Source organism: Carcharhinus amblyrhynchos, chromosome 4, assembly GCF_965287045.1.
Source record: "Carcharhinus amblyrhynchos chromosome 4, sCarAmb.v2.hapA, whole genome shotgun sequence".
NCBI lineage: Eukaryota > Metazoa > Chordata > Chondrichthyes > Carcharhiniformes > Carcharhinidae > Carcharhinus > Carcharhinus amblyrhynchos.
In genome coordinates, this window is record NC_137327.1 from 129,354,492 (window position 1) to 129,560,069 (window position 205,578).

Genomic DNA, 205,578 nt, shown 5'->3' on the forward strand with positions numbered 1-205,578 from the left:
CAGTGAGGTCATGGTGGGGTTGTATAGAACATTGATGACGTCACAGCTGGAGCACCGTGTGTGGTTCTGGTTGTCACATTATAGGGAGGACGTGGTACAGAGGAGATTTATCAGGATGCTGCCTGGAATGGAACATTTAAGTTGTGAAGAAAGGCTGGATAAGTTTTGATTGTTTTCATTCGAGCAGAGAAGTCTGAGGGATGACATGATTGAGGTGTTCAGGATTATGATGGGTATGGACAGCTGTTCCCCTCAGTTGAAGGACCAGTTATGAGGGGACACAAGTTAAAAGTGAGGAGTGGGAGGTTTAGGGGGAATTTGAGGAAAAACCTTTTTACCCAGAGGGTGCTGATGGTCTGGAATGCACTGCCTGGGAGGGTGGCGGAGGTGCAATGCCTCACATCCTTTAAAACATGCCTGGATGAGCACTTGGCATGCCACAACATTCATGGCTATAGGTCAAGTGCTGATGGGATTAGATGAGTAGGTCAGGGCCTTTCAGGTGCCGGTGCAAACTCGATGGGCCGAAGGGCCTCTTCTGCACCGTAGTTTTCTGTGATTCTGTAACTCCTTCTTGAAAACTTTCTGTGGTAATCTACTCTCTGGGTGAAGAAATTTCTCCTCATCACAGTCCTAAAAGGTATACCCTGTATCCTTGGATTATGTTCTGACATGCCAGATAGTCACCCAGGTACTTTTTAAAGGATGTGAGGCAACCTGCCTCCACCTCCCTCCCAGGCACTGCATTTCAGGCTGTCAATACTCCCTGGGTAAAAATAATTTTCCTCAAATCCCGCGAAACCTCCCATCCCTCACTTTTAACTTGTGTCCCCTCGTAACTGACCCTTCAACTAATGGGAATAACTGCTCCCTATCCACACTGTCCATGCCCCTCATAATCTCAAACACCTCAATCAGGTCGCACTCGGTTCCGAATCTTTGGGAACATCCTTTCTGCATCTACCCTGTTAGCATTTTATAGGATTCTGTGAGATCCCTACTCATTCTTCTGAACTCCAGTGAATATAATCCTAACAGACTGAATCTCTCTTCATACATCAGTTCTGCCATCCCAGGAATCAGTCTAGTAATCCTTGGCTGAACTCCCTCTACAGCAAGAACATCCTTCCTCAGATGAGGAGACCAAAACCGCACACAATATTCCGGGTGTGATTTCACCAAGACATTGTATAGTTGCAGCAAGACATCCCTGCTTTTCTCACTATTAAGGCCAATGGACCATTTGCCTTCTTTACTGTCTGCTGCACCTACTTGCTTACCTTCAGCAACTGGGGTATGAAAGCACCCAGGACTCATTGCACAGTTCCCTCCCCCATTTATATCCATTCAGCTAATAATCTCAGATGAAACTTAGAAATTGTCCCCTGCACACCAAGGTCTAGATCATTAATATTTATCTGGTAAATTAGGGGTCCCCAGGGAAACACCACTACAAACCCTCCCCCAGCCCAAAAACAACCATTAACCATCACTTATTGCTTCCTATTATCAGCCATCAGTGTCTCCCAGTTAAAAGGGCCTCAAACAATAATCTTCCAGATATAAATAATACCAAAGGAAATTTATCCCAGGAAATTTCTCCAATCAAAAGTCATGGTGATCGGTTGAATGCATGAAATTTAATAAAATTAATAAATTCACAACGATTAATGAATTGCCAATTAATGGGATAAGAAAATTGATTACAGTTTGAAGGAATACAATTGGAAGTTTTACAGAATCTTTAAATGTTTTAAAAGGATAGATTTCTAATGGATTTCCCGGTCTGTCTCCTTCCTGAACTGTGGGAGAATCTGGTCAATTTCATTGGTTCCGATTCAAACTCGCTACACGCCAGGCGCATTCTATTGGCGGAGATCTGCGTTGCCCTGGTTACTGTTGTCAATGTACACTTCCCGTAACCAGGATACCGCGTTAATATCAGATCCGCTGCTGGCGAAATGGAGCAAACTTCTGCATAGCAGCGGCACATTGATGCAGAGCTAAACAGCTTGGTGAGACGGTAGTTTAATATCCCCTCAACCCAAACACAGCGTTACCGATAGGAAAAGGACATTTAAATGGGGGCTGAAGGTGTTCACAGCGTTTATGGGTCGGGCAGTCACTGTGGAGGGAGAAACAAGGCTTCTGGCCAAGAAGCATTGAAACATAGAAGCAGGAGGAGGCCAATCGGCCCTACGAGCCTGCTACCCCATTCATCCTGGCTGATTATCCAACTCAACAGCCTGATCTCGCCTTCCGCCCCCCCATCCTTTGACCACCTTTATCTTAAGTGCTATATCTAATTGTTTCTTGAAAACATACAGGATGAGATTCTCCAGTTTTCCAGCCACGAGCTTCCTGCCAATGGAAGGTGGCGTGTTGTTTGCTAGCAGCGGGATTCCCTGGTCCCACCAGTCAGTGGGAATTCTCACTGACGTCACCCCATGCCAGCGGGAAACCCACAGATAGGAGTGTACTGCCAGTGAGACTGGACAATCCTACCGGTGTCAATGGCTGGAGAAGTCCAGCCACAATGTTTTGGCCTCAACTATTTGCTGTGGAAGCGAATGCCACAGGCTGACCACTCTCTGGGTGAAGAGGTTTCTCCTCAACTCAGTCCGTTCATCAGAAACACAGGGCTGAGTTGGCAGCATGGGGTGGCGTTGTGGTTAGCACTGCTACCTCACAGCGCCAGGGACCTAGGTTCGATTCCAGCCTTAGGTCACTGCCTGTGTGGAGTTTGCACGTTCTCCCCATGCCTGCATGGGTTTCCTCCGGGTGCTCCAGTCTCCTCCCATAGTGCAAAAATATGCAGGTTAGATGGATTGGCCATGCGAAGTTGTTCCTCAGTGTTAGGGGGACTAGTTAGGGTAAATGCTTGGGTTATGGAGGTAGGACCTAGATGGGATTGTGGTCAGTACAGTTCGATGGGCTGAATGGCTCCTTCTGCACTTATGATTCTATGACTGTCATTAAAGGTCATCGATTTGAAATGTTAGACTTGTTTCTGTCTCTTTCCTGATGAAACCAGACCTGCTGAGTCTCTTCCCCCACATTTCCTCTTTGAATTTCAGATACCCAGCACACTATTGTTTCATTAGCTTTTTGGTTTAAAATCGGTTCATTGATGAGAGGGAATTGAGCTGCACCGGATAGAAAAAATTCAAAATTCAACCACGGGCGCATGTTATTGGTTAACTGAAATGGTGAGAAAGGATTTATTTCATGCAGGTCATTATGGACCCTTTCACAGAGCTGTTGAATCAACAAGCTGAAATTATAATCAGGATTGTTCTGCAGAATGCCCAGAAGCAACTTCAGGAGTTATTGGGGCAAGAAGGTAAGGAGGAGACACCTAGCTGGTCATGAAGATCCCATTTACTATCATTTTTTTGATGCATCCTAATTACCTGAATTCTGTAACTTGAGCTGCCACTGTATCTGTTGGTGGGTACGTTTTGGCTGCCACTTCTCACCAAGTCCACCTTTCTCTTTCTATGTCTTGCTTTTTCTTTTTAATCTTTACTCTCCTGAGATTGGCTTCATAAGCGTGTCCCCCACCCTTCACTTCTTTCCTCTCATTAGATCACGCCTTGGTCTGACCCCTTAGCCCTCTGGCACTTTCTCCTCCAAGCTTCATTCTTCTCACCTCTCTTTCAGAGTCACCACCCTCTCAAGTACAATGAGAATTTTCTCTCTGAGATGTCAGCTCCGTTGTTTGGACAGCTGGTTTGTGATGCAGAGTGACAGGTTCAATTCCTGTTCCAGCTGAGGTTATCCATGAAGGCCCAGCCTTCTCAACCTTGTCCGTCACCTAAAGTGTAGTGATCCGCAGATTAAATCGCCACCAGCCAGCTCTCTCTCAAAGGGTAGAGCAGCCTATGGCCCTCTGGGACTAAGGCAGAGGACGACACCCACCTGGCAGAGGTGCACTTTTCGGTCTTTTGGCCAAGTCAAGCGTCAGATCAGGCCCAGTGCCGTTTCTTGTCAGCTTGGATCTTGTTTGCTTCTCTTGTGGGGACCATGAATTGCATTCAATTTGAATTTGGTTTTTGAAGTACGCAAGGAGGTGGATTCGGGTCTGCCCGGTCCACTCTGCACATTGACTTTGTAACTTTAAGAATACAGATATTGTCACTGCTTTCCTCCCTCAGTCTCTGCACTGAATGACTTCTCATCCCCCGAGATCTATCTCAACTCATCAGGTCTCTCTCCTGTTTGTCCATCGCCCTCTAACCTTCCCTAAATCTTTCCCTCCAAGGAAACTCCCCAAACTATATTCAGGGGCCACATTCTTGACCTTGTCACCTCACATGGCCTGGCTGGTTTCAATGTTTCAATTACATTTAAGATCCCTGATCATTTCCCACTCACTGGCCACATCCTCTTCCTCAGACCTACCACATGCTGTATCCATCGCTGGAAAAAATGCCTATTAATTCAATCACAATGGCATTTTGACAATCCCAACACTCTTCCCATTGTTACTCCATTTATCACAACATTTCTGCAGCTACTGATTTACTCAACTGCATGTTCACCTGCACCTTTGATGTCCTAGTCTCCAATAAATTTGTCACTTTCTCTTATATTTCACCTTTCCATCAGTACAGTGTTGATCTCAGCTCCCTTAAGTCCATGGGAAATAGGTTTAAAAGGATAATGGTGGATAACTGGTTTAGTTGATTTGGCTAAACCATTTAAAACTCTATTAGGCACTGCTGTCATTTACTAAAACTGCTCACTATTCTAAGATCAGACTGGAATAAGAAGTTACACCCTGGCTTCTTCTCTCTGCCTCTTTTCTTATGCCTCTCTCCTCTATCGGCTCTAACAAATGCATGGATCTGGTGGACTGTTTCTCCTTAACAGTTCAAGACAACCTGTTCAGCTGCCTCTGTCTATTCTTCCTTTCCACTAGCCCGCCTGGCTATAACATTGGTCATTTGTGCCAGCCTTTCTGCTGTTGAAATTTAATCCACCCAGCTTTAGACTTGACTATCCCAAAGCTTTTCTGCTTGGCCTCCCATTCTTCTTCCTCTGTTAACCTCAATACACCATACTGCTCTTATCCTATTTACCTAGTCCTAGCCAAGCAGCCTTAACTCTACTAAAGCCTGCAGTTTGAAATGACCAAACTTTCTTTGTCAACCTAGGGCTCAAAACGTGTCCAGCAACACTCTTCCCATATGAAATTTGGGAAACAAGTCATTAGTTAAGAAAATAAAAGATTGGAAACTTAGAAATAGTTTTCAAAATACTCCTAGCAACGATTAGAGGGAAGAAAAAGGACACCAAAGAGAGAGGAGTAACTGCGAATGGGGGGGACGAAAGTCTGATCAAACAGGAAAGCTTTTAGGAGAGTTATAAGGGAAGTGTTAATGTGATGCAGAGGTTTTGTACACAGGGGTAATGGTGCGGTGACAGGAAGAGTGACCAATGATGAGACAGCAGACAATGTAAGGAGTAAGTCAGAGTCAAGGGGATGACAAATGTGTGTTCAGCTAATGTAAGTAAAAAGGAACAAACCCAAAAAAAGATTTGCAAACAAACCCAAAACACTGGAGAACATGGGTAAAATCAAATTACTGTGGATGTTGGAATGTGAAACCAAAAGAGAAAAGCCAGACCTGCTGAGATTTTCCAGCGTTTTCTCTCTTGGTTTCAGAAAACTGTTCCCTCCAGGGTAAACCTAGTCCATTCCTCCCCCAAACCCAACACCTCTCCTGTCACTCATGGCACCTTCCCACGCAATCACAGATGTCACACCTGTCCCTGAACCTCTTCTACGTGTATCATCCAAGATCTAAAATATTCATTCCAGGTTATGCAGCATTTCACTTGCATCTCTTTCAATTTGGTTGATTGCATTTGCTGTAAACAATGTGGTTTCCTCTATATCGGAGAAACCAAGCGTAGACTGGGTGGTCGCTTTGATGAGCACCTTCAGTCCGTGTGCAGTCAGGACTCTGACCTTCCGGATGCTTACCATTCCATCACAGGTTTTGATTGGAGTGTAATGTCAATCTGGACTTCACAGTTGAATGGAAGGCCATCTTTCCAAAATGTCAATGTGCAGGATGTACAGGAGATCTCTTAAATAGCTAATTTGGCGTATTGACTTTTGTGTATGAAGTAAATATTTTGATGTGCAGTGTATCTTCCGCTAAAATTTCAACATGTAGGTTTGTACTTGCAATATCAATGAAGAGAAATGCTTGCATTTAGGTAGCACTTTTCACAACCATTGGCCATTTCAAAGCACTTTAGAACCGAAGAATAAAATTTGTCATAACTAAGCAATCATTCATCTCATTGCTGTTGCTATTATGTGAAGTATGTGGTATTGTCCTGATATGATAAGCTGTATGTGTAAATTCAATTGCTCTTTTTATATATGAAATTAATATTTTATGTCGCTATGCCTCAAACAATTTTGTAACCACTTAAATCATTTACATATTTTTTCTTTTGAAAGATGAAGACGGTTTTCAAATCGGTAACATTCAATGGGTTGCGTGTAAGGACTTCACAGTTACCATTGGGGCAAGACAAATAGAAGAATATATTTCTGTAAGTTTTGCACATGGATAATGCATGATCTGCGGAGTTGTTTTGTTTAATGAATTTTTTGTTCCTTTATTTGGTCCGTGTCTGTGCGTATTTTCTCCAAGTGCTCCGGTTTCCCTCCGCAGTTTGAAAGACATGCTGGTTAGGTGTATTGACCCAAACAGGTACTGAAGTGTGGCGACTATGGGAATTTCATTGCAGTGTTAATTTAAGTCTTACCTGTGACTAATAAATACATTTTACTTTACTTTAAACGCCCCACCCCTCACCTTGATCTTGTGTCCTCTCGTGACTGACCCTCCAACTAAGGGGAACAGCTGCTTCCTATCCACTCTGTCCAAATCCCGCATCCTCTCTCCTTTGTTCAGTTGATAATGGATAGGACTCCCTTAGCCTTTCTATTTCAGCTTCTCAAATACGTGTAATGAGAAAGAAACAAAGGTTTGGTCATGTTTTTGGGACAACTTTAAAAGCATGGGAAATTTACCACATGGATAATGATGAACTTAGAATCATAAAATCACACAGCGCAGAAGAGATCCTTTGGCCCGTCATGTCTGCAACAACAGGTGAGAAACACCTGAGCTCCCACCTGATCCCATTTACCAGCACTTGGCCCATAGCCTTGAATGTTATGATGTACCAAGTTCTCATCCACTTTTTAAAGGATGTGAGGCAACCCGCCTCCACCACCCTCCCAGGCAGCGCATTTCTAGATTTCACCGTCCTTGGGGTGAAATAGTTTTTCCTCACATCCTCCCTAAAGGGGTGGCACAGTGGTTAGTGCTGCTGCCTCACAGCACTAGGGACCCAAGTTCGATTCCCGGCTTGGGTCACACTCTGTGTGGAGTTTGCACGTTCTCCCTGTGTCTGTGTGCATTTTCTCCAAGTGCTCCGGTTTCCTTCCGCAGTTTGAAAGACATACTGGTTAGATGTATTGACCCAAACAGGTACTGAAGTGTGGCAACTATGGGAATTTCATTGCAGTGTTAATTTAAGCCTTACCTGTGACTAATAAATACATTTTACTTTACTTTAAACGCCCCGCCCCTCACCTTGAACTTGTGTCCTCTCATGACTGACCCTCCAACTAAGGGGAACAGCTGCTTCCTATCCACTCTGTCCATATCCCTCATAATCTTGTACATCTTGATCAGGTCACACCTCTGTCTTCTCTGCTCCAGGTTTAACTCTAAATTAAACTGCTAATCAGTTCTGATGCTATGAGATAGTGATGGACTTGTTAATATAATACAACACAATAGTAATGTTTTATAAAGTTTTTAAGTGTACTTGAGGAATGCAAAGACAGTTATAGACTGTGTATCTTTCTTAAAGGCACGGCGGTAGAGTGGCTAGCACTGCTTCCTCACAGTGCCAGGGTCCCAGGTTCGATTCTGGGCCTGGGTTACTGTCTGTGTGGAGTCTGCACATTCTCCCTGTGTCTGCGTGAGTTTCCTCCAGATGCTCCAGTTTCCTCCCACAGTCTGAAAGATGTGCAGGTTAGGTGCATTGGCCATGCTAAATTCTCCCTCTGTACTCGAGCAGGTGCCGGAGTGTGGCGACTGGGGGATGTTCACAATATTTCATTGCAGTGTTAATGTAAGCCTACTTGTGACACTAATAAATAAACTTCAAACTTTAAAGGTCAAAGAGGGTTTCCAAGCTTTAAGCCCTGTTATCAAGGAGGGCAAATAGCCAATCATATTGAAATATTCTCACAGATAGCAAACTATAAAGTACCATCCTTCACCTTTTAATTACTATTTAGCAGAAAGCAAGATAAATAATTGGCACATACAGAAGGGAATAAGTTGAAACATAAATATAAGAAACAAACTTTAAAATAATATATTTTAAACATGCAGAAATTTTAATCATAGGGCCAGAGAGATTCTGAAGCAATAATTATGGAGTTAGTACACCATCAAAAACTCAGTTAAACCTTATTCAACAAAGTGTAACAGCTTCAAGAGTTTTACAGCAGGACCAACATTGTAAAATCCAGTTCTCATCAGTGCATTCATTTCTAATTGTTTTCAGTCCGGGGGTCCCTTAGCAGTGCGCCCTCTGAAGAAACAAAGAATTACTGACAGCAACTTCTGTATTTCCAATTCAATTGCATCTGTAGATTAAGAAATTACTATCATAGAACATAAACAGTACAGCACAGTACAGGCCCTTCAGCCCGCGATGCTGTGCCGAGCTTTGTCTGAAACCAAGATCAAGCTATCCCACTCCCTATCATCCTGGTGTGCTCAATGTGCCTATCCAGTAATCGCTTGAAAGTTCCTAGTGTCCAACTCTACTATCACAGCAGGCAGTCCATTCCACACCCCAACCACTCTCTGAGTAAAGAAGCTACGTCGGACACCCCTCCTATATCTCCCTCCAAGGATGGTGGAAGCTGGCACTCTTAGCTGCCGTTCCCATTGGAAAATCTGGGCTACTCTGTTCAGAGCAGGAATAAAAGATGTTGAAATAAAACGGACAATGCTGGAAACTCTCAGCAAACCTGACAGCATCTGTGGAGAGAGCATAGAGTCAATGTTTTGAGTCAGTATGAGCATGAAAAATGCTGCTGTGACTATCTGTGGTGAGGGAGTGATGTTATGTATTGTTACAGAATGATAGAATCCTACAGCGCAGGAGGAGGCCATTTGGCCCATCGAGTCTTGACTGACCACAATCCCACCCAGGCCTTATCCCCATAACCCCATACACATACCCTAGCTGGTCCCCCTCACAGTGAGGGACAATTTAGCATGGCCAATCTACCTAATCTGCACATTTTTAGACTAATATTTGGAATAATATTTTGCATTTTTGCTTTCTACATATGATAATGCAGATACTCCCGTGATTTGACATGAGGGTTTATTTAGAAAAAAATGCAGTGATAGCTTTGGAGGAGAGGTTACTGCAGTCACCTTTAGTATCCCAATACTAACTAAGGAACAATCATCACAAGCATGTGTGTGTGGTATATAGATATAGGATGGCTATAACGCATTCTGTCTTTGAAGACGCTGCTGACAGTGGCTATTTAGGATCACACAGGTAGAATAATCACATGCATATTTCATTCACTGGATAATTTTTGATTCATGTGGAATGCACCCCAGCACAAGGGAGCAGCTCCAGGAATATGCAAGATTGAGGCGGGAGGCAATGGCGGTGGGGAAGCATTTTACTGCTTTTCATTCATGAGAATTGTGATGTGCTCCGAACAGACCTGGGAGTTTTCCAATTGCTGGCTTCATTGCCTGGACTACCTGAAAGAAGAGGAATTTGAATACTACATTCATCATCATTATCGTGTACGGTGGAGTATACCAACTCGGAGGAAGCCCATCCCACGAGCTACAGCCTGCACTTACTTCATCATTAAAATCTCGAAGGTTAAACCACCTGTGAGTAACCCACAACTTCTTATCTGATGAATTTCAGAGTGTACGTGGTTAGCGCTACAAGCTGTGCACTGGGAAAACTGTGGGCGGCGTGGGTGGCACAGCACCAAGAACCTGGGTTCAATTCTGGCCTTGGGTCACTGTCTGTCTGGAGTTTGTAAGTTCTCCCCATGTCTGCGTGGGTTTCCTCCCACACTCCACAAAGTTATGCAGATTAGGTTGATTAACCGTGCTAAATTGCCCCTTTGTGTCTTTGATTTGATTTATTATTGTCACATGTATTAGCATACAGTGAAAAGTATTGGTTCTTGCGCACTATACACACAAAACATACCATTCATAGAGAGGGAAACGAGAGAGTAACTAGAATGTAGTGTTACAGTCATAGCTAGGATGTAGAGAAAGATTAACTTAATGCAAGGTAAATCCATTCAAAAGTCTGACAGCAGCAGGGAAGAAGCTGCTCTTGAGTCAGTTGGTACGTGACCCCAGACTTTTGTACCTATCTCCTAACAGAAGAAGGTGGAAGAGAGAATGTCCGGAGTGCGTGACATCCTTAATTATGCTGGCTGCTTTACCAAGGCATCAGGAAATGTAGACAGAGTCAATGGATGGAAGGCTGATTTGTGTGATGGATTGGCTACATTCACAACCTTTTGTAGTTCTTTGCGATCTTGGGCAGAGCAGGAGCCATATCAAGCTGTGATACAACCAGAAAGGATGCTTTCTATGGTGCATCTGTAAAAGTTGATGGGAGTCGTAGCTGACATGCCAAATTTCCTTAGTCTTCTGAGAAAGTAGAGGCATTGGTGGACTTTCTTAACTATCGAGTTGACATGGGGGGACCAGGACAGGTTGTTGGTGATTTGGACGCCTAAAAATGTGAAGCTCTCCACCCTTTCTACTTTGTGCCGAGGGGATTGATCAGCAGAGTAATATGTGGGGTTATGGGGATAGGGCCTGGATGAGATTGTTGTTGGTGCAGGCTCGATGGGCCCAATGGCCTCATTCTGCACTTTAGGGATTCTACAATCAACTGAGGCCAGGAACTAGATGGCGGACACTGGGATCTTACAAGCAAACTTGTGTTTCGTTTTTGCTGTAGGATGGGCTGCAAGAATCTAAACAAGTGCTATCTGCATCAGAAAGTGATTGGAGAGGATTGTATGCACCAAAGAGGCTATTGTGAATTCAATGCAAATTGGGCAACACTGCCTTTATATATGAAACCATTCCATTTTAAATTACTTTTCCAGGCATTAGTAATACTAAATTCAATGTCAACCAGTGTTTTCAACTTTAAATGGGGGGGCAATGCCAAAGGTTGAAGAATCAATGTTTATTGCTCATGGGATGAAGCTTGTATGTTCTCAGAAGTCTTTTCCAATGGAAGAGATGGATCTTTGTGATCAGTGAGTGGAATACTGGTTGCTGTTGGTAGGCCATGAGTGAGGTTGGGATTTACCTCTGGCCCTTCAGAGACATGAGGGAAACATCCCATGTTCTTCTGATCCTTGAGCTCCAACTCAATGTGCATTGACATCAGTGGCAATATTCAGCCTGACCTGAAATTTTACAAGTTTGTGTCTTTGAATATCTGATACACTGAAAGCCTGAAGGAGTAAACCAAACAGGAGACAAACATGCAAAAGTATCAAAACAGCATATAATGCATCTTACATCTTGCAGCTTTTAAATGGACTTTGTATCATTTATGGCATTGAGTATGATCCCCTTAATGTTTTCAGGTGTTTCCAGTTGAAGTTTACTTCTTTTTTGAATCAAACAGACTCCTGCACAGGTAAATAGTTTATTTATAAATTGTAAGTTATTTGCTTATACTCGGTCTTGATGTGGGTGTCATTGGCAAGGTCAGCATTTATTGACCACCCCTTGTTGGATTGAGGTGATTGTGAGCCTTCTTCATAAAGAGCAGTTTGATACAACTTAGTGGCCTGCACTTGCCACTTCAAAGGGAAGAGTCAAACACGTTATTATGGGGCTGGAGTCACATATAGGACAGACTGGGCAAACACAGCAGATTTCCTACCCTGAAGGACATCAGTGAACCAACAATCCAACATCTTATGGGCACTTTTACAATTCCAGCTAATTTTCCTAATGAGTGATTTCATTGTTAGACAACGTAACACTGTCTTGAGCTTTGATATGGGTCATCTGGACACGAAACATCAACTCTTTTCCCTTTCAGATGCTGCCAGACCTGCTGAGATTTTCCAACATTTTTTCTTTTGGTTTTCAGATCCACAGTAATTTGCTTTTATCCAGTGACACTGTCATGTCTGGTTTTTCAAGATAAGGTGCAGAGGGTGAGGTTGCACATCTTTGCTGCTGCAAAGTCCTTTACTAAATTGCCAGTCAACAAATCACTTCACATACCATTCATCTATTAACCATCAAAAATGATTCATTGTCTTTAATGTCCCTCCATGGGACAGATTTCACTGCTTATTTGAGATCTTGGCACTTACCTGCTATATTGTAATGGGATAATAATGCAAAACAAGTCAAGTCCTTGCTTAAAGTCTAAACCATTAAACACAAATCATTTGCTGATTCTTCTGTACAAGTTTAAATCCTAACAAAGGTTCAAATTGCACTGGTGATAGAGAGTAAAGCACTGAGCAACTTTAATATCAAAACTCTGAACTCACTCTCAGGTATCTTTCTTTTAAATATGTTTTTGGGGTTGATGGGAAGATTACTTTTTTTCTTATTATTTATGGAAATGTTGGAGATTGGCAGCCAATGCCCTCTGTTATTGGCAGCATACATTTTTGAAGGATTACCAGTTATGATGAAATCATTAAGTTTGAGTGAGCAAAGTATTTATACTCTGGAACAATGGTGTAACCTGGACTGGGATCAAGAGAAAAAATACAATTTATAGCTTGAAAACCATTTGTTTGTATTAGTCACAAATTGTACTTCACCGTAGCGACTGTTGCGTTTACCAGCACCAGTCGCACTGTGGCACAGTAGTTAGCACTGCTGCCTCACAGAGCTAAGGACCCAGGTTCGTATTCCCAGCTTTGGGTCACTGTCTGTGTGGAGCTTGCATATTTCTCCATGTCTGCGTGGAGTTTCCTCCCACAGTCTGAAAGACGTGCTGGTTAAGGTGCATTGGCTGCGATAAATTCTCCCTCGGTGTACCTGAACAAGTGCTGGAGTATGGCAACTAGGAGATATTCACAGTAACTTCATTGCAGTGTTAATGTAAGCCTATTTGTGATATTAATAAATAAAGTTTAACAATTCCTTAAGTTTACAGCTTAATGTCTTAAATAATTTTTTGAGAAATATTTTATTCATGCACTGTACTGAAAGTTTTCTGCTATTAATATAAAACTAAAAACGATTTTTTTTTTCCAGACCAGGTGAATCAAGATTCAGAGAAAAATGGCTAAAAGACATAATCGAAAGCAAAATTCTGTTAATGCAACAAGTGAGCTTTTAGGATTTTTGAGCATTTATGTATTAGGTATATGAAAGGGGAGAAACGAAATTGAACTCTATCTTTGATCATTTTCTTTACTTTCTCCAATTTTCAATCCTTTTTTAAAAGGTAGGGGCCTACTTGTTGTAATGGTTTCATTGGTCCAGGTTGCTCTCTGCCTCTACTTTGTTTAAGCTCATTATATGCACTTACGAAACCTAATGGGGAGAGGTGCCAGGCTATTCAACGCTAGTAATCAGTATAGCTTCAACGGCTTCCACTTAGCCGCCTCCCACAATTGACGTTCTTACTGTACGAGAGTGACATCTTTCTCATGGAGGTAGCATCACAGTTGCCACTGCCCTTCATCTCCCAGAAGAGATGATCAAGAGAGTAGTGATTAATTCAGTTGACCTTTCCTCACCCTAAACCAGGGACACTCGAGGTCAATATAATGCCAATACTCAGCTAATTCAATGGAAACCAGGGATCAAAATCAGGGCATTTTGGCCTTGATCGTCTTGATAAACATTTTACACTATCATTGAGCAAAGATTTATTTTCCTTATTGCATGTTTTATTAAAAATGAGTACAAAAAAATAAAGGAAAACATTGATTTTTGTTCTATGGCTAAATAAACCTGTTTCGTATAAGCTCCAGTGTTGTTATTTTAATAGATGAATACGTGATTGAAGGCATCAATCACATAGGATCGAAAGCTTCAAGTTTTTTAGGTGTCCAGGTCACCAACAATCTGTCCTGGTCCCCCCATGCCGATACTATAGTTAAGAAAGCACACCAACGGTCTCTACTTTCTCAAAAGACTAAGGAAAATTGGCATGTCATCTATAATTGTCATCAACTTTTACAGGTGTACCATAAGAAGCATTCTTTCTGGTTGTATCATAGCTTAGTATGGCACAAGACCACAAGGAACTGCAAAAGGTCGAGAATGTAGCCCAATCCATCACACAAACCAGCCTCCCATCCATTGTCTCTGTCTACACTTCCCAACACAATTAAGGACCCCACACACCCTGGACATTCTCTCTTCCACCTTCTTCCTTTGGGAAAAAGATATAAAAGTCTGAAGTCATGTACCAACAGACTCAAGAACAGCTTCTTCCCTGCTGCTGTCAGACTTTTGAATGGACTTACCTTGCGTTAAGTTAATTTTTCTTTACACCCTAGCTATGACTGCAACATTACATTTGCACTCTCTCCTTCTCATTGAACGATATGTTTTGTCTGTGTAGTGTGCAAGAAACAATACTTTTCGTTGTATGTTAACACGTGACAAAATAAATCAAATCAAATTTGATAGGAACAAAATGACCATTAATTCAGGAGAGAGAATGGGTTACTGTTTACTCTGATAATAGGTGATCGGAGAGGAAACTGCACATTTTTGATTTTTGCCCCTCAACCAGACATCACCAGTACGTTTTACGTGGAGATTCTGGGATTTTTTGCTGTCATAGGTGAAGCAGTGGTGCTTGCCATTGATCACAAAGAAAGTTGCCCACAACATTCTCGGTGGTGTGGACTTTTCCTTTGCTGACAATTTAAATGTGCTGCCAAGTCAGGGCAACTGGAATCTTCAGCCATATAGCAGCAGCAATATCAACAATCAGGACAAGCAGTCAATCACATTGAAGTATTCACAGACAGCAAACCAGGAAGTCAAAAGCACTTTATTCTTCACTTTTAATTTAAATTGTCAGATAGTAAAATAAATGATTTTATTTTTGTATTAAGATAGAAGCTAAACAAACTTAAGTAAATTTAAAAGTATGGAATTTTGTAATAATGGAGAAGTTTGATATTCACAAATATAAAATTAGCTCTTTAGGGACTGTGAGGTGTTCAGAGCAGATTATGAGGTTAATTCAGTGAAACCTCATTCAATGAGGGATAACATTTTCAGGGTTTTTACAGCGACACTAACATAGTAAACATGGAAGTGTTCACAAATTCACTGATCTTTTAGGGATTGTACTCTAGGGAGGTCTTCAACATCGCACCTTCTGGAGGACAGTAGACTCATCAATAGCAACTTTGGGATTTCTGCACATATGCTGTCAGTTTCAGTGGATTAATGATGGTGAACGCCAACAACTTTGCCATTACTGTCACCACAAAATCTGGACTTTTAGCTCAAAATATTTGGGAAGCCATGTGTAGATATTAGCCATAGTTTAGATCATTAACCAGATAAATGGGACCACTGAGGAATTCTCTTATATTTTCCAAATAACACATCATCTCTGTACATTAAAAGCTTTAACAGTTGGGTCATAGCATAGAGACATGAATCCTCAGATCATGTGCTTGTCTGCTTTTGTGCTAGCTTTCAGTGACTCCAGGGTTAACCTCATCACTTGTATATTTGAAGGTGAAATCTAAGATCAAGATTTGTATCACCATCAATCAGGATGGAATATATTCCTACATCCCTTTAAAGATTGTTTGAGATGTTTGATCCGTTTACCATTAGAATCAGGCTTATGGAACACTTTCTCCTGACCGATTGATTTGAATGCAATACAAATGAAAAGTAATCGGTCAAACAATACATTAACAATTTTATCATAATTTTACAGCAAGTTAGCAGTGAACTGAAGTTATTTTATAAAAATTTAAAAGGACAGTAGGAAATCAGGGTTAAATGTACAATGTTAACATTCAGTTGGAACCAACAACTCGTAACAAAAACAAAATAAATTTTTAACATCCCAGGCTCAGTTATACACTAAGATTTTAAGAAGAAAAATTATAAAATCTGCAAATGGAAATAAACAACAGAACTGGGAAGGAATACAAAGCAGGTAATTTACCTTCCGAAAGGAAATATATTATTATAATTACCCACCAGAAACAATCTCTCCTTTTTCAGATGCTGAGTGGCCTCTTGTTCATTTAACCAATTGCTTTTTTTAAAAAAAACACAATACTACAGAGGCTGTTTTAAAAAAAGTCTCTATTTTTCTTCTTTCCCTTTAGTTTTTCTGTGTACCATCTCCCTAAAGCCAGACAGGATCTTGTTCTCCCTCTTTAGTCGCTCCTCCTTGTTAAATGAAGCCAAAGCCCTCTTTTCATCTGCACTGTAAATCTGGTTCTCTTTCCGGAGACGCACAGCCTCCATGCGTCGGTGTCTGCACACAAAATAAATATTCAAACTCACAAATCAGACGTTAAAAATATCAACAAATCAAGATCATTTGTGTGCTAACAGGAATTTTTAAAATCACCATCCTGAAAAATTCAACCATATCTCGATGCAGCTTAAAACTATAGTGTTTTAGAAAGATTTTGTGATATAGTAATTTTCTTATATTTTCAAATCTTTGCATTCTGAGTGATATTTATCTTTATGCTTCAGACTTTCCTCTGATACTTTAAACATTATATTTGTAACACAGGGTTTTACAAATTGACCAATTATTTCAAAGTCTTACCTGAATGTCTGAATTACATTTAGGAACAAAGTTTTGCAATGAATTTCTGTGCCAAAGCAGAAGTGCTTAGCTTAACTAAAACGCTCTATACCACTGTCCTAGTTAGGGACTGAGGAATCAGTGTGTGATCTTTCTGATTGGTTTGGCTTAATTACTCACAACCTTAACCAGCATAGTTACTGGTTTTCATTTGTTATCTTGACTACTCTGCAGTTCATTTAAAAGCACCCCAAGTTGCAGAAGAATTTGCACAGCAAATCAGATCATAAAACATGCCCTCTTTCACAGATTTCATGACCTGTAAGTTCCTGGCTCTCGGCATCAGATTTGGGACCCCCTCCCCTTGCCACTCACCTTATCCCTGGCCTGTTATTCTCAATGGGACCTTTAAACCCACCCACTTTATTGCAGCTTATGTCATAAAAAAGGGAGCCTGTCCTCCTTTGTTCCACTTCTTTTGGACTTTGATGCTGGAGTTGGATTTGCGCTGCGCTGCCCAGATCTCACTGGGCCTCAAATCAGAAAGGTCAGGCCAGACATACACTTCAGAATTTTAGTGCAGATAAGTGATACAAAGTGGTGATCTGCTGCTGATTGCTCTCTTGAGGAAGTTATGGCCTTGTGTCTCCAGCTCTTTGAGAATTTAGCACCAAAATTTTAATACTCAGCAACTGATTCCCACCAGGCATACCCAATGTAGGGCAATGGTATCTGTGCATCAGATATCATTTTTTCCCCCTCCCTTCACTATATTTATAGATTTAAAACATTATCCTTCGCTGCTCTGAGGGATCTTATTCGTACCTGCTACCACTCATTACATAGCCAGATTGTTCGAAGGCAGCAATCTGGTCACTTGTCAGACCGATTTCACCTCTTCGTGGAATACGCTTTCCAGCTTTCACATACTCAGCCATGGCAGCACCTTCACCAGGAAGCAGAGCATGTCCGTAACTAGAAGACAGAGAGCAATATGGTAAAATTTGACAAAACAGATATTCAACATGCCACACAACCACTTTCAGCTGGAAATTCCTAACTTTTCATAGACATCTTGAAAACATAAGATTTGTAGAAAGATTTCATAAAGAACGGCATATGTATCTACTCATTACAGAGAAACAGGAACAAGAGAAGGTCACTTGGTCCCTTGTGGCTGTTCTGGCACTCAATGGCTGACCTCAATTCCATCCATCCACTTTGGCAAAACAGGCCTCAATATCCATGCCCAATTAAAAAAATCTATCAACTTCAGGTATTGGAGATGTGAAATTGATTCACTAGTTGTCTAATCAAAGGATTTAAGCATTACTCAAAAGTAAATTTCAATTAGTTAACCACCAACTGAATCAACTGGTTATATTTATGTGATGGAAGTTACTTTCTGATAGCTCACTGAATGCTGCTTGGTGCATAGCTGAAACATTCAACATGCTGCTGACTTATTCAGAAATGGAGGGTCTGAAGTTAGAACTTTGCTCTTTGTGGAGCCATGGAACTTGCCTGACAGTTAGGAGTATACTGGAATAGTCCACTTAAAACATTTCGCCAGGAGAAAACATTCCACAGGACTTAACAGACTGAAAAGTTATTTAAATGTCACAAAGCTTTTCAGTATGCTCATAAAAGAAAACTTAACAAAATATGGCAATCAGTGCCTTAAAAGGGGGCCACAGCTCAGACTCTGCCACCCTCCCACCATCCAGACAATCCTGTACTGTGAGGAAGGATTCCAGAAACAGACAATCCACTTTTCTGAAGAGACATAGTTCAGAAATCCAGATCAAAAATACAGAGCTTTAGCATTCGGTAGGAAAATAGGAACCACGTAGTAACCCGACAGTGACTAATACTTCTGAGAAGATTCGGCCCATTATTTAAATTCAAAGAATTAGGAAATTAACCATTAATACTTTGTTTTAAATTGACATACAAGTCCATATAATAGAGCTTTACATGTGTGTTTGACTACGGTATTATACACTAGGCTGACAGATAAAAGTACACCTAAGGTTTAGCCCTAAAAGCCCATCTCGAAAGTGGAAATGAGAGCAAAATTTGATACAAAGGGCACACAGCTAATATTTTAAGCTGAATCTTGATAAATAATCCATTCATTGTAAGAATTTGAAAAGCTGTATCATTTAATTGCTTCACGTTTGCTTCAAGTTTACTCAAAAGAAGAAAAAGGTCGCTTACTTCAAAGGTTTGTCATCATCTTGTGCAGACTGTTGCGTGGGAGGTTCAGGTCCAACCATTACCTCTCCATCTTGTGCACCTTCACAAGGAAAATAAAATTATTAATTTTGTGAGAAGTGTGTGTTCTTTTCAGTTACGTGAAAGCTATTAATTTAGCTGCATTTAAACGCCAAGTGCATCACAGTTAGAAGTTACAGTTAATTTTTCAAAGCTCCATATTTATTTAAATAAATAGAAAAGGTATAATCGAATCTAATTCAAGAGAAAATGAAAATGACAATTAACCAGAGGAACATGAAAGGCTTGTTCAGTACCTGTCTGGTCTAACCAAAAACTTACATGTTTTTTCTACCCAGATATTTGCATTTTCTTCTTCAGACTCTCCACTGCTAGATTCAGATACCTTCTTCTTGTTCTTTTTCACTTTCTTAGGCTTCTTCCTATTAAAAAAAAAGCTCTGGGTTTAACTTACTTTAAATAGCACTTGGTTGTCTCTCCCCAAGTTACAATTCTTAAAGCTCAAAAGATTTTGGATAGTGTAGGGTAGAGGTGGAGCACATAGCATAATCTGTATCTGGTAAAGGATACACATCTGCTGAAATATTAAACCTCTGAATCTGTAGCATTGCTTTCACTTTTGCACACATTGGTTATCCTCTCTGGCCACAGAAGAGGTGTCAGAGGACTGAAGGACAGCTAATGTGATACCATTATCAAGAAGCAAAGTAGGCATCCACCAGGTGATTACAGGCCAGTGAATTTACATCAGTGGCAGGGAAATTACTGGAAAATATTCTGAAGGACAAAATTAATCTCCACTCAGAGAGGCAAGAATTAATCTAGAATAGTCAGAATGAGTTTGTCGGGTGAGATAACAAGCTTGATTGAATTTTTCATAGAGCTGATTTGATGTGTAAATGAGGACAGTGTAATTTGTGTAGTCTACATGGACTTTAGTAAGGCTTTTATCAAGGTCCTATGTGAGGGACTCGTCAGGAAGGTAGGAGCTCATGGAATCCGGGACAATTTGGCAAATTGGATACAAAATTGGTTCAGTGGCAGGAGGCAGACAGTGATGGTCGAAGGTTGTTTTTGTGACTGGAAGTCTGTGTCCACAGGAATTGGTGCTGGATCCCTTGCTGTTTGTGATGTATATTAATGATCTAGACATGAAAATAGGAGATAGGATCACTAAGTTTGAAAATGACATGAAAATTGGTGGCGTAGTAAATAAGTGGAAGGAAAGTCTTAGATTACAGGGTGATATAGATGGGCTGATCAGATGGGCAGAACAGTAGCAAATAGAAAAGTGTGAGGTATGAAGGAACGTCGAACAAGACAAGGGATTACACAATGCATGGTAGGACGCTCGGCAGTACAGAGGATCACAGGAACCTTGAGGTGCATGTCCATAGATCCTAAAGGCAACAGGACAATTAGATAAGATGGTGTGATGATATTGTGCCTTTAAGAAATATATTTAAATTGTGTTTCTTGTAAGTGGTATATTTAGAATTCATCTGTTTTGCAAGGTGCTGATTTGTCTAGGGAAACCTTTAAATTAATGGCTGGGGGAACAAAGTAAGTACTAATTTTAGGCATGGAGTGTTTGTTTTAAGCAGAGTGTATGCATTTGTGTTTACTTAGGTTCCCATGGGAAGAAGTTCTGTTTCAGTTTCATTTTAAAATACAACTAGTTGCTACCTGAGGAGAACAGGGTGCCTCTATCTCTTTCTCCAAAGGCTTTCTGAAACCTCCAAAGCCTGATAACCTTAGTCACATCATATGCCTGTGTTTTTCTAACAAATTTTAAAAAGGGACTTTAAGTAATATTGTTTGAATTAGAATGCAAAGCGAGAGGTTAGCAGTTGAGACTTGTATCAGGTCATATTTAAATATTGTTCAATTGTTACAGGTTAAATTAATTGTTATAGTTAAACTGTGCTGTTAAACAAAGTTTGTTTTGATAAAAGTTCCTAGTTTGTTCGTAGGATTGCAGCAGGAGTGAAACATCTTATCTTCACACCAATGCCAAAATAGACAATTGCTAGGATCTAGTTTGGCTTCATAGTATGCCTTGGGGTTTTTGATCTGGTTCCCTAACAATGGCTAAGAAAGCGTATAGGGTAGGTGCTTATATTAACCGACGTATAGAACATGAGAGCAGGAAGGAACTTTTTGAAATACTTGTTACGTCACAGCTGAAAGTGCATACCGTTCTGGTCACCATAGGAAGGTCTAACTGCACTCGAGGGCACAGGGGAGATTCACCGGGACATTGCCTGGGTTGGAGCATTTCAGCTTATAAGAGAGGCTGGTTAGGCTTGGATTGCTTTCCTTAGAACAGAGAAGATTGAGGGGGAACCTGATTCAGGTTCCCACAAAATCATGTGGGACACAGATAGGAAGAAACTTCTCCCCTTAGTAGAGGGGTCAATAACCAGGGGGATAGATTTAAGGTACAGAGCAGGAGATTTAGAGGGGATTTGAGGAAAACCTTTTTCACCCAGGCATGGAGGGAATCTAGAACTTTCTGTCTGACAGGGTGGTAGAGGTGGGACCCCTTACAACATTTAAGAACCATTTAGACGAGCGCTAGAAATGCTTTGGCATACAAGGCTCTGGACCAAATGCTGAAAAATTGTATTAGAAAAGATAGGTGTTTGATGCTGGCACATAAATGATGGGCTGAAGTGCCACTTTCTGTGCTACAAAACTCTGACTCTATGGAGAGCACACAATAGGCCTAGTAGTGGGATTCCTCTCATGAATGCCATTTCACCATTTTATACAATTTAAGTCATTTCCAGGTACCACAGCTGTTGGATACAGTAACTTCTAACTAATGATCTAAAAATGATCACTAAGAGAATACTTGTGTAATAAGCAAGTAAAATGATAATTCAATTTAATAGCAAGTATGAATTTCTGCCAGGCTCCATGGAGGAAAGAAAACATGCATCACTTTCACTGTCCACAAATAGAAATGAAAAGTGGCCTAGAATAGCAAGGTCCCGGTTGGGAATTAGTGCACGACATAGGGAAAGAATCCAAAGGAGGAAAGAAATTAGAAATGGATAGAGGGAAGGAATTTTTCCCTTAAAATTTCCCCCTCTCATCTCAAACCTGTGTCCCCTTGTAATCGACACTTCCACCCTGAGAAAAAGACTCTGACTATCCACCTTGTCTATGCCTCTCATTATTTTGTAGATCTCTATCAGGTCTCCCTATAGCCTCCGTCTTTTAAGGAAGCAAGACAAATATATCTAATCACTTGCACTGCTGATCAGTCTACTTTGTCTGGTTATTTTACTACCAATTAATGAAAACCATTGTATAACGGAGGTTCTTGTTTAAAGAAATTCTCAATCTGTTGATCACCCAAAAATCTGCTACTGGGGCTTAAAAGAGTTATAAACTTTGTTCCAGTCTACACATTAATAGCAATTTCTTACTCTAATAAATAAACTCATTTTCAAGCTTCCTACTCAAATAATTTTTAAAACTGCAATGTTATTTTACCTCAGACTGTACAAAAGCAGAAGAAAGATGTGAATATTATAAACCTATAGTAAGGAAAGTACCAAACTGGTTAACTTATGTCAGGTTAAGCAAATAATGGGATGAGTATGGCATAGGAAGAATGAAATGGCTTGGGATGGGCATTTGAAGAATTTTTATTTGCCACGCTAAATTCTCTCTCAGTGTGCCCGGATGGACGCCAGAGTGTGGCGACCAGGGAATTTTCACTGTAACTTCACTGTGGTGTTAACGTAAGCCTCCTTGTGACACTGATAAATAAACTTTAAACATTGAGACACGAAAACAAATGTATTACTTTTTGTGGGATTTCTTTCTCTTCTTTTTCTTTTTCTCGTGATCTGAAAAATTACCATAAGAACTAGATTCAGTACAAAATTAATATAATTGCTCATGAAAGTTTATAGATTACAATCTACAGATACCGGGTTTAACATCACGAAATGGTAATTCACCTCTATTACAACAGCATAAAGACAGTTCTCTTTTTATTTGACAAGCAAGTTAAATAAAACATTGCTTAGGCCCATGAATAAGTTGCCAAGCTGCTTGATGCTTAGCTGTCACGTAGAAGAGGATCATATCACTATGGTCACCAATGCTACGTGAAAAGGGAGATGAAAGTCTAAGTTAGTAAAATCAGCTTTCTGATGCCAAATTTCTGGAGTATTTTACCATTTTCTTTATTCATAATTCTTTACTTTCTATTGCTTTTTTGATAATCCTGCACCAGCTAGCACAAAACTACAATTTAAAATAATATCTGTTATGAACTCAATTGAATATTTATTTATTTGTATTCTTCCATGGGATGTGGGTTTGTTGCCCATCCAAGAGAGCATTTAAAAGTCAACCACATTGTTGTGGTTCTGGAGTCACATGTGGGCCACACCAGTCAAGGATGGCAGATTTCCTTCCCTAATTAGTGAACCAAATGGGTTTTTACAACAATTAACAATGGTTTCATGGTCAACAGTAGACTTTTAATTACATGTTTTTTTTTGTTCAATTCAAATTTCACTATCTGCCATGGGATTTGAACCCAGGCCCCCTGAGCATTACTCTGGGTCCTGCACCACCAGCTCCCCTGCACTGCTGTAGTTAAAAGAATCAATTTTTACGAGTTCTGGTCACATCCCCAGGATGTCCTGAAGTGCTTCATGTACAATAACACACTTTAAAATTGTCACTATTGTAAAGTGCTTTGAAAGGCACTGGATTGAATACAGAGGAGATTCACAAAAGTGATTCCAGGGATAAACAATGGCAGTTACGAGGAGAGTTTGCAGTGGTTGGGTCAGTTTTTCTTGGAGAAAAGAAGGCGGGAAAGGGTAAACAGTGAGAAACCATTCTCTCTCAAAAGTACAAGAAGAATATATCAAGAACTGGAGGGCACAGATTCAAAATAATGGGTAAAAGGAAAAATGAAGTGAGGAAAAATTTTTTTTACCAAGAGGGCGGTTGAAGTCTGGAATGAACTTCCTGAGAAGGTGGTAGAGACAGGTTCAGTTGAGATATTCAGAGGGGAACTGGATTGCTAACTGAAAATAAAGTATGTGCAAGGTTACCAGGATAAGTCAAGGGAATAAGACTAGGTAGAATGCTCTTTCAATGAGCCAGTGCAGCCAGACCTGATGAGCCAAATGCTCTCCTTCTGCAGTGCAGAGGTTCTGTGATTCTGTGAAAGGAAATGATGAGAAATCTGAAGACTTAGATGATACAGTAGAGCACTTCTTGTTCCTTTCGGTACTTGCATATCTCTGTAATTTTTTTTGCTGTAATCTCTGTCTCTGTAATCTCCTCCAGCTCCATAATCTTCCAAGATATCCTCTAATTCTGGCATCTTAAGCATCCTTGATTTTAGTTGCTCCACTATTGGTGGGCCGACCTTCAGTTGCCTAGCTCCTAATCTCTGGAATTCCTCCCATAAAGCTCTCTGCTTCTCTACCTCGCTGTCCTTCTTTAAGATACTCCTTATACAAGCCAACTGACCCACTATCCCCTTATGTGACTCTGTGTTACATTTTGTTCTTATAATGGTCCTGTTAAATGCTGTGGGACATTTTACTGTGTTAACGGTGTTACATATTGGTTGTGGCAATATCTTACCACTCAAGTCACTTTCAGAGTCTGATTCACTTTCTTCCGAATGCTTATGCCTTTTCTTCTTTGATTTCTTCTTTTTATTCTTTTTCCTTTTTTTCTTTTTCTTCTTCTTCCCCTCTATATAAAAAACATCATGGGGTGTTACACTATTCATTCTTTATTTATTTGAGCTAAATGATGATTCTGCTTTGTTGGACAAATCTGCAAGTTTCTTACTCCCAATTACTTGATATCAGAGCACTCAAGGACTGCGGGCTGGTCGAATGCTGTCTGTACTCCCTCCGCCTGGGTCACAAACAACTGAAAGACCATGCTGTTTGATTCAATTAGTCCATCATTGGGACATATTTACCAGACACCATATGAGCACTGAAATTCAGGCGCCACCACAGTGCTCAATTGTGTAGTAGGCAGAATGTCGTTTCTGGATTCATGGCAGCATTGTACCGATGGAAATTTATCTAGGCTGCGTGCCCCAGTAATTAAGTAGCTGACATACACCGTTAAGGCTTACACATAATGGTCACATGGGCTGTGTACTGAAGTATGCTTGTGGCCAGAGACCTGTATCCCAGCAGGGGGTCACCTTTTTTTTGTGGGAGGGAGGTGGTGGCTGGACTTGATGGAGAAACCAGATTTGACAAACCATTTGAGAGAAACCAACTTCAACAATAACCTTAAAACAACTTTCATACATTTAAACCTGGGGTACACTTTTTTTTTAAAAAAGCCTAGTTTGGAAAGATCTTATTTAAAAAAATACAACTTTAATATCGTAAAATTGATCAAGTTTATGCATAATTCATTTTAACCAATTTAGCCACAAGATGATATTTTCTGCATCTCAATAGAGTATCCAGAACACTTGTGTACAATATGTGACATCATAAAAATAAGTTCCCAATTTTCTAGCACAATGATTGGCACTGCTGCTTCACAGCACCTGGGTCCTGGGTTTGATTCCTGGCCTGGGTCACTGTCTGTGCGAGTCTGCACGTTCTCCCTGTGCCTGCGTGGGTTTCGTCGGGTCGCTCTGGCTTCCTCCTACAGTCCAAAGACGTGCTGGTTAGGATGCAATGGCCATGCTAAATTCTCCCTCAGTGTACCCGAACAGGTGCTGGAGTGTGGTGACTAGGGGATTTTCACAGTAACCTCATTGCAGTGTGAATGTCAGCCTACTTGTGACTAATAAATAAATTTAAAAATAAACTTAGATTTGGGTTTCTGATAGATGTCCTCATGAAGTGTTGCTACACAACATGAATAAATAAAAATACAAATTCATTTCATTCATGTTTTCAAATCCCTCCATAGCCCTTGGTCCCTATCTTTGTAATTTGCTTTAACCCCACAACTCACCTATAACACTAGCCTCTTCTGCGTTCCCAATTATAATTGTTCCACCATGGGTGGCTGTGCCTTCCGCTGCCTCACTTTCCTCCTTTGACACTCCTTAAAACCTACCATTTGACCAAGCTTTTGGTTATCTGATCTAATATCTTATCTGATTCATCTTAATTTGCTGCTGCATTGTGCCTAGACATGGTTCATTACATTAAAGATGCTATATAAAGTATAAGTTAGTGTCGTAGTGATAGCATGAACCTACAAGCAGATAGTAACATTGGCCCTGCAGTAGCTCATCTGGGGAATGGTGAGTGATGCGAATCAAGACATCAGTAAGAATCAGAAATCTATGATTAACCATTCATAGTAAGGCAGATCACTTGCTCATTTAAAAAAGCTTTTGGTGTTTGCAGAGTTGAAAAGCTGAAATGCTTTCTCGCACCAAAGGTTTACTGTGATCAAATCAGTATGCAAAATACAACAATCGACTTTTAATAAAAAACAGATTGATGCACTTGTCAAACATTAAAAGAAGCAGGGATCTATCATTAAGAATGAAACCTACCTCTTGCAATTTTGACTTGAGTTTTTTGAAAATTACCTTTTGCCTAGATGCATTTTGCCAGCTGACAGTTTATGAAACATTCAATCTGTTTGCAATGCAAAATGTGCAAGTCTCAGTTACCTATCAATTTCCAATATTCATCATGCGAGCGCATTATGGATTTCATTAAAACGTGCTTATTCATTAAAAAAAAAATTACCTTCTGCACTGGAATCAGAACTGCTACTCTGGGCTTGCTCACCCTCAACTGGAGTATGCTCATCGGAACTAACAAACAAGAAACCAAAATTACACTTTGTTAAAAGAGACATCTAATTTTTGTTCTCTGTTGACACTGAAATGCATTTGAATTGAATCATAAGTTTATTGGAATTTTTCAATTAGTTCCACTCTTAAAGATTTAAATGCAGAAATAAGGTGCATGTGGCATGCAACTAGAACCATAGAAAAGTTACAATGCAGAAAGAGGCCACTCAACCCATCGTGACTATGCTGGCCAAATAAGGGGAAAAAAGAGAAAACACTCATTTTAATCCCATTTCCTAGCATTCAGTCCATGGCCTTGCAAACTGCATCACTTCAGCCGCAGATCCATTTTAAAGGAGTTAAACATTTCAGCCTCAACCACCAATTTTGGCAATGATTCCCAGACACTCACCATCCTTTGAATGGTAAAGGTTTTCTTCATGTCCCCTCTAATCCTTCTACCAATCACTTTAAATCTACGCTCCTCGGTAATTGTCCTCTCAGCTCGGTCATCTCTTAGCCTACTCTGTTCTAAGGAGAACAACTCTCGTCTATGCAATCTTTCCTCATAGCTACAATTTTCAAGTCTGGCAACATTCTTGTAAATCTTCTCTTCACTCTCTCCAGGGCATTTATGGCCTGCCCGTAATATGGTGACCAGAACTGTACACAACATTCCAGCTGTGATCTAATCAGTGTTTTATACAGTTCCATCATTACATCCTTATTTTTATATTCAATAATTTGTCCAATAAAGGAAAGCATTCTACATACTTTCTTGAACATCTTGTCCACCTGCCCTGCAGCTTCAAGAACTGTGGACATGTACCCCAAGATTTCTTACTTCCCCAACTCATCTCAATATCTTCCCATTTATTGAGTTTTCCCTTGCTTAGTTTCCGCTTCCCAGATGCATTGTTTCTTACTTGTCTGGATTGAATACCATTTTCCACTTCTCTGCCCACTCAACCTCCTATCTTTGGCAATCCCTCAGGGTTGAAGATGACAAGCTTCCACTCTGGGAAGTAGATTCTGCTGTTGTTGAAAAGTCCAATCCTGGACTCTACTACAGGTAGACCAGGTTGGTACTTGATGAGGTGGGTGGGTGGGACTCTAGGTTCTGCACATGCTTTTCCATGCTCCACTTGGTGACGCTCAAAGTGGTTGGTGCCATTGCGAATGCTTCTTCTCCAGTGTTCTAGGGCAAGCGATTCCCATGGGTTGGTGGGGATATTGCACTTAGAGCATCCTTCTAGTGTTTCCAATGCCCTCCTACTGAGTGCTTGCCATTGCAGAGCTCAGAACAGAGCACTTGTTTAGGCATGTAAATACTTAATCAAATCATTCATATCATTCTGGATTTACAGCTATCCTCATCAGTATCAGCTATACGGCCTTTTTTTTTAACGTCTTCTGCAAATTTCAAAATCATGCCATCCACATTTATGTCTAAATTATTAAGAAAATAACAAACAGCAATTGCCCCAACACTGAGTGAGCCCTGTAGAACACCATTGGAAACTGTTTCTCATTCGCAAGAACATCAATCATTATTGTTTATTCTCTGTCACTGGGCAAATTTTGGATCCAGCTATCTTCTCTTGTATACCATGAGATCTTACTTTTCTGACCAATATGTCATGTGGAACTTTGTCTTACTGAAATTCACACAGATAATATCCACTGCACTACCCTCATCAATCTTCTTTGTTACTTCATCAAAAAAACAATTAAAGAACATCGTGGGAATATTTTTTCAAGCAATTTTCTTGGAATTATTTTATTACTTTTGAGCCAATAAATGATTTGAGACACAAAAACAGAAAATGCTGGAAAATCTCAGCAGGTCTGACAGCATCTGTGGACAGGGAATAAAGCTAATATTTCGAGTCTGGATGGCCTTTCATCAGAGTTTTGACTTCAGGTCAAGTTTCAATAAAACCCAAATAGTTAAATATAATTAATCAACTTCAACATAGATAATACAAACTGAGAATGAGAAAATTAGTTAGTCAACCTGCAAATAAAAACAACTGCAATTGAATCCTGTGATAGCGGAAAGGGCACTTACTCTGGTTCTGGGACCTTTGGAGACAGCCCCCACACTTCAGGTGCTCCAAGTTCTCCAATTCGCTCTCTTTCCTTTAGCCGCCTGCAAGTAATTGCACAAAACAGTCACTATTTGTCAACTGACATATGTTATCATTTCAACATTTACTGGAAACAATTGAAGGCTTAAATTCACTTTTTAAAAATGCTATTTGCTTTCTCCACCCCTACTTGTTTCATCCTATAATGAAGGCACCAAGTATCTCAATACCTCATCTGTGGTCATTACATGTGGTGGAATTTCAATAAGCTATTCTAATTTGGGAGCGTCACAATGAAACCAGGTCATGCTGAAAGAACCGGTAGTTCAGAAGTTTGAAAAGTTTAAAATTGATAACGAGAAGGTAGTGTACTTTGTTCTTAGAAGTTGATAAGGCACCTGGACCAGATGAGATGCATCCAAGGTTACTAAGGGAAGTGAGAGTGGAAATTGAGAACTGGCCATAACTTTCTCCTGCTCTTACTGATAGTTAAAAGGTGAAGTCACCACATTCCCAGATGACCATAAGCTCAAAGGGGAGAGCTGACTGGTGCTGATTTAACCTGAGGATTACACTTCAGGCGAGGGGACAAGGTTGAGAAGGCGGGGCCTTATAGATAACCTCAGCCAGTACAGGAATTGAACCCACGCTGTGTGTGTCACTCTGCATTACAGACCAGCTGTCCAGCCAATTCAGCTAAACAGACTTCTCTTATTGACATATATTAATGATCTAGGCTTTGGTGTACGGGGCACAATATTAAAATTTGCAGATGATACAAAACTTGGAAGTACTGTGTACCATGAGAGGGGGTCTTCAAAGAACTTCAAAAGGGCATACACAGCTTGGTGGAATGGGCAGATAAGTAGCAAATGAAATTTAATGCAAAGAAGTGTGAAGTGATTCATTTTGGTAGTAAGAACAAAAAGAGATGACACAAGTCTTCTGAGGAATGGTAAACACTGTTGGGTGTCGTTCCGTTCCTACTTTACAGCACATAACTCCAGGAGGGTCAACTGGATCATTATCTGAAAAGAATACAGGGAAAATGGCAGGGGGGTGGTAGTAGATGAATTGTTCCTTTAGAGGACAGCATAGACAAATAGACAGAACAGTCTCCTTCTGCTGCAGTAACCATTCTGTGATTCAATTCTGTTCCCACCCAAAGTTCAGACAATGGACGGCGATTAGATTTAGGAATGCTGAATAATTTTCCCAAGTCCGAGCTCAGGCACACTAAAAGTTAAACAAAAGCAAATTGGTCGGTGCCAAGAAAAAGTCACTCACTCCTTTCCTACAGCTGCACAGTTCATCCCAGTGCTGCAAAACACTTTTCTTCACAAGATAAACTTGGAAACTTCTCAACTATTGCAGGGTTCAAAGGACATGGGAAGAGCATTTTCCACACAGTCTATTGGTGCAAGGAATTTGCCTCATATAACTTGCCTTAGTACCAGTGTATTGGGTAATCAAAAAGATGAGCAATGCATCATATTCAACTGTACATGTTCATAAGTATATTGTATTAGATGTTCCCCATCATATCTCTAATAATCTGTTTAGATCATTTTAGCTGCTTCGTTTTAACCAGTCATGTCTAGCACGCTGTGCAAAGCTGTTAATGAGAAAGACTGAGAGGCTCAGAGGACACCTATTCCAATGTTTATCATAGCAAATAAGAGAGATTTTACAAGAAGCAGGATTGCAAGACAGAGCAGAATGCTGACTACACAAAAACCAGAAGCAGCATGCCTGAGAACTAAGAAACAAAAGCAACAAAAATCACTACAACAAATTTAAGATTTGCATTAATCAGCAGACACTAACTGTTCAGCAAATACACACAATGTACCGGTTCTTGTTTTTGTTTTTGGAATTCAGTGATTACATTTTAATTCACTATGTCAGAATGGGATAAGGTGAGCTCCTGAAGCCAACTACTTACTCATTGCTTTGTTGTACAGAAAATGTTTTAAAAAGCTCTCCACGATAGAAGCCTTATGCTGATTAGCACAAAAAAAAGTTTAATTTGCAGTTCTCGAGTCAAAAGCCTACAAGAAAACTACAGTGTTGCTTTGGAGTTTGAAATTTAAATCTCACATACAAGTATAATCAGAATTCCTGGAAACTTAATAGTGCAGGCAATGGGTTACCCTGAAGTTGAAGATAAAGTAACAAAGAAATAGGACAAAGTATCAAGATGCAACTTCAGACGAGGCTACCCAAGAAACAAAATATCCAAAGAATACAATGGAAGTGGGCTTAGACTATTGAGTCTTACAAGCATACAGAAGAAGTGCAAAAGTAGATCATTCAGCCCTTTGGGCCTGTTCTGCCATTTCATAAAATCATGGCTGATTTGTTTGCATTTCAAATTCCACATTTCCATTTACCCCGATAACCTTTGATTCATAACAAAAATCTACCTACCTCTGCCTTAAAAATATTTAACAACCTGCACCTCCAATGCTATCTGAGGCCACAAAGCAACACTAGTTTTCTTGTAGGCTTTTGACTCGAGAACTGCAAATTAAGCCTTTTTTTTTCCTGCTGGGCAATGAATGCTAATCCTTATATCAGCATAAGGCTTCTATCGTGGAGAGCTTTTTAAAACATTTTCTGTCGGACAAAGCAATGAGTAAGTAGTTGACTTCAGGAGCTCACCTCATTCCATTCCGACATAGTGAATTAAAACGTACATCATAAAACCCTCAAGAGGAAAATTTGCTCATCTCTGTCCTAAAAGGGCATCCCTTAATTTTTGAAACAGTGACCCCTAGTTCTGAACTCATCTGCAAGAGGAAACACCCTTACCACATTCACTGTGTTGCGATCATTCAGACTCTCAAATACTTTAATGAGGCCAGCCTTCACTCTTCTAACCACCCCCCTCCCCTACTTCCCTTGGAAACAAGCCCAGTCTGTCAAACCTTTCCTTATAAAGACAAGCTGCTCATTCCAGATATCAACCTCGTAAAGGTAAAGGCGACAAAAGGTACGTTAGCCTTCATGGCACTAGGTTTTGAGTACAGGAGCAGGGATGCGTTGTTGAAATTATACAGAGCCTTCGTAAGGCCACATCCAAGAGTATTGTGTGCAGTTTTGGTCTCCATTTCTGAGGAAGGACATTCTTGGTCTCAAGGGAGTGCAGCGAAGGTTTACAAGGCTGATTCCGGGGATGGCGGGACTGATGTATGACGAGAGATTGACTAGGTTAGAATTGTTTTCGCTAGAGCTTAGACAAATGAGTAAGGAATCTCAGAGACTTGTAACATTTGAACAGGATTAGACAAGGTAGGTGCAGGGAAGATGTTCCCGATGGTTTGTGTGTGTCCAGAACCGGGGTGACAGTCTGAGGATGCGGTGTAGACCATTTAGGACAGAGATGAGGAGACATTTCTTCGCCCAAAGAGTGGTGAGCCTGTGAAATTCATTACCACAGGAAGTAGTTGATGACAAAACATTGAATGTATTCAAGAGGCTACCAGATATAGCACCTGGGGTGAATGGGATCAAAGGTTATGGGGAGAAAGCAGGATTTGGCTATTGACTTGGACAAATCAGCCATGATGTGATGAATGGCAGAGCAGGCTCGACAGGTTTATTTGGTAGCAAACGCCACTAGCTTTCGGAGCATTGCTGCTTCGTCAGGTGAGTGGGGAGTTCTGATCACAGACAAGGCATATAAAGACACACACTCAGTTAATAGAATACAGATTAGAATGCGAGTCTTTACAGCTAATCAAGTCTAAAAGATGCAGACAATGTGAGTGGAGATAGTATTAAGCATAGGTTAAACAGATATATGTTGTCTCCAGACAGTTTATGGCATGCTGTCTAGAGACAATACACATCTCTTTAACCTACGCGTAATGCTATCTCCACTCACATTTAAAGGTGCAGACAATGTGAGTGGAGATAGCATTACGCATAGGTTAAAGAGATGTGTATTGTCTCTAGACAGCGTGCCATACACTGTCTGGAGACAACATACATCTGTTTAACCTACGCTTAATACTATCTCCACTCACATTGTCTGCATCTTTTAGACTTGATTAGCTGTAAAGTCTCGCATTCTAATCTGTATTCTATTAACTGAATGTGCGTCTTTATATGCCTTGTCTGTGATCAGAACTCCCCACTCACCTGACGAAGGAGCAGCGCTCCAAAAGCTAGTGGTGTTTGCTACCAAATAAACCTGTTGGACTTTAACCTGGTGTTGTGAGACTTCTTACTGTGTTTACCCCAGTACAACACCAGCATCTCCACAGCACAAACAGAACCCAGAGGGGATTCAAAAAAACAAGAATCTTCAGACAGAGCAATTCAATCCAAGATTATTGTTTAGTGCAAGGAATAGAAACTGACTGAACTGGAGTAGCTTTGTGATGTACTGTAATAAAAGGTCTTTGCTCTTGATTTAGGACTCTCAGCAGCAGCAATAGGTAACAGCAGAACCTTTAGACTGCTTCACCCATTAACAAGATGTTTCTAATTCAAGAAATTTATTCTATACAAATTTATCTAAACTTTTCAATGATGAACGTGTGTGAGTGTGTGTGTGAGAGTGAGAGAGTGTACCATGACAATGCAAATGATAAAAATGTGGAGATCAATATTCCCTCTACGATAGGTGGATGTGCAGCAACCCAAAAGATCATGCAGGTCAAGAACAAGTTGGCGAGTTTCAGATACCTCGTGCATGCAGCCATGCAATAGAAACATAGAACATTACAGCACAGCACAGGCCCTTCAGCCCTCAATGTTGTGCTGAGCTATGTCCAAACCCAAGATCAAGCTATCCCCTCCCTATAATTCTGGAGTGCTCCACGTGCCTATCCAATAACCGCTTGAAAGTTCCTAGTTCCAACTCCACTATCACAGCAGGCAGTCTATTCCACACCCCAACCACTCTCTGAGTAAAGAATCTACCTCGGACATCCCTCCTATACCTTCTACCATGAACCTCATAGCTACGCCCCCTAGTAACAGCTACATCCACCTGAGGAAATAGTCTCTGCACGTCCACTCTATCAATCCCTCTCATCATCTTATAAACCTCTATTAAGTTGCCTAGAAGTGAAATATATACACACACAAGAGGGAAGATTTAATTGGTCCCTTGGAACATATTACAATTATACAAAATCAGCTTTCTGCATTTTCAAACATAGAATAAGACAACATAGAAGACCATTCAGCCCATCAAATTGCTTCAGCTCTTTCAAAGAGCAGCCTAGCGTGTCCCATTTCCCCAATCTTTTCCCATATCGCTGCAATTTTTTTGTTTCAGATGCTTATCTGATTTTCTTCTGAAGGTTACTATTGAATCTGTGTTCACAACTCTATTGGGCAGTGAAGTTTATGCACCAACCACTCATTAATTACTAACCAAATGTTGCCCTCGTTCTTTTGCCAATCAGCTCATACTTGTGTCCTCTGGTTATTGAACCTTGAGCCCAAGTAATAGTTTCTCTTGACTTACTCTATCTATGCCCTTCACTATAAACATCTGCATAAAATCTATTAGCTTTCACTCCTCCATGGAAAACAAAATCAGCTTCTCGTATTTATTCACAATCTAGATGCCATCAATGGCTGCTCAGTTGGTAGCACTCTACCCGGCAAGCCGCAAGATTCCATTTTCAAATACCACTCCAGGGCCTGGGGAAAAAAATCCAGGCTGACACTCCAGTGCAGTACTGCACAGTTGGAGGTGCCATCTTGCAGATGAGATGTTAAACTGAGGCCCCTTCTGCCTGCTTGGGTGGATGCAAAAGATCCCACGCCACTATTTCAAAGAAGAGCGGGGGAGTTATTTATGGTGCCCTGGCTGATAATTATCCCTCAATCAACAGATTATCTGATCATTGTCACACTGCTGTACCCAAATTGGCAGCAACACTTCCTCCATTATGATAGTGGATACATGCAAAATAAAATGACTTAAAACACTTTCAGACGTCTGGTGGTCATGGAAAGCACTACATAAATGCAACTCCTTTCAAATCATTGGAACCATCTGGCAAATCTCTTCCGTACGCCTCCAATGACTTCATCTCCTTCCTAAAGTGTGGTGCCCAGAATATGGCAGAGTACCCAAGCTGAGGCTGAACTACTGTTTCATATCAGGTGAGAACAACTCCCTGGCTTTTGTACTCTGCCTCTATTTAAAAAAGCTCAGTTCCCATATGTTTTATTAATTGCTTTAATCTGTCCTGCCACCTCCAAAGATTTGTGCACAAGCATCCACCTTTTAAACTTAAGCATCCATTGCCCTTCTTCCCACCAGCATCGTTTCATTGTACTTGCAGCAAAAAAAAAATCGCTGAGAACAGACTTCGAAAGGGTAATCTTTCGAGTTATAGAAAAGTATAACTTGCTTGAGCAAGGTGATTATTTTTATTAGTTTGAAAGTTTCTGAACAATTTTAGATGTCAGATAGTGTAGTGGGTAGTTCTTTTGTCTCTGAGCCAGAAGTTCCGAGCTCAAGTCTCTGCCTAAACCTGATGGCCAAAGAATGCAGCCAACAGGTTGAGCATCCACCTGCAAATCCTTCCAACACACACCAATGGCAGGCAGCAAGAATGAGCAAAATTCCTGGTCAGCATGTGATGGAAGGAACTCAACCAGCACTTAGCTCCAGACTACAACACACATGTGCATGTTTTCATGGCAATTCGGGCTTCCTCAGTGAACTGTAACATACTACCAAATGATTAACATGTTAGGGCCAAACCTGGCAATAAAAGCGTTGTGTCTCTGTCGAAGCAGGTCTTCTTGTTCTTTTCCGTAATGTTCCATGTGCAGCTTGTTGTAGTGCCCGTGGTGCGAGCGTGAATTTTGATCTCTGGATCTTGACCTAGAACGGCTGTGGTGTACACCATTTTGATGCTTCTGTATGCTGGATCTCTCTCTCGACTTAGATCTGGATCTTCTTAGCTTTTTATCAATTGATGGAGATTTGTGGTGCATTGAATGATATTTGTTACATTTTTCTGGAGGACTCTGAGTTCTGCTGTCGTTGCTGCTGCTACATCGTCTTCTTTTAGGGCTGACTGATGAGTCTGGACTGCCACTTCTTGATCGACGAACTGGAGGCATTGCTGACCATCAGCTTCAAAGAGTGTTGCTCATTTATTTTCCAATATTACTATAAAACAATATAATATTTTATAAACATCTTAAATGTACCTACGTTAGTGTTTCATTTTTGTTTTAGTTTAAAAAATTACAAATGTGGTATTTTACAAACAGAGACAAAAATATATTGTGTTATTTTATTTATATTTGTTTTGATAACTCAGGAAAATCCCGATAAACTATTTAACGCAGTCATTTAAAAGTCAGGCATAACAAGCTAAAGTTAACTTTGCTAACTCAAATAATTTTCATTGAAGGGTCTCCTGCAAAAATTTATTTTGACTAGTTGACAAAGAGTGGCTTGCATGACTGACATCTGCTGAAAAATCTCATTCACCAAGTACATTTTACAGTGAAACACTCAAGTTGCCAGTCTTGTAGAGTAGAACTAATGTTTGATTTTCCCGTATTCCTGCCTAGTATACTCTTTAGTATTACTGGACTTAAGGGTTTTCCTGGTTTGAAGTCACCACAAATGCATCTGCTCCATATTTTATGTTTAACTGATTTCATAATGCAGTCTTCTTAGTTAAGATTCCTAAATTAACAAAGTAAAGAATCTCTGACTGAATGATTTACCATGATGGTGTCCATTTTTAACTTACTTCCCCTTTAACAAATATCAGGCTATTTGCTTTCTAATTAAGGTCATTTCAACACCTCTGATTTGTTTTAGCATTCATATGTCTTCTCCCCTCCATGGTAACTCCACACCATGGAGTTCCATAGGTACTGGTTCCTCTCCACCACACTTTACAAGCGTGACCAGAAACAGTATATTGGATGGTTGATTCTGCCTTCAAATGATACAAAAACTCAGCCTGTTTGGCAGCATCAGTGGACAAAAAAAGTTAACTTTTTGATTCTGATGTGATTCTTATTCAGAAATTCCTCTGGCAGAGAATCTAAAGTACAGTAAGAAGTCTCACAACATCAGGTTAAAGTCCAACATGTTTATTTGTAGCAAATGCCATTAGCTTTCGGAACTAGCTGTTCCTTTGTCAGGTGGGTGGGAGTTCTGATCACAACAGGGCATTTAAAGACACAAACTCAATTTACATGAATAATGATTGGAATGTGAGTCTTTACAGCTAATCAAATCTTAAAGGTACAAACAATGTGAGTGGAGAGAACACAGGTTAACAAGGTGTGTACTGTTTCCAGACAGGACGACACATGGCAGCACAGAGTTGCTGAGCAGACTGATAGTCAAGTTCCGCACACAAGGACGGTCTCAACCACTATCTGTAACTCCCACAACTTGTCTGGACTTGCAAAATCTCACTAACTTTCCTGTCTGGAAACAATACTCATCTTTTTTAACTTGTGCTTAATGCTCTCTCCACTCACATTGTCGGTACCTTTTAAGACTTGATTAGCTGTAAAAACTCACATTTCAATCATTATTCATGTAAACTGAGTTTGTGTCTTTATATGCCCTGTCTGTGATCAGAACTCCCACCCACCCGACGAAGGAACAGCCAGTTCCAAAAGCTAGTGGCATTTGCTATAAATAAACCTGTTGGACTTTAACCTGGTGTTGTGAGACTTCTTACTGTGTGTACCCCAGTCCAACGTTGGCATCTCCACATCAGAGAATCTAAAATCAGGGGATATGGGAATCAGATATTAAAACAGAAAATGCTGGAAAAACTCAGCAGAGAATGTACTCAGGGAGAGAGAGAGAGAGAAAAAAAGTCAACATTTTCAGGTTAACGACCTTTCAGCAGTACAACAGTTCTGATGATAGGTCACTGACCTGAAACGTTAACACTCTCTCTCCACACACACTGCTGAGTTGTTCCAGAACTTTCTGCGGCTTCTACCAGATCTTCAGGATCCCGCAGCATTTTGTTTCTAATTTTATGTCCTCAATTGATATTAGCTTTGGCACCGCCAAGTGAATAATTACCAGGAGCAGGAATGCTGCAAACGTTTCCATGTAAACCACAGGCTCTGAGGCGATGCTCTGAGCTCGAAGCTGCTTCCACTCAATTTGCCCAGGGTTCAAATGACAAAAATAACGAACACTTTAATCCCAGTCACTGCCGCATGCCCTTGGAGTTATTTCCCTTTTCTTGGCTTAAAGCAACGTCTGATTTTCCAAACTATAGAAAAGAAGATTTTAAAAAAACCTCTTCGATCAAACTGACCAAAACAACTGAGAATCACACAGGAAGCAGTTACAGGGTCACAGGTCAGCGGCAAGGTACCCGGATGTGTTCCCGTTGGTTCCGCCCCTTTTCGTCATCACGTAACAACGTGGTCGCCCTCCCATTGGTACCGCCTCTTTACGTCATCACGTAGCAGCGTGCTCGCCTTCCAGTTGGCCTCATCTCATTGCGTCATTACGTAATAGCATGGGCGTCTTCCCATTGACCGCGCCCATTTTCGTCATCAACCAACAGCATGGCCGCCCTCCTGGTGACTTCCTCCCTCCTTTGCGTCATCGAGTAACCGCGTGGTGGTCTTCCAGTTGGTCCCGCCCCTTTGCGTCATCACGTAATCGTGCACCCGTTTTCCGGTCGGCCCCGCCTCCTTTCGTCATCACGCAATTTCACGTGCGACGGGGGTCTTCCCGCTAGCCCCGCCCCTTTGCGTCATCGCGTAATTGCGCACGTGTGACCGTCGAAAGCATACGTAGATTGGAATCTCGTCCTGGTGCCGGCTGGAGATTGGTAGCACGTGCTGCCGGCTGTAGGTGTGGAGGAGGCCGAGGCTCCCTGAGCAGGAGCTTAACTACAGGCAGAGGGACCACCTCTCCTCACACAGGCTCCCTGAGCAGGAGCTTAACTACAGGCAGAGGGACCACCTCTCCTCACACAGGCTCCCTGAGCAGGAGCTTAACCACAGGCAGAGGGACCACCTCTCCTCACACAGGCTCCCTGAGCAGGAGCTTAACCACAGGCAAAGGGACCACCTCTCCTCACACAGGCTCCCTGAGCAGAAACCCTAACCACAGGCAGAGGGACCACCTCTCCTCACACAGGCTCCCTGAGCAGAAACCCTAACCACAGGCAGAGGGACGACCTCTCCTCACACAGGCTCCCTGAGCAGGAACCTAACAACAGTAAAAAGTCTGACAACACCAGGTTTCAGTCCAACCGATTTATTTGATAGTAAACTCACAAGCTTTCAGGTTAGTCCCTTCGTCAGGTGAATGGAGAGTTCTGGCCTCAGACAGAGCATATAAAGCACAGACAGTTTACAGATCACTGATTAGAATACGAATCTTTACACCTAACCTGCTGTTCCAAGTCTTAAAGTGGCTGACAATGTGAGTGGAAGGAGCACTGAGCGCAGGTTAAAGAGATGTGTATTGTCTCCAGACAGTACAGTAAGTGAGGTTTTGCAAACCCAGGCAAGTCACGGGGGTTACAGATAGTGCAACATGAACCCAAGATCCCTGTTGAGACCGTCCTCATGTGTGCGGAACTTGGCCATCAGTCTCTGCTCAGCGACTCTGCGCTGCCGTGTGTCGTGAAGGCCGCCCTGGAGAATGCTTACCCGAAGGTCAGAGGCTGATTGCCCATGACCAGTGAAGTGTTCGCTAACAGGAAGGGAACAGTCCCGCCTGGCGACTGTTGAGCGACGTTCATTCATCTGCCGTTGTAGCGTCTGCATGGTCTCCCCAATGTACCATGCTTCGGGACATCCTTTCTTGCAACGTATCAGGTAGACGATGTTGGCCGAGTTGCAAGAGTATTTACTGTGTACCTGGTGGATGGTATTCTCACGTGCGATGATGGTATCCATGTCGATGATCCGGCATGTCTTGCAGAGGTTGCTGTGGCAGGGTTGTGTGGTATTGTGGTCACTGTTCTCCTGAAGGCTGGGTAGTTTGCTGCGAACAATGGTCTATTTGAGGTTGCGTGTTTGTCTGAAGGCAAGAAGTGGGGGTGTGGGGATGGCCCTGGCGAGATGTTCATCTTCATCATTCAGGAATCTAACCACAGGCAGAGGGACCACCTCTCCTCACAGAGGCTCCCTGAGCAGGAGCTTAACCACAGGCAGAGGGACCACCTCTCCTCACAGAGGCTCCCTAACCAGGAACCCTAACCACAGGCAGAGGACCACCTCTCCTCACAGAGGCTCCCTAACCAGGAACCCTAACCACAGGCAGAGGGATCAGAGGCTCCCTAAGCAGGAACTTAACCACAGGCAGAGTGACCACCTCTCCTCACAGAGGCTCCCTGAGCAGGAACCTAACCACAGGCAGAGTGACCACCTCTCCTCACACAGGCTCCCTGAGCAGGAACCTAACCACAGGCAGAGTGATCACCTCTCCTCACAGACGTTACTTAACCAGGAACCCTAACCACAGGCAAAGGGACCACCTCTCCTCACAGACGCTACTTAACCAGGAACCCTAACCACAGGCAAAGGGACCACCCCTCCTCACAGAGGCTCCCTGAGCAGGAACTTAACCACAGGCAGAGTGACCACCTCCCCTCACAGAGGCTGCTTAACCAGGAACCTAACCCCAGGCAGAGGGACCACCTCACCGAGGCTCCCTAAGCAGGAACCCTAACCACAGCAGAGGGACCACCTCTCCTCACAGAGGCAATGTCATCTACTCTTTGATTTTTCTTTTTATCTGTATCTTTACGTCTTTTCAGTGGTCACCCAGTATTGTGCATTTGGGATCTATTAGAATTCAGCCTTTCAAGTCTGCTCCGCCATTTAACATGGCTGGTCTTACCCTGGTCTCAACTCCGTCTTCCTGTCTGCTCCCCATAACCCTTTATCTGTCTTTTAATCAGAAACATATCTATCTCTTTCTTTGGTCTGTTGATTGATTCTGCCTCCATCACACTCTGGGGCCGTGAGTTCCACTGATCGGCAAGCCTCTGACATAAGTAGTTTCCCCTCATCTCAGTTTTGAACCTATTCTATGTCTATGAGTAGATACCCTCAGATTGATACCAGGATTTAAGATTTACATTAGGAGGACAAATTGTCTAACCTTGGCCTGCTTTCCCTTGAGATTTGAAGTTTGAGGGATGATCAAAGTATGATCCAGGAAATGATTGAATTGAATAGTGGAACAGGTGGTGGGTGGGAGAGTTGAATGGCCTACTCCTCTCCCTGTGTTTCTTTATAATTTGGGGTACGTAAAGCGATAAAGAAACTGAATCTTGTGGATATTGATAATAGCATCCAAAATCAGGGGACATGAAGTTTGAATGTATAACAGAAAATAATGGAAATACTCTTAAATATGGGAAAAATCTTTAGAGAGTGAGAGTTAACATTTCAGTTTGTTGAATCTGGTTTCATTGGTTTTTATGATAAATCATTGATCTGAAATGTTAACTCTGTTTCTCTCTGAATCTGTTGAGTATTTCCAGCATCTTCTGTACTTATTTCAATTTCTCCAGCATCAATAGTCCTTGTTTTTGTGACATGAAGTTAGACCATTCAGGAGGGAAATCAGGGAATATGTCTTCACGTACAAGGTAGTGAAAATCAGGAACTCTCATCCCTAAAGGACTGTGGATTGGAAATTTTCAACATTGAGTTTGCTAGTTTTTATTAGGTCAGGGTATCAATGGATTATGGGTCAAAAGAAGGTAAATTACATTTTAGTAGAGATCAGCTGTGATCTAACTAAAGGATGGAACAGGCTTGAGGAGCTGAATGACCAAGGCCTATTTGTCTGTCCTTAGCTGTCCAATGCTTCCCATTCTCGACCCCTTTTGAGGATTAGCCCCTTTTCCTGAAACTGTGCCCTCATATTCTAGATTCCCCAGCCAATGGAAACAACCTCTTGGTGTCTACCCTGTCAAGCCCTTACTTAAATATGGAGGTCAAAACTGCACATAGTACTTCAGATGTGGTCTCACTAAAGCTCTGTGTAATTGTAGAAAGGATTCCTCATTCTTGTATTGCAATCTCCTTGCAATTAAGGCCAATATGACATTTGCCTTCCTAATTGCTTGCTATACCTGCATGTTGACTTTGTGCTGTTTATATGAGCACACCCTCAAATCTTTCTGAACATTAAGATTCAGAAGTTTCACAACTTTCAAAAATACTATTTTTTTACTATCCTCACATTTAATTCTAGCTTTCTACCAAAGCTAATCTAGATATATTACACATGCTCTCTTAGTCGCTTATTGGATTAAATAGAAATACATAAGATATAAAGTTCAGAACCTTTTGGTGCTGGTGTTTATGTGCTGCTCAAGCCTCCTGCCAGCTCCTGATTTAAATCTACCACCATAATTATCTATTCCTTTCTCCCTTATACGTTTGTCCAGTTTTCCCTGAAATGTATCTTTACTGTTTGTTTCAACCACGCCCTGTGATAGAATGTTCTACATTCTTATCACCCTTTAACTTAAGAAGTTTTCTGAATTCTCTATTGTATTTATTGGTGACTATCTTATACTGGTGGCCAGTAGCTTGTAACTTCGAATATACAGCAGTTTATATATAGCTGGGGCCCCAGCACTGATCCTTGTATCCTTGTGGCACTCCACTTGTTACAGCCTGCCAACTTGAAAATTTTGTTCATTGCTATTCTGCTTCCTGTCTGTTAATCAAAACCAATCCGCTATCCATGTTCGTATATTATCCCCAATTCCATATGTCCTTAACTTGTAAATTAACCCTTGTCTGGCATCTTATTAAATGTTTAAGATAGTTGTGAGGACTTGCTGCAGAAGTAAAATAAAGAAAGTGCTAATGAAGTACAAATAGGAGACAAATTCTTGAGATATCAGTTGGACCATGATAAATGTAACTGGACAGTAAGATTTGATTTATTATTGTCACGTATTGGGATACAGTGAAAAAGATTGTTCTTGCATGCTATACAGGCAAAACATACCATTTATAGAGTACATAAGGGAGAAGGAAAGGAGAGGGTGCAGAATATAGTGTTACATCATAGCTAAGGTGTAGAGAAAGATCAACTTAATATAAGGTCGGTCCATTCAAATGTTTGATGGCAGCAGGGAAGAAGCTGTTCTTGAATCAGTTGGTACGTGACCCCAGACTTCTGTAATTTTTTTTCCCGACAGAAGAAAATGAAAGAGAGCATGCTTGAGGTCCTCGCTTATGTTGGCCGCTTATCTGAGGCAGCGGGAAGTGTGGACAGAGTCAGTGGATGGGAGGCTGGTTTGCCTGGTGGACTGGGCTACATTCATGACCCATTGTAGTTTCTTGCAGCCTTGGTCGGATCTTGAGTTTGTGAAGCACAGATAAAAAAGGAGCCTAGCTGTAGCTCATGTTTCATCCTTCAATAAGCATGAAATCAGGGGTTTGTCAAGGGAGAGCATCTAGTCAAGGGCATGCTGCTTGGACTTCAAATACCAGGGATCAACCACAGGCTCCATCCAAGGAGCTCTCCTATAAGTTACTATGGATGCATGGGGCATGCATCTTTACTATAATTTATATATGAAGATTATAAGGTAAGGCAGAAGCTAAGGCTTGCATTTTTAATAAAGTATTGAAGTTGTAGAAGAGGTGCCATTGCCAATTTCAGTAACAGATTAATTTACATACCTTCTGCTTTTCAGTTTGGGCAGTGTCCAACTGAAGTGTCAAAAAGTGTTAGTATTATTAATTCAGAGGTGGGATGCTACAACTGAGCCAAAGCTCACTCCCTTTGCTAAAATTAATCAGAAAATTATGGGATGAATGTCCTAATCTGTAGTCCTGGCGTTTGCCAGGAGCGCATTCATCAGTTCTGTTGACTTTTTAAAAGCATAATTGTTCATAAGCAAACAGAAAATTACTTTAGAAAATATCGAACATTCCTACTTTATGCAGTTTTTAAATGCCCATATAAAAAAATGAATAAAGATCAAAAATGGTTCAGGAGGAAGATTTTTAATTGAATCCATACAGTTGAAAGTGATTGTCTTTCAGTCATCCATTCTCTATAAATAACCTCTGCTTTCTTCTCTAACCATCAACACAAGGCCTTTGTAACGTCTGTTACTACTTCTTGGAACAGCTGTTACTCTTCAATAGCTCAATGGTTTTTTTCTTATTGCCTGCTTCGTAATAGAAAAGTACTGTTGTACCTGTATAAATTGTTCACTTTCCTACAGTGAAATCCTTGCCAATTCAATCATTAACTTCTTGGGGAATAGGGGGAAAGTTCTGAATCCTCACAGGAAAAGGGAAAACCTTCTATCCTTCCGTAAACTGCATTCTGGAAAAACCTTCAAGTTCAGAATGCATGGCTGGTTTTCCCTTTGTCCTCTCTGTGTTGTGAAGCACAATCATCCAATTGAAGCACGTGTTTTTGAAGAGGGGTAAACCACCATCAAACTTCCATTGGAGGCTTTAAAATACATTACATCAGCTGAGATGGACGAGATGTGTCATCAGAATGCCGAACTCAAAGCTGCCCAAACAGGTCTTTGACTAGGAGCCACGCCAGGGAGCCCACCCATGTGAGCTAATGTGAATGTTTCAAAGACAATCTTAAAGCCTCTCTGAAGGTCTGCTTCCAACATGTGGGGAACACATGTCCAGTCCTGAGCAAGATGGCAATCCATAATTGAAAACAGTGTCAAGACCTTCCGATCAACAAGAGTAGTCGCTGAGGGGGAACAGGGCGAAAGGCAGAAAGAGAGGGCAGCCGCTCAAGCCAACTATCTGCCATCACCTCGATTGTATCACAACCAATGTCCTCATCGTAAAATAACCTGTAAGGCTAGGATAGGGCTCGTAGTCTGTCAGTGAACCCACAGCCAACATTAACATCTAACTTTCACCCAGTCATTAGCAAGAAAGAATCATCCCAATACCTTGGGGCCAAGTAGAGGCCCTACTTATTACTCTCCATTGAATGTCATTGTTCACCCATCTTTATCAGTGACTCATGGTCAGAATATGCAGTGGGTAACAATGAGAATTAAGAAGCTCTTTGACACGCTGTGGGATTTTCAGTTCAGCTTTGCACTGGAGTAAAAATTACTCCAATGGAGTGAAGAAACTTGAAATCTAAAGAGATGATTTAGACATGTAAAATTGTGAAGTGGTAAATTTGATCTTGTATGATTGTTAATTAACATTTCTAACCTGCTAAGCATCCAAAGAATTCATAGCTCTCAGAATTCTGTGGAATCCATGAACATCTTGAACTTCGCTTCGCTGGGTGAATAGTGATCCTGAGGTTGATCCTCAATTCTGGTTTGGGAACACCAAAATGTCTGTTTGGGAATGGCAGATGGGAGCTTCCTGGAGGTAGGCAAATTGAGAAGTGGTATCTGGGGGCCCTGTTTGATTGGGAACAACGACTGGTTTCCAGCAATGAGAAGTCTGTTCACTGTGGCCTGTGGGTAAAGTGACTGGACAGTGAAGTACAGGAATTACCACACAGTGTGAAATAGAATCTTCTCATCTTTCTCTGTTTCCCTTTTACCATGAATCTCTGTCCGTGGTTACTAATGTTTCTGCTGGTGTCAACACTTTCTCCCTAACAACAAAAAAATTATGAACTCCTCTATAATTCTTTGTTTGGTCTTCTCTGCTCCACAGAGAACAATCTCGGCTTCTTCAGTCTTTCCACATAACTTGAAGTCCATCTTCCTTTCTGAGAAATCCTCTCTGTACTTTCACTAAGGCTTTTGAATTCTTCCTAAAGCACAATTTCTTTGCATTTATACTATTTACCTATATTTATAAAGCCAGAACTCCATTCTTAAAAAAAATAGCCTTATCAGTGGGGACATCACGGTGGCACAATGGTTAGCACTGCTGCCTCACAGCTCCAGGAAACTTGGGTTCCATTCCCAACTTGGGTCACTGTCTGTGCAGAGTCTGCACGTTCTCCTCGTGTCGACATGGCTTTTCTTCGGGTACTCTGGTTTCCTCCCACAGTCCAAAAGATGTACTGGTTAGGTGCATTGGCCATTCCAAATTGTCCATCAGTGTACTGGAACAGGCACCAGAATGTGGTGACTAGGGCACTTTCACAGTAACTTCATTGCAGCGTTAATGTAAGCCTATTTGTAGCACTAATGAATAAACTTTAAAAAATGCGTCTTGCCATCTTGAAAATTGGTATACATGAACCCACAGGTTCTGAATGCTTTTTAAAATTGTATCACAAAATAATATGACTATTACTTTTAATTGGAAGGATTGGGTTGTTTGTCTGGAAGTTGAAATTAGATAAGTTGAAAGCAGTGGGAAGATAGATTTGTAGATTGATTATGGAAGATGTAAATATGTGACGTGCTGGTTAGGTGCATTGGCCATGCTAAATTCTCCCTCAGTAAGCCTACTTGTGACACTAATAAATAAATATTCTCCAGCCTTACAATTATCATCATTCAAATCTCTTCACCTCTCCCTATCTCTGTCATGTAGAGTGCTACAGTTCTCCATACAAAAATACAGCTTAATTCACGAGCCTCAGTTGAATCTGACTGTCTTAAAGTAATAGTTACCTAGGAAAGGTTAAAAGAATTAAAACCACTTCTAACTCCTGGGTAATTGTAGTGCACTCACCAAGACCCCATGGGACTTGCCACACCCCTATCCTGCTATGGCTCCCTGACCGTGCCCCATTGGCCACTGACTACCACTCCGCCACTGACCCTCCAAATGCCTGGTTCCACTCTACCAGCCTCTCCTATTGTCCACACAGCTCCCACCCATCCACTGACTGACCACTCAACTCCCTCCATCAACCAGCCCCCTCTAGCCCCCCCCGATCATCAGAGCCCAACTCCCTCCCACTGACCAGCCACCACTATCTGACTCCCCCCCCCGCCTCCAACTGATCACCTGCTCCCCCCCCCCCCCCCCCAACAACACTGACCAAGTGACCCCACTTCCCCAATCCTGTCCCCACTTTCAGAAGTCAGGGAGAAGGTAGGTTTGTAAGATAAGTAGCTGGACCTTTAAACTTAGCAGCTTTACAGCAGCCAGTCCTTCTGACTCTTCAGCCCTTGACTGAAGGCCCTAGGAGCACACTGCCCTGCAAAGTTCTCACATGGCCTCAGTCAGAAGCATAGGCAAAAAAGGATGGCTGAATTTTGATGCAAGAAACTAGGAGCGGAATGGCAATCGTATTCTGATCATCACTCCACAGAAGTTCAGGTCCATGATGAAGTGGGCTTAGCAACATGGGAACAGGAGTCCCTCAGGGATGGTTTGCCATTGGGTGGCATGGTGGCACAGTGGTTAGCATTGCTGCCTCACAATGCCAGGGACCCGGGTTCAATTCTGGCCTTGGGTAACTGTAGAGTTTGCACATTCTGTCCATATCTATGTGGGTTTCCTCCGGGTGCTCCAGTTTCCTCCCACAGTCCAAAGATGTGCAGGTTAGGTGAATTGGCTGTGCTAAACTGGCTTTTGGTGGCCCAAGATGTGTAGGTTAGGGGGATTAGTGGGGTATATATATGGGGATAGGGCCTGGGTGAATGCTGTGTCAGAGAGTTGGTGCAGACTTGGGCTGAATGGCCTCCTTCTGCGCTGTAGGGATTCCCTGATTCCATTATAACAGCTCTAAGCAGATCTATGCCCTAATGTCAGAGTAATTAGCCATAGTCTCTGGGGGACTGTTGGATAGGGAAAACTGGTTGTACAGCTTGAAGGGCAGCATTCACATCAAGTATGGGGCTTGGCAAAGAGGCAGATCTCATGAATTGTCACTGTGTGGGGATTGAACCCATTGGCATCACTGTGCATCACACTCTAGCTATTTAGCCAACTGAGCTAACTCATGCCCACATCCCAACTTCATTCACCAACTGTTGCTCCATGTTGCTCAATGCCTTAACAGAACATGAACCTTAAAGATCCTGCCTTGAAAGCTCTAATTGAGCCCCGAGCATCCTCAGACATTTGGGGGAGAGAAGTAACCTGTGTCAATTTCTTGTTTTGTTCTTTTGTTTGAGATTGTCCATGTTTGGCAATCAGAACAAGGAATCAAGGAAATAGCTTGTAGAAGATCAGTGCTGTGGGAAACCAAAATTAGTGCACACAGTGAAGATGGAAAGACTGCTGCAGTCCCCACCTTCAGAATTATATCTCTTCTAATGTGAATAATCGTTTCCTTACTCATGGGCTGTAATTCATTCAAAGCAGTTTGCTTGAGGATACCTTTTGAATTCACTAATTAAACACATTATTCAAACAGCCACCAAAACAGAGTAGGAAATATTATTAAAGATTATTCTCAGCCTTTTTAGAGGCGTTCTGCAAGTTGATAAGATAATGTGTGACATTCACACATTATAAGTAGTTTCAAAGCAATTTATACATAGCGGAACTGGTAATTTTAAAAAATTATTTTATGAGACATGGGCAACGCTGGCTGGCCAGCATTTATTGCCCATCACTTGGAGGGCAATTGAGAGTCAACCACATTGCTGTAGTTCTGGAGTCACATGCAGGCCAGACCGAGTAAGGATGGCAGATTTCCTTCCTTAAAGGACATTAGTGAACCAGATGGGTTTTTCAATAATCAACAGTGATATCGTGGTCGTCAGTAAATTCTTAATTCCAGATTCTTTCTTAAGAATTCAAGTGCCACCATCAGCCGTGGCAGGATTCAAACCTTGGTCCCTAGAACATTAGCTGGGTTTCTGGATTAATAGCCTAGCAATAATACCACAAAGTCATCACCACCCCCCCCCCCTCTCCCGCCCCCATTTAATATCATTGATAATTGTTTTCAAGCAATACACTGGGAGTAGCCTAGGTACTGGGGAAATCAGATGCTTTGCATACACATAAAAATGTCATCCTCATGCCACAGATAGATGGTGCCATTTTCTGTATTCTCTTAAAGCTGCAGGACTTGCACCATTGTAGCGGATATTCTGTCTCTATCTAAAGGCGCTTTGATTCAGGGGGATTTTGATTCTTTTACATGTTGCCCAAGAGCTTCAGGTGTCAGCTTCACGCAATGAAGCCCCAGAAACTATCATGCTGGGTTGCTGATTCAAGGCTAAGTAAACAAATGAAGGAAAATCTGTGATCATCAGGTTGTACAGCAACATAGTTAATCAGATTTATGGTCATTGGATGACTAGGAAAATATATAAGGTCAAGAAAAACAGATTAGAACACTGACATACAAGGAGCTGAGGCACAGATCTGCCGCAGCTGGATTGTAGTCCAGAGCCGTACACTGCATCAGAACAAAAGCGCATTTTGGACCAGGTGTTTTGTGAATATTTGCCAAATGCCTTAAATTCAATGCAAAACACAATGGTCCATTCATGATCGATGACCCTCAAAATTATTGTCTGTCTGTCACTTTAGCATCTTTTTCAGATTTTCGAAACATCAGTTTGAAGATTTGATTTGATTTATTATTGTCACATGTATTAACATACAGTGAAAAGTATTGTTTCTTACACACTACACAGACAAAACATACCATTCATAAAGTACATAGGGGGAGAAGAAAAGGAGAGGGTGCAGAATGTAGTGTTACGGTCGTAGCTAGAGTATAGAGAAAGATCAACTTAATATAAGGTAGATCCATTCAAAAGCCTGGCAGCAGCAGAGGAGAAGCTGTTCTTCAGTCGATTGGTACGTGACTTCAGACTTTTGTGTCATTTTCCTGATGTGAGAAGGTGGAGGAGAGAATTTCGGGGTGTGGGGTTTTTGATTATGCTGGCTGCTTTTCTGAGGCAGCAGGAAGTGTAGATGGAGTCAATGGATGAGAGGCTGGTATGCATGAATGAACTGCAACTCCTTCTGTTGTGTGGAACAAGAGAGCCAAGTACATTATATCCCCTAGATATATTTGCTGGTTGGGTGATGTATATGCTAACCTACTCCGCAATGCTAAGAAGTGAGTGATTTCATCTAAATGCAATGGACAGATGATTGCAAAATCTTGATCTTGCTGATCATTTTGTGTTTTCTATTGCTGTGAGTTCAATGACCCTGAGATATCATTGGCACCAATTAGCACAAACTACTTGGGGTCCGGGTCCACAGGACTCTTAAATCGGCCTCGCAGGTGGAGGAGGTGGTCAAGAAGGCGTATGGTGTACTGGCCTTCATTAATCGAGGGATTGAGTTTAGGAGTCGGGAGGTAATGCTGCAACTTTATAAGACCCTTGTCAGGCCTCATTTGGAATACTGTGTGCAGTTCTGGTCGCCTCACTATAGGAAAGACGTAGAAGCTATTGAAAGGGTGCAGAGGAGATTTACAAGGATGTTGCCTGGACTGGGAGGCATGCCTTATTAAGTTAGGTTGAGGGAGCTGGGACTCTTTTCCCTGGAGAGATGAAGGTTGAGAGGCGACCTGATAGAAGTTTATAAAATGTTGAGAGGAATAGAAAGGGTGGATTCTCAGAGGCTATTTCCCCGGGTTGAAATGGTCGCTACGAGAGGACACAGATTTAAGGTGCGGGGAGGAAAGTACAGAAGTGATGTTAGGGGTAAGTTTTTCACTCAGAGGGTGGTGAGTGAATGGAATCGGCTGCCGTCAGTGGTGGTGGAGGCGAACTCGCTGGGGTCTTTTAAAAGACTTCTGGATGAGTATATGGGGTTTAATGGGATTGGGGGTTATAGATAGGTCTATAGATTGGTAGGTGTTGATGTGATCGGCGCAACTCGTGGGCCGAAGGGCCTGTTTGTGCTGTAGTGTTCTATGTTCTATGTACTCTAAGTCAAAGGCAGGTTATTCCTCGCCCTCTAAGGAGATAGCTATCAGTTCAACAATATGAGTCCACCTTCAGCTGAGGATCCTACAACTCAAATATCTGACAACATCCATGATAGCATTGCTAAAGTTTGGTAGTACTTGGAAACAGACCATATATCCAATAACTGCCCCTGTATTCAGCATTATTTAGAACTTGAATATTGTTGACAAGAGAGACATGTTGTTGAAGATTTTCATCTTGCACTCATCAGGACAAATGCAAGAATGCCAAATTTCAAACAATCAGAGCAACTTATACATGAATCAATGCGTATCAGGGGCAAACTCTCCACAGGCTGGAGTCATACCTGGCACATAGGAAGATAGTTGTGGTTATAGATGGTCACTAATCTCTCCAGGTTATCTCTGCAGGAGTCCCTCAGGTAAGGTCATCGGCCCAACAATCTTCAGCTGCTTCATCAATGACCTTTCCTCTATGATAAGGTCGGAAGTGGGGATGTTCGCGATGATTGCACAATGTTCAGTACCATTCATGACTCCTCAGATATTGAAGCAGTCTATGTTCAAATGTAACTAGATCTGGGCAATATCCAGGCTTGGGCTGACAAGTGGCAAGTAACATTTGCACCACACAAATGCGAGGCAATGGCCGTTACCAATAAGAGACACTCTAACCATTGCCCCTTGACATTCAATAGTGTAGTCATCACTGAATCCCCTACATCCTTGGGGTTACCATTGACCAAAAAGTCAACTGGACTCACCACATAAATATAGTGGTTATAAGAGCTGGTCAGAGGCTAGGAATACTGCAGCGAGTAACTCATCTGATTCCTCGAAGCCTATCCACCATCTATAAGGCACAAGTCAAGAGTGTGATGAAATACTCCCCACTTGCCTGGATAGGTGCAGTTCCAATTACACTCAAGAAGCTTCAGACCATCCAGGACAAAACAGCCCTCTTGATTGGCACCACATCAACAAACATCCAATTTTTCCACCACTAACGCCAGTAGCAGCAGGGTGTACTATCTACAAGATGCACTGCAGCAATTCACCAAAGGTCCTTAGACAGCACCTTCCAAACCCATGACTGTTTCTATCTGAAAGGTCAAGGGCAGCAGATAAATGGGGACATCACTATCTGCAAGTTCCCCTCCAAGCCACTCACCATCTTGATTTGGAAGTATATTACCATTCCTTCACAGTTGCTGGGTCAAAATCCTGGAATTCCCTCCCCAGTGGCACTGTGGGTCAATCCACAGAACATGGACTGCAGTGATTAAAGAAGGCAGCTCATCACCCACCTTCTCAAGAGCAACTAGGGATGGGCAATAAATGTTGGCCAGCCAGCGATGCCCATGTCCCACGAATGAATGAAAAAAATTATACTGTAAGAGAAAAGGATGCTGGGTAGCTAGCAAGTCAGCTTTGATTGGCTGAGAAAGGATGGGGAGGCAATTGCCTAATGGTATTATCACTAGACTATTAATCCAAAAACACAACTAATGTTCTGGGGATCCGGGTTTGAATCCTGCCACGGCAGTTGGTGGAATTTGAGGTCATTAAAAATATCTGGAATTAAGAATCTACTGATGATCATGAAACAGTTGTCGGTTGTTGGGAAAACCCATCTAGTTCACTAATATCCTTTAGGGAAGAAAATCTGCCGTCCTCACCTGGTCTGGACTACATGTGATTGACTCTCAACTGCCCTCTGAAATGGCCTAGCAAGCTCCTCAGTTGTATCAATCACTAGTGCAGGGGTTTCAGGAAGATAGCTTGCCATCACTTTCTCAAGGGCAACTAGGGATGGGCAATAAATGCTGGCCAGCCAGCGATGCCCATGTCCCATGAAAGAATATATATTTTTAAAAGCAATGTGGAACTATAGACTCTCTAAGCTCTGGGTAATTCTAAAGAAAGGAGCAAAGCTTCTTTTCAGCGAACAACATGAGTATTCTTCTAAGGAGGGTAAATGAGCCGTATTACAACATCAATTGAACATCTTAAATTTGATTTGATTTATTATTGTCACATGTATTAACATACAGTGAAAAGTATTGTTTCTTGTGCTCTCCAGACAAAACACACCGTTCATAGATAAGGAAACGAGAGAGTGCAGAATGTAGTGTTACAGTCATAGCTAGGGTGTAGAGGAAGATCAACTTAATGCAAGGTAAGACCATTCAAAAGTCTGACAGAGCAGGGAAGGACCTGTTCTTGAGTTAGTGGTGCTTGATCTCAGACCTTTGTATCTTTTTACTGAAGGAAGAAGGTGCAAGAGAGAATCTCCAGGATGCATGGTGTCCTTAATTATGCTGGCTGCTTTGTCAAGGCAGCAGGAAGTGTAGACAGAGTCAATGGATGGGAGGCTGGTTTGTTATTTGTTTTGGTTGTTAGTGTAGTTAGCGCACTCAGGATTGTTTAACTAGCACCCCAGTCAACAAGTTCATCATCCTTGGTACCATTCTGGGAAATCCTCTCTCTACTTTCACTAGGGCCTTGGAATTCTTCCTAAAGCACAATTTCCTTGCATTTATACTATTTACCTACATTTATAAAGCCAGAATATCATTCTTTAAAAATAGCCTTAGCAACGGGGAGGACACAGTGCCACAGTGATTAGTACTTCTGCCTCACAGCACCAGGGATCCAAGTTCAATTCCCAGTATGGGTCACTGTCTGTGTGGAGTCTGCACATTCTCCCTGTGTCTGTTTGGGTTTCCTCTGGGTGCACTGGTTCTCTCCCACAGTCTGAAAGACATGCTAATTAGGTGCATTGGCCATGCCAAATTCTCCCTCGGTGTACCCAAACAAGCGCTGGAATGTGGCAAGTGGGGAATTTTCAATGACTTCATTGCGCTGTTGATAAAAGCCTACTTCTGACTAATAAATAAACTTTAAAAAAAAAATTTAAGGGAATTTCCTCCTCTCCTGATTGTCAGGGACCAAACCCAAGATCCCCTTCCTGCCAGCTGAGCAATCACTGTGGACAGCTGCCAGGTGCAAAGTGCATGCAAAAAATGACAATGTTGGCCTCCCAATAGAGCTAGCCAGTTTTGTGTGTGTGTGTGTATCTAGCTCTGTTTATCTGCAATTGTATCTGTCTCCATCTCTATGAATCTGTCAGTGTATGTATGTTTTTGCCAATCCATGCAATTGTATCTGTGTCTATCTTTGTATCTATGAATGTATCTTTCTCCAACTCTTAATGTATTGTGTATCTGTCGTTATCTCTGTGTATTGTAACCATTATATAATTTGATGATTTTGACCTCTGCGTATCTGTATTTGTATGTGTGAGTTTTTCTGCATGTTTCTATAAGTTTGTGTGCACGTGTATCTTTATCTCTGTGTATCTTTTTTCTCTGTGATTTAAATGACGTGGGGTGGGAAGAGAAATCCTGAGCGATCCAACAATGTGCTGACCATCATGACATGCAAAGCTTTTTTGAAGGCAGCAGGGTCATCAAAGACCACAATCAAATGGACAAAGACCCCATTCCTCACAGCATTGTGTTTCTATGCTTAAAGGTGACAATGTCATCTGCCAACACTGGAAAGAAGAACTCTCAATGACTCCTCAGCTGCACAATGCCTACTCTCCAGGCTATCCTCACCTTTGGTGAGTCCATTGAACAACAACAATTGGCAGGAGAACTGCAATAAACAATTGGACAGATGAAAAACAAAAATTAAACCTGCGGCCCAGTGGTATTCCAGCAGATATCTTCAAAGCTTGTGGCCTTTTGCTTACATCAAGACCTCATGCACTAATTCTATGGATTTGGGAGACAAAAGAACCTTCACCCCTCTGCCTGCAACAACGACATCAGGAATTCCTCACTATGTTCATCATCCTGACCAAAGCATTTACTTCATGGAGTTCAGGAAAGGGATAGAGAATCTGGTGAACTGGTGCGATGACAATAATCTCTCCCTTAATGTCAACAAAACGAAGGAAGGTAGTCATCAACTTCAGGAGCATAGTGGAGGACATGCTCCTGTCCACATCAAAGGGGGCAAAGTGAAAATGGTTGAGAGCTTCAGGTTTCTAGGTGTCCGGATCACCAACAACCTGTCCTGGTCCCTCCATGCTGACATTATTGTTAAGAAAGCCCACCAACGCCTCTACTTTTTCAGGAGGGGAAGGAAATTTGGCATGTCTACTACAACTCTTACCAACTTTTACAAATACACCACAGAAAGCATTCTTTCTGGTTGTATCACAGCCAGATATGGCTCCTGCTCTAACCAAGACTGCAAGAAACTACAAACGGTGGTGAATGTAATCCAGTCCACCATTCAAACCAGCCTCCCATCCATTAACTCTGTCTGCACTTCTGCTGCTTCGGAAAAGCAGCCAGCATAATCAAAGACCGCACACATTCCGGACGTACTCTCTTCCACCTTCTGTCGGGAAAAAGATACAAAAGTCCAAGGTCATGTACCAACCGACTCAAGACCAGCTTCTTCCCTGCTGTCATCAGACTTTTGAATGGTCCTACCTCACATTAAGTTGATCTTTTTCTACACCCTAGCTATGACTGTAACACTACATTCTGCACTCTCTCCTTTCTCAATGAATGGTATGCTCTGTCTGTATAGCGCGCAAAAAACAATATTTTTCACTGTATACTGATATGTGACAATAAATCAAATCAACAAATTGTGAGGCTGTGTGGATTGTGCTACAAAGATTTGGATATCCAAGAAACTTCATCACAATCCTGCAATTGCTTCTTGCTGATGTGACTGCAACTGTCTTGAGTGAAGGGTGTTTGAAACAGGTGATTTCAAAATTCAGACTGGAATCAAGCCTCCAAAGTATTTACAATCACTGAATGGTTATTCACCTCATCAAACCACCCTCTGATAGGAGCATTAAATACCATCTACATACAAAACTTTTTGCTTTGATTGCCTCTGTGCAAAAACTATCAGCATACATAACCTAGAGTTTGTGGAGGACTGCAGTGTCACTGCCCACTCTGCACCAGATTTGCAAGCTACTCCAGATTCTGCATACAAGAAATTAAGTCTGTCCTTGAATGTTGTCAGAACAAGATTTGATTTGATTTGTTATTGTCACATGTATCGACATACAGTGAAAAGTATTGTTTCTTGTGCGCTATACAAAGCATACCGTTCGTAGAGAAGGAATGAGAGAGTACAGAATGTAGTGTTACAGTCATAGCATAGGGTGTAGAGAAAGATCAATTTAACACAAGGTAAGTCCATTCGAAAACCTGACAGCAGCAGGGAAGAAACAGTTCTTGAGTCAGTTGGTACGTGATCTCAGACCTTTGTATCTTTTTCCCGATGGAAGAAGGTAGAAGAGAGAATGTCAGGGGCGCATGGAATCCTTAATTATGCTGGCTGCTTTGCCGAGGCAACGGGAAGTGTAGACAGAGTCAGTGGATGGGAGGCTGGTTTGCGTGATGGATTGGGTTACATTCACGATCTTTTGTAGTTTCTTGCGGTCTTGGGCAGAGCAGAAGCCATACCAAGCTGTGAAACAACCAGAAAGAATGCTTTCTATGGTGCATCAGTAAAAGTTGGTGAGAATCGTAGCTGAAATGCCAAATTTCCTTAATCTTCTGAGAAAGTAGAGGCGTTGGTGGACTTTCTTAACTATAGTGTCAGCATGGGGGTCCAGGGCAGTATGTTGGTGATCTGGACAACTAAAAACTTGAAGCTCTTGACCCTTTCTATTTTGTCCCCATTGATGTAGACAGGAGCATGTTCTTCTTTATGCTTCCTGAAGTTGATGACAATCTCCTTTGTTTTGTTGATATTGTGGGAGAGATTATTGTTGCTGCACCAGTTCACCAGATTCTCTATCTCATTCCTGTACTCTATCTCATCATTGTTTGAGATCTGACCCAGTTCTTAAAGACAATCTGGAGCTCTCCTTGAAACACAACAGCATTGTCATTAATTACTGAGAGGAACTCGCCACCAATCATTCAAAATGGTGACAACTTGTCCATCAAGCTGCACCACGTTCACTCACGGCATCTGGAGGCAGAATGGCAGCAATGAAGGAAAGAAAAGGAAGCAAAACCTGAACTCTGGATCTTACTACCTTGTGAGACATCCTGCTGTATGTGCTTAAGGATCAGTAGGTTGAGAATCAGCCTGTTCATTCACATGAAGACCCACGGTAGAAACTCACAACCCCGAGTAGATGTCATCTTCGAGCCGAGGGACATTCAACGATGATGATGTATATTTCCCTCTGTATGTGGCTGAGTTTTTAAAAACCCACCCTTGGAATATGGGTGTTTCTGGCTAGGTCAGCATTAATTGCACATCTCTAATGGCCCTTGGGAAGGTGCTGGTGAGCCACTTTTTAACATTGCTGCGGTTCATGTGGTATACGTACATCCTCAGTTCTATTGGAGAGGAAGTTCTAGGATTTTGACTCAGAGATGGTGACGGAACAATGATATAGTCAGGACAGTGTGTAATTTAGAGGGGAATTTGCAGATGGTTCTATTCCCATGCGTCAGCTCCCTGTGTTCTTCTAGCTGGTCGAGGTTGCAGGTTTGTTAGATGAAGTTGAAGGAGCCGTGGTGAGTTGCTGCAGCGCAATTTGTGGATGATACACACTGCTGCCACTTTTGTGGAGAGAGTGGATGGTTAATGTGGTGATATGTGTGTCAATCAAGTGGGCTGCTTTGTCTTTGATGATGTTGTTGGAGTTGTACTCATCCAGGCAAGTGGGGAGGTATTCCATCAAACCCCAGACTTGTGCCTTGTAGCTGGTGAACAGGCTTTGGGGAGTCAGGAGGTGAGTTATTCACCACAGAACTCCCAGCCCCTGATTTGCTCTTGTAGCTACAGTATTTGTGTGACTGGTTCAGCTCAACTTCTGGTCAATGGTAAGCCCCAGGATTTTGATTGTGGTGGATACAGCAATGGAAATGCCTCTGAATATCAAGAGGTGATGGTTAGATTCTCTCTTGTTGAAGATAGTGATTTCCTGGTACTTGCATGGTGCAGATATTACTTGTCACTTACCAGTCCAAGTCTAGATGTTTATCTTGCTCTTGCTGTTATGCAGACACAGATTGCTTCAGTATCTGAGAAGTCACAAATGGTGCAGAACATTGTGCAGTCATCATCAAATACGCGAATTTCAGAGCTTTTGATGGAGGAAAGGTCTTTGACAAAGCCGCTGAAGATGGTTGGTTCTAGGATACTACCCTGAGGAACTCTTCGGGCGATGTCTTGGATCTGACATGATTGGCCTTCAACAATCACAACCATCTTCCTTTGTGCTAGGTATGACTCAAACCAGAGGAGAGTATTTCCCCAATTCCCATTGATATAGGCTCCTTTGTGCCATACTTGGTAAATGATGCCATGATATTATGGATAGTTACTCTCACCTCATCACTAGATTCACTTATTTTATCCATGTATGGACCAAAGTTGTAAAGTGCTCTGAAACTTAGTGACCCTGGTGAAACCCAAACTGAGCTTGTTGAGCATATTATTGCTAACTGAATGTTTCTGGCACCATGTCTGTGTATCTGTGTTAGTGTATCTAACGTCTATTTCTGTGCAGCTGTCTCACAGTCAGTTTGTTCCTGTGTATATACCTCCCTAACAGCATGTGTCGATCTATCATTATCTCTGTTTCTGTACCTATCTGTATATCTGTAAGTGTATCTGTCTCTCTATATGTCTCTTCCTCTGTTTTTCTCTCTCTATCCCAGTCTGCATCTCTCTCTCTCTATACCCCTCTATATATCTCTCTCTCTATCCCCCAGCCTCTCTCTCTCTCAATTCTAACCTGTATCTCTCTTTTTTTCTCTCTCTCTCTCTAAACCATTCTGTATTTCTCTCTTTATCCCCCAGTCTGTATCTCTCTGTGCGAGATGTGGGCAGTTCCCTCTCTGAGGCCAGTCAGTTTGTATGGATTACACCCGAGCAACTGACTCAATCCTTGGGGGGGAAACTCGATCGGCTCAGTTGTCACCGTTAGGTTTCCACCGACGAGCCCGTCCAAGGAGACACCTCTAGGGACATCGATCCCACTCCCCTTCCCCCCCTGCTCTTGAAATCAAAGACACGGCGGAGTCGTTCTACGTCAGTTTATTCAATCTTGCAAGAAAGGGTGCAGTCCCGCAGGCACACACACACTCACAATGCATGATTATGCCTTATATGCCTATGCAGTTTATCATACATCTCCCTTCCCTTGTTAATTGGCTCCCGCGCCGCGCTTCCTTATCGTGAACTGCTCAGCTAGCTTCACCTGCCTACATCTCTCTTCCCTTGTTAATTGGTTCCCGCGCTTCCTTATCGTGAACTGCTCAGCTAGCTTCACCCGCCTACATCTCTCTTCCCTTGTTCTATCTTTGGCGTCTATTCCTCCTTTTTATGGTTCGCAGTAACCGTTTCTTTATCATACCCAACCCATGACTACTTTGACTGCGAGCAACTGATTTCATACTTGTTTTTAAGCACCTGCCCCTGCAAAGCGTTTATACAGCATATTTCACTTCTCGATTTCCCGCTTTGTCAGCCCGCTTTCTCAAAAAATTGCATCAGCTTCCCCTTACATCTCTCTCCCAATCTATTTCCCTCTGTGTACCTCTCTTTGTATCTCTCTCTATCCCACTCTCTCTCCTGTCTGTGTCTTTTATCTCTCTCTCCTAGTCTATATTGCTGTGTATTTCTCTCTCTTTATATCTTTCTCTATCCCACTCTCTATCTCTCCCTATCCCACTCTCTATCTCTTCCTCTCTCTCTCTCTATCCCATTCTCCATCTCTCTCTCTGTCTCTCTATCCCACGCTCTATCTCTCTCACTGTATCTCTTTTTCTGTATCCCATTCTGTATTTCTTCCTGCAAGTCTCTCATGTATATACTTATGTAATCTCAGTATCTCTCTTTCCCACTCTGTATCGCACTATCCCACTCTGTATCGCACTATCCCACTCTGTATCGCACTATCCCACTCTGTATTGCACTATCCCACTCTGTATTTCTCTCTCTCTCTCTTTTATTCCATATTTAGCTCTTTCCCGCTCTCTGTATCTCTCTCTTCCAGTCTGTATGTCTCTCTCTATCCCATTATATCTCTGTATCTCTCTATCCCACTCTGTATCTCACTATCCCACTCTGTATTTCTCTCTCTCTTTCCTACTCTTTCTCTGCATCTCACTGTTCCAGTCTGTATATCTCTCTTTATCCCAGTATATCTCTGTATCATAAGAACATAAGAAATAGGAGCAGGAGTAGGCCGTCTAGCCCTTCAAGCCTGCCCCGCCATTCAATAAGATCATGGCTGATCTGTCATGGCTCAGTTCCACATTCCTGCCCTCTCCCCATAACCCTTAATCCCCTCGCTTATCAAAAACCCATCAACCCGCGTCTTAAAAATATTTAGCGAGGCAGCCTCCACCGCCTCAACGGGCAGAGAATTCCAGAGATTCACCACCCTTTGAGTGAAGAAGTTCCTCCTCAACTCCGTTCTAAACCGCCCCCCCCTTTATCTTGAGGCTGTGCCCCCTAGTCCTACTGTCCTTTCTGAGCGGGAAGAGTCTCTCCACCTCTATCCTATCCATCCCATTCATCATCTTATACGTCTCAATGAGATCTCCCCTCATTCTTCTAAACTCTAACGAGTACAAGCCTAGTTTATTCAGCCTCTCCTCATAGCTCAACCCCCTCAACTCCGGTATCAGCCTAGTAAACCTCCTCTGCACTCCCTCCAAGGCCAAAATATCCTTGCGTAAGTACGGCGACCAAAACTGCACACCGTACTCCAGCTGCGGCCTCACCAATGCCCTATACAGCCGCAGCAAGACCTCCCTACTTTTATATTCAATCCCCCTCGCTATGAAGGCCAGCATCCCATTCGCCTTCCTGACCACCTGCTGCACCTGCAGGCTGGGTTTTTGCGACTCATGCACAAGGACCCCGAGGTCCCTCTCAGTATCTCTCTCAGTATTCTCTATCCCACTCTGTATCTCACCATCCCACTCTGTACTTCTCTCTCTCTCTTTCCCACACTGTCTCTGTATCTCTCTGTCCCAGTAAGTCTCTCTACATGTATATATATCTCAGTATCTCTCTTTCCCACTCTGTATCTCACTATCCCAATCTGTATTTCTCGCTCACTCTTTCCCACCCTCTCTCTGTATCCCTCTGTCTCAGTCTCTATCCCATTATATCTCTATATCTCTCTCAGTATCTCACTACCCCACTCTATTTCTTTCTCTCTTTCCCACTCTGTATCTCACTATCCCAGTCTGTATGTCACTATCCCACTCTGTATTTCTTTCTCTCACTATCCCACTCTGTATGTCACTATCCCACTCAGTATTTCTCTCCCTCTTTCACACACTCTCTCTGTATCCCCCTGTCCCAGTCTGTATATCTCTCTCTCTCTATCTCTGTATGTATCTCACTATCCCACTCTGTATTTCTCTCCAGCTTTCCCACTTTCTGTATCCCTCTGTCCCAGTCTGTATATCTCTCTCTATCCCAGTATATCTCAGTATCTCACTATCCCACTCTGTATTTCTGTCTCTCCCACCCTCTGTATCTCTCTGTTCCAGTCTGTATATCTCTCTCTATCCCAGTTTATCTCAGTATCTTTCTATCCCGCTCTGTATTTCTTTCTCTCTTTCCCACACTCTCTCTGTATCCCTCTGTCCCAGTGTGTATCTCTCTATCTCAGTAATATCTCTGTATTTCACTATCCCACTCTGTACTTTTCTCTCTCTTTCCCCCACTCTCTCTGTATCTCTCTGTCCCAGTCTGTATATCTCTCTCTATCTCTGTATCTCAGTATCCCACTCTGTATCTCTCTGTCCCAGTCTGTATATCTCTCTATCCCAGTAATATCTCTGTATCTCTCTGTCCCAGTCTGTATATCTCTCTATCCCAGTAATATCTCTGTATCTCACTATCCCACCCTGTATCTCTCTGTCCCAGTCTGTATGTCTCTATATCTCTCTCTGTATCTCAGTATCCCACTCTGTATCTCTCTGTCCCAGTCTGTATATCTCTCTATCCCAGTAATATCTCTGTATCTCTCTGTCCCAGTCTGTATATCTCTCTATCCCAGTAATATCTCTGTATTTCACTATCCCACTCTGTATCTCTCTATCCCAGTAATATCTCTGTATCTCACTATCCCACCCTGTATCTCTCTGTCCCAGTCTGTATGTCTCTATATCTCTCTCTGTATCTCACTATCCCACTCTGTATCTCTCTGTCCCAGTCTGTATATCTCTCTATCCCAGTAATATCTCTGTATCTCACTATCCCACCCTGTATCTCTCTGTCCCAGTCTGTATGTCTCTATATCTCTCTCTCTCTGTATCTCACTATCCCACTCTGTATCTCTCTGTGTATCTGCTGTGGCTCAGGCTGGGGGATGGGCGGGCCGGCTCCGCTGCGCCCTCTGCAGCCCCCGGGCGGCGGTGCAGGGGCAGCTCGGGCTCTTTCTTCTTTTCTTCTGCTCGCTTGTCAAGGCCCAGGAGGAACCGTAAGTACAGTCAGAAAGAGAGGGAGAGAAAAAACAACAAATTAAATTAACAGCAACTTCCTGTCTTCTTTGCTGAGCGTGTAAGTGGGATTTCTAACGTCCAAGCTGAGGCGAGAGAGGAAAATAAAGTGGTTTTAGGTCGGAAATCGGCGCGACGTCGGCACCCTTAATGAACCAGGAAGAGAAAAAGCCTGTCACTCTTGTCATTATTTGCTTCTTGGCGTTTTCTCTGACTAAATATATTTTTCTGAGGTGATATTTTTTGGGGGATGGGGTAATTCCCCTCCTCTCTCTCTCTCTCCATCGCCTCTCCTCCCATTTTGGGGAGTTAGCTTCAGATCAGTGCTTGTTTTCCCCCTGTTTAAAAAAAGGACTAGTGAGTCTATCACAGGAGGTTAAAAAGAGCCAGGAGTTTTAAAAAATACAGCACCAGACTCATTCATGTGTAGATTGTATAGATAAGTGTTAATGGGATGTTTCCAGGCCTGTCTAGGCCCTGCACTCAAAGGCACAACTGACCCTGTGGGCGTTTAAAATACTTGTTCCCAATTGCAGGCATGCAGTTTTAGGGTTCTTTTATTGCACAGTTTTGATCTTCTTCTCCTTTGCGCTGTTCTCGGTGTAGAATTGGGGTAGTGGGGTGGGAGGGAAGAGGAAAACATTAAGTGGAGTAGGATGAACATTATGGTCAGATGCATGACTCCTGATGCATGCCAAAAGTACCCTCAATGTGCTTGCAGAATGCCAACTCTGTTCTGGGGTATTGTCCGCAGTGTAGACTTGCACTTTTTTTAATGCAAGTGAAACTTTTGAGGAAAGTGTCCTGAAATTGCATTTTCTAAAAAAAAGTTAATAAAAATCCTTTCCAGCTTTTATCCTGTTTATTTAACTTGGAACAAATTTTGTTTTTAAATAAACAGCTGCCAGGGCATACCACAGAATTATTTTAGTGCAAAAGCAATGGAACAAAATGTAATCTGAACTTAATGTTGTTTGTTCTGATCCACATTTTGCTACTGTATTATTTAACATACACTGCTTGCTGTAACGTCAAAATATTTTGTCATTCTTTCTGTACATATATCGCAAGTCTACCTTCCAGAAAGCAGTACAACTATTAAACCATGGAGTTCTTCACAGCTACCATGACCATCTTCCATTTCTGTGGGATTAGGCTGCTAGTTAGTGTTCTTTTAGTGGCCTGTATATTAGTTAAACCTGGTTGACCTCAACTTTTACTTAAGAACATAAGAACATAAGAAATAGGAGCAGGAGTAGGCCATCTAGCCCTTCGAGCCTGCCCCGCCATTCAATAAGATCATGGCTGATCTGTCGTGGCTCAGTTCCACTTTCCCGCCCTCTCCCCATAACCCTTAATCCCTTCTCTTATCAAAAACCCATCAACCCGCTTCTTAAAAATATTTAGCGAGGCAGCCTCCACCACTTCAACGGGCAGAGAATTCCAGAGATTCACCACCCTTTGAGTGAAGAAGTTCCTCCTCAACTCCGTTCTAAACCGCCTCCCCTTTATCTTGAGGCTGTGCCCCCTAGTCCTACTGTCTTTTTTGAGCGGGAAGAGTCTCTCCACCTCTATCCTATCCATCCCATTCATCATCTTATACGTCTCAATGAGATCTCCCCTCATTCTTCTAAACTCTAACGAGTACAAGCCTAGTTTATTCAGCCTCTCCTCATAGCTCAATCCCCTCAACTCCGGTATCAGCCTAGTAAACCTCCTCTGCACTCCCTCCAGGGCCAAAATATCCTTGCGCAGGTGCGGCGCCCAAAACTGCACACAGTACTCCAGCTGCGGCCTCACCAATGCCCTATACAGCTGCAGCAAGACCTCCCTACTTTTATATTCAATCCCCCTCGCTATGAAGGCCAGCATCCCATTCGCCTTCCTGACCACCTGCTGCACCTGCAAGCTGGGTTTTTGCGATTCATGCACAAGGACCCCGAGGTCATACTGTGTATCCACTGAGCGAGGGAATCTAAGTATTACAGGTTCAAAACTAATGATAGTTTGATTGCTAGTTAATAAGCATTTATCTAGATTTGTTCTTACTATAAAAATTCTCTGCATTGTGAGGTGTTGACATTTAATTTTTTTGTCCCAATTCACCTAAAAAGAGAAAAATTGCAAATGCTGGAAGTCTGAAATAAAAAACAAAGTTATGGAAATACACACAGACCCATCAATCTCTGTAAGCAGAAGTACAAGTGGATATTTTGGCTAAATCTCATGAAAATCAAAAAAAGTAAGCAAAAAGGGAGGGTCAGGCAATATCGCAGAGAATGTTTTCTGAGGGAATATCACAAGAACCTTTCCTCCCTTAGTCTCAATGTAGTCCATTCCCTTACTTGGCTTATCAAACTCAAAAAGTAATTGCATGGACTCACTTTGTCCTTTTCAATTTTGACTTAACTTTCCTCCTACTGACAAGGATTGGGTGAGATGACTTTTATATCACCCAGCTTTTTCAGCTACTTTTTAAAGGAAAACAGTTTGCATCTTATTAAACCTATTAACTATCTCTTTGTCCCAGCATTTAGCATATAAAATCTGTGACATTCCCTGACCCTCCCCTTTTGCCTACTTTTTTTTGTTTTGATGAGATTTAGTGAAAATATCCACTTGTATTTCTGTTTACAGGGAACGATGGACATGCTGTGTATTTCCATAATTTTGTATTTTATTTCAGACTTGTGTTTTTTCCCTTTTGTGGTGAATCAGGGCAAAAAAACTTAAATGTCAACACTTTACAATGCAGAGAATCTTTACAGTGAGTACAAATCTAGATGAATTTTCATTAATTAGCAATCAAGCTGTCATCAGTTTTGAATCTGTAATATTTACATTCCCTTGCTCAGTGGGTACACAGAGTAACCCTGAGCCACACATGATTAGGAAGGTGCCATGTTTGATCCCTGAGTTTTGTTGAGGTAGCCAAAGCAGCAATTGTAGTAGTCATTTGCCTTTACTCTAAAGAGGGGAAAATACAGTTGATTTAACTGAGATTCTGCTTCCAGCTGCTATCCTAAACGTGCAAATCCATGTGGGCAAGAAAGTGACACAGGGAATGGGCCTGGCTGTGTTTGGCTGTCAGCAGTTGAATAACTGGTCAGCATTTGAAATCAGTTGTTTGCCACCACAAGCAGATTAAGACTGCTTTACCACTCCCAATATTGTGGACCCAAGGTGTTGGGCCCATACAATGCCTGAGGATAAAGCACTTCTTTGAAGTAAAGTTGGCTGCTTGTGTACATGGAACTGCATCCGGGGTAAGTACTTCTTTCAGGAGGGAAGGGAAAGAGGGAAGGGAGCAGAAGTGATAGATAAGGGAGCACAGTTCTTAGTATGGTGGTTGAATGAGGCGGCACGGTGGCACAGTATTTAGTATTGCTGCCTCACAGCGCCAGGGACCCGAGTTCAACATTTTCTCTGTGTCTGCTTGGGTTTCCTCCGGGTGCTCTGGTTTCTTCCCACAGTCCAAAGCTGTGCAGGTTAGGTGATTGGCCGTGCTAAATTGCTCCTTAGTGGTCGGAGATTAGCAGGGTAAATACATGAGATTACGGCAATCCCTAGGTGAGATTGTTCTCGGTGCAGGCTCAGTGGGCCAGATACCCTCCTTCTGCACTGTTGGGATTCTGTGACTGCTCTGAATATGTGGATGTGCAATGGCCTCATTCACTTGATTCATCTGAATAAGTTTGTTAATCATTCATACAAAATGTGGGAAGGTGGTTCTGATTGGGTGTCTTCTTCCATTATGGATATATTGTTGGGAAGATTATTGCGTTAAATGTTGCAAACAGAATAGGGAAACTAATGCTCTTCCGTGTGAAACTGGAGTAAGTACCATCTGCATTGAGGGCAAAAAAACCCAGCAGGAAATGATACCAAATGACGTAAGAGATACCAGGTGCTTACATTCTCAACACTTCTGTACTGAACAAAATTCATAAAACAATGAGTAAGCAGCAAAGTAGTAAAAGGGTATAAAAGCAAAATACTGGGATGCTTGAAATTTGAGACAGAAACAGGAAATTGTGGAAAAGTTCAGCAGACCCAGCAGCAATGTGGAGGAACTGAGTCCCTGTGAATCTTAGTCATATGGACTGGAAACAGTGGCCGGAATCAGGGCGGGCGAGGCTTGCAGGACGGAATTCTCCGTTGACCTCAGGCGAGATTTTACAAACCTCGCCCGAGTGAGGTTATAAAATACCAACCAACCAGTAGCTCAGTTTCTCTCTCCACAGAAGCTGCCAGACTTGCTGAGTTTTGCCAGCGTTTTGTGTTTTTAGTACAGATGTACCAGAAACTGAATAACAGTTATTATTTTGAATCCCGTTCAGTTCTTTCGCTAACTGGCCCTTGCAAATGGACACAGATCAAACTGAATCTTGAAGTTCATTCATCCATTTAATTTGGTGATAATAGTACAGTACACTTTCCTTTCCCCTGTGTAGGATTGTGGCATAATTTTGTTTTTGAAAAGGCAAGCTATCATGTTTTGTTTACTGTTGCAAGCAGCTGGGGACAATTATTAATCACACGTGACTGTGTTCCTCTGACATTGTTGTTTGCTTGGGAATGGGATGGTAGAGATAAATTTGTTCCTGTTTATTTTTAATTGGAATTTTATAAAATAGACCCTTTTCCCCCAGCAGAAAATTTGCTCTGAGGACCGACTTATGCTGCAGTTAACTATCTGAATTAATATTAGTGTTGTTGCATGCCAGGCCCTTCTTAGTAGAAGGCCTCATGTTGGTCCTACTGGGACAAGCCAACAGTGTAAATGGGCTACAATCCAGTGATCCAAAGCAGCCCACACCCCTAAACCAATTGCTGCTTTTCGCTTTCCATGCTAACATTGGGTTATGACAAGCTTTAAAAGACGTTCTGCATGTACATCAATAACGTTTGCAGTGTGGGTGGCTAATGCTACTTCTTATCTACTAATATAACAGGGCAGTTCGATTAGATGTTTGTGCATGGTAGCGGGTCTTTGATTATCAAACTGAGTGAATGCTTTAGAGAGTAGCGGCAGACAGCGTTCTATGTTATTTTACTGGATGAACCCTTTGAAAGTGAAAGCTTGGAGACCAATTTTGACTTATAGTACTTGGACAAATTGTGAGCTTTGGCTATGTTGACGTTGAGAGATGTACTCGAGGATCATTACGTTAAATCTGTGTGTGGCACTGCAATGGTTACACAACAAATTCTCTGTAGAATAACAATAGCAGTTAGAAATTTGCAAATGCAAAAAGAGGCATTTTAAATCAAAGCAATGGTAGTGACTGCTATTAGGTAGGCCAGCTGTAGGGTGCATTACTGAGAGGGAATAGGCCAATAGTGGGAGTCGAGACGCGAGGTGATTCAGCCTTAAGCCTGCAGCCAGTCAGGTTATAATGGTATGGATCCAAATTTGTGCTGGTGGGAAGCCAAACCTTGCATTGAATTTTGTTTACGCCAGCGCCAATTTGGAATACAGCAGCTTTCATTAGTAATGTGCTCCACACATGCCAGTGAAGGTTTGGAGCACTTAACATGGAGGGGAAGGGAGGCACCCAGCAGGAAAAGGAGAAAATCTAAAATGGTTGGGGGGCGGGTGAAGAGATCAAAAGGATTGTTGAGTTTTTAGTGGGCTTTTCACATTAACAAGAAAGAAACCAGGACCGAGTGATTTTGGGAATTATTGCAAAAGGTAGAGATTGAATAATTAGGTCCTGATGATGGATTCAAGGGACCAGGGGACACAAGGAAAGTGTGGGCAGGGTCATACAGCTTGAGCGATCAGGTGGAGCGAGACTCTGGAGTCGTTTTTGAGAGAGGATATCATGATCTTAACGTAGATTTCCTGTAGCACAGGGAACCAGTAGAAATTGGCAAGCACAGAGTTATGGAGCTGATAATGGGGTGAGGAGGAGGAGGGCTAGTTATGAATTTTGTACAGTAGAGGTCATGAAAATGAAATTCGAGATTAGCTGCAATTTTGGAAGAGGCATGTTGTCAGCAGAAGATTGGAAATGTAACGCTCATATGGAACAAGATCTGGACAACATTCAAGTTTAGGTCGATAAGTGCAAGTAACTTTTTTTTATTCATAGGATATGAGCATCACTGGCCAGGCTAATATTTATTGCCCATCCCTAATTGCTTTTGCTCAAAGAGCATATAAGAGTTAACCAAAACTCTGGTCAGACCCCATTTGGAGTATTGTGAGCAGTTTTGGGCCTGGTATTTAAGAAAGGATGTGCTGGCTTTGGAAAGGGTCCGGAGGAAGTTCACAAGCATGATCACTGGAATGAAGAGCTTGTCGTATGAGGAACGGTTGAGGACTCTGGGCCTGTACTTGTTGGAGTTTAGAAGGATAAGGGGAGGATCTTATTAAAACTTACAGGATACTGCGAGGACTGGATAGAGTGGATGTGGAGAGGGTATTTCCATAGTAAGAAAAACTAAAACCACAGGGCACAACCTCAGGCTAAAGAGAAGATCCTTTAAAACAGAGATGCTTTAAAACATTACTATGGATGTGAAGTCAGATGTGCCAGCCCACATAAGGGTGGCAGATGTCCTTCCCTAAAGGATATTAGTGAACCAGATGGGTTTTTACACCAAGTTTTGTGATCATCATTAGACTTTTTTTAACTCCAGATTTTTACTGAATTTAAATTTTACCATCTGCCGTGATGGGATTTGAATCCAGGCCCTCAGAGCATTTCGCTGGGTCCCTGGATTACTTGTCCGCTGACAATACCACTCTGCCAATCCCCTTCCCATTCATGCCACATTAGTGGTAGACAATTACCATTATCAACAAGAAAGAATCTAACCCTCTACGCTTATTAGGTATGGCATTACTCTTGCCGAATCCCCCATCATCAACATCCTGGGGTTATCATTGACCAGAAACCTATCTGGACCAGCCATATGGGTACTGTGGCTACAAGAATAGGATGAAGGGTATTTTGCAGTGAAAAACTCAACCCTGAACTCCCTAAAACTTATCCACCAATCACAAGTAACAAGCCAGGAATGTGATAGAATACTTCCCACTTGCCTGGATGACTATACCTCCAACCATACTTAACCTCAATACCATCAAGGACAAAGCTGCCAGCTTGATCACCATCCTATCCATCACCTTAAAACATTCCCATGCCACTGGTGCACAGTGGCAGCAGTGTGTACCATAGACAAGATGCAATGTAACGACTCTCAAGTCCTTCAATAGCACCTTCCAAATCTGCAACCTCTACCACCTAGAAGAATAAGGAAAGCAGACAAGTGGTAATCCCACCACCTGCAAGTTCCCCTCCAAGCCACACACAATCCCGACTTGGAACTATATTGCCGTTCCTTCATTGTTTTTGGGTCTAAATCGTGGAACTCCCTCCCTAACAGTACACCACATAAACTGCAGCGATTCCAGAAGGTGGTGCCCAAGGGAAATTAGGGATGAGCAGCAAATGCTGTCCTAGCCAGTGATGCTCACATTCCATTAAAAAATAAAAATGTACAGCTAAAGCCTCAGTGGAGGAGTGATCGGAATTTGCCAGGCAGAAGTCAGGAGCTGGAAGATTATGGATTTGATGATGGAGGGGATATGGGATGAAAGCAGGTTGCCAATGCATGTACCATTCGAGAGCAGTAGAACCCTAATCTGGGAGGTTGTTGCAGATGGGCCAAAGAAGCTTGTGTGCTGGCAGGGATTGAAAAGAGTGGCTTTGATGTGTTCAATATTGACCTGATGGGAATGTCCACACTTCCATGACCTGTTGCCAAATGCCAGTCAGAAGATATAGCAGCTGTGTCAGAGACAAGGGTGAAAGAGGAGAGGTAGAATTGAATATATTGTGACAATAGATTATGTCACTGTAGTTGACATAGTTGATGGATATATAAATTGGTCTGAGCATGCTGGATATTTCAGATAGAGTTCAGATTAGATCATGATGGCCTGGATTTTGAGATAGGAATAACAAAATAAAAGAAGCGAACACCGTATGCCATCATTGAAGAATAAATCAGACAGCAACTTCTGGCAGCTGTAAATGTGAAATTAAACATGGAAATTGGGAAATAGCTGTCCAAGTTGCCTTGTTCCTCCAGAACCTTTGTTATATTGGAATCTTGCTGAGAGACCTGCATTCAGATATATGGAAAGTTATGAAGCTGCTACATTTGCCCACCAGGTGCCCAGTAAAACTGCCAGAGAAAAGTTATGTTTTGCTTATTCTAATCTAAGATAATTATCGCAAAGCAACCTCCAGGACAGAAAGTTAACTTTTTTCAGAATTTAATTAATGTTGTAGATTTAAAGTAAAGTTTTCAAACTTCTTTCTATCTCACTCACTTAGTCCAGTCTTCCTTTCCTTCCCCTCATTTCACTTTCTGTACATGTTTGGTATTAAATATTTTAACAAAGCTGGTTTAAGGAGATGCAAGGTCGCTTGCTCTGTTCACACAGGTTCTAGATCTCCCTTTCGGAGCCTTCTGTGGGCAAGTGTCATCATAATGAGTGGCTGGTGCTGATGGCAAAATCCTTTCTATTGGTGCCATGCTTCTCTGTGGACTTCCACAGAATTAAAGGACTGTTCACAGTTTCTTACATATCTAGTCTAAAGTTTGACATTGAGACTTTTGTAATATATTGGTGTGCATTTAAGGAACATTATTAAATCTGAGAAAAAATGCTCCAGAATTGCCATATTTTAAACAGGACAGTTTACTGATTAAATTATCTTGTTATTGTGATTTGGTTGTTTTTATCAGTGACTTACAGCATTTATTGATAAAGCTGACCAAGTTATTATTCTTGTGGGGTAATAGTGTATCCTTGAGCATTAATACAAAAGAACGATGGTGAGCAGTACAATTTAAAGATACCTCTAAACCGAAAACATAACTAATCATTGAACCTGTGCAATGCTATAGTTCTTACTCTGGAAAACACATGTAAACAAGGCATTTATGCCTATTTATTTCAGGCTTTCTTGAACATCAGTCAAAAATTATGAGTTGCCTTTTTGTATTTTTTGTTGCAGTGTGGCTCATTTATAGCAGTGATTTCTAGGTTAGAAGTTTGAGTTTCACACTCTGAATCTGAGCTGACACTTCTCCATTGTCCAGGTGTTGTTCTTTGAATGAGGCATTAAACTGAGCCTTGTTTGCCTGTTTGATCTGATGTTAAAAGATCTCACGGAATTGGAAGAAGAACAGGAAGAAATCCAAGTGTCATCAATGTTCCACCCTCAAGCAATGGTGATTTACCTTGTATGATATGCTTGTGCAAAGTGGTTGTTTTCTTTGCACTTGAATGTGAAATGCTTTGACATGTTTCCAATGGACACGAGAAGATACTACATAAATGCAAATATTTCTTTGAGTGCATATTCATCTATATCTTGAGTGATGACTGTTCAAACTCAAATTGTTTGGATGGGAGCTAAGGTTTAGTGGTTGTGCTTTGGAAGACTCAAAACACGAGTGTTCAAACACTGGTTACGAGAGCAGCCTCTCTTGTCTGAACCACTGTTAACTGGCAAGCGATACAAAATCTAATTTAGCTAATTGGGAACTTCATGACTGGAGTTAAATGGGCAAAAGTATGTCACCTTGGCTTCAAAATTGGGTGGGGTATTTATCATGGGCTGGAGGTAATGGCCTGTAAGACATGGAAATACATGAGAGAGATGGATGGGTTTCCATGGGAAGGGTGGATGAGATCATAGTTAAGTTTACTAATTTGACTGCCAATGTTTTGTGTGCCTTTGCTAGTTGTATAATAACACTAGCCTGTGCAAATTACCCCATGTATTAGAAATTTACTTGCATTACTACAAAGCAGGGCTGCAGTATAAGCGTGTACACTTCACTCTACTTGCCAAATATTAGCTCCTAAAGGTAGTGAGTAGGTGAGCCTAAAATAGAAAGGCCCCAGCACAATGCTGAGCTAGATAGTTTTAGTCTGGGTGCTGGGTGGGATTGCTACATTTTGACTTTAGGATTTCTGGTGTTGGGAGGGAATATCAACCAAAGTTGCCACTCGCAGTTACTACCTAGTAATTCCAGACTGTAGGAGATGTAAGGGCCTGATATTGGTGAGGACAAGATTAGGCTTATCTGTATATTCCCTATAGTGACCTTTCAACTTGCTAACAAGGAAACATTACCTTCAGGATGAAAAGAGGAGGGGCATTGTGAAAATTGACAGAAACAAAAATTGCATTCAAAGTTGAAAATAGTTTATTGGTTGTTCAACAACCTTTCTGGTTTTTTTCTTTCTCCGTGGGCACTTTGTTCAGCCTTTTTTGTATTCAGATGTGTCTGATGCAGCTTTTAGATTTTTAATTCTCCCTTGTAGATTGAAAACAGAACCTGGATGCACACCATTAAAATGATCATAATAATACAGTGAATATGTGGCTTGTTGCTTAAGGTTTTTCACCAATTGTCTCATGTTATAACACACCTTATTTTGCAATACCTAAAATAGCAGTGTTTTTCCAAATTTCCCTTCATCTGCCATCCACAAGTGATCCTTTTTAAGCAAGGGTTGTGATCAGGTTTGGGAACCATCGTCTGTTAATATTCCCCTATCAAGGAAAAGGATACAGAAACTGGTTGTATGAGACTGAGTTGTGTGCCAACTCAATGAGGACTGCAGATTGAACTTCCATGGGGGCTGGTTTGGTACTGTATGTTCACTCGCGGACAGGGAAGCTGTGAGGGAAGTCCAAAATGACTGCTTAATGCAACAAATGATTCTGAAAACTGGCTGTTCAATTTAACTGAAACTCTTTGACGGCATTGATGTAGTCAAGTTGTGAGTTGAGTGTTTTTGTATAACCCTTATTGTGAAGGTCCCGACTTCGACAGAGGTGGTGATATTGGGAATTACTGAGTTATTGCAAAACATCTTCCCACAAAGGAGGTTCAAGGAGCTGAAGTTTCCTTGGATTGTACTCATGCACCATTCAGATTCAGAATGCCATGTTCCAAGGGAGTCTAGAAGCAGATTGCTTATTGACCATCTGGGAGCTTTGCTGTTGAGACCTGGGGTAATTGGGGCATGAACAGAGGGAGTTCTTGGGTGTTAGAAATCTGCCTTTAACTCCAGTAGGCAAAATTTTCACTGATTTTTATTTTAGGAGAAGGATAGGGACAAGGAGGCAGGTGTAAGCACTGGCAAAGGTGAAACTGTGCATCAGAATTCCCTTCACAGTGTGGCTGCAGTTAGAATGTGCGATGTTCAGATTTACTGCCATGACTCCATGTTCTGCCATTTAGAACATTGCATTTTATAAAGTAAATCATTTCATGACCTGATGAGGTAATATCTAATGTTACCAAAAGTTATGCCACGGAGTAGTAGTCCCAAATGACCTTCATTTGGGTTGCCAAGGTGAAGCACTAAGTGAAAAACAGCGATGGAAGTTAACCCAAGACATTCACAGATCTCCTAACCACCATTTGTCCCTATTATTGAATAATGTGCAAAATAATTTGGAGCTTCATTGTTAGTTTTCAGCAAAGCTTTGATCTTGAGCTTCGTAGATAACACTACAAACTCTTTACCACCATCACACCCCCTGCCCGCCCCTGCTGCATTCAATCTTTAAAAAATCAGTGCAGCAGAGCAAATGTAGTTCTGTTTAAAAAAAATCCATCAATCTTGCATCCAGCTTCCAGTCAGAACGACCTACTTCTTCATTGTTGGCAGGCATGGCTGCAAATTCTTGACTATTTTCTGGCCAGTTGAATCAAATTGTTAACATGTAGCAATAAAGACCATGAGTCAGAACCACAAAAACGATGTGTTTTAGCCAAATCCCTCGCCAGCCATAGTCCACAAGTATCCAGGCAACAGGCCATGGAGCAGTCCATTGCAAAAAGGACAAAAGGTTGTTCAAGGTCTCATAATTTTGAAAGCCTAAAAGCAGCAATTATGTTTGACATTGACTATGATATATGTGTTTTCATGTTTGTTATCATTCAGAACCCCTTCCCAGACTTCTCAAATAACACTTTGCATGAGACCTCAGTTTTACTCATTGCTAGTGATGGATTTTGAGCCCTGTTTCATTAATGTTTGGCAGCAACTTCAAAATGATGTGCGGTTCTTTATTTTAACAAGGAAAGAGCGTGTTCCAGTATGTTCTGTAAACCCATGTATCCATGCCACTCCTCTGTCAAGGATTGAACTTGTGGAGTATGACACTGGCAGCCTTCTCCCATATGATCAAAGCTCACCCACTCAAGTTGAAGCAATGATTATAGGTGAAATGGTCCACAAAAAACTGTCACCACAGGACCGAATCTGGCTGGATGTACTTCACAGCAGGGCTAATTTGATCATGATTAGGAGTGGGAGTGGGATTAGGAGTTATTCCACCTTTTAAAGCTGAGAAATTGAAGCCATCAGTGTGACCTCTGCTGCAACCTTGTCTGCTATCAAGGTAACATCACATTGCCAGTGCTCAATACAAAACAAGTCAGTGGACCTAAGAACTGAGTGAGCTGTGGGAGTAGTCACACTTTTTTAGACTCTATTCAATACATTTGAAATATGTAATGTTACACATCTTTATTGCTGGTGTTCCAGAGCACTCCTAGCCAGCTTTGTAAACTTTGACTCATCTAAAACTCTGCAGCCTTTATTCTAACTCAACCAAGTTTCATTCATTTATCATTGATCATGTGTTCATTGATCTATTTTTATGTTCATCCAGCCATTTTTTATAATAATAAATTCCACCCTTGTGTTCAAATTTCACCATGGACGTGCCACACTCTGCTTCTGTAAACTCCTCTGATCCTTCAACTCTCCGAGAGCTGACATTCCTCTAATTCTGGCCTCTTGAGCAATCCTGATTATCTCTGTCTCACCGTTGGAGATCTAGCTGTTGGGTCCCTCAGCTCTGGAATTTCTTCTCCAATCCTCTTGTCTCTCCATCTTTATGACTTTCCTTAAGCTTACCTCTTTGATCAAGATTTTGGTCACGTGTTGTATTATTTTTTCATGTGGTTCAATGTCATTTCTTCCTCCTGGTAACACTTCTGCAGAATACTTTGGAATATTTTACTACGTGAAAGGTGTTACAAATTTGCAATGTATTGTTTATTATCAGCTGCAGATGGCTGCATTGCACCAATTAGTTTGTTTTAATTAAGTATTTAATTAAGACACAGGTTTAAGGTGTGGGGAGGAAAGTACAGAAGTGATGTTAGGGGTAAGTTTTTCACTCAGAGGGTGGTGAGTGAATGGAATCGGCTGCCGTCAGTGGTGGTAGAGGCGAACTCGCTGGGGTCTTTTAAAAGACTTCTGGATGAGTATATGGGGTTTTATGGGATTGGGGGTTATAGATAGGTGTTGATGTGATTGGCGCAACTCGTGGGCCGAAGGGCCTGTTTGTGCTGTAGTGTTCTATGTTCTATGTTCTATTTCCATGATTTAGTAGTTTTGTTCAAGAAAAGGTATTGTTGGAGACCTTCAGTAGCCAGTTGCAGGAAGAAATTTGTTCTTAAGAAGGGACCAATGGAAATACCTTATTTCTTTCCTTAAATAAGTAGTTTAAGGAAAATAAGTTATTTGAAAAATGATCAGGATTTTGTGATTGTAAAGATGGCAAAGCTATCAGTGTTCACTTTCATTACACCACTGGAATTGGTCTCAACTGGGATCTTGGGTTCATGTCACACGTATAAAGATACAAACTCAATTTACAGAATAATGATTGGAATGCGATTCTTTACAGCTAATCAAGTCTTAAAGGTACAGACAGTGTGAGTGGAGAGAGCGTTAAGCGCAGGTTAAAGAGTTTGTATTGTCTCCAGATAGGACATTTAGTGAGATTTTGCAAGTTCAGGCAAGTCGTGGGGGTTACAGATAGTGTGACATGAACCCAAGATCCCGGTTGAGGCTGTTCACATTTGTGCGGAACTTGGCTAAGAGTCTCTGCTCAGCGACTCTGTGCTGTCGCTTGTTGTGAAGGCTGCGTTGGAGAATGCTTACCCAAAGATCAGAGGCCGAATGCTCGTGACTGCTGAAGTGTTCCCCAACAGGAATAGAACACTCTTGCCTGGTGATTGTCAAGCGGTGTTCATTCATCCATTAATGTAGGGTCTGCATGGTCTCCCCAATGTACCATGCCTGGGGGCATTCTTTCCTGCAACATACCAGGTAGACAACGTTGGCCGAGTTGCAAGAGCATGTACTGTCTACTTTTTGAATGGTTTTCTCATGTGAGATGATGGCATCCATGTCGATGATCCGGCACGTCTTGCAGAAGTTGCTGTGCAGGGTTGTGTGGTGTCATGGTCACTGTTCTCCTGAAGGCTGGGTAGTTTGCTGTGGACAATGCTGTGGCCAAGGCCATCCCCACACCCCCACTTCTTGCCTTCAAACAACCATACAACCTCAAATAGACCATTGTCTGCAGCAAACTACCCAGCCTTCGGGAGAACAATGACCACAACGCCACACAACCGTGCTACAGCAACCTCTGCAAGACATGCTGAATCATTGACACGGATGCCATAATCTCATGTGAGAACACCATCCACAGGTACATGGTACATATTCTTGCAACTCGACCAATGTTGGCTACCTGATCCGCTGCAGGAAAGGATGTCCCCAGGCATGGTACATTGGGGAGACCATGCAGATGCTACGACAACGGATGAATGAACACCGCTCGACAATCACCAGGCAAGACTGTTCTCTTCCTGTTGGGGAACACTTCAGCAGTCACGAGCATTCGGCCTCTGATCTTTGGGTAAGCGTTCTCCTAGGCAGCCTTCACGACACACAACAGCACAGAGTTGCTGAGCAGTGACTGATAGCCAAGTTCCGCACACATGAGGACGGCCTCAACTGGGATCTTGGGTTCATGTCACACTATCTGTAACCCCCATGACTTTGCCTGGACTTGCAAAATTTCACTAACTGTCCTGTCTGGAGACAATACACATCTCTTTAACCTGTGCTTAACGCTCTTTCCATTCACACTGTCTGTACCTTCAAGACTTGATCAGCTGTAAAGAATCGCATTCCAATCATTATTCTGTAAGTTGAGCTTGTGTCTTCATATGCCCTGATTAGAACTCCCACTCACGTGATGAAGGGCAGCCAGCGCTGCGAAAGCTAGTGGCTTTTGCTACCAAATAAACCAGTTGGGCTTTAATCTGATGTTGTGAGACTTCTAGACTGCAAATGTGCAGAACAAACTGAAAATCCAGAAGCTTCACCTTTCTGCTGTTAATTTTATAAGAGACCCTTAAAAATAAAAGTTTCAGCTTGTTGAATGAGGTGTAACTCAGTTTAACTTCATAACTACTGCTGACATTTTCGTTGGCCCTTGGAATTTTATAATTGTGGAAATTTTCAAATTTCTCCATTGTGAAAATAAATCTCCACTTTAATTTTTTTAAAAGTTTGTTTATATGGCTATTTCAACTTTTACCTTTACCCACTCAATCATTTATTTTGCTGTCTGAAAATTTAAAGCTTTTGACTTCCTGGTTGGCTGTCTGTGCAGGTATTTTAATGATGTTGGTTGCTTACCTCGTTTGCTGACTTCCCTGTTGCTTGATGCTTGGAGAGCCAGTTGACTTGGTTCCAGATTGAAACTGCTGTTGGGAAAGGGGAAACCCATTCCATAGAGGTCACAAGTTCTTTGTGGGCTAATTTCTTCATGGTCAACAGCTTCACCTGCGACCAAAAAGTTGGGTCCAATGTCTTGATCTTGTTTTGTTAGTAAGCTCAAAATTAGCTGTTTTTAAAGTACGTGAAAATATCTGATAGCTACAGCCGAGCTACAGAAGCACACAGCCAAAATGTTTTTATTGGGTTCTTAAAAATTCTAAAGCAAAAAGTTTTTTCCTCTTTCCATTACAGTTTCAACTGGTGGTAGTGATGAGTCAGATTACATTAGCTGAGCTGGATTGGGTGTTTGCATTCATAGGAATACATTATTTTATGTAATTTTCACCTGTTAAAAATAACCAGAAACCTCTGTGAAGAGGGAGTGGCAGACTAGCTGCTGTCTAAGAGGCACAAATTGTACAAAGACTTTCTTCTTTAAGGTAGGTTTTTAATCAATTTGTTAGAAATCATGGTTTATTTGATAAATTTGAAGGGTTATCACATGGAAGTGGCTTTGAGTGAAGAAAATTACCTAAAAGCCCAGAGTTTGAAATACTTGCATGCGTTAGTATTGGTTAAACCTTTTGTGTAAAATACATTGTCACAAATTCATTACCCCTTGCATTGATCACGGGATGTTGACAGTCCTGCCGTGTGCTATTTTTAGGGCTGGTGGTTGACACTTTCATGTCAAATTCCTACACACACTGTTTTAGTGAAAATTTTGAAAAGTACTGGATTATTTCAATAAAATACCATGTACAGGATTTGGCACAATTGCATGAACCACTGCAGTAAAAATATTGTGTGGGGGAATTTCAACTCTGTTCAATTCCAGATTTTTGTTAACCCTTAAGGTTATTGTCTTTGGTACCGAGGATGGGAATCAGATTAACATATTTAAATCATTATTCTGTTATGCTGTGTCGGCTTTAAACCGGATTCTCCCTGTTCCTGGAATTCTCCAACCCATGGGGGCAGCGGGAACCTGAAGCCAATCATCACTGGTTTCCAAAAACAGAAACCAATTGTGATTGCCACACTGGAGGCCTCAGAGGCCATTGAAGTCCCTGGGTGGTTGGAGAACTGACTGGACAGTGCCAAAGGGAGGAAGACATGGGGGGGGGGATAGTGGCGGGGTGACAGGTAGGGGAGGGGTGTCTGAAAGTCAAGAGTGAGTCCTTTGCTGACCCTTTTGCAGGGTGTTGCTCATTTGTAGAGGGAGGGGGCGGATGGATGTTGGTACCAGCAAATAATGGGGTGCCTCGTGCCAGTGAGTGGAGGGGGTAGTCTTAGTCAGTGAGTAGGAATGGCGGAGGGGGATGTGTAGGATTGTTTGGCTTGATCTCTCAGGAGCCAGGCTTGCTGGCACCTTTAGGTTCCCACTCCAAAAAAAATTCTAAGTGTGGGAGAATTCAGTGAGAATCCCCCCAGGCTCCAAATAAATTTCTAAGTATGATTGAATTGTGAACTAAATCACACCAGCCATCCCAGTGGGAATCACACAGGTTTTCCTCCTCGGGACAAGAGCATAGATATTCCTTGAGTGACTTGTTTCAAAATCCCAAGTTTTCTACTCACAGTGTATAGGAATTAATGTAATATTGGAATGTATGTTTGTTGATGGCTCAACAAAAATTGCACAACCTAATATTCTACAGTGTTGGGGGAAATTTAGATCTCCAAAGATGTGCGGGTTAGGTTGATTGGCCATGTTCAATTGTCCCTTAATAAGATTAGCAAGGTAAATACGTGAGTTACGGGGAAAAAGGCCTGAGTGGGGTTGTCATTTCAGGCTTGATGGGCCAAATAGCCTCTTTCTGCACTGTTGGGATTTTATGATTTAAACCTGATCTATTGGACAAGTTGGGCCGTAGGGCCTGTTTCCATGCTGTAAACCTCTATGACTCTATTGAGTTAGGTTGTCTCTGCCAGGGCACTGCTGTAGTTGACTATGAAGAAAGTAGAAAGACTTTCAAATATGAAAGATCTTCCACCAATGGAACTGATAGCTGGAAAATGTGAATATGTAGATGTTGAGTAAAGAGGCATTTGGGCTTGGCTGTGATGCCGTCTTTCCATGTCTAATGGCCAGTAAACATTCAGTGCAGAGGCTTGCACAGAGAAGAGGTCATGGGATACTGGAGAGCAGCAGTGAGTTCTTCCTACACTGAAACTCACGTGAATAATGAACATTTGTATGACATTATCTGTTGCCTATGGAAACATACTCCAGCAAGCAGTTGAGCCCTTCAGTAACAGTTATGTTACACTCTAGGTTCTAGTTTGTGCTCTTAGTGATCTCTACAGTCCATTTCTTTAAAAAAACCTGGTGGAGGATGACATAATGCCACAAGTGCAGTGGAAAGAAAAGCCACTGGTACTGGGGAAGGGAAAGCACCTCGTATTTTCATACATCCTTGGCTAACATGTTTTTGTTAACATATTTAAGCTTTTGTCCATTCTGAAGTTCTGTCTCAAAGGGACAGTGAAATGAATGTGTAATCTGGATGTTGAGGTGTTGCTCGGAATTATTTCAGATTGTGGAGGGTACAGAAACTGCAATAAGCCCAGGAACAGCAATTTGGACCTGCAGCTTTATGCTTTGTGAAATGTGAAAGGCTTCCGGAAATGGAAAGGAAATGTGAAAATCTTTTAGGTTGTGCAGAACTGATGAACTTTTGTTTGTTATAACCTCAGTTTGAGAGTAAAAGGAAAGGTGAATTGACCTTTAGTTAACCAGTTTATTATGATAGAATGCTTTTATTAAAAAAAAAATCTGCTTTCTGGAGTTTTATTGTAGTATAGAAGCTTATGTTTCAATCTAAAATGATATGTTTTTATTTTTTTGCAGATCATTGCAAAGAAAGCGTGACCTTTGAAAATAATTATAAAAGGTAAATGCAGATCTAACAAATGCCTACTTAAACGATACTTGTCATTCTCCAATCGGAGTGCATAATTTTAGCTGGTTATCTTGATAGTTGGTTTTCCCTTAATTATGAATTTGTGTCCAGTCTGCCTCGGGTCTTGCATGAAATTACCAGACACATTAGTCCTTTAAAAGAAGCATAGATACAAAAATTAGTGATTGGCTGAAATGTGTTACCCAATTGATGAAGATGAATAAATTAAAAAGTTAAATTCAGTTGTTATGTAAAAATAAGGAGCCAATAAGTAGCAGGAAAACTGAGCAATCTAATTGCTCAAGTTTCTTCATAAACTTACCAGTCATGAACTAGCAAGAGTCAGAGTCTACCCAAACAAATTATTGTTTTTATTTGAGATTTGATTTTTCAGCTAACTGAAAAAGTATGCACAAATGTAAACTAAGAAACCCAGGAGTACTTAAACCCTATAGAATAACATAAGAAACATAAGAACATAAGAAATAGGAGCAGGAGTAGGCCATCCAGCCCTTCGAGCCTGCCCCGCCATTCAATAAGATCATGGCTGATCTGTCGCTGCTCAGTTCCACTTTCCCGCCCTCTCCCCATAACCCTTAATCCCCTCTCCTATCAAAAACCCATCAACCCGCGTCTTAAAAGTATTTAGCGAGGCAGCCTCCACCACTTCAACGGGCAGAGAATTCCAGAGATTCACCACCCTTTGAGTGAAGAAGTTCCTCCTCAACTCCGTTCTAAACCGCCCCCCTTTTATCTTGAGGCTGTGCCCCCTAGTCCTATTGTCTTTTTTGAGTGGGAAGAGTCTTTCCACCTCCTATCCATCCCATTCATCATCTTATACGTCTCAATGAGATCTCCTCTCATTCTTCTAAACTCTAACGAGTACAAGCCCAGTTTATTCAGCCTCTCCTCATAGCTCAACCCCCTCAACTCCGGTATCAGCCTAGTAAACCTCCTCTGCACTCCCTCCAAGGCCAAAATATCTTTGCGCAGGTGCGGCGCCCAAAAATGCACACAGTACTCCAGTTGCGGCCTCACCAATGCCCTATACAGCTGCAGCAAGACCTCCCTACTTTTATATTCAATCCCCCTCGCTATGAAGGCCAGCATCCCATTCGCATATTCTAAATTTGAGTTAAATTTTCTCTTTTTTTTATTTTAGATCATAAATACATATTCTTTGTATAGTTTCTGACACAATTTTGTAAATCTCTAGAATATTTTCTGATAGAAAGTTACTCTGCGCTTGTCATATCTGTCTAGAATTATTTGGCTTGGCTTTGCTGCTGACGTTTAAGTTACTTCCAATTTACTGTAGTCGATAACCTATTCCAATAGTTCATCCCTTATTCATTTCAACTCCTTTGCAAATACCGATTGCTGTGCCCCCTTCTACAAACCAGCCCCTTTCTTTTTGTGGTTAAACCAGGTCATGTGTGGATTTGGGCCAATGTTTTGAATTACTTCCAATTCTCCCAGCCTTCATTCTCCCAAAAGCCATCTTACTGTGCTTTCACAACCCAGATCCTATCAGTGCTTTTATTACCAGTATTTCCACACCCCTGCAGATTCCCACTGCTCTCACTCCTGGGCAGTATTCCACACTAGGCCTGGGTCCTTTTGTTTCATTTGCAGCCTTGCCTGCCTCTTATGTTTCCTGTGCTCCATCAAGTGACCCCTGCCGACCTGCTGTTTATCTTCCCTTCAATAGCTGAATCAGAATTGCTGAGAGTCCTTTCAAATTTTCCCTGGCCCACTCAACTAGCCGTACGTTATTCCTGTCCCAACACCGGTTTGATCCTATCTTCACTTGGCCAGCTCTTGTACAGAATTTACTAACCATACTTGGAATGCTGCAGTTGAACACAACACTGGTCAACAGGTTCACTTTGGAAAATAGAACATAAATCCTGACTTGTCTGCTTCCTCTCAATCAACTGATTTCATCCCACTCCTTGCCAGTTGTTCACTAGTTGATCCTCTGCTCTCGTATGCTTGTAGGTGTACCTGCCAGGCTACCTGCTCAGTCAAACGCTCCTCAGTTCACTTTCTTGCTTGCTTATCCTAAATGCTTTCTCTTTATCCACCCATCCTAGGCACGTCTTGGATGGCTTCCCAGCCCAAGACTTTCCTGCAGTCCATGCTAACCCTGCCATGCTGAAAGTACTTTCTTGACCCACCTGCCTACCTCAAATTCTTTTGGGGATTAACAAGAGGTGAGGAAAAGTGAAAACCGAAGTAGGAGGAAAAAGCAAGCAGAAGAAGGCAAGGACTGCAATTCTGCAGGCTTTGTGAAGATAAGACAGAATGGGTGGGGCGAGGGGTGGTTTCAGGTGGTGGTGGAGGGGGAAGAGGATAGGAGAAGAGGAGGAAGTGAAAGAAAACACAAATATTTGAGAGGACTGGATTAGGGGGTTATGAGATGCCGAGAGCTTCTTGATATGGCTTAGCTCAAAATAGCTTGAAGGTGACTGAATTAGACACTTTTATTTTGACGATGGTGATGATCCTGAGCAACTTGCATGTGGGCATGAAAACGTAAGAACAAGGTTTTGCTCCAGGGCTTTAAGATTGTGTTCCAACAAAATTAAAAAGCTCCTCCCAAGAGCTGGAGTGGGGCACATTTTAAGGAACAGTTGTTCTCCATCTAAGCATTTCTTCATGACCTAAGTCTTCTACGTGGCACTTCTTTCTCAAAGTGGACAACACTAACATATCTGCAATTCTTCCATTTTGCTTCTGGCGAATAATTTTTTTCTTGAGCTTGGTTGCCGTTGGACCTGGGCCTGTATTTAGAACTTTTGAATTACTTCAGATTCTCCCAAAAGCCATCTTGCTGTGCTTCCACAACCCACTGCTTTTATTACCAGTATTTCCATTCCCCTACTGATTCCCACTGCTCCCACTCATCAGAGCAATATTCCACCCTACCTGTCCACAATCTCCCCAGATCCCTCTTGGCTAATGCTATCCTGATGTTACTCAGCTGTTGATCCCCAAACTGCAAACTTATAAAATGTCCCCAGCCTTCAGCTTTCAGCACTTCCACCTCCTATATCCCATCCTCCACACTTACTTAATGTGATCATTCTTTCTCTCCCAACTACCCAACCAAGCTGCCAAGCTCTCTGATCTCTTCCTCCCAAGCTCTAACCCAACTACTGTGCTTCGTGTGAGCCACAGAATGTCCCTCATGGAGTTCCATTTCTCTGTCACTTGCTTGTGATACAGTGCCTCACTGACAGCTTCATTTAGAACAAAGAACAACCCAGCATGGGAAACAGGCCCTTCGGCCCAATGAGCCCGTGCCGCCGCATCACCCTACACCTATTCTACCCTGCATGTCTACGAATGGAACCCCTAACTTAGTCAGATTCAGGGGAGAATAGTGTCAATTTGGTAAAACCAATCAGCCTAAGAGCACATCTTTGGGGTGTGGGAGGAAACCGGAGCGCCCGGAGGAAACCCACGCAACCACGGGGAGAATGCACAAACTCCCACAGACACAGGCCCAAATCCATGTATCTGCACAGCTAGCAGTGCTAGTCACCGAGCTGTTGCGGCGCCCGTCTACCGGTCCAGGATCAAGCACACACACCGACACGAAGTACTAGGCCACTCCCTGAACTTCCAAGAGCAGCCCACGCACGACCCACCGTGTGCATGCCCCTCGTTTGACACGAGGTGGACCTCCGCCTGCGGAATAAAAAGACAAAAACGTTAATCTTACAAGCCTGCTTTTCTGGTGTCTCCCGAGGTTCTAACCTTATTTAATAGACCCTACCATAACCCTCCATCCTCGTTTCACTCATGTGTCTATCTAACTGAACCTTAAACGAGTCCAACGTTCCTGCCTCCACCACCCTACTCGGTAGCGCGTTCCATACCCCCACAACTCTCTGCGTAAAGAACCTTCCTCTCACTTCCAAATTATACCTCTCCCCCCTCACCCTTAAATCATGACCTCGTGTTTGTACCCAGTCTAGGGAGCAGTCTCTCACTATTAACTCTATCTGTTCCCTTCAGTATCTTATATACCTCTATCGTATCCCCCCTCAATCTCCGTCTTTCCAAGGAGAAAAATCCCAGTTTCTCCAACCTTTCCTCGTAACCCAGCCCCTCCATGCCAGGCAACATCCTGGTAAACCTCCTCTGCACCCTTTCCAGAGACTCCACGTCCTTCCGGTAGTAAGGTGACCAGAACTGGACGCAGTACTCCAAATGCGGCCTGACCAACGTTCTGTACAACTGAAGCATTAGACGGCAGCTTTTATACTCTATACCCCTTCCTATAAAGGCTAACATTCCATACGCCTTCCCAACAACCTTCTCCACTTGTGACGCAACCTTCATGGATTTGTGAACCTGCACTCCCAGGTCCCTCTGTATGTCTATACTCCTAATCTGTCTACCTTTTATCACATAGCTCCTCTCTGCATTATTCCTTCCAAAATGCATCACCTCGCATTTGTCAGGATTAAATTCCATCTGCCACCTATCTGCCCAATGCACCAACCTATCTATATCCTGTTGTATCACCTGACAATCCAGTTCAGTACCCGCCAACCCAGCCATCTTGGTGTCATCAGCAAACTTGCTGATCACACCACCGACACTCTCTTCCAAGTCATTTATGTATACTACAAAGAGGAGAGGTCCCAGTACTGAGCCCTGCGGCACACCACTGGTCACTGGCCTCCAGCCCGACAAGGTCCCCTCCACAACTACCCTCTGTCTCCTATTACCCAGCCAGTTCTCAATCCACCTAGCTACCTGGCCTCGTATCCCACGCGCCTTAACCTTTTCTACCAGCCTACCATGAGGGACTTTGTCAAACGCCTTACTGAAATCCATATAGATGACATCAACGGCTCTCCCATCGTCAACCGTTTTTGTCACCTCCTCAAAGAATTCCACCAGATTCGTAAGGCAAGACCTCCCTCTAAGAAAGCCATGTTGCGTATCCCTAATCAGATCGCAACGCTCCAAATGCTCATACATCCTACCCCTAAGTATTTTTTCCATTAATTTCCCTACCACCGATGTCAAACTCACCGGTCTATAATTTCCAGGGTTATCCCTACTACCTTTTTTGAACAGCGGTACCACATTTGCTACCCTCCAGTCCTCTGGGACCTCACCTGTGTCCAAAGAAGAGACAAAGATTTGCGCCAGAGGCCCAGCAATTTCATCTTTCACCTCCCTAAGCAGCCTGGGATAAATACCATCAGGCCCCGGAGCTTTATCCATCCTTACGCTACCTAAAAGCCCTAGCACTTCCTCCCTCGTAATAGATATCTCCTGCAACTGATCCTCAGCTCCCTCCAAGAGACCGCACGATTCCGAACCCCTCTCCTTCGTGAATACCGACGCAAAGTATTCATTCAGGATCTCCCCCATTCCCTCCGACTGAATACATAACTCTCCACTCTTGTCCCTAAGAGGACCAATTTTCCCTCTAACTACTCTCTTGCCTCTAATATAGGAATAAAATGCCTTTGGATTTTCCTTAATCCTACCAGCCAAAGCCATTTCATGCCCTCTCTTCGCCCTTCTAATTCCCCTTTTTAGCTCCCTCCTACTCTCTATATTCCTCCAGCGCACTCTCCGTACCCAGTCGTTTCGACCTAACATACGCCTCCCTCTTCTTCCTGACCAAGTCTTCAATACCCCCTGTAATCCACGGCTCTCTAATCCTACCTTTCCCATCCTTCCGCTTAACCGGAACCTACCTCCCCTGCAACCATTTCATTTTGCCCTTAAAAGCTTCCCACTTGCCAACCGTGGACTTTCCAGCTAACAGCCCCTCCCAATCAGTGTCCTGCAGCTCCCTCCTAATCCTGCTATAGCTCGCCTTTCCCCAGTTCAGCACACTCCCGTTTGGCCGGCACTCGTCCCTTTCCATTTTTATCCTAAAGTAGACGGACTTGTGGTCACTATTAGCCACATGTTCGCCTACCTCTACCTCACCCACCTGCCCTGGCTCATTACCCAACACTAAATCAAGTATAGCCCCTCCCCTAGTCGGGCTAGTTACGTACTGCTCCAGTGACCCTTCCAAAACACATTTCACAAACTCCTCTCCCTCCGTACCCCCAGCTCTAGGCCCCCTCCAATTCCCTCCTGGAAGATTGAAGTCACCCACTACAACCACTCTATTCTTCCTGCACCTGTCCAAAATGCCCCTGCAAATGCCTTCCTCCACCGACCTCGGGCTGTTGGGTAGCCTATAGTACACCCCTAGCAATGTGATCTCTCCCTTTTTATTCCTCAACTCCACCCACAGTGACTCAATCCCTATCTCTTCCATATCGTCCTCCCTCTGCACTACTGTGATGTTTTCCTTTACTAACAGTGCCACCCCTCCACCTCTCTTCAACCCTCCTCTGTCACACCTAAAACACTTGTACCCAGGAACATTCAGCTGCCAGTCCTGCCCTTCTCGTAACCACGTCTCTGTTACAGCCACCACATCTAACTGCCTCACAAACATCAAGGCCCTAAGCTCATCTGTTTTCCCTGCCACACTCCTAGCATTGAAACAGACACAGTTCAACCCACGAGTGTCCCTCGGAACCTCCTTCTCCCTGACAATTTTCCTTTCACCCGACTCTCTCCCAGCCACCTCCCCACCCCCCCTCCCTATTAGTTTAAACCATTCCTGAACACCCCAGCTAACCTCCCCGCTAAGACACTAGTTCCCCTCCCGTTCAAATTCTCCCCACCCCTCCTGTACAGTTGCCCTTCTCTCCTAAACACCTCCCAGTGATCCACAAAAGTAAAGCCCTCTACCCTACACCAATCCCTCAACCATGCATTCAACTGCATGATCTCGTCATTCTTTGCCCTGCTAGTACTGGGCAGCAATCCAGAGAGTGCCACCCTGGAGGTCCTGCTCTTTAGTTTGGACCCCAACTCCCTAAATTGCCTACAGACCTCTACCCTACTCCTCCTTCCTATGTCCCCCTCCCCTACATGTACTATAACCTCTGCCTGGGTCCCCTCCCCTTTCAAAATACCCTCTACCCTTTCCGTTACATCCTTTACCCCTGCTCCAGGGAGGCAGACCACCATCCTGGAGTCGCGCCTCTGTCCACAGAACCTCCTATCAATACCTCGGATCCTCCCATCCCCTACCACTATCACCTTGCCAGCCCCCTTCTGTCCCTCTAAGTCAGTCTCCCCTTCCTGCTTTACAAAAGGAAGTTTAGCCTACAAAACTCAACATTGTTATTTTTCACCATTGGAAACATGTGGAAGAGAGAGAAGACATAAATTACAGAAAGAGTAAAGTGGAAACCAAGTCAAAGACTAGTTGGTGATATCAGTACCGCAATAAGTAAAGTGATGACCAAATAGATAGAGGGAGGGGCAGAGAAAAAAAGGAAACAAAAAAACACCGGAAAGGAATAGAAAAGAAGCAAATGCATGATGACGGAAATAGATTTCTTTGCTACAAGAGTTGAAATATCACAGAATTCATTATCCATTATTTGTCATTAGAACAATGGGTTCTCTAACTCTCCATGAACCACGCCACAGAATATCATTTGATTTTAGTCACATGTTCTTTAAATTCTCTAACAAAGTTTATTCCAGTGTGTCCTCTGGAATGGCCTGAACATCAGGCACCACAGTCTTTGGCGGAGAATTTACACAGCAGTTCTTCTGATCTTTAACTTTTGTAGAAAATCACCAGAGAAGCTGTTTCAGCAAAACCTAAGGTGGGAGGGGCAGCACAGAGATTCGCACTACTGCCTCACAGCACCAGGGACGCAGGTTCAATTCCAGCCTCGGGTGATTGTCTGTGCGGAGTCTGAACGTTCTCCCCGTATCTTTGTGGGTTTCCTCTGGGTGCTCCGGTTTCTTGCCACAGTCCAAAGACCTGCAGGTTAGATGGATTGGTCATGCTAAATTGCTCTTTAATGTCCAAATGTGTGTGGATTAGGTGGACAAGCCATGGGGTTATGGTGAATAGGCCGGAGGGGAGGCCCTGAGTGGAATGCCCTTTCGGAGAGTCAGTGCAGACTTGATGGGCGGGATGGCATCTTGCTGCACTGTAAGGGTTCTGTGGTTCTACATTGGAAGAACCCCTTTGGAAATTTTACCCCACCCTATGTCATTAAAAACAAAATGTACAATATAGAACAACAGCTCTCCTCAGGTGAATCATTTCAAATTTAATTTCAAAATAAGTTAAGGGCAAATGCCTGGATGTAATTATGGTAAAATATTGCTGAGTGGATTTGTTGTAAGGGCTTATTCTGGTGTATTATTTGGCCCTGTGAGATCATACATGATGTTACAATTTGAACCGGATCAAGTTTAAAGTTATTTATTAATGTTACAAGTAGGCTTACGGTAACACTGCAATGAAGTTATTGTGAAAATCCCCTAGTCACCACACTCCGACGCCTGTTCGGGTACACTGAGGGAGAATTTAGCGTGGCAATGCACCTAACCAGCGCGTCTTTCGGACTGTGGAAGAAAACCTGAGCACCCAGAAGAAATCCATGCAGACACGGGAGAACATGCAGACTCCACACAGATAGTGACCCAAGCCAGGAATCGAACCCAGGTCCCTGGCACAGTGAGCAGTAGTGCTAACCATTAATCTGTATGTTAGGCTGCATCACGTCTTTACTGTCTCCATGGAATAAAATAAATAAAACTGCTTTTATCTGAGAGTATAACAGAAAGGGTTTGCCAATATTGCTTGTGAATTTCTGATTACTGTTGATATAATTGTAAAATTTTGGATTAAGTTTGTTCATTTAACAGGATTTACATAGCCTATCAGCTGGCAGATCTTCATTGGAAATGTCTTTATTTTTGATCTAGTTATGGAGAGCAAAAAACTTATTAGTGCAACTGACATTCATCACATGGGAACATTGTTGAAGTCTCTAAATGAACAGCGTGTCCAAGGACTATTCTGTGATATTACCATAATTGTGGGAGATCGCAAATTTCGAGCACATAAGAATGTCTTGTCATCTGCTAGTAACTACTTCCATCAGCTTTTCAGTCTCGATGGCACTAAAAGTACATACGGACAAGTCCTTGAATTGAACTTTGTCAGAGCAGAGGTCTTTGCAGAGGTTCTGAATTTTATCTACAGCTCCAAATTAGTGCGTGTGAATGCAGAACTTGTAAGTGAGTTGATTCAGTCTGGGCAGGCCCTGGGGCTGAAGTTCCTTGCTGATTTGGGGGAATCGCTTTCAAAGTTAAAAGCAGCAGCACCTGCTACAGACGTTGCTGCTTCTGTAACAGATTCCAAGGGCGAGGCTTCACAAAAAGTGGCTGCTGATCCAACAGTGGAACCTGAACGCTTGATTATACATGTTGAAGAAGGAGGTGTGGGACCACGAATAACTGATGCTTTCTCTCTGTCTAGTGCGGAGTTTAGGGATTCCAAAGGCAACAGTCAAGCCTCAGTCAGTGGTGAAGATTCAGAGGATAATGATGATGTCATTTTCTGCAGTGAAATTACACCACCTAAACAGCCCTCCAATATAGCTAGTAACAGTTTAGCGCAAACAAATGTTATCATCCCCAACATACCAGTAAGTTCTGACAACTTAGGGGTTCAAACAAAACATCTTCCTCTATTGCCAGAGACGTCACCGAAAGTTGGGGAATTCAAAGGCAAAATCCCTGACGGGAGCGCAGGGAGTGGGCAGAATACTGTAATTAACCAACAAAGCACAAAGGTTGGAAATGCAAAATACATTCAAGATGGCAATCATCCTGTAACCATAGTTAAAACGGCTGCCATTGATACTTTGTCTAAAGGTTGCAGAGTCTATGCAAATATTGACACAAATCCCAACACTTATCACATTGTGGTACCAAACAAAGATGACCTTGCCAACCGTGAAACCAAACAGAACAAGGAGCCTCAATCCCCTGAAAAAAAGCTGCTACTGATTGGAGACAAGGTATCTGGTGATGGCGGCCACTCAAGTTTTCAAATCATGCCTGAAAATTCCTCTAATCATATAAATAACTCAAGACCTATGTTCATCAATGATCAGTACTTTCCAGATGCAAAACGAATGAAAAGGGAACAAGATCATTACGAGTTAATTGTAGATGGACGGGTGTTTTATGTTTGTATTGTTTGTAAGCGATCATATGCCTGCCTGACTAGCCTGCGAAGACACTTCAATGTTCATTCCTGGGAGAAGAAATACCCTTGCCATTACTGTGAGAAAGTGTTCCCTCTTGCTGAATATCGTACTAAGCATGAAATTCTCCACACTGGCGAACGGCGATACCAGTGTTTGACGTGTGGTGAGACCTTCATTAACTACCAGGTGATGGCATCACACATCAGGTCAGTCCACAGTAAAAAAACTGGCAAGAATGCAACTGAAGATGAGGCTGTCTCCGATTCCAAACTTTACCGCTTGCTGCCATGCAAAACCTTACAGATCAGGCAATACGGATTCCTGACTCCAGGTGGATCTGGAGCCATGACTGAGATTAATGAAGATGGAATTGTGTATCATGTAGATGATGATGATGATACGGATGCTCCACCACAGACCCCGGAGACCATAGGAGGCAACAAGCCTACGAGCTGGGATGATATTTTTCCTCAGGAAGGAACCCCTGTTTACAGGTACAATTCCTTAGATGGCAATTCCGAATTAGAGTTTGTTATACCTGAATCCTTCCGAGAACTGGCATGAAGTCATTCAGACTATGATGGAACTTAAACATAGTAAGAAAGTGGGTTGTGTTACCTGGTAAACTGCTGACTGACAGCCATTGGCAATATTAATGTACTAACAGACCGGTTAAGCGTTTGTGTTTCAGGCAAACAAAAGATTCAGTGGCTGGACCATTGTATGGCTAACTTAGTCTTTTTTTTTAAGAAGTGTTTCTGTTAAACATAATGATGTCAGTGTAGTATACAACATGAATGTGCAACAGAATCCAATTATGGTTTTGAACTAAAATGCAGTTTCTACCGAGGTTTCATCGGAAGTGGCCAGATATTGATGGGCATTTATGTCTGATGTATACCATTGAAAGAGTTTTTAATTTCTTTAGTCTTTACTGATCAAACAGCCATTACCCAGATGTTTATGTTTTACATATTTCTGCTCAGAAACTGAATTTGTGGAATTTTATGTGTTAGCACTTCTCATTGTAGGGCTGGGGTGAAAAGCTGCTGTTGGTTTTGTTTACTCGCAAACTCTAAAATCATCTTCCTACAAATAATAAATCACCTTATTTAACATGTTTAATTAATTACATGGTCCTTCTTCCTAAAGTGACATTTCAATATTTTGATGCCTTTAACTTCACTGGAAAGTGACCAAAAGTGCAAGAGAGTGTTTAATTAGCAGTGTCATAGAACAAAGCTTTTCAGTGGTAGAAAGCATTGTTTCAGCCTCAGTTGGTATTGATGGACAGGTGCAAATGCTGGTGTAAGTAGCTGTGGTGCTAACGCCATGGAAGGGAAAGATTAATGAAAATAGGTTCAGTCCATATTGTTCTGCCCGTCTTCCTTCTATTCCATGATCATTTGTCTTGCAGTATTAATCATGCTTTCACAACTTTATAGTAATAATGCATCCATTTGAATTAAAACAAAATGTGCCTAATTAAACTAGATTTAATACATATAGAGTTAATAATGAGAAAAGATGGGTTAGGAAAAATTATCTAACCCAAGAGCCTGTTGTGTAGTCCACCACGAAAGGTGAATTATTTTGAATGACCCAATACCAAGCTGACTCCTCATGGCCATTGTCTTGATATTTGCTGTGTTATATCTATTAAGCTGGATGCTAATGCAGTACTTTGGGGTGAAAGCTTTTAAAATTGACAGTTCGAAAATTGAACTGTTATTTACAATGTCTGGCTTACCTGGGATATGCATGTTAAGTGATATTTTCTTGCCAGCTTCCAATTTTTTCAAATATTATTCCTGTTTGTTTTTCTACTGTGAAGTTGGTAGTCTATATGATTTTTAACAAAAGCAATATCCTGCTGTCCATTTTCAAAGTGGAATAGCATCTTAATTGTAATTTTTATAAATGCTTAGAGATTTAATTTATCATTTTGTAGCTCCAATGATTGTACTGCTAAAGTAAGTTTTGGGCGCACAACCACTCAGATGGCTGGGGATTGCAAGGTTTTATTAATGAGGTGGTTGACGCAATTTAATGATGCCTTTTCACCCAAATGCTTATCAGATTTTTTGAATCTTCTTAGCTAAAAAAAATTCAGTTGACCCAGCCTATCGTTACCTTGGTATACATTATTAAAAAAGCAAGAATGATTTTGCTTACACATTAAGTACTGTCGGCTTACAATATTGGAAATGCATTTCGTAGAACACTTCTGTTTAGTACCTATTCAGGAGTAGACTCTTAGCAAAATGATTTTTTTTGTAAATGCTTCACTGTATGGATCAACATTGTATATATGCTTCACTTTGGGGGAAAACATGGTCCCATAAGTCTTCTGAAATGTAGAAAAGTAACTAAACATGTAAAAGGAATAGCCTGTCATTTTGTTTGTTACAGTTTTGCATGCATAGATTAGAACAAAACTGCAGAATGGAAAATCTTTTTACACTTGCATTACAGTAATTTTTTTTCTAGTTACATGCAGATTGGAAAGATGATGTTGGTCTATATAATAACGTTATGTCCTATTGTGCAAGCAAGATTAATGCTTTTGTACCAGTGAAAATAATAAAACTACTAATATGTAAATATAGTTGTAACAAAGCTTTTTCCTTAGTATAGGTTATTGTTAAGTCACTTTTCTAGTTTCTTTAATTTTGAGCCTTAGAATGTAAGTTTATTTATTGTATTTGCTCTTTTGATGATAAAAAAATAAAACTTTCAGAACACACTGACTTGTACTTGTCCATACTGTATTTTGTTTGGTCATAAAACTAATTAATAACTGGTGGCACCATGGTTAACACTGCTACCTCACAGCTCCAGGAACCCAGGTTCAATTCTGGCCTTGAGGCGATTGTCAGTCTGTGTGGAGTTTGCAAATTCTCCCTGTGTCTGCATGGGTTTGCTCCAGGTGCTCTGGTTAGAACATAGAACATTACAGCGCAGAACAGGCCCTTCGGCCCACGATGTTGCGCCGACCAGTTACAAAAACAATGACCCACTAGCCTATACCAATCCCTTTTCGTCCATAAACCTATCCAGAGATCTCTTAAACGCCCCCAAACTAGACGCATTTACAACTGCAGCAGGCAGGGCATTCCAATCCTTCACCACCCGCTGGGTAAAGAACCTACCCCTGACATCCGTCCTGTAGCTACCCCCCCTTAATTTAAAGCCATGCCCCCTCGTGCTAGCTTTCTCCATCCGAGGAAAAAGGCTATCACTATCCACCCTATCTAAACCTCTAATCATCTTATATGTTTCAATAAGATCTCCTCTTAGCCGCCTTCTTTCCAACGAAAACAACCCTAAATCCCTCAGTCTCTCCTCATAGGACCTCCCCACCATACCAGGCACCATCCTAGTAAACCTCCTCTGCACCCTCTCCAACGCCTCCACATCCTTCTTGTAATGCGGGGACCAGAACTGCACACAGTACTCCAAGTGTGGCCGCACTAGAGTAGTGTACAGTTGCAACATTACACTGCGACTCCTAAATTCAATCCCCCTACCAATAAACGCCAAGACACCGTACGCCTTCTTAACAACCTTATCTACTTGATTCCCAACTTTCAGGGATCTATGTACACACACACCTAGATCCCTCTGTTCATCCACACTATTCAAAGTCCTCCCGTTAGCCCTATACTCGACACATCTGTTGCTCCTACCAAAGTGAATTACCACTTACTGTGGTTTCCTCCCACAGTCCAAAGATGGGCAGGTTAAGTGGATTGGCCATTGATAAATTCCTCCTTCGTATTCCTTTAGCCATGAGAAATATGTGGGGTTACGGGGATAGGGCCAAGGTAAGATACTCTGTCAGAGAGTCAGGGCAGATTCGATGGGCCAAATGACCTCTTTCTGTACTGTAGAGATTCTATGATTCTAACATTTTAAAATATGGAACCCCTTAGTTTTCATTAAAACATATACTTTTTATAATGGAGCTGGCATTTCTATGAAAATGTGGTAAAAATGCCCTTTTGTTTAGAAGAAGTAAATGTGCAAGGATGGTGATCTAAAATGTTCTCTACTTTTCTGAAGGGCTAGGCTGCTGTTGAGGTAAAATGTCATGGGTTTTGGTAACTCTGTTGCTCTTAACTGAATGATGCTTCTCCATGTATTAGCTTGGCTAGTTTTTTATTTATTTATGGGTCGCTGGCAAAGCCAGCATTTATCGCTCATCCCTAATTACCCTTGAGAAGATGCGTGCTACCTTGAGCTGCTGAAGTCTGTGTGGTGTAAGTACAGATAGTAGTTTGATAGGATGGAAAGTGAAATAGTCCAATCTGAAACTGGGATCCTAAATCTAAACAAAAGAAACTCAGAGGTGTGAGGCATGATTCGGCAAAGTTGGATTGGGGAACTTTAATTAATAGGTGGAAAGGCAATCGCTAATATTTAAAGAATTAATGTATGCATTGCAACAGCTGTACATTCCTTCCTGGCACAAAAAGACAACAAGAAAAGCAGCCCAACCATGGCTAATAAAATGAATTAAATATACTATTAGATCCAAAAGTTGTTAGAAAAAGTAGCAAACCTGAGAACTGGGAACAGTTTAGAATTCTGCAAAGAAGTACCTAGCGATTGATTCAGAGGGGAAAATTAGAGTATGAAAGTAAACTTGCAAGGAAGATAAAATCAGACTGTAAAAGTTTCTATAATTATGTAAAAAGCGTAAGTTTAGTGAAGACAAATGTAGCTGCTTTACAGTCAGAAACAGGAAAATTTATAATAGAGAACAAGGACATGACAGTACAACTAAACAACTAGTTTAGTCCGTCTTCATGGAGGAAGACAAATAACTTTCCAGAAATGCTACAGAACCAGGATCAAGTGAGAAGGAAGAACTGAAAGATTTTGGTATTTAAAAAAAAAGTGCTTGAGGAATTGATGGGACTGAACAATGATAAATATCCAGGGCCTGATAATCTACATCCCAGAATACTAAAGGAAGTGTTATGGAAATAGTGGATGTGTTGATTGTTATCCTCCAAAATTCTGTAGATTTTGGAAGAGTCCCAAGAGATTGGAGGGAGGGAAAAACAGGGAATTACAGACTAGTTAGTCTAACCTCAATAGTAGGGAAAATTCTGGAGTCTGTGATAGAGGATATGAAAACAGGATACTTAGGACATAGCAATGGGCTTAGACAATGTCAACATGGATTTAAGAAAGGGAAATCATGTTTGACAAACCTACCAACATTCTGGGGATTACCATTGACCAGAAACTGAACTAGACTAGCCATATAAATACTGTGGCTATCAGAGCGTGTCAAAGGCTAGGATTCCTGCGGTGAGTAAGTCACCATCTGACTCCCCAACACCTGATCACCATCTACAAGACACAAGTCAGGAGTGAAATCTACTTGTCTGGATGAGTGTGGCAGCCCTAACAATTCAAAAAGCTTGACACCATCCAGGACAAAGCAACCCGCTTGATTGCCAACCCCTGCGCAAACATTCAATCCCTCCATCACTGTCAAATAGTGGCAGCCATGTGTGCCATTAAGAAGATACACTATAGGAACTCACCAAGATTCCTTAGGCAACACCTTCCAAACTGATGACCACTACCATCGAGCAAGATAGATACCTGGGGACATTGCCATCTGGAGGTACCCCTCCAAGTCAGTCACCATGCTGACTTGGAAACTTATTGCTGTTCCCTCACTGTCACTGGGTTAAAATCCTGGAAATCCCTCCCTAACAGCACTGTGAGTGTATCTACACCTCAGGGACTGCAGGCAGTTCAGGAAGGAAGCTCACCACCACCTTCTGATGGGCAATAAATACTGGCTTAGCCAGTGACGTCCACAGGTTTTTTTGAGGATGTAACTAGTGGAACAGATAAGGGTGAACTGATGGATGTGGTGTCTTTGGATTACTGGAAAGCTTTTGGTAAAGCTCCATATTAGATGTTAGTGAGCCAAATTAAAGCACATGGGATTGGGCGTAGTATATTGGCATAGAATGAGAATTGTTTAGCAGACAGGAAACAGAGTAGGAATAAATGGGTCTTTCCTGAAGTGGCAGGCAGTGACTAGTGGGGTCTTGCTTGGGTCCCACCCAGTCACAATATTCATCAATGATTTGGATCAGGGAACCAAATGTAACATTTCCAAGTTTGCTGACTACACAAAATTTGGTGGGAATGTGAGTGAGCATGTTAGAGTAAGCACATTAAGAGACTTTAAGGTGATATGGACAAGTTGAGGGAATGAGCAAATACACATGGCAGGTGCAATATAATGTGGTTAAGTTGGAAGTTATTCACTGTGGTTGGAAAAATAGAATGGAGAGTATTTTTAAAGGTGATAGATTGAAAAATGTTGAGATACAAAAGGATTTGGATGTCCTTGTGCATCAGTCACTGAAAGCAAGCATTCAGGTACAGCAAATAGTTGAGGTGAATGTTATGTTGGCCTTCATTGCAAGAGAAGTTGAGTAGAGGGACAAGAATGTCTTACTGCAGCTGTACAGGGTCTTGGTGCAAGTGTTGTGTGCAGTTTTCATCTCCTTGCCTAAGAAAGAAGATACTTGCCATTGGGGGAGTGCAGCAAAGGTTCACCCCATTGATTCCTGGGTTGGCTGGATTGTCGTATGAGGAGAGATTGGGTTGACTAGGTTTGGAAGAATGAAACCGGACCTAATTGAAACATAAAATTCTGATAGTTGCTGGACAGACTGGATGAGGGTTGCTGTTTCCTCTGACTGGGAGGCTTCGAACAAGGGATCACATTGTCAGGATGTAGGGTAGGCCATTTAGGACTGAGTTGAGGAGAAACTTCTTCACTCAGTGGCTGGTGAACCTGTGGAATTCTCTACCACAGAAGGCTGTGGCAGCTAAGCCACTGAATGCAATTAAGAAGGAAATAGATTCCTAGATTCTAAAGGCATCAAGGGGTATTGGAAGAGTGTGGGTGTATGGTGTTGAGATAGAGGATTAGGCATGATCATATTGAATAGCAGAGCAAGCTCGAAGGGCCAAATTGCCGAATCCTGCTCCTGTTGTCTATGTTTCTAGTTCCAACTCAGCAAGTTGTGTGACTTGGAGGGGAACTTGCTCCCATGCTACTTGTTCCCATGTTCTTACAGTTGTTCTTACAGCTATCCTTGTTCTTACAGTTATCAGTGGTAAGGGTTTGGAAGGTACTATCAGAGAACTTTTGGCAAGTTGCTATAGGGCATCCTGTCGACACACTTCAACCCATGGTGCCCGCATGACGGCGGAGTTAATGTTCAAAATGGTGGATGGGTGCCACACAAGTGAAGAGACCACACTTCTGACTTGTACCTTATAGATTGTGAAAAAGCTTTGGGTGATCAGGAGGTGAGGCAGTCTAATGGACCTCAATAGGCTATGCGACCATGTAGCATCTATTTCAAACTTGATCCAGTCCACATACTTGCACCGAAGAAGAATCAAAAAAAGGTTCACAAGGATGGTACCAGAACTGAAAGGAGATACCTATTAGAAAACAATAAATACTAGCCCCACCAGCAATGCCTGCATCCTATGAAAGAATAAAGAAAGGAAAACTGAACAGACAGGGGCTCTTTTACTAGGGCTCTTTTCTTGAGAAAAGGTAGGACTAAGGGGCAACCCAGTAGAGATCTTGGAACGTTATGGAAGGGTTTGAGAAGGTAGATGTGGAAATACGTTTCCCAACTAGGGCTAAAACTACAAGATAATCACTGAGTGATTATAATGTGGGATTTGCTATCACAAACTTATCTGTTTTGGTGGCACAGTGGTTAGCAGCACTGCCACACAGCACCAAGGGCCTGAGTTCCATTCAGGCCTTGGGTGATTGTGTGGAGTTCGCATGTTCTCCCTATGCCTGCATGGATTTCCTCCATGTGTTCCAGTTTCTTCCCACAGTCCAAAGATGTGCAGGTTTGGTGGATTGGCCGTGCCAAATTGATGCTTAGTGTCTCAAGATGTGTAGGGTAAATGGATTGGACGTGGTAAATATGTGGGGTTAAGAGGATAGGGCGGGGAAGACATTCTGGGCAAAATACTCTCAGACAGTCAGTGCAGATTTGATGGAGCAAATGCCCTCCTTCTGCACTGTAGAGATTCTACGATTCCGTAAGGAGTGGTTCAGGTGATTGGCATAGATGCAGTTAAGGATAAGTTGGATAAAGACATCAGGGAGAAAAAGAACAGAAGGATGTGTTGATTGGGTTAGGTGAAGTGGGCTACAAGGAGATTCCTGTGGATTATAAATGCCTGCATAGACCTGAATGGCCTGTTTTTGTGTTGTGGTCTTTTTAATTCTATGTAACATTTTGTCAAAGGGCACAGGTTGGTGTTATGAAAGAGAACTCTGACCAATGACTGTGAAAGGAATACACCGTCTAGCTCCCTGGCTGACATTGGCCTGTTTGTGTACAGAGCGGAGATCAAATGGAGTTCCTGCTCTATATGCCTCACTATGATACAATACACTAATTTACCCACTGAATCGACAGGGGAGCCCATGAATGTATTAATTGTGTACAGAGGGATTTATTCTCAAACAGTCTATTGTAGCATCTGCCTGTGGACAATTGCTTGTTGTGTAAACAGTTTTAAATGCACTTAATTAGGTTCTAATGAGATACATAATCTGGTTTGTATTAGTCACTGTATCCATTTCAAAAATTGTAATCTTACATTTGTTTTAAAGTTTATTTGTTTGTGGCACAAGTAGGCTTACATTAACACTGCAGTGAAGTTACTGTGAAAATCCCCTAGTCGTCACACTCTGGCGCCTGTTCAGATACATTAAGGGAGAATTTAGCATAGCCAATGCACCTAACCAGCACATGTTTTGGACTGTGGGAGGAAACTGGAGCAGCCCAAGGGAAATCCATGTGGACACGGAGAATGTGCAAATTCCACACAGACAGTAACCCAAGCTAGGAATTGAACCTGGCTCCCTGGTGCTGTGAGGCAGCAGTGCTAACCACTGTGCCACCACTGATTATGAATCCTGATAACCTTTCAGTCACCAGAAAACCACAGCTAGATGTTAATTAGTTAAGTCAGGGTGAATTGCATCTATACAAACTTGCAGCATCACCTCCGCCTCCCACCCCCACTCCAGCCTTGTTTTAAAAGACCCGGCTGCAAAGGGAAAGCCTCATTTTAATGAATGTTGATATTGAGGACAATTGGTGATCTTACACTACATCCATAGCACCAAGAACGATCACTGTCTGCGTTCAAATCCTACTTCAGCAACTCCTGTATTTTCTTTCTTATTATGCTGTCAACGTTGTCTAACAGTTAGCCTAAATATGATGGGCCAAATGACCTCCTACTGCACTTAACAGTCCTATAAATGGAGGAGGAAGGTGAGGGAAATGTTCTCATGTAATGCATTGTTAATAATACTACACTTTCTCACAACTATCCTGTGAGCTGGCTTCATTAAAATAAATTGGTAAAGGAGTGCTTTGTAATTCCAGTAATTTCAAGTGGAAATAAATAGGTAAGGTAGATCCAAGTAACTACTTCTTGAAATGAACTCTCTCTTAATGCCCATTTATGATTAAATTCCACAAGTACTTTCCGATAAACATGTTTATATATATTTACTAACTATGTCATAATCATAATGGCTGTTTTGACTGTATAAAGTCATCAAAAACAATATTGCAAAAAGTGGAAAATGAAGTTACTAGACGCATTTGCAGCAGATGTCCCATAAAGTATAAACTTGTTGATCTCACTATTCAGTACTGGAACACTCATGATATTGTATTAGGAATTAAAATGCAAAGAATGAAAATCTTCAGCCAAGTGAATCAAAAATACACATAATCTTTGGTGCAAACGTGAATTTTGTCATCAAATAAATTTTCACAGCTTGTTGAAATCCATTGAACTATCTTGTCACCTTTCAATAGTGGCGTATACTATTTATTTAGCTCTGAAGAAGTCATGGGGACTCAAAATATTAATTCTATTTCTCTCTCCATAGATGCTGCCAGACTTGCTGAGTTTTTCCCAGCATTTTCTGTTATTTTAGAATTTTGGCATCCGCAGCATTTTACATTTATTATAGCATTTGTTTTCTATGTACGTAAGGTTTTGAAATTAGTTTGAGTTCGAATGTTTCTCGTAGCGTTACTACAGCAGCAAAGGAGATCATTTGGCCCATCCCTGGAACCATTCTGGTAAATCTCCTCTGTGGCCTTTCATCCTTCCTGAAGTGTGGTGACTAGAACTGGCCCAATGACTATGGCTTACCAAAGCTTTATAAAGATTCAGCATAACTTCCCTACTTCTGAACTCAATGCCTCTTTATTTAAACAACTGTGCTACTATGTGCTTTCTTTCATGTTTCAATGATCAGTTTTGGATCAGTGTTAGTCTCTCCTCAGAGTAGCTTTGGAGGTCAGGTCCTTCTCCACTTCATCTTAGTTTCAGTAGAGAAGGAGGTTATTCAGCTTCTTGCATCCGTACTGACTCTCTGTAAGTACAGCTCAGCTCCCCCCCCAACTCTCCTGTGGCCCTGTCGATCCTTTCTTTTCCAGTAATTATCCAATTCTCTTATGAAAACCGCAATTTAATCTGCTTCCACCACACTCTCCTGCAGTGCATGCCAGATCCTAACTATATGCTCAACAAGAAAGTTTTATGTAATCCAGACTCAAACTTAAGTGGGGTCTGTCAGAAGGAGTGAGTGCCTTTTTGAGAACATTCTCTTCATTTTCAGGTGGCTGTTAAAGCTTGCATGGCACTGTTTCTCCCAGTGTCCTTGCTAACATTTAGTTCTTGAACAACACCAGTAACAAGTACTGTATCGTCATTTGTCTTGTTATAGATTGTGGGACATGCTGTGCACAAAATGGCTGTCACATTTACTGACAATACCACAGTTCAAAAGTAGTTCATTGTTTGTGAAGCATTTTGGGATGTCATTCTTTACTTCAATCTATTAGGCATGAAATTATTTCTTCTGATGGTGTCTCTCGCCTAACTATGCAAGAGAATTTGATGCAGAACAGCTTACTAACCAAAGACAAAAGATTTTAAAGCTGATGCCTTGGTGCCAAAAATATTATAAGCTGATCATTTCATCAAACATTTCCATTTTTGAAGATAGCCATGCTTTGTATATTTTTAATCTTTCCTCGGTCTTCTAAAGATGTTAGTTAAGCCTCATTTAGTTAATCATTGCATGTATGCTCCCCAATTTAGACTGAAACCATCTCGCCTCCATTTTGGATTTCTGTTTGTTTGTTTCGGGTTAGGCGGAAAAAAGTCTTTCTTAATGTTTAGCTTCTAACCATTTGTTTTCTGGGCCCTTTCATTCTTTTTGCTTCCCGCTATTGTTTTGATTTGTATGTTTCTGTTTCCTTTTTGCAACCAGCCAGTGAAAGGAATAGACAACTGACCAGATGGGAAGATAAGAGAGCTGGGCTGGGATTGTGCAAAAAAAAATGGCTAGCAGGAAAGCAAATTGGCCATGGAACAGGAAGAGACGGTTGGGGAAAGGCAAGGGAGCATATGGAGAGCCCAGAAGGAAAGAATAGCAGAAAATTGATTTTCCCCCATTGCCACTTTTGGCAAAGGGAAACACTCGCTGTAGTGTAGGCTGTGCAAACGTTTCAAAAACTAACTTAACTGCAGCAGTTGTGCATGCTGGAACATCTCTTATTTAGATTGCAGTTTGCTCGCGGTGGTCTCCAAATAACAAAAAAAAACAAACACTTCCCTGCGTTGTAGGAAGGCATATTGTTTTAGAACGGTTTTCAAGTTCAGGATTGTGTTTGGTCCTTTAGCCTCATCTGTAAATAAGCTAGGCTTGGTCTCCTCCTCAGGTCCCCATGCAGTGTGCACTATTCTACATGAGTGAAGCGAGCAGTTTGAGAGACTTGTCGCTGTGTCTGCTAGAGGGTGTGTGGCAGCACTCTTGGGTTGCTAGCTTGTGCCGACTGCCAAACATTTGTTTCCTCCCCTCCCCCCAGCCCACAATGAAAAAGTGAAGGTTTGTAAAGAATTTTCCATCACAGGCTTTTTTATTGTCGGAAAAAAATATTTTGTGTAACATAGATCTCGTAGTGTTGTTAATTTAAAATCTAACAAAGCTAAATGCAATAGTATTGGATTGTCTGGCCTGTTGTGACATTTGCGCGGATCTATCTTTTGATCTGTATAGACTATACATTAAAACGCATGATGTTGTGATGTATTAATTAGAAAATAATTAAATCCACCCATACATTTTTCACTCCGGTTGTCTCCCTTCCTTCCCCGAAGATAGTGACAGACTAACAGTCTGGCCAAGACTGCATTCTTTATGTGTGAGTCTAGGCAGCGCCAACAAGCCATTTGTGGGTCACATCATCACTGAGCTTTCAGCCTGCCCTCACCCGATGCACATGCGTACATTTTCTGCAGGGCTGAACTGGAATAGGAATCCTGGATGATTTCCCTCCTCCCACAACAGCCTGGAGATACTGAGGGCAATTATACTGCCAGTCCCCACACCCCAGGCCAGCTGCCCTGGTGCTGATCAGTGTCACAGAGCATATGTTTACAATTTTATCACTTCCAACAATCCTGTTATTTCTTGAGAAATTTTATTTTGGCTAACAGTTGAATAGTTTTATTTTTAAATCACCACATATATATATTTTTACCCTTATGTACTGAAACTTGCCCTTATGTTTGCTGAGTTTATAAATTGTGCTGTAACCTGTTCAGTGCTAGAACTGGAATTTGGTGCTGTAGAACCGATAAGTTAAAAGGTTGCTGCATTGTACACTTTGAGGAAACATGTCTTATTACGCATTTTTTCAGTTTTCTATGCAGTCCTTGCTTTTCTCTGTTCATAACGAATAGCAGCATGGACTAGGATTCATCGACCTCAACATCTATAAATATACTTTGCCTTCGGGTATTCAGACTCTAGAAATGAGACAATTGTACGTTCCTGAAAGTGTTTCTCATTTGTTTTGATTTTTGAGGCAGCCAGGGTCCATAAGAATTGTTAATCCGGCTCTGCACGGCAGGCACCTTCTTTGCAGCGGCTGGCTACAGCTTTGAGGAATTCCGCTGGCACATTATTGATTTGTCCTGGACAAGATTCTCGCCTGCTGTTTTTAATCCCCTCTGCACTGTGACTGACTTGAGGAGCCATTATCAAACCAGAGCAGGACACCAAGGTTTTATTTTGCTTAGCGCTGAAGAGCGTTTCAGTCACTAAGGTAAACTGTGCAGATAAATTAACGCTGAGTGAAAATGTGAAGGCAGAGTCTCAAGGTTGCAGTCTGTCCTCCACGCGTGTCTCAATCCCATCAGTCAGACTCTAGTTAATTCTGCAAACGACATTCCTATTAATGTTTCAGCTTATTTTTGCACCAGCGTCATTAATAAATAGTTAACTCCTGTGGTGTTTAGTGGTAAAAATGCTGTCTACCGTACCACTGAGCCCCACAGAGGTAATCCCAGGATTTGTTCTCTGACCTTTATTGAGGGAGCTGGCAGCAGGTGGGGCAAACAGTTAGATTCGCACTGCTCAAACTTCAAGCAATAACAATCTCCTCATCACATTCAACAGCGTTACCATTAGTGAATTTCCCACCATCAATATTCTGGGGGGAGGTTAATCAAGCACCAGTAACTGGGCGAGCCACATAAATATCGTGATTAAAGTCAAAACACTGCGGATTCTGGAATCTGAAACAAAACGAGAAAATGCTGGAAAATCTCAGCAGGTCTGGCAGCATCTGTAAGGCGAGAAAAGAGCTGACGTTTCGAGTCCAGATGACCCTTTAAGGGCCATTTTCTCTTTTGGTTTCAGATTCCAGCATTCACAGTAATTTGCTTTTATTGAGTCTGGATGACCCTTCCTCAGAGCTAAAGACAAAGAAAATGGATTTGTACTATGAGGGTGGGCAGGTGGGGTGAGGGCAGTAATCACCATTCACCATCACTATTTACATTCCCTTTGTCCAATTACAGCACCACCCCCCCCCCCAACTACCCTATTCCCCCTTCATTGTATAAATCTTGTCGATTTTCCTTGTCTTTAGCTCTGACGAAGGGTCATCCAGACTTGAAACATTGGCCGTATCCTCTCCCCACAGATGCTGTCAGACCTGCTGAGCTTCTCCAGCATTTTCTGTAAATACCATAGTTACCAGAGCAGGTCAATAGCTGGACATTTTAAGATGATTAATTCGCCAGCTAACTCCACAAAACCTGTCATAGAAACATAGAAAATAGAAGATAGAGTAGGCCATTTAGCCCTTCAAGTCTGCTGCACCATTCCTTTTGATTATAGCTCTCCATCATCTGCAAAGACAGATCAGGAATGTGGTGGAATAGTCAACACTGGCCAGGATGGGTGCAGCTTCAACAATAGTCAAGAAGTTCAAATCAATCCATGACAAATAAGCCCTCTTATTCGTCACTCCAACCACCACCTTAAAAACGTCACTCCATCAAACAACTGGTAGCACCAGTGGGTACTATCTACCAGTTACACTGCAACATCCCACCAAGGCTCCTTCAACAGCACTTTCAAAATCAATAATCTGTACCGTTTGGAAGAACAAAGCCAGCAGATGTTTGGGAACATCATTGTTTGCAAGTTCCCCTCCAAGCCGTATTATATTGCTGATCCTTCGCTGTCACTGGGTCAAAAACAGGAACTCCCTTCCTGACAGCTTTGTGGGTGCACCTACACCAGATGAATTCCAGCAGTTTCAGAAGGCTGCTTAAGGATGGGAAACAAATTAATGTTGGCAAGTGCGAGGTGGTCCACTTTGGTAGGAATAATGGTAGGAAGGGTTATTACTTACGTGGTGAAAAACTGCAGCAGGCGACGGTGCAGAGGAACCTCGGGGTCCTTGTGCATGAGTCGCAAAAACCCAGCTTGCAGGTGCAGCAGGTGGTCAGGAAGGCAAATGGGATGCTGGCCTTCATCGTGAGGGGGATTGAATATAAAAGTAGGGAGGTCTTGCTGCAGCTGTATAGGGCATTGGTGAGGCCGCAGCTGGAGTACTGTGTGCTGTTTTGGGCGCCGTACTTACGCAAGGATATTTTGGCCTTGGAGGGAGCGCAGAGGAGGTTTACTAGGCTGATGCCGGAGTTGAGGGGGTTGAGCTATGAGGAGAGGCTGAATAAACTAGGCTTGTACTCGTTAGAGTTTAGAAGAATGAGGGGAGATCTCATTGAGACGTATAAGATGATGAATGGGATGGATAGGATAGAGGTGGAGAGACTCTTCCCGCTCAGAAAGGATAGTAGGACTAGGGGGCACAGCCTCAAGATAAAGGGGGGGGCGGTTTAGAACAGAGTTGAGGAGGAACTTCTTCACTCAAAGGGTGATGAATCTCTGGAATTCTCTGCCCGTTGAAGTGGTGGAGGCTACCTCGCTAAATATTTTTAAGACGCGGGTTGATGGGTTTTTGATAAGAGAGGGGATTAAGGGTTATGGGGAGAGGGCGGGAATGTGGAACTGAGCCATGACAGATCAGCCATGATCTTATTGAATGGCGGGGCAGGCTCGAAGGGCTAGATGGCCTACTCCTGCTCCTGTTTCTTATGTTCTTATGTTACCTACGTCCCGTACAAGGCTTAAAAAACTGGCCTCTGTGTCTTTGAATTATTGAGGGGCAAAAGCAGACAGAGTAGACACCTTTGTAGATCAGTCAAGAGGCATCAATCACAGTTCACTCACCTGGCCTGTGTTGCCACCGAACTATGCTGTGATGGTCATTTTCATGAGAATCACAACTCTTCACTATGTTCTTAGCCTGTATTGGTCTCGTATATATCATTTCATTGCTGGGAAAGTACATATGCGAATTTCAAATGAAAATACCATTGGGTTTGGGTATGATGCTCATCACGGTTGAATAGCCCATGATCCCTCACTGTCCAAGATCAGTGAAGAAGGATATCTTCTGGGCTAAGCTATCTTGTGTTGCCACTGCCAATGAACCTGTCCCAGCAGAGTTGGTATTTTCAAGAAAGGAAAAGGATAATGAATGTACATTTTGATTTTTTAAAATAAATTACTTCAGATTAATGCTACATAGCAATTCTTATTTCATACCATCAAGTGAGAGGGCTACTGGAGTACCATGAAGGCATAGTACTATAAGCTGCAGTAGCTGGTTTCCTGTGCCTTGTAGATCAATTGCCCTCCTGACAGTTCCTAACCAATTACAGCCAGTCTCTCTACTTACCTCCCATGTTCTAAAATCAGTCACAACTTTTAAAACTGTTTTTTAATAAGCGGGGAACAGCTCAGTGGAAATATAGAGATGTGCAGGGGAAGTTTTTTACACGGAGGGTGGTGGGGACCTGGAATGCACTGCCAAGTGAGGTGGTTAGCCACATTTAAGATTTATCTTGATAGGCACATGAACAAACGGGAAGTAGAGGGATATAAGCGATTGGTCTAAATGGGATAACGTGATCGGTGCAGGCTTGGAGGGCCGAAGGGCCTGTTCCCGTGCTGCACTGTTCTTTGTTCTCTGTATATAGCAGGTATAAATGAGATGTTTCCACTTAGGGACAGAGACCAAAACTAGGAGCCACAGATATGAAATATTCACAAATAAATCCAATGAAGAACTCAGAATAAATGTTTGTATCCAGAAAGTGGTTAAAATGTGGAACTCATTATCACAGAGAGCAATTGAAGTGAGTAGCATGAATATACTTAAAGGGGATGCTAGGTAAGTGCCTGAGGAAGAAAGGAACAGAAGTATATTCTGGTAGGGTTACATGAAGAAGGGATGGGAGAAGGTTCGAGTGGAGCATAAACTTGTTTGTGCTAAATGGCCTGTTTATATGCTGTACTATGTAGAAGTGGTGGCCTAATGGTATTATTGCTAGACTATTAATCCAGAAACTCAGCTAATGTTTTAGGGACCCGGGTTCAAATCCTGTCATGGCAGATGGTGGAATTTGAATTCAATTTAAAAAAATCTGGAATTAAGAATCTAATAATTACCAGTGTCAATTTTCAGGAAAAAAAATCTGGTTCACTAATGTCCTTTAGGGAAGGAAATCTGTTGTCCTTACCTGGTCTGGCCTAAATGTGACTCCAGAGCCACAGCAATGTGGTTAACTCTCAATTGCCCTCCAAGGGCAACTAGGATGGATGGGCAATAAATGCTGTAAGAAGTCTCACAACACCAGGTTAAGGTCCAACTTGGTGTTGTGAGACTTCTTACTGTGTTTACCCCAGTCCAATGCTGGCATCTCCACATCATCACAATAAATGCTGGCCAGCTAGCGATGCCCATATTCCACAAATTAATAAAAAAAGACTTACATTTGCACTATGCTGTCGTTTCTGTCCACGTTATTTCTGTCCTTGGTATTTTCATTAAACATCTACCAGGTTAGTTGCAGTACATCCTGGCCAGTCCTTTTTAGCTGCCGTCCAATGAAGGTCAATTACACTGTCCTACTACCTGCTTATCCGTGACGGTGGCCATTAATTAAATTACCAATGTTTTCTGTCACATTATGATGATTCATCAATCGATCCTATTGATTAACTGCCATGTTACTGGGAACATATCAGTCTTATTTGCTTACTTGCCATGGGTTTTACAGTCATTTATTTCTATCAAGTAATGGAGGTCATTCAATCATTTACCCACTGCTATATCATAGATGTTAGTTACAGCCAATGTATTAGCTGCTCACTAGGCATTGTGAATCAATCACGGTCAAACAGGCTGGTTTACATTGCAACCTTACTGTGTGCAGCTGTCATTTGCACTCAACTCTGTAAAGTTCACAGCCCTCCCAAATTGTGTTTCTCATGTTAACCTATCCATTATAGGTCCCATTTACACTATAATTCCCTGTTGGAAAATTCGCACACGTGGATGTCGGTTGTTGTTACAGTTTTGTTCGCACTTCAGCCCCACACTCCTACAGGCACAAAGTATAGAGGGGTGGGGAGGGGTTCTTGTGAACTTGCTCCTGGTCCTGGCCAAATTTGCCATCAACAGATCCAGGCAGTGGGCGATCAAGGGGATAGTCCAAACTGACTGCCTCTCTACCAGTGTTACATTCATGGTCAAATGTCCCTGGAGAGGGAGCATGCGATATCCATAGGCACCATCAAGGCCTTCCATTGGCCATCACAATGATTGGGGTATCTTTTTGACCCTTTTAATAATCATTTGGTTTAATGTTTTAAAATTTCATTTGTGATTTGCTTTTGTTTCAGGCAGTACCCCTTTTACTATTTCCCTCAGTTTATTTAATTTAGTTTAATGGGTTAACTCAAAAGAGATGGCTGTCAGTTGCGAACAGGACTGTTATTGGGTGTGATACTTGTTACAGTCAAATAGCACGTCACCCTTACACATCAGCGCTGATGAAATGATGAACCATACAGTTGCTTGCTGGGCTGGAATTAAGCACAGAGAGTCATGCTATCTGTCAATTGTACCACCATTCATTGTGCTGTAGTTACCAGGCTAGGATGATCTACATCAATTGTGAGCTAACATACCACAACTGACCAGAACTGTTAACATTATTTGCCCCTCAATGCCCTCTGTGCAGGGAGGCTAGTGATGCTACCATGTGTGCATAAACATTTGGTCCAATACTTCAGAACACAATTTTTAACACATCAAAATTGTATTGAAAAACATTTATGAATGTGAAAGATATTGTACTGGGACTTTATGAACTGAATGTAAGTATTAATTCACCTTAATGACCAGTGTGAAGTTTTGCAATGGGACCTTGGATGACCAACTGTGGTACGTTATTCAACCTAATTAAAATACAATCGAAGAATTAACAAGTGACACTTTATAAACTAAGAGCATGGAGTATTATAAAACCGCACAGCAAATACTTGGCAACTAAAGAAGAAAGAAAATGAGGAAATGGCATACTTTCAAAATTAAATGAATGGTTAAACCTGGACTGATGAGCAGGTAGGAACTCAGCTATTATCTGTGAATGAGTAAGGACATTTAGTTTATCTAGGATGCTAATTCAGAAGCAAGGGATTAGCAACGTGTTTCACAGTCCATCCTAGCTTCCATTCATTAGAATGAAGACTTCAAGTTGGTTATCACTGTATCATGTACTTTATCTTAAACTGACATTACTCTAGTATCCTATACCAGAAGACTGTTGTACTCCTTTGAAGACTATGTTCAATGCAAATTTAATTGTAGTGAGTGACAGTGTGTAATTAAGTTTCTCGTAGTTGCAATTTATTTTGCATTTTCCTTGTCACCTCCAGTGATGGTTCCCAGATTCAGCTGAAAATAATTTATGAATCTTGTTGTTTTTAAAGCCTAAAATAACATTGCTTTCTCATCCAATATTTTCTATAATATGTACTTTCTCATCCAATATTTTCTATAATGTGTACTATCCAAGTTCCCAACTGTGTTTTCATTGCACGTTGATCTAGACTGAGGTATCATTCTTGTTTCGGCACTTTGTGTTGTCTGAAGTTCACTGTAAGGTAAGTTCATCATTATTCGATGCAACATTCCAAATGCAGTCTGGCCAACTTTCCACTTAATGCATCTCGTCAATTCTCCACAATGTATTTTAACGCTGTGCTTTCTTATCACTATCTTATGCCATTTATACACTTTACATAATTTCTCAAAAATAATTTATAAATCTTTAATATGATACTCTCTTGTGTAATCATGATGTGTATTGTATTATCTTGTGTTTTCCCATTTAATAAAACATTCTCATCCTGGTACTTCAACTCTGTAAATTGGTGACTTCTTTTGTATGCCATTTTTCATGTTATTTATATGTTGCAGGTGTTCAGATAATGTTCAAGGTGACATTCAATTAAAATTTTTAAACTGTTTAAACAGTTTCTTTCCTCCCTTTTTTTATTCATTCATGGGATATGGGCATCACTGGTGGGCCAGCATTTATTGCCCATCCCTAGTTGTTCTTGGAGAGCAGTTGAAAGTCAACCACATTGCTGTGGCTCTGGAGTCACATGTAGGCCAGACTAGGTGAGGATAGCAGATTTCCTTTCCTAAAGGACATAAGTGAACCAGATAGGTTTTTCCGACAATTGACAATGATTTCATGGTCATTAATAAATTCTTAATTCCAGATTTTTCTTTATTGAATTCAAATTCCACCACCTGCTGTGGTGGGATTTGAACCCAAGTCCCCAGAACATTGGCTGAGTTTCTGGATTAATGGTTTAGTGATAGTGCCATTAGGCCATTACCTCCCCCTTGAAGTGGACATGTCCATGTCTATCTATTTACAAATAATAAAATGCTATGTTCAAAGTACATGGAAACAAAACCATTTTTCAGTCCCCAATGGGTTTTCTCCTGGGTTGTTTGTTGCAGTGTCTAGAAGATTCATCTTCAATTCCTGGAGGCTCCAGGCCAATCCTGTAAAGTTCTACAAAGACTGAAACGTGTCATTATTTCATAGTGAAATAGTAACAGGACCAAGAAGAGATTGGTCATTTGTAGCAATATCTTTCATTCTGGATTGGGCTGGAGGGGATGTCAGCAAAATGTGAAAGTTGAATTTTGACAAATGGAACAATGTCTTTTTAAATAGTTTATTTTCAGGTTTTCTAGAAATGTGGTTTGTATACAAGAGGATCATGGAAGCATAAGACAGTTTTTAAGTCTTGATCATTAATCAAGTTTTGATGTGAAACATTAATCAGTTTTTCCAGATTATTCTCTAACAAACAAATGCAATATTAGAGATATAGTTGTCTATATAATCCCATTGTGGGATTCTTTATAACAATTCTGCTGTTATTAAGTCAAAGGTTTGTCAGGAGCTGAAAATGGCTCAGATTAGGGCTTTCTCCTTCTTTCAGTAACCTCCACCCACCACTGGAGTTCAGTAGTTTGGATTAGAGCGAAGCCACGTGGTGATGGGATATTTTCACAATGGTCCAATGGTCAAGCTGTTATTAAACTCTGTGTCTGTGTCAGAAAGATCATTCTCAATCTTACACCCCTTTAATGTTTCACCTGTCCCTCTGCCTTGTGCATATGCCCCACTGCTCTTGAAATCCTCATTTAAATCATTATTCCAGTGAGGCTTGTTTTCTCCAATCTGTTGCTTATTGCCCTCCAATCTCTTCACAGTACAGGCAAAATCTTGCGGATGCTGGAGCATAAACAAAAACAGAAAATGTTGGAAAACCTCAGCAGGTCTGACAGCATCTGTGTAGAGAGAATAGAGCCAATGACCTGGGTCATCCTGATTCGAAATGTTGGCTCTGTTCTCGCTCCACAGATGCTGTCAGACCTGCTGACATTTTCTGTTTGTGTTCCTCAAAGTACATCTCACCCAACACTAAGGTGGCAGACTTATCTTTTCAAATGTCTGCCACACCTCCAGTTCTCTCCCTCCCAAACTATCCTTGCTCTTCATGCTCCAGTGAATTGCTTTTACAGCACTCACCCTTGCTTTCAAATCCCGTCATGGACAATCTAACTAAGTCAATTTCTGAGGCATATTCTTGAATTGACCCTATGCTCCTTCAATATAGACATACTCTTTGTCCTGACACTCAACTATTGGTTACAGTTGTCAACTCCTTCTCTTCCCTCAAAAAAACCCCTCAACTCTTCCACTATATTTTTATCCTCCACCTTCATTTCTCCCTTTTGTTCAGCGCCTGCTCCCTGTAAAACACTTGGAGACGTTCCTCTGCTTGGGAGGAACACTTTAGAAACGAATCTTGGTTTCCCAGTCACAATCTAGTTTATCATCCTGATCATTTTGCCTTTACACTTCTAATTTTTTATTAAAACTGCAATCCTCCCTTCCCCCATTCAAAAAAAAGGCTTTGACTCCTTGAGAGTTCTATTCACTCACTGGTATCTTGCCAGTGTGATCATTCGCCATGTGGAAGCCTTGATAATTTGTATTGACAAGCTATTTCATGATAAAGGATGGATCAGAGGTGACCCATCCTGCGATTTAAATTATTTTGCTAAATGAAGCAAAGTTCTCACAGTTTTTAACTGACATAGTAAATGCTTATAGTGCTTGTTGTCTAAACATGATGCCATTACCTTTGTAAACTAGAGAAGAGGACACTCATTGTGATTGGGAGAACAATTGTTCCTTCCTACGGCACTTCTCACTTGCCACCACATGCTTTATCAGCCCAGCATTTAGCACCCAAATCTACCAGTATTCCTGTTACAGAATGGCCCATATCATTCAGGAGACAATGATAGTTGCAGGCAGTAAATAACTAGTTCTGCTTGTTCTAATTGGGCACCATTGTCTCATCATTTGTACTGTTCACAACTCTATTAGTGACACCACTGTAGGAGTGGAGAAGTGAGGAACAAGCTCACTACCACCATAACCCTTGAAGTGATTTTGGTTCCCCCTCTTTTGCTTCAAGTAACATTTGGAATTGCTCAGATGACCTCCTGAACTCTTTTGAACTCACTGGACCTCAACCTTCACCCAGAAATTGATAGTACTGAGCCACATTCCTTCAAATTGTGTCTGCTTGCATTTTTAGCAATATTCTGTGGTAAAACCACATGCAGTGCCTCAGTGTTCAAAACCATTCCTGGAGGCTGGGGCTGCACATTTTCAGTCTTAACATGTACCATCACAGCATGGACTGGCGTTTGTCTGGACTTAACTATTGCAATGTATTACCTGGATCACCTCACCCATTCTATTCTCTGTAAACTTGAGGTCATCCAAAACTCTAGAACATAGAACAGTACAGCACAGTACAGGCCCTTCGGCCCTCGATGTTGTGTTGAGCTATGTCCAACCCCAAGATCAAGCTATCCCACTCCTTATCATTCTGGTGTGCTCCATGTACCTATCCAATAACTGCTTGAATGCCCACGTCTTAGCTCGCACCAAGTCCTACTCACCCAACACCCCTAGGCTTGCTGACCGTACGTCAATCAATGCCTTGATTTTAAAATCCTCATCCTGTTCTCAAAGCACTCCGTTGCTCTGTACTTCCTTATCTCTCATCTCCTCCAATCCCAAAACGCTGTACGATCTGTGTGCTTGGCAATTTCTGTCCTCTTTTGATTGTTCTGCCATTGGTAGCCACAGCTTCAGCTGCTAGAACCCGAAGGTCTGGAATATTCTGCTTATCCCTCTGCCTCTCTATCTCACTTTCCTTCTTTAAGACACTCCTTAAAACCTAGCTCTTTGTCTCAGCTAAAAGGAAAATATTGCGGATGCTGAAATCTAAAACACGAACAGAAAATGCTGGAAAATCTGACAGCATCTATGGAGAGCGAATATTTTATTAATGTCACAAGGAGGCTTACATTAACGTTGCAATGAAGTTGCTGTGAAAATCACCCAGTCGCCACACTCCGGCGGCTGTTTGGGTACACTGAGGGAGAATTTAGCATGGCCAATGAACCTAACCAGCATGTCTGTCGGACTGTGGGAGGAAATTGGAGCACCTGGAGGGAATCCATACAGACTCGAGGAGAACATGCAAACTCCACACAGACAGTGACCCAAGATGGGAATCAAACCAGGTCCCTGGTATTGTGAAACAACAGTGCTAACTGGCCAATGTTTCAAGTCAAGATGACCCTTCATCAAAGCTGGAGAAGGCTCAGCCAGACCCAACCCAAAATATTTGTATCAGACCTGCTGAGATTTTCCAGCATTTTCTGTTTTTGTCTTTGAACAAGATGTTGGCAACCTGACATAATATCTCCATATGTGAGTCAGTGTCATATTTTGTTTTACAATGCTCCTATGGATTTTTTTTTTACCTTAAATGCATTAGACCAATTGTTTAGATACCTGGTGGATACATTGGAAACTCATAGCAACAGGTTTTCATTATATCTGGTACGTGAACTGTTCTGCCATTGTAAATGTCAGTCTTTACTCATTATACTTCATGGACACAATAAATTAGTAATGGTTTATGTGCTTCCCAATTACTAATAGTTTGTGACATCCTTTTGGTTAAAAGGACTGCTTCAGTAATCTCACAGGAGACTCTTCTCCCAGTTGGAGCTAAATTGAGCTATCACATGACCCAAATTGGGATCCTAATTTAGCCATACACAAATGTAACACACATCCTTTTTGATTTGTAAGCTTAAGTTTCTGCCTTGATAGACTGCATATTGGTGGATCCAGTTTCAACTCAGCAAATTGGGGAGATCAATTAACCTTATTCAATTTGGCACTGTCATTTCCTGCTGGGAATCATTTGGTTTCAACAAGAAATTGCAATCATTTCTTTCCACCAGTCTCCTCGTAAGGAGTTAGAATATTGCTTACACTTTCTGGATACCAACAGAGGTGTGCATCCTAGGTGGATGGTACCAGATCACTTCATTAAACATAAAGTTTATTCATTTCACATGGCTTAAGGCACATAGGAATAGAATAGGCCATTTGGCCCTTCCAACCTGTTCTGCCATACAATAAGATCATGGCTGATCTGACATCTAGAACCCTCTACCCACCTTTGTCCCATGTCCCTTAATACCTTTGGTAAACAAAAATCTAGCAACCACAGATTTACAATTCATCATCCAAGCATCAGCTGCAGATTATGCAAGACAGTTCGAAACCTCTACCACTCTTTGCATGAAGGTATATTTCTTGAAAGGTCTGTCTCAAATTTTTCAGACTCTGTTCCTTGGTCCTACACTCCCCACCAGCAGAAATATTTATACAACAGAAATACAATACTTTTCACTGTACACTAATGTGAAAATAATAAATCAAATCAAATTAGTTTCTCTTTATCCTGAGTGTTCACCTTAACATTTTTGAAACTTCTGCAAAATCACGTCTGTGTAATCTCTCCTTGAAATTTGACCCTAACCAGGTAGCAATCTGGTAAATCTTCACTGTTCTCTCTCAAAGGCTTTCGTTCCTAAGGCGTGGTGCCCAGAACTGTTCCCAACACTCCAGGCATGACCTGATGTGGGCTTTGTTTAGGTGAAGCATGGTTTCGATCCACTTATTCAAAGTGAAGGGAAGGTTTCCAAGCAAAGGTTTTGAGGGAAAACACACTGTGAGGTGCCTTCTCCATTACCTTTCCAGCAGGAAACCCAGCAGTTCAGGAGAAAGGTGATTCTACCAGTTCCAGTGTGATCATTGAAATAGGTTTTCACTGAGGCTACATAAGGCAAGCCCATCTGTGGTCTAACACTCAGATCGAAACAAAACTGTTCAAGTTTAACAAGGAAATGTGCTCACACTTTTGGTGGTTTGCACAGGGTGTCTGTTGTTGTTCCTACTCTCCTCATCTTAATTATTTTGGAGTTAGTCTCTATTGTGGAGCTGAGGTTATCTATTTTGTAAGGTCATATTCATTGTTTGATAATGGTGCCACGCAGTGACCTCAGCCACTCATTCCTTCAGGACTGTTGTAGGCTGCCTGTAATAAGATTTTGTACAAAGGACCATTTTCCCTTAGAGCTCAGGAGCAGTGGTGGAATTTAGGTGAGCATTACCAAAGTCTTAGTGACCACCACCAACCATGTGAGTCCTTCGGAACATCAAATCCAGCCTTGATTCAGTGGTGTTAGGAGAGTATATCATACCAAAGATTGAAGGCCCTATGAGGTAGGTGACCTTTTCCTTGAACAAAGCAATGGTTCCTAGTTCTAAATTGCATATTTTATTAAAATCCAAGAAATACAGTAAAACGTACTGTACTGTAGTCTGCTGAATAAGTTATAAATAACGCAGATATCAAGACATAATATTAATTTTACATGATTATTCTCAATATATATTTTTCCCATATATTAGAGATGAACAGTAGACTTAAGTGGTCAAATACAATTAAAATAATGATCCAGAAAAAAGTGTAGCTTGGGGAAATTCCCACTGAAAGCCAATGGATGTTTGGCTGCCTGTGATGGGTTCCAAAAATCCCAGTCTAGGTGTTGGTTGAAATTCACGTCTTTTAAAATCATAATGCTTAAGCAGGCAAAGGAGATCCCACTCCCCCAGTTTACCAGAGCAATACATGTTGGAAACCAGATTAACTGGCAATAACTTCTCTTGCAGAAAAAAAACCTACATAGGTTAACTTTTGCATTTGTTGTTTTAAATAGGTAGCTGCATAGCTAGATAACTTGCATTCTGCTATTGTGAACCTAACAAGTAGCAAAGATCTCAGGAATAACATTAGCAAACAAAGGAGTACGTTGACTAAAATAATGATTTTTTAAGAAAAATTGCACAGTAAAATGAAACGATTACAGAATATTTTAGTATAATCAAAAAATTAGAAAACTCAGATAGATGTTAGTAAATCTTCAATTTTTTTTTAACGTAGCTTTCAAGATAGGTTTCCTTCCCTCCCCAACCTCCTGGTGAGTTTTCCTGCTCCAATCTGCCTCTTTCAACTGTACTGTTCTTACAGCCGTCAAGTTGTGATACGTGGTTTTGTATCAAGTAAACTTGAGGCAGCATTCCATATTAGTCCTTTTTAACCGCTCTTACTTTTTCTTGTACCATGCACCCCTATTTATAAAACTCAGAATGCTAGTGGCCTTTGTAAGGTATTACCCACCTGTATTTGGACTTTCAAGGAAATACTTGTTGACTTTCTTGTTTATTTATTAGTATCACAAGTAGGCTTACATTAATACTGCAAGAAGTTACTGTGTAGATCCCTAGTTGCACCCAACTGTTGGACATTTTGTCCATAATGTTTTACTTTTTTTCCAATCCTCGACGTTTTTGTTTTTGGGTGTGGGTTCATTTGACTGGTTTTTACCAAGGACAAAAGTGGATCCAGTAGTGACTGATGGGGTATACCACTTCCCTCTTTTTAACAGATGAAATAACATTTCCCCCACTAATTGTTTTCTACTCCCAAACCAATTATCTGTGTTTAGGCAATGTGAAAAAACAAACAATACACTGGGATGGATGTACAGCCAGAAAAGGGGACGACTTTTCAGTTGAGGTTGCGGGGTGTTGGTTGGATGGTAATTGTGGTACTTGTGTGTAGCCCTTGATGCCATGCTACAGAAGTGATGTGCAAATATTAGAGAAGAATAAACCCAAGTGAGAGGATGATGCATTATGGATGATGGTCACAAAAGCTCAATTCCTTACCCTAGACTGATAATCTGGTGGCACAGTGGTTAGCGCTGCTGCCTCACAGCACCAGGGACCCGGGTTCAATTCCAGCTTCGGATGGCCATCTATGTGGAGTTTGCACATTCTCCCTGTGTCTGCGTGGGTTTCCTCCCACAATCCAAAGATGTGCAGGTTAGTTGGATCGCCATGCTAAATTGCCTCCTACTAACAGGTAAATGCATTGGGTTACGGGGATAAGGCCTGGGTGGGATTGTCATTGGTGTAGGTTCGATGGGCTGAATGTCTGCTTCTGCACCGTAGGGATTCTTTGAAAACAGTTTTGACGCTTGAAGATATAAATGGCAACATTTTGCTGTATTAGCCCAAGAACTCCTGCAAACCATACCTTGTGTGTGTGGCATGGATAAGCCAAAGATCTGCTCCTAGCTCCACTGACCAAAATTTAAACAGTCCGTTTAAACTGGGTGAAATCAGGTTCTAGATTTCTGCCATTACCACTCCTCCCAAATTGACCTTCCTTCCTCTCTGACCCCAGAAATTTCCAGCCTCATACATTAGGGGCTTTGAAAATTGGCTATTAAACTAGAACAAAGAGAACAAAGAAAATTACAGCACAGGAACAGGCCCTTTGGCCCTCCAGGTCTGCACTGACTATGCTGCCCGACTGAACTAAAACCCCCTACCCTTCCAGGGACTATATCCCTCTATTCCCATCCTATTCATGTATTTGTCAAGACACCCCTTAAAAGTCACTACCGTACCTGCTTCCACTACCTTCCCCAGCAGCGAGTTCCATGCACCAACCACTCTCCGTGTAAAAAAACTTGCCTTGTACATCATCTTGTACAACAGTGAAAGGAAGATGACCAGAAAAATAATGTTCAATGCTGTCATGGTGTTAAAAGAAAAACCCTTGATTTTTCTCATGTTTTATAACCGTAAGGTGTGAGTTTAAATCTGAATAATATTCATCAGTCGAACACACTTCTGAGTTGTATGAATGGTAAGAATCTATAGCCACTTGCTGGCATTACTTTGTCTCCTTCTTAGATCATGCTTCCCACCAAATGTTTGTGGGTCAGATGACGAGAATTTATGTGGTTGTCAGCTATCTAAATATCTCTGCAATTTTATCATGTGCTATAAAGCCCCATACCTTAGAAGCTTTGAAGGACGCTCTCCACAGACCTTGTGGATTTTTCCACCTCATAACCATCCATAAATATAAAATTAATAACACCCTTCTATTTTATCAAAGGTAGTCTTGTTAGAGGCAACTCTGTAATAGAATCTTCAGTGAGCTTATACAAGCCTCTCTCTGATCATGCATGTTTTTATAATTGCTTCCTAACCTTTAAACATACCCTGAAGCCATTTGTTATCCTGTGGATAGTGAAAGAGATAGTGTTAAATATTTCCTTGTCTTCCCTCACAATGTTGGACAGCACAGAATGCAAGCACCAGCAAACAATTTGATTTTGGATTCCAACAGTTCTGCTCTGGAAACAGCTGTCAGAGGTTTTGCGTTGATGATCCAAATTTCTATTTTTTTCTGAGCCTTCCAATGCGCTTTAGGAAAGGTACTTTACATTCCTCTGCAGTTAGCTTTAGGGGAAATTGGTAACCAGAAACATACTTGTTTGCAGGTTTAACAGTCTCCCTTCCCCTCTGCCCATCGCTTCTCTTCTAAAGGCATTCAATTTTTGTTAGTGTTTGTCTTCAGCCCATTGAACCACAAGCCATAAAGAGCTTCTCATCCAATGTCTTCACACATTGACTTCTAGTAAGGTGCAAACAGTAGTTGCAATCCTGGCTGACCTTCCCTCCCTCCTTAATTCAAGGTTGTTCAGATCAGAACAGCTCAACTGGAAGACCCATATGTCTGCCAAAGACCGCACAAGTCTGAATAAAAAGAGGAACACGCTTAGGGCCTGTCTGGCTCTTGTCATGACGCATTGACCTGGTGTGCCATCAGTTTACAGGATATGAAAATTGGTCTTTACTAGTTTAGCACAGGATTCATTTCACAACAGCAGCAGTGAAACTTTTATCTAGATTTTACTCAAGATTATGTACATAATCTTCTTAAAGACTAACGCAGACTACCAGTTAAAAAAAAACTGAAAGATGATGGTATACCACAAAGCTAAAATAGATCATTTACTTTAAATTATATATGTATACAGTTTATTTGATAAATTAGCAACATTGGAATCGGTGTAGACCATTCAGCCAGTCCAATCTGTTCCACCACTTAATTGGATTGAGATTGATCGGATAATGCTAATGAGTTTTTAGTTTTCCAAGTCTTTGTTCTTGTTTTAACTACACCTAAAGTATAAGTGCATCATTTTCTGACAAATAAGGACTAACATACCCTTAACATTAGGTAGCAGGATGATATGCTGATGTTTTGTGTTACAGAAGAGTTCCGCTCTACAAACACCTCACGGCGAGAAGGTAAGATTTCGCACGTGGAGCTTGCAAAGTGATCTGTGTGGACAATGCCCTTGCAAATGGAGGCCTTCAAAAAGTCCGTAGTGACAATGCAAGTAAGTTTAGATCTACGGTGTGTAGGGTGGCGGCTTCTCATCAGGTGGAAAGTATGCCGGGGAGTAGCGAGGAGGAGTGTTTGGCGGCCACATGTAACTGGAAGCAGACTGTGAAATAGACTGTGAGTCATCAGATGGCGTGGAAGCTGAGAATATACTTGGATGCTGGAAAAGAGAAACAGTACACGTTAACTGCTTCAATTGCACAGTTCACCCCAATGTCTATGACGTTTATTGTTTACCTGGTAAAAGCAAAATACTACTGCTGGAACCTGAAGGAAAACCTCAGCAGGTTTGACAGCATCTGTGGAGAGAGCCAATGTTTTGAATAAGGATGACCCTTCGTCAACTCTGAATGTAGCCCAGTCCACCACGAAAACCAGCCTCCTATCCACTGACACTGTCTACACTACCCGCTGCCTCGGAAAAGCAGCCATCATAATCAAGGACCCCATGAACCCCGGACATTCTCTCTTCCAGCTTCTTTCATCGGGAAAAAAATACAAAGTTCTGGGATCACATACCAACGGCTCAGGAACAGCTTCTTCCCTGCTGCCATTGGACTTTTGAATGGACCTACCGTACATTAAGCTGATCTTTCACTACACCCTAGCTATGACTGTAACATTACATTCTGTGCCCTCTCCTTTCTTTCTCCCGTGTACTCTATGAAAGGTATGTTTTGTCTGTATAGCGTACAAGAAACAATACTTTTCACATTTCCCAATACATATGACAATAATAAATTAAATCAAATCAAAAGCTGTAAGACCTGCTGAGATTTTCCAGTATTCACTGTTATTGTTTACATGGTGTTTAGCAGGAAATGTTCTTGTGCTATGCAAACTCACACATACAGAATTTATCAAGCACTTATTACAATGACGCCTTACGCTTTTAATCTGATTAGGCACTTGTTTCAAAGACTAAAGCCAGAACATGACAAGCACCCAGAGCTTAATAGAGTTAAAAAACAAACAGCAAATCTTGCAAATACAAATCAACAAAACTAGCAGTTGCTTTCAAATGCAACAATAGATTGCAAAAGGAGATATAAAATGTTGAAGTTTATTTATTAGCCACAAGTAGGCTTACATTAACATTGCAATAAAGTTACTTTGAAAATCCCGTTGTTGCCACACTCCGGTGCCTGTTTGGGTACATTGAGAGAGAATTTTATCATGGCCAATCCACCTAACCAGCATGTCTTTGGACTGTGGGAGGAAACCGTGTAAAATCCACACAGATAGTGATCCAAGCCGAGAATCAAACTTGGGTCCCTGGCGCTGTGAGGCACCAGTGGTAACCACTGGCATTAAAACTTTGAAACATTAACTCTTTCTTTAAGGATATATTTATGTTCAGTTGACTTCCTGCTGGATAATCTGTAGTTTGGAGAGGATGGTGGCTCTGAACTGAGAGAAACCCTTTGGTAGGGGATAGCATTAAGACACTGCATGGCCAAAAGTTATATATTGCCATTAGCTGGCGATGTACCAGTCAGTAATTGACTATACCCTTAACTCCCAGGCATCAATCAGCTCTACCATCGTTGTCTTCCTCACGAGCATTGGCAATTTAATCTTTAGACATTTACTGTGTGGCACAACTCCAGAAACCAGCCATTCAGCCCAATTGGCCCAAGCTGTTGTTTTAGCCACCTAAGCCTCTTCCTCAGTTGCTAATGTGGATGAAAAAAACCCAGCAAGAAAACTGATCTGATCTTTGAGTGAAGATAAGAAAGAAAATTGTGGTTGTGAGATTTTTGAAATTAAACAAAAACTCCCAAATTTGAACTAATAATGCCATGAATACACAACAGATCAGTCTGCATGTTGGAAAGAGAAAAGACTGGCCAATGATTTGAGTGTAAACCTACCATTAGAATCATGTGGAGTTTGTAATGTGCGTCAGTTAATGGGACAGTTTTAAATCGCTGGGAGCATACGACACAAAAGATAAGCCAAACATACAATAATATCATTGCACTTTCAGAAATAAAGCAGAGTGGAATATGCCCCAATTCTAGCTTACCCAGTTGTAAACTGCAGGGCCAAACTAATTTACATAGGCAGAGGTGTGAGGATGTGTAAGTATAACTGGCATCATCTCATATTACCGAGAAGATATTGGGACCCAAATGGTCTATGAAGAGAGAGCAGGGTTTGGGCTAGCAACTACCTGAAGACCTGATATAGCAACGCGTATGGAGTTTGTTACTGTTTGGGTGGTAGGTTCTAATTAGAACAGTAGATAGTTTGGATGTAGGGAGGATGTTTCCACTAGTAGGAAAAACTAGAACCAGAGGGCACAATCTCAGGCTAGAGGGATGATCCTTTAAAACAGAGATAAGGAGGAATTTCTTCAGCCAGAAAGTGGTGAATCTGTGGACCTCTTTGCCGCAGAAGGCTGTGGAGGCCAAATCATTGAGCGTCTTTAAGACAGAGATAGATGGGTTCTTAATTGATAAGTGAATCAAAGGTTGTGGGGAAAAGGCAGGAGAATGGGGATGAGAGAAAAATATCAGACATTTGAATGGCAGAGCAGACTCAATGGGCCGAGTGCCTATGTCTTATGGTCTAACAGATTCAGTCAGTCATTGTATCTTGGATATGGTTCAAAAGGAATACAAAAATTAATAGTTGTGGTTCATTGCAAAGGTACATTTAAAATTTCCCAGGGGTAACAAAGGTTATGTTGCCTGTGCAGTGTCAGGGTAAAGACACTTCCTCACAGCTGGCAAAGAACTTGGGAGTGGGAGGGGAAGGATCCATTTGTCATGGTCCAATGACAGAAGTAGAACTAGGTATGAAGTGTGGCTGAGCTTTTGTCTCCATTATATGGGGAGTGCCCATGGCGAACATCAGAAGAATGAAAAGCAAAAGACGTTCCAACCGGAAACTGATGGAAGGAAGTTTGTCGAGCTAGTTTCATTTGCCAGTTGAGAAAAAAATTCTAGAATTGCTCCAGTCAAAGCTGATTGCTAGGAACTTTCTCTGAGACCATGAGACAAATGGCAGATTTTCTGGCTGTTCCCATCTGCAGAATCCTCTAGTTCTGCTGGTGGTGACTCCCCACCACAGGGGAGGGTGCAAACAATGGGAAACTAGCGAAGAGATCGGAAAATCCCTCTACTGGCTAATGGAAGGTTACCTCCACCGCTTGAAAACATAGTGTGGTTGGGAGATGGGGAATCCTCCCCATAGCAACAGAAGTAGGCCATTTGGCCCATCGAGTCTGCTCTGCCATTCAATGAGGTCATGACTGATCGGATATGGTGATCCATTTTCCCACTTTATTCCCATAACCCTTGATTCCCTTACTGATTAAAAATCTGTCTGTCTCAGCCTTGAACACATTCCACCCCAGGCCGCTTGATAAGTCTGATAGTGACTGAGGTAACTTACCCACGAAACAGTGTAATTTGTAGAATTTCGGGAATATCTGCTTTGGTCTTCATTTTTGGGTGTTTTGAGGGGGAAGAGCTGGGGGCATTTCTCTGGCAGCAGCCATTTTTTTTCAGGAGTTTGGTGCATTTTAGAATCGCATATTTGACTTATGTCCCAAATCAGCACCCTCAACTCCACTCTTTTGCACTGAAAGTGTTGGAAATTCGAAGCCAGAATATCATGCCATAGAGATTAGGGAGACTTCCAACTCCTCATCTTGTAGAAAGGGACTATCACCATTAGGCCAATGACAGTCATGGAATTAGAAGCTTGGTGCACATTGTGATTCCTACTCTGGAACTGGTACATTTTACGCACACCCATTAATGGGCTCCAGGTCTTATTTACAGATTCTTGCCCAGATTCTTGAAGGGCAAGTCTCACAGTTCGTGGCATGATATTTGACGGTGGAACTCAGGGCAGCACAGTCTGATTCCATCTGCTCTCGACATCTATACGTTTTGACATACCAGATCAAGTGCCTTCCCTTTGGAGCCTGACTACACTAAGGCTAATCTTAACGATGACTAGATAGATCAGTTATCTTCAAACAGACCAACCAACATGTTTAAGAACCTTCTGGCCCATAGGGCTAAATGCCTGATTGCATTATCGGAGAAGCCTCACTATTTTCACCTTAAAGCAATGCCAAAGCTTTGAATTCAATGAAGTGTGTTTTGCCTGAAGACAGGACCCATCACACACCCCAGATATAGCCTCTTCCACCTTCTTCCATTGGGAAGAAAATACAGAAGTCTGAGATCACATACCAAATGACTTAAGAATGGCTTCTTCCCTTCTGCCATCAGACTTTTGAATGGACGTACATTATATTAAGCTGATCTTTCTCCAAACCATAGCTATGACTGTAACTCTACATTCTTTATCCTCTGCTTTCCTTCTCTATGAATGGTATGCTTTGTTTGTATAGTGTGCAACAAACAATACTTTTCACTGCATACTAATACATGCAACAGTAATAAATCAAATCAAATCAACTGGATTAATAATATCACATGTATTAGCATACAGTGAAAAGTATTGTTTCTTGCGTGCTATACAGAAGAAAGGCGAGGGTGCAGAATGTAGTGTCACAGTCATAGCTAGAGTGTAGAGACTATCATCTTCAAATCTGGAACAGGAATTGAACCCACACAGTTGGGGTTGCTCTAGGTCATATGTTAGCTTCCCAGCTAACTGAGCTAGTCATCTGGCGCAATCAAACGAGGAAAAGAAAATGCACTTAGCAATTATCACATTCCATTTCATTAGTGAAGTATATAAGATACTGGAAGAAGATCCAGTAATATTGTCCAACCATTTTGACAGATACCTGAATATCGTATGGGCTGTAAGGTGGCAGATGTGGAGGCCCAGGATAGAAGTTGGTGTAGGCCAGTACCTGTTGTCCAGGATCATACATTATGGGTGGAGGTGGAGGTTCCGGTGTGTAGGTGATCTGAGAAGCAGTTGGTGTCTGCTGGGGGTAATAGCAGAGAAAGAGAGTTTTAACCATTTGGCTCTAAATGGGAGTGAACTCACTTGATATCACTTCTGAAACAGCAACCTCCAGATTAACTAGTTAAACGTTTCACTCTAAGGCCGGGATTCTCTGGCCGTTCACACTGACAGGATCCTCTGGTCCCACTGGCTGTGCTTCCACGGGGTTTCCCGGCAGTGTGTGTTGCCTGCAATGGGAATTCCCATTGACAGAGACAGGACCAGAAGATACCACCACCAATGAACTGAGAAAAACTCTTGAGGAGAGGCCAGATAATCTCACCCTTAAATCTCTTCAGTTAAGCAGTTATCAGGCTGTTACAGGTGAATTCAAAGGTTGATGTAATTTTAAAAAAAGACGAATAGGGGGTCATTTTCCCGTCCCGCCCGCCACAGGGATCGTAGCGGGCGGAGGGGCGAACCATGAAAAGTTCTGCTGATCTTTGGTGAGAATTTTGGATGAGTGCGGCCGGAAAGTCCCACCCTCCGTGTCATGAAAATAGGTCCGAATATTTCAGTAATGAAATCTAACCACACTGAAGACACCAAAACATGGGACATTATAAACCCACAGAGCCAATGAGACGTAGATAACTAGGATGAGCAGTCACCCCAAAATGTTCTTTTAATCCGAATGCTCCCACAATATTACTCAAGATGTAGCAAATGTTTAACTATTTTGTTTACACGCGCTATTTCACTTCATAAGTTTTACAATTGTACTCGTGAGCTGTGGTTTAAAATGATTTATACACAAGAACTTCCCTCTCCTGGTCACCCTGTTTCCCGCTGATGTACATTCTATTTGATATGGACAAAGCTGTACCAACAGCTTCCCTTCCATATAAATGTTTCTATTTAGGTATTAGCTGCTCTCTGGCACTCTCAGATGTTTGAGCATCGAGAGTGAATGTCAGCAAGCTGTACCCCTTTCACAAGTATGAGTTGACTGTGACCCAGAGTGAGAGTCATGGCTCATTTTTCACATTTTGTAACTCAGTGGGGGGGGATATTGAGACCACTTGTAGCAAGCGCAGGCCTAGCTAAGACCACCTTTATAGCATCAACTGACCAACAGTTGAAGAGAGCTGGGATTTTCCTAGTTGTGGTGAATCATCGAACAATTGGGAAAAGATATTGACTCAGTGCTATAGGGGTCTGACAACGCCTGCTGATTGCAAACTACAGCTACTCAGCTAACACCTCCTGCTTCTAGGCAGGGGATGCAGTTTGGGAAAGTGTCCAACACTTGCAGCGCTCCCAATATTGTCACATTGAACAGAATCACTCCTTCAATAGGATTTTATGCAAAACTTCTAAAGCCTCTCCTCAACTGCTATTTGCCAAATGTCTATGTTTATGTTCAAGTTTATTTATTAGTGTCTCAAGTAGGCTAACGTTAACACTGCAATGAAGTTACTGTGAAAATCCCGCAGTCGCTACACTCCAGCGCCTGGTCAGGTGCACTGAGGGAGAATTTAGCAAGGCCAATGCACCTAACTAGCACATCTTTCGGACTGTGGGAGGAAACTGGAGCACCCGGAGGAAACCCACACAGACCCAGGGAGAACGTGCAAACTCTGCACAGACAGTGACTCAAGCTGGGAATTTAACTCGGGTTCCTGGAGCTGTGAGGCAGTCGTGCTAACCACTGTGCTGCCCTCAGCCTCAACGGCGAGGATGGTAGAGTAGCAATACTGGCAATCCAACTTCTATCCTTACTTCTTGCATACGGATGGGGTAGCCCTTTGTGGATGATGCAGATCATTTTACACCACTGCATAAAAGTCAAGATCTGCACCATAAACTTCTCTGTATAGGGAACCCTGAATGATTTTATTTTCCTCCGAGTCCAGGGACTTGATGGGCTGAATGCATTTCTCCATTGTAGGGATTCTGTGGGTTCTAACATTTATTGAGGAGGTCAGTGGTATCTTAATACTGTAGAAAAAGGTAAATTTTTGCTGGAGTTCCTCACCTCTGCTTCTAAATGAATATTTAAATTTGATATCTTGTTTAATGATTCATAGACTTGGTCTTGCTCTTCTCAGGTTAAGCAAGCACTAGTCCCAAATGAGACGTCTTCTCAGTGATGATGAGTGCTTAGCGAGTATTAGTCAGGTGCTCAGGACTTATCTACTTTTAAATCCTTCAGTTTACTGAGTACCTTCTCTCTGATTATAGCAGTTTCATATAGCAAATTCCACTGTGTTAACCATAGTTTTTGGCACAGTGTTGATGTAACCAACAAGTGTTGGTGGGGGAGGGAGCGGCATAGTGGTGTTATCACTAGTCTAGAATCCAGAGACGCAGAGTAATGCTCTGTGGACCCGGATTCAAATCCCACCATGGCAGACGGTGAAATCTGAATTCAGTAAAACTCCGGAATTAAGACTCTACTGATGACCATGAAGCCATTGTCGATTGTCAGAAAAACTCATCTTGTTCATTAATGTCCTTCAGGGAAGGAAATCTGCCGTCCTTATCCAGTCTGGTCTACATGCGATTCCGGACCCACAGCAATGTGGCTGACTTTCAAATGTCCTCAGAAATGGAGGGCAATTAAGGATGGGCAATAAATGCGGGGCACAGAGAGCCTATGAAATGAATAAAATTACATCTGGAGTATTGTGTACTGTTTTGTTCTCCTTACATAATTGTATTAGGAGCAGTTTAGAGAAGGTTCACTTGATTGATCCTTTTATCAATGCCTTGGAAGAGGGGGCTGATGGATGGGGTTAGTAAATTTGCTGATGACACCAAGATTGGTAGAGTAGTGGATGAGGTGGAGTGCTCTTGTAGGCTGCAAAGAGACATTGATAAGATGCAGAGCTGGACTGAAAAATGGCAGATGGAGTTTAACTCTGATAAGTGCAAGGTGATTCATTTTGGTAGGACAAACTTGAATGCAGATTACAGGGTCAACAGCAGGGTTCTGAGGAATGTGGAGGAACAGGGAGATCTTGGGGTTCATATCCATAGATCTCTGAAGGTTGCCACACAAGTGGATAGAGCCGTGAAGAAGGCTATAGTGTGTAAGCGTTTATTAACAGGGGGTTTGAGTTTAAGAGTTGTGGGGTTATGCTGCAACTATACAGGACCTTGATGAGACCACATTTGGAATATTGTGTTCAGTTTTGGCCACCTCACTATAAGAAGGATATGGAAGCATTGGAAAGAGTGCAGAGGAGATTTACCAGGATGCTCCTGGTTTGGAGGGTAGGTCTTATGAGGAAAGGTTGAGGGAGCTGGGGCTTTTCTCTTTACGGCATAGGAGGATGAGAGGCGACTTAATAGAGGTTTATAAGATGATGAGGGGGATAGATAAAGTGGATGTTCAGAGACTCTTTCCTCGGGTGGATGTAGTTGTTACTAGGGGGCATAACTATAAGACTCATGGTGGGAGATATAGGAGGGATGTCCGAGGTAGATTCTTTACTCAGAGAGTGGTTGGGGTGTGGAATGCACTGCGTGCTGTGATAGTGGAATTGGGTACTTTAGAAACTTTCAAGAGGTTATTGGATAGGCACATGGAGCACACCAGAACGATAGGGAGTGGGATAGCTTGATCTTGGATTCGGACATAGCTCGGCACAACATCGAGGGCCGAAGGGCCTGTACTGTGCTGTACTGTTCTATGTTAGGATAACAGGGTTTCTTATGAGAAAAGGTTGGGCCAATAACCAATGGAACTTAGAAGAATGAAAGTTGATCTTATTGAAAATATAACTTGACAGGGTAGATGCTGAAAGGCTAGTTCCTGTTCTGGGAGAGACTAGAACTAGGGAGACACAAAGATAAGTAGGGGACTAAGTTATGAAGAAGCCATGGGAAGTCTGCACAGTCACAGTACTGGGTTTAAAAATGAGAGGACTCCAAGTAAAGATGAGAAGAAAACTTTTTTCTCACAGACTTTACAGTATGTGGAATTCTCATCCCCAGAGACCGGGAGAGACAGGGTCATGAATATGTTTGAAGCTGAGTTACCCAGGTTCTTGATTGACAAGGGAATCAAAGGTTACAGACGGTAGACAGGAAAGTAGAGCTGAAGCCACAATTCAGATCAACCATAATCTTATCAAATGGCAGAGCAGGCAGGGAAGGGCCTATTCCTAACTGAAATGTTAGTATGTATGTTTGTATAAAGGCATAACAAAGGTCTAGACTCAATCCAGATTTAAAATCACTTCAATTCCAGTTTCCTACAGCCTCCCTGGATCTATACATCTTGAAACCATAAAAACCAGCAAAAGAATCAGGATCCTAAATTTACTTTACTTTGAAAAGGGAGAATATAGGTTAGTTTTCAGTTTCACTCCAACATGTAAGAAAAGGATCTGTGCAATATTTGGATCTTTTATTGCGCAAAGGATGATCTTTCCCTGCCTATTATTAATGAAAGCTGCTAGCCTTAGCCAAAGTTTCCTTCTCACGTAAGGGCTTAGTTACTTCAAACAAAGCAATAAATAATTTGTATGACTCCTTCTTAATCCAACAATGAATTCCTCTACATTACTCACACACTCTTAATCACAAATGATGAAATTCCAGAGGATTACATGAGCACAAAATAATGCAGAATTGCAGAAAGAGTGAGACATCAGAGGGCCTCAGCCAGGACGAGTGTGGAGGCGTGTCTTCATGGGGGAACAGAGAAAGAGCGGCCATTCATTTCAAAGGTTATTACAAATCTTTTCCTGGATCAAGTTACAGGGCAGTGCTGGAACAGATCCGAGAGATTGTTACCTTCCTGCTCAGTGAATGGACCCACCCTGCATTAAGTTGATCTTTCTCTACACCCTAGCTATGACTGTAACAGTACATTCTGCACTCTCTTGTTTCCTTCTCTACGAATGGTATGCTTTGTCTGTACGGTGCGCAAGAAACAACATTTTTCAATGTATACTAATAGATGTGACAAATAATAAATCAAAATGAAAGAAGAAATGGATTGGGTTTATATTGTGCTTTTCATAACATCAGGTCACCTTTGGCATTTTGCACATAAAGAAGTACTTTTAACCTGTTGTAATTTAACCTGTTGTCACATTCTTCACAGTAAGTTCCCACAAAGAGCAGTAAGATCATGATTCGATAATCAATGTTGATTGAAGGATGAATATTGGCCGGGATATTGCGGAGAAATCTCCCGCTCCTTTTCACAACAGTGAGTCATATCATAGAATCCCTACAGTGTGGAAAGAGGCCATTCAGCCCATCAAGTCTACACTATCAGTAATCCCACCCAGGGCCCTATCCCTGTAAAATCCCACATATTTACCCTGCTAATCCCCCTGAAGAAGCATGGCCAATGCACCTAACCTACACATCATTGGAGGAAACTGGAGCACCCAGAGGAAACCCACTCAGACATGGGGACAACGTGCAGACTCCACACAAGTAGTGACCCGAGGCCAGAATTGAACCTGGGTCCCTGGCACTGTGAAGAAACACTTTGCCACCATGCCGCCCAGGTGATATTTACATTGCCTCGAGGGGGAAATTTTAACTTAACGTCTCAGTGCAGCCCTCCCTTAAGTACTGTGCTGGGAGTGTCAGCCGAAATTATAGATCAGAAGGAGATCCTCCCCTATCCCTACTCTGTAAAGGAGAAGGGCAAGTTTTTATTTGCTCCTACCTTACACCAAAAATAATGACATTGTAGGTATTATGACATTCTTCCAAAATAACTTGCATAGCCAAAGCAGAAAAAGTTCAATACCATATCTTTAAAGGATCCAAGGACTGCCGCTGTGATGATTCCAAGAAATAATCCCACGATGTTAAGGATTGTCGATGACCATAGCAGGTGGTACAGGTGGATAACTTCCTGGCAACTTCCGACATCATTATACTCGTAATAACCACCCAAAGTGTCTCGACTGCATTAAAAGAATAAAAATAGATGAGAAAGTCTGGAGACTGTTGTGTTCTCCGTTCACCATCAAATGTCCTCCACTTCTAACCACCAAAGTAAAAACAGGGAAGGTGTATTCTTCCATCTCTAAAATCCCATTCTGCATCTAAGCAGGACATGCAACTTGACCAGTCATTTCGTTCACTGACATCCAGTTAGCTCAGGTTTGGATTTTTCAAGCACGTGAGCCAAGTTTCCAGAGCTGGAGTGCTCAGCATTCAATTGCAGCGAGTGAAACATTCATTTTTCTCACTCGCTTCCTCCACTATGGACGTACAGTACTTTTCCAACCAATTAAAGAAACAACCTTGCTTAATGAACAAATATATTACAGGTCCCTTTGATTCAATTCATTCTTTGTAAACACAGTGCAGTGAGAACATCACAATTACAAAATGCAAAGACAACAGCTGAGGTATTAGGATTAATCTGTCACTAGTTACAAATCTGGGTATGAAGGGACCAATACCTTTCAATAGACACACATTCCAGCCATCCCAAGGTATTACAATCCAAACTGAAACCAAACCTCTCTCTATTTGTAAATATAAATGCTTCCTAATGTGTGGGAAAGTTGGTAAAGACGCTGGATTCAATTATTTGTGAGGAATATCAACACCTGTGCCAGCATACGCAGATACAGATTGAAATTTGTAATATCAAAAAAAGTGTTTGGGAACATGTATTGGTAAGGAACATCTCTAAATCAATGAAAATTAATGTGTAAAAGGGCTGATTCCAGTTCTGACAAAATAACATGCATGAATGACAATTCCAAATGGTCAAACACTGTAAAATATTGATAATGCTAACCATTGCATGTATGATTATATAGCTAAACTGCTTGACGTTAAGTGACAGACTCACCATAGTTTTTATTTAGAGTGCTTCTGGGAAGAAATACAATTTCTCCTTAATTGTATTCCCAGTCTTCAGAGAGAAATACGATTTATGTATTTTACCTTGGCGCCCATTCATCCATGACCAGGCAGCAACTTGTTGCTTTATACATCCTAACCATACAGTAGCAAGAAATATATTCCAGTGATTTACAGCAAGTGGCCACTGTTAACAGGGGAGAGGAGGGTGATGGGTCTGAACACACAGTCCTTCCTTCTGTCAGTATGAAGTTCACTGTATAGCCAAAGGTCCATTAATACAACAAACGAGGGAAGCCCATTCTTCCACAACTCACTCAACAGGACAGGATTTGTGGAGGATCTAATGACAGTGCCTACTGTTACTAATTCGTAATAAACTCAGCAATTCCTAGCAAAAGAGCAGTGAATTAGTGACTTTCAAGGGGCGTCTGAGCAAATACATGAATAGGATGGGAATAGAGGGATATGGTCCCCGGAAAGGGTGGAGGTTTTAGTTCAGTCGGGCAGCATGGTGTCGGATTGGAAGGTCGAAGGGCCTGTTTCTGTGCTGTAATTTTCTTTGTTCTTTGTTCTAATGTGATGTGAGGTTAAGATGTCCAATTAATGTCATTCGCTCTGCGATGCACCATTGCAGCAAATCCTGCCTTAAATTCTAGAAAAGCCTCAGTAATTTTTCCACTGTTAACACAAATATTGAAGAAAACCCAGCACATTTCTGAATTGATAACATATTATTTATCCATAAGCCGCTACTTTCCACGCTGCGATATTTCCACGCTGCGATATTTCCACGCTGCGATATTTCCACGCTGCGATATTTCCAGTGTCAGGAGCTCAGAGGTTCTTATTTGTGCCAATGCCGATAATCGATCATCCCCAATGTTCAGAAAGGCAGAACAAAGTCCTTTTATCATTTTCTGTACCTGTCAGAAATCACCCTGGATTGTGCTTGACGTAATTTGCTTAACCTTTTGCTAAGATGAAGGAGAATCATGGAAGTAAATGCTTTACAAGGCAGTAATCTATTCAAGGAATCCTGATAGAATAAACAAAGAACAGCATAGCACAGGAAACAGGCCCTTCGGCCCTACAAGCCTGTGCCGCCCATTTTAACACACTCAGTGAGTGCCTTATTCAAGTCTTACGTCACTCGTCAACGTTTTTGTCTACCTCTAATGGAACTCCACAGTAAAGGGGGTGGAAATTTAGGGAATTGTATGTACGCCAGATTAAGGGAGATCAAACTAAGGGACAATTTATTGACGCCAATCAGCCTAAAAAGCAAGTTTTTGGGATGTGGGAGGAAACCGGAGTACACGGAGAAAACCCACACAAGCACGGGGAGAATGTGCAAACTCCCACAGACATTGATCCAAGCCAGAGATCCGACCTGGGTCCCTGTAACTGTACAGCAGACAGTGATAGTCACTGACTATCCAAACCAAGAAAATCTAATTGTCTAAACTACAGAGGATGCCTTAAATAGCATGTAACTGTACTACTGTACATTTGACAGTGCAGATTTGTCCACCAATTCCGATCTCCCGAAAGGAACGAGACTTTAAAGAACAGATGATATTGGTGGTAGTTTAAGTTTATTTATTTGTGTCACAAGTAGACTTACATTAATACTGCACTCAAGTTACTGCACTGAAGTCACCACACTCAGCACCTGTTCGTGTACACTGAGGGAGAATTTAGCATGGCCAATGCACCTAACCAGCATGTCTTTTGGACTGTGGGAGGAAATTGGAGCACTTGGAGGGAACCCACACAGACAGAGGGAGAACGTGGAGACTCCGCACAGGCAGTGATCTAAGCCAGGAGTTGAACCTGGTTCCCTGGCACTGAGAGGCAGCAGTGCTAACCACTGTGCCGCTGTATAGTAGTGAGTTGGAGTGGGGATGAACCACAACAAGAGCCTCCCTGGATCACGCACAGGCTTCTTAGTAGAAAGATTTCTGGCAGGGGAGGCAGCTCATTGTTGGCGGCAGGATTTTCCAGTCCCGTCGATATCTATAGTGTTTTGTGTGCCTGTCCCGCTGTCAGTGAATAGGAAGATCCCGCTGATGGGAAGGGCTGGAAAATCCCACCTAAATAATCACAATGTAGACCCAAGAGTAACCTACCTGCTTCCCGTCTCACCCCAGGATGGTGCTTGGGAAACTCTTGGGAGAATGTAAACAAGAATGCTGTACTCACTGTGTACACTAACATTATAGCATAGAAATGCTTAAAACAACTTTATTATATACGATGTTATTTTCAAATGTTACTAATCTTAACATACTGCTGTGCCACAGGAGGAAGATTCTCTCCTCTCCCCCCTCCCGTCGGATAAGCCTGAGAAACGCTATTCCAATTGAACATGACCCATCTATGTTTCCCTGAAAACAGCTTGTTGCTTTCTTACTGGAAAGTTCCTGAGCTGAAAGAGCCAACATGTTGGTCAGGGTTAAACAGCATCTGTTACATCGTTCGATTAATGTATTCAAATTTCCTCACGGTCACCTTGAGGAGGACAGAGAGAAATTGCAGAGTTTTTAATCCTTTCTTGGACCTGTTATCTGCTGTTATTTGGCTCCCATCGGATCTGCTGAAAGAAACTGGGCCAAGTAGACCAGCAGACTTTTTGCAAGGTATTTCCACACTTTGCAATGCAACTCTGCAATGAATCCACCAATTCTTCTATATTCACAACATTCGTATAAACCATAGGGATGTTATGGCACAGAAAGAGGCCATTCAGCCCATCATGTCTGCGCTGGCCCAAAGAGAAACGAGCCACTCGGTTTACTCCCACTTTCCAGCGCCATGCAGGTTACAGCACTCAGGATGCAGATCCAGGTGCCTTTTAAACGAGGCGAGTATTTCAGCCTCAACCACTAACTGAGGCAGTGAATTCCAGATGTTCGACGTCCTCTCGGTAAAAGGTTTTTCCTTATGTCCTTTCTAATCCTTCTAACCTTAAATCTACGTCCGCTGCTAATTGACCCCTCAGCTAGGGGGAAAGAACATAAGAACGTAAGAAATAGGAGCAGGAGTAGGCCATCTAGCCCTTCGAGCCTGCCCCGCCATTCAATAAGATCGTGGCTGATCTGAAGTGGATCAGTTCCACTTTCCCGCTTTCTCCCCATAACCCTTAATTCCCCTGTCTATCAGAAACCTGTCTACCCGTGACTTAAACATATTCAATGAGGTAGCCTCCACCACTTCAATGGGCAGAGAATTCCAGAGATTCACTACCCTCTAAGAGAAGAAGTTCCTCCTCAACTCCGATCTAAACTGCCCTCTCCCCCCTTATTTTGAGGCTGTGCCCTCTAGTTCTGGTTTCCTTCCTAAGTGGAAAGAATCTCTCTACTTCTACCCTATCTATCCCCTTCATTATCTTATATGTCTCTATAAGTTCCCCCCTCAGCCTTCTAAACTCCAACGAGTACAGACCCAGTCTATTTAATCTCTCCTCATAAGCTAACCCCCTCATCTCTGGTATCAGCCTGGTAAAACCTTCTCTGTACTCCCTACAAGGCCAATATATCCTTTCGCAAATAAGGGGACCAAAATTGCACACAGTACTCTAGTTGCGGCCTCACCAGTGCCTTGTACAGTTGCAGCAAGACCTCCCTGCTTTTATATTCTATCCCCCTCGCGATAAAGGCCAACATTCCATTCGCCTTCTTGATCACCTAAACAAGTCTTTCCTGTCTACCCTGACTAGACCCATAATAATTTGATACAATTCAGTTACATCACCACTCGACCTCCTCTGTTCCCAGGAAAACAACCCTAGTCTATCCAATCTCTCTTCATAACTGCAATTTTCAAGTCCTGGCAACATTCTTGTACTCTCTCCAGAGCAATTATGTCCTTCCTGTAATGTGGTGCCCAGAACATTATACAGAGTTCTAGCTGCGGCTGAGCCATTATTTTATACAGTTCCATCATTACATCCCTGCTTTTGTACTCAACACTTTACCCAGTAAAGCATTCCACCTGCTTTCTTCATCACCTCGTCCACCTGTCCTGCCACCTTCAAGGGCCTGTGGACATGCACTCCAAGGTCTCTCACTTTCCCAATCCCTCTCAATGTCTTCCCCATATAATGAGTATTCCCTAGCTTTGTGCACCCTCCCCAAATGCATTACTTCACATCCTTCCCGACTGAATTCCATTTGCCACTTCTCTGTCCGCTCAACCAAAGCACTGATATCATTCTGGAGACTACAGCTATCCTCTTCACCACCAACTATACGGCCAATTTTCCCGTCATCTGCAAACCTCCCTATCATGCCACCCACAATTGCTTCCAAATGATTAGTACATGAAAAACAGTAAGGGCTCCAACACTGAGCCCTACGGAACACCACTTGAAACCGCTTTCCATTCAGAAACACAGTCAGTACCCTTTGTTTCCTGTCACTGAGACAATTTTGAATCTAACCTGCCATCATCTTCTGGATTTCACAAAATCATCAGTTTCCTGAGTTGTTTGCCATGTGGGACCTCACTGAAATTCATGCAGGCAACATCCTCTGATTATTCTCATCAATCCTCCTTGTTAATTCTATTAAGTAAGCTTATCTTCCCCTAACAAAAACCATCCTGACTATACCTGATCAAGATGTGGAGATGCCGGCGTTGGACTGAGGTAAAAACGAAAGAAGTCTCACAACACCAGCTGTTGGACTTTAAGCTGGTGTTGTGAGAGTTCTTTCTGTTTATACCTGATCAATCCACACCTAAGTGACAATTTATCCTGTTTCTCAGAATTGTTTCCAATAATTTGCCCACCACTGAAGTCAGACTGATTGGCCTATAGTTTTCTGGCCTATCCCTCGCATCCTTTTTAAATGATGACACAACATTCGCAGATGTCCAATCCTCGGGATCTCCCCTGTATCTAGTGAGGATTGGAGAATGATCCTCAGAGCATTCATTATCTCCTCCCCAGCTTCCTTTAAGTAGCCTGAGACACAATCCATCTGGCTCAGGCAATTTATCCAACTCCAAGGATACCAGTCTGTCCAGTACTACTTCTCTCACTATGCTTATTGTATCTGATATTTCACACTCCTCCTCTTGCCTGCGTCATCTCTCTCCTTAGTGAAGGCAAAGTACTAATCGAGAATCTTGCCCACATCTTCTGCATCAACCATGAGTTACAATACACATCCATGATAGGCCCTAACTTTTCATTAGTTATTTTCTTGCTTTTAAGCCAATTTTAGGATTGTCTTTGATTCTTTCTGACAATATTTTTTCATATCCTCTCTTTGCTTTCCTAATTTCCACTTCTATTTCACTCCTGCACTTTCGATCTTCCTCCAGACTTTCTACCACATGAAGTCTTTTGTGACTGTAAGAAGGTTTCTTTTCCTGCTTTATCTTGGCCTGCAAGCATCTGGATAACCAAGGAGGTCTGGATTTGGCAGTACCACCCTTTTTGTGGGGACATGTCTACACTGTGCCTGTAGAATTCTACCTTTGAATGCCTCCTAGAGATTTGACAGTTTTTCCTCTAAGAGCTATATCCAGTCCACTCTTGCCAGCTCATCTCTCAGCTTTGTAAAATTTATTTTCCCCCAATTTGGACCTTTTACTCCTGTTCTATCTTTGTCTTTTTCTATAATGATGCTAAATGTAACTGTGCTATGATCACTATCTCCAAAATGCTCCCCCACTGCCACTCCATCTACTTGCCCAGCTTCATTTCCCAAGACTAAATCTAGAACTATGCCCCTTTCTTTGGGTTTGTTGCCTGCTGGCTACAAAAGTTCTTTTCAACGCAGTTCAAGAATTTTGAGTCCTCTCTGCCCTTCACACTGTTTGTATCCTAATTGATATTAGTGTAGTGGAAGTCCCCAGTGATCATTACCCTATTGTTCATTCACTCAGAAAGCTGTCCATAAATTTGCTCTTCTAACTCCTGCTCATTATTTGGGGGGTCTGATAAAACACTCTTAACAGTGTGACTGTGCCTTTTTTTATTAGTGAGCTCAATCTGAATGGCCTCAGTTGATGCTTTGAAAACTCTATATCCAGGGATGTTGAGCTGCCAGTTAGAATCATAGAGTCCTACAGTGCAGAAGGAGGTCATTTGGCCCATCGAGTCTACACCGACTACAACCCCACCCAAGTCTCATCTCCATAACACCATGCATTTACTTCCCCTGACACTAAGGGAGAATTTAGCATGGCTAATCCACTTAACATGCACACATTTGGAGTGTGGGAGCACCTGGAGAAAACCCACCCAGACAAGGAGAGAATGTGCAAACAGCACGCAGTGACCCAGATTGGGAATCGAACCCAGGTCCCTGGCACTGTGAGGCAGCAGTGCTAACCACTGTGCCACCATGCCGCCCCAAGTTTTGCTCCTCTTTAAACCATGGTTCCATTACAGTGATGATATCATGCTACCATGTGTCTATCTGCACCCTTAGCACATTAGCATTATTTACTGTGCTCCTTGCATTTACCTTTCAACACTGCCAAATTCCTGTGCGTACACTTTTGTACACTGTCCTGCTTATACAGATTCCACCTTCCCTAGAACTGGGCCCAAGGCCTCAGAAACCTGCTGTTCAATCACTCAGTTCTCCTGTTTTTCTGCTCACTTGCATGTGGGATTGGGAGCAATCCTCAGATTATAGCTTTATAGGTCCTGTTTTTCAATCTCCTTCCGAAAATTTGCTTTCAGGACCTCAGCTCCTTTCCTACCCCAGTCATTGGTACCGACATGGGCCACGACCCTTGGCTGATCACCCTTCCCCAGAAAAAAAATCCTGTTGCCGCACCGTGGCATCCTTTACCCAGGCACAAAGGAAGCGACAGACATCCTGGAGTCACGTGGATGGTCACAGAAATGCCCGTCTGTTCTCCTATCAAATCCCCTATCACTGCTGCCCCTCCTGCCTTCCCCTACAGCACAGCCACAATCTTGGCTCCGACTGCACTCCTCCGAGGAACCAACACCCTCACCAGTATCCAAAGCGGAAAACCCGGAGCTCAAGGATCTGCAGCTAGTGACACTTCCTGTATACGTGGTCGTCGAGGATACCAGGGGAGCGGCCATTATTTATTACAAGATATGTATTCCATGTGACAGTCCTGCTATAGCTTCAACTTATTTCCCTTGCGTTAACTTTATTTAACTTTGGTTTACTCATGCAACTTTATTTTCACCTGACCATAGCTTAATTTTCCTATTGCTTATGTTTCTTATTTAAATGTAAGTAACCCCTTCTTTTAAAAATAATGTGTTTTTCTAATTCTTACCTAGCTGATAATCCTCGCAAACAGGTTTCTCACCAACCAATGAACTTACGTTTCTCTTGTGATTTTGGGCACTGCTGACTGTCTATCCCAGGGTCCTCCTCTCGCACTCTCCTTGAGATGCCACTGACTACCCTTTCCCAGGATCCTCCTTTCACACTCTTCTCTAGCTGCCGCTGACTGTCTATCCCAGTGTCCTCCTCTCGCACTCTCCTCTAGGTGCAGTTGACTTCCTATCCCAGGGTCCTCCTCTCGCAATTTCCTCTAGATGCCACTACCTATCCCAGTGTCCTCCTCTCGCTCTCTCATCTAGATGCTGCTGACTATCCTTTCCCAGGATCCTCCTTTCACACTCTTCTCTAGCTGCCGCTGACTACCTATCCCAGTGTCCCTCTCTCGCTCTCTCCTCTAGGTGCTGCTGACTGCCTATTCCAGGGTCCTCCACCTGCACTCTCTCCTCTCTTATCTTCTGATCAGACCTTTTCTGTAGCTGTCCAAAGACAATAGCTTTCTCTTGGTCAACAGTGATAAAAGTTATTGTTCTGCCATTTTAAAAAAGTTCCCCTGGATTCCAAATTTGTTGAGATTGGTTTAGGAAATGAAAATGTCATATAATTGTAATTCTAAAAAGGTTTTTTTTGACAGAGGCGCTACATGAGGGACTTTGTGCTAAAATTAAGGCGAGTGACATCCTGGGGAATATAACAAGACAGACTGCAAATCAACCAGAGATGGTTAGAATCTAGTGATTCCCTCAGTAAGGTCTAATCTCTAGGGAGCTTCACCAGAGATCTGTGCCAGGTCACCTCCTGTTCATTAACAATCTGGGTGGATTATTGAAAGCACTTATTAAACTGCATCCCTATTCACTAAAGGAGAGGTTGCTGAAACTGTCACAGTAAAGTTGAGAAATTGGATAGGATAAAAATAGATCAAATGGAAATATGTAAAACATTAGCAGTGCTTCAAGTTTGAAAGGTCACCTTTTCCAGATAGGATGCAATCTGGGCTGCTGAGGAATTTAAGGCTGGACATAGCAGCAGCTGAGACCACAATCCTCCTTAGACACAGTGAGTGCTGCCAGAGGACAGGGGGATTACAGATGTTACACACCTGTTCAGGAAAAGGGTGAGAGATAAACTCAGCAACAATAGATCAATAGGTCTAACGTGGGCAGTGGGCAAACTCTTAGAGGCAATATTTCAAGACAAAATTAATTGTCACACGGAAAAATGTGACCTAATAAATTTGCAAATGGCAAATTATTTTTGATGACTGAGTTCTAAAATAGTATATAATAGACTTGTTAGCAAAATTGGAAGTGGTATCACATCTCTGGCTCATCTGTGGAGGTTGGCCAAGCAGCGACCACAGGCGGTCCTGAATCTGTGGCAGACAGACCACTCTTTCCTTGGAAGGGTGAACTGAGACAGTTGTTGAGTTGGGATCGAGACCACATACTTGTTTGTTGCGTCCAATGGTTCTCATTCACTTGTAGTCATTGATGTGGAGGTGCCGGCGTTGGACTGGGGTAAACACAGTTAACCTGGTGTTGTCAGACTTCTTACTCTCATTCACTTGTCCAGGTGGAATTTGAGTTGAAGACCTGTGTGGAAGAGTTTTCCAGACTGGCCTTTTTGATGGGAGTTGTACCCTAGGTGGGCTGAATAGATCAGCGTAAAGGGGCAGGTGGGGGAGCATTGCAAACTTCTTCTATCATTTTGTGGGTTGTTGCTAGTCAGTGGATATGTGGAGGAATGATGTTTGCCAGGACAGGGAACCAGGGGAATGGTGGTGAGTGTCATGTTCCTGTAATGATACACAAGGTGGCATTCAGTGTGCGTGAGCGTGTGCGCACGATGATCTTAATCAAACGGGGGTGCAATATTCTGCTCCTGAGTATGAGAGTGTGAGTGTTGAGGTTTGGAAGGTGGTGACAGCAGCACCCCACATTGTCAAACTTGTTGGCTCAATCAAGTTGTTTCTGGGCTTGAACTTGGCTGCAGTTGTTTTAAGATGTTCCTGGAAGGTGTTCCCAGGAATACAGAGTGACTGGTGGACCACGTCTTGCAAATACTTCAGTCACTGCAGACTCTGCTGCTGCTGACTTCATCACAACATACACAGCCTATCACGTGTAGTTGTTGATCACCATTAGTGTGGACTCTCCTGAAAGAAGTGGATCTAAGAACTCAACTGCTACATCCTTTCATAGACCAGCCCATAACAGCGTGCTGCATGCTGGATCAGGTGGATTAGTTTGCTGACAAGTTCACATTCCTAGAAATCATAGAAACCCTACAGTACAGAAAGAGGCCTTTCGGCCCATCCAGTCTGCACCGATCACAATCCCACCCAGGCCCTACCCCCATACCTCTACATATTTACCTATTAATCCTTCGAACCTATGCAACTCAGGATGTTAAGGGCAATTTTTAGCATGGCCAATCAACCTAACCTGCACATCTTTGGGAATTCATGACATGATTTAATAAACTGCTCCACATCTTGCATTATCCCCAGCTACCATACCTTGGTCTAGAAATTTTGCTTAGTACCAAAGTTTTGAAAAAAAGCTCAACATCTTTTTGCTCTTTCTCAACCCCGAATCGTTCATTCTCTGCACAACTTCCTCAGTCAGTCAGTTAGGGTAGTGAAGTTTGGGATTATGTATAACACAACAGTTCACAAGTCCCAGAAAACTTCCCGTTTCCCTGGCACTTTGGGGTTCTCTGCTCTCGCTTCTATCTTGTCTATTTCTGGATGGATTATGTGATTAGCAGCATACCTTTCCAGCTCCTCCAGCTACCTGTCGCACTTCACACTGTCCGTACTGGCATCAGCGTCAGATTAAATGGCCCAACGCCCCTGAATGTAGACACATCAGCTGCAGCAAATGCCACAACACAATCCTAAATATCTCTGCATTCTTCCTCATTGCCCATGTCACATCTCAAGCTGAAGCAAATCACAGATTTAGCTGCAGGTATCACGTTATTCAATTGGCCATGTTGGTGAGCTTTTGACCATGTACTATCTGACCTTGGCTGCCTTCAGCAGTGTGTAACATGCAATGCACTACAATCCAAGTATCCAAACACATCCTGTTATCGTAAGCACACATGGTACTGAGGGGACAGTGACAGCACGGAGATAACATTTTCAAAGTTACAAAAAGCAGAAAGCAGGAGTGAACAGTTTGCTTCGCAAACTAAAGAAAATTAAAGAGCAATGTTCCCCCAGGGGTAGGTACCAGGACCACTGCTTTCTCTGATAGATATTAGTGACCTAGGTACAGTAGTTAGTGCTGCCGTCTCACAGCTCCAGGGACTTGAGTTGATTCCCCGGCTTGGGTGACTGTCTGTGTGGAGTTTGCACGTGTGGAACAGCAAATTGTGCGGAGGGTGTGGAAAGTCTGCAGAAGGATCTAGATAGGCTGGGCGAATGGGCCAGGAACTGGCAAGTGGAATTTAATGTTGGCAAATGTGAGGTTGTCCACTTTGGTAGGAATAATGGTAGGAAGGACTATTACTTACACGGTGAAAAACTGCAGCATGCGACGGTGCAGAGGGACCTCGGGGTCCCTGTGCATGAGTCGCAAAAACCCAGCCTACAGGTGCAGCAGGTGGTCAGGAAGGCGAATGGGATGCTGGCCTTCATAGCGAGGGGGATTGAATATAAAAGTAGGGAGGTCTTGCTGCAGCTGTGTAGGGCATTGGTGAGGCCGCAGCTGGAGTACTGTGTGCAGTTTTGGTCGCCGCACTTACGCAAGGATATTTTGGCCTTGGAGGGAGTGCAGAGGAGGTTTACTAGGCTGATACCGGAGTTGAGGAGGTTGAACTATGAGGAGAGGCTGAATAAACTAGGCTTGTACTCGTTAGAGTTTAGAAGAATGAGGGGAGATCTCATTGAGACATATAAGATGTTGAATGGGATGGATAGGATAGAGGTGGAGAGACTCTTCCCGCTCAGTAAGGACAGTAGGACTAGAGGGCACAGCCTCAAGATAAAGGGGGGGCGGTTTAGAACGGAGTTGAGGAGGAACTTCTTCACTCAAAGGGTGGTGAATCTCTGGAATTCTCTGCCTGTTGAAGTGGTGGAGGCTGTCTCGCTCAATATCTTTAAGACGCGGATTGATAGGTTTTTGATAGGCAAGGGGATTAAGGGTTATGGGGAGAGGGCGGGAATGTGGAACTGAGACACGACAGATCAGCCATGATCTTATTGAATGGCGGGGCAGGCTCGAGGGGCTAGATGGCCGACTCCTGCTCCTATTTCTTATGTTCTTATTCTCCCCATGTATATGTGGGTTTTCTCTGGGTGCTCCGGTTTCCTTCTATAGTCCAAAGATGTGCAAGTTAGGTGGACTGGCCATGCTAAATTGCCTCTTGGTGTCTTGGAAGCAAATATGTGGAGTTATGGAGATAGGGTCTGGGTGGGATTGTGGTTGGTGCAGACTCAATGGGCCGAATGGCCTCCTTCTGCACTGTAGGATTCTATTCTATGATTCTAGACTCCCCCTATGTTCTCTACGTACATAGAATCAGAGAATCCCTCCAGTGCAGAAGGAGGCCATTTGGCCCATCAGGTCTGCACCGATCACAATCCTACCCCAATCCTATCCCCGTAACCCTGCTAGCTCCCCTAACACTAAGGGTTAATTTGCTGTGGCCAATCCACCTAACCTGCACACCTTTGGACTGTGATATTATTAAACTAGAAGCAGTGCAGAAAAAAATTATTAGGATGTTACTGGGACTTGATGGTTTGACTTATAAAGGAGAGGCTAGATAGACTGGAACTTTTTTCTCTGCAGTGTAGGAAGCTGAGAGGTGATCTTATAGCGATCTATAAAATAATGAGTTTCAGAGATCAGCTAGGTAGTCAATATCTTTTCCCAAAGGTAGGGGAGTCTAAAACTAGAGGACATAGGTTTAAGGTGAGAGGGGAGAGATGCAAAAGGGTCCAGAGGAGGAATTTTTTCACACAGAGGGTGATGAGTGTGTGGAACAAGCTGCCAGAGGTAGTAGTAGAGATGGGTACAATTTTGTCTTTTAAAAAGCGTTTAGATAGTTACATGGGTAAGATGGGTATAGAAGGTTATGGACCAAATGCAGGCAATTGGGACTATCTTAGTGATTAAAAAAGAGGCAGCATGGACAAGTTGGGCCGAAGGGCCTGGTTCCATGCTGTAAACCTCTATGACTGTGAGGGCATAGTTTTGAAATTTGCTGACAATACAAAAACTCGGAACTACAGTCAACTGGTGAAAGTATCAAAACAAACTTGTTGCAATGAAAGGAGAAATGGGCAGATGCAGGCCAGGATTTTCTCCCAGATTGACAAAGTCTGATGTTGTGCAGGAAAGATGACGTGGAGCCAAATGACAGCAATCACAGCCACAGCTCTTTACACCATATAATGCGGGACATGGTGCATAAAGGCCAGCTGGGGTTCCACAACATAATACTGACGGGTGACCTCTGATTTACCCACCCTGCCATCGTCTCAGTGTTTCGATGATCTGGGCACCCTCTCCCCACCAAGTGCCATGCTCACCTCCGAGCCCTCCTTGGAGTTCTGCTCACCAAGTTCATGCCTCCTGAGAACTGACGTGCACTGCACTGTAATGACTTCAATCAGGCCATTGAGGTCAGGTTATTGGAGTATGAACTCCCTGATTAATCAATGGGCCAATCGTGGAGTCTTTGCCCTATATGTAACTGGTTGTGTCAGTTCCTCTGGCACCCCCAGAGGGTAGACTGTTGACTAATTGCACTCTGTGCACTGCTGCTGGAATTGTAAATTAAGGAATTTTGGTGAAGGAACTTCTGCCTCTGTTGGATTATTACAAGCGCCATTCTGACATAACGTCACTGTGGACATATTATTTGATGTGGGGGTGCAATTGCGGTGTACGGGCCCAATAAATGACATGCTAATTTATTACATTTCCCAATATCGAATGGCCAGAAACGCGAGCTGTCACCGACTGGTGGAAGGGATGACTGCTTCCTGCTTTTATCATCGACCTGAAGAGCATCCACGGCCTACATGTGATTCCAATAGCCCAGCAAGTCACTCAGCTCAAGGGCAATTAAGGATGGGTAATACACACTGGCCCTACCAGCAACACCCACATCTCATGAATGAATTTAAAAAAGATAAAACAATGGACCAAATCCACCATGGTCCCTCCTGTCAGTGGGGTTCACTGGCAAGCAGGAATCTGAATGCCAGTTTCACCCTGGTGTCAATTTCATTCAGGATCTGTTGCCAGTACCTGCTGGAGGCTGGCGTGGAAGTAATTTGCATCCTGCTAATGAGATGCAGATAAAGACCCAACTGGTATCTCCCCATTCCTGATTCTCTGGGACATTAGTGGGATGTCTGGAGCAACATGATGGTTAGCACTGCTGCCACACAGCACCAGGGGCCCAGGTTCAATTCTGGCCTCGGGTCATTGTCTGTGTGGAGTTTCCGGTGCTCCGGTGTCCTCCCACAGTCCAAACGTGTGAGGGTTAGTTGGATTGGCCATTCTAAATTGCTCCTTCGCGTCCCAAGATATGTAGATTAGGGAATTTAGCAGGGTAAATATGTGGGGTTACAGGGATAGGATCTGGGTAAGATGCTATATCAGGGAGTCAGTACAGACTCGTTGGGCCGCACAGCCTCAGAAGATGGGAACTGCCTGAACAATGCCGGGGGCTACCTCTGGAGTTTGGGATGGAGGCCATTAACAACCTTGGCATATGGCAGCAGTAGGTGGAGGGGTGAATCTTCTAGTTTCAGCGCCATGAAGAGGTCCACCTTCTTGCCTCAGAATTTTCCTAGAGATCCATTTTTTTTCTTCAATGGTGGGCCAGTGATGTTGGATGCCTTTTCAATATGGCAGCCAGATATGATGTTGGATGCCCACCCTGCCACTGAGTATGGCACAAAAGCCTCAGGCACATAATTAACAAGGTCAGGGTGGCGGGGGGGGGGGGGATATGGTATAGTTTCCTGCCAGCTTCTGGCAATCGGAGGCACTCCGTTTTCCTGCTCTGCCACAGCACTTAGTCCCAGATGGCCAAATTTATAGAAGACACAAAATTGTGCTGTAGATAAAAGAGCTTTCAATAAAATAGATGAGAAATAGATCTAAACAGGTTGGGTAATGGGCCCAACAAAACAAAGGCAGTAAATATGATTCAGTGTATGTACCTGTGCAGGTCTGTGCTGTAATTATGTATGTGCGTGTCCCGAGCTGTACAGTATTACAAGTTGGAGTAGAATGGTTGGATGCAAGTCAAAGATGAAGTGACTCAGAAGGTAGAAGGCTATGAGGCTGTGTTGTCCTGGGGACATGTTAACGAAAGGCTTTGGTGGGACTGTATCTGGAGTATTGTGTGCCTGCTATTCCCTTCACTTCAATGAGGACATTTTAGCTCTGGTTTTGAGAATAATGAGAATGATTGTGGAAATGCATCAAATTACAGAAATAGATTTCATAACCTGAATTTCTCCAGCAAGTGGCTTTTTAGGTGAGGGTATAAAATAGAAGGAATGCGCTTCCTGCCTTCCTTGACCCTGGGGCAGACGAGACCTCTGATGGGCGACCTGTCCTTGCCCCTAGTTGAGACCCTCAAGTTGCCAGTTATTGAAAACTTAATGTCTGTCTCCCAGCCAGCCTCAATTTTTAGGCTGGCAGGAGGATTTCCTGGGCGTGGAGGGAAGCCCAAAACTGATTAGCTCATTGGCTAGAATGTGATGCAGAAAGTTACAAATGGTGTGGGTTCAATCCCCATACCGGCAGTGCTAGTTCATGGAGACCTTGACTTATGCTTGATGGGAAGTTCTGCTCCTCAAGCTACATTACGACATGTCTCACTCTAACAGAGACACCTATGGTCCCACATAGACAGTGGCTAATTCCCAGCAAGCACCAATATGTGATGTAGAAGATAAAGAAGAATAGGTTTCCTGGGGATCTCTCAGAATTTCATTTGCACCTCGAGGATAATGAGCAATAGCAGTGAGAATATTACACAGTACATCTAAAGGAAATGGCTCTAACACGAATTCACTGAATTCAGAAATGTGGGTAAGTTATAAAGGATTCTCAAAAAAAATAAATGTAGGAAAATTAATCAAAAAATATATTTTTGCAAACCAGATTTTGTTTGTGAAAAGAGATTGAATGGAACAATTAACTTTGAAACCTTATCCTTAAAATTGAACGACTCAATTTACCATCCAATTAATCCACTTATATGAATAAATATCCCTACTCTGCTCTCAAAGAAGTTCCACAAAACAGGGGCTGTCCTCAGCAACTTCTCATATTCATTAATGCAAACACAACTTCGGGATAGTTTTAGGATAGACTGGCTGGAACCAGAGAACAGAAAGGGGATTTTATCGAGTTGTTCAAGATCATGAGACAGAGGAGCTCGAATAACCAAAGTACTCCAGATGTTGGAAATCTGAAATAAAACCAGAAAATGCTGGAAACACTCAGCAGGTCTGGCAGCACCTGTAGAGAGAGAAACAGAGTTAATGGGGGGAATCGAATCCAGGTGACAGTGGATCTCTATCTGCTGGAGAGCTGGCAAGAACCCCGCATTGCCCCCTTTGAGGAAGGCTCATGGTATTCTGAGCCAGTCAGGCACTAAAGTGGCCAGTAGTGCGAAACCTAGGGTGGAAATAGCTGAAGCTAATTATAAGCGGCAAGATAAGGCTCTTAAGGGGGCATTAATTGCCCATTTAAGGCCTAACTGGCATTGGTACATTGTCTACAAGCCACCCCGCCCCAGACTTCAAGGGAAGCAGAGGCAGGAAGGAGGCTAGGTACTCAGCCGATACTCCCCTGCCTGACTACATGCCTCCCCACCTCCGAACTCATCTCTGGCAAACATGGGCATTGGATTATATCAAGAGTGGAATTTTCCCATCCCGCCTGCCACGGGAATTGTAGCTGGCGGCACAGGGACCTTGCGAAGATCCGCTGACCTCGGATGGGATTTTCCGACCTGGGGGAGGAGCGTGGCTGGAAAATCCCAACCCCAGTGTTTCAGGTCTGCGATCATCTGAAGCTGCCAGCCCTGCTGACCATTCCCTGTTCCTATTTCAGATCTCCGGATGTGATTTGTGCAGATTGAAGGTTGATGGAAGAGGCCAGAAAGTCAGGAGATCTCGGGGCTGGAGGAAACTCGAGAAAAAGGAAGGGGCTAGGAATTTGAATAGAAAGGCAAGAACCTTAAAATCGAGGCAATGTCAGAGTGGGTGGCAACATACGTCAGTGTGAACACGGGTGATGCTGAATGGGATTTGGTATACGGCTCTGTACGGCTAATGCTTTCTACTGGAAAATACAAGTGCTAAACAGAGAACAGTTAACTCACATCAAAACAGAAGTTAATTTAAAATGTACAAACCAAGAGATTAATGTGAAACCCACCGGCCACACTTATAAAGGTCACAACAGTAACAGGTATTGCTCTTTATTTTCAGTATGCAGGGAGCACTGGAATGGCTCAGGCACGTCACCTATTGGAAAGAAGAAATCCAGGTCATCTGACACGATGCAATAACATTTCATTTCTGTACATAACCTGATAGGTTCAGCTGCTTCCTGTTTCCGAATCAACGTTACGGAATTTGTTAATATAAATAATTTCCTTCTGAGTTTCAGTCAGTCGCAATCTTTCTGAGCCAAAATAGAGGCAGCAAGAAGCCATGTGGCTCCCCTCAAGCTTTCCCCACTAACCCCCCCCACTCCCTTCCATTTAACCAGATCATGGCATTTCCTAACATTATCAAACTCGTAACAAACAGGAGGAGGAGGAGGAGGCCATTCAGCCCGTCATTCAAGAAGATGAGAACTGATCTGAATGTGGCCTTAATCCAACCTCCCCCTTTCCCACCTGACCCCCATATCCCTCAATTCCCTTAGAATTAAAATAAAATCTATAGATTGGGGCCTTGAATGTTGACATTGATTGTGTATTCACAGCCCCCCTGAGCTAAAGAATTCTAAAGATTCGCAAACCTCTGATGAAATCACTCCCTGCTTCGCTCTGAAATGGATAATGCCTCACCCTGAGATTATGTCCCTTGTACCCCACTTTCCAGCCCCTAGGCTGTCAAACCCTCACAGCATCATTTATGTTTCAACGAGATCAACTCTCATTCTTCTAAGCTCCAGAGTAGAGGCCTATTCTACACAAACTCTCCTCATAGAAGAAGCCTCCCAGCTTAGGAATCAATCCAATCAACCCACATTATACCCTCTCGAAGACCAGTGTATCCTTCTTCAGGGTAAGGAGACCAAAATTCTACACAGTCCTCCAGATGTGCTCTCCCCAAAGCTCTGTACAAATACAGCAAGATTTCCTCACTGTTATCTTGCAACTGCTTTGAAATAAAGGCCAACATAGGATTTGTCTTCTCACTGAACTGGTATTCCAGCGACCTGGGGAAATACTCTGGGGACCTGGGTTCAAATCCCACCACGGCAGATGGTGAAATTTGAATTTAATAAAAATCTGGAATTAAGAATCTACTGATGACCACAAAATCATTGTCGATTAGTCGGAAAAACCCATCTGGTTCACTAATGTCCTTAAGCGAAGGAAATCTGCTGTCCTTACCTGGTCTGGCCTACACGTGACTCCAGAGCCACAACAATGGGTTGACTCTTAAAGTGAGCCCTCAAGGGTAATTTGGGACGGGCAACAAACGCTGGCCCAGCCAGCGACACCCACATGCCATGACAGGGTTAAATAAAAAACAAACCAGTATTCATAAATATCAGTAACTTTCAGTCAAACACAATCCCATACACTTTGAACCTGAACTATTAACATTAAATCCAGAGGTGTGTGGGTTAGGTGGACTGGCCATGCTAAATTGCCCCTCAGTGTCAGGGGGACTAGCTAGGGTAAATACGTGGGCTTATGGGGAAATGGCCTGGATGGGATTGTGATCGGTGCAGACTTGACGGGCCGAATGGCCTCCTTCTGCACCATAGGACTCTATGATTATTAAAACAAAAAGCAGGAGTTGGCTGTAGGGCCCCTCAAACCCGTCCTGCCACTTAATAAGACCATGGCTGATCATAAAATTATAAGATCACAAAAATAGGAGCTAGTCATTCAGACCCTCAATCCTGCTCCATCATTCAAGAGGATCAGGATTGATCTGTCAGTGGCCTTAACTCAACCTTCAACTCCCCTTTCCTATCTGACCCCCATATCCCTTCATTCACTTAGAATTCAAACATCAATAAATTGGAGCCTTGAATATTCACATCAATTCCGTATTCACAGCTCCCCCCGAGGTACAGAATCCAGTCGATTCACAAACCTCAGTGAAGATAACTCTCTTCATCTTGGTCTGAAATGGCCAACACCTTGGGCAAGTGCAGTCAGAAATAAATCCACACTCTCAGGGTAACTGTACTTCATCACAAGGGCAGGATTGTGGCTGTTACAGGATATTCAGCAGTTAGGGGATGGATGGATGTTTCCACTGTCACAGAGGAGGGTCCTGAATGACGCTCTGTGTCCCTGATGACTGGGTGAACATCACCCAATAGTCTGACAACGGCCCAAAGTTGTGGTCCATCTTGGAACCACTGACCTAGATAGGAAAAAGATTGAGGTCTTCCAGGTGATGATTCAGGGAATAAGAAATTAATCTGAATTCAACACAAAATATCTGGAATTAGGAATCAGCTGATGACCATGAAACCATCGTCGATTGTTGGTAAAACCCATCTGGTTCACTGATGTCCTTTAGGGGAGGAAATCTGCCTGATCTGACCTACAAGTGAATCCAGAGCCACAGCAATGTGGTTGACTATCAACTAACTGCCCTCTGAAATGGCCCACAAGCCACTCAGTTGTCACCGCAACCTTCTCAAGGGCAACTAGGGATGGGCAATAAATGCTGTAAAAAGTCTGACAACACCAGGTTTAAGTCCAACCGATTTATTTGATAGTAAACTCACTAGCTTTCAGGGTTAGTCCCTTCGTCAGGTGACCCTTGATCAACCTGTCACCTTGATCACCTGATGAAGGGACAAACCCCGAAAGCTAGTGAGTTTACTATCAAATAAATCGGTTGGACTTAAACCTGGTGTTGTCAGACTTTTTACTGTGTTTACCCCAGTCCAACGCCGGCATATCCACATCAATAAATGCTGGCCAGCCAGTGAGGTTCATATCCCACGAATGAATGAAAAAAAAACATGCCCTCAAGAGGTGGTAATCTCAGAATTATCCAGTTACCACGTGCTAGTCAATATACAAACAGGAAGGTAGTGCAGGCAGAGAAATGGCAAGAAGGGAGATTTCTGGGGCTTAAGAGATCTGTACAAGATAAACAGGTTTCGTCTGAACAAAGGTAGGAAATATATGTGGCTTGTGGCGAGATTAACTAATGCTAAATTAGAGGGTTTAAGCAAATTTGATATGGAATTTTAGAAAATTAAGATGGAACAAATTGCAACAGCGCAGAAAGAATAGGAATCAGATTGAGGGAGAAGTGAAACAGAGAAGCATAGTGTTGGATTGCACCTGTGTTAACGAATGAGGGGTTAAACATAGACAAGAAGAACACTAAACACTCCTGGCTATTCTATACTCAGGAGAGAAAGAAAATGAAAGAATCACAGAATCCCTACAGGAAAGGAGGCCATTTAGCCCATCGAGTCTGTACTGACCACAATTCCACCCAGGCCCTATTCCTGTAACCCTCATTTACCCTGCTAATCTCCCTCAAATTAGGCTCAATTTAGCATGGCCAATCAACCTATGTGCATATCTCTGGACTGTGGAGAGAAACCGGAGCACCAGGAGGAAACCCACGGGGAGAAACTAGAAATTCTACGCAGACAGCGACCCAAGACCAGAACTGAACCCAGGTTCCTGGCGCTGTGAGGCAGCAGTGCTAACCACTGTGCCACTACGAAGATAGATAGGAGATGACAGCACTGGTCAAAATTAACACTGTGGTTCTATAACGGGTGATATGTTGGATAGGACAAAAGCTGATTGTATTTAATTACTGTTAAGGAACAGAAAAGGGACCAGGAACAGTTATGCGTGCAGTTGGTTTGCTGTGCCTCTCCTGGCCCACGTCTCATATCAGTGAGCTGGTGCACAGACAGCTCTGAACCTGCACAAAGTGAACTCACCCTCTCTCTGCAGCTTGGGGAAGCCCACTGCTTGCCTGCTCCTTCCACCAACTCTCATGAGAGAACATTCATGTCCTAACACAGCGATTCTCTCCTCTGGGTTTCAGCTTCACTGGAAGAATTTCAGATTGTTGGAAAAACTAAAATGTTTCCAAACTCTCTAGGTTATAATAACTTGAAATAAGGCATTTTCTTTGCACACACAGGTTGATCATATAGATTTAAGTCAATGGTTCCTCCAATAAGACTCAGGAGACCATTTCCTGGCTAACGGAGATATATTTTAATTTGCAACGTGGTGGCACATTAGGACACAAAACAATGGTGAGGAGCCTGTCTACTGACGGGATCCAGAACAGGTGGTTCTGCTAATATGCACTAAAATATCAGACTGAAGTTCCTTCCTTCTTTTAGTCTTTATAATGTCTGCGTCAGCTCTGATATTTCTGATGTCACAGGCATTGTAAAGACATGTGCAGGAAGTGCGCCCTCTGCAGTTGCAACATTACCAAACTCATCCTAACCTGCTCCCGACCCCCTTGTTGACCCAGTTTGTGACCTGGTGCCCTGCTTCTGCCCTCCTGCGACCATGTTCTCGACCCCTCTCTCATTCCTGACCTCCTCACCACCCCATTCCCAAATCCTCTCGACTCACTTCAACCCCACTTCCCTTCCCTCTCCTGAACCCCCTCCCCTCCCCTGTTTCAGACCCCTTGCTGCAATCGAGGCAGCAAGGGTTTGTGGGGCCAGCAGTGGGGGCTGGGGTCAGGGGGAGGGATGAACTGGGAAGTAGAGTGCTGCTAAAGAGGCTGAGGGGTTGCATGCTGGCCTAGGACACTGTGAAGGAAGACGCCATTTTTGATGTGGGCAACTGCTTAATCACTGATTATTCTGTGACTACAATGGCTGCACATGTGGAAAGTGCTCCCCATGGTTTTGCAGTGTCAATAAATGCAGCCTTTTTTCTAACAATCATATAGAAATAGAGTCATAGAAGCTTATAGCAGCGAAACAGGCCCTTCAGCCCAACTTGTCCATGCCGCTTTTTTTAAAAACCCTAAGCTAATCCCAATTGCCCGCATTTGGCCCATATCCCTCTATACCCATCTTACCCATATAACTGTCTAAATGCTTTTTGAAAGACAAAATTGTACCTGCCTCTACTACTACCTCTGGCAGCTTGTTCCAGACACTCATCACCCTCTGGATATTTTTGTATCTCTCCCCTCTCACCTTAAATCTATGCCCTCTAGTTTTAAACTCCCCTACCTTTAGGAAAAGATATTGACTATCTAGTTGATCTAAGAACATAAGAAATAGGAGCAGGAGTAGGCCATCTAGCCCCTCGAGTCTGCCCCGCCATCCAATAAGATCATGGCTGATCTGTCATGGCTCAGTTCCACCTTCCCGCCCTCTCCCCATAACCCTTAATCCCCTCTCTTATTAAAAACCTATCAACTCGCGTCTTAAAAATATTTAGCGAGGCAGCCTCCACCACTTCAACGGGCAGAGAATTCCAGAGATTCACCAAACCGCCCCCCCCTTTATCTTGAGGCTGTGCCCTCTAGTCCTACTGTCCTTTCTGAGTGGGAAGAGCCTCTCCACTTCTATCCTATCCATCCCATTCATCATCTTATACGTCTCAATGAGATCTCCCCTCATTCTTCTAAATTCTAACCAGTACAAGCCTAGTTTATTCAGCCTCTCCTCATAGTTCAACCCCCTCAACTCCGGCATCAGCCTAGTAAACCTCCTCTGCACTCCCTCCAAGGCCAAAATATCCTTGCGTAAGTGCGGCAACCAAAACTGCACACAGTACTCCAGCTGCGGCCTCACCAGTGCCCTGTACAGTTACAGCAAGACCTCCCTACTTTTATATTCAATCCCCCTCGCGATGAAGGCCAGCATCCCATTTGCCTTCCTGGCCACCTGCTGCACCTGCAGGCTGGGTTTTTGCGACTCATGCACAAGGACCCCGAGGTCCCTCTGCACCGTTGCATGCTGCAGTTTTTCGCCACGTAAGTAATAGTCCTTCCTACCATTATTCCTACCAAAGTGGACAACTTCACACTTGCCAACATTAAATTCCATTTGCCAGTTCCTGGCCCATTCGCCCAGCCTATCTAGATCCTTCTGCAGACTTTCCACACCCTCCGCACAATTTGCCGTTCCACCAATCTTGGTGTCATCAGCAAATTTCGACACCATACACTCGGTTCCCTCCTCCAGATCATCTATATAAATGGTAAATAGCTGAGGCCCCAGCACCAACCCCTGGGGCACTCCACTAGTCACCAACCACCAATCCGAATAGCACCTATTGACCCCCACTCTCTGCCTCCTATTTGACAGCCAATCCCCTATCCACGCTAACACCCTACCCCCAACTCCATGTCCCCTGACCTTCTGTAATAACCTCTTGTGAGGCACCTTATCAAACGCCTTCTGAAAAATCAAGAAACACCACATCCACCGGCTCTCCTCTATCCACCGCCCTAGACACACCCTCATAGAACTCCAATAAATTCGTCAGACACGGCTTCCACTTAACGAAACCGTGCTGCGTCTGCTCTATCAAACAATTCTCCTCAAGATGCCTCGCTATTTTCTCCTTGATCACGGACGTTAAACTAACCGGCCTATAATTCCCTGCCTTTTGCCTGCCACCCTTCTTAAACAACAGCGTAACATTAGCCGTTTTCCAATCTTCTGGCACTTCCCCGGAATCCAGCGATGATTGGAAAATGATCATCAAGGCATCCACTATCACCTCCGCCATTTCTTTCAGAAATGTGCCCCTCATTATTTGATAGACCTCTATAAGATCACCCCTCAGTCTCCAACGCTCCAGAGAAAAAAGTCCCAGTCTATTCAGCCTCTCCTCATAACTCAATCCATAAAGTCTCAGCAGCATCCTAGTAAATCTTTTCTGCAGTTTAATAATATCCTTTCTATAATAGGGTGACCAGAACTGCACACAGTATTCCAAGTGTGGCCTTACCAATGTCTTGCACAACTTCAACAAGACATCCCAACTCCTGTATTCAGTGTCCTGACCTATGAAACCAACATGCCAAATGTATTCTTCACCACTCTGTCCACCTGTGACTCTACTTTCAAGGAGCTATGAACATGTACCCTTCGATCTCTTTGTTCGGTAACTCTCCCCAACACTCTACCATTAACTGAGTAAGTTCTGCCCTGGTTCAATCTACCAAAATACATCACCTCGCATTTGTCTAAATTAAACTGCATCTGCCATTCGTCAGCCCACTGGCCCAATTGGCCAAATGTGCAACATTACTTGAGCTGGGGCTGTGGTTGAGGTAGTCAACAAGTACAAACTGCAACAAAATGATTTAAGATTGATTTGCTCTGATTAATAATTTCCATTCTCAATTCAAAGTGGGTGGGAAAGTGGGTGTGATACCTGCCGAGTGGCTGGAATGCTGAACAGGCACAATGTTCCTCTGTTCAGCTCATTAATTATGCATCTGTGAGGAGCCAGTGGTGGGTAGAAATGCAGATGGAGACATCGCCCTCTGAGCGGGATGATGCAAGAAAGGGACACTTTCCCATTGTCTCCACTGTCCTCGGGACTCCATACAGAGACCATTGCCTTGGCAGCATAGAAATACTAACCACATGATCCCTTGTCAACTATGACCATTTACCCAGGAGGATTAAGTTTGGCTGCCCTCCACCAGTCATGCCCCTTGGAGTTGTTTTATCACCCTCCATCCCTGCCTGACTGCAGCCAAAGGCACATAATGAACAGCAGCTCCACACCTCGCTGGGATCTCGATGTTATGAGTCAGGAACAAGCCTGTTGTAATGTGGGTTTCACCATAGAGAGAACACAAGTTAAACATTTTTGACATCCAGTTGCCTCATTCCTCCCCCATACCAAAATCACAAAGACCAATCTCTCTGTCACAACTGAACCTTCCCTGGACCTCACTGACTACCTTTCCCCGCTCTCCCCCTACTTTCCTGGATATTCTCCTCAAGCCCACTCAGTCATTCAATGAAGTCATAAAAATCAGCTTTCCTGCACTAACCCCACATCCTTTGATATTTTAAACATGTAGAAATCTACTTGTCTCGGTCTTGAACACACTCAATGTTTTGGAGATTTCCAAAGATTCACCAGCCTCAAAGATGAAAATATTCCTCTTTGTTGCAGTCCTAACTAGCTTAATCCTCAGTCTGAGACTGAGACTCTCACCGTTTAAAAAACACCCAGTATTTCTATTTTTCTGACCAAAGTGGTTAATTTCACATTTCACCACATTGCATTTCATTTGTCAAACTTGCTGCACCTCTCCAGATCCCCTTGAAGTGTCTGCATCCTCCTCACAATTCACACTTCCCCCTAGTTTTGTGTCATTTGCAAACTTGCAAATATTGCATTTAGTCTCCACATCCAAATCATTGATGTAGATTGTGAATAGCTGGGACCAAAGCGCTGATCTTTGCGGTATCCTATTAGCCACAGCCTGCCAACCTGAAAATGACCCATTTATTCCTGCTCTCTATCCGTTGACCACTTCTCAATCCATGGCAATGTATATTACCCCAATCCCATGTTCTCTAATTTTGTTTTCTAGTCTCTTCAGTGGGACCTTATCAAAAGCTTTCTGAAAATCTAAATACATCCATCACCCCTCTTCTCTATTTTACTCCTCACACCCTCAAAAAACTCCAACAGGTTGTTAAAATTTCCCTTTTATAAATCCATGAGACATAGGAGCAGAATTAGGCCATTCATCCCATCGAGTCTGCTCTGCCATTCAATCATGGCTGATATTTTTCTCATCCCCATTCTCTTGCCTTTTCCCCCATTATCCCTGATCCCCTGTCTATCTCTGTCTTAAAGACACTCAATGACCTGGCCTCCACAGCCTTCTGCGGCAAAGAATTCCACAGATTCACCACCCTCTGGCTGAAGACATTCCTTCTCATCCCGGTTTAAAGGATTGTCCTTTTAGCCTGAGGTTGTGCCCCCAGATTAATGAGACCCATGTTGACTCTGTCCAACCCTTCCATTATTTTCTAAGTGTTCTGTCATCACATCCTTTACATTTTTCCTACAACTGATATCAGGCTAACACGTATGTAATTCTCTGTTTTGTCTCCCCTTTCTTTATTAAGTATTGGGGGTTACATTTGCTACCTTCCAATCTGCAGGAACCATTCCACAGACTATAGAATTTTGAAAGATGACATTAATATTAAATTATATTGATTAAGTCATAAGAGCCCAAGGTGGTGGGGGTAGTATATTGGTATGGATAGGGAATTGGCTCGTGGACAGGAAACAGTAGGTGGGGATAAAGGGTTCTTTTTCAGGCTGGCAGCTGTAACCAGTGGGGTTCCAATGGGATCAATGCAGGAACTACAATTGTTTTCAATATATATTAATAACTTGGAGGAAGGAAGCGAATGTATTGTAGCCAAATTTACTGATGACAAAAAATAGGTGGAAAGGTCAGTTGCGAGAGGGATGGAAGCAGTTTACAAAGAGATATTAATAGGTTAAGTAAGTGGGCAAAAGTTGGCAACTGGTGTATAATGTGGAAAAGTGCAAATTTGTTCCTTTTGGAAGGGAGGACAAATGAACAGAGTATGATTTAAATGCTGGACAACTGCAGAAAGCCACAACAAGGGTCTTCATAGAATCCCTACAGCGTGGAAGGAGGCCATTCAGCCCATTAAGCCTGCATTGACCACAATCCCACCCAGGCCCTATTCCCATAACCCTACATATTTACCCTGCTATTCCCCTGACACTAGGGTCAACATATCATGGCCAATCAACCTAACCCGCAAAAATTTGGACTGTTGGAGGAAACCGGAGCGCCCAATGGAAATTCATGCAGACGTGGGGTGAATGTGCAGCCTGGAATTGAACCTGGATCCCTGGCGCTCTGAGGCAGCAGTGCTAACCACTGTGTCACCCCGTCTTGGGGGTACTTGTGCATGAAGCACAGAAAGCTAGCACACAGGTACAGCAGGTAATCAGGAATGCTAATGAAATGTTGGCCTTCCTTTCAAGGGGTTTGGTGTAAAAGAGTAAGGAAGTCTTGCCATAATTGTACAAAGTAGTGACGAGACCACATCTGGAGTACTGTGAGCAGATTTGGTCCCTTTATTGAAAGAAAGATACTATTTCATTGGAATCAGTTGACAGACGGTTCATTTGGGTGATCATCAGAATGGAGGGACTGACAAAAGGTTAAACAGGTTTCGTCTCTACTCATTGGAATTTAGAAGGAGGAGAGGTGATCTCATTGAAATATACAGGATTATTAAGGGGCTTAAGAATGGGACAGCCTAGGAACAGAGGGCATAATCTCAGAATTAAGGGGTGCCAATTTCAGACAGAAATGGAGGAGGAATTTCTTCTCTCAGAAGGTTGAGAGTCTTTGGAACTCTTTACCACACAGAGCTGTGGGGGCAGAGTCCTTGTGTAAATTTAAGGTTGAGATAGATGGATTTCTCATCAATAGGGGAATCAAGGGTTATGGGCAAAAGACAGGGAAGTGGCTGTGGGGAAGAAGGATCAGCTGTGATTTTATGGAATGGCCTGATACTGTTCCTATTTCTCATGGTCCAATATGAAGTTATATTGAATACAGAAACACTCAGTGACCTATGAGCTTCCTCCCACACCTTTCTTATACTCCTATTAGCATATCCTATTCTTTGTTTCGTCATTTGGTTCCATCGTGTCACAAATGGATCTACGGTATTTGTCTTAGCCACGCTTTGTGGAAAGGAGTTCCACATTATTAGTGACTTATATTTATGACCTCTAGTTTTTGAATCCTCTATATGTGAAAACATCTTCTCTGCACCTATCCTCTCAAAACCCATCATAATTTTATAGACGTCTACGATCATTTTTTCGCTTTCTCCTACAACCAGGTAAAAAATATTAAGCCTGGTTAAATCAGCAGTGACTCATTTGCCCTTAAAGTGACATTTTACATAACTGATGGTGTTTATTCTCTTCAGCATGGAGAAGGCAAGTCTGCAGACACACAAAGAGAGCTGAGAGACTGTCTAATGTAGTGAGCAAATTAATGTTACTGTCAAAATCTCATCAGATGCCTTTAACATTTACCAGATCTCTGAGCATAATTCTGCAATCATCTCTGCCTCAGTAAGACTTGTACTCGTTAGAGTTTAGAAGAATGAGGGGAGATCTCATTGAGACGTATAAGATGATGAATGGGATGGATAGGATAGAGGTGGAGAGACTCTTCCCGCTCAAAAAAGACAGTAGGACTAGGGGGCACAGCCTCAAGATAAAGGGGAGGCGGTTTAGAACGGAGTTGAGGAGGAACTTCTTCACTCAAAGGGTGGTGAATCTCTGGAATTCTCTGCCCGTTGAAGTGGTGGAGGCTGCCTCGCTAAACATTTTTAAGAAGCGGGTTGATGGGTTCTTGATAAGAGAGGGGATTAAGGGTTATGGGGAGAGGGCGGGAAAGTGGAACTGAGCCACAACAGATCAGCCATGATCTTATTGAATGGCGGGGCAGGCTCGAAGGGCTAGATGGCCTACTCCTGCTCCTATTTCTTATGTTCTTATGTTCTTAAGACACTGTAGACATTCCATTTGAATGAAATGTTGTGAATTTTATTCCAAATGCCCCCTTTATAGCGATAATCCAGAGCTCGTAGAATCATAGGATCTCTACAGTTCAGAAAAGGGCCATTTGGCCCATTGAGCCTGCACCGACACTCAGCCCCCATCCCTGAAGCCCCACGTACTTACCCTACTAATCCCCGACAGCGTGGTCAATCAACCTCACCCACACATCTTTGGACTGTGGGAGGAAACTGGAGCGCTTGGAGGCAACCCATGCAGACACAAGGAGAATGTGCAGGCTCCACACAGACAGTGACCAAAGGCCAGAATCGAACCCAGCTCCCTGGCGCAGTGAGGCAGCAGTGCTAACCACTGTGCCACCCTCGTGTCCTGTCCTTACACATTCACCAGCACAAACACATTTTCACAATTTACCTTTTCATTACTCATCCAATATATTAAATACAAACCAGAATTTTGAAAAACCCACAATTATTTCAGCTTTCCTCTGTAACTTGTCACTCTTGGTACCTTCCTTGTGAATTTGCTCCAAAGACTGATCTCCTTTTCTGAAGGGGTATCTAAGCCTGCACACATTACTCACTGTAACATCATCAATGTACAAATTCTCCATTACATCCTTACTTTGAATTCAATGTCCTCGGCACAAGGGCAATCAAAATAGAATTAGTTTTAAAGGCAATACAAATGGAACCTGATTACAACAAAAGGACAAAACATTAAGGCAAGCACCTGAAATTAACTCTGCAGGTACATCACGATGATGTGTAAATGGCACACAGAAGGGTTCTCCTGGGATGTGTAAATGCTATTCTAGTCTCCTACGATGCATCAAGAGCACAACTGAAAGGCATGATTATGTTACATCAACTGCATTATTTCTATCTCCTCTTAGTTCTTTCACAATGAATCTCTTCTTGTTAATCAGTCATGCCATCTCTCATTTTTTCCCTCATGTATATGCACTTTGTTCCCGAACCCTTTACTCCAACCCATCATTTACTGTCTTCAGTCACTGTGCCACACTTGAATCCCCTTTGAATAACTCCATAATGCCTGTGCCAACAGTGTCGCACTCTTGGCATTTTTTTGACAAGTCATCAATGCACCTCTCTGTGCAATGCCAATTGCCCCATTCTCCTCCAGGTTTTCTGGTTTCCTCCCATAGTCCAAAGATGTGTAGGTTTGGTGGATTGGCCATGCTAAACTTCCCCCTAGTGTTCCAAAATGTGTAGGTTGGGTGGAATGGCCATGCTAAATTGCCTCTTCGCATCCCAAGGGATGGCACGGTGGCACAATGGTTAGTATTGCTGCCTCACAACGCCAGGGATCCTGGTTCCATTCCGGCCTCAATCACTGTGTGTGGAGTTTGCACATTCTCCCTGTGCCTGTGTGGATTTCCTCCACGTGTTCCAGTTTCCTCCCACAGTCTGAAAGATGTGCAGGCTAGATTGATTGGCCTTTAGTGTCAGGGGATTTAGTAGGGCCGATGTGTGGGGTTACAGGGATAGGACCTGGGTGGGATTGTGGTCATAGATCATAGAGCCTTACAGTGCAGAAAGAGGCCCTTCGGCCCATCAAGTCTGCTCCGAACACAATCCCACCCAGGCCCTAACCCCATATCATACCCACTATTCCCTCTAACCTACGCATCCCTGGACACTAAGGGGCAATTGCTTAGCACGGCCAATCAACCTAACCCGCACATCTTTGGACTGTGGGAGGGAACCGGAGCACCCGGAGGAAACCCACACAGACACGAGGAGAATGTGCAAGCTCCACACAGACAGTGACCCCAGCCGGGAATCGAACCCAGGACCCTGGTGCTGTGAAGCAGCAGTGCTGGTCAGTATAGACTTGATGAGTCGAATGGTTTCCTTCTGTATTGTAGAGATTCTATGAAAGATGTGCAGGTTAGGTGGATTGGCCATGCTAAATTGCCCCTTAGTGTCCAAAGATGTGCAAGTTCAGTGAAAATTTATGGAAAGGTTTAAGAAGGGCAGTGAATGGGGAGAACGTGCAAACTCCACACAGACAATCACACAAGGCTGGAATCAAACCCGGGTTCCTGGTGCTGTGAGGCAGCAGTGCTAACCACTGTGTCACCTTGCCATGCTTCCCTGCCCTACCTGTAGTAAATAAATCAGTGCACTTTGCTGTGTTTTGGTGAGTAATCAACAAGGCCTTTGGGCAGAGAATTCAAGAAGTGGTGGTTAGAAAGATGCTTTGATGCGTAACTGAACCATACAGATCCAGAAGGTCTCATTCCTAAACCTTGGAATGATAAAGCTTCGTCTTAACTGACCTCAGTGTTCATCTGATCTCAGTGGGCAGTGGGAGGGGAAGGAGACAGAAAGAAATGAAAATATTAGCCACTACTGATCAAAGCCCAAATGAAAACAGGAATGAGTTGTAGCCACAGCTCCAGTGATTAAATGACCCAATTCCACACGTGTTATAATTTTAATCCAGCTGTCACAATGCAATCACTGTCTAAGCATGCACAAAAAGGCCAACTACTTGAGTGAGGTACTGTCTCTGAGGAAAATGTGCTTCAGGATAAGACACTGATAAGACCATGACACACAGGGGCCAAAATAGGCCAGTCAGCCCATCTGCTTTGCTCCACCATTCAGTGAGATCATGGCTGATTGGATATGATAATTCTCAATTCCACTTTCCCGCCTTATCCCCATAATCCTTGTTTCCCTTACTGATGAAAAATCAGCTTTGAACATGATCCAGAGCCCAGAGCCCTGTGTGGCGAAGAATCCCACAGATTGATCACCCTCTGAAAGAAGAAATTCCTTCTTATTGTAAATGGGAGACTCCTTACTCCTGTGATTATGCGATCTGGTCCTCGACTCCCACGAGGGAAAGCAAGGAAGGAAGTTCTGAAGGACCAAGAGGAGGAGCAAAAAATGAAATACCCTCTGTGGAACCTGCACAATTATCAATGTGGTAGATTCTTCCTAATCTGTCTAAAATAACACTCAAATCCGTAGAACTTATAAAGAGGGTAGAATCTCGCGATCAATAAAGCTTCTCAACTATCTCTCCATTCCCAGATCCCACCCCCACTGTTTGAACTGAAATACAATCCTCCCTGTCTTGGTCATGTGACCTCAGCACGAGGCACTGACTGGAAGCCACCATGTTATATTCCGTTCTAATGAACAATGATCACAAAAAGCACTGTATTCTTTGAGCTCGTAACGTGCCCTGCTCACTCCTGGAAAATTCCAGAAAACAAATGACTGGTTCAATTCCAGACTTGGCCTGCCTGGACATTCCCACAGTGCTTTTTATGGGATTATTCATTTCCTTATTCCCAATTAACACATTTACAACAGATATCTGTGAGCCCAATGCCCTTGGACACACTCAGGCCACTAAGGCTCTGGGAGACAAAAAATGCTGCAAATACTCAGCAGGTCAGATGTGGAGCGGGAGACAGAGTTAATGTTTTAGGTTGGAAATGTTAACTCTGTTTCCCTCCATTGATGGGGTAGAAGCTTGCCCTCGCATGAGTGCAAGGCTGGAGATCTCACTGCCCTCCAGCCTCCACCCCAGATAAGTCTGTGGATGGTCTTCCTTCTCCATTGCCAATTGAGGCCCTTAAGTGGGCAATTAATGCCCAATCCCTCCACTACCTATATTAACCCAATGGTGGGCAGAGGGCTTGCTGTGTGGAGAACATGAAAAGCAAACAGCCTCTCTGGGGGCACATTGTGTGTAACTGAGAGGCCTGGCATCATGAAAGTGGGGGCCCACTGAGAGCCACCCCTCTGCTGTTGCTGCCAACCCCCCTCCCTCCTTCCCTACCCTGCTAACACTTACCTGTACATGGGTCTTCCTTGATCTGAGACCTTTGATTGGTGCAATACCACAGAGCTGCCGCCCTTTAATTGGCTGGCAGCTGTTGATGGGTGGCGCTGCTTTGACTGGGGAAGGGGGGGAAGAAGTTCTGCTGTTGACCTGTTAAGAGTCCGAGTAGCACAAAACGTAGAGGATGTTTCCGAGAAAAGACAATGCTGCGATCTCATCTGCTCCTCAGCTGGTGACCGAGACCCCCCCACCCACACCCCTGTCATTGCCGACACATGAATCCACCCAGGCTGTGTAGCTATTTCCTATATTTTTCTTTACTCTTCCAGATTTTTCGCATCTATAGTATTTTGATTTTGGGAGAGACTGGCCAGGGATGGGTGGGATGAAGAGAAAGAGAGATTAAAATTAAACCATAAGCAGTCTTGTGGGAACAGCAATGTAGTGGTTATGGTATTAGATTACAAACCCAGAGGTTGTGAGTTCAAATCTCAGTAGGGCAAATCACACTGGCGTATAGTAATGAATGACATGGACCAGAAAATTCCCATGTTAGGCTTCTGCTCCAGTTATGGTATTGGATGCAAATGGACACTTGCAATTGACCTCTCTGCTCTCAGTATTTGCTGGGGAACTATGATCCAAGCTTCCAGTGCTTGAATGCTCTCCTGTATTACTGCCACTAAAGTTGGTCCATGTAAGTATGTACATACATATACTCATATGTATAGGCATTTGGCCTATCAAGTCTGCTCCACCATTCAATGAGATCATGACTGATCTGACAGGCCTCAACTCCACCTTTCTGCCTTAACCCCATAACCATTAACATACTTAACAACCCAGCCTCTACAGGGAAGAATTCCACAAACTCACTACCTTCTGAGAGAAGAAATTCCTCCTCATCTCTCTTTTAAATGGGTGACCCCTTATTCTGAGATGATTCCTTCTGGTCCTGGACTCTATCACAAGGGGAAACAATCTCTCAGTATCCACCCTGTCAATCCCCCTGAGAATCCATTTGTCTCAATAAGGTCACCTCCCATTCCTCTAAACTCCAATGAGTACAGGCCCAACCTACCCAACCTCTCCTCAAAAGAAAATCCCTCCATACCCAGGATCAACCCAGTGAACCTTCTCTGGACTGCCTCCAATGCCTACACTTCTTTCCTTAGATAAGGGGGCCAGAAATGTTCACAATATCCCAGGTGTGGTCTAACTGCATGACTGAAGCAAGACTTCCCTATTTTTATACTCCATTTCCTTTGAAATAATGGCCAACATTCCATTTGCCTCCCCTATTACCTGCTGAATCTGCAAGCTAACTCCTTGTGATTCATTCAATAAAATTAAGGCTCATCTGATTGTGGCCTCAACTCCAATTCCACCTAGCTCCAATAATCCCTTCCTGGTCAAGAATCTATCTATCTATCTCTGCTTTAAAAATCTCCAGTGGGCTGGTTTTCTCCGCTCCCGGGGGAACAAGAGTTCCAGAGATTCAGGACTCTCTGAGGAAAAGAATTCTCACGTGGGAGGTGCCTTGACCGGAATCTTACCACTGTTCACGATGGCAGGATTTTCCCAACCCGCTGCAATGAATGGAGATTTGGCCGGCTGCCAATTTTTCCGATTTCTTTGCAGTGGGAGCGAGCATGAACGGTTTATGTTTTATACCATGTTCCCTCTTTCTAGTCTCTCCCACGTGGGGTAATATCTTTTCAAGTCTCCTCAGGATCTTGTATGTTTCAATAAGATCACCTCTCGTTCTCCTAAAGGCGAGTGCCTGTTTAGGTATTGCGGCCCTTAGTCAGGCTGATAAGAAAGTCATTTGGAAAATAACCATTGAAATTACAGCTGTCCCAGCAGATGACGGGCTTCAGAAGCACAGAGTGGCAAAGGAAGATGAACAAGTGGCTCATTCTCTGACTATCCCTCCCTCTCTCTGGTGAAATACCCGACCTCCCCAAGTATCTCTCACTGATCGCAAAGTCCTCGCAGGGAGATAAATTAAAATGAAAGGCAGGAACCGAACTGAAGAAACAGCGATAATGAGGTCTGTCCACACGACTGAGAACTTCCAGACTTGCTACGTGTGGACCAGCAGCATTGATTAACCTGGAAGGCCAACGCTGAGCCGGGGCTGGCAAACGTACCTCTGCATTGTAATCATCTGAAGGATATGGGGCACCACTGGAATAATACTGGCATCTCCCTGCATGGAAGGGCTTGATATCCTGTCACAAAAGAAGATGGGATTACTACTTCAAACTGTTGAATGCTTTATTTTCTGTATTTAAAACACTCAGATTTTGAAGAGCAAATTTAATTCATCCCTTTTAACAATTATATCAAAGGTTTTTTATTCATTTGTGAGACATGGGTATCACTGGCTGGACCAGAATTTATTGCCCATCCCTAGTTGCCCTTGGAAGGCAGTTGAGAGTCAACCACATTGCTGTGGCTTTGGTGTCACATGTAGGCCAGACTGGGTAAGGGCAGCAGATTTCCTTCCCTAAAGGGCATTAGTGAGCCAGATGGGTTTTTCCAACAATCGACAATGGTTTCATGGTCATCAGCTCATTCCTAATTCCAGATATTTATTTTATTGAATTCAAATTCCACCATCTACTGTGGTGGGATTTGAACCCAGTCCCCAGAACATTAGCTGAGTTTCTGGATTAATAGTCTAGCGATAATACCACTGGACCATAGTATCCCTTACTGAATTAGTTAGAAAGTCTTGTAGGGTAAGAGATCGATACTGGGCAATAGGACAGTCTTCTGTATGTGCCAACTGTTCCCAGTTGATGAGAATTCCTGGAATTTTGGGACATTGATCATTTGTGTTTTGCCCAAAAGTCAACACAGGTCAGAATCCTCCAAACTTAGAACTGCTCTGAGCTGCTACGGCCTAATGTCGTGAGGGCTGAGTGAGTATAATTCTGATGTTTAAGGAATCTCATCTGTGTCATTTGCTGCAGACATTACAACAAAAAAAAGGGGAAGAAGTAATCGAGATCTGGAGGATGGGGTTGGAAGCAAAGGAGGAAGAGGTTGATTTCAGCTGGGCACAGGGTGCTGGGGAAGTGCCAGGTTGACTTGGGCAGAGTGCGAGGAAGAGAAGGCAAATTAGGGAGATGAATGTCAAAGTGAGCTGGGGTGGATGGAGCGTGTGGAGTAGGAAGGTGAAGATTTCCACTGGATGAAGACTGGAGGCAATAAACAATAACCCTGACATCAGACCATAAGATAAAGGAGCAGAATTAGACCATTCAGCCTATCGAGTCTGCTCCCCCATTTAATCATGGCTGATATAATTCTCATCCCCATTCTCCTGCATTCACCCTGTAGCTTTTGAGCCCCTTATTGATCAAGAACCTATCTATCTCTGTCTTAAAGACACCAATGATTTGCCCTCCACAGCAATAAGTTCCACAGATTCTCCAGCCTCTGGCTAAAGAAATTCCTCCTCATCTCAGTTTTAAAGGCATGTCCCTTCACTCTGAGGTTGTGCCCTCAAGTTCTAGTCTCTCCCACTAGCAGAAACATCCTCTCTACTGCCACTCCAGCGAGGCCTCTTAATATTTTGTAAGTTTCAATTAGATCCCCCCATACTTCTAAACTCCACCGAGTATAGATCCAAACTCCCCAACTGCTCCTCATATGACAAACCCTTCATTAACAGAGGTGGAGAGTTTTCAGATGATAAACCCAAAGGTCCAGGTTTTGAGGACATACTGAAAAAAGAAACCTGGATATTTCATAAATTTTTCAACAAGTTTATCTTCTCACTTGACTTACTCAGTTAATGGTAGGGCATTGATGAGAGATATAGAACAAAGAGATCTAGGGGTACAAATTCATTGCTCCTTGAAAGTGGAGTCACAGGTCAACAGGGTGGTGAAGATGGCCTTCAGCATGCTTGGTTTCATTGGTTGGAACATTGAATGCAGGAGGTGGGCCTTCTTGTTAAAGCTGTACAAGGCATTTGTAAGGCCACACTTGGAATACTGTGTACAATTCTAGTCACTCTATTATAGAAAAGATATTATTAAACTAGAAAGAGTGCAGAAAAGATTTACTAGGATGCTACTGGGACTTGATGTTTTCACACAGAGCGTAGGGAGTGTCTGGAACAAGCTACCAGAGGTAGTTGTAGAGACAGGTACACTTTGTCTTTTAAAAAGCATTTAGACAGTTGCATGGGTTGAGGGGTATGGGCCAAACGTGAGCAATTGGGACTAGCTTAAGGGTTTAAAAAAAAAGGGCAGCATGGACAAGTTGGGCCGAAAGGCCTATTTCCATGCTATAAACCTCTCTGATCCCAACACACCCATCCTTGGAATGGGTGAGAGGGTGTGAAAAAAATGTGAATTTTATGGCATCTTTCACATCCTCAGGACATCTCAAAGCACCTTACAGCCAATTAAGTGATTTTGAAGTGCAGTCACTATTGTAATCTAGAAATTTTGGGCAACTAATTGATACACAGCAAGATCCCACTAACAGCATTGTGATAGTGACCAGATCATTGGTTTTTTGTGATGCTCAAGGAATAAATTTGACTAGAAAAATGGCGATAACTCCCCTTCTCTGCTTGACAATCTTTTAGACCCAAGAGGTGGTGGCACAACGGTATTGTCACTAGACCAGTAATGCTCTGGGGACCCGGGTACGAATCCACCCTGGCAGAAATTGGGAAATTTAAATTCAACAAAAAGTAGTGTTGATTATTTTGTTGTAAAAACCCGTCTGGCTCACTAATGTCCTTTAGAGAAGGAAATCTGCATTGTCATTCCAGGTACACTGTTAATTTAGCAGCATTCAGGAACTGGACTGAAATTGATAAGAGTTTCATTTTGCCCTGGATCTTTACTTGTCAAAGAAGAAACTATCCCCGGTAGCGAGGCTTAGCTTTACAATTTGTGCCAGATCATTAGGGGCAACGTCAGAAAACACCTCTTCATACAAAGGATAGCGGAAATCTGGGACTCTGTCCCCCCTAAGCAATTTAGACTGGGACTCAAGTGAAAATTTCAAAATCAAACTTGACGAATGTTGGCGAGGCGAGAGTATTAAGAATAACGGAACCAAGGGGGCTGATGGTGGTGTCGATTCAGTTACAGATACAGATATGACTAATTGAATGGTCAAAGAGATCCTATTAGTGAGATTACGGGATTCCAACCTAAGCCCCAAAAGCCAATGGACTAAATCCACTGCATCACTCAGTGAATATGCTGTGACCTCCGAGATAATGGACAGGATTCTCTGGTCTACCAGCCGCACGTTTCCCGCTGGCGGGAGGCGGTGTGTCGTTTGCTACAGTTGGTTCTCCAGTCCCGCCGCATTCAATGGGAATTCCCACTGATGTTGCCGGCGGGAAGCCCGCAGGTGCGCTGCCAGCGGCACTGGAAAATCCCACTGGCACGAACGGCTGGAGAATTCCGGCCACTATGTCACTTTGCCAGGACAATGAAGGCTGGAAAATAATTGGTGCCGGTATGAATAGTAGGATTAGCAAAATAAGCAGGTCGAGTTCAGCATAAAACAACTCAGTGTGTGAAATGTTTGTTGTTCCGGGGTTAAAAATATACGGTCCATTATGTAAATGTGTCTCTGCTCACGGCAAGATTAAATGATATCTGCAATCGAAACGACAAGCTAAACAGATGCAACTGAGTGCAATGATCAGTGGAAATAGATACCAACTGTTTCATTGCAGTGTTGATGGATCCTGTTCTTACTGATAATTTACTTCAAATTTATACACAAACAGGTCTTTCAGGCTCAGCAGGATTATGGTAAGTTTATGCTTCACATCAGCTTCCCCCCCTGCCCCCACCATAGTCTCAAGCTATCAATTTACTCCGTGAAGTATTAAGGGTTCGCAATATTAAATGTCATGTGTCTCAGACCTATTAAGTACGTTATAATTGAACTACACCAAACAACTGCGCTAATGACAGAACTCAGCAAGCTCCAGCCTGAGCAGTGGAATATGTTACTAAGCTCAGCTTTACAGGCTGCTCACAGCTTGAACAAATTAGAAAAATAGAAACTAGGAGCAGGAGTAGGCCATTCAGCCCTTTGAGCCTGCTCTGCCGTTCAACACGGCCATGGCTGACCTGCTATCTCAATGCCATATATCTGCTTTCTCCCCATTTCCCTTAACGCCATTAAAATCTAAAAAATAATCAATCTCTCTCCTGAATACATTCTGTGATTTGTCCTCCACAGCCTTTTCACTATCCATTGAGTGGAGAAATCTTTCCTCATCTCAGTCCTAAATGGTCTATCCCATATCCTGAGATTGTGTCCCCTGGTTCTCGATTCCCCAGCCAGGGAAACTATCCACCCTGCATCTGTCTAGCCCTGTTAGAATTTGCCGTGCTTCAATCAGATTTGATCTAATCTTTCTAAACTCCAGGGAGTACAGGTCCAGTTGAACAAACCTCTCCTCACAGGACAGTCCTGCTAACCTTGGTATCAGCCGAGTGAACCTCCACTGCAATTCCTCCATGGGAAGTACATTCTTTCTTAGGTAAGGAGACCAAAGCTGTACGCAGTACTTCAAGATCTCACTAAGGCCCTGTATAACTGCAACAAGACATCCCTACCTCCAAACTCAAATCCTCTTGCAATGAAGGCCAACATACCATTTGCCATCCTAGCTGTTTGCTGCATCTGCCTCTCCATATTCATTGACTGGTATACAAGGACACCCAGATCCCTTTGTAAATCCACACTTCCCAATATACACCATTTAAATAATATTTTTCCTTTCTGTTTTTCATATCAAAGTCTATATCTTCATATTTAGTTGCATTGTATTGCATCAGCCATGTGTTTGTCCACTCACTCAACTCGTCTAAATCACCTTGAAGCCTCCTTGCATCATTCGCACAACTTTCAATTCTTCCAGTTTTGTGTCATCCATAAACTTAAAAACTGTTACATTTGATTCCCTTACCAGTTCATTTATATCCTAGATTGCTGGGGCCCTGATCCCTGCATTACCCTACTCGTCACTGCCAGCCACTTGGAAAAAAAAACCCATTTCTTCACACTCTGTTTCCTGTCTGTCAACCAAGTCTCAATCCATGCAATTACCCCTTATCCCATGTGCTTTAATTTTGCCCACTAACCTCATATGAGGAACTTTAAAGTCTTCTGAAAGTCCAAATATGTCACATCCACTGGCTCTCCCTTATCTATTTTATGGTGTCTATTCTAAAAATACTCTAATTTATCTGTTTCAATAGCATTTGGAAGTCCCTTTATCACCTCTTCTAAGTGTTAAACCATAAATTTCTGTATTGCCTAGTACAGCTCCACAATTACCAGGACCAGTGAAACAGCCCAGTTTCCTTCTTCAGGGAGGTACTTATCTTCAAGGTTTCAAAGACCTTCCAATGAATGAACAAAAGATGTTTTACTGCCTGTGTATAGTAATGGGTGTGTCTTTTGATCAGGGTTACTGTCTAAACTCACCACTGCTTTAGGCTTAGTATTAACTCAAAAGTTGTGGTAATCACATCTAAAATTGACTTATAGTCACCATATAACAGACAAAAGCTGAAGGTTACTGTTACTGCAAAGAGAAAACAGTAGCAGACAGAACTATTTCTGTCCAACTACAACAGAAAAACATAATAGGATCGCATTGGACTGTAGCGCTTCAGGGCACAATATTGCCACTATAATCACAATGGATCTTTGACAAAATCCCACATTGGGAGATTTATTAAGAAGGCTAATGCACATGGGACACAGGGTGACCTGATAAGGGGGATTCATAATTGGCTTAGCAGTAGGAGACAGAGGGTGGTGGCAGACTGGAAGCCAATGGCCAGTGATGTACCACAGGGATCCGTGTTGGACCCCCTATTGTTCGTCATTTATATGAATGACATAGATGACTCTGTGGGGGGTAGGATCAGTAAGTTTGCTATGATAAAGATTGGCCAATGGTTAACAGTGAGGTTGAGTCTTTGAGTTACAGGAAGATATAGATGAGATGGTCAAATGGGCAGATAAGTGTCAGATGGAATTAAACCCTGAAAAGTGCACTTTAGAAGGAGCAATTTGACAAAGAAGGTCTGACACTGGGAAGATCCAAAGAACAAAGGGACTTTGACGTGTTTGTCCACAGATCTCTGCAGGTGGAAAGGCAGGTAAATAGGGTGGTGAAAAAGGCATATGGCACACTCGCCTTTATCAATCGGGGTATAGATTACAGAAGCAGAGAAATCATGATGGAGTTGTACAGAACTTTGGTGAGGCCACAGCTGGAGCACTGTGTGCAGTTCTGATTGCCACATTATAGGAGGGACATGAACACACTGGAGGGGGTACAGAGGAGATTTACCAGGACGTTCCTGGGATGGAACATTTAAATTATGAAGAGAGTTGGGTAGGCTTGGGTTGTTTTGGTTGGAGCAGAGAAGACTGAGAGGTGACCTCATGGAGATGTTCAAGATTATGAGAGGCATGGACAGGGTGGATAGGGAGCAGCTATTCCCCTTAGTTGAAGGATCAGTTATGAGGGGATGCAAGTTAAAAGTGAGGGGTGGGAGGTTGAGGGGGGATTGAGAAAAAGTCTTTTTACTCAGTGGTGATAGTCTGGAATGCGCTGCCTGGGAAGGTGGTGGAGGCGGGATGCCTTACATCCTTTAGAAAGTACATGGATGAGTACTTGGCCATAACGTTCAAGGCTATCGGCCAAGTGGTGGCAAGTGGGATTAGGTGGGCAAATCAAGGCATTTCATTCATCAGTATGGACTCAATGGGCCAAAGGGCCTCTTCTGCACTGTAGTATTCTGTGATCTCAAATTTCTCCAGGGTCTATTAAAAAAGTTACACGGCCAGGCAAAGCATTAGAATTTAATTTCAAGTACAGATTTTAAGCAATTGTAACATTAGCCAGATTGAAAGGCATTGTGCAAATATAAATTAATATTTTTGTGTCAGACATAACAAACGTCCATGAGATAACTCTTCAGCCAAGACAAATTACATAAGAACATAAGAACCAGGAGCAGGAGTGGGCCACCTGGCCCCTCGAGCCTGCTCTGCCATTCAGTAAGATGACTGATCTTTTTGTGGACTCAGCTCCACTTTCCCGCCCACTCACCGTAATTCTTAATTCCTTTACTGTTCAAAAATTTATTATCCTTGCCTAAAAACAAAGAGGTAGCCTCAACTGCTTCACTGGGCAGGGAATTCCACAGATTCACAACCCGTCGTGTGAAGAAGTTCCTCCTCAACTCAGCCCTAAATCTGCTCTCCCTTATTTTGAGGCTATGCTCCCTAGTTCTAGTTTCACCTGCCAATGGAAAGAACCTTACCTATTCCCTTCATAATCTTAGCTCTGAACCTAGCAGAAACTTCAACGCGTGCAAAATCAGCTAACCAATTTGAAAAATCAAAATGATTGAAGTATTTGAAATAGAGTGAGGGTTATTATTATAACTCTGCCACAGATTGGTGAACAGATCTTGAACTCAAGGCTGAATGCCAATTCTCAGCTACCTCCCTCCCAGGACTCCAGCATCATACATTAAACCACCACTTCCCAGACCGTTACTGACCTCATCTCCTCTGGGGACCTTACCCCTCAAGTCCTTCAACCTTATAACCCCTGAACACAAACAAGCCTACCTCCACTGCCTTCCCAAGATCCGCAAACAGGACCACCATGGTAGACAAGTCATTTAAACCTATCATTACCCCACCAAACACAATTTCTTCCTATCCCAACCAAATTCCTCAACTCTCCTGACAACTTAGTTCCAAGTTTCCTGGCCCTGCCCGTTTCCTTTTCCCCAAAGCCAGCCAGTCCCTTTACATCCCAGTCACCCTTCATTTCCTCCAAATGAAAAGGTGTTGTTATGGAAATTCAGAAGTGCTCTAACTAGAGCTGTCATTTTATGAGGTGCTCTGTTTTATCCTTCACTGCTTTTGTCAGTACATTGATGATTGTATTGGTGCTGCTTCCTGCTCTCACTCTGTCCTGAAAAATTTAATTAGCTTTGCTTCCAATTTCCAACTTAACCTCACTCCTTTCACCTTCACTTCCAATTCTTCTCTTCCCTTCCTCAATCCCTCCATCTCCATTTCCAAAAATAGGTCATCAACTGACAATGACTTTAAACCCACAGACTCTCAGGGCTACCTACATTACAATTCTTCTTACTCGGTTTCTTGTGTGGGTTCTTGGGTCCACAAGGTAGCACTGCTACCTCACTGCGCCAAGGATCCAGGTTCAATTCTGGATTCAGATCATTGTCTGTGTGGAGTCTGCCCATGTCTGTGTGGGTTTCCTCCAGGTACTTCGTTTTTCTCCCAAGTTCGAAGATGTGCGGGTTAGGTTGATTGGCCATGCTAAATTGATCCTAGTGTAGGATAAATATGTGGAATTATGGGAATAGGGTTTTGGTGGGATTGTGGTCAGTGCAGACTCAATGGGCCAAATGGCCTCCTTCTGCACTGTGGGGATTCTATGACTGCAAAGTTTCTACGACTCTATTCTCTGTTGCATTTGTTCTAATGGTGCCATCTCCACAGCAGTGTTTTCAATAGGTCTTCAATTTTACTAAGCTGAGATGTGATTTAACAACAGTGGACACGAATCAGCTACTGATCAAACCGCTCCCTGGCTACCCTCTTGCTCTTTATATATGTGTAAAAAGCCTTGGGATTTTCCTTTATCTTTGCTGGCCAATGCTTTTTAATGACCCCTTTTAGTTCTTCTTACTCCTTGCTTAAGTTTCTTTCTACTTTCCTTGTATTCCACACTTGCTTCCTGTGTTCCCAGCCTCCTAGCTTTGACAAATTCTTCCTTTTCCTCTCTGACTAGCTCACAATATATCTTGTTATCCAAGCTTCCCAAAACTTGCCGTACTTATCCTTCATCCTTACAGGAATGTGCCGGTCCTGAATCCCTATCAACTTACACTTGAAAGCCTCCCACATACCAGATCTTTATCTTAACTCAGAGGGTAGTAAGGGTGTGGAATGCCCTGCCTGCAGCAGTGTGGACTCACCAACTTTAAGGGCGTTCAAATGGTCAGTGGATAGGCATATGGATAATATTGGAATAGTTTAGGTTAGAGGGTCATTAGATTGGTTCCACTGGTCAATGCAACATCGAGGGCCAAAGGGCCTGTACTGCACTGTAATGTTCTATGTTCTATGTACTGTAACCAATGGTAAATCAGCATGAAAAGTATCCAAGGAGGAGGCAGAGAGTGTTTAGGACAAATAAGAAAAAAAAGTGGGGTTCTGAAATCTAGCACCCCTTAAATGTCAAGGATCATGCAGGATTGGATAAAGCAAAATTAGAAAGGTTACATCAGATAATGAGAGCTGAAAGGCTTGAAAATCCAGGGGTCAAATTAAAAACAGAAATTAGGAAAGCAAGACAAAGGCACGAAAAAAATGCAGACAAGAAATATCAAGGAAAACCCAAAGACATTTCATAGATAAATAAAAAGCAAGAGGATAACTAACACAGAGGACAGGGTCGATGCTGGCAAGATGTTTCCCCTGGTTAGGAGTCCAGAACCAGGGACACAATTTCAAACAAGTGGGAGACCGCTTAGGACTGAGATGAGGAGAATTATTTGACTCACGAGGTTGTGAATCTTTGGAATTCTCTAGCCCAGAGAGCTGCGGAAGCTCAGCCATTGGGTACGTTTAAAGCAGAGATGGACAGATTTCTAAATACCAATGACAGAAAGGGATAGTATGGGAAAAAGGCACCAAAGTGGATGATCAGTAGTGATCAAATTGAATGGTGGAGCTAGCTCGATGGGCTGAATGGCCTCCTCCTGTATTCCTATAAAGTCTATCAAAAAGGCAACCTGTGTGTTCAGGTAGAAGACAAGGACATAGTTCTTAATGAATACTTCACATTTATCAGGCAGAAGGGAACAATGAGGACATTGTGGTTAAGTGTGGATGAAATTTATCCCAGGCTGCTAAGGGAGGGGAGAAAATAGTGGGAGTTTTTTTACATTATATTCCAATCCTCTCTGGTTACAAGCATGAAGCCAGCGGATGGAGACTGCTAACGTGAACAGTTATTTTAAGAGGGAGAGTGAATTATTGCAGGACAGTCAGTTTTGCCTTGGTGATAGGCAAATTACTGGAAAAAATTCTGAGGGACAGTATTACTCATCATTCAGAAAGACATTGATTAATCAAGGATAGTTAGTATGGATATATTAAGGGAAGGTCATGTCTGACTAGATTGAAACTTTGAGGAAGTGACAAGGAAGGTCGATAGGAGATGCACATTCAATACAGTCAACGTGGATTTCACCAAGGCCTTTGACAAGGTCTCACATGACACACGGTCAGCAAAGTAAAAGCCCGTGGGATCCAAGAGTAAGTGGCAAGTTAGATCCAAAATAGGCTTAAACCGAAGACTAATAGTCGGCAGATGTTCTTGCGAGCGGAAGTGGTTTCCAGTTCCAAGCACTCAGTATTCGGTCCCTTGCATTTCGTGGCACATGCGAATGATTGAGATTTCAATGTAGGAGGCCTGATTAACAAGTTTGCAGATAACTCCCTGGGTGGTTAAAAACGAGGGAGAAAGCTGTAGACTGCAGGGAGGTATCAATGGACGGGTCAGGTTGGGAAGAAGAGGCAAATGGAATTCGGAGACGAGCAAGGTGATTAAATGGGGAGGACAACAAGACAAGGGAATACCCAAAAATGGTATGATACTGGGAAATATAGAGCAACAGGGGCTTTGGAATACATGCCCCTAAATTCCTGAAGATAGCAGGACAGGTAGATCTGGTGGTTAAGAAGACATGCAGAATGATTTTCTTTATTCAAGAAGGCATTGAATTTAATGATAGGAAGCAACGTAAGAACTTATAAAACTAGCTAGGCCACATCCAGAGTCCTCCACACAGTTAGAGTCACATTGTAGGAAAGATCTGATTGCATGAGAGGGAACAGAGAGACGCACAAAGATTTCGCCAGCAAAAGAAAATTTTAATTGTCCGTAAAGGTTGGATAGGCTGGGGTTATCTTCAAGTGGAACAGAGGGGACTGAGGGGCAGACTTAATCGAGGTGTGTCAATTTATGAGGGAACCGGTCAACAAATGTTGGTCGGTACATTTTGGTGAATAAAAGAATGGGAGAAAGGGGATGATGTGGAAGAGGGAGAGGATTTGGGGCTTATATTCACAAAACACTAAAAGCAACAGCACAAAATGCTAAGGCCAATAAAAAAAAGCCAAAGGAATGCTGGGTAATTTGCAAGAAGTTTAAAGTATTAAAGTACAGATGTAATGGTGAATCTAAGCAAAAAGAACTACCAAGACCACAGTCAGAGGAACAAATAGGAAGGATGTTGAGGTAATAGAGAGAATATAGTCCAGATTCAGCAGCTAACTGGCCTGAGGAAATACAAAATATGAAGATTAAAAGGAAAAAAAAACTGGGGTCATTTTCTCCACGGCACAAAGCCAATTATGGGTCAATTTGATCGAGGGGTTTACAATCAAGTGTGAGGGAGGAACCAGAATAGAGAGAAGCCACAGGTGGCACAGTAGCACAGTGGTTAGCACCGCTGCTCCGCAGTGCCAGAGACCTGTGTTCAATTCCCAACTTGGATCACTATCTGTGTGGAGTTTGCATGCTCTCCCTGTGTCTGTGTGGGTTTCCTCCAGGTATTCCAATTTCCTCCCACATTCTGAAAGATATGCTGATTAGGTGCATTGCCCCGAACAGGTGCCGGAGTGTGGCGACGAGGGGAACTTCATAATAACTGCATTGCAATGTTAATGCAAGTCTTACATGTGACTAATAAATAAAGTACTTTTACTTTACTTTACCAGCTTTGCAGTGACTGATAGGTCAAGACCAAAGGAACGAAAAATAGAAAAGTAAACTATTTTCAGACAGTGAACAGGAGAAAGTTCTATTTATACATTGGGCTGCGAGGCACTACCAAAATGAGATTGTAGCAGAGACTTTCGGAATAAATGGAAATGAGGGGCACAGATCAGCTAGATAGTCAATATCTTTTCCCAAAGGTCAGGGAGTCAAAAACAAGAGGGCATAGGTCTGTGAGAGAGGAGGGATACAAAAGCATCCAGAGGGGCAATTCTTTCACTCAGAGGGTGTCGAGTGTCTGGAATGAGCTGCCAGACGCAGTAGTGGAGGCGGGTACAATTTTGTCTTTTAAAAAGCCTTTAGACCGTTACATGGGTAAGGTGGGTGTGGGGGGTGTGGGCCAAACACGAGCGATTGGTAAAAACTGGGCAGTATGGACAAGTTGAGCTGAAGGGCCTGTCTCCACGCTATAAATCTCTATGACTATACGAGAACACAGCTGGTACATGGGGTTACTCTACAGTGTGCTGCTGGTGTAGAAGATAAACACCAAAAACAGAATGGTTGGGTTGCTGCTGTCATTATATGAAATCCTACACAAGAATCCCTGAACTGTGAACTTCCTCATGATGGAACTTCCAGAGTGATCAGTGTTTAGTTTTCCTTTTCCCCCTCAACCCAAAAATGTATCGTATCCAATGAATAGCGTAAAACATATCCCTCCTGTCAATTGTTTCTTAACTGACATTCCTACAAGTATTATTAATGACTCATTGTAAATAGTAAACAAAGATTAAGGGTGGGGCTTTCCAGGGAACCCCGAAGGCGGCTCGCCATTGGCTGGCTGTGGGATCTTCTTGTCAAAGGGGTTTCCTGGTGAACGCATCCCTCGGAGCTGAAAAACACATACCAGCTGTGGCTTCAGCTGGTATATTGGGCAGAGAAATGGCAGATGGAATTTAATCCAGATTAGTGCGAGGTGATGCATTTTGGAAGAAATAATGTAGGGGGGAGTTACACGCTAAATGGTAGGCCTACTAAGAGTATAGAAACGCAGAGGGACCTGGGGGTGCAAGTACACAAGTCCTTGAAGGTGGCAGTACAGGTGGAGAAGGTGGCGAAGAAGGCCTATGGTGTGCTTGCCTTTATAGGAAGGGGTGTAGAGTATAAAAGCTGGCGTCTAATGTTGCAGTTGTATAGAACGTTGGTTCGCCTGCATTTGGAGTACTGTGTCCACTTGTCTTACTTCTGAGCTTCTGGGGATTCCACAAATGTCTGTCAAAGTTTTGCATGTTTATTGATGTTTTTTCTTTTACTTCACAGGTGATTCAGTCCGCCTTGTTGTCCAACAAGGGGCATACACACAGTGGGTCATGTGAGGGCTGCTCTTGTTGCTTCGAGAGTTGCCTAGTGCTTCATGTCGTTAGTGTACGCTTAAACTGGACCAGCTGGTGGGCAACACGACAGCTCAGTGACTATCACTGTTTGCTGTGCAGATACATGGATTTGGGCTGGTGTCTGTGGGAGTTTGCACATTCTCCCCATGATTGCGTGGGTTTTCTCCATGTGCTCTGGTTTCCTCCCACACCCCAAAAACGTGCTCTTAGGCTGACTGGTGTAACAAATTGTCTCTAAATTAGTCTTCCCTCAATCTTCCCCAATAGGTGTAGACAAGGGTCATAGGTAGAGGAGGGCACTCAATGTTAAAATGGCTGCGGGGGCTGGTTGGGCCGAAGGGCCTGTTCCCTGTGCTGTGTTATTCTTTGTTTTTTTTTGTTTTGACTGGAAGATCCCATGAGCACGAACGCCAGGAAAGTTCCAGCCCACTTACTGAAGTAACTTAGAAGGTACATGATTATCATGCAGTGTTTGAGTGAAGGGACTTGCTGGGAAAGCAACTGTTCAAATTAATGAGTTGTTTCATAAATACTTGAAAACTGCGTACCCTTTAATAAAATTCTGAGACCGGGACTTGGTCCATATTTGGACAAGGCTCACAGATAAAATCGTGAATGTGCAAAAGACATGATTCAACCCGAGGGAATTTAGCCTAGAGTTCTTGATCTCCGACATATTTGGTAGAAGTAGCGCATAGACTATAGGTTCCTGGGATCAAACTCACTCTAGTAACCATGCTAATTCCAACATGTCAATGAAAATTAGTTGTCCCTGTGGCTGCTAACTGGCCAGGAATCACCAGAAGACAAAAGGTAGTTTCCCAGTGTCTTAATACAGAAGGTCATAGGAAAAGAAACACTGAACCTCATTGATAAAACGATAGAAGGGAGTTATACTTACAATGTGTCTGGCAGCAAATACACCATCAACAATGGCACAACAGAAAGACGCCACTACACCAAAACTGATGAACACGATCGATGCCACCAGCTAAAGAAATAGAACATACATTTAATATGACAGTAAACACAGGCTGGGTAGAAAATTCAAAAACTAAAAGCAAGTTTTGCATTTCTGTTTTGTTTTGAAAGAGGTGAGGAAATGGATCACAGAACAAATCAAAATGCTTGAACAGACCAAAAGAAGTTAAGCATTTGAGAAATTAGACTAAAAGAAAGGGAACATGGACAATGCCGGCAGATTATCCCAGAAGTTATCTGCATTTTAATGAACACCATTCACGACTTGTGCGCAAATGGCAAATGCGCAGTTCCAGTTTTCCAAGTGTTTGTTTTTGGTGGGAAGCCTTCCAACCGAGATCACATGAACCAGGAAATCACATGCGTGTTCTCGAGGTTTCCACTCAGTAACTGTGTTCAAAGCAGCCAGGATTTCCCAGTAAGTGTTCCTGGCACCTCACAAAGAGGAAATCAGTTTTACTACGTCAATGAGGTGTGATTTGCATCTTGTTAAGACGCTGTCACAGCTTTAGTTAAATTATAGAATGTTAGGGTGGGATTTTCCAGTCCTGTCTGACCCGATATTCCTGTCCAAGATCATCGGACCTTTCAACGTTCCATCAAATTGATGATTCCAGTAATGTGGGACTGGAAAATTTGCCCCGTTGAGTTACTCAGAACAGAGGCCTATTGTGCTTCTGCCAGATCTTTGAAAAAAAAGTTGTCTAATCAGTCCTACACCATTTCCACAGCCCTGCAAAGACTTCCTTATAATAAACTTGAGACAGATTCTCGCAGGATTATGGGAAACCTTTACACATGTTTACAACAGTTTTGGAGTTAAAAAAAAAACTGTACTCCTTAATGATTATTTCAAATTAGAAAACAGAATATTTTCCTGTATGACAGAGTGTTACAATATGGTTCAGGTCAGGAATATAGAAAACAATCGACAAAATCAAATGTTTCACACAAGTTCAAGGCATTGTATCAGCCTCCAGATAGATCATTATCACAATCAGGTTAAATTGCCTGTTATACAACCACAGGGACTGTCTACGAAAATAACATTTATTCTGGATTGTCAGACATCTAATCAACTGTGTAGAAAACAGATATAATGACAGCTACATTTAACTCAAGAGTATTTAGCACCACCAAATGTGGTATTGCCATGAATATAAAGTTACTGGTTGCAACTTGAAACAGAGCTTCATTTCACCAGATACTGACCAGTGATTCTAAACCTTCAATATAACGGTTAGCACTGCTGCCTCACAGCACCAGGGACCTGGGTTCAAAAGCAGCCTCGGATCACTGTGTGCGTGGAATTCAGGTTAGCCACTGAGCAGCGAGGGGGACAGGAGTGACCTGACCCCCAGGGCTGAGGAAGGCGAAAGCCCGCTCTTTCAGAAAATTAATTAAAATCGAGATCAGTTAACATGAAGCAACACATCAATTCGACAGCCAAAAACGTAGAATACTGAAGGCAAGGCAAGAGGACAAAGCTCGGCAAAAAGACAGTTTGTCATTTTACTTTAAAGAGTTTGAATTGTGGAACAGTGTGCAAACTGCACACACATCCTCCTCCGGCAGAAGTACAAGTGCATGATCTGATGACCAGAGTTGCCAATCTCTGTAGAAACCACATTGCCTGAAAAGGTTGAACAAGAAGTGGAATCTGAATTGGCAGCGAAACTACAAGCTATTTCTCCCGTTGAAGTGAGAATTCATTTCATCAATAACGATGAGGTCTGTGCTTTGAAATGACCAGCGGATAGTTTGCTGGCAATCTTTCCAAATGTGGAAAGCCTTCTGAAAAATCAGTGCAGGCTGGGTCATTGAATTTATTGAAGCCCGAGTTAGATGTCTGACAGACAAGGGAGTCAATGGTTATGGGGGGGGGGAGCAGTAAGGAATGTGGAGCTCGCATTGCAATCTGCTCAATCAACGGCACAGCAGGCTGGGAGGGCTGAATGGCCTACATTGAAACTAGAAGCAGGAGTAGGCCACTTGGTCCTTCCAGCCTGCTCCACCATTTGTTATGATCATGGCTGATCATCAAATTCAATATCCTGATTCCCACTCCCCCGTTCCTCCCATATCCCTTTAATCCCAAGAGCTATATCTAATTTCTTTTTGAAATCACACAACTTTCTAGCTTCAACTACTTTACGTGGCAGTGAATTCCACACATTCACCACCCTCTGGGTGAAGAAACTTCTCCTCATCTCAGTTCTAAAAGGTTTACCCCTTACTCTCAAACTATGACCCCTAGTTCTGGACTCCCCTACCATTGGGAATATTCTTCTTCAACCTACCTGTCTAACCCTGTTAGAATTTTACGAGTTTCTACGAGATTTCCTCTCACTCTTCTAAACACCAGTGAATATAATCCTAACCGACTTAATCTCTCCTCATATGACAGTCCTGCCATCCCAGGAATCAGCCTGGTAAATCTTCGGTGTATTCCCTCTATCGCAAGGACATGCTTCTCAAATAAGGATACCAAAACTGCTCACAATACTCCAGATGTGGCCTCACCAATGCCCAATTGCAGCAAAATATCCCTATCCCAATACACAAATCCTCTTGCTATGAAGGCTAACATACCATTTGCCTTCTTTACTGCCTGCTGTACCCGCACACTTACTTTCAGTGACTAATGCATGACGATTCCAAGATTTCACTGAGTATCCACATCTCTCAATTTATGCCCATTCAAGTAATAATCTGTCTTCTTATTATTGCTACAAAGTGGATAACCTCACATTTATCCACATTATGCTGCTTCAGCCATGCAGATGTCCACACACTCAGCCTACTCCTGTGCCCCTACCCAATAGAATGACCCTCTTTTAAAGCAAGCATCTTCCCTTGAAGCAGGAGGAGGAAGAGACAAGGAAGCAGCAAGGGTGAAATCAAAACAAAGTGCTGGTCGCATCTGTGGAGAAACAGAGTGAACATCTCAAGGTCAGAAACAGCAGAGCAGCAGCTGGAGGAGAAGCAAATGTGGAAAAGACAGAACTGCCTCTCCAATGGCAAAACCTGCTTCTCCCACTTTCACCCGGACTTCCAAAATTCTTCTAATACTCTTTGGTAAATATAGATGATTTGTATATATTTTTAGATCAATTACCCTGGGATTCATGCTCTCGAATGATGGAAAAAGAAGGGAAAGAAGGGTGATGAGAGAACAGGATGAGTATTTAGAGATAGTACAGCCAGGGAGGGGGAGAGTGAATTGGAAATAAAACCTCTGTCTGCAGTCACATTGACCATGGAGTTAAAGGTGGACGAAGGTTAATATGGAAGTGTGTGCAGGGACAAGGAGCAAAGCAAAGGTTTCTGCGATTCTCAGATTCTGCAAGTATCCTTTGTGTGCAGGGTTAAAGTTTAAAGTTAAAGTTTAATTATTAGTTACAAGTGAGGCTTACATTAACACTCCAATGAAGTTACTGTGAAATTCCCCTAGTCGCCACACTAAGTTCAGGTATGCACTGAGGGAGAATTTAGCATGGCCAATGCACCTAACCAGCACGTCTTTCGGACTGTGGGAGGAAACTGGAGCACCCGGAGGAAACCCACGCAGACATGGGGAGGACGTGTAAACTCCACACAGACAGCCACCCAAGCTGGGAATCAAACCCGGGTGCCTGGCGCTGTGAGGCAGCAGTGCTAAGCACTGTGTCGCTCCTGGTTGGCAAGAGGAGCTGGCATTGAAACTAATCTGTTGAATGGAAACAGGGAATCAGACAAATCATTTTTTTTCCCCAACTTGAAAAATACATTAAAATAAGACTAAAGTTCCTGAGGGACCTGCATCTGCCAAGATCTGCAGAACAACATCTCTGCTGGTGATAATAATTGTTTGTACACCAAATGGAAATCATAATGGTTTGCAGCAGAGGTCTATAAAATAATGAGCAGCACAGACAGTCAACATCTTTTCCCAAAGGTAGGGAAGTCTAAAGCTAGAAGGCATAGGTTTAAGATGAGAGGGGAGAGATACAAAAGGGTCCAGAGGGGCAATTTTTTCATTCAGAGGGTGGTGAGTGTCTGGAACGAGCTGCCAGTTATAGTAGTAGAGGTGGATACAATTTTGTCTTTTAAAAAGCATTTAGATTTTTTAACATTTAAACTTTAACAAAGAGTCATCTGGACTCAAAACGTCAGCTCTTTTCTCTCCTTACAGATGCTGCCAGACCTGCTAAGATTTTCCAGCATTTTCTCTTTTGGATTTAGACAGTTACATGGGTAAGATGGACATAGAGGGTTCTGGGCCAAAGGTGGGCAACTGGGACTAGCTTAATGGTAAAAACTGGACGACAAAGGATAAGTTGGGCTAAAGAGCCTGTTTCCAAGCTGTAAACTTCTATGACTCTAATGATCCCTTTGACCCAGTTGCAGAATTTTAATCTGGCTAATTTTGCAGCTCTGAACAGTTTCAAGAATTTCTGCTCTACAACATTAATTTATTTGGGAAACATAAAGCAATGCACTGTGCAGCAGCAATAGAAATATTGCTGTATTAATAAACTGTACTCATTAGAAAGCAACAATGCTTTTAATTGTTGTATTTTTAATCCTTTTGATCTGATTCTAACAGTGTTAAACAAGGGCTGTACTTATTTTGTAGAACTGAGAGTCTACACACTGACATACAAACAGAAAATGCTGGAAAAACTCCATGGGTCTAGCAGTGTCTGTGGACAGAGAAAGAGTTAACATTTCACGTCCATATCACTCTTCCTCGAAACTGCAGTGCTGCATTTAAACTCTAGGTCGCAAGTATTGAACCTTTCCCTCAAATATGAATTTACTGTCCCCACATCCTTATAGAGAATGTCAATAAGGCATTAACTGAAATCAGCCTTATTGTCTGTACAGAGTAGTAAATAACCAATGGGAGATTAGCAATATCGCACGATGATTAAATTTAATAGTCATGATGGAATCATCAATAGGACACACACAAACTAACCCTGCATTATATCATTCCTGCTCTTAACATTAATGACCCACGGCGCATATATATCGACTGATATTTGTAACCAGATGCCAACAATGGGAGTTGTCATTTTACTGGGACCTTTCTGCGATTGGTGAATCGACTGATAAATCTTGAAAGGGGAAAAAAAAAGCATTCACAGTTGAGGGAGGGTTAAAGGGTCGGGATGGGGGAGAAGGCCCAGAAACAGGAGAAGCAAGAGGCGGTGGGGGGGAAATGATTTCTTTCTCCGGCTCTGGCAATCAGGATTGGACAATAAATGCTGGACTTGTCAGCGACACCCAGATCACAGGAATAATTTTTTTAAGATGTCTTATTCGTGGTCAAAAAAAATCTCAACCGTACACAATACTGATACGTTCATGGAGTCATCCATTAGAACCCCCCCGGCTGGTGAAATGCCTCCGGTTCATAATTTTAATGAAAAAGATCAATTTTGTCTTCAATGTGATTCTATTTTCAGAAATAGTCATTTCATCCCCGCGGTCTCTTAATCAGCTCTGTTCCATTTAATACACACACTAATTTTGTGTTTCCTTCTTCCAGTGTTAATTATCTTATATTTAATTAAATGGGCTTCGTCAAATCTCCTGCTGGCCCAGTTACCTAAAACACCTTGCTTTTATAGTTTAGTTGCCATATTCTTCACTACATGACCTGCTTCATAATTTCAGATCATCTGAAAATTTGAAGACATCATTCCATACACTCATGTAAATCATTCACACAGATTAAAATACCAAGGGTCACAATTCTACATGTAACTTCTGCTACGCCTGATGGCCACTCTCCATTTATTTTCCAATGTTATATATTGCATTCTGTAATGTTTCTCCTTGTCTTAGTCATTAACTGCAATGTGGGCCTTATCAAAAGTTTTCTGTAAATCAAATACAGTATTAATTGCATCTCTCTTATCTTTATGAACAGTAACGTCAAAGTAATTAGATTACTTGGAACCCATGCAATTTCCACAAATTGAGTCAGATTCTCACAGAGGCACAAGGACTCCAGGGCCATTTAAAAAGTGGATTTCTGCACCCATTTCCGGCACCCCTAATTTTCACTGGCATGGAATAATGTTGCAGTAGCGATCCAGCATCCTGCACTTCCAACCTGGCTGGCTCCCTCTGTCCCCTTGCAATTTTCCATGGAGCCCAGTAAATTGTGCATGGCATGTGGTTCAGAGAAGCCAATTCATGGCACTTCCATGCCTATGTACAAGCACACACTTTGTACTGAAGCAATGAACTATATAGTAACAATGGGATGTATGGAGCAACACATAATGAACCTCAGCTCAGAGACTAAAATCCTATTAAAGGAAATATTTCACAGGCACGTGTGCAGAGAAGTGAAAATTTTGCTTTATTAACAACTTAATGATGTTATAAAAACTTGTTTCTTTCTGTGATCTCTTTCGTCAATGGCTCAATGTTTATTTTCACAAGATGAAGAGATATTAAGTGCTGATAGCTTCTTCTATTGACCATTTTAAAAGTCTGGCTGATTGACACCTTCTTAGGATTGCAGCAACAGCAGTATTTTATTTTAAGAACATTGTGGATAACTTTGACTCCTGCAGATTCCATTTACGTCGGCATTCTTACTCTTCAATATTCTCCCACCCATCCTCATACTAATTCACATTTTGTAGATAAGCCCGACAGATTTGCTGTTCTTTCTGCCTTAGCGCCAAAGAGAATCTGTGAAATAACACTTGACTCCTGCTTACGAATAGAATGCAATTTCTTAAAGTTTCTTGTTGCTCATTAGATATTCAAGCATTTTTACCAGTGGAAACAGTCATTGAGTATCCCCTATCTGAACATGCTTAGCCTCCGATCTTAAATTTTCTTCTACTTTCTACACCAAAATGTCTCATGGTGTTGGTTGAGGAATACATGATGACTGTGAATTGTGAGAACTCAACTGCTCTTGGAACAGAATCATAGCATCACCACAGAGCAGAAGGCCATTCAGCCCATTAAATCTGCACCAACAAGAATTCCACCCAGACTCTCTCCCCATAACCCCACATATTTACCTTGCTAATCTCCCACATACTAAGGGGAATTTAGTACGGCCAATCAACCTAACCCGCATGTCTTGGGGTAAGCTGCTTGATGGCAGGTCGACGCTGGGTATGTGGGAGTCTCTCAAGGGAAAACTAAAATCTTTGCAGGAAAGGCACGTGCCGGTCAAGAGGAAGGATGGGAAGGGTAGGATTAGAGAGCCGTGGGTAACTAGGGATATTGAGGACCTGGTCAGGAGGAAGAGGGAGGCGTACGTTAGATCTAGGCATTTGAGGACAGAGATAGCGTTAGAAGAATACAGAGAATGTAGGAGAGAACTTAAAAGGGGCATCAGAAAGGCAAAAAGGGGCCATGAAATGGCTTTGGCGGGTAGGATTAAAGAAAATCCTAAGGCATTTTACTCCTATGTTAGAAATAAAAGGATGGTTAGAGGGAAGATTGGCCCTCTCAGGGACAGAGGAGGGGAACTATGCTTGGAGCCTGGGGGAATGGGGGAGATCCTGAATGAATACTTTGCGTCGGTATTCACGCAGGAGAGGGGCCTGATGTCTGGTGCTGTGCTTGAGGAGTTTGAGGATCCGTTGAGGGATATAGTCATCACGAGGGAAGAAGTGTTGGGACTCTTAGATAGTATAAAGACGGATAAATCTCCAGGGCCTGATGGCATCTATCCCAGGCTGTTAAGGGAGGTGAGGGATGAAACTGCTGGGCCTCTGACGCAAATCTTTGTCTCTTCTTTGGACACAGGTGAGGTCCCAGAGGATTGGCGCATTGCAAATGTAGTACCGTTGTTTAAGAAGGGTCAGCGGGATAACCCAGGGAATTATAGGCCGGTGAGCTTGACTTCAGTTATAGGCAAGCTAATGGAGAGGATCCTCAAGGATAGGATGTATGAACATCTGGAGCGCTGCAATCTGATCAGGGATACGCAGCATGGCTTCGTTACAGGGAGGTCGTGCCTTACGAATCTAGTGGAATTTTTTGAAGAGGTGACAAAAACGGTTGACGAAGGACAAGCCGTTGATGTTGTCTATATGGATTTCAGTAAGGCGTTTGACAAGGTCCCTCATGGTAGGCTGATAGAAAAGGTGAAGGCTCATGGGATACAAGGCCAGGTATGTAGATGGGTGGAGAACTGGCTTGGGAGGAGGAGACAGCGAGTAGTAGTGGAAGGCTCCTTTTCCAATTGGAGGCCTGTCACCAGTGGTGTGCCGCAGGGCTCGGTACTTGGACCTCTTCTATTTGTGGTATATATTAATGACTTGGAAGAGGGGGTAGGTGGTGTGATCAGCAAATTTGCTGATGACACCAAGATGGTTGGATTGGCGGGTACTGAGGAGCAGTGCCTGGCAATGCAACAGGACATAGACAGGCTGGTAGATTGGGCAGATAGATGGCAAATGGAATTTAATCCGGAGAAATGCGAGGTGATGCACTTTGGCCGGAATAATGTGGAGGGGAGTTATACGATAAAAGGTAGAACTATCCGGAGTATAGATACGCAGAGAGACCTGGGGGTGCAAGTGCATAAGTCCCTGAAGGTGTCGGTACAGGTGCAGAATGTGATGAGGAAAGCGTATGGTATGTTAGCCTTCATAGGAAGAGGTATAGAATATAAGAGTAGGAGTTTGATGTTGCAGTTGTATAGAACATTGGTTAGGCCTCACTTGGAGTACTGTGTCCAGTTCTGGTCGCCGTACTACCGGAAGGATGTAGAGATCCTGGAGAGAGTGCAGAGGAGATTTACCAGGATGTTGCCTGGTATGGAAGGGCTGTCTTACGAGGAAAGATTGGATGAACTTGGGCTGTTTTCCCTTGAGAGACGTCGGCTGAGGGGGGATCTAATAGAGGTTTATAAGATTATGAAGGGGATAGATAGAGTAAATGGTGGTAAGCTTTTTCCGCTACAAGAAATGGATAGAACGAGGGGTCACGGGCTTAGGGTGAGGGGGGCTAGGTATAAGACAAATATTAGAGGGCAGTTTTTCACGCAAAGGGTAGTGGGGGTGTGGAATGCACTGCCAAGTAAGGTGGTGGAAGCAGGCACGCTAGGGTTGTTTAAGAGTCACTTAGACAGCCATATGAGCGGGCTACATATAGGGGGATATAGTAGGCCTTACTGAACATTGTAGGCTTGGGAATACATTTTGCCTCAGGAATGTTAGTCTTTGCCTGTTTAATAATGAATTTTTTTGTCTCCACAGGCATTTAAGTCCAGCAAGGGGCATGCAGGCGGCAGGTTGTAGTGGGCTGCTCTTGGATGTTGCTTCGGGAGTTGCCTATTGCTTCATGTCGTTAGTGTGCTTAAACTGGACCATCTCGAGGGCAACATGACAGCTCAGAGACTATCTCTGTTGCTGTGCGGACACATGGATTTGGGCCTGTGTCTGTGGGAGTTTGCACGTTCTCCCCGTGGTTGCGTGGGTTTCCTCCGGGTGCTCCGGTTTCCTCCCACATCCCCCAAAGATGTGCTTTTAGGCTGATTGATTGGGTACTAAAATTGTCCCTAAATTGGACCTCCCTGATCCTCGCACGTTAGACGTAGACTAAAATCATGAATAGGTCACTGAGATAGTAGGACGGCGGCGCGGGCTCGTTGGGCCGAAGGGCCTGTTTCCCGTGCTGTGTTGTTCTTTGTTGTCTTTGGAGTGTGGGAAGAAACTGGAGCACCGAGAGGAAACCAAATTGGGGAGAAGGTGCAGACTCCACGCAGACTGTCACCCAAGCTAGGAATCGAACCCGAGTCCCTGTGAAGCAGCAATGCCAACCACTTTTCTTTAGAAAGTATGATGGGACATCTCTTCCATCTGTCTATTTAATAAAGCTGCACCTCCTTCACTGAAATGTCAGCCTGGACTGTGTGCTCACATCTCTGAAATAGCGTTCAAGCTCTCTGACTCAGAGGGATGATTGCTGCCACTCAACTGTCTGACACCAAGTGAACTATCAAACTCAGGGTAACTTTATTTCTAAATTCAGTCATCCAACTGCTAAGTAATTATTTTACTAGCTGTTTCTGAAATCTGTCTAAATATTAAACCAGTTCCAGGTTCATTTAAAGTTAAATTTCTACCAAAATTTACAGCCAAGGACAAATGCCTCTGGTATTGGGGCTCTTATCTGCTATTGGTGTTTTAGTTGATCCTCTGTCTCCTATTTCAGCATAAAGCCTTTGTTGCATAAACTGAAAATAATGCCATGGTTATTCAGTGGGTTCAAAGTCTTTGTCAATGTTTGCAAGGGGTACAAATGACCCTAATATCTTTTGTGCTACAGAGTGGAATTTGTTTATGCCCTAATTCGCCACCTTCATTGTGCTGTCAGGTTGGAGCAGAAGAAAAGGGAGCAATTTCCCCTCTAGTAGGAATTAGGGAAATGTTTCTTGGCCTGTGCTGGCAAATCTTCCAGCTACTCATCAAACACCACAGAAAGCATTCTTTCTGGTTGTATCACAGCTTGGTATGGCTCCTGCTCTGTCCAAGACAGCAAGAAACTGCAAAGGGTTGTGAATGAAGCTCAAGATTGCAAGAAATTATAAAGACTTGTGAATGTAGCCCGGTCCATCACTCAAACCAGCCTCCCATCCACTGACTCTGTCTACACTTCCCGCTGCCTCGGAAAAGCAGCCAGCATAATCAAGGATCCCACTCGCCCTGGACATTCTCTCTTCCGTTGGGAAAAAGATACAAAAGTCTGAGGACACGTACCATCTGACTTAAGGACAGCTTTTTCCCTGCTGCCATCAGACTTTTGAATGGACCTGCCTCGCATTAAGTTGATTTTTCTCTATACCTTAGCTATGACTGTAACAATACACTCTGCACTCTCTCATTTCCTTAGCTATGAATGGTATGCTTTGTCCGTATAGCACACAAGGAACAATACTTTTCACTGTATGTTAATACATATGACAATAATAAATCAAATCAAAGGTCAGAGGGCGGGTGCAGGAATAGGAAAGGCTCTTGGGTCATTAAGTCAAATGAGTGGATAATTAAGATTAGAAAGATGGAAAGGAAATAAACAAAGCTTATGACATGCTTCTCACTGCTCGAACAGCTTAGAAGCAGAAGTGCTATTTCACTATGAGTCTCTTCAGAAGCAACAGACGACAAATTAAATAGATCAGAGATAATGGGCCGGATGCTCCACACTCCCTGTGGCGTGTTTGCTGGTGGAGGAGGTGATTTGCGATTGACTGCTGACGGGATGTTCTGATCCCACTGACGTCTGTGGTGTTTTCCATGGCTTGTCCATCCCACCAGCGAGGAACTCTCCAGGGTGGCGGGGATTTGGGGTGGTGGATGGGATCACCTCTGAAGGAAAAGGCTGGAAAATCCTGTCTCACGTATTGTCAACCACTTATAACCATCTAACCAAATTCCCTGAGCCTTTCCTGGTGCTTCAGGGTTCAGAGCGAAACGCAGTGACCACGTTCAGTTTAATGGGTTGTCGCTGAAGCACTCAAGTCTGGGGTCTTGGTGAGGGAGGATAGTGGGGTGTGGGGCAGGTTCAAAAGGCCAGGTGGAGGCCAGGTGAGGTAGAGAGATTCTTCCCGCTTAGAAAGGATAGCAGGACTAGAGGACACAGACGCAAGGTGGGGGGGGGTGGGGGGGAGCAGTTTAGATCAGAGTTGAGGAGGAACTTCTTCACTCAAAGGGTGGTGAATCTCTGGAATTCAAGTGGTGGAGGCTAAGGAACGTAAGAAATAGGAGCAGGAGTAGGCCATCTAGCCCCTCGAGCCTGCCCCACCATTCAATAAGATCATGGCTGATCTGTTGTGTCTCAGTTCCACATTCCCGCCCTCTCCCCATAACCCTTAATCCCCTTGCCTATCAAAAACCCATCAACCCGCGTCTTAAATATATTTAGCGAGGCAGCCTCCACCACTCCAACGGGCAGAGAATTCCAGAGATTCACCACCCTTTGAGTGAAGAAGTTCCTCCTCAACACCGTTCTAAACCGCCCCCCCCCTTTATCTTGAGGCTGTGTCCTCTAGTCCTACTGTCCTTTCTGAGCGGGAAGAGCCTCTCCACCTCTACCCTATCCATCCCATTCATCACCTTATATGCCTCAATGAGATCTCCCCTCATTCTTCTAAACGCTAACGAGTACAAGCCTAGTTTATTCAGCCTCTCCTCATAGTTCAACCCCCTCAACTCCGGTATCAGCCTATTTAGCTACCTTGCTAAATATGTTTAAGTCACAGGTAGATAGGTTTCTGATAGACAAGGGGATTAAGGGCTATGGGGAGAAAGCGGGAAAGTGGAACTGATCCACTTCAGATCAGCCATGATCTTATTGAATGGCGGGGCAGGCTCGAGGGGCTAGGTGGCCTACTCCTGCTCCTATTTCTTATGTTATGAGTGTGGGGAGGGGGGCACGGTTAAAGGGGGAGCACAATAACCTCTGGTGGAGTGCTGCCTCCAATGGGAGCCCATCTAATGGAATGCTTTAACTACAATCCATTAAACTGAGTGTAATTACTCTGGCTGTTTTACACAGATCATATTCGATACTCACTGACTAGTTAATGCCTTTTCATATTAAGGGATCTTGGGAGAAAACATTGCGACTGATAAATATTTGCACATTTCTATATTTCACAGGGCCTGAGGGATACAGACGCTTCATTCCAGAGCATGCAGCAGGTTTCCATTAGTAAACCTTCTACTTACCATCTGTCTTTTATTTTCAAGGAGGTTTGCCCCAATCAGTCCCAGAAATGATCCAAAACCAAGCTGAAACAATCCAAAACCAATGAAAATTATATTGTGCACAAACCAACCAAAACACCAGTTTTAAAAAAATTCACACTGGGCTTTGTTGACATCGAAAGTACTTCCCGATCTTGCTGAATTAGATTTGCTTTAATAACTTCAGAATTTTTTAAATGGGAAAAGTGAAGGCAAATCGCCAAAATTTGGCACTGTCAGACACATGAAGTGACACTTTTAAAAACTACATCGAATTTTTTAGAACGCTGAAGGCTTGGATAAAAATCATTCTCGGAATGAATTACATCTGCGTTAACGTAGCAAGAGAGACAGCCCACATCCACAGGAGGCAGCTGAGGCCAAAATATGGAGTGATTTCAAGAAGAAATTAGATATAGCTCTTGGGGCTAAAGGTATCAAGGGGAGTGGAGGATGGGGGGAAAAGGGGGCATCAGGATATTGAAATTGTTGATCAGTTGTGATAGAGCAGGCTTGAAGGGCTGAATGGCCTGCTCCTGCTTCTATTTTCTCTGTTTCTATGTATGATTTTTACTTGTATAGTCCATTTCCTTACCAATTTTTTGAAGTTCCTTCCCCTCATGCATCATTCCTACCACTTCACTCTTTCTTTGAGAAACACAGAGTCCCCATACTGAGTCTCCCCGGTGACTTGTGGGGACACAGGCTGGATTGTTTAGAATTTGAAAGGTTACGCACACAGAACGGTGCTTAACAAACCACTTCTCGAGGTGCAGTAAAGTAATACACAAAGTGGCAGGGTATATTCCAACATGATTTATAAAAATGCACTGATATTAAACACTGAATCAAAATGTAGTGTAAAAAGGAGAAAATCTGTGCCAGTGTTCTGTAGCAGCATGTTGCACCATTTATTACTAGATAGAGTAAAAGGTATAGCTACATCACTGTCTCATAGAAATGAATGGACTGTGTTTTCATGCTTAGATCATGTATCACATAAGCAGCAAAAGCTTGTGCCATCGCCCAGACCATCAGATGTTGCCAGACATCATTCGTAAATCCTGCTCTCAACAGTATTGCTAAATTTGGGCAGTAGGAAGTCAGGGTGTCAGCAGATATCCCCATGAACCCTCTGAACAGACACATTTACTCTGAACCCTTTTCCTCACACAATACTTCCTAATCCACCCGCACACTGAACTCTCAGCCGTCATCCACCACACCACTGGACCTTCACAGCTAACACGTCACAGGAAATCGCAGCCAGAATCTCCACCATGATTTATAGATGGAAAATCAGAGATTATATTCCCACAGACACAGCTTTCTGCTCAGAGCAGCAACAAAAACACAAAAAAAAATCAGTCCTCACTGGCCCAGTGAAAGTTAAAGTTCATTTATTGGTATATTACAAGTCAGCTAACATTAACATTACAGTGAAGTTACTGTGAAAATCCCCTAGTCGCCACACTCCGGCAACTGTAGGGTACACTGAGGGAGAATTTAGCATGGATGATACACCTAACCAGCATGTCTTTCGGACTGTGGGAGGAAACTGGAGCACCCAGAGGAAACCCACGCGGACACGGGGAGAATGTACAGACTCCGCATCAACAGTGACCCAAGTGGGAATCGAACCCAGGTCCTCAGCATTGTGAGGCAGCAGTGCTAACCACTCTGCCACCATGCCCCACTGCCACCATGTGGACCTTTAACTGGCACCCCATGTCTCTGAACATATTTATTTTATGGAGCTCCCCTATTCTTGGGCTGGTTTTTGCACCCCCCCCACCTCCCCCAAGCTGACATGAAGGCACGGGACACCAGCAGGCAGCCTGCCGAGCCACTTACCACTGGCTGGATTTACATTTTGCGGGGAATGTGAGGGAAGTATCAAGCAGCCTACCCATCACTGGGCCAACTGAGGCACTTAAGTAACCATAAATGTCTCAGCGAACTACCACCAGTAATTTACCTATGTTGGGGAAAGTCCCATACATTTATGGGAAACCTAGCAAGCTTTAGATGTGTGGTCTGCCACTGGGCAGTTAAAGAGGTGCACCTCTTTATAGTATCCATTGGAGGCAAATCCCCACCAGGTCACCCCCTCTTTAATCCTTCTCCTCTGACTCTAGCACCCATCTCTCCTAGCCTCCCACAAGAACCTGACCGCGGATTCAGCTCCTCAGCACAGTGGGACCGTCTCAATCATGCAAAATCAAGAGGCACAACTCCTGCCATGTGTCATCTATATCAAATCTTTTATATTAATCAATAATTCACCTACTCTCCCCACACTCACAGGCTGTTGCCCCTGGATGAGGCAGAGAGTTAATGCAGCCTCCCCTGTGTGACTGTAATGTAGAGATTCTGTCTGGCCCAAGTCTGAACTGACTCTGACATCGCATCTTACCCAGGCCCTATCCCCTGTAACCCCACATATTTACCCTGCTAATTCCCCTACACATCTTTGGACACTAAGGGACAATTTACTATTCCCCTACATATCTTTGGACTATTTCTAGTAGTCAAGAACTCTGTAACCGCAAGGTTCTTGAGTTCCAGTGTAGCATCAGAAATAGCTGGGAAGAATTTTCAGCACAAATAGCTCATTCTGCTCCACGCAAGCTTCCCACTTCATTTCACTCATGTCACTGTCACTTTCTACTCCTGTCGCCCTCGTGTAGTTCCCCCTTAAACTCCCTCCATCCAGCCTCAACCAGTCCCTGTGACAACAAGCCTGTTCTCCGGGTTAGGGAGTTTGGTCCACTGGATTTGTAAATAACACTATACAAGTACAATTTTAGGGTTTTTGAAACCCGCTGAATATTCGACAGCAGTCGTACTAAGGCAAAAAAAAAGTAAACTTCGACAGATTTTGAAAAACTCACTGCAAAAAAAAATGTCATTTGAAAAGAAATAGTCAACAGCAGCGGTCTCTATGGCAATAACGCCAGTGAAATAGTGGACCCAGCAATAAAATGTGCGCTGGGTTAAAAAGAAACAGTTATTAGTGGTTAATAATCCGAGTACATTTCCCCCTCTCTCCCATCCCAGTACTCACAATAACGCCCGGGTAATACCCTCCGACGGAAACATTCAGAGTCCTGGTGGTCGCTGCTAAGCCGACAGTCAGAATTAAGACCGAGGCGATCAGCAGGGCGCCGCTCACCAAGACTGAAGCTTTCTTCCTTTTATTGAACAGCCCTGTGAAGATGGAGAAGAAGACTCTGGTTACACTTGCAGCCCCCACCTTTCCCAGACTGAGCCACAGATGAACAACATGTCACAACACACACACGCACGCACACACACATGGGCTGGATGGGGGGGAGAGGGATCTGGTGACTTGAGTGTGAGAACTCAAGTGGGAGAAGCAGCTTTAACCTTGCAGGCACTTACCCACAGAATCCTGCAGGGTGAGTGCACTGGCTTGCTGAGTCAGTGGTCGCTGCATTGCTACAGTGTGAGTGGCTTCAGGCCGCCCCGGCTGCCGGCACACTCTGCATGTTGGCCTTTCCCCACACCCTCCCTCCCTCTCTCTCTCTCTCTCTCTGGGAGGATGGGAATCGCTGACTGCCCCCTTCCCGTCCCCCCTCCCCCGCACTACCCTGCGCGCATGCGCCCCGGTGCAAATCCTTAGCAAATTTTTTTTAAAAAGTGATGGATTTATTAGAGAATCCGCCTAAAAACAGGAGTTAAAAGGCAGCGACAGTCTTTTCCTGCCTCTCCCACCCCCCTTCCCTTTCCCACACACACACACAGCAGCGAGAAACTACACTATTTATTTGCCCTGTCTAAAAATTGCTACAGGTTAAAGGGGATTTCATGTTTGCAACATATTTCTGTAATTCAAAACATGAACCCGGCTGTAAATCAGGACTGAGAACATGTGGGACAAGCTCACTCGGAATTACAACAGTTCATGGTGAATGGAAATAGAGGATGGAGTGTTTTGTTGTTCCTGCCACAACATTTTGTAAATATGCGAAATGTAAATATTGCCACAACGTATTTACATTTTCTGAGTTTAGCTCCAGATTCACCGGGCACACACTCACTCACACACACACACACACACTGGGAGTGCAGCCCTTCCTGGTTTTATACAGAATACACATTTTTAAAATTGGTCCAATTCTCAGGGATGCGGGCGTTGCATCCTCCAGTTGCCCTGGCCAAGAGATTCCTTGAAAGTGTTGGCTGCACTTGTGGCGATGACGGTCACGGGTTTAGTTAGGGGGAATTCCGGGATATTGAGCTGACGGAGGGCGAAGGGACGGCGGCGGCGGATTCCCAAGTGTGGCGGCTTTGGAAGGGAACTTGGAGGTGACAGTGGTTCTCACTACATTGTCACTCCTGTCCTTGTCACTGAAGGATAATGATGTGCTGCCGGAGGAACAAACAATGTGATCTGCTGCAGTGCACCCTGTAGCTTTTTTACACAGTGCGGGAAACTTTCTGCATGGCAATGAGCAGCTTACATTGCGGCCGCTGCTTCTGTTCTCTTGTAATTTAACGCCGCTATAAATGGGTCTAATTCTAGAACATGTCCCACTGTGAGTGAGAGAAGGGTGGTTTCACCGAGTTCAGTCGCTGATGAATCAATCAGATTGCTGTGCCCTGAATGATGCTGGGGAGGTGCAGTGGTCAGCATCACAGCGCCAGGGACCCGGGTTCGACTCCCCGGCTTGGGTCACTGTCTGTGTGGAGTCTGCACGTTCTCCCCGTGTCGGTGTGGGTTTCCTCCCACAGTCCAAAGATGTGTGGGTTAGGTGGATTGGCCACGCTAAATTGTCCATTAGTGTCAAGGGGGTTAGCTAGGGTTTAGTTATGAGGACAGGGCCTGGGTGGGATTGTGATAGGTGCAGACTCGATGGGCCGAATGACCCTCTCCTGCACTGCAGGATTCTATGTTGTGTCATTGTAGTTACACAAATCCAGGTCAGTGGAGAGATAATAGAAACCCAGAGAAATTGGCAACAGGCCATTTGGCCCATCTTATTCACCCTGGCCCTCAAGCAGCCATCCAGTCTTATCCTGCTTTCTTTCCAACTCTTGATCTTTAGATTACGACATTCAAGTACTTAAAGTAAAGATTTATTTGTTAGTGTCACAAGTAGGCTTACATTAACACTGCAATGAAGTTACTGTGAAAGTCCCCTAGTTGCCACACTCCAGCACCTGTTCAGGTACACTGAGGAGATTTTAGTATGACAAATGCACCTAACCAGCATGTCTTTCAGACTATGGGAGGAAACCAAAGCAGCCGGAGGTGCAGACAGGGGAGAACATGCAGACTCCGCACAGACAGTGACCCAAGCCGGGAATCGAACCCTGGTGCTGTGAGGTAGCAGTGTTAACTACTGTGCTATTGTAGTTTGTAAATGTTACCAGGATTTCTGCCTTTACCATCCTTCCAGGTGGTGAGTTCCAGATCTCCACCACCTTCTGAAATCAAACCACCATCTGGAGCTTTGTTGATGATAGAGGGGTTTTGAGAGGTCAGGAGGTGGTGTACTTGTCCTACTCTGTCCAACTCTGATGGCAATGGGTGCACTGTTCAGCTTCATGGACGGTCCGAGATGTTGATAGTGGAAACCGGACAGTGCTGGGAATAAAGTCAGTGAGTAATGGTTTGGTTTTCTCTTGTTCAGGATGGTCATTGGCAGCATCTGCAGTGAGAACATTGAAAAAGCACTTGCAGTCCTTTGGGATCTCCTGAGGTTGTGTAAGTCACAATGTAAATGTGAATTCTTCCTTTACTGGTCAATCAACAGAACCTACGTATTGTCCAATTTCGATTGTGGCTTGGCATGGGTTGCTCCAATTGAAATGTGAATTGAGCTGAACACTACAGAGTCACCAGTGAAAGGAACAATGTCTTACTGAATTTTATAACCTCTACCACTGGGGAGCAGATAAAATATGAGGAGTGGCTCGCCTTTTCCCGTCCACTTCCAACCCATTCACCATAATATGGTTAAGACACCTGCTAGCCCATTAACCCTAAGGCCTATTGAGACCCATAACTGCCCACTTAAAGGCCCAATTCTGCCTCTACCACTATAATATGATTGGCAGTATGAAGTAGGCAAGAGTTCCATGAACTGTGGTGAAAAGGCAGGAAGAAAAGGGGTACCTCCTGTAGTGGAGGTGGGGGTGGGGGGGGGGGGGGGTGGTGCTCTGTAAGCATTAGTGACAGCCCTACAAAATGGTACTCGTGCCTCCCCATTTGGCCTCCAACTCCTGACCCACCTCACCCCCTCCCACCCCTTAATAGGGTGCCCGATCCCTTCCCACCCAAAAATCCGAGACTTAGCTCAGTCCAATGTCCACATTGTGTTATTCTTGGGACCACCTGCAATTCCAGCACTGCCCACTACTGAGTTCTGGTGTTGCTGGGACTGCAATGGAACCTTCCACTCACCTGACAAAGGAACAGCATTCTGAAAGCTTGTGGCGTTTACTATCAAATTACCCTCTTGGACTTTAACCTGGTGTTGTGAGACTTCTTGCTGTGTTTACCCCAGTCCAACGCCGGCACATCCACATCATGACTGCAATAGCTGCCAGCCAATGAGATTGACCGGAGCTCTCAAGGCAACACTTCCTGACCCTGAGGGGGAAGTCCCACACTGAGATTATTAAGGCCTCCTGCAAAGTATTATCGCTGTAAGGCAGCTCTTTTTAAAGGTAGCTGTTTTGTGACTGACTTGTCTAACTGGGGAGATGAACATTATATTCCCCGTGACAGAAGGAAAGTTGTTAATGAAGCAATTTTAGGTGAACGGGCTCAGACTATTTTCTCACAGGAGTCCTACATTGATAATACTGGTTTCTGGAATTGATGATGATTAAGGAGTGGAAGATTGTGCCATAAAATTCTGCTGCTTCTGTCTGGCCCATAACGGCTCAATGATACTGAGTTGTGGGCTGCTAAATTTTTCTATAGTTTGCCTCACTTAGCCTGGTAAAATTGTAAAATTTTCCAATTTTACATAATGGGAAATTATGTAATTCCATTACATAATGGAAAATATCGTTATTGTGGAGATGGTAACTGGTTTTCATGAATTTAATAGTTATTCATACTTGTGGATAAAAGTACCTCTAACTACTAAGCTGGGGAGAATGACATCAAGTGTAATTCCAATGCGTTGGTTTTTTCACATTTGACACAGCCCCAATCTGGCATCTATGTCCTTCAGAAACCTGCAAACTCAGTACTTTTCTGACATTTGTGCTGTACAACTGCCAGGCAACGACCATCTCCAACATGAGAGAATCTAACCATCTCCTCTTGGTAGTCAATGACATTATCATCACTGAATCCTCCACCATCAACATCTTGAGGGTTACCATTGACTAAAAACCAAACTGGATCAGCCGTGTAAATACTGTGGCTACAAAACAAAAGGTCAGAGGCTGGAATTCTGCAGCAATTCAGCTCTTGACTGCTCAGAATCTGTCCACAAGGCACTTGGTCAGGAGCCTGATGGAATACTCTCCACTTACTTGGATGAGTGCAGCTCCAACAACACTCAAGAAGTATGACATCATCCAGAAAAAAGCAGCTGTTTGATTGGCACCCCACCCACAACTGTAAATCTTCACTTCTTCCAGTGGCAGCAGTGGGTACCGTCTGCCAAGGCTCCGTCAACAGCACCTTTCAAACCCACAACTTTTAACACCTAGGAGGTCATGGTTAGCCTGCAAGTTCCCCTCCAAGAACTTGGAACTATATTGTCATTCCTTTACAATGGATAAAAATGCTAAAATTCTCTCTGTGAAAGCACTGTATGTGTACCTACACCAAATTGGCTGCAGGGATTCAAGGAGGCAGCTCACCACAATCTTCCCAATCTATGCCAGGCTGTTGCTTGACTAGACTGTGGGATTAATCTTCAAACTTAGGCTTTAGTCCCCAGATATTAGTAAGGAAGATTTTACATGGTTACCTAGTCTTGCCTGGTTCATTTCTAAAAGATTGGTCCACTTATTTCATTATTTCTGTTCTTAATAGTGACTGTTCTTAATTGAGATGCTTCAGAGGACATTAAGAGCCACTCATACATAAGAACATAAGAACATAAGAACATAAGAAATAGGAGCAGGAGTAGGCCATCTAGCCCTTCGAGCCTGCCCCGCCATTCAATAAGATCATGGCTGATCTGTTGTGGCTCAGTTCCACTTTCCCGCCCTCTCCCCATAACCCTTAATCCCCTCTCTTATCAAGAACCCATCAACCCGCTTCTTAAAAATATTTAGCGAGGCAGCCTCCACCACTTCAACGGGCAGAGAATTCCAGAGATTCACCACCCTTTGAGTGAAGAAGTTCCTCCTCAACTCCGTTCTAAACCGCCTCCCCTTTATCTTGAGGCTGTGCCCCCTAGTCCTACTGTCTTTTTTGAGCGGGAAGAGTCTCTCCACCTCTATCCTATCCATCCCATTCATCATCTTATACGTCTCAATGAGATCTCCCCTCATTCTTCTAAACTCTAACGAGTACAAGCCTAGTTTATTCAGCTACAGTGTGGGACTCGAGCGTAGTATAGACTACGATCAGATTGTAATGTAGGGTGGCACAGTGGCACAGTGGTTAGCACTGCTGCCTCACAGCTCCAGAGACCCAGGTTCAATTCCCAGCTCAGATCACTGTCTGTGTGGAGTTTGTACATTCTCCTTGTGTCCGCATGGGTTTCCTCTGGGTGCTCTGGATGTGTGGGTTAGTTGGATTGGCCATAATAAGTTGCTCCTGAATGTCCCAGGATGCACAGGTTAGAGGGATTAGCAGGGTAAATATGTGAGGTTACAGGAATTGGGTCTGTGTGGGATTGTTGTCAGTGCAGATTTGATGGGCCAAATGACTTCTTTCTGCACTATTGCGATTCGATGTAAGGTCACCTTCCCTGAAAAACATTAGAAAACAACAATACGGCAGTTTATGGCTGCTTGTATTGAACTTGATCATAGATGATCACATCAATAAAATTCAGTTGTACAACTTGCTGTAGAGAGACATATGAAATCAGAATTGTTAGACTCCTGGTTCACTACCATAACCATTACTTTACCAGACAAAGGATCGGTATGCAAAATCAAGAGTTACAGCACTACCGAAACACCCTTGGTGATGGATATTTGAAGTCACTCATACACTGTACTTTTGGTACTCTTAGCTTCTGTCAAGTAATGGCTATTGCAGCATGGACAAGAATAAAACATTCAAAAAATATAGGGGAAGAAAAATGGAGGTAGAGAAGTAGAAAGAGATGATGACCTTGAGTGGGCAAAGACAGAATTCATTTAGTTAGGGTTGAGAGGCAAGAAGCTTTAATCACATTAAAAAGGATATTCTTTGATCTGTAAATAGTGAGAAAGAGAGAAGGAAATTGGTGGGCAAGTCACAGAAGTATATACTGGTGATATTGCGGAAATTTGATTATCCAATTATCAATCAGGATACTAGTAGAGGACACGGAAAGAAGCATGGGAAATTCCTCAAGGGTGTTATGGAGAACTTTTTTTTATCAGCATACATTGGCCCAAATATAAGGGTGACTTTCTAGATCTGGTGCTGGTGAATGAGGTAAGCCAATTTGACAATAATGTTTCATATTAGGTACAACATCTCTAACAATGACAATATCTCAGACTGAGGTACAGTCTCACTGACAATGACATTGTTCCATACTGAGGTACAGTCTCACTAGTATTGACAATGTTTCATAATGAGGTACAGTCTCACTGACAATGACAATGTTTCATACTAAGGTACAGTCTCACTGGTGTTGACAATGTTTCATATTGAAGTACAGTCTCACTGACAATGACTGTTTCATACTAAGGTACAGTCTCACTGGTGTTGACAATGTTCCATATTGAGGTACAGTCTTACTGGTAATAACAATGTTTCATACTGAGGTACAGTCTCACTAGTATTGATAATGTTCCATTCTGAGGTACAGTGTCACTGGTATTGACAATATTTCATCCTGAGGTACAGTCTCACTGACAATGACAATGTTCCACACTGAGGTACAGTCCGACTGGTATTGACAATATTTCATACTGAGACACAGTCTCACTGGTAATGACAATGTTTCATACTGAGGTACAGTCTGTCTGGTAATGATAATGTTCCACATTGAGGTACAGTCTCACTGACAATGACAATGTTCCATACTGAGGTGCAGACTCAGGAACAATAACAATGTTCCATGCTGAGGTACAGTCTCATTGGTAATGATAATGTTTCATACTGAGACACAGTCTCACTGGCAATGACAATGTTCCATACTGAGCTACAGTCTCACTGACAATGACAGTGTTTCATTCTGAGATACAGTCTCACAGATATTGACAATATTTCATACTGAGGTACAGTTACAATGACAATATTCCAAACTGAGGTACAGTCTCACTGGTAATGACAATGTTTTGTACTGAGGTACAATTTCACTGGTATTGACAATATTTCATATTGAGGTACAGTTTCACTGGTAATGACAATGTTTCATACTGAGGTACACTCTCACTGGTAATGACAATATTTCATACTGAGGTACAGTCTCACTGGTAATGACAATGTTTTGTACTGAGGTACAATTTCACTGGTATTGACAATATTTCATATTGAGGTACAGTTTCACTGGTAATGACAATGTTTCATACTGAGGTACACTCTCACTGGTAATGACAATATTTCATACTGAGGTACAGTCTCACTGGTATTGACAATATTTCATACTGAGGTATAGTCTCACTGACAATGACAATGTTCCATACTGTGGTATAGTCTGACTGGTAATGACCATATTTCATACTGAGGTACTGTCTCATTGGTATTGACAATATTTCATATTGAGGTACAATCTCACTGGTAATGACAATGTTTCATACTGAGGTACAGTCTCACTGACAATGACAATGTTCCATACTGAGTTACAGTCTCACTAGTATTGACAATGTTCCATACTGAGGTACAGTCTCACTGGTAGTGACAATGTTTCATACTGAGGGACAGTCTCACTGACAATGACAACATTTCATATTGAGGTACACTGATAGTCTCACTGATAAGACAATGTTTCATACTACTGAGGTATAGTCTCACTGTCATTGTCAATATCATTGAGACAATATTTCATACTGAGGTACAGTCTCATTGATATTGACAATATTTCATCCTGAGGTACAGTCTCATTGACATTGACAATGTTCCACACTGAGGTACAGCCTCACTGGTATTGGCAATGTTTCATACTAAGGTACTGTCTCACTGGTAATGTCAATGTTTCATACTGAGGTACAGTCTCACTGGTAATGTCAATGTTTCATACTGAGGTACAGTCTCACTGGTAATGACAATGTTCTGTTCTGAGGTACAGTCTCACTGACAATGTCAATATTTCATACTGAGGTACAATCTCACTGGTAATGACAATGTTCCATACTGAAGTACAGTCTTACTAGTATTGACAATATTTCATACTGAGGTATTGACATCGAAAATGTTCCACACTGAGGTACAGTCTCACTGGTATTGACAATATTTCATAGAGGCACTGTCTCACTGGTAATGAAATGTTTCATACTGAGGTAAGTCTCATTCGTAATGACAATGTTCTGTTCTGAGGTACAGTCTCACTGACAATGACAATATTTCATATGAGGTACAATCTCACTGGTAATGACAATGTTCCATACTGAGGTACAGTCTCGCTGGTATTGACAATGTTTCATACTGGGGCACAATCTCACTGGTAATGACAATATTTCATATTGAGGTACAGTTTCACTGGTAATGACAATGTTTCATACTACTGAGGTGCAGTCTCACTAGTATTGACAATGTTCCATACCGAGATACAGTCTCACCAGTGTTGACAATGTTCTTTACTGAGGCATAGTCTGACTGGTATTGACAATGTTTCATACTGAGGTACATTCTCACTGGTATTGACAATATTTTATATTGAGGTACAGTCTCACTGGTAAGACAATGTTTCATACTACTGAGGTACAGTCTCACTGGTATTGACAATGTTCCATATTGAGATAGTCTTACTGACAATGACAATGTCCAGAGTGGGTGATCACAGTTAATATCAGAAGGTAAATATGTGACATTCAAATATCAATCGTCACTTTTAAAATTTCATTTGATAACAGAAAGAACCCAGAGTGAAGCAATTATCGAGACTTTTCAGGAAAAGATAACCAGGGCGCGTTCCCAAACATTCAGCGTTTAGCTGTAATGGGAGAGCAATTTCTCACATGGATAAACAACAAGGCACAGATACAGTAAAACCCAACAGAAATAACACAACAGTTTGAAGGTGGGGCTTTAATGG

At 42.8% G+C, this 205,578-nt stretch overlaps 3 protein-coding genes and 1 long non-coding RNA gene across 10 annotated transcripts; 2 read left to right on the forward strand and 2 right to left on the reverse strand.

Annotated features, from left to right (window-relative positions):
* The first annotated feature begins 6,486 nt into the window (after positions 1 to 6,486).
* LOC145342705 (uncharacterized) lies at positions 6,487 to 13,983 on the forward strand. Its single transcript, XR_013886590.1, has 4 exons — positions 6,487 to 6,576; positions 9,807 to 9,986; positions 11,732 to 11,784; positions 13,377 to 13,983. It is a non-coding gene; the product is annotated as an uncharacterized LOC145342705 (long non-coding RNA).
* Positions 13,984 to 16,324: 2,341 nt separating this feature from the next.
* On the reverse strand, positions 16,325 to 38,348 carry nkap (NFKB activating protein). The gene is made up of 10 exons (XM_080187869.1): positions 38,048 to 38,348; positions 35,732 to 36,145; positions 28,974 to 29,054; positions 26,856 to 26,923; positions 24,748 to 24,861; positions 22,937 to 22,979; positions 19,438 to 19,538; positions 19,099 to 19,177; positions 17,704 to 17,853; positions 16,325 to 16,596 (listed from the first exon to the last, which is right to left on the reverse strand). Exons 2-10 carry the CDS (start codon positions 36,094 to 36,096, stop codon positions 16,422 to 16,424), a joined length of 1,176 nt encoding a protein of 391 aa, XP_080043995.1. The 5' UTR covers positions 36,097 to 36,145; positions 38,048 to 38,348; the 3' UTR covers positions 16,325 to 16,421.
* Positions 38,349 to 62,193: 23,845 nt separating this feature from the next.
* LOC145342356 (transcriptional regulator Kaiso-like) lies at positions 62,194 to 120,563 on the forward strand. Of its 6 annotated transcripts, none has more exons than XM_080187875.1 (4): positions 62,194 to 62,261; positions 80,778 to 80,820; positions 89,671 to 91,456; positions 120,480 to 120,563. In XM_080187875.1, the coding sequence occupies exons 3-4, from the start codon at positions 89,673 to 89,675 to the stop codon at positions 120,517 to 120,519; spliced, it is 1,824 nt and encodes a 607-aa protein (XP_080044001.1). In that variant the 5' UTR covers positions 62,194 to 62,261; positions 80,778 to 80,820; positions 89,671 to 89,672; the 3' UTR covers positions 120,520 to 120,563. The 6 variants fall into 6 exon arrangements, with proteins under 6 accessions (XP_080044001.1, XP_080044000.1, XP_080043996.1 ...); XM_080187874.1 differs by lacking the exon at positions 120,480 to 120,563 and adding an exon at positions 82,926 to 83,045 and having other exon boundaries at positions 89,671 to 93,708; XM_080187870.1 differs by lacking the exon at positions 120,480 to 120,563 and having other exon boundaries at positions 89,671 to 93,708.
* On the reverse strand, positions 120,203 to 196,763 carry tmem255a (transmembrane protein 255A). Of its 2 annotated transcripts, none has more exons than XM_080187877.1 (9): positions 196,622 to 196,763; positions 196,284 to 196,426; positions 193,199 to 193,261; positions 180,415 to 180,504; positions 166,412 to 166,492; positions 149,072 to 149,160; positions 131,279 to 131,438; positions 125,390 to 125,533; positions 120,203 to 120,772 (listed from the first exon to the last, which is right to left on the reverse strand). In XM_080187877.1, the coding sequence occupies exons 1-9, from the start codon at positions 196,674 to 196,676 to the stop codon at positions 120,620 to 120,622; spliced, it is 978 nt and encodes a 325-aa protein (XP_080044003.1). In that variant the 5' UTR covers positions 196,677 to 196,763; the 3' UTR covers positions 120,203 to 120,619. The 2 variants fall into 2 exon arrangements, with proteins under 2 accessions (XP_080044003.1, XP_080044002.1); XM_080187876.1 differs by having other exon boundaries at positions 125,390 to 125,536.
* Positions 196,764 to 205,578: the final 8,815 nt, after the last annotated feature.

Bases quoted from the DNA above. Each gene is read 5' to 3' on its own strand.
- nkap (XM_080187869.1), bottom strand. From the start codon at position 36,096: ATGCCTCCAGTTCGTCGATCAAGAAGTGGCAGTCCAGACTCATCAGTC. The intron at 19,178-19,437 runs GTAAGTTTTTGG...TTCCTTGTGAAG, and splicing joins TATCTGGGTAGAAAAAACAT to GTGCACAAGATGGAGAGGTA. The intron at 16,597-17,703 runs GTACGAATAAGA...TTTTGTGTGCAG, and splicing joins TATGTAATGAGTGGTAGCAG to ACACCGACGCATGGAGGCTG.
- LOC145342356 (XM_080187874.1), top strand. From the start codon at position 89,673: ATGGAGAGCAAAAAACTTATTAGTGCAACTGACATTCATCACATGGGA.
- tmem255a (XM_080187876.1), bottom strand. From the start codon at position 196,676: ATGCAGCGACCACTGACTCAGCAAGCCAGTGCACTCACCCTGCAGGAT. The intron at 149,161-166,411 runs GTACGTTTGCCA...TCTTTCCAATAG, and splicing joins CAGATGATTACAATGCAGAG to GTGACGTGCCTGAGCCATTC. The intron at 120,773-125,389 runs GTATCTGTCAAA...TCTCTTTTCCAG, and splicing joins ACAGCCCATACGATATTCAG to CATCCAAGTATATTCTCAGC.